The 243,793-nt window shown below is 40.1% G+C and overlaps 1 protein-coding gene and 1 pseudogene across 1 annotated transcript; both read left to right on the forward strand.

Annotated features, from left to right (window-relative positions):
- Positions 1-84,857: 84,857 nt before the first annotated feature.
- On the forward strand, positions 84,858-218,653 carry SPTLC3 (serine palmitoyltransferase long chain base subunit 3). The gene is made up of 13 exons (XM_061208450.1): positions 84,858-84,955; positions 85,085-85,258; positions 110,058-110,240; positions 119,947-120,101; positions 120,742-120,890; positions 141,927-142,051; positions 144,518-144,611; positions 166,339-166,444; positions 175,034-175,253; positions 183,633-183,759; positions 207,032-207,167; positions 212,124-212,253; positions 217,624-218,653. Exons 2-13 carry the CDS (start codon positions 85,151-85,153, stop codon positions 217,735-217,737), a joined length of 1,647 nt encoding a protein of 548 aa, XP_061064433.1. The 5' UTR covers positions 84,858-84,955; positions 85,085-85,150; the 3' UTR covers positions 217,738-218,653.
- A 486-nt stretch (positions 218,654-219,139) lies between these two features.
- On the forward strand, positions 219,140-228,395 carry LOC133104185 (ferritin heavy chain-like; annotated as a pseudogene).
- The last annotated feature ends 15,398 nt before the right edge of the window (positions 228,396-243,793 follow it).

Raw genomic sequence — 243,793 nt, forward strand, 5'->3', positions numbered from 1 at the left:
AATTTTACAGGGAATCAGACTTTGCTAATAGCCTCAAAAACCAACATCTTTGGTCAAAGCAAAACCCATGCTGATATGTACATTTGCATATCCATAATGACCCTTCAAGACAGATGTAGTAATCATCCTCTCTATTGTGGACACTAACTTGTGTTAAGCCTTTATCCCTTAGGTAAGTGAGTGAGTGGGCAAATCTGTAGTCATTGAAGTTTGAAAGAGAAATCTTAAAGCTGCAACTTCACTTTTGCATTAGGTTAAGAAGACGAAAGTGAAGGAGATCAGGGATGAGTCAAAGATAGACACTAGTTAGAGTTACTAGAAGACACTGATCAAATGAGACCCACAGAGTAATTAATTCAGACCCCTCTTGACTCTGAGCCCCCAGCGTGGAGACTGAGCCATGCTCATTCTTGAATCCCTAGGAATTGGTACAGGGTGGATGCATTTCTTGTGAGATCAGCAGTCCTAACTTGCTTCATTCAGAGCTCACATGAGAATGACCCCGACACTAGGCAGCTGAAGCTTCCTCTCATGGTGTCACAGTGTGGCAATCACTTTGTTCATATCTTTAATGAATTATATGAATGAAGAATGCTTCACTTTTGGTAGAAGAAAGACGTATCAATCTAGTTATCTGTAAATAATTCATCAACCTGGAGGACAATTCTTAGTCTACTGACCAACTATCATGTGTGAACTTAAAGGAAAGATTTAACATAATGGGCAAGGGGAGCGCTAGTGTCAGAGTCCTGGGGAGCTGGGCTCAAATTTCAGCTCTGTCACTCACTCTGTGTCCCACCATAGACCCCAGCAAGACACCTAAACGGCTCTGAGTCTGTTTCCTCACCTGTAGAATTTAAGGCTGAGAGATTATCTACCTCATTGGTTTATGAAGATTTTATGAAGAACAAAATTAAACATATGTAAAACTCTTGCACAGAGCCCAGAACATTGGGAGTTCAAAAAATTGTACCTATCATGACTATTAAGAATAAACATTTTTTTCCTGTAATCAGCAGTGGGAAGAAATTGCTAAGAGTGAGAGACAGGACCAAGACAGGCCAAGTAAAACAGGGCAGAAGGCTGAGATCCTTTAGAGGAAATTCCTCCTCATCCAAGATATCGCTCAGAATATGGTCCTACATGATTCCATGGCCATGGTGGATGTAAGCCATGTGTGTGGCTACACAGAACACTTTGAGTAGACTTTCTGTGTTTGGAGAATTTCCCACACTATAAGTCTGCCTCCCTCAGGTAGAAGCCAGAATTCATGTATTTACTTTTCCAGACTCCCTTATAACTCCCTTATAAGACACAGACACATGACCTCAACTCCACCAATCACATATTCCCAACTTGGATTTGGAAGAGAAAGTAGGTGCCATGTGGAATCCATTTGCTATTGAGGGTGACTGAGTGTAGCAGAGAGAACTCCTCTTTCAGATGGAACAGTGCCTGAGGTCATGGGAATAGCACCTGGCCCAGAACACCTGTGGTGAAACCTACAGAGCTGGTGCCTAAGGGTGGCAGCACCTGGGTCACCCCTAGAGTGTTCAGTGGTACCATTTAGGCATCATTCCTACTGCATAGGCTCCATACCTAATTCTCTTGCCCTCTATCATGCTATGAGCTATCTAATAAATTGGAAGAAGTTTATTTTATTACTTAACTAGGAGAGTGGATTCTGTTATTTGCAACCAAGAATACTGCCATATTGTCTGCCCTCAAGACCAACATGGCATCACAGACTGAAAATGTGCACTCAGTAAATACTTGTGAGGTAAAAGAACGCTCATGAAAATAAATCAACAGAAGAAAAAGAGTTCCATGTGTTCAGAAAATTGGGGTTTAAAATTTATGACACATTATAAAATGTTTTCCATTTTAGAAAATGGTTAATGCAAAATTTTAGGAAGGAAAAGAATAAATGCCAGTCATGACAGACTTGGTGCTTTGCATTTAACGTACATTATCTCATCAAATTGACTTCAGTACGTGGAACTTGATGAATCAAGTACCACCTAATCATTGATCTCAGTCATGACGCACACATTAGGTGCCACCCTCCTAAACTGGAAGGCATCAGCAACCATCTGTAGCCTCACTCTAATTCACAAGATAATTGTGTGTGGGGGGTAGGGGGTGGAAAGACTTTTGCATTTTCTATAAGCACAAGAGAACAAAATAATTAATTGACTGTTGTCCATTAATTACTGTTGTTTAAAAACAACCATTCATTCATTTATCCACTATTTTTATTCAACAAATATTTATTTATTCAGGGACAACCATGTACCTGATACTATGCTAAGTGCCAGAAATAATTGACAGTTAATAGTATATCATTTCCCATTGGTTTGATTAAATATAACTCTTCAAATGTTCTCTCTGAAACTGCTTAATGGACATCAACCTGGGTGTCAACTAAAACTTTCTAGCTCCTTAAGATCTCAATAACATTGACTCAAACAGGAGGAAGGGAGCCACCCCAACTGTAGCAGGAGCCAGGGCTGCCACCCCAACTCCCAGGGCAAGGGGGAGCCTGCTTGAGTCTGTCTCTTGTGTTTTTTTCCTCTTTTTTCTTTCTTTTTTTTGCCACATTGGCAGAAATGTGTCCTACCCTGTCCTGTATATTTGAGTTGTTTCACTAGCAGTTGAGGCTGGTTGGACAGCTTTGAGCCAAGTTGTACTTGGCTCCATTGTTAATTGAAAAGCTGCTTCAATAAAATATTCTTTTTTACAAAAAAAAAAAAAGTATGGAGTTTTGCATGCTGTGGAAAGTTCCATGCTTTGCATGCTCTGGAAAGTTCCAAATCCCCTCCTCCTAAAAATTTGTAGATGTCCGAGGTTATGTTTTTCTAGTTCCTTCTGGCCACTACTTCCAGCCTCCCATGAATTAGATACCATCCGTTATACACCTTGTGACTTTTTTTAAAAAGCCAAGTATAAATTCATTTTCTTTCCCTGATCCCCAACTCTACTACCAAAGAATCCCATTTACACCAGACCTTTATGTGTATAGCAGACTTGGAGGGACAGATGTTAATATCACAGCAATGCAAACAACTTCAAAATGAATATTTGCCATCTGAGCTCAGAAGCCCTTCTGTTCCCTTTCAGTGTGGCTCAGCCAACGCATCATCTCTAGTTCTATACCTGTTCTTTTTGTCTCTGCATCCCCTAATTCGTGTGTATTCCTTTGTATATATAACAAAATAGTTAAGAAATGCAGCTTTGGAGCCGGGCCTCTGGGGTGTGGACCCAGCCCTACACTTTACAATCCATGTGATCTTGGCCAAGTTACTTCACCTCTGTGGACCACAATGTACTCATCCATAAAATGAGGATCACCCAGTTCGCAGCGCTGTTGTAAGAGTCAATGAGTTAATATATATAGGTAGCCCCTAGCATGTAATGAATGTGTACAGGTGTTATTATACAGAACAGTGCAATTACCCTTTCTATTTGTCCCATCACCTGGACTAACCCATGTCTCATATTCTGGCCTGAGGACTGTTTGAAACAAATTTTTCTTCCCTATGAGGAATTCTATTTCCATTTGTTAAGATAATATTTGTTACTGGCCTGAGAGTAAAGGTTGACTTATCAATACAGCATGAGGGTTAATTAAGCACCTGGTTTTGAAGACAGATGGTCTGGATGGAAGCTGGTACCACTTCTTATAATCTTTTCTTTTAAGAGAAAATTTATTTATTTATTTATTTATAATTAATTTTTATTGGAGTATAATTGCTTTACAATGTTGTTAGTTTCTACTGTACAGCAAAGTGAATCAGCTGCACGTATACATATATCCTCTCTTTTTTGGATTTACTTCTCATTTAGGTCACCACAGAGCACTGAGTAGAGTTCCCTGAGCTATACAGTAGCGTCTCATTAGTTATCTATTTTTTACACAGTATCAATAGTGTATATATGTCAATCCCAATCTCCCAATTCATCCCACCCCCCACCCTGTTTCCCCCCTTGGTCGATACATTTGTTCTCTACATCTGTGTCTCTATTTCTGTTTTGCAAATAAGATCATCTATACCACTTTTCTAGATCCACGTATATGCGTTAATATAAGATGCTCAACATCACTAATTATTAGACAAATGCAAATCAAAACTACAATGAGGTATCACCTCACACCAGTCAGAATGGCCATCATTAAAAAATCTACAAACAATAAATGCCAGAGAGAGTGTGGAGAAAACGGAACCGTCCTACACTGTTGGTGGGAATGTAAGCTGATACAGCCACTATGGAGAACAGTATGGATGTTCCTTAAAAAACTAAAAATAAAACTGGCATATGACCCAGCAATCCCACTATTGGGCATATACCCAGAGAAAACCATAATTCAAAAAGACACATGCACCCCAATATTCATTGCAGCACTATTTACCATAGCCAGGACATGGAAGCAACTTAAATGTCCATTAAAGAGGAATGGATAGAGAAGATGTGGTACGTATATACAATAGACTATTACTCAGCCATAAAAAGGAATGAAACTGGATCATTTGTAGAGATGTTGATAGACCTAGAGATTGTCATACAGAGTGAAGTAAGTCAGAGAGAGAAAAACAAATATCGTATCTTACGATCTTTTTTCCTCCTCTTGTGCACCTTATCACTCCCAGTGCCTCAGTTCCTTCATCTATAAAATGGGCTAATAATACTACCTACTTCATAGAGATGTTGTGAGGATTAAATAAGTTAACATTTTGAGAAAGTAATAATTAGCTTGGACTAAGAAAGAAAAAAAATCCGCCTGGCCTTTCATCAGGCTTAAAAAACAGACAAGAGAAAACCAGCTGCAAAGTTCATAGCAAACAATATCCCTCCCAAAGACACACTACAGTAGTAAAGTGTCATAAAATACTCCTCATTGGGTGACAACTGCTTTCTCACTTACTGAGAAACTTTGTTCTCTAAAATCATAGACTATTAGAAACACTGCTGTTTGAATCAGACGGTATGAATTAAACATCCTATTTTCTGTGTTTGTTTGGTTTGGTTTTGGTGCTTTTTTTTAAAAAAAACACACATTTCTGAAGGTCAGAAGCCCAGATAGGCTCACCTGGTTCCTTTGCTAAGGGTCTTACAACATTGAAATCAAAGTGTTGGCAGGGCTGAGCCCCCTACCAAGGCTCTGGGGAAGAGTGTCTCCGAGCTCATCCAGGTTACTAGCTGAATTTGGCTCCTTGAGGTTGCAAGACTAAGGTTTCCTTGCTGGCAGTCAGCCAGTCTGTCTCTGCTCTGGAGGCTTCCCACGAAAGCATTCTATCTCTTACCTAGAGAATCTTCATCACTTTGATACAGGAAGACAGCCTGGACTTAGAGTTCATGTGTGGGCCTTCAAATAAAGGGGCTTCTGGCCATCACACCTGCCTTAACTTTACTGTTTCAAAGTGAAAGCACACTGGGTCTGTTTGGTGTGCAAACCTAATGCTGACGCCTCACACACAGCCTGCTTTGCTTTGAGCCCATCAAGATGCTGCTTCAGTTATGCCTAAACTCCACTCTTCTCCAAAATCCTATAATATCTGCACATTTTCCTTCCTTTCACACCACACTTCCTCCAGCGTGTGCTCCTTCTTGTTGCAATGAAATGATAATCTGACTTAATAGAACTAGAGGCTCATCCCGGGTGGTTTTCGACTGATTGGGCTAGAACAGCTTAAAGTGCTTAAAAGAGAGCCTGGCACATGACAATACTTGATTTAATCTTGTCTGTAATAACAAAAATAATAATCATGATGATTATTATATCATAAACTCTGTGGGTAAATGCAAATAAAAGGGCAATGATGCAGTGCCAAAGATAGAAGCTGTGAAGAAGCCGATTGGAAAACAAACAAACAAACCACCAGGCACCATGTTTGCAGAAATCCCTGTGACGGCAGGGATTTTCCAAAGGCAAATTTCCACTTCAGAAACCTCACTTGCTGTCATGTGACAGCACCCTTGGTGCTGGCAGAATCTGTTCAGTCATCTGAAATACTTCTTCAACATGCAGCCTGGCCCCAAGTTTACTTCTCCGGGACTACGAGTTAGGACAATTAAGCCACAACATGTTAAGACTGTAAAATTGTTTTGAAATCAGCTCTATGACTGATGCTAAGCGGAAAAGTAAGTTGATCTTGGAAATATTTCTCACTTTTTCCTACTAAAAATGTAAAATGCTTATATTTTTAATAATAATCCTGGTATAATGTGAAAGGTTTGAGGGGATCTTTTCGAAACACGCCAGGCACCAATTTGAGGTTCAAGGAGGACCTATTGAGGATAAAGAAAGTCAAGCATCAGAAAGAGGTCCTGAGAGCATCTCCATCTTTTTGGCTCACCTAGGCACCATCTCTCATTTGAGTAATTAATATTCATAAAAATAGATTCAAAAGACCTCCATCAAACACTCAATTTGAAAGAGTTGAGTCAGTATCTAGCAACGTTTGGCACGTAATAGACTCTCAACACATATCTGCTGAATAAACACATGGATTCTGATGTGTGCTTCAGACAGAATACAACCCTCTAGAAATGTAAACAGGGAGAAAATGCTGACATGGGCATGATAAAGGGCATCCAGACAGTAGAGTAAAAATAGTTCAGGTATAAATAGACAAAGCCTGCCCTAGGGCCACAGGAACAAAAAAGTTTGTAAAGTTCAGGATAGACAGAGCAATTCAGCTCACTGATTGGCAAAGTTCCTCTGCCTTCTTTAAGTCTATGAGTGTTCACTGTGTCCTCTGGAGACAAGAACTTCCAGTGTATGGTTTCCTTCCAACCTCAGCAGAGACTCAAGCTCTATCCAGAATTCTTCGTATGAACACACCTGATATTCAATTCACAACGTCTTACTAAGTTAAGAAACAACTATTATTCACAGAAAATAGGTAAACGCTTGGTTCATTAATTATATTATTTGTTCTTTTCTGTTGCTATTTGCTAATTTATTTGGGGGGGGTAATATTTAGGATACAGTAAAAGACATAAAGAACAATACAGGGAACACCCAGTGTAAGAAATAAAACAACCATCCAATCGAAATTTCATCTCTGATTACAGACCCCTCTCTCCCCATCAGAGGAATCAAAAATCCTGAATTTGGTGATTTTTATTTCCAAATCTTCCTTAAGCATTTTAAAGATTTGCAATTATCCCTGATAAAGTATATACAGTATTGCTTGCCTATTGTAGCCTGAATATGACTGGTACATACTTTATTTTTCTGAAGTTTTAAATAACCGATGATATTGTTGTGGCACAGGGCAGGCCACCCCTAAATGTGCTTCAATGGCATATTGATTATTATAAATTAAAGTTAGTTAAGAAATGGTCAATGCAAAAGGGACACTTTGACTCTCCTGTTTCCCTGAAAAAAGGGAATAAATCTCCCATGTGAAAGGTGCCCTTTCTGTACCTGGAGGTAGAAAGACATCCTTACCCCCAGAGATGGGGAATTCAGGGCTGAGAAGCCTATAGAAACAAACTTTGTTACTTCTTTACTAATTTACTACCCAAGCCCAAACTTTAAGTTCCTTACTAATTAAACACTCAAGTCTAAGTTTCTTTGTCCTGTCACTTCGTCTCAAATTTATTCTTTGTCTAAAATATATGAAAGCTGCCTGCTTTGGCCACTTCCTAGGTCCAATTCATATGAGATCTCTGTGAGCAGGAATTAAATTCTTTTTCTCCTGTTAATCTGTTTTGTGTCAATTTTATTGTTAGTCCACCTACAAGAACACAAGAGGAGTAGAAGGGGAAATTCCTCCTCTGACAATGTATTACTGAGATTCATCCCTGTTGATCCAAGTACTGTCTATATAGTATCCCATTATGTGAATACACCACAATTAAAGTATCCATTACTTTTTTGATGAATAGGTTGTTTCAAAAGTTTTTGCTATTGTAAACAATGATGTTCTGGGTTTCTTTGGGGATAGGTACAAGTTTTCTATGAGGCAGAGTTAACTAGAATAATAGAGATACTATTACCATTACTATAACTACTACTATTAATGATATTAAAAGCTAAATTTTATTAGTCTGTTCTTATAGTTACTAATTCATTAACTGCTAAGAATTCTGTGAAGGAGATACATTATTAACTCCATTCACCAATTAAGAAGACATTGGAGGGGAATCAATGAGTTATAGAATGCAAATTTTCTACCTTATAAAATATTACCAAATTGTAAAAAAACTTTACCAAATTATAAAAATTTGTATTGCTATTAGGCATATATAAAAGTTCCTGTTCCTCCACATTGTCATCAAAACTTGGTACTGTCAGATTTAAAATTTGTCTTCAAATATGTATATAAAGATTGGTAAGTAAAGACTATACTCATTGAAATATAGACTGTTTGAAATATAGATCAAGAAAGATTGAGAGATAGAGACAGAGAGAAATCAGAGTAAAGATGAATCTATTTAAGGAACCAGGAAAGGCAGTCAAATAAGTTAGAGGTTGAAAACTCAGTAAAAACACCCTAACTGAAGCATTAAGCCTAATTGATAGTCTTGCACACACCCTTCCAAGCAATAGAGTCGTCATGTGCTAATTCTTCTTTTACCCAGTGCTCCTTTGGCTGCCAAAGACTACAGGGGGAGATCTGAATTAGAGATCAGAGAATGGAAAATTCCTTTATCTCTAATTCTCAATTCTTCCCTACTTTTAACATTATGACTTTTTAATAAATGTTGTATCCCTAAGCGCCTCTGCTTTCTCCTTCTTGTTATAATAATTTATACAGCACAGAGCAAATCAATAACACCCTTTTTAACCTAAAGTTATCACTTTTCAGAATTGATTCATTTTCTTTTGTCTCCTCTAGGAGGAAGAAATGTTTATTATGTATGCTTGATCGACGGAAAAACACACCCAAACTATGAACATAAGAAGATTAAAAGTCTTTAGTGCAAATCAGACCATCCTTCTACCTCCCAAACCCCTCCCCCCCCAAAAAAACACAACTTTACTAGACCACAGGAGACACCAATTTTCACTAGTTCATTAGCATTAACCCTTTAAGTCCACAGGGACATGAAAGTGGTACCAACTGGAAAATTTCCATAGTGTGGAAAGTGGGCTTCTCACCACAGCTATTACAAATGTCTTCCTCATAAAAGGGCCCTCTGTGTTGTGCATATTGCAGAAATTTGAGCATTTTTGCAAGAGAGCTATGAAAACATGCTTGACTGGATAAAAGGATTTGCCTTGTTTTACTAAAAAACAAATGCAGGCCATAAAAAGTGAAGACAGGCTCTAACAACAAAATAAATTATAGTTTAGTTACACATCCTATGTTTTTATGGCAAACTCCTTTCTCCACAGAAAAACTTCAAGGCACGATCACCGCCATAAAACACTACACTCTAATTCTCAAAGGGAGAATTGCAGAACGCTGAAAATCCAAAATCCCTATTCAATTTAATTTAAGAATTTTTACTGGCTATGAACCATCTCCTCTGATCTTGCAGCTCCGGTAAACACATCAACAGTAACCGAAATACCTCCACTTTTTGTCTCTCAGTCCCATCCGTTTTGAAACAACCTGAGTTTTTAAAATACCTACCTGAATTATCCAATGGGAAATACTGAGAGAAATCAGTCCCTCTCCCTGGCATTTCAGTTTCAAAGAGAAGCCCAGGCTTGGTGTCACTGACAAAACCACTTAGGCTCCGTGATGGAAAGAATGCCTTATCCCTGCCCCACCTTTTTCCTGAAGCAAAGTACATATTTCACGGTAGATTGTTGGTTATTGAAAAGATTTTCAAACCATTTAACTGTTATAAGCTAGGTTTTTTTGTGTTTTTTTTTGTAATTTATTTTTCGCTGTGTTGGGTCTTGGTTTCTGTGCGAGGGCATTCTCTAGTTGCGGCAAACGGGGGCCACTCTTCATCGCGGTGCGCGGGCCTCTCACTATCATGACCTCTATTGTTGCGGCGCACGGGCTCCAGACGCGCAGGCTCAGTAGTTGTGGCTCACGGGCCTAGTTGCTCCACGGCATGTGGGATCTTCCCAGACCAGGGCTCGAACCCGTGTCCCCTGCATTGGCAGGCAGACTCTCAACCACTGCGCCACCAGGGAAGCCCTAGGCTTTATTCTTGCATGAAACCTCTTAAAGGTAGATGGTATCTGCCATGATTTACAAACAAACAAACAAAAAAAGAGTTCTTGTACATTTTAAAAGATATTTCTCTTCATCCGACTCTTGATCAAGTCCAGTTTTATCTATTCCTGTTAGGAAATTTATGTCGGAAGCCTCTTAAGTTACTCAAGACTTACAGCTATGACTCATGACTCTAAGTACACCCAACAGTTTCTAAATAATATTCTAACTACCAATACTTGAACTCTTTTTTCCAAATAATTTAGCAAAAGGTAAAAATATAGGAGGTATGTTGTTATAGGAGGTATGTTATAAATATAGGAGGTATGTAGAAATGTGTTAGCCCTGAGGCAGTGTCTGGAGGTGTTATCTAAAGCTTGGCTTCTTTATTTATTTATTTGGGTTTTTTTGGAGTGTAGTTGATTTACAATGTTGTGTTAGTTTCAGGTGTACAGCAAAGTTGTTCAGTTTTATATATATATATATACACACATATATATATATATATATATATATATATATATATATATATATGAATCTGTTCTTTTTCAGATTCTTTTCCAGTATAGGTTATTACAAGATATTGAGTATAGATCCCTGTGCTATACAGTAGGTCCTTCTTGGTTATCTATTTTATATATAGTAGTGTGAATCTGTTAATCCCAAACTCCTAATTTATCCCTCCCCCCAATGTTTCCTCTTTGGTAACCATAAGTTTGTTTGTGAGTCTCTTTCTGTTTTGTAAATATGTTCATTTGTATCTTTTTTTTTAGATTCCACATGTAAGTGATATCATATGATATTTGTCTTTCTCTGTGTGACTTACTTCACTTAGTATTTTAAGCTGTCTGCAGGGGGTGGGAGAGGTCCAGAAAAGACCACCTGCAGGGAAGGAATGGGAAGTGATAAAGGAGGGGAGAGGGACCAGGAGGGGAAGGAACAATGGAGAGAGCTGAACAAACACTTGCTGAATTTCATCTCTTATAAAATCACAGTTCTCCCTGACAAATGAAGATGGTAAGAAATCTGATCATTTTCCTTAAGGAACAGACAGTTTTTCTTTCTTTAACCTATTTTAGTTTTATGTATTTGGGGCTACACTAAACTCCAGGATATCAGTATGGATATATCAATATACAGAAAATCAGTAAGGAAAAAGCTGCCCCTTAAATGCTGAAAAAATATTTAATTTTGAAAAATAAACAGGCTGTGCATACACACACACACAAAATAAACCAAGACCCCACTTCCTCCTCAGCTGTCTTGTGTGGTCACTTGTGAAGACAGAGGCTAGATCTCAGGGACAATAGAAATGAGAGTCATTTATCAAGAGCACATTATCTAGAGCCAGTAATGGGAACTAACATTATTGGTCATTGTTTTAGTGCAGGTTTCCCCAGAAACAGACTCTGAGTCAAGAATTTATGGGCATTTATTTGGGTGATAAACACCAGTAAGGAATTTATTGTCAAGCCAGGTGTCACCGGGGTGACTCCAGGAAGTCTGGGACCAGTACCGAACATAGCACCTCTGAAGTAACCCACCTGAGCGGGTGAGGGAGCTGGGAAATGTACACACCAAGTCTTGTAAGTCATTGGTTGAGGCTGCTGGGGTGAAGAGTGTGGTGTTAGTTCCCAGCACCTCCCGGGAGCAAAACAGGCTTCAGTGGCCACAGAAAGCCCTTAGACAAAGAAATGCAGGTACCAGCAGGTGAAGGCCAGTGAACTGAGGTTGTCAGAACAAGAAGATACGATGGGCACCAACACCATCTGTTTACCATCAGGCAGGAGCTCAACAGTGCTGAGTCTGAGAAAAGGATTATCTGGCCCTCACATTCCACAGAGCAGCCCACTGGGACACTGAGATCCTCTCCTTCAAAGGCAGGCTATTGAGGGACTGCAGTCGGGGGACAATTCAGTTGTATGTGGCCAACTCGGCTTCCTTCTGACATTCTAGCAAGATGCCCAAACAGAATATGAGGAAGCTGCACTCAGGTTACAGAGCTGTGTCCTTTTGTTCCTCTAGATGGATCTATAATCAGGAAAAGGTGTTCTCTGTCTTGCAATTCCTCATCTCATAGATATCCTCACATCAACACCATGGGGGCAAACAGCCTGTTATTTGATCAAGAATTTGCCTGGTTTTTGCCCCTGGTTTCTGGGAAGGAGCCACTAAACCCTTGGAAGTTCCCAAGTAATAGGAATGTCTTTGTTGTTTATGGTGGGGAGCCTTGGGCCACACCTGAGTTTATGCTATTGAGGTAACTCACAGTAGAACCCTAGTTTCAGGATGGGGGTCTTCCGTGCTGGAAAGACCAACCATGTTATTTGAAGGTCACATGATATCAGCATAACCTCTTTGGAGGGAGGGGAGGTTGATTGAATTCAATCCTGTGGCCAATGATTCAATCAATCAGGCCAACATCATGAAATCCCTGTAAAAAATCTGGACACTCGAATCTCAAGCGAGCTTTCCTGGATGGTGATCATACATCAATGTGTCAGGAAGGTGACCAGTCCTGAGGGCATGCAAGTTTCACATTTGGGATCCTCCCAGACATCACTTTGTGCATCTGTTCATTTAGTTGTTCCTCATTTGTAACCTTTTTGATAAAAACTGTAATTAATCATAAGTATAGCCCCTTCCTGAGTCCTGAGGGAATTCTAGCAAATTATAGAACCTTAGGGGACACTGGGAACCCCTAAATTTGTATCCAGTTGGTTGGAAGTACAGATGGCCTAGGAACCCCTGAGCCTGTGTCTGGTGTCTGAAATGAGGGCAGTCTTATAGGGGATTTTGCCCTTAACCTGCAAAATCTGACCTAACTTCAGGGACTTAAGAGTCAGAATTACATAGCACAGCCCAAGAAGTTATGCAATCCACCTAAGGTCCTTTGAACTCCAATACAGACCCTGCTTGTTCTAATTACAGGGCTTTCCACTACACCCTCCTGAATTTTAGCCTATGTTGGGGAAGGTTCAGTTTAGGATTAGGGAAGATTCTAGTTAAAGCTGGCTTAAGACCTCTAAGAATATTATAAAGTATGTGATGCTTCCAAAGATATAGAAAAATAACTAAAAATATATATGAAATTTGTGTCAACAAGCAATCTATCTAAAAAGGCATCTAGATGCAACAATGCCTAAATCTGTCCTTAAACTGCTGTAGCCTGGAATTTAATCTAGAGAACTTTGGCTGATACTACTCTAAAATTAAATATCCAGGCAGTTTGATTTTTTTCCTTATGGTATCACAGCCACTGTATTTGGAGAGTTTTCCAAGTTCACTGATTTGTGTTCCTCTTTAGTAAAAGCACACTTTTGTTCACACTAATCTTAACTGTGCAGGAAAAAATAATGCATTTTAAAATTTCTCTGTAATGAACTTTATGTTTCTTACAACCTGCTTGTGTGTGTGTGTGTGTGTGTGTGCGTGTGTGTGTGTGTGTTATTTCATTTTGTGGGGTAGAGTGCAGATGATCTGTACAGATTTTTAAAGTCATTTTCTTCTGAAGTATAATGTACATACAGAAATATGTACAAATCGTAAGTGTACAGCTGGGTGAACTTTCTCAAAATTCTCTATAACCTGAACCCAGATCCAGAAACAGAACATGCCCAGCACCCTGCAGTGACTCTTACGTGATTCTGGATCATGTGGTCGCTTTGCAGCCCTCCAAGACAGATAGTGGCATCCTCTGGTGGGACCTTCTCCCATTCTGCCAACTATTTTTCTTTCCCCTCTTTGGGGAGGAGAGTAAGGGGGATGGGAACATTCAGGTCCCACCCATGCCATCCCCAACTCAAACTCTCCCTCTGTCTGTCTAAAAAGACTGCACCAGGAAAATGTCATAGATGGGACTGCGCCAGGCTGGGGTAAGGGCATCCTGAGAAGCAGCTGCTAGCCTAAGAAGGAAGGTCTGATACATGTGTCTACACCAACCTCCTCTTCTGCTCCTGCTGTCAGCACCATGGTCTAATGTCACACTGAAACGGAGCAGGACCCTGTGGTCCTTGCCCCCCATGTCCTCTGCCTGCCTTTTGTCTGTCGAAAAACCTTAGCCAAAGAGTAAGTATAATCAGAGAAGTGAGAAAATGCAGAAACAAAGGAAAACAGTCCAACAAGACTAAATAATAATAGTTTAGTCACTAAGCATAGTTAAGGACATTTAGTTCCTCTTCATGGGCTATAGATAATATTCTGAGCCATGTAGCTGCCTTGTACCTACTGAAACCCCCGCCAGGTGGAAGAAGTTGACTACATCATGGCCAGAGTGTAACCATGACATAAGCTGCCACAATTCCAAGAACTGGCTTCAAGGAAATGGGAACAAACTGACCCCGGAACTGAAGAGTAGTTGTACTTAAAACAATCAAGATGACGCTGATCAGACCACGGCATGACCAATTTCAAGACGACTGTCAGAGCTGACTGTCCTGTTTCTGCATGCAGCCCCCTCCCTCTGTGTATAAAAGCTCTTGCCCACTGGTTGTCAGTTGTGGGGAGTCAGCCTTTGGACAGGTGTCCACCCTCCCCTCCCCCAGTTGCCGGTATCCAAAATAAAGCAAACTTTCCTTTCCACCAAGCTTGGTCTTTATTGGCTCTTGAGCATGAACAGCTGGACCCCACTCTCAGTAACAACATTGGCAGTGGCCATATGCAGAAATAGGGGCTCCGTGTAGCGTGCCCTCCCAGGCTTGCCCAGCCCTAGTGTTCCTGGGACGCTGAACACCCAGCTGAATGAGGTTAATGAAAACTTGTCCCACAAGTAGATCCAGCTTCAGTTTAGGAAGCAATCTCCAGCACCTAACCTATTACTCCCCCTCCATCTCCCTTCAAATTTTCCTTTCTTCCTCATCATATCCTTCTCCTCTAGGGCATTAACTCTTCTAGCTGATCTTTTCTTTCCTTCACTGTGGATTGTCTACATCCTATCCCAGTGGTTACAACAAAAGAGGTATCTTCTCCACCATGGAAGAAAAGCAGAGTCCTTCAAAGTTAGAAAATACTTTCTGGCCTTCAAAATCCTGATTTTCAAGATTCTTGCCTTGTGGGAAGGGTGAGGGGGACCCGGTATTTCATGTCAAGAGCTGAAGATTTTTTTCTCTTTAAATACTGGCTATAATGACCTAATTCTATTCTGTTTTCCTTACTCCCTCCTCCCAGGACTCTATTCATTCCCCTGCTTTGAGCAAAAAAAAAAAAAAGCAAAACACAAAAAGCAAAACTCTTTTAGAGGAGGAAGAAGTCATACACACAGAAACATAGACTCAAAAAGCATGCTCATATATTTCAAAATACTAATCTCAAGAGACACAAAGTGCATTAATACAAAAAATACACAAAAAGCAATTTCGGCACATTTTCCAATATGCCTGCATGTAACAGAACCACACTTGGTAACTAATGAACTCTAATTCATCAACTTCAGAAGCATTGGGTCAAGTAATTCTGAAGACAAAAAAGAGACATTAGTAGCTTGCATTTACTTAGTGTTTCATAGTTTGCAAGATGCTTTTGAATACTTACCTTATTTTAACCTTACAGCACCTCTGTGGGCTACGTTTTGCTGTCTTCACTTGGAGGCCGAGAGCAGTTCATCTATTTGCCACCAACCAATATAGAGCTAGAATTTGAAAACAAAAACAAAACACATTTTAAGTGTGTCTTTCTTGTGGATTTAAAGGAAGAAATGAAATGCGTATTGGGGGCAAACGACTGCTTTTTGGAGGAGACATTTTAGGCAAGTCGTTCAGATGGTAACCAAACACTCCAGTGCCCTGGAGAAACACTCAACAAGTGAAGAAATGGAAATGAGATGGGCTTCTGGGAAAGAAGTGTCCTGTTTAGAAACAAGAAGCCACCATCCTCCCAGAACAGAGCTCCCCTTAGACGTTATTATGATGTGAATTGATATGTTGTTTCCTGGGCAAGGATCAGAGGTGGAGGCTGTAGGTTTGCACTCTGGAGGATCCTGAAAACTTGGACTCTTGAAATGGGAGGTAGGGAGGGTCCCAGAGCAGAATTAAATTGATGAATTCTAGGCAAGGGGTATGTGGTATTGTAAGTTTCCCTTTTCTGCACTGTGATTTCCTTATATTACCTTCAAGCATCAGTAAGATCTGTTGAACTTAAAAAGCACATGTGAATTGTTCTTTGAGGAATCATCCTTGTCCACATTCTTTGTCAAAATGGACCAGAGAGATGTCAACCCCAAATAATAACAATGATAATGATGCAGGAGGCTGCAAATAAGAAAAGAGTTTATTTGGGTGTCTTAAGAATTGCAATTTGGCAGACCCAGATTCAGGTAAAACCAAAAGAGTGTTCCAAGGAAGTGAGAGAGTCAAGGCTTATAAAGACAAAAAGCAACAAGGTTGTAAAAGTTGCCTGATGAGAATCATGATTGACTCTGATTCCAGTCAGAAAATATTTGTCCTTAAGGAATCATGAGTTACTTTAGGGAAAATGTCTGATAAGTAGATAGGCTGTCAGATGTTCTGGATGATGTCTTCAGGTAAAACCCATCCAGGCTGAGACTTGCATCCTTCACGGTCTCAGGGCTCTATTTTAGAGCAATACTGACTCCATCTTAATTTCCCTTTCACAGAGAATAACTACATACAAAGAGGAAAATGGGGCCACAGACCTGGAAGAGCAGAAAGGGGGGTGGGGTGAGCATTCGTATGGAATATGAGCCGCTGAGGGCACAAGTGGACCCGTGAAACATCCCCTTGCTCTCCAGTGTTCTCAGAAATGCCTGCTCACACCCAAAGGGGGCTCCAACTTGGGACCACTGGATCATCAAAGAAAGAGGGCCTCCCATAGCACAGGACACCTGGGTACAAATGCTACCCAAATGTGCAGCAAACCCAAACACTGAGACACCGAGGTTTGCAGCAAAGAGAGGGTTTATTTGCAAGGCATCCAGTGAGGAGATGGGAGAACCAATCTCAGATCCACCTCCCTGAAGGCAAGGGGCTCAGGTATTTATGGGATAAAGAATAAAGAAGCACGGTGGTCTGAGGCATGGGGAGCACAGGGAAAGGTGATTGGAAAAAGGCACAGTCATCGTTGTGCCTAAGGATGGGGAATGGTTGACAGGAGGACCAATCATGATTAGAGGGTTGGAACTTTAAGTCCCACCCCCTGATTTCCAGGGAGGGGAGAAGGGCTAGAGATTGAGTTTAATCACCAATGGCCAATGATTTAATCAACAGTGGCTTTGTAAGGAAATCTCCATAAAAATCCAAAAGACAGGGTTCAGAGGGCCTCCAGGTAAGTGAACATGTAATAATTTGAGGAGAGTGTCAGGCACAGAAGCTCTGTGACTTTCTCCCCATATTTTGCCCTAATGCATCTCTTTCTCTGGCTGTTGATTTATATCTTTTAATTTGTAATAAACTGGTAATCTAGTGAGTACATTGCTTTCCTGAGTTCTGTGAGCTGCTCTAGCAAATTAATTGAACCCAAGGAAGGGAGGGGGTTGTGGGACTCTGTTGATCAGAAGAACAGGTGACAACCTGAACTTACAACTGGCATCTGAAGTGAGGGGCAATCTTGTGGGACTGAGCCCTTCACCTTGGGAATCTGATGCTGCTTCCGGGTAGATAGTGTCAGAACTGAGTTGTAAGACACCCAGGTGGTGTCAGAGAATTGCTTAGTGTGGAGGAAAACCCACCACATTGGAATTGGGTGCAGAATCTTACTGGCCCTTAATAAATGTGCCATGAGTGTCATTCTATGCTGAAGACAAATATTGTATATATATGGGATAACTGGCCACTGGTTTTCAAATTTATTTAGGAAAAATGAAAACTACAAGTTAATGGGAAATAAAATGTTCTGGCCCCTTGTATTTTGGCATTATAAAGACATTGTTTTTCAAAATGATAGGGAAAAAAAAAAAACCTTCTGTTTGCTTTTAGGGTCAGCTTCCAGCTCCTCACAGGTGGCATTTGCATTGGTCTGGTGGTAAATCCGTCCAGGATGCTGAGTAAACAAGAGTTTGCCTCCAGCTGGATTTTCAATTATACCAGATATGTCGTCTGATGTCTGGAAGCCCTACGCTGCCAAAGACAAAACTGTCTTTGCAAGGTTATTTTTAAAGGAGATCTTTGTTCCATGCCTCCAAACGTCCTCACCTCATATATTTCTTGCAGTCTGATATGCTCCCTTTAAATCCCAAAAGCTTTCTGCGTTCAGAAGCTCCTTATCTATTATAATGCAAATGTCTCTGGGAAAAAAATAATTCTTTATCAACCCATATGTCAAGGAGGACCAGAGCATCAAAGGCTCAGAACAATTTCTTGCAGCCCAGGGATGTAGGAGAGGTGTACAGAAGTTAGGGAGGAAGGCCTGGGGAGAAGGGCAACTGAGGATGGGTTATCTCTAAATGGGGAGGCCTGAGAAGGACAGGCTCTGGGAACAGATAGGACAAGGTTCAGATCCCCACAAAACCAACGTCCATGGCTCTCAGTTTCTGCTTTGTCATTTGAAAAAGGGCGTGACAATGTGTATCTTACAGGGTGGTCTCAAACATTAAATGAGACAAGTGGGGACCTTGCTTATCACCTTACCCATTAGAAGGAAGTCGAGCCATAAGCTCCGCTCTGGGCTCTGGAGTCTGCGGGATCTGGGTTCAAGACCTCCTCTGCCACTTGCTGGCTGTGTGACCTCAGGCATCGCTTGACGTCCATCAAGGTAAAATGTGGACACATCCTACCCATAAAGAAGGTTATGCATGAGACATATATATATATTTTTAACTTCTAGTTAGAAAACAACACGAATCACTCAAGCTTATTGCATTGTGTTGACCATTTAAAGGAAAGAGTCATCAATTGATATTAGGTGAATGGTTTATTCACCTGAAGCAGAATTAGTCATAATAATTATTAGCCAGAAATAAGTTTGTCTGTAGTCATTATAGTTTAAATAGTATCTTTCTTATAGCTATATTGAAAAAGACTCTTGAAGAACTATGACATCTAATAAAAAAGGGAAATGGAGAAAAAGTGTGAGTGAAATTTTAAAGCTTCAAGCTTCTTGTTCTCAGAACTCACGCCTTCCCTCCGCCCCGCACAGATGCCACAACTACTCCATTAATTTCTTAGTGAAACGCCTTTTTCCAGCGCAGCCACAAGGTGTCAGCCTAAGCTTAGCCATTGTCTGCTTTTTTTCGGAGCCTGAACCGACTTCTTCCTTCCCTTCCTTTCTCTTCCTCTTCGTTTTCCTCCTTGACTCCGAGCAGATGAAGCATCTCTGGATCACGGGCACCAAGTAAACCACCATCGTTCCCTTGAACTCTGCGCACTTCAAAGGGCCTCCGCTCTCCGCAGTTTGCAGCCTCCGGAGGAGCCGCCCTTCCTTTGCGCCCCCGGCGCCCCGAGCCCTGAGGCCACTGGGCTGGGCGAGCGCATCCGCCCCGCTTCCTGCGCAGGAACGGGACCCGCTGTCCTGACCCGCGGGGAGGACGCCGCGCACCTGCCTCCCAACAGGTGCGCGGAGGCGACTCCCGGCCGGGCTCAGCATCTCCGCGATGCGCTCGCAGATGAAAAAGGCTTTCCCTCTTGTAGCCCATCTTCCCCAAAGTGTCAGCAGAACCTTCCCTGTGTGTGCAAGATGGCTGCGGGAGCTCCTAGAATCATGTTCTTGCCACACCACAGAGAAGGCAAAAACAAGCAAACAAAAAAGCAGCTTTTCTTTGCCCTGGGTATGAGGAGTGTCTACCTTCCTTGAACACAATGCTTGTGACAGAGAGCAATAATTTGGGCTGAATTCTAGGGCCTGGGGTGATGAATCTGAACTTAGGACACTGGCCTGTCTGCCAGGGGCTGGGTGAAAAAGCGGTCCCCTTGATACCAAAATCTGCAGATGCTCAAGTCCCTTGTATAATATGGTGTAGTACTTGCATATAACCTTCATACATCCTCCTATATACTTTAAATTCTCTCTAGATTATTTATAATACCTAATACAATGTAAATGCTTGTACATTTGACCCCTGAAAAACGCAGAGGTTAGGGGCACCAATCCCCCCCCCCCACAGTAGAAAATCTGAGTATAATTTTTACACTTGGCTCTCCATATCTGTGAATCCCTGTAGGTATTTATCAAAACTGTGCTGTTCAAGGGTATTTAAATACAATGTAAATGCTATGTAAATAGTTGTCAGCATGCAGCAAATTCAAGTTTTGCTTTTTAAAATTTCCTGGAATTTTTTTTCAAATATCTTTAACCCATGGTTGGTTGAATCCACAGATATGAAACCCATGACTACAGAGGGCTGACTGTAAACTAAAATAAGCAGTTCAATCAGTGGGAGGTCACAACTTGACCTTGTGACTTGAAGTTATCTTCTTTGGTGGTAATTTCAATTTTTGTTTAAGCCACAGTCCTTGGAAGTGTGTCTCTAACCAGGTTTCCAGGGACGTACTCCTAGAAGGGTTCTTCATTCTACATTGTCAATGCTCTCCAGCCAGTGAGCACCAAGAACAGACCTATGGTTGAACAAGTTGATTTATTGCTCATTAAAACAAGGGAAACACCATGGAGAAGTTTGAGGTCTCTCATTAAAAGCAAGATAAGTTTGCAAGTTTCTATACTATAGGATCTGGGCTTGAGTTGGGTGGCCTAGGGGGAAGTTCAAGGAATTGAATCTTTGCTCTGCAGTGGATGCTGTCAGGAAATAGAGTCGATTCTATGATTGCGTGGCTTGAAGAAATCTTATTTAAAATTTGGAAGGCTTTTCTTCCTCAGGCTCTACTGTTGAGTTGGTGCCAGGCAGGGAGGAGCCACAGAGACCTGCCAGCGGAAGCCAGCCTGGGCTCCTGCCCGTTGAGTCCCCCATCACATGGGGAAGAGGAGCCGCAGCCATGGACAGATTTTGGAAGTCTTCTGAGAAATTGTCAGCAGTGCCAAGTGTTGGAGAAATCTTTTCTGCCCTTTTGATAGAGTGAAGTGAGCAAACAGAACCCAGCAGCAGGCTATTGAAGACAGCAATCACAGGCTGTAAGAAGACACTCAGTGAAATCTGTTGTGATTCACTGCTAATCACCTTGAGCTATTGCCACTCAATGCCAGGAAGGCGTTGAATCTTGTACAGTGAGAGAATAAAATAAAAACCATGCAGCTCAAAACAGAAGCCTAAGAGGTAGCTAAGATGGTGGAGTAGGAAGACCTTGAGCTCACTTCCTCTACAAGTGCACCAAAAATATAGCTACTTACAGAACACCTATCAATGAGAACAATCTGAAGACTAGCAGGAAATATCTTCTACAACTAAAGATATAAAGAAGGAACCACAATGAGATGGGGAGGAGGGACAGAGATGCAGCCTAGTCACAGGCTATTTTACTTGCCTGGAGTACGTCGGTGCAGCAAGAAGTGTTTGCTGTAGTGCTACTAAAGAGAAAATTCACATATTATGATTCTTCATGTCAACTCTGGCCAATAAATTTAAACTGGTTTGCTGGGCTTCCAAAGAAGAAATGATGTCATCCACAACATCTGCTAGGGTCAGAAATAAGTCTTGAACTTAATGCAACTTTTCCAGTTACATTATCCCTACCATGGCAGTCGCCATTCCCAATGTATGTGTGTTACCCCATTGTATGTGTCTGTTATCCCTCTTGGAGTTCTCCCAAATAGTCTCTGTTTGCTTCTTTCTGGAGATTTCTGGATATTTTTTGTTCAGGAAAACATGGTCTCCTGGAGGGGTAGTAATTTTAAATATCTGAAAGTCTCTTAACAATTATCCTGAATATGCAGGATGAATATGAGACAGACGATACACGCTAAGCTATACTCGTATTCAGGATCATCCTGATGGCCACGGAAGCAGCAGATCCTAATGGGGCATGAACTGTATTGGGAGTATTGGGTATTAGTTTGCAATAGTATTGACCCAATATTTTATCCCTCAAGGAATTAAGCAGTTCCTGTAAAGCAGCCTGGAATGTATCTGACTATTGAACCAGAGTCTAACATTAGTCCCCACTGGGGTAGGCTTTTTTGAGAGGGTTGTAATAGCTTTTAGCGGAAGCATTGTGTTGACATGGGTCAAGGTTCAATTCTTATAAGACTGAATTTGGGATCAGTTATGTGAGAGAAACATGTACCAGAAAGATCTGTAGAAGGAAATTTACCTTAAGTGTTTACAAGAACAGTTGTTAAATTTTTGTCCAGAAGAGAAAAATATTCCACAGTTGGTTTGTTTTTTCTTAAGTAGCAGAAGATCATGGCATGGGGAAGAGTGGTCAAAAGTGACAGGATGAATTGGGAGATTGGGATTGACATATATACACTACTATATATAAAATAGATGACTAATAAGGACCTACTGTATACACAGGGAACTCTACTCAATACTCTGTAATGACCTATATGGGAAAAGAATCTAAAAAGAGTGGATATATGTATATGTATAACTGATACACTTTGCTGTACAGCAGAAACTAACACAACACTGTAAATCAACTCTACTCCAATACAATTTTTTTTTAAAATGATAGGATGAAGATGAGGAAGATCATATTAAGATGTTGTCAGAGGACAACCCCAGGCGTGATTTGATTTGAAGGAGAGGAGAGAAAGGGAAAGGGTGCTGAAGGACAAAAAATGTATCCTATTCTGACACCTTGGGTGAAAGCTATCCACTTCTGCACTCAGCAACATCTGGAGAATTCCTAAGGACCCTCTCCTGAGGGAGTGACATCCAGTAGACAGTAGGAAGTGACTTATGTCTTTTAAGTTGGGAAACAAGCCTAAAGGCCATCACCTTGAACTTTCACTCTGTCAGTAATTTACAGTACAGGACCCTCTTCTCCTCAAGGGTCAAGGGCCATTTTTCTCTGATGCTTTTTCAAAGGACCAGATATTCAGGTCTCAGATCACCCAGTGACTGCTTCAGTGGTTGTTTGAGAAATTGTTTGTACCTGCTGGTGATAAAGTCAGAAGTATTGTATGAGATCCCTGCAGTTATTACTCACATCAGCTTATAGTAGAGTAGAATCTAGAACTGGAAGTAATTCTCAAATTCGTAAGGCAGCTTGTTATTAAAGCAGAAGGAGTTAGTTTCTGGGCACTAGAAAGAATTGTTCTTACTGCCATCAAGGCTAATGGGAATACAGTCTTAGAAGTCTGAGGGTTTTTGAAAGCTTTAATCACCATAGTTTTAAAATTCCATTGATTTGTATTTTCCCTGAGGTTTACAGATGATATAATGGAGTTTCTGAATAAAAGGTAAAGCTTATAGAGTTCTTCATCCTAGTACCAGTGAAATATGGGTCCCCATTAGTGCAGAGACAAGTTAGGATTCTCCAAGTCAAGGATGCAAAACCAAGCAATATTTTCTCCCTCATTGCTACTGCCATAGTTTTCCAGAAGGAAAACCTCAACCATGTCTATGTCTTACCTTACAGTTTCCTCGGTAATACCCTTATGAACTTGTGGATAATATCATAAAGCATTTTTATAAAATTCTAATTTTATTATGGCTTGTTATAAGTTCAGGGAAGAGCAAAACATCCCAATGTCTCTAATTCACCATCCTGCAGAGGTCAGGGCAGCTCTGTTCCTAAAGCATTTCAAAACTACACTAAACTACACTAAACTACATAAACTACACTAAAATCATACCTACTATCGGTATGACTACTGACGTTATCTTTTGTCAGCTGACAAGTCTAGGTAAGGGCAGTTAATTCAGCCATCTGAAAATATTTTAATTTCTGGTCAAAGCTTACATTTCAAGGGCAAATTCAAGTTTCTGATAGCATATCCATCTCTGTAATGTTTAGTTTTTCTTTTTAAGTATGATTTTATAAGTAAAATCAGACTTACCTCACCTAGAAGGTCCATACTGATTGTAGATAGTTCCCAAACTAATGATAAGAAATTATTCGGTTCTCTTTCTTCAAGTAAAGAAAGGGACATGGTTAGATTTAGAGTGATTCCCTTTGAAGGAAAAAACAGGGGCATGGCTACCGGACAGGTGTTGGTCCACTGACTCTTTAATACCAAGTCCTTTGTGAAGCATCCATGGGACACGTGTTACCGGGCTGTGTTCACCTGGCCTCCAAAACAGAAGAGGCTCAAAGCGGATACAAGACATCAACGTGTTTCACTGTCTTCAATATCTGAGAGAGAAACAGAAACGTGTGCCTCTACCATTGGATCAAGATTATTAAATAACAAATTATAAAGGAGGAAAGTCGAGTTCTCAAGGAGTTCGGGTTTTGTGTCCATGGGAAGCACCCTCACACTATAATCGTTATGTACCTTCAGGGGTAAGCAGTAACCAACACCTGGTCCAGACCTCACGGGTGGCCTCTCAGGGTAGGTAACTAAGACTTCTCCTCTACTGCCCAAGTGCTTTGGTGCAGGCACAGGAGCCATCTTTAGCCAAGCCGGTGTACAGGATCCACCAAAGGCTGGGGGTATGCGCATGATGGTGTAGGATAGCGGAGTCATGGCTGACTGCTACTTGTGCTTCTCTGAGAACTGAGCTTCTTGTTAATCCTCTGTTGTGCTTGGTAATTGTACTGATTAGAATTCATAACTGTCTTGACTCAAATGTTGTCCCTTTAAAACTGCTGTACCTATACAACAAAGATGGAAAGCAATAAGAATTGGCTGATGGGAATTCACACTGTCAGTATGAGATTATGTCATTATTTCTGAAATCCTAAAGTTGCTCTTCTCATCAACTAAGCATTGACACATTCTAGTAAAAAGTGTGCATCTTTAAATTATTCCATGGATATGTTTTTGATATTGTAACCAATTTCAAATATAGCAATAAATTTAAATATATGTTTTGAGGACTAAATTTGGTTTTTTTTTTGTTTTTTCACTGTACTTTCAATATTTTCTGATACTTGGGTTATTCCCCCCACCTCCCCTGTAACGTTTTTTGAAGCCCCATGTGGGATTCTTATTAAAATATTATAATCTGGTAGTGTTAAAAATTACTTGGATTTCTCTTCAGATGTCATTTATATTCTCAGTCTGTTTTTGAGAAACTTCTTATCTTCTCTTTATAAAGACCAGATACATCAGGAATAAAACAGCAGTAACTATGTATGTCTTGAACTTTTCCACTAAGACATATCCGTGCATCTTCCAGTGGCTGCTTTTTTTCCTCCTACAAGCAATGTCCCTTGTCTATCCTGGGCTCTGCTGTCTTCAGAGAGGCTCCTCTTGTGTCATCAGTTTCTGACTTGTCAAGGTTTCATGGCATTAGTTTCTCCTAGTGGTTGAGGAGTGACCAGCAAGACATCTTCTTCCCTTGAAGGCTGTTTGCCATCTAGGGGGCCAGAGACTTCACCAAGGTGAACTTGCCAGGACACAAGCCATGTTTCTGAGACCTTTCCTTCTAGCAGCTTCTGCAGGCTCTGCAAGAATTTACAAACAGCAGTGTCTTTGTGGTACACTTGCATACGGGTCCTTGGTAACCTATTGCTTCCTCAACCCCATCTTCAAAATGACCTTTGACAGGACACAGTTCTTATCTGCATGGTGATCCAGGAAACTCAAATGACCATCCCATCATAGTCATTCAGACTTCGAAGCTTCTTATGTGTCCAGGTGGACAGGACACACAGGAGGGGATCAGCTAATAAGCCAAAGATGCTGGATGAAGAGGCTGGTGCCAGACAAAGTATCAGGGAATCCCAGTGCAGTGGGGAACCAAGAGAAGCTGAGGGAGAGAGTGTGAGTCAAGCTGTAGACCGTAGTCTTGATACCTGGGAGAGGATGCAGCCGTGAGGGGTCTTGGAAAGAGCACCACGTGACGGAGATCACAGTAAAAGGGGCTAAGAGGAGGAGCAGGAGCCAGCACACCATCCCTCCGTGTCCAGCCTCTCTCTGCTGGTCTCAGGCCATAGCAACCTGCCTTTTATCAGCCAATTGCCAGCCCGACTCCGGGTGGGTCACAGTGAGACCCTTGTGACCTCACACTCCCCCTCCTCCATGAGTGATTCCATCCCAGGAAGTTCCCTCCTGCTGCCCCTGCTGCAGAGAGCCCCACCCAGCAACAGTCGTCTCCGTCTCCTTCCAGCTCTTGCCTCCCTCTCGCCATCTCACCCCCATCTGTCCAGGGTAGAACTAGACATCCCAAGATTTCAGGAGCCAATATGGGGCTCATCTCCAGGACACGGGGTGAGCTGGGTCCGAGAAGTCAAGCAGAAGGGCTGCCCACAAGCACTGGGTGTGGGTCAAAGACTTGGGGCCACCCCGCAGCTCTGCCTTTGCCCTGCAGCATTTGACCCCACCCTTTTGAAGAGCCTTCCCTCACACTCTGCTGGGGTTTCCATGACAACAGTAAACAAGCCTCAACTGCCTTGGCCACCCCTGCTGTGTCCACCCCACTCCCAGTCTTGTTGCTCAAGAGTTGACAACCCAGATGTGCAGATGTGATGAGCAGGTGCAGGGAGAAGAAGCAGAGACTCAAGCTGAGCAGCCCTGCCTTGGGGAGAAAGCCTGAGGGGCTTGGACATGGGGAGGGAATGCTCTGAGTTCTGAGGCTGGGAACCTGGGGATCAGGGTAGCCGTGACGTGGAGAACAGGAGATGTGGGTCTAAGGAGCTTAGACGGGGGTCCAGGGACAGAGGCATGGCAGAGGGAGCCGTGATGTTCCTGTGTCCCCAGGGGCCAGATCTAGGACCAGCCCAGGAAAGACATGGGAGACGAGCAGAAGGGGTTCCATATATATAACAGGTTTTTGTTTGTGGGATTGTTTTATAATTGTTGTTAAGTCATGGAATTAGTCTGCAGACTAGATGACTCCTCTTAGCATCTAACTTGGGCTTTTGCCCTTCAATCTTATCTGCGATGGAAAGATGTGTTGAATTTCCTTGCAAGGCAATATTAAGATCACTGAAATGCCCAGAGTATGACACAAATAAGCAAGACTGTCCAGTTCCATCCTTAAAGTCAGAATCAAATTGGTTACTTACCTTTCAGAAACACTGAGTTCATTCCAGGGTTCAAACATCCTCTACGTACATGGACCTTCACAGACATTAGCAGTTGCTTATGATCACCTTCCACATTATCACTTGCAAAAGAAAATAATCTTGAATTATTAGCCTTTATGGAATTCATATGTTTTACTATTTTTCTAAGTACACTGTTGAGTTCAACTGGATTTTTCTTTTTACAAGAAGACTCTTTCAATGAAGAAAATAGTACTTGATTTACAATCTGTCACAAACTCCTTAATCTGGATAATTATTGCAAAATAAGGCCCTACTGCATTCAACACTTATGCAGCCCCTGCCTAAGTGACCTCACACCTTCCATAACACTTATTTAGGCATTATTTTCTTGCAAAAGATGGAGAACCTCTAGAGGTGATATTTAGTTCATTTTTGTAGCTTGTACACATCATAGTATGGCATATTGCACTGCACTTGGATTGCTTTCATCATTTATTAAATAGAGTTATACATGAGGCTATGTCATATTGTACTCATGATAAGTCATGATATTCTACATTCAAGAAGTCTTTTTACATGGCTGCCCTTCTTTGGGTTCAAATCCAGATGAAACTTTGTGTTGTTCTTGTATTATCTTGTGTCTTTTCCTGATGGAGACGCAAGAAAAGACACAAGATAGGGGGTTGAATTCATCAGGAGCTCTGCTCAAAACACAGGATAATCATTGATCCCTTCAAGTCTCTTTTCTTATTTTATTTATTTTTTCCAATTTGCCACCCCCTTTTCCCTAGCCTCCCCCAAAGGAAATCATTATATGTTTAATATGCCATTTATTTTGTATGAGTTCATTTAAAATGTATAGTGTTGTAACATGTGCATATGTTTTCATTTTAGTCAATGCTACTATGTTCTATCTCGTTTTGTTTCTTGCTCTTTTAGCCTTAACTTCCTCTAGACCAGCGGTCCCCAACCTTTTTGGCACCAGGGACCTGCTTCATGGAAGACAATTTTTCCACGGAAGGCGGTGGGGTGAGGTGGGGATGGTTCGGGCGGTAATGCCAGCGATGGGGAGCGGCAGATGAAACTTCACTCTCTTGCCTGCCGCTCATCTCCTGCTGTGCGGCCCAGTTCCTAACAGGCTGCAGACTGGTACCGGTCATGGCCCAGGGGTTGGAGACCCCGGCTCTAGACGACACCAAGAGCATGGGCCTGGCTGGCATATTCATGATCCTTTTTATTAAAAAAAAAAGAAGATCCAACTAGATTAGTGGTCAGTAACCACTGCTGGCAGGCCAGTTTGAGCCCTGTGCCTTTTTACGAAAATAAACTTTTATTGGAACACAGCCATGCCCATTCATTTATGTACTGTCTGCAAATGTTTTCATGTTACAATGGTCAAGTCTAGCAGTTGCTACAGAAATAGTATATCCTACAAAACTGATTATATTTACTATCTGACCCTTTACAGGAAGTTCACAGACCCCTGAACTGGAAGATCCATTACGATTCCCATATTTTCGTTTTCCAAAGTCTTCCTTTCTAACTGCCATTCTTACTGAGGAGGATTTAAGCTAACTGAGGAGGACAATGAATTCAACATTTACGCAACTGCAGGGATTTTCTGAAGGCAACTTTCCACTTCAGAAACCCCACTTGTGGTTACGTGACAGGTCTCAGCTCTGGCAGAGCCCGTCATACATTGGAAGTATTCCTTCAACTAGCTCCATGTTAACGTCTCTGGATTTTATGGATTAGAACATGGTGTCTAAGATTGCTTTTTAAATCAGTCCCTTAACTAATGCTGAATGGAAAGAGAAGCTGATCTCAGTAAGAACTGTTTCTCATTCTTTACTGTGGCCTTATATTAATTATGGGTGGTATTTTTTTGTCTGTATAGAGATTATTGTAAAGACTTCAGGCAATGGGAAAAAAATATATAAAAGTACAGAAGACATAAACACTTGGGTATTAAAGTAGAGCTGGTGAGAGCCAAAAGCTCTTAGCATCAAACAAAGGTCTTTCAGATCACTATTCCTCCTCTCAGTGCACGATTAGTCTTTTGTCTTTCTTTCCTGATTAGGGAGGATCTCTTATTGGGGTAGTTTAATAAAGACTCAATTGACAGGAGTTACAGTGCTGGGCATACAGTAGGCACTTAATAAATGTCTGTTTGATGAATGAGTGGGCTGTGATGGGCGCTTTCAATTGAATCCCAGCCTTCTAGAAACGTTAAATGTTAAAGAAAATATTGCCATGGACATTTGGTGATGGACATTCAGACCACAACATAAAAAGAGTCCAGACATAAATGGACAATGAATTATGATAAAGACCTACACATTGGCCATGGGGAGGGAAGGCTGGGAAGTGTTGGGGGACACAACTATAAATGAGAATGACTAGTTTCACTGCAGTCTTATTCGCACTCAGTTGGTGTAATTAGCTTCAGGTAAATTGTCTTGCTATAATTATAATTATAATTACTAATGAGTGCCCATTAGTAAATACCTGCTCCATGAATTTTCATGGTGCATTTGGATTTCACTGGTCTTCAATTCCTTTGCAAGGATTCAAATGTAGTCAAGACATCATTATATAAAACTTATATATTCAAGTCAAAGGGCCACCTTACTAAGTTAGCAAATACTATTTTTCCCAATAAATACATGAAAACCTGATTCATGAATATGGTATTTATTCTTTTCTCTTGCTATTTGTTGCTTTTTTATTTTGTTGACCAGTATTTAATACTTGTTGAGAGACATAAAGGATGATACGACAAACACACATTTACATACAAACCACATAAACAAATGAAACACTTTCAATCCACTTGAAGCCCCTCAAGGTCTCATCCCTGATCACAGAATTCTTTCTCCCAACAAAATGTAGCAACTCTAGACTTGGGGGATTATTATTCTTATGAGTCTCTTTATACTTTTCTACATATATATTCATCCCTAAAAATATGCAGGATTGTCTACACACTTATAACTGACATGCAACTGTTATCATAATTCAGGGGGTTTTTTTTGTAAATCATTTTACTTCAATCAGTATTATATTTTTGAATTTTATCCATATTGGTACATGTAGCTGTTGTGTAATATTCCACTACATGAATATAGCATGATATTTCTATCCATTCCATTTTTTATTATAAGGTTCTTTCCACTTTTCTTTTGCTATTACAAACAATATTTTTGTGAACACTCATGTACATGTCTCCTGTGTGCATGTGCAAGAGTTTCTCTAGGGGGATATCTAATTATAATAACATTGATACTACTAAAAACAAAGTCTGTGACCTATTAAGATCTAAAATGTAACTTCTAAGTATTTTATATACATTGACTCATTTTATCCTCATATCAACCCTATGAGATAGATAATTATTACCCTTATTTTATGGATCAGAAAGCATAAGTGGGCATGTGATATGCAAAATTTCAATTTCACCAGATATAGCAAACTATCCTTCAAAGCATTATAACAACACTACTTCCCACTAGAGGTACGTATAAGTTCCCATTGGTCTATATTCTTGAAGCACTTAATAATGTCAGGTTTTCAAAATTGGGTTTCAAAATTTTTTACAGAGATAAATGATATATATTCATGTGTTGTTTGTGACAGTAGCTCAGATGAGAGAGAGATCAAAGTAATTTTTGTCTTAGGAGTGTGGATAAGTAAAGAGATCACAGAGGTTTGGAGTTGAGAACACAGTAAAATGCCCCTAAGAGAGTCAAACATTGTTGATTGTCAGGCACATGCCCATCCAAAGGGTGGAGCCTATACCAGCGAAATCTTTGTTTTCTCAATGCTCATAACACTGTTGAACACTAAAGGGAAAGTCTGAACTAAAAATCAGAGCGTAGAAAGTCTTGTCTCTAACTTTCAATTCTTGCTCAGCCTGGACATTGCAACTTTATGATGAGTAATGAGTCCTAAACACCTCCACGTTCTCTTTTTAGTTGTGAATGATTTGAATAACATGAAGAAAATCAGTACCTTTTTTTAAACCAAAAATGTTTCCTTTTTTACAGAATTGATTCACTTTTCTTACATCTCTTACAAAAGAAAAGAATGTTTGTTATGTATGTTGGATTGATGGAGAGCTCTACTCAAATTATGAACACAAGAAGATTAAGGGGCTTTAAAACTGTGGTCAAAGTAGATAAAAATAAAACTTTCCAGTTCATGGAGGTTGTGGGAAATGCCGTCTTCAACAAACACACTTAGATTAACACTTCAAGCACCCAGGGACCTTCAAGTCCCACCGAATGGAAAATTCCCACAGTGTAGGAAGTGGGCTTCTCGCCACAGGGACTGCCGAGTCCCTCTTCAGCAAAGGGCCCCTCTGTGCTTAGCAAATTTTAGAAACCCTAGCATTTTTGTCAGGGACCTATGCAAACACACTCGACTGAGGAAAGTGTAAGACTTGTTTTGCAAAGGAACAAAATTCAGGCCATAAAAATTTAGGAGATGGTCACAGCAGCAAAACACACTCTATTTTAGTCACATATCCTATGTTTTTATGGTCAACTCCTTTCCCTACAGAAAAATTAGAGGTGCTACCACCTCTGTAAAACCTTAGCTCCTAATCCTCAGAGAGCATTTCAGAACCTGAGAATTCTGATTTCCTATTGAATTGTACAGAAGAAGATCTATGGAGCCATGAACCACCCCTTCTATTTCTGCTATTCCAGAGAAAACATTTACAGTAACAACAGAAGCTTCTTCCTTTTGTTTCTCAGTTCCACCCTTTCAGAAAAGGTCTCTGAGTTCTTCAAACATCAACCTGGATTATCTAGAAGAAACAAATGAGAGAAAAAATTCTCTTCCTGGCATTTCAGTTATAAAGAGAAGGCCAGGTTTAGTGTCACTGCTATTGACCAAATCCCTGGCCTCAGGGATAGAATGTCTTCTTTTCCTCTTGCCTGGAACAAAGAAAAAATATTTCATGGTAGACTCTTGGTGATGGAGGGTTCGGTTTCCAAGTGATGTAGTGATTATAAGCTAGTCCTTATTCTCACATAAAACTATTTGATAGCAGACATTCAAATTGAAGATTTAAAAAAAAGTGGTTCATTTTTTAAAAATACTGCTCTTCATCTCTGTCTTGATTAAGCCATAGTGTGTCTGCTCTCCATAAGATCTGTGTCTGAGCTCTCTTAAGGTATCTGAGATGTCAAACTGTAACACGTGACTCTTGGAGAGCCCGTCCCACTAAAGAATATTCTAATTAGCAAGACTTCAGCTCATGATGTACTTAGAAACCAATGTTTTTTGTTTTTTGTTTTTAATTTAACTTAGTACTTAAAAAAAAAAGACTTTGCAAGACTTGCTGTCATCCAAGAGTGAGTATGTTTGTTCTGTGACAGGTTTCTGGATGAGTCATCTGATATTTGTTTTATTTTTTTAATTAATTTTTATTGGAGTATAGTTGATTTACAATGTTGTGTTAGTTTCTACTGTATGGCAAAGTGAATCAGTTATACATACATATATATATATATATCTCCACTCTTTTTTATATTCTATTCCCATGTAGGTCATTACAGTGCATTGAGTAGAGTTCCCATGCTATATAGCAGGTTCTTATAAATTATCTATTTTATATATAGTAGTGTGTGTATGTCAATCCCAATCTCCCAATTTATCCCTCCCCCCCATTTCCCCTGGTAACCATAAATTTGTTTTCTACATCTGTTACTCTATTTCTATTTTATAAATAGGTTCATTTGCACCATTTTTTTTAGATTCCACATATAAGCGATATCATATGATATTTGTCTTTCTCCATCTGACTCACTTCACTCAGTATGACAATCTCTAGGTCCATTCATGTCAGTGCAAATGGCATCATTTCATTCTTTTCTATGACTGATTAATATTCCATTGTATATATGTACCACATCTTCTTTATCCATTCCTCCCTCGATGGACATTTAGGTTGCTTCCATGTCCTGGATATTGTAAATAGTGTGGCAATGAACATTGGGGTACACGTATATTTTTGAATTACGGTTTTCTCTGGATATATGCCCAGTAGTGGGAATGCTGGATCATATGGTAGCTCTATTTTTGGTGTTTTTAAGGAACCTCCATACTGTTCTCCATAGTGGCTGTATCAATTTACATTCCCACCAACAGTGTAGGTGGGTTCCCTTTTCTCCACACCCTCTCCAGCATTTGTTGTTTGTAGAGTTTTTGATGATGGCCATTCTGACCGGTGTGAGGTGATACCTCACTGTAGTTTTGATTTACATTTCTCTAATAATTAGTGATGTTGAGCATCTTTTCATGTGCCTCTTGGCCATCTCTCTGATACTTTTTTTATAATGGGGTGGGAAGTTGAGGTCCAAGGGAAAACAAAAGATTAGGGAAAGAATGTGGAGGAATAAAAGGAAGGGAAAGAAATGGGGAAAGGTTGAATAGGAGAGACAGAAGAATCGCACAGTAGAATGAATCCCACTGTTAAATGATCTCATCCTTCCCTGATAGATCAGCACATTCAGAAATCTATTTACCTTAACAAAACATGCATCTTTGTTACCTTTTACACATTCTAGTTATTTCTTTGGGGTTATGGTGAGCTCCAAAAACAATCAGCATTTTGGGGAGGAGAAGCAACCTAAATGGTATTAAACAATAATGATGAATTTTACAAAGTATGCTAGTGAATACATACATGTATCTACAAAAATAAAGCAATACCTCATTCTCAGCTCAGTCATACAACCTTTGATCCTTGGTCTGGAGTCTGGACAGTAGGGGAAAAAAATACAATGAGGCAATAATTCAAGAGATAAAAATTGGAGCCAATATTATTTGTCATTGTCTTGGTTTAGGATCTTCCAGAGGTGGACAATAAGACAGGAATTTGAAGCAATTAGTGCATCTGGGAGGTGAAGGAAACATGGGTAGGACAGTGGGGAAGTGGGACAGAGAAGGGAAGTAACCCCATAATGATATCAGGCCAGTTATCGCTGGAGTAACTGCCGTTCAGTCCCATTGCAGAGCTCTGGAAGGCAGTGTAGAACATATGCTTCAGTGTCTTCTCTCTCCAAGGGCAAGGGAGCTGGGACACTGACTGAGTGCTGCTTCCAGCACCTTCCATGGGCAGGCAGAGCCAGCCTCACTGACTAGAGAAAGCCCCCCTTGTACAGTGACACAAGAGCTGGGAGTTGGAATCTGTGGTGGGAGAGAGGGAATTGTATGGGCACCAACAGTGTCAGGGCTGAATGGAAAGAAAGGATTGTCTATCGTACTCCTACTTTGTAGCAGACCCAGCAGTTGACTTCCACATAACACAAGCTGTTTTACAGATACATCGCTTTGAGTGACAGATTATTAAGCATCATTAATCAGGGGCCAACTGAGTGTTAACGTTGCCAGCGCTGCTTCCTTTAGACCTTCTAACGAGGTACCAAAGCACCGGAAATACGAGATTATCGTGGAGGTTCTGTCTTTCTTGTCTCGAGACAGATCTGTAATCACCCAGAGGTGTCCCTGAGTGCAGTTTCCATGTCCTTTATTCTCATGAGGCTCTGAGAATAAGGATTATCTCACTGGTGAGGAAGCAGTCTGAGAGAGTATGTCCTTCACCTTATGACTGCTAAGAGCTACGGACTTGACCCACTCTCTTCTTTCTCTTTTCTCTTTTCCACTAGACCTTGCTGTACTATAAGACTAATGCCAGTTTGGGGAAGATTTTAGTTAAAGTTCATTTAAGATCACCAAGGGCATTGAAAAGTATGTGATAGTTCCAAAAATATATCAAAATAACAATGAAATATAAGAAATGAGTTTCAACTAGTAACACATAGGATAGAACAGGCATCATATGTGGGCTTCACAGATACTGCATTTTATACAAATCGAAGGTTTACAGCAACCCTGCATCGAGCAACTCTGTCAGCACCATTTTTCCAACAGAATTTCTCACTTCATGTCTCTGAGTCACATTTAGGTAATTCTCGCAATATTTCAAACTCTTTTCATTATAATTATTATATTTGTTTCAGTGATGTATGATGAGTGATCTTTGATGTTACTATCGCAAAAATTTAAAGACTTGCTCAAGGCTCAGATGACGGTTAGCATTTTTTAGCATAAAGTAGTTTTAATTAAGGTACGTACATTGTTTTTTAGGCGTTATGCTATTTCACACTTAGTAGATGACAGTATAGTGTAAACATAACTTTTGTATGCACTGAGAAACCAAAACACTGATGTGACTCACTTTCTTGCAGTGGTCTGGAATCGAACCTGCATTATCTCCGAGGTATGCTTGCATGCAGATATAATGATGACTAAATCTCTTTTTCAATTTCTGTCACCTGAAATTGATCCTATTTAACTTACTACTCTGGAGAGTATTAAATGTAGAACTAGCCTGGGTTTTTCCTTACAGCCACTATCTGGGGAGTCTTCCAGGTTCGTGGATTTTGACCCACTTTCATTAGCAAAAGCACATGAAATGAATTCACACATTACTTGCAGTGCATTCAAATGTATGGGGAAACGTGGCATCTTTATTTCTCTAAAATTGACATTGCTTCTCACAAGTGCCACCTGCTGGGTTGTATGTGCGCTTGTGATTGTGCATGGAAGTTCAGAGGCACTAGAATTTTCAAGCAAACATTTTTTTGTTGTTGAAGAATAACGTACACCAAAAAATATGCAAATATTTTAAGTGTACAGCTGCATAGATTTTCAAAGAGTAAACACACTTATGGAGTGAACACCCAGATCAAGAAATAGAACATTACCAGTACCCCAAAACCACCCGCCTCATGCCACCTCCCTGTTACTAAACCTGGGGGTGGGGGGGTAATTGATATAATTCAATCCGGTAACCCCAATCTGTTTCAATATTTTAAGCTGTGCATAAAATTGTCCATTATGTAAAATGCTCAGTCTGTCACCTTGCACCCCTTTCTCCCTTCTCTGTGCTCAGCAAGAGAGCATCTAAAGGAGGTTGTGGGACAGAAGTGTCCTCGTGATTTGAAGGCAGGAGGGTCTCAGATCTGCATTCCACACTGGTTCTGGGACAAGAGTCAATGCTCACCCTGCTGTCATCAGCTGCTGGCATCTGTCACTCACGTGCCCCTGAAAACTGGGCCCCCATTAGCACATCAGCTCTGGATGGCGCTGTGAATCCCTTCCGGTATATGGTCATGATCTTGGCCCAAACGGTTCCAACATCGTGCTTCTTTCTCCATCACAGTGACCTTCACGCAAGAGCCTTGACCTTGCGCCCAGTTTTCTCTATTTCTCCTCTGAAGGGGGTTGTGGGAGCTTCTCAGTCCCATCCATACTACATAGGAACTGAGGACAGCTTAGAGATACCCAGTTTCAAGCCCTTTCCTAGTGCCTAAGTACATTTCACTGCCTTCAACACGGTGAAGTTATCTTCTCCAGGGTCATAAATGGGAACTTGGTCTTGAAAGCGCTATCAAACACACATCTGACCCCCTGTCTCCCCACTGTGTCAGTCTTTTGCCCCTGCAGGAGCACCATTGCCCACTGCCAGGTTGGAAGTGGCCACATGCAGTGCTTTTCTTAGAGGCCTGCAGATTCTACCCAGCATGCCCAGGGAAGCAGGCCACAGCCGCAACATTCTTGGGCTACCCCAGACCTATCCATAGGCCTGAACTTTAAAAAAGCCAGCATTACTAAGAATGGGAACTTCAACACCTGATATGTTCCCTGCATCTCCTTTCCTTCCTCTCTTTAAAGCAAACTTTGAGTATTTAAAGCAACAATCTTCAGGCTTTTCTTTCTTCGATATTATATCCCACCCAGGGCAGTAACCTTCCCACTGGGCTTTTCTTTCCTCTACTGTCTACCCATTCACCCCCTCCTAGTGGTCACAGATGGAAGAGGTACAGAAGAAATTCTAAGATCCGAGCCTCCAGGTCCAAATCTTGATCTGTTCAGTGGGACTTAACAGGAGTTTTAGAAGATTCTTTCTCCATAGTAAAGACTGATTCTCTAGACTCCTATTTAAAAACAACAGCAACAATCATTTTATGTATCAGATTATCTTCTGTTCTCTTTCAATTTCTGCTATAACAATTCTCATCTCTCCCCATCCTCCCAAACTCTCACTTTACCCATCTGCCCAAGGTGACAGGGTACTTCAGGTGACTACGGAGAAGGCCACATATACAGAATCATAAAATAGAAAAGCACATTCATATATTTCAAAATGTTAATTCTAACATACTGAAATGAATTAATGTAAAATACATGAAGAGTAATTTTAGCATTTCCCCCAGTAGCCCTGCACTAACACAGAATCATACACTGCAACTAAAGAACTCTAATTTATCAGCTTCAGAAGTATTGAGTTAACGAGACTTGAAAATAAAACTTAATGCATATCTGTGTTTATATAACCCTTTATTGTTCACAAGATGCTTTCACATAAATTATCTCATTTTATCCTTACACAATGAAGGATGTATTACTGTCCTCATCTGGAGGCCTAGGGAAGTAAAACTCTGCCATCAGCATATAGTGATACAGTGAGATTTTTTAAAAAAAAACAAAAAAACTTCTATATTAAAATACATGTAGCTCTGAAGATAACAGTTTAAATTAGGGACCAGGATAGACTCACTTGGTTTTGAGAAGAACCATCTTTCTGAACCACTTTTGTCATGAAATGTGTAACAAACAGGGGCCCGTTATTCTTTGGGAAACTGAACATTGGTAATGTAATCAAAGGGCTTCACAATGAGATGGTAGGTGCCCTGTTTAAATATGTGATCAGCACGGCTGTGGGCGGGTACATGATTGCAGAGCTTAGTGTGATGTGGTTTCATGCTTTGCTTGGTCAGACAAGGACCAGAGGCAGTGCTCGGGCTCTTCCGTTCTGGAGGACACTAAAACTTTGTGCTTTTCTTGGGACAAAGCACAAGGACATAGCACCAGGCCAGGAGATATGGCCAGTAGAGCAATCAAAGGGAAACTGTGGCTAATGAATTCTAGGAAAATATATAGAATTTAAAATTTTCCCTTTGGGCATGGTAGTTCCTATGTTATCCTCAAGTGTCAGGAGAGTCTGTCTAATTCACAGCCCTTTTTTAACTTATGATTGGAAGGATCATCCTTGTCCACATTCTTTGACAGGACAAACTTGAGAGAATAACTACAGCATGGAAAGGGGATCAGAGACCCACAGGAGGAGACGGAGGGAACTGAGCCTGGAGCCTGAGGTGTGAGGGGCACAGGTGGGCTTGAAGAACTTTCTAGCACTCCTCTGGGGTTCTCAGAAATACCTTCCAGCACCCACGGAGGGCTCAGGTCAGGGACCACTGAACAATAAAGGAGGACCTCCCATATACCGGAAATTAATTGGATGCAGAATTAGTCATATTTGGAGGTAACTTTAAGCTGTGCCATTTGGATTAGCCAAAAATCAATTATAGTTAAATATTATACTAGCTTTCTCCTGGATATCCTTTAAATCCTATTAAAGAATAGCGTCACACAATCCGAAAAAATTAAATGGTCTTTATTATTTTCCATTCTCAGGGAGCCTCTGTTCCCACCCCTTCGCCAGTCTGCGGGAGTCGTTTCTTAGTGACGCGCCTGTTTCCTGGTCAACCACCAGGTGTCAGTCCAAGCTCAGCCCTCTCGGCATTTTCCTGGCCCACGGAATAGAGTTTCTGTATTTTCTTTCTGTCCAGGAGGAACTTAGAGATCCTCAAGATCCTCAGGGTAAGTTAAGGTACAGCGACCACAGAGGCCACTGGACGCTCTTCCTGGGTGAGACCCATGACCTTCGTGGCTCTGAGCAGATGAAGCATCTCTGGATCACGGGCACTAAGTAAACCACCACCGTTCCCTTGAACTCTGAGCACTTCAAAGGGCCTCCGCTCTCCGCAGTTTGCAGCCTCCGGAGGAGCCGCCCTTCCTTCCCGCCACCCCCAACCGCGGGTCCCGAGCCCTGAGGCCACTGGGCTGGGCGAGCGCATCCGTCCCTCTTCCTGCGCAGGAATGGGACCCGCTGTCCTGACCCGCGGGGAGAACGCCGCGCACCTGCCTCCCAACAGGTGCGCGGAGGCGAATCCCTGCCGGGCTCAGCATCTCCGCGATGCGCTCGCAGATGAAAAAGGCTTTCGCTCTTGTAGCCCATCCTCCCACAGGTGTCCGCAGGACTTTCCCTGTGGGTGCGAGATGCCTGCGGGAGCTCCTAGAATCAGGTTCTTGCCACACCACAGAGAAGGCAAAAAAAGGGGCGGGGGGCTGCTTTTTTTTTTTTTTTTTCCCCTTGTGGATTTTTGTGAGGGCGGAAATAACCTCTTCCAGACATGTCCCAGCTGACATAGGCTTTCAACTCGCTCCTGGGTCAGTCTATCCCTGGAAAGGTCACCAGTCAGAGGAGCTGGGACACCATGATGGGTATAGATGGGTTAGACCCATTTCCCAGGGCAGGACACTGCCCCAGACTCCCAAACGGGGCTCTGTAACCAAGACTGTTGTGGAGGCAGTTAGCAGAATCTGCTTCACCAGGTAAAAAACTGATCCAAAACAAACAAAAAGACCTACCGAAAATTCACAGGAGAATACACTCTCTTCTCAGTAAGTAATTTAAAACTGTGTATACTGCGTGGGTAACTTATAGTGAAACATTTTTTAAATTCTGTGTACCTCTATTGACTACTCGCAAGGTTGATTTGTGAGAATTTCATTATTTGGAATGCATTTTTTGTCCAGTTCATTAAATCTCAACTTGGGGGGGTAAAAACAAGAAAAGGTGTTTTCTATTTCCCACACTACTATTTCGCTTGGAACTCTGCTGGATCTCTTTGTCTAGTCCCTTAGGTACATCTTGGGCAGATCCCATGACTTTCTAGTCACTTTCAATTACCAAGATTATATTCATTTAAAATTTTTATCTAAATATCTAATTATGTGGTATGAATAATACCACAGTGGAATAATACTCAGCCATAAAAAGAATGAAATCATGCCATTTGCAGCAACATGGATGGAACTAGAGATTACTGAGTGAAGTAAGTCAGACAAAGAAAGACAAATATATTTTTTAGATTCCACATATAAGTATCACTTATATGTGGAATCTAAAAAATAATACAAACAAATTTATTTACAAAACAGAAACAGACTCAGACGTAGAAAACAAACTCTTGGTTACCAAAAGTGAAAGGATGGGAGGGATGAATTGGGAGTATGGGATTAATAGATACACACCACTATATATATAAAATAAACAACAAGGATTTACTATACAATGCAGGGAACTATATTCAATATCTTGTAATAACCTATAATGGAAAAGAATCTGAAATATATATATATATATATATATATATATATATATATATATATACTTTGCTGTACACCAGAAAGTAACATAACATTGTAAGTTAACTATACTTCAATTAAAATATATAAATGTATACATAACATATCTATATCTATATCTATATCTATATCTATATCTATATCTATATCTATCCTCTCTCCCTTTCTCCAAGCAAAGGCCCCAACTTCAGAATGAATGAGACCGTGGTCCTCTCCTTTCTTCTACTCCTGCACCTTGGAGTTGGTAATGGGAAGACACAGTTGACCTCTGGGATCGCCCTTGGTCCTCTTCTAACCTCAAGCTACTCTGGTGTTGGGTGAGGAAGAAGGGATCAGGGAAAATAGTAAAAGCCTTTTTCCCGGGTACGTTTGTCATTGTTTCTCTGTGGTGGCAGCTGCTTCTGAACTACCATGGACTGGCCACCAAACACTCCAAGAGAAAGAGACTTTCAAACGCTGGCCCTCTCACAGATTTCATGCATGACATTTTTCAAAGGCCTTATTGGAGTCTCCTTACTACACTATTTGCTGATGTGTACCTCACTTCAACTCCTTTCCACGTTCCCTTATCCTGCTTTCCTGGTGAAAAATCCTGCACACTCGTTCCTGGTAGGCAGACTTTGCTTCTTTTTTTTATTTTATTGGAGTATAGTTGATTTACAATGTTGTGTTAGTTTCAGGTGTATAGAAAAGTGAATCAGTTATACATATACATATATCCACCCTTTTTTAGATCTTTTCCCCATATAGGCCATTACAGAGTATTGAATAGAGTTCCCTGTGATATACAGTAGACCCTTATTAGTTAGCTATTTTATATATAGTATTGTGTATATGTCAATCCCAATCTCCCAATTTATCCCTCCCCTCCCCTTACTCCCTGGTAATCATAAGCTTGTTTTCTACATCTGTAACTCTATTTCTGTTTTGTAGATAAGTTCATTTGTATCCCTTTTTTTTTAGATTCCACAAATAAGCAATATCATATGAACAGCCATCTTCAGTGGAGAATTAATCAGATGACACAAAACTGGCTCTTCTCTGTGATGCCACCGTAGGCAACTCTGCGTTCCAACTGTGGGTGTGCAAACATCTCCACCATCGGTCCTTGCTCTCTCTCCTGCCCCTTGCCTCTTCTCTCCATCTTCAGTTAGGCTGGGACTGATGGGCAAGCCTGCTTGCCTGGGGAGATGTCCATCTGGGGAAGAGATCCAGCCTTTCCCCTCTGCAGGCATCCGCCCTCCTTATGAGCAATTTTCTTAGAAATCCCATCACTTGGCTTTGGAGATCGGAAAGCATCACTGTCATGAACAAGTGCTTCACCAGACTGACACCCACACTTCTTATGAATCCCCCACTTCTCCCAGTGCTTCTTTATTGGGCTAGGAAGGGGCACTGGCAGACTGTGATGGATAGTAGGGATGATGTGTCTCCTCGTGGGAAACCTGGAGCAGGGCCTGGTCCCAGCAGTTTTTAAGAAGGTGGGTGTGTAATACCAAAGTGTGATACCTCATTTAGTCCTTAGGTATGCTGTATTAAAGAAAAGATGATAACTCTAACATGTTTTGAGTATTTACTTCGTTTCATCTAATTGTCACAAGAAGACAACAAAGTAATATGATTCTCACGTGATAAGTGAGGAAAATTTAAGCTCTAAGTATTCAGTGACTTTCTCACAGTCTTACAGCTGGTAAATGGGATAGAAACACAGGTCTGTCTGATCCCAAAGCCCATACTTTTGTCACTTCTGCTGTTTTTTATACAAATAGTATCTGATAAGTGGGTCTGATAACATCTCTGAATAACTAGCTTTAAATAAGCTGACATCAAAATAAAATTAAATTAAAAGGGAATGTCCACCACTGGTCATAAACAGCATTCACCATTTTCATTACAACTCACTCAGCTTACTCATTCCTTCATTTAAGGTGAATGGATAAAGAAGATGTGGTATGTATATAAACATAATGGAATACTGTTCAGCCATAAAAAAAAGATTGAAATTTTGCTATTTGCAGCAACAAGGATGGACTTGGAGGGCATTATGCTAAGTGAAATAAGTAAGACAGAGAAAGACAAATATGTATGATATCACTTATATGTGGAATCTAAAAAAATACAATAAACTAGTGAATATAACAAAAAGAAGCCAACTCAAAGACATTACAGAACAAACTAATGGTTACCAGTGGGGAGAGAGAAGTAGGGATTGGCAATATAGGGGTGGGGGATTAAGAAGTACAAACTATTAGGTATGAAATAAGCTACAAGAATATATTGTACAGCACAAGGAATATAGTAAATATTTTATAATAACTATAAATGGAGTATAACCTTTAAAAACTAGAATCACTATATGGTACACCTGTAAATTATATAATATTATACATCAACTATATTTCAATTTAAATGTCAAAAAGTTTTTAAGAGTAATTGAGGGCTTACTGTGAGAAGAAATAGAATGTAATATGTTCTCACCTTCAAACTAGCTTGCAACTAGTAAAGGACCTAAAGACATAGAGAAAATGACTTAATAAAAGTTGAAAGATCCTAGAACAAAGGTAAACATCAAATTCTAATGGGATTCTGAAGTTCAATTTCATGTTTGGGGGAGTGGATGTCTTAGAAAGTTACAATCTGAGTTGAGTCCTAGGGAATGGACAGACTGTGGAGATTAGAGATGTCAGGGAAATCTTGAGCATGGAGAACAGACAGCATGAAAAAAGCAAAGAGGCAAGGAATCTTTCAGCATGTTTGGAGACAGCTGGTTTGGCTGGAATGTAAGCTGTGTAGAATTTATGTATTCGAGATTGGGAGATAAAATCAGAAACTTAAGTAAGGGTCAGATCACAGAGAGCCTTCACTTGTCAGGCTGAGGTGACTAGGATACCATTCAAAGAATTTGAGCTGAGTATTATTTCACTGCAGTTGAGCCTGAGGGGAGTGAGCCTTGGAGAAGCATGTAGGATCCATTAGAGTGGGAGAAACTGAAAAAGTAAAAATAAAAGGTAGAACAACCAGGAAACCATTACAATTATCATGGGATGCATTATAAGAGGAAGTACTGACAAGGATGTGCAGCACCTGGAATCTTGGTTGGAGTATAAAGTGGAACAATCATTTTTCAGAGTTGTTTGGCAAATTTCTTATAAAGTTTAATTCTACCTTATGGCCCAGCAAGTTCACTCTTAGGTACTTACCCAAGATAAATGAAAACATAAGTCCACTAAAAGACTTATATAAGAATATTTCCAGCAGCCTTACTCAAAATATTGTCCATCAACAAAAATTACTTACTTTTTGTCCATCAACAAAAATTACTTACTTTTTGTCCATCAACAAAAAATTAGGTGAACGAATTGCAGTGTATTCATATAATGGAATGCTATTTAACAATTAAAAGGAATGAACTACTGACATACACAATAACATGGTTGAATCGCAAAAGTTTAATGTTAAGGAAGCCAGATAAGAGTCTGGGCCATGTGATTCCATTTACGTGAAATCCAAATTCAGGGAAAGTTAATCTATGGAAATAGAAATAAAAAAATAATGGATGTTAAGGGAGGAAAAGAAAGGGAGGGATGGAGAATGGGATGGAAAGGTACATGAGGGAACTTCTCAGATGGTGTAAATGTTCTGCATCTTATTTTTGGTGGTGGTTACACATATTATACAATTGTCCAAAACTCATCATCTGAACATGTGACAACTCTGCACTTTATTTTATGTTAATTACATCTCAGTTAAAAACATTAGGGCATTGATAATGTAGCCTCCACTCAACCTCCCTGAGAAAAACACCTAACAAATCAAAACACTCAAATACTTTATCTAAGGAATGAATCAAAATAAAATGGCAGAATAATGGTTGAAAAAGACCTAAGAGTGAGCAATGAAACCAATAAAAACCTACAGTAAAGATAAAATAATATACTCAGATTTTTTAAATTAATGTAATTATTTTTGTAAGAGATAGTGAATGTTATAAAATTAATACTTTAGTAATAGCCTATATATCAAATGCTAAATTGTGGCCCAAAATTCTGAAGTCAGTGGGAAAAGATAAAGCAGTGGTTTGTTTAAAGAAATCTTTAATTAAAAGGACTAAAGTCCTGCTGTAGAAAAAGCCAGTATTATGCTCAAATGTCATATTTTCAAAAGTATTCAATGTAAACTCTTTTTAAAGAATATTGTTTCAATTAAGTTCATGGTTCATAAAAGTTGCTTTAGGGACAAAACTGATTTGTTCTCACACTGAGAAATAATATAGTGTTTACAGAAATGTGTCCTTCTATCTGTAGGGCAGATAGAGCTCATGTAAAAAAGATGTCGTTATAGCTTTATGTAATTAGCTTAGGAAGCAAAATTAAATTACGATTCATTATCTTTCGCCCAGATAAGCTCTAAGAAGTGTATACTTAAGGTTACCTGTTTTGGAAGTCAAAAGTTATATTTACTGTTCAAAAGCAAGATAGAAATCTGTAGAATCTGTTATTCTTGTGACTTGCTTAGGGAGTAAAAGTGAGTTAAGGGCAATACAAAATCCGTTTGAGAAGGAAAGTATAGCCTTGTACTGTGTATAACTCATGTACCTCTTTTTAGGAGGAAAGCTAAGCTGTTACCTGGAAGTGTATTTTCCAGTGGTAAGCAGATAATACTTCTGTATAGAAATACCAAAATTCTGTGCAGATACCATGTAGAAAGGTGAGACTGTGTGAGAGTGAAACAGAATGCAAACTCTTGAAATAAACCAGGATAATTTGGGTCTCCCTAGCTCCCCACTCTGAATACTTGTTAATGCTCTTGGCTTCCACTACTCTAAGAGACTAGCACATGGTTACTGGAAATAAATGGAATGACTCAATGGGCAAATGGTTGAATAAATCGTGGTAAATATCTACAAGGAAATATTACTGCTAATAGGTGGAGTTAATTAGATCTGTTTTGACATTGTGTACTATTTGTATGTTAAATGAGAAAAAGAAAATTTTAGAATAATGTGTATTGTGAGTATTCATATTGGTAAAAACAATTCAAAAGGGAAAAACTCCCCATATGGTATGAAAACATACCAGCAAGTACCATACTAGAAGAGTTAATATTGTTCAGGTTTAAGAGGGAAAACTTGACAGATCTGTTTAAAATGCACATGTCAACTGCTATAAGGAGATGGCTTAGGAAATATGTGGACTGTAATGGCAAATTCAGGAAAGATGGGTTAACATGGATGGATGGATGAGTGGATGGACTGGTGGATGGAGAAAGGAGAGAAGAAAAGAAAAGAAAGGGAGGAAGGAAAATTATTTTTCTTCAGAAATATGAAGGCCTTGTTCCATTATTGTTCTAGTATCTGATGTCTCCAATGATAATTCTATTGCCAAAATATATTTTGCTCTTTTTATCCTTATTCTGATATTTCATAATCAGGATCTAAATGTGAGTCTTTTCTGTTTAAAGAATTTGATTCCCCTTCAGCTCAGAAAAAATCCTCATGTTGCTTCTTAGACCATTTAGACCCCTCTATTCCCTCTGTTCTATATTTCTGGCACTACTACTTGCTGGCCATTCAACCTCTTTTACTATTTCTCTAAAATATTCCATATTCTCTTCTTGTTGCTCCACATTTTGAAATTTTTTTCATTTTTCCCCTTTTTTAAATTAAAAGGATTCTTTTATACACTTTTTTTCCTTTTTGCAACATCCTGTTCTTGTTTTATAGATACAACATCTTCTTAAATTTGTATGTTTCTCGAAGTCCTCCTCTGTGTCGTAAATGATCTCTGTATCCTCTGGGGTCAATTTGTGTGTATGTGTGTGATTGTATTATCCTAAAACAATGAAGAGAAAAGGGAGTGAGATTATAGATAAAGGGTAAGAGATATCCATAGATTCCTCGATGATAGAGAACATATTAAGGATTATTGATGACTGAGAAAGAGGTGAGGAGGGAAATACCTTCTTAGAATTCATGCTGAGGAATGGATGTGGAAGAAGAAGCCATTGACCTGGTGGAAATGGGTTACAATTCTAGCACTGTCACTTATCTCCTAGATGATCCTAGGTATTTTACTTAATTCACAACTTTCACTATTATTTAATAGATCTTTACCAAATAGACCAGCATGTCCCAACAGAATGCTCTGTGATAATGGAAATATTCCATATCTCCACTGGCCAATGTGGAAGCCACTTGCTACATGTGTTTTTTTGGGCACATGAAATGCCATTCACGTGATTAAAGGAGTGACTTTTTATTTTCATTTCCTTTTAATTGTTTCAAATTTAAATAGCCACTTGTGGCTAGTGGCTACAAGAAGAGAAACAGAACAGAAGAGACATAGACCTTTATTCATCCATACAAAAGTGCTTTTATGAGGTATAACTATTAGAATCATATATAAATCAGGAGATAGAATTCTTGGCTACATGATTCAGAATGCCATAGCCAAAGGAAAAAAATAGTATAAAAGAAGTTTAAAAGAGAGCCAGTCTTCTTCTTCCTGAAAGTACTAAGCTTCTGACCTCATTTTCTTTTTTTTTTTCTTTTCTTTCTTTCTTTCTTCCTTTCTTTCTTTCTTTCTTTCTTTCTTTCTTTCTTTCTTTCTTTCTTTCTTTCTTTCTTTCTTTCTTTCTTTCTTTCTTTCTTTCTCTCTCTTTTCTTTTTTTTTCTGGATGTGTGGTATCCACCTGTCTACATCACAACAAAGGAAGTAGCATAGTTTGTAGGATTGCACAAGTCAAAAAACATAAACAGTACAGTAAATGGCGTGAGGCACTCCCCAGAAGGTTTCATTAGAATAAATCTTATCTCAGCTGCAATGGCCTTGCCCACCAGCCCTAATGAGTGACTCTGACTCTCACTGGCTCTTGAATTCATGCCAAAGCCAGCACATAGTCACAGCTGAGCTCTCACGGAGCAGCCTCTTGTTTTTGTTATTTGTGGCACTGGACCTCTCCTTGAACGTCAGGGAAGCATCCATTCAGCAGTAGACCCATCCACAGAGTGACTTCTCCCAAAGTTATTGCCACTAGATACACAAAATTTATATTTCCTTTTAAGAATATGCATGGATATATAAACCATTCCTCTTTTAGATTTATATTCTGCATAGGATAGGCGTAATCTTGTGAAAAGAGCTCTGGACTTAGGGTCAGAGGAGATGGGCTTTAACCCCAGTTCTGCCATTAGCCAGTTGTGTTCTTCCTGTGCAGGTCACTCAACTGCTCTAGGCCCCAGTTCCCCCAACTGCAAAAGGGGGGAAATTCTATGACATCAACATTAGGATCCCTTACTGCAGTCTAACTGGAAAGGTTGCATCACCCAGAACTGACCCATGTAAATAGGTAGGAGATGGGACAGGTGGATGGTTCTGTTTCTATGCTGCTGGATGCTCATAATAGGTCATCCCAGTAGAAGGAAAACCAACCTGCTAACTGGTAACTTGGTGATGTTAGGGACTTTGAGGACACAGTTCTGTGTCCAGATGATGCCATTTCTCACTGTCTATCAGGAGACTCCTCAATCACATGTGGACAAAGGCAGCACAAGCCTGGCAGCCCCATGGGGATTCCACAGGCAAAGAGCTCCATCTCTGCTACATCGGGAGCTTCTCAGCCTGGCTGTGGTCGATGGTAGTTTTGAGCTCTCAGTGTCACTATAAGCATCTTGCTTCCACACCCATCATTATTAACCGTATTTACCTTTGGTCCTTTTCACTTTATCCTCAATAACCTGTTGTCTACTTTATGGAAGATTAAATGCTTGTAGTTCCTGAGAGTGTTTCTGGGTCAATTTGGGGGGTTTGTGCCCTCTCTGTAAGGACAGTATTTTACTTCCCATTAATATGCATTTCACTTCCATAAACAGAAATCCCTTGGAACTATAGGATACTTAACAAAGTAGAAACCATAGAATAAACATATTTAAAACAGCATGCCAGTTTCTTTTTCAAATAATAAGCATTACATTTAAAACAATGTGTCTAATAGTTAGTTGGAAAAAATATAATAATTATACCACGGAGTGTCCAAAAGTCTGGAAGCATAGGAGAAATAGTATATTTGCTGTACATTATACAGTTGGGGAAATTGAGTCTCTGAATGGCTGAGAGCTCAGAGTTGGGTAAGGAGTAGATCAGATCCAGAATCCAAGCCCATATTGGTCTATGTATCTTGTCCCACATTAGGTATAAGCATCTCAAATTAGAACCAGCTTCCTAACACATCTGTATATATTTTTTCTCATCGAAAGCTTATAAATACCAAGACAGCAACCAACTCACCTTGAAAGTGATTCAAGACTTTTAAAAAATTGGGTCATTTGTAGAGACGTGGATGGATCTAGAGACTGTCATACGGAGTGAAGTAAGTCAGAAAGAGAAAAATAAATATCATATATTACCGCATATATGTGGAACCTAGAAAAATGGTACAGATGAACCGGTTTGCAGGGCAGAAATAGAGACACAGATGTAGAGAACAAACGTATGGACACCAAGGGCAGAAAATGGCTGGGGTGTGGGGGGGTGGGGTGGGATGAATTGGGAGATTGGGATTGACATATATACACTAACATGTATAAAATGGATAACTAATGAGAACCCGCTGTATAAAAAAAAAAATGGACATATCAATATTTATGCCACATACTTGAATAAATCTCCATCAGTCCTCTCTACCACTTTTGGTTTTTAACCATATGGGAAAAAATAGTAAATATTGAGTTAAAATGAAGAAACTGCTTTATTTTCTCTAAAAAAAAAAAGGACTTTTAAAAAATTCATTATCTTTTCATTAATTTACTTAAAGAATGTTCTGAAAATATTTGTATACTTTTAAAAAGAAAACTTTTTATCCTGAAGCTCATTTTGTGTATAATGAATGTGTCTTCATTCTGTGACATTATCTATATGTGCATATCAATGTTCCCTGCTTAAAGTAGAAAGTTAATTGCAGGGTGTGTCATGTCTAACCTGTTTATACCACACATGGCCCAGTATCCTAGGCAGCTACAACAATAAAGACTTAAAGAATCTTCAAATTTTGGGGCTAAACAAGAGCCTATAAGAGGCCTACACCAGCCTCCTTGCTTCACAGGTGAATAAACTGAGGCTCATTCATTCGGTGAGCACAACTTTGTTGGATATCTGTTGTTTGCCTTCCCTAGGTTTCAGTTCAGTAGGTCAGAAAAAGATGAATCAGCCCAGAGAAGTCAAATGATTGCCCAAGAACACTCACAGCTGCATGCCACACCTAGGATAAAGACAGATGGGGCAATGGTGATCAGACACCATTTCAGGACTGAAATGAGCTGGCACATGTCTGACATTATTTAGGAAGGTGCTAGTGGTAAGAGGCCCAATGGTTACAAACTCAGTGAGTATGAAGGGAAGGAAGTGTGGGGAATGTTTTTAAATATTCAGATCTGAGAACTTCACAATACTCTGTAATGGCCTATATGGGAAAAGAAGCTAAAAAAAAAAAGTGGATATATGTATAACTGATTCACTTTGCTGTACACCCGAAACTTACACAACATTGTAAATCAACTATACCACAATAAAAATTAAAAAAAAAAAAAAAGATCTGAGAACTTCAAAGAAATATTTCCAAGCTTATCTAGCAATGCCACTTGGGTTGAGAGACACGACCTGATGGAACAGTTGAGCATTTAACAGAGGATTCTTCAGTAAAAGCCAGGCTTTGGGGTGGTATGATATTCAAAAGGTACAAGGTGAACCCCATTAGGCTCTCCAGCCTCTAGACATCAAAAAGTCATTTCTGCCCTGGGTGGGAGCAGATGCTCCAGACTCACATCTTTCTATCATCCACTCTACTCTGTAAGTGAAATCTAAGGGCATTCCTGCCTAAACAGATACCAAATTACAAATGAAATCAAGCCTCCTTGGGCAAGCCAGGAGGTTAAGGGGAAAAAAATAAAAGCAAATCCATTTCTATATCACCTCCCTGCCAAGGCAGCAAATCTACAATAAGAACATAGGGCTCTGAAGGTTATGATGCAAACCTCCCATGCTTGTTCTAGAAAGGACTAGAAGAGGCATTCCAGGCCACTGTGGACCCCAAGCCATCACTGATTCCTCCACCAGATCCTTGGCCTCTGGGCAGACCCAGTTTACCCTTCAAGAAGAATGAGATCATGAAAAGACTAACTCACCATTGTTTATGCGTCCAAAGCCTACTCACTATTAATTCAGGGGGATAGGGCTTCCACCTGGGAAACTTTTCCTTTAGATTATTTATGGCCTCAAGAAGGTTGCCTTTGGAACTGGAATGCTTCCAATGACTCAGAATCTAGTTCATGTAGAAGGGGCCCAATTTGAGTTTAAACTATATATATTCTAAGGACTTCAGTGTATCTGACATGTTCAGAGGGCTTTTAAGATGGGATCACAAAGATAAATTCTAATGGAAATCTGAGAAGGTCTAAACCACGTCTTTGGTTCAAGATTAATGGAGCAGTATCACAGTATCACACGGAGGCAGTATGGTGGTGGCAGTTCAGTGTAACCTCTGAGTATGCAGGAGGCCCAACGTAGATAGAGACTCTCAAAGAAGAATGAGTGAAAAGATAAAGTCAGTTCAGTGTTTTCTCCATGAGATTGAGAGAACAATTACCCAACAGTATCGGTGTCTGTAGGACCAAGAACTGGCGCCCTCAGTATAAATGTTGGCATCCTTGATGGCACAGATCAGCTGCCTCTATAAGGACATAACCAGGCACTAGACAGTGGCAATGCCCAGGACACATGGGGATTGATTAGGATAAGGAGTCAAGGCATTGGGGGAGGAAATGGGGATCTCTGTCCTCACACACCTCCTTCTTCAAAACAAGAAGATTTATTCGCAGAATGCATGTGAGAAACCTGCAAGGATATTCAAAAAAGATTCAGGAGGAATTTGAAAGAAATTGTTATTCTTGTAGGGACACTGGGAGGTGGAGCCAGGAAAAAGGTGTTTGATGACTATTGTCATGAACATTATTTAGTCCTGTGCTGCTGCAGCCTCTAAAATACAGGTTAAGTAAGAAAAATCTGTGCTCTTTCCTTCTTTAATAAGATGTATTTGAGGAATTCTCTAGCTTGATAAATTATAAAATATCATTTCCATCCTTCTAGTCTGCTTGTGGCTTCTCCTGCATCTTCTCTGTGTATTGCCATGTGAATTTCCTCAAAAAAAGAGCCAGTATAAATGAGAACAATACTTTCTTTGAATAGAGCAATGTCAATGGGTTCCAGAAAGAAGGTACAGCATTTCTGCTGCATTGAGCCATCACCAAAAAACCCACATAATTTATTCTGTCTGTTACTATCAAGACTGCCCTTTAAACATTCCACTTAAAAGTTGCCTTCACAACTGCCCTATTAGGATCAGCTTTTATGTGACTATAAGTGTATATATGTTTGAGTGAAGAAATGTCACATAGATATTCCCATTTATATTTTTTCCTTTGGTGAGTGTGTTTATTCGGGCAGTTTCCAACACAAACGACACTGCAAACAACAATACATCTGAACATGAAATGGGGCAGGGTGGGGCGGGGCGGGGCGGGGCGGGGCGGGGAGGGAGGGTTGGTGTAGAATGACAGTCCTTCTTGCTCCAATTCAAGACACTGATGGAGTTACTAAACTGGGAGATTCTGGGGCTTAGGTAGATAGAGAGAATTAACAACTGATTAGTGTTCAGAAGTGTCATACATTTCCCCATATGCTATTGAATAGGGGAGACTTTCTCATATTTCAGATAAAACTGTGTGCATACATCATTCACACGGTGTGATCTGGGCAATTAGCTCAACCTCTCTGGATGAAATCTTCCAATCCATAAAATAAAAATAAAATAGCTGCCTTTCTCTCCCTCATAGGATTGTTGTAAGATATTATCACATAAAGTAGAAAATCATGATACAGATATATTTCTATTTCATTACAATTAGCCTCATTAAAAAAAAAAAGAAATTATCATTTAAAAGTTAAATGGTCCCTGGAAATATCTACGTGAGTGACATCAGTAAGAAGGCAGAATAGTCCCAGTCCTTGATTCCTCATAGAAACAGATTTCACAATGCTATATGGACCAAAATACCTTTATGAAAGGTCTAGATTACAGTAAGAGGTTACAGTACTCAAGATGAGCACACGTCTTAGAATGGCCATCATCAAAAAAAGAATAACACTAAGTGTTGGCAAGGATATGGGAAAATTGAAATCTTTTTACACAATCTCATTTCTTGGAATTTATCCAAAAGAATTAAAATCAGGATCTTGAAGAGGTTTATGCATCCCCCTGTTTGTTGTGGCATTATTTACAAGAGCTGAGATGTGAAAACAACCCAAATGTCCATCAATGGATGAATGGATAAAGAAAATGAGGAATATACATACAGTGGAGTATTATTCATCCAGAAAAAGGATACCCTGCCATAAGCAACAACACAGATGAATCTTGAGAACAGGATGCTAGGTGAAATAAGCCAATCTCAGAAGAACAAATACTGCATGATTCCACTTATATGAGGAATCTAAGGCGGTAAAGAAACAGAAAATGGAATGGTGGTTGTCAGGGGTGGGGGGAGGTAGGAAATGGGGGAGATGCTGTTAAAAGGGTATAAAGTTTCAGTCATGCAAGATGAATAAGTTCTAGAGACCTGTTGTACAACATTGTGTTTATAGTTAACACTACTGTACTGTACACTTAAAAATGTGTTAAAAGAGTAGATCTCATGTTATCTGTTCTTACCACAATTAAAAAAAAAAAGAAAGAATTAAGTAAGGGCCCTTTTAGGGTGACTCCATCCCACAGCCTAAAATACTGTAATGCTGAATTCCAAAATAGTTGACAAAATTTGGGAAAAAAGTCTGTATGGAATATTTGGTGGGACAGGAGGGAGAGGTTTAGGTCAAATGTTCCCTGAGATTCAAGGCAATAACTCCTCTTTTGCTGTAATTAGGGTATTTCATAACTCAGTGTAATGTACAACTGAGTTTGTACCCTATCGTTTGGAAGAGAAAGAGGCAGAAATCACACGTCAGTTTTTCACCTGAATAGTAAACATTGGAAAAGAAATGTAGGTTAAGAAAAAATTAACCAAGTTTGTGCCCATAGGTAACAATGTCTCTGGTGCATCAACAATGCTCTGTCAGTGCCTTTGGCTAATGGCATGAGGCCCGTGGTCAGACAATCTTTTGGCAAGAGGAACATGTGACTCTTAGGACATTGCCTGTGACAGACCCTGGGAGCCAGACACCCAATTGTAATGCATCCAAGAAGTGTTTCCTCTGTTCTCTTTAGGACTCCAACACTGTACTTACTGACGAATGAAGAGCTTTTATCCCACCTGTTACCATGAAGCAGGTGGTTGCTGGGGGCAAAGCTGGTGGGAGGGAGTCCTGCCTCTCCAGTTAAACCACTTTGGAGGATGTGAACAGGGTTGAGAATTGGAGAATGCCAGCGGCCACATCTGGATGCTGGTTCAAGTTTCTGCCCCACCCCATTCTAAGGAAACAAAGGAGGGAGGGACAGCATTTTCCAGCTGAAAGTGAGACTCAGATATTGGGAAATGTCAGAAATCAAGAGAGGCTTCTCACTTTCACTTTATCCCAGGCTGTGTTCTTGAACAATATTTAGGAAAATATTTAGTGAAAATGTTAAGGATGTTATAAGTCCATTTTAAAAAAATCAAACAAAAAATAGTCTTTATAAGCACCAAAAATGAGCATTGTATAAAATGAATATTCATAATTAGCTTTACATTTGCTCTAGAAGTGTTTGGATTCTTCATGAAACTGCACAAGAGGAATCATTTGTAGATTCTTATATGCCATTTGGTATTAGATGAAATCGCCTCATTAGTAATAATTGTATACTTAACAGTTTGTTACATCAGAGAAATTCTTGATCAGTATTCAAGTATAAGTGCTTTGGAAAAATCATTGATTTAAAAATGTTTTCTATTAAATTTCTTTTCAGAAATTACCCAGTAACACCTACTCAGTAACCTAGTTACTCATTGATGATACATTAAGAAAAAGTTAATATTCATCCCATTTTCCCAGGTAAGCCAGAGAATAATTTTGTATATTTCTCTATGCCCCACAAGTGTGTATGATATTTTGTAATGTTTTTACAAAACCAATATTATTCATATTAGTCTCAATCTCTTTTTCTCACTTAGCAATCATTCATGAGTGTTCCTCCAAGTCAGTCTTAGAGATCTAAGTCCTTCCTTATCATAGCTGCAAAATTGTTCATTCTATGGGTGTATCACAATTTGCCCAATCATTGCACAGCTAATGGACATTCAGGTTGTATCCTGGGTTTTTTGTTTGTTTGTGGCTGTTTGTTTTTCTATTACAAACAATGCTGTGAACAACTTGATACATGTGATACATATGTCTTTGAGTCCTGGTACTTTTATTTACAAAGGATAGATTGCTACAAGCAAGATTTGGGATCAAATTGCACAAGCATTTTTATTTTACCAGTTAATGCTTGCTTATTTTCCAAAGGTAGCAGCAATTTTACACTCGGCATCACTGTATGAAAGTACCTATTTGCTTGAATCATTGCCAACATTGGAGGTCACTGTACTTTAGCATTTTTGTCATTCTCATAGCTGTCAGTGGACTTTTAGACTTAAAAAGATAGATTTGTAATTTCTTGTTCCTTTATACTTTAAAAGTCCTGATGTACTATTATAAAATGTTCCTTTTAAATAGAAAAGCTTACATGTTCTAATTTACCCCATCAGACTTTTATTACAATAACAATTTTACAACATAACAGATATAGAAAACAACCAACATCTCTCCATAAATATTTACCAGTTCTTGTCCATATGCATTTCAGTTTTACAAAGATATGGTTTAGCATAGTATAATTTTGCACTTTCAATTTTTGAGTATACATTAGAAGATAAATACTTTCCCTGTCTTCCCTGTTAACAGCTGCTTAATGTTTCATGGTTTGTATCTGTGAACTCATTAATGATTCACCCATTGTTGAATGTCTGAGCTACTTTTCTGGTTTAATAATTACAGATAACTGTGAAGTGAAAATATTCATAAATATGAAGTCATCCTTTTTTAAGCAGATTTTCCTTGGCTAAATTTCCAAGAAGGGAATAGAATAAATGTGTTAAGAGATCTTGAGACACTGTACCAAACTCTTTTCCAAAAGGGTAGTATATATTCATCCAGGCACAAGCAAAGGATTAGATTTCTTTCTTTTTTCTTTTTTTAAACATCTTTACTGGAGTATAATTGTTTTACAATGGTGTGTTAGTTTCTGCTTTATAACAAAGTGAACCAGTTATACATATACATATGTCTAAATTTCTGAATGACATGTCAATATCTCTAAATTAGGACCTGGCAATCTCTATTTTTCATCAAGGTTTGTTTTTTTTACATTTTAAAACCACTCTATGCCATTAGAAACAGTGGCTATCCTTGGGCGAGGAAATGACTGGAATAGGAAGAAAACAAGGTGCTGTGGCCCTGTTTATGTTCTATTCCTTGATTTGGAAACCAATTAGTCAGATGTGTTCAGTTTGTGAAGACTAGGCGAGTAGGACCCTTCAGATTGAAGCACTTTTCTCTATGTATGTCATACATCAATAACTGTCCAAGAAACATGCTGCAGGAATTTCATGAGAATGTCTGTCACATTGCAGAAAGACACATGAAGGCTCTAGAACATTTTGCCAGGCACCACTTTGGATTGGATTTGAATTATCTATATACGTCATATGTTTTGCTACGTACCATCAAGGATGTTCCAAAGCACCAAGTCCTGCAGGTGTTAGGAAATTGCCCCAAGTCCCAGATGACCAAACATTCTTTGTTTCCTAAACTTTGGCAGCAGTCTGATGGAGGCACCATTAAGAAAACCAGATCTGTCAATCTGGAGCTTACTGTTTCTCAAATTAAACTTTGGGGAACTTACCTGGTGACAATGCCCAGGAAGGTTAGATAACTGTTCTGAGACCTGCAGCTAACTAGTGGTAGAGCTAGAACTAAACCCAGGTCTCCAGTTTCCAAGAATGGGGTTTTTTCCCAAACTTCTCCCCAGCCTGAGGCCAGTGTCATACAAAAAGTTGTTGATTGAAGTCCTTCAGTGAACTCCAGCGGGGCCTGGTTTAACCTCTCCGGGTGTATTTTTAGTCCTTCCACAAGATATTCTCAACCTTACTTCTTTGTTAATTTGGAACCTATACTCTCCTGCTGGGAGAACCGTGGACTTTTATGCTTTGCACCTGTTGCCTCCTTCACCTAGAAGATCCTCCTGTGTTCAGTTCTTTGAATATCTTACCTTATTTAAAATACTCAAAACCAAGATGGCGGATTAGAAGGAAGTGTTCTCACTCCCTCTTGCAAGAACACCAGAATCACAACTAGCTGCTGGACAATCATCGACAGGAGGACAATGGAACTCACCAAAAAATATACCCCACATCCAAAGACAAATGAGAAGCCACAATGAGACAGTACGAGGGGTGCAATCACAGTAAAACCAAATCCCATAACTGCTGGGTGGGTGACTCACAGACTGGAGAACACTTATACTACAGAAGTCCACCCACTGGAGTGAAGGTTCTGAGCCCCACTTCAGGCTTCCCAAACTGGGGGTCTGGCAACGGCAGGATGAATTCCTAGAGAATCAGATTTTGAAGGCTACTGGGATTTGATTGCAGGACTTCGACAGAACAGGGGAAAACAGAGACCCCACTCTTGGAGGGCACACACAAAATAGTGTGTGCATCAGGACCCAGGGGAAGGAGCAGTGACCCCATAGAGACTGAACCAGACCTCCCTGCTAGTGTTGGAGGGTCTCCTGCAGAGGCGGGGGGTGGCTGTGGCTCACTGTGGGGACAAGGAACCTGGCAGCAGAAGTTCCGGGAAGTACTCCTTGGCGTGAGCCCTTCCAGAGTCTGCCAGTAGCCCCACCAAAGAGCCCAGATAGGCTCTAGTGTTGGGTTGCCTCGGGCCAAACAACTAACAGGGAGGGAACCCAGCCCCACCCATCAGCAGTCAAGCAGATTAAAGTTTTACTGAGCTCCGCCCACCAGAGCAACACTCAGCTCTACCCACCACCAGTCCCTCCGATCAGAAAACTTGCACAAGCCTCTTAGACAGCCACATCCACCAGAGGGCAAACAGCAGAAGCAAGAAGAACTACTATCCTGCAGCCTGTGGAACAAAAACCACATTCACAGAAACATAGACAAGAAGAAAAGGCAGAGGGCTAGAAAAGGACCTACAAAAACAAACCCAAAACAATAAAGAAAATGGTCATAGGAACATACATATTGATAATTACCTTAAACGTGAATGGATTAACTGCTCCAACCAAAAGACACAGGCCTGCTGAATGGATAAAAAAAACAAGACACATATATATGCTGTCTACAAGAGACACACTTCAGACCTAGGGACACATACAGACTGAAAGTGAGGGGATGGAAAAAGATATTCCATGCAAATGGAAATCAAAAGAAAGCTGGGGTAGCAATACTCATATCAGAAAAATTAGACTTTAAAATAAAGAATGTTACAAGAGACAAGGAAGGACACTACATAATGATCAAGGGATCAATCCAAGAAGAAGATATAACAATTATAAATATATATGCACCCAACATAGGAGCACATCAATACATAAGGCAACTGATAACAGCTATAAAAGAGGAAATAGACAGTAACACAATCCTAGTGGGGGACTTTAACGCCTCATTTACACCAATGGACAGATCATCCAAAATGAAAATAAATAAGGAAACAGAAGTTTTAAATGACACAATAGACCAGATAGATTTAATAGATATTTATAGGACATTCCATCCGAAAACAGCAGATTACACTTTCTTCTCAAGTGCGCACGGAACATTCTCCAGGATAGATCACATCTTGGGTCACAAATCAAGCCTCAGTAAATTTAAGAAAATTGAAATCATATCAAGTATCTTTTCTGACCACAACGCTATGAGATTAGAAATGAATTACAGGGGAAAAAATGTAAAAATCACAAACACGTGGAAGCTAAACAATACGTTACTAAATAACCAAGAGATCACTGAAGAAATCAAAAAGGAAATCAAAAAATACCTAGAGACAAATGACAATGAAGACACGATGATCCAAAACCTACGGGATGCAGCAAAAGCAGTTCTAAGAGGGAACTTTATAGCTATACAAGCCTACCTAAAGAAACAAGAAAAATCTCAAATAAACAATCTAAACTTACACCTAAAGGAACTAGAGAAAGAAGAACAAACAAAACCCAAAGTTAGCAGAAGGAAAGAAATCATAAAGATCAGAGCAGAAATAAATGAAATAGAAACAAAGAAAACAATAGCACAGTTCAATAAAACTAAAAGCTGGTTCTTTGAGAAGATAAACAAAATTGATAATCCATTAGCCAGACTCATCAAGAAAAAGAGGGAGAGGACTCAAATCAATAAAATCAGAAATGAAAAAGGAGAAGTTACAACAGACAACGCAGAAATACAAAGCATCCTAAGAGACTACTACAAGTAACTCTATGCCAATAAAATGGACAATCTGGAAGAAATGGACAAATTCTTAGAGAGATATAACCTTCCAAGACTGAACCAGGAAGAAATAGAGAATATGAACAGACCAATCGCAACTAATGAAATTGAAGCTGTGATTAAAAATCTTCCAACAAACAAAAGTCCAGGACCAGATGGCTTCACAGGTGAATTCTATAAAACATTTAGAGAAGAGCTAACACCCATCCTTCTCAAACTCTTCCAAAAAATTGTGGAGGAAGGAACACTCCCAAACTCATTCTATGAGGCCACCATCACCCTGATACCAAAATCAGACAAAGATACTACAATAAAAGAAAATTACAGACCAATATCACTGATGAATATAGATGCAAAAATCCTCAACAAAATACTAGCAAACAGAATACAACAACACATTAAAAGGATCATGCACCATGACCAAGTGGGATTTATCCCAAGGATGCAAGGATTCTTCAATATACGCAAGTCAGTCAATGTGATACACCATATTAATAAATTGAAGAAGAAAAACCATATGACCATCTCAATAGATGCAGAAAAAGCTTTTGACAAAATTCAACCACATTTATGATAAAAACTCTCCAGAAAGTGGGCATAGAGGGAACCTACCTCAACATAATAAAGGCCATATACGACAAACCCACAGCAAACATAATTCTCAGTGGTGAAAAACTGAAAGCATTTCCTCCAAGATCAGGAACAAGACAAGGGCATCCACTGTCACCACTATTATTCAACATAGTTTTGGAAGTCCTAGCCATGGCAATCAGAGAAGAAAAAGAAATAAAAGGAATACAAATTGGAAAAGAAGAAGTAAAACTGTCCCTGTTTTCAGATGACATGATACTATACATAGAGAATCCAAAATATACCACCAGAAAACTACTAGAGCTAAGCAATGAATTTGGTAAAGTTGAAGGATACAAAATTAATGCACAGAAATCTCTTGCATCCCTATACACTAATGATGAAAAATCTGAAAGAGAAATTAAGGAAACACTCCCACTTACCATTGCAACAAAAAGAATAAAATACCTAGGAATAAACTTACCTAGGGAGACAAAAGACCTGTATGCAGAAAACTATAAGACACTGATGAAACAAATTAAAGATGATACAAGAAGATGGAGAAATATACCATGTTCTTGGATTGGAAGAATCAATAGTGTGAAAATGACTATACTACCCAAAGCAATCTACAGATTCAATACAATCCCTATCAAATTACCAATGGCATTTTTTACAGAACTAGAACAAAAAATCTTAAAATTTGTATGGAGACACAAAAGACCCCAAATAGCCAAAGCAGTCTTGTGAGAAAAAAAACGGAGCTGGAAGAATCAGACACCCAGACTTCAGAATATACTACAAAGCTACAGTAATCAAGACAATATGGTACTGGCACAGAAACAGAAATATAGATCAATGGAACAAGATAGAAAGCCCAGCGATAAACCCACCCACCTATGGTCAACTAATCTATGACAAAAGAGGCAAGGATATATAACGGAGAAAAGACAGTCAGTCTCTTCAATAAGTGGTGCTGGGAAAACTGGACAGCTACATGTAAGAGAATGAAATTAGAACACTCCCTAACACCATACACAAAAATAAACTCAAGATGGATTTGAGACCTAAATGTAAGACCAGACACTATAAAACTCTTAGAGGAAAACATAGGAAGAACACTCTTTGACATAAATCACAGCAAGATCTTTTTTGATCCACCTCCTAGAGTAATGGAAATAAAAACAAAAATAAACAAATGGGACCTAATGCAACTTCAAAGCTTTTGCACAGCAAAGGAAACCATAAACAAGACAAAAAGACAACGCTCAGAATGGGAGAAAATATTTACAAATAAATCAATGGACAAAGGATTAATCTCCAAAATATATAAAGAGCTCATGCAGCTCAATATTAAAAAATCAAACAACCCAATCCTAAAATGGGGCAGAAGACCTAAATAGACATTTCTCCAAAGAAGACATACAGATGGTCACGAAGCACATGAAAAGCTGCTCAACATCACTAATTATTAGAGAAATGCAAATCAAAACTACAATGAGGTACCACCTCACACCAGTTTGAATGGGCGTCATCAGAAAATCTACAAACAACAAATGCTGGAGAGGGTGTGGAGAAAAGGGAACCCTCTTGCCCTGTTGGTGGGAATGTAAATTGATACAGCCGCTATGGAGAACAGTATGGAGGTTCCTTAACAAACTAAAAATAAAATTACCATATGACCCAGCAATCCCACTACTGGGCATACACCCAGAGAAAACCATAATTCAAAAAGACACATGCACCCCAATGTTCACTTCAGCACTATTTACAATAGCCAGGTCATGGAAGCAACCTAAATGCCCATCGACAGATGAATGGGTAAAGAAGATGTGGTACATATACACAATGGAATATTACTCAGCCATAAAAAGGAACGAAATTGGGTCATTTGTTGAGACGTGGATGGATCTAGAGACTGTCATACAGAGTGAAGTAAGTCAGAAAGAGAAAAACAAATATCGTATATTGACGCATATATATGGAACCTAGAAAAATGGTACAGATGAACTGGTTTGCAGGGCAGAAATTGAGACACAGATGTAGAGAACAAACATATGGACACCAAGGGGGGAAAGCGGCAGGGAGGTGGTGGTGGTCGTGTGCTGAATTGGGTGATTGGGATTGACATGTATACACTGATGTGTATAAAATTGATGACTAATAAGAACCTGCTGTATAAAAAAATAAATAAAATAAAATTCAAAAACAAAAAAAAACTCCACACAGCAATCTAATAAAGTAATTTTTACAAATAACAACTTGTCCCACTGCACACAGATACTAAATTTTCACCCAATTCTGTTTAATTCCAGATTCCATGTCTGAACCCCTCCCCCTTGCTGCCTCTGTTCCCACTCTGTTCCCATAGCAACTATGAGCCTTGTTAGTTACATGCACACTTGCATGGGCAAAGTCTCCTTTGCCCTTCCTTACAACCCTCTGAACTAAGCATTATTATTGTCCCCACTTATAGATGAATAAACTGAAGCTCAGAAAGGTGAATGTGCTTGCCCAAGGTCACACTATGATTATAATTCATACCACATAATTTAGTCTCTGGCTCTATAACATCTTTTAGTTAATTGTCTACACATTTACTTAGGACTTATTCAAAGTGCATTAAACTGGATGCTCTTGGAATTAGAAAGATTGTTTATAAATTGCTTCCTGTGTGTTAGATTGAGTCTCTTCCACTTACTTTGTAAGATCCTAAGTAGAACAGAGCTCATCCTGCTTGTCAGCCTCCCCCAGTGCTTAGCTCAGTCTGGGGTCCAGAATAAGTATGTACATAATACTAGGATCGCCTCGTCTTGCCCACCAAGACAACCAGATGCCAATAGGCAACCAAGCATTCTTTTCCTGAGATTGATTCCAGGGTCATTCATTTCCTGGTCATTCTTATTTTTCTTATTAGAAAAAAAAAATTCCATTGTATTTTTTAAACAATTTTTAAATTCAAACCAGCCCTAAGCAAAAGTGGGAATTCCAACCTCCCAAAAACATATAGAAAATCACTGACTGGTTTGCCGTTAGAAATTCTTCCCTGAAATGATAGTAAACATATCAAGTTTCAGGAAAAAAATACAATGAATTTTTAAGCATTATCAATTCAAAAATGCTTTGAAATCTTAAGAATAAAGTTCAATGGCACCAAAATCACAAGTGAAAAAGAAAAACAGGTAAATTTGACATCATCAAAATTTAAAACTTTTGTGCTTTAAGGAATACCATCAAGAAGGTAAAAAAGACAACCTACAGAATGGGAGAAAATATTTGCAAATCATATATATGACAGAACACTTGTAACTAAAATACATAAAGAATTCTTACAACTTAATAATAAAAAGACAAATAACCCAATTTAAAAGTAGGCAGAGGATTTGAATAGAATCCTTCCTCTAAAGAAGATATGCACATAATCAATAATCTCATGAAGAGATGCTCAATATCATTATCAATCAGGGAAATGACTAGTGAGATACCACTTCATACTTACTAGAATATCTGTAATAAAAAAAACCCAGATAATTACAACTGTTAGTGTGGATGTGGAGAAATTAGAACCCTCATCCATTGCTGGGTGCAAGGTAAAATGGTGCAGCCACATTGGGAAGCAGTCTGGCAGTTCCTCAAATGTTAAACATAGAGTTAACATATGGCCCAGAAATTCCACTCCTACGTGTATACTCAAGAGAAATAAAAACCTGTACACAAATGTTCATAGCAGCATTATTCATAATAAACAAAAGGTGGAAACAATTCAAATATCCATCAACTGGTGAGTGGATAAACAAAATGTGGTATATCTATACAGTGGAATATTATTAAACCTTAAAAAGGAATAAAGTAATGAAAGAAGCCGTTCCCAGAAGAACACACATTGTGTGATTCCATTGATATGAAATGTCCAGAAAAGATAAAACTATAGAGACAAAAAGTAGATGAATGGTTGTCTAGCTAGGGGGAAATGGTGGGGAGGTAGGGGGAGGGAGAAACTGAGGAGAAATGAAGAGTGACTGCTAATGGGTGTGGAGTTTCCTTTTAGAGTAATGAAGGTGTTCTAACATTGATTTGGTGCTGATTGCACAACTCTGAGTGGAGTGAAAACCATTGAATTGTATCTTTTAAATGAGTAAATTGTGTGATATTCAATGTCAAAACATTAGAAGAAAATATCTGATGACCTACCTCTGCATTCAAAAGAAGCTGAGGTATAATTGATGCCCATGTTACTTGTGGTATGTTTCTGTGAATTTTTTCACATTTCATTATGTATGCGTGATTTCTTCATACTCATCATCATACTGATATGGCAAGCACTAGATATTAACTAGCTGGAAATGGAGTGAGGGAAAGTTGTCAGGTTCCCAGACCTGGAAAAACAGATTGAGTATAGATTTGGTATGTTGCCAGCTTAAGTTTCCTGCACTAGCTCACTCACAGGAGAAAAAAAAAAGTAGCCATTTGGAAGAGAAGATGATGTGATTAAATGTGTCAACCAATATCTTCTGGATATTTAACCAATCGTGGTTACTGGGCAACTAACACCCTATTCAAAGGTCAAAACCCAGTTAATATACAACCCTACCTTCCCCATTTCTCTTCAGAGTAGAGTGAATTCATCACAATGTGTCTGTGTATGTGCTTACATGACAGAGGACAAATCTGGCAGGAAAGGAAACTTACTATGATAATAACGGTAACAATTTTAAGATTCTATAAAATGAATGTTATCCAGCAATAAGAATGAATAAATTACCATTACACGCAACTATCTGGAAAAATCTCACTATCATAATGTTGAGTAAAAGAAGGGAGACACAAAAGAGTACATTTTGCACGGTTGCATTAATATGAAGTCAAAAAGAAGGCAAGCTAATCTGTGCTGGTACAAGTCAGGATAGTGACTACCCTTTGGAAAGTTATGACTGGACGGGGCACAGGGCTGAAGAATTGTCCTTAGGTCTAGTCATTCCACATATTTTCTCTATCTGGAAGTTCAAGAAGAAGTGCGGCTCTGCAAAATGTCATGAACCAAGAGACCAGGGCAGGAAAAAAAGCAGTGAAGACAAGCCAGTCTGAAGAAAGCAAAAATTCTTATATATATTATAAGAAGTACATCATTACTGGTACCATTCAACTTTGAATCACACCTTCCTTGTGGTTTGGAGTAGTGAGAAAAAGGAAAATAATCAGGATTCACTGACCAATTTTGAATCTGAACACCAAGCTGATATAAAGCATTATCTTTTGCGCTTTTCTCTTTCCACCGAGGAGAAGAAGAATTCATTTGATCACCAATTACTAATTAATTGTGAAGTCATCTATTCCTTTTCTGAAAAATGTTGCTTAGGTCTTTTCATCTTAAGGGATGTATTCTATTGATATTTTACATGTACATTCCTTGCCTTCACAGCTGGACTCTTGATTGCTAGCCACTTAAATATTATATATTTCTTGATGCAACTGACATACATTACCCAGCGTCCTACAGGTCACTCTCTATAAAGTAGAGATGCAAAAGTTATTGGCTCATCAGTCTTGATTTCTTACCAAATGTCGCTTTGAATTTAAACCTCCAAAGTTAACAGTTTGCTTTTTCTTGAAAAGGCTTAAAATGAGGACCATAAGGTCTTCCATTACTCTTAACTTTACAGGAGGATTGCATAATCCTGAGCATTTTTGACTTTAAAATGGTTCAGTGTAAGAAGGGTAAAGAGGTTTGAAGCATGCTCGATAATTAGTGAAAACACAGTTGTCTTACAGAGGACTTTTTAACTACCTGAGACCTACAATTAAACAAATCATTCTCTGAGCCTCAGTTTTTAATGCATAAAATGGAAATTTTATTGCCTATTATTGCAAAGATTATTTTGAAGACTAAATGAAATGTGGAAGAACCCTGAGAAACTGTTTGGAATATTGCTGATGGAGCAAAGAGAGGATGAGAATGGCCATTTAGATACCAAAGAAAGAGCTTATATGACAAATAGCTACTGTATAATTTTCAAAAGTAAAAACTTAACTTTCAAACCAATATAAAATGAACACATCAAGGATTTTATTCAACTTATTCATTAATAATCAACAGTATTATGTTAACTGGATCAAAGAAGAATTTGAAGAACAAATATTGGTGTAGATAGATACATACAGAAATGAATTTTCTAATAAATATAAAACTGAATAGTGTCCTCTAAGGCAATGCAATATAATGTTTGGGGTTATCTTTTCAAATTGGCAGAAATTGATGTATCTCTACCCGTCAATGTTCATTTGCAGTGCTAGCCACAAGAATCATCATTACCATTGCTATCACTTTTCTACACGTTAACTTCCATCCCTACAGAATTGTAAAATAGGCAACAGAAAATCAATCAAAAGACTTACAGAATCAGATGATCTCCTCAGAGTTCTCTAGACTGTATCTTACACTCCATTGAAAGGACACTGCATAATTTTTCTCACTCATTTCCAAGTCATGACCATTTTTTTCTTACAAATTTATTTACAGTATACCTGTGTATGTATGTATGTAGCTGAATGGAAACAATGTGAAATGCCTAAGCTCACACACATCTATTTCAGATACTATAGTGGCAAATTATGTTCACCTGCTTTCTTTGTATGTATGTGTTTCTATGTGGTAAGGTAGGTAGGTGAATTATTGTTGTAGAGTATTATTCTAATATATATGGATTATTATTAGAATAATGTATTGACTAATGGTCATCATCACGCTCCTCCTCATCCCTCATCTTAGCTGTTAAGATGCTTTATTCTCATTGAACTAGGAGAGAGAACTTACAGAACAGAATGCAGAGGAATGAAAAAATAATAATAATAACCTGTTCTGGAATTCTGTGTTCCAAAAGTGAAGTCTTTGGGGGAACACAAAAGACTCATATGAATGACAGTAGCAGGTTTGAGGAGAGAGGGATGTTCTGAGGGACTAGAAGAAAGATGCTTCCAGGTTGAGAAGAGGGTGATAAGAAGGGAAGTAAGGAGAGAGGAAGCACAGGTGGGTGGCCGTGGGAGGCGCTTGCCCTGCCCCCCAGGCAGTGCCCCTTAAAGGAAGAAACTCCCTTGAGAGAGAACAGTTGAAGAGGATGGGGCCCTGGGCAAACTTGTAAGCATCACTGGTCCCCAACCTGGCAGAAAGGGAGCAGAATGACTCCTGTGCCTTCCCAGGTGGCACAGGGAAAGCAGAGAGAAATCTGCCAGAGCTGAAAGGGGCAGAGGGCAGAATGAGAAGATACTCAGGTGCATATGTCAAGGACCAAGGACATTGACATTCTCCAAGCCTGCTGTCTCCATAGCAACCTGATTTCATGAAAGCTCCTCATAACTAGATCAATGGACTGAGATTATCTCAACCACCTGATGGAATGGGGGAAGGTCCTCAAAATTAACATTAAGTTGTAAGAAAAAGTTATATTTTGGGCACAGCTGAGTCATGCGCTGTGAGTTATGTGTGCTATCTATACGATGGCTGTGCCTAGAGACATTTAGCCCCCCAACAGTCCCAATGCATGTCATCTCTGAGGATCCACGATCCTGAACCTATTACCAGCATGGGAAAGGCTCAGCCACAAGCCCCTTGGAAGCTTAGAAAATGTCTCCATCCCAAGGCACAGAATCACCTTGGGATATACCTCCAGGGTCAGGCCACCCGAGGATGGATTTATCCTTCAAGTGTCTGGAACCAGGTGGGCTTTTTAGACCAGATCATGCCCAGTAGGGGTGTTAAATGATCCAGTCACACTTAGGAGTCCAAATACACTGCCTAGCAAAGTGAGAGACAGGCGACGTAAATGTCTCCCACTGAGTCTTTGCATTCAAGAGATCTAGAAATAGGTTTTAAGCAACAGGATAAACATTTTTGAGAGCTTCTCATCTTTACCTGCTTTTGCTGCCACAGCAATGTGGCAATGACTATACTGCCATGATGGTGAGAAAGGTTACCCTGGGTCAGGCTATGGACCATCTGTGGTGAGATGGCTAATGGTCATCAAAATCTACATTCTCCTCTTCTTTCCAGACACACAGCTAGATGGCATTTCCCAGCCTCCCTTGCCATTACCTGTGGCCAGGTGACCGAGTTGCAGGCAGTGGAATTAGGAAAACATGATATGCGCCACTTCCAGGCCTGGCCCATAAAACGCTCCCAGGGACACTGTTCTATGCCTTTTCTTCTTTGGCCAAGGAAAGGGAGCTGACCACGGTCAGCCTTGGAGGTCACAGTCTGACATGGCCTGGGTCACTTCAGTGTGGACCTCACACTTGAACTGGGTAATGTGGTCCCTGTCAATGCCCGGCCCCTTCCTGGTTTCTTGGGTAGAAGTGATGAGAGGATGAGGATTATTTGGAGTCACAGTCACTATGTGGAGCCTTCTTGATGGATGACTTTATATCATCAGTCAAACTTAGCTTGTGGTCTTTGAACCTCTTTTTCTTAACTCCATGAATGTCATTATATCATCGCTAACAGTATCCATGGGTAAAGGAGGAAGAGAGACTCAAAACTTTTGTACCATATGCTTTCCAATGTTCTCTCACATAATCCTTGTAACAGCCCTCGAGGTTGTTATCATCTTTTATAGATGGAAACAAACAAGATTCAGAGAAATCAATTTGCCCAACTCCAGCAAAGCCAGTTACCTACGCCACCCAGCCCCCACAAGACACGTATTACTGAAATAAAAGTTGAGGCTGTTTCATTGGACAGAGAACATCCAAGCTACTGTCTATTCACAAGCCAACTACTTTTTCTACCTTCTTTACTTGCAGGCAAGTTAAAGATACATGGCACATTTGCTGTAGTGTGAATCATCAAGACTGTGTGTGCCAGGGGCAGGGAGGAGAACGTATTTTAACAATGACATAAATATCTGGTGGTATGTGACTCATACAGGAATGCAACAAGAGCCAAAAAAAGAAGGAAAGAGACTATTTTGAAGTCTGAATGCTCTTGAGTTCATTCTTATCACATACTTGTGGTTTGGCACCATCAACAAGAGCTTGGACCCAAATAGGCAAACTTTCATGATGCCAGGCTGCTATGTAATGTTTCTGAGGCTCTGCATTTCCTTTCCTTGGACTTGTCCCCTCAGGTCAGTAAGTAAATGACCTATGAAATGAGTAACCTGTACTGACTCAGTCAGTCCAGCAGTCCACAGACTCGATTGGATGCCTGTTTGTGCCTCATTATTACACCTGGCTCTAGAAGGAGTGGGTTAAGATCATGAAGTAAACACAGTTTTCCCTCTTCAACCACAAGAGATTTAATTCTCCCAAAACCCTCTTGACAGAAAAATGCACAAACAAAGTAGAATCTTAAAGTTCAAACAAGCTTAGAGTTTGATAAAATTCATTGAATTGTACCCTTAATATTTGTGCATTTCACTATCTGTAAATTCTACCTTAAAAAAAAGAAAACAACAACAAACAAACAAATCATAATGAGATACCGTATACACTCACCCGAATGGTTAACATATTTAAAAGACAGAAAATACCAAGTGTTGGTGAGGGTGTAGAACCACTGGAATGCTCATGGCACAAGCACCTGGAACACTTGTCAATATCTTCCAAAGATGAGCACATGCATACTTTGGGCACGTTAGGTACATACCTAACATTAATGTATGTATATGGTTACCAAAAGATATACTGGAAAATTCACAGTAGCAACAATTGTAATAGTTAAAAACTAGAAACAACACAAATGTCCACCATAGAATGGATAAATAAATGATGATATGTTCATAAAATGGAAACTCTATACCAGTGACAATGAACAACTTATTGGTACAACACAGAAAACTCTCAGGACAATATCTGAGTGAAAGAAGCCAGACACAAAAGAATATAGTCTGTATAATTCTGTTTGTATCAGATTAAGAGGCAGAACTAATCTGTGGTGATAGAAATCAAGATACCGGTATTTTGGGGGGGAGAAGGGAACGATGAGTGGGGCAGAGCATGAGAAGTGTTCTGTATGCTAGACGTGTCCTATTTCTTGATCTGATTGTAGTTACCAGGTAAGTTCACTTTTTGAAAATTTATTGAGCTGTCACTTAGTGTTCTTTTGCCTATGAATATTAAATAGCAATTAAAAAATGCTTTAAAAAGGTTTGGGATGGTCAATTTGAGAATGAACCTATGAAAGCCTTTAAAAATACGCATTTACAATATTTCTTTAAAAAATAAAAGCAATAAACGAAAGCTACCCTTGATTGTTTTATATATTTTAAGTTAGTAGTAATAGGTACTGTGGTAGACAGCATAATGGCCCACCCAAAGATGTCCATACCCTCATCCCTGGAACTTGTGACTATGTTATAGTACATAGCAAAAGGGACTTTGCACATGCGATTGACATTATTCTGACGTTATTTTGGATTATCCAGATCATCATAATCTAATCACATGATTTCTTGAAAGCAGAGAACCTTCCCAGCTGTAGTCAGTCAAAAATGTACAACCGAATAAAAGTTGGAAAGATGCAACATTGTTGACTTTGAAGATGGAGGAAGGGGACCATAATCCAAGGAATGCAGGTGGCCTCTAGAAGCTGGAAAAGCCAAGGAAACAGATTCTTCCATAGAGCCTCCAGAAAGGAATGCAACCCTGCTGATACCTTGATTTTAGCCCAGTGAGACCCATGTCAGACTCCTGACTTACAGAACTGTAAGATGATGAATCTATGTTGTTTCAGCTGAGTTTATGATAATTTGTTACCACAGCAATAGAAAACTAATAAAGATACTGAACATATAATTTCCATTTATCATCCCTTTCGAGCTAAAAGCAGGATTTCTGTCCATCAAATCTTTAAAGAACGGATAAGTTCAGTTTACTTTTTCTGCAGATAAAACACATGCTAAAAGAATTTGTGGAGCCTGTTCCTCATCCGGATGTTTAGCACTTTTATGATATTATAACTCAAAATGCATGATTTTCCTTCCCTTAACTAGGGTGTAAGAGACCCTCTTCTCACAAATATCCCGTAAACCTTTCCTATGGGAGGCACAAGAGCACAGCTTCCCTGTCTCTCTCCTAAATTTATTGATTTTTTTATTCAATGAACGTATTGAGTTTTTTTCATGTACTATCTCTTATTGATCATTCAAAAGAGCTAATTGGATCTCCAATCAATAGATCTGATGGACTAACTGGGACTTGTTTGTCTTTGTTTAGGTTTCCCCCAAATAGACTCTGAGAAAAGGGTTTGGGTGCAAGCAGTTTATTTGGAGGTGTTTTCAAGAAGAGTGATAAGTAAACCAAGGAAAGGAGGAAAGCTAACAAGAGATGCTTTCACATGATGGTTACTGCCAAGGGAACAGGGCGCATTCCCACTGGGGACTCTGGGGAGACTGTGGACACACCTCAGAATTGTCCCATAGAGAAGAAAAAGTATGGGGCATTTATACACCAACTCCTTTCCTTCGTTGTTTGAGGATTGCTCCTAGGGACGTGACTCTCCAGCACATCTGACCTCACTGCACAGAGAGCACACCCCATGGTCAGAGAACCTGCACAGCCACAGGGAGATGCAGGAGGCAGCTGGCAAGTCAGGGAACTGTCATTCGGGGACCGCGGGGGAAGCCAAAGTTGTGAATGAGGCACTGAGTGCATCCGCTATGGTGGGTATGACCTGGTTCAAGCAAAGGTAGGTGGTGGTAAAGATGTGTTATTCCTGACTTTCTCAATCACAATAGTGCACAAACCCCAGAGATGTTAAAACTAAACTTAACTTCACCTTGGTTACAAGTAACAATTTCCATCTGAGAGCAGACAAATTGATGTGGTCACTTTCTGGATTTTCTCCAAGAATTTCAATGACTTCTTGGTCAATTCAGGCTTCTGGTTTGGTCACATGTAGCATGTTTTCCCCTTGTCCCTCTCTTTCTCCATTCTGGGGATGTTCACACAAAAGCCCACTCTGGAGGGAGTAGAAAGTGAGCAATCTTATCTCTGCTCTGCCAGGTTTCCACAAACCTGGGATTTGAGAAAGACAAGTACCACATGATATCACTTACATGTGGAATCTAAAATGTGACACAAATGAACTTATCTATGAAACAGAAACAGACTCACAGACATAGAGGACAGACTTGTGGTTGCCAAGGAGGTGGGAGGGTGGAGGAGGGAAGGATTGGGAGTTTGGGATTAGCAGATGCAAACTGTTATATATAAGATGGATAAACCACAAGGTGCTACTATAGAGCACAGGGAACTATAGTCAACACCCTGTGATAAACCATAATGGGAAAGAACATGAAAAAGAATATATACATATGTATAACTGAATCACTTTGCTGTTCAGTAGAAATTAACACATTATAAATCAACTGTACTTCAATAAAAATTTTTTTTAAAAAAAAGAGGACTGTGAGGTTTCCTTCCACCACCTGCCTTCATCCTTTCCTCATGCTCTCCCAGCTCCACATCCCCTCTGCCATTCACAGAGGACTCCAGACTTACCCCCTCACTTGGAGAAAGTTGATCTGTCTCTCCTCACTCTCACAAGGTCTCTTTTCTCACATATTTTCTCATATATGCCTCACATTTTGCATTCGTGCCACTCCCTCTACCTGAAACATTCTTTCCCCATCTTGTCTCCTGACCCTCTTCTATTCATGTTCCAAGCTTTATTCAAATCCTGCCTCCAATGTGTGGTTTATCATGACTTGGCAAAATTAGGTGCTCCCTTACCTATGCTCCCTGGTTTTCTCACCCACCTCACATTGGACTAGAGCTCTTGATGTGTCTCTCTTGCCCACAGTTCTTTGAAAGTACCGACTGTGTCAGATTCATCTCTATTTCCTAAGAGCTAAGAACAGCGATTGGCCCATTTAGGCAATCAATAATGTGCGAGGAATCTGATTGAACTGCATCTAATAGACACATCTAAAGAGTTTCTTTATTACTAGAAATCTGCTTCTTTACGGGATAGATGGTTTCACATATATATTATCCATTTTATTTCAACCATTAAAGAGATAACAAAGTAAAACTTTATCAAGACACCATGTCAACACTGTCCAGTAATTTGGTTATGGCTTTTTACTTTTAAATTAAAAAGTAAATATAATTAAAATAAGTTTATCTCAGGGATTTAATTTTTAAAAATCCATATTTTGACATCAGTTTGATATCTATTCAGTCCAGTTCCTTATGCCCACATAAGCCTGATAATGAGAATTGAGGCTGTAAAATATCTAAAGGACTTATAGATGATTTGATTATCACAGTTCTGCTTTATTAAATACACTGATCTTATATTGTATGAGCTAATGAAGGAACTTGATGTCTGTGGTACAGCAATACATGAAACCAGAAGGACTGAAATCATCTTGGAAACAACCAAAGAGCTAGGCCTGAACACACAACGGAACAACTGTGTGAAAAGAAGCAGGATCCATGAAGATGCTGTAAAATGACTTTAGATTTTTTAAATGAGAAGAATGTGAAAACATTGCAAGAAACAGTGTGACAATAAAGAGATGAGTGGTGGAGGATTACAGAATATGTTCTTCCTAAATAAACAACCAGGAGCAGATTGCTGGGCAGTGTGAACTCTGAGCTCCCAGTTGACATGATGGCAAATATGGGGCCAACCAGTCACTGGGGCTCTGGGTCAGCCTTCCTGAATTCCAAGGCCCTTGGAGCCCTCACACCTGTGTCGATTCTCTTTCCCCTTAGGAACGATATCAGGAACCTCAACTTTGCCTAGAGGGTACACTTGTTCCTTAAAGTCGGGTGACTGCATTTTCAATCCTGGGAATATGGATGTGAATAGGGACATAATAAAGAAAATCAAACCCATAGTATTAATACTTGCTTATTAAGTTTAGGAATAATGTATGTGTGTGAATGAGCCAAAGAATCTATAATATTTAAGTTCGTATATGTAACAGAATATTAACTAGTTTATAAACTATTAACTAGTTTATAGACAGTATCCCAATATTTGAATTTGATTACCATATAAATTTATTTAAATATATTAAAATTATATGATTCATGTTTGTACTTGGCAAGGTTTTGCTTGCTCAGGATAAAAGTTTCCCCAATAGCCATTTGAAGTACTTAAAAGAAAACATTCAAGTGTTTTTATGTTTTAAATTTTAAAGCCATTTAATTAAGTTTTAAAGTTTGAAGGCAGTGCATTAACTAAGTTTATAAATGGCACTGTTCCTTTAAGAATTTAGCCTACTCAACATATGTCAATCGCATATTATTCAATTAACAATCACAAAAGTAATTGATCTTATTTCACACAGAAGTTATAAGGTTTATAGATTGAACTTTACTAGGGTCCCAATTTATAATTTAATATGCCAAATATTAATTTAAAACCTAGTTATGGAAATCCGGGATGAAGAATCTGTGAGGCTGGTTTTTGAGGAGAAGGGCATTAGCCCACCCTCACCCCTGACCCCTTCTGTGTTGGGAGGACCAGTCCAGGAGATAAAGATTGGTTCAAGATGGCAGAGTAGAAGGATGTGCACTCACTCCCTCTTGTGAGAGGACCGGGATCACAAATAACTGCTGAACAATCATCAACAGGAAGACACTGGAACTCACCAAAAAAGATACCCCATATCCGAAGACAAAGGAGAAGCTGCAATGAGATGATAGGAGGGGCGCAATCACAATAAAATCAAATCCCATAACACTGGGTGGGTAACTAACAAACTGCAGAACAATTATACCACAAAAGTCCACCCACTGGAGTGAAGGTTCTGAGCCCCATGTCAGGCTTCCCAACCTGGGGGTCCAGCAACAGGAGGAGGAATTCCCAGAGCATCAGACTTTGAAGGCTAGCGGGATTTGATTGCAGGACTTTGACAGGTCTGGGGGAAACAAAGACTCCACTCTTGGAGGGCACACACAAAGCAGTGTGCACATCAGGACCCAGTGGGAAGGAGCAGTGACCCCATAGGAGACTGAACCACACCTACCTGTTAGTGTTGGAGGGTCTCCTGCAGAGGCATGGGTGGCTGTGGCTCACCGCAGGGACAAGGACACTGGCAGGAGAAGTTCTGGGAAGTACTCCTTTGTGTGAACCCTCCTGGAGTCCACCATTACCCCACAAAAAGGCCTGTAGGTGCCAGTGCTGAGTCACCTCAGGCCAAACAACCAACAGAGAGGGAACACAGTCCCACCCATCAACAGACAAGTGGATTAAAGTTTTACTGAGTTCTGCCCAACAGAGCAGCACCCAGCTCTACCCATCACCAGTCCCTACCATCAGGAAGCTTGCACAGGCCTCTTAGATAGCCTCATCCACCAGAGGGCAGACAGCAGAAGCAAGAAGAACTGCAATCCTGCAGCCTGTGGAACGAAAACCACACTCACAGAAAGAGAGACAAAATGAAAAGGCAGAGGACCTATGTACCACATGAAGAAACAAGATAAAACCCCAGAAAATCAACTAAACGAAGTGGAGATAGGCAACCTTCCAGAAAAAGAATTCAGAATGATGATAGTGACGATGATCCAGGACCTCAAAAAAAGAATAGAGGCAAAGATCAAGAAGAGGCAAGAAATGTTTAATAAAGACCTAGAAGAATTAAAGAACAAACACCTAGAAGAATTAAAGAACAAACAAACTGAGATGAACAATACAATAACTGAAATGAAAAATACACTAGAAGGAATCAATAGCAGAATAACTGAGGCAGAAGAACGGATAAGTGACCTGGAAGACAGAATGGTGAAATTCACTGCCATGGAACAGAATAAAGAAAAAAGAATGAAAAGAAATGAAGACGGCCTAAGAGACCTCTGAGACAACATTAAACACACCAACATTCGCATTATAGGGGACCCAGAAGGAGAAGAGAGAGAGAAGGGACCTGAGAAAATATTTGGAGAAATTATAGTCAAAAATTTCCCTAACTTGAGAAAGGAAATAGCCACCCAAGTCCAGTAAGCACAGAGGTCCCAGGCAGGATAAACCCAAGGAGAAACACGCCAATACACATAGTAATCAAATTGACAAAAATTAAAGACAAAGAAAAATTATTAAAAGCAACAAGGGAAAAATGACAAATAACATACAAGGAAACTCCCATAAGGTTAACAGCTGATTTCTCAGCAGAAACTCTACAAGCCAGAAGGGAGTGGCATGATATATTTAAAGTGATGAAAGGGAAGAACCTACAACCAAGATTACTCTACCCAGCAAGGATCCAATTCAGATTCAATGGAGAAATAAAAAGCTTTACAGACAAGCAGAGTAAGAGAATTCAGCACCACCAAACCAGCTCTAAAACAAATGCTAAAGGAACTTCTCTAAGTGGGAAACACGAGAAGAAAAGGACCTACAAAAACATACCCAAAACAATTAAGAAAATGGTAATAGGAACATGCATATTGATAATTACCTTAAATGTGAATGGATTAAATGCTCCAACCAAAAGATACAGGCTCACTGAAAGTACACAAAAACAAGACCCATATATACGCTGTCTACAAGAGACCCACTTCAGACCTAGGGACACATACAGACTGAAAGTGAGGGGATGGAAAAAGATATTCCATGCAAATGGAAATCAAAACAAAAGAGTATTGCTGGAGGAGCAATACTCATATCAGATAAAATAGATTTTAAAATAAATAATGTTACAAGAGACAAGGAAGGACACTACATAATGATCAAGGGATCAATCCAAGAAGAAGATATAACAATTATAAATATATATACACCCAACATAGGAGCACCTCAATACATAAGGCAAATGCTAACAGCTATAAATTGACGGTAACAAAATAATAGTGGGGGACTTTAACACCTCACTTACATCAGTGGAAAGATCATCCAGACAGAAAATTAATAAGGAAACACAAGCTTTAAATGATACAATAGACCAGATAGATTTAATTGCTATTTATAGGACATTCCATCCAAAAACAGCAGATTACACTTTCTTCTCAAGTGCACACGGAACATTCTCCAGGATAGATCACATCTTGGGTCACAAATCAAACCTTGGTAAATTTAAGAAAATTGAAATCATATCAAGCCTCTTTTCCGACCACAACGCTATGAGATTACAAGTCAGTTACAGGGGAAAAAATGTAAAAATCACAAACACATGGAGGCTAAACAATACGTTACTAAATAACCAAGAGATCACTGAAGAAATCAAAGAGGAAATAAAAAAATACCTAGAGACAAATGACAATGAACACATGATGATCCAAAACCTATGGGATGCAGCAAAAGCAGTTCTAAGAGGGAAGTTTATAGCAATACAATCCTACTTCAAGAAACAAGAAAAATCTCAGATAAACAATCTAAACTTACACCTAAAGGAACTAGAAAAAGAAGAAGGAAGAAAACCCAAAGTTAGTACAAAGAAAGAAATCATAAAGATCAGAGCAGAAATAAATGAAATAGAAACAAAGAAAACAGTAGCAAAGATCAATAAAATTAAAAGCTGATTCTTTGAGAAGATAAACAAAATTGGTAAAACTTCAGCCAGACTCATGAAGAAAAGGAGGGAGACGACTGAAATCAATAAAATTAGAAATGAAAAAGGAGAAGTTACAACAGACACTGGAACCAGGAAGAAATAGAAAATAAGAACAGGCCAATCACAAGTAATGAAATTGAAGCTGTGATTAAAAATCTTCCAACAAACAAAAGTTCAGGACAAGATGGCTTCACAGGTGACTTCTATCAAACATTTAAAGAAGAGCTAACACCCATCCTTCTCAAACTCTTCCAAAAAATTGCAGAGGAAGGAACACACCCAAAGTCATTCTATGAGGCCACCATCACCCTGATACCAAATCCAAAGACACTACAAAAAAAGAAAATTACAGACCAATATCACTGATGAATATAGATGCAAAAATCCTCAACAAAATACCAGCAAACAGAATCCAACAACACACTGAAAGGATCATACACCATGATCAAGTGGGATTTATCCCAGGGATGCAAGGATTCTTCAATATACACAAATCAATCAATGTGATATTCCATATTAACAAATTGAAGAGTAAAAGCCATATGATCATTTCAATAGATGCAGAAAAAGCTTCTGACAGAATTTAAGACCCATTTATGATAAAAAAAAAAAAACTCTCCAGAAAGTGAGCATAGAAGGAACCTACTTCAACATAATAAAGGCCATATAAGACAAACCCATAGCAAAAATCAGTCTCAATGGTGAAAAACTGAAAGTATTTCCTCTAAGATCAGGAACAAAACAAGGATGTTGACTCTCACCACTCTAATTCAACATAGTATTGGAAGTTTTAGCCACAGCAATCAGAGAAGAAAAAGAAATAAAAGGAATACAAGTTGGAAAAGGAGAAGTAAAGCTGTCACTGTTTGCAGATGACATGATAATCCTAAAGATGCCACCAGAAAACTACTAGAGCTAATCAATGAATTTCGTAAAGTTGCAGGATACAAAATTAATGCACAGAAATCTCTTGCATTCCTATACACTAACAATGAAAGTTCAGAAAGAGAAATTATGGACGCAATCCCCAATACCTAGGAATAAACCTACCTAAGGAGGTAAAAGACCTGTACTCAGAAAACTATAAGACACTGATGAAATAAATAAAAGATGACACAAACTGATGGAGCGATATACCATGTTCTTGGATTGGAAGAATCAATAGTGTGAAAATGACTATACTACCCAAAGCAATCTACAGATTCAATACAATCCCTATCAAATTACCAATGGCATTTTTTACAGAACTAGAACAAAAAATCTTAAAATTCATATGGAGACACAAAAGACCCCGAATAGCCAAAGTAGTCTTGAGGGAAAAATACGGAGCTGGAGGAATCAGCCTCCCTGACTTCAGACTATACTACAAAGCTACAGTAATCAAGACAATATGGTACTGGCACAAAAACAGAAATATAGATCAATGGAACAGGATAGAAAGCCCAGAGATAAACCCATCCACCTATGGTCAACTAATCTATGACACAGGAGGCAAGGATATACCATGGAGAAAAGACAGTCTCTTCAATAAGTGGTGCTGGGGAAACTGGACAGCTACATGTAAAAGAATGAAATTAGAACACTCCCTAACACCATACACAAAAATAAACTCAAAATGGATTACAGACCTAAATGTAAAACCAGACACTGTAAAACTCTTAGAGGAAATCATAGGAAGAACACTCTTTGACATAAATCACAGCAAGATCTTTTTTGATCCACCTCCTAGAGTAATGGAAATAAAAACAAAAATAAACAAATGGGACCTAATGAAACTTAAAAGGTTTTGCACAGCAAAGGAAGCTATAAACAAGATGAAAAGGCAACCCTCAGAATGGGAGAAAATATTTTCAAATGAATCAATGGACAAAGGATTAATCTCCAAGATATATAAACAGCTTATGCAGCTAAATATTAATTAAACAAACAACCCAATCAAAAAATGGGCAGAAGACCTAAATTGACATTTCTCCAAAGAAGACATACAGGTGGCCAAGAAGCACATGAAAATCTGCTCAACATCACTAATTATTAGAGAGATGCAAATCAAAACTACAATGAGGTATCACCTCACACCAGTTAGAATGGGCATCATCAGAAAATCTACAAACAACAAATGCTGGAGAGGGTATGGAGAAAAGGGAACCCTCTTGCACTGTTGGTGGGAATGTAAATGTAAATTGATACAGTCACTATGGAGAACAGTATGGAGGTTCCTTAAAAAACTAAAAATAGAATTACCATATGACCCAGCAATCCCATTACTGAGCATATACCTAGAGAAAACCATAATTCAAAAAGACATATGCACCCCAATGTTCATTGCAGCACTACTTACAATAGCCAGGTCATGGAAGCAACCTAAATGCCCATTGACAGATGAATGGACAAAGAAGATGTGGTACATAATACAATGGAATATTACTCAGCCATTAAAAGGAGTGAAATTGGGTCATCTGTAAAGACGTGGGTGGACCTAGAGACTGTCATACAGAGTGAAGTAAGTCAGAAAGAGAAAAACAAATATCGTATATTAACGCATATATGTGGAATCTAGTAAAATGGTACAGATGATCGGGTTTGCAAGGCAGAAATAGAGACACAGATGTAGAAAAAACAAATGTATGGACACCAAAGGGGGAAAGAGGGGTGGGGTGGTGGGTGGGATGAACAGGTAGATTGGGATTGACATATATACACTAATATGTATAAAATAGATAACTAATAAGAACCTGCTGTATAAAATAAATAAATAAAATTCAAAAAAAAATAAAAACCTAGTAGGTAAGTCCTCATTGCCTTTATACAAAGAACCCCTTATGGAAAAAAAGAAAGTCATGTTGACAGAAATAAAAATGCTTGAGAGGTTAACAAAATTGGGTAGCTCTCCCTTGCCTCCAAAATACAGTGACTTCAAGAAGCTCATCCCCAAGTATCTAGAGTTATAATAGTGGCTTTCAAGTACTTCTTAGAAGTACCAAGTCTATGTTTTGAGAGTCTGAGCCCTGAAGATTTTCGGGTTTCTTTAATAGATGTTTGGTTTCATAAGCAAGGAGTTGAGATATCCACTGGTAGGAGAAGCTGCCTGTTCTTTGCTAAGGGACATTCTGAAGGTAATTGCTACTGTAAGGGCTTGGGTGACACTCGTCCCTGGAGAATTATTCCATGAAGAAAAGCAGAATTATCCCACTGTTGCAGACATTGGGGTAGTAATCAATAACTATTTTTTTTCCTAGCTTAAAATAGCATTGCCATCCTATTAGCGAATGTCTTGATAGAAAAAAAACAGACTAATATCTGACATATGTAATGTTGGTATCTAGCCTCCTTCTGTCGTGGTGTTTACAAACTATGGATGAGAAAAGCTTTGGAACTGAATTGTCTCTACACTAAGAATTTTTCCAGACTGAATTCTTTGAGAAATGTACTTCCTTGTAGAGGAATCCCAGAGTATCAAATTCCAGTAGATATTGCGATGTCATTACATCTTTTTAATAAATCACAGGATTTTAATGGATTAGGAATGCAAAATAAAATATTTTTTATTGTTTGGCCAATTCAATGAAATTTCCCAAATCATAACAGTTTCTGTTTTTCTTTTCTTCTTGGTGGTTGATGATTTTCAAGATAACAGCTGAAAGAGAGATATCATATCTGGGACTTGCTCTGGACCCAGAAATTCTAGATTCAAATCATACTTCTGTCACATAATCATGTGGCTTTGGAAGAGTCATCTAACTTGTTGGAACTTTAGTTTTTGCATCAGCATCACCCTCTATTATATGAGTAAAGATTGAATCACTGAGAATTAATGGATTACTAGACATTGTACAATTCTGACCATTTGTTTTGTTTGTTTCCTCCATTTTCTGCCAACTTTCCATCTCTAAGTTGTTCCCAGAGCTTTTTCAGAAACATTATCAAGCCTCTGAGCACCCCTTTCTTGTCTACCCCTAGAAGCTGGTATCTAGGCAAGAAAAAACATCCCTTCAGGAAATACCACAAGATCTTCATTAACTAATTAGATCTTTGCCTCTAATACACTAATGGGCAGGTTTATTTATTTATTTTTTACATCTTCATTGGAGTATACTTGCTTTACAATGTTGTGTTAGTTTCTGCTGTATAAGAAAGTGAATCAGCTATATGTATACATATACCCCCATATCCCCTCCCTCTTGAGCCTCCCTCCTACCCTCCCTATTCCACCCCTCTAGGTGGTCACAAAGCACCAAGCTGATATCCCTGTGTGATGCAGCTGCTTCCCACTAGCTATCTATTTTACATTTGGTAGTGTATATATGTCAATGCTACTCTCTCACTTCGTCCCAGCTTACCCTTCCCCCTCCCCGTGTCCTCAAGTTCATTCTCTACATCTGCGTCTTTATTCCTGTCCTGCCCCTAGGCTCTTCAGAACCTTTTTTTTTTAGATTCCATATATATGTGTTAGCATACGGTATTTGTTTTTCTCTTTCTGACTTACTTCACTCTGTATGACAGACTCTAGGTCCATCCACCTCACTACAAATAACTCAATTTCATTTCTTTTTATGGCTGAGTAATATTCCATTGTATATATGTGCCACATCTTCTTTATCCATTCATCTGTCGATGGAAACTTAGGTTGCTTCCATGTCCTGGCTATTGTAAATAGTGCTGCTTCAATTAAGACATCTCTTAAGTAGAAGATATGCAGGTGCTGCTCTTGGTCCTGTGAGGGTGGAGATTGCAACAGTCTTTTTCATTGTTGTGTAAAAGGGCTGAGCAAATAGCCCAATATATAGTAGTTATTCAAACATCTGTTGAGTTTACTGGTTGATCTGAAATACATTTAGTTATTCAGAGACACAGAATCATACTCGATATTTAGTTTGTGTTTTAGTGTTGATTGAGTTTTTAGCCTACTCGGGCTGCTGTAACAAAATACCATAAACTAAGTAGCTGTTAAACAACAGAAATTTATTTCTCACAGTTCTGGAAGCTGAGAAGTCCAAGATCAGGGCACTAGAAAATTTGGTGTCTGGTGAGGGTTTGCATCCTAAGCAGCCACCTTTCCGAGGTAACCCCACATGGCTGAAGGACCAAGGGAGCTTCTTGGTCCTCTTATAAGGGGCCTCCCAAAAGCCTCACCACCTAATAGCTTTACCTTTGGGAGTCAGGATTTCAACATGTGAATGTTGGGGGGATACAAACATTCAGACCAATAGCAATTGATATCTTAAAACTGAAAGCGACCACTCACTCAAACAGACCTCCACACTTATTTTGACTGGAGGTGATATGAAACAATAGACACACTGATTGTACACATCCACGGTACCTGATGCCAGATGGTTGGAGTGTTAGGATGATTCTGTGCACACAGAAATTCACATATTCCAATATGGCAAGTAGACAAGTTTCAAAAGTGAGAACATGTAGTAGATACTCCCTGAAGGTTAATGTATGGTTACCTAAATTTGGCAATTGAGATTAGGAAGGGAAAAAAAAGAAGATTTCAGCATTTTGACATGCTTTCATTTCTTTCTTAAAAAAAATTTATCGAAATACAGTTGATTTACAATGTTGTGTTAGTTTTAGGTGTACAGCAAAGTCATTCAGTTATACATGTATATATAAATATACATATTCTTTTTTACATTATCTTCCATTATAGGTAATTACAAGATATTGACTATAGTTCCCTGTGCTATAGAGTAGGTCCTTGTTGATTAACTATTTTGTATATAGTAGTGTGTATATTTTAATCCCAAACTCCTAATTTATCCCTCTCCCCTCCCCTTGACATGTTTTCTTTATTTGTGATTTTAATCCCCTTGTAAAAAAAAAAAAAGATAAAGTTAAAGAAAAATTAGAAGAATAAGATGAAAAGGAGGAAGAAGGATGAGAGGAAATTCAAAAGAGGACAGTGATGAGGGAAGAAGAGGGGGAAAAAAGGAGAAGGGGAGGAAACATATAATGTTCATAAGTTTTATCTCAAAATCCTTATTCAAAAAATAATTTTGTGCGGGTCAGTAGAGCTCAGTCAAAATAACACCATGTCTTCAGTGTGTCTTTCTAAACTGAGGCAGTCATGCCGGCAGTTATCAGTGCCCCCTCTTCCCTTTTCTTCTCTTTTTTGTGTTAAGTCTAGAAGGAAATAAGCCAACACAGGTTCAACTCCCAAATCCTACTGTAACAGCCACCGAAGAGACAAGTTCTGCTCTGATGACAAAGGTTGGGAGAAATGCAATACAAATTCTCATCTTGAGACATGAAAGGGAGGGCACACTTGGTATTAATTCCATCATTTGGCCCAAGACCTTATTTTATTCCTCTAGATCTCTGTGGGATGCGGGAAAAGGACACCTTCACAGGCTAATCATGCTTGGGAGAGGCATTATGATCACTTCCTCTGTTTGCCACATCTTCCTAGAGGGGAAACAAACCCTGCCCAAGAGAACCGAGAGCCAGGAAATGAGGCTCTGACAACAGGACTATGTCTGTCTTTTTGTTGTGTTTCTTGCTTGTTTGTGCCTACTGACCCAATAAATGGGTTTCTTTTCTAAGTGCCTGATGTTAAAGAAGCCTCCATTCAGGAGAATCATGAGAGCGAGCTTGGGAGGACTCAACAGGCTGTAAATGATTGACACTGTCCAACCAACCATGTCACCACAATGCCTTTAGATGGTGAGAGGAGAAAACAGACCTCTCTGGTGACTGGTGCATTGAGAGAATAAGAGTTGATGAGTAAACCAGAGGTGTCAGGATTGGGATGCTGCCTCACAACACCTGTGTCTGTAACAAACTACTTCATCAGACATTAGCCCATAAAAAATGTTTCATCTCATCTTATAGCTGGAGACACTGAGGCAAAAAGAGAGAAATATCACTTTCCCAAGGTCACATGATCAAGGTGATGCAGCTATAATGAGAAACCAAATATCCTGTCTCCCAGATTTCTGTCTTACCGGAATTCTGGATGAGTCAGTACCTCTCATTGATGTCACTTTTTTTTGTTGTTGTTGTTGTTTTTCATTTTCGCCAAGAACTTTATTTTTAATTAATTAATTTATTTATTTATTTGATTTTTGGCTGCATTGGGTCTTTGTTGCAGTACACGGGCTTCTTATTGCGGTGGCTTCTCTTGTTGTGGAGCACGGGCTCTAGGCACGCGGGCTTCAGTAGTTGTGGCACGCGGGCTCAGTAGTTGTGGTGCACGGGCTTAGTTGCTCCACGGCATGTGGGATCTTCCCAGACCGAGGCTCAAACCCGTGTCCCCTGCATTGGCAAGTGGATTCTTAACCACTGAGCCACCAGGGAAGTCCCAATGTCACTGGTTTTAACATAAGGTGGGTTCTGAATTGTTTTTTTGCCATTTTTGTATTATGGTAAAATATACATTACATAAAATTTACCATTTTAACCATTTTGAAGTGTATAGTTCAGTGGCATTCACATGGCAATCATCACCACCATCCGTCGCCCCAACTTTTTCCATCTTCTCCAACAGAAACTTGTACCCATTAAACAGTAGCTTCCTATCTCTCCTCCCTGTGGCCCCTGGCAACCAATTCTGAATGTTATTTTACTGCAAAAAGAAGTGTTGACTTTGACCTTGGTTTACAAACAAAAATGTAATTAGAAGCAGGAGGGAGGTGAGAAGGGGATAGACGTCAATTCGGCACTAACTGTCCTCCGTAGGAGACACCTGGGGAGTGTACAGTGGCGTGTGTGTGTGTGTGTGTGTGTGTGTGTGTGTCTTTAAAAGATTCTCCACCTCCCTGCTGGCCTCCTAGCAGTTTGCCACTGGCTTTGCAGCCTCCTGGTTGCCTCAGTCCAGGCAAGGAGCTGGCAATCTCCTTTGTAGTTTCAGCAGTTCTGTTACCATGGAGGCCACATTCTGATTTGAAGAGTGTAAAGGTAATCATTTGTTTTTAGTTTCAAAGATCTTCCCAAAAGATAGGCTGTCGCTCTTCTTCTGGAAAAGCCTGATTGGTAGGATTCCTTCAAGCACTCAGTCTGAAGTGCTTTATCCCATTCCCTCACCAGCTTCAAAACACAAGCTTGCCAAGAGCCTCTGGAGGAAAACCTGCCTCTTCCATCAATTTCACACAAATGGTTGATCCTGGAGGTGGTGCTGTTTGCAATGGAACACTTCACAATCAGAGTGACCACTGTCACAGAAAAAACTGCACAAGGAACGGGATGGTGAAAGAAGCCCAGGTAAGAGGCAATCTTTCCCCCTTACTCTGAATGACCTGAACGTTTCAATATTTGTTGTAAAGCTGTTTGAAGCTGTCCTAGCTGAAAGTTCTTGGCAGGAAGTGTTTTCTGTGTTTTGACTCTTCACTTCAGCTAATTTCAAATGCTTGGCTACTAAAAAGTTTGGATGTGGGTTAAGGAGAGAATTTCTTCTCTGTACAAGAGAGGACACACGTAGATCCAAGAGCCTTAAACCCTTAACATAAAAACATCCCTGCTAGACTTTTGTTTTCTCTCAAGCATTTTGGAGAAAACAGTTGTGAAAGCTAAAACTCTCCAGCTAAATTTCAGTCTATCAGGAAATCACAACAGACTACATTCACCATACTTCATAGGGGAAAAAAAAAGGAAGTGAAAGTAAACGCTGCTGAGATTATGTGGAGTAAGTGGCATTTTCCCCTGGTACATGAGGAATGCCTCTCTGATTAAAAGGGGACTTCTTTTTGGTGTTTGGTGGGGCCTTGTCATAGCTTACAGCTTGATTTGGGGCCAAAGTCTTTCTTTGAAACTTGACATCACAAGCATTCCTTTTTAAGACACTTCAGAAAGTGCGGCTTATTGTTACAGGCTGCACACAGGAACCAAACAGACTTTGAATTGTTTTCCCATGTGATACTTTTTTTAAAATTTTTGGCTCCTGCTCTGACAGAATGTTTGAGGGGAATGTACTGAGGAGGAGGAGGAGGAGGAGGAGGAACCCAAGAAATGTTGTCAGCTCATTCAAAGAGGGAGCCGGGTCTGCAAGCTGCTTACGAACAGGCAGGCCATCACCAGCTTCCCGTTGGATGCCCAGGCCCTCTGCTCTGAACAGCAGGGGTGAGTTCACCTGCTTGGGAGCAGATTAGCATAGCCAAACAGGCAGCTTCACCGTTGCAAAATGAGAAGTTGGGCAAGGAACCTGTGCAGGAGAACCGGGGTCGGGGGTGGGGAGGTAGGGCAGTGAGATTGTTCTAAGATCACAGGACAGGTGAGGCTGGCTGGGGGCCAGCCCGCCATTCAGTGAAGGAAATTTGTGTGTCCACTGGAATGAAAGAGGTGTGTGTGGGGGGTGGGCACTCTGGAGCCTGGGTTGTGTGTGAATAGGCTGTGGTCCCCCAAATAGGTTCCCCTCTTGACAAAAGGCATTACCCTAACCTTGGAATTGTCTACCAAAAACCTCAGGTCTGGCCTCTCCCAGATGAGTATAATGTGAAGAGAAAATACTCAACTCTCATTCTTTGCACGAGGGCAATCATACTAATACCCACCATCTATTCGTCACTGTATCGAATCAGACCACTACCACTCAAGACACTCTTTGCCCCTAAAATGGCTGTAACACTAGCCACTGGCCTTCTCACCCTCTGGACCATTCTGACCCTGAAGGCTCTCATTTGGGTAGAGATGCCGTCAAAGCCATTCTCTCTCTCTCTCTACTTTTTCTTGGTTTTGTAACCACCTTCTAGTGTCTGAGGTTAGAGACTTAGCTAAATGGTTACAACCATTCCTAAGGACAAGAGCCAGGATCCTAAAGGTTCATTACTAAGTGCTCCTACAAGACTGTGAATATCTTTGGACACTGAAGCTTCCCTAAGAGCAGCAGGGCATGTGAGGGAGGCTACTGCCTTTTCCAACAGCTCTTTCTGAAGGAAGGACCATCCAGAACCTATTTGCTCAGATATATTTAGGCGTTACTCAGTTGAAATCGGCTCCCACTGAGAGCCTCAATTATGACTTAAAAAGTATGTTCCAGAAAGAAGAAACCCTGCTGAGCTCTTAGTGCAGTAGGGCAGACAAGGGCCTGTTTTCCCCTCTGTGATCCGGATGAAGTTGTCTTTACTATCATGATCCTTAGTCACTGGTTTTAGTCCATTTTGCTTTGAGGACCTTAAACAAACTGAGTCTTTACCAAAGACCTTGAAGCTTGAACCCAGTCCTCGTAGAACGCTCACTCTTGGAACCCAGCCACCACATTGGAAGGAAGCCCAAGCAGCTCAAGAGAAGCCCAAGTAGAGAGAAACCAAGTATCCTTGCTGTGCGCTTAGGCAAGATGCAGCACCAGCTTGTAAACTGTGTGAGTCAGCTACCTTAGAAGTGGATCCTGCAGCCCTGGAGTCTATCTGTTCCAATTATACTTCATGGAGTATACATGACTTGTCCCCACAGGGCTCTGCCCCAATTACAGATTCTTTTTTTTTTTTATAAATTTATTTATTTGGCTGTGTTGGGTCTTCGTTGCTGTGCGCAGGCTTTCTCTAGTTGTGGCGAGTGGGGGCTACTCTTCATTGCGGTGTGCAGGGTTCTCATTGCTATGGCTTCTCTTGTTGCAAAGCATGGGCTCTAGGCACGCGGGCTTCAGTAGTTGTGGCTCGTGAGTTCTAGAGCTCAGGCTCAGTAGTTGTGGTGCATGGGCTTAGTTGCTCTGCAGCATGTGGGATCTTCCCGGATCAGGGCTCGAACCCGTGTCCCCTGCATTGACAGGCAGATTCTTAACCACTGCGCCACCAGGGAAGCCCCAAATTACAGATTCTTAAGCAAACAAATGATTGGGTTTTTTTTTAAGCTGGGTTTGTTTATCAGACTTTTTATTTTTAATACCTTTATTTATTTATTTATTTATTTTTGGCTGCGTTGGGTCTTCGTTGCGGTGCGTGGGCTTTCCCTAGCTGCGGCGAGTGGGAACTACACTTCGCTGTGGTGCGCGGGCCTCTCATTGCGGTGGCTTCTCTTTGTTGTGGAGCATAGGTTCTAGGCACACAGGCTTCAGTAGTTGTGGCACGCAGGCTCAGTTGTTGTGGTTCGTGGGCTCTAGAGCGCAGGTTCAGTAGTTGTGGTGCATGGGCTTTATTGCTCCACGGCATGTGGGATCTTCCCAAACCAGGGCTTGAACCCGTGTCTCCTGCATTGGCAGGTGGATTCTTAACCACTGTGCCACCAGGGAAGTCCCAAGCAAACAAATGATTGTTGTTTTAAGTATGGTGGTGGTTTGCTAAGCAACAATAAACATGTAAACAGATGTATATTCTATTTCTTTAAAATGCCTAGAAAAATCATTGTACAGTCTCATTACAACCATTTTCAGTGCTTTCATTTTGAAGAAAGAGTTTGTTTTGGCCATCAATCTTTGGCAAAGATGCCTTTCCCTAAGCTTTACACTTTTGTTGTGTTTTATTTTGTGTTTTGCATAAGGACTGTGTGCTTAAGATGAGTGTCTGGCTGGTAAAACCAAATACAATGAACTCAAATATCAACTATACGAAAGCACAATCATTTGAATGTTCTCAAATCTGAAGTGTAATTATTCAATCTGAGGAGGTCTGTAACTTGTTGCCTTATCTATGAAGAAAGAGCAGGCAAAGAAGCATGTATGTGTTCTGCTTCAGATGTTTTGTTAATTAAATGAATACGTGTCTTAAAGTATATTTAATATCTGCCAATTATAAATTAATTTTATCTATTGGTTAAAGTTTCCTAGAAAATGATTCTCTTTAGAAACACAAGTAGAGGTAGATTGACGTTAACCTAATTACTCTCAAGAAATCTACTACATTTATTTTGAAATACACTTGATTTAATCTTTCTACTAAGTATTGTCACCTTGTCTCAATTGGCCTGAACTAATGTAGTTTTACTGGAATTCTAAAGTATATCAACCTGTAAATTCATGTGAGAAGAAGTTGTTGCCACCATATTAGAAAGAAAGTCATTGGCCCAGTAATTCACAATTTAGATTAAACCTTTGGAAACAAAGAAACAAACACTATGAACATAGTTCAGAGAAGTATTCAGAATTGTTCTCCACAGTGTACTTCATCCATCAGAGTTCCCTCTAAATCCTGCTTCAACCAAAAGTTTTGCCACGTTGAAGATCATTTGATTACAGCAGAGGTTAAGATTACAAATGCCCAGCAGGCTGGTAAGGCCTGGTGTGGACAACAGGAAGTGTTAAGCATGGGTTTACCTGAACAAAGCTCATTGTCACCATGAGAGAAAGCAGGTCCTATGTTGACAGATCTCATGATTTTCAAAAGAAATTGGAAATCCAGATGGAGTGGGAGGGAGAGAGAATATCCTGATTTTTAAGTATTGGCATGTAATGCTTCAAATTTCCAATAGTGTAGAGTTCAATGAGACATTGCTACCAGCCACAAATCTGTAATCTCTGAACTATAGGCAAATAGGATGAGAAAAATAAGAGGTCATAAATAGAGTGATTCAGGGAATTTGGATCTTCTTAATTTAGACTTACTTTATATTTTTTAAAAGCAATAGATGTATCTTACATCTTAATTTTCCTGAGTTGTTATATTAATACTTGATCCTGGAGTATGCAAGTTTTAGGAACAATTATGACTCAACCAGTTGTACTAGATTTCTCTGACTGACCCTGATTTCAAATATTAGATGACAAAATGTCATAGAACTGATACCATTTCACTGCTCAAACTTCATCTCTCAGACTTTGTAGGAAGTGACACACAAACCTTTTGTTCGACAATGCACTCATATAGCTTGGTCACCATTATTATTCTCTAGATGTGGTATAACTGGGCCTTCAAAAGTTGCCCAGGAAAAGGCTATGTGTAAATTATGATTATCCTGTCAACTACAACTTATACCTGACGGTTCTTTCTCTGCCATGTGGAGCTTATCCTTTTGGAAGTGAAAAATCCTTTGAGAAGCTGATAGATACTTTCTGTATTACAGAATTTTCCATGTAGAGGATTCATGTGTTCCATGACTTTCTCAGATCCCCAGGTTAAGAACTTCAGCTCTCACATCCTGCTCAGAAAAACCAACAAATCAGCCTTTCCAGAGAAGACAGGGTAAAGGGATTCATAAATTGATCTACCAAGGAGAGAAAACCAAACATAAGCCAAAGTGACTCAGACCACAAGCCCACATGTGATATTAATTTATTTAAAAATTTATATTAGAATTTTGTACCCCACTTTATAATACTATTTTAATAATATTTATTTTACTATAAAACTACTTTTATATCCTCCTTGAAAACCTTGAGTATAAATGAACTCCCCAGGAAGATATTTCTTTCCTGGTGGCTTTTCATACCCCAGCACCCCTCAGGATTTCCCAGGGAACCACTTAAGGAAGAATGATAGCAGGAAGACAAGATTTGACATCAGCAGAATTGGGTATGAGTGCTAGCTTTGCTCCCTACTAGCTGTGCCACATTGGGGAAGTAGCGTCACGGCTCTGATCCATACCTCACAAGGCAATGGTGAAGATTAGATGAGAGAGTGTATGTAAGGCTCCCAGTAACTATCACATGTGTAGTAGATACTTGATAAATAGTGGCTATTATCTATTAAAGTCTGCCTGCAGCTGTTACCCCTCTACTGCTATTGTAGGAGTGTTCAGTACAATGCCTGGCACATAATAGGTGCTCAATAAATGATAGTCTTAAATCCTTGAATTCCCTCATCCAATGGTGGCTTCATTTTACTTGATCTGTCAGCAGCACTTGACACAAGTAATTATTCCTCCTCCTTCAAGCACTTTTCTCTCTTGGTTTACAGGTTATGACCCTCCTATATCACCAGCTGTTCCTTTGCAGTGTCTATTCCTGGTTTTCCTCAACTCCTTGATCTTTGAACAATAAAGTGACCCAAAGCTCAGTCCTTGTACCCGTTCTCTTTTCTAACTGCAGATTTCTCCTGATGATCTGACTTTGTCTCATTACTATATGTACATGTATATATGTGCAGCTGTGTGTATGTGTGTGTGTATGTATGTGTGTGTATATATATATATATATATATATATATATATATATATATATATATATGTCATTTCCAACTGCTTCCTTGATATTTCGCTTGGATGACCAAAGGCATCTCCAACTTAACATGTCCAAAACTGAGCCCCCGATACTCCCTCCACTGAGCCCCTGATACTCCCTCCCTCTGTCCCTAACGTGTTTCCTTTATAGTCTTTCCCATCTCAGTAAATGACAACTCTATCCTTCCAGTGGCTCAAACCAGAAACCTGGGTATCGCTCATGACTTTTTCCTTCTGTATTCAATGAGTCAGCAAATTCATGATCCTACCTTCACAGGATATCCAGAATCTGACCACTCCTCACCTCCCCACAGCAACCACTCTGGTCTCAGCTACCACTATCTCTCACCTTGATTGTTACGGGAGCCTCATGCCTTTTCCCTGTGTCCCAGTTATTCATTACGGAATGACAACCCATCCCAAAACAGAATGACATTAAACAACAACCATTTTGTTATGCTCATGGATTCCACTGGGTAAGAATTCAGAAAAGACTCAGTGGAGACAGCTCTTCCCTGTTCCATGATACTTGGGGCCTCGATTGGCTGGACCTAGAACAGCTGAGCCAGGAGGATTCGCCTGCAAGATGGCGTCCTCACTACCATGTCCAGGCTGGGTCGGCTGAAAAAAAGGACAAGCCAGGACTGTGGGCAGGATTGCCTCAGACAGCTTCTACAGCAGGGAGGGCTCTAGAGAGTTTTCTAGTAAATGAAGAAGTCTCATGGCCTTTTATACCCTAGCCTCAGAGCTCAGCTTCACATCTACCCTGTTGAAGCAGTCACAAACAAGCCCACCAGGTTCCAGGGGATAGGACCCTCCCAACTCTTAACGGGAAGATTATTAAAGAACTCATGGTCATATTTTTAAATTACCATAACCTGCTTCCACCCCTGCCATCCCGTCCACTACCACCAGCAAGACTATTCTCAACACAGCAGCCAGAATGATCCCGTTGAAATGATACCAAGATCTCAGTCTTCTGCCCAAATCCTTCCCATGGTTCCCATTTCACTCAGAGTAAAAGCTGAAATTCTTACATTGGCCACAAGGAGCCATGGCTTGGTCCTCACTGACTCATCTCCTGCCCCTTTTCCCAGTGCTCAGTGTATTCCAGCCACACTAGAGCCAGCAGCCCTGCATCCTCCCACCTCAGGACATTCCCACATCCTCTCCCATTTGCACTTCCCAGAAATCCAGGTGCCTGCACCTCCCTCCTTTCAAGTCAAATGTTACTCACAATCCAATTAAAATTGCAACATGCTTTCTTCCTGACTCCCTTTCCTGATCCTGCTTGGTTCTTTAGTACTTAACACCATCTACACACACACACACACTTGAATTTATTTCCTATCTATTGTCTGCCTCTGGCTCTAGAATGAGAACTCCACCCAGGCAGAGATTTCTATCTCACTGCCAAATCCCCAGAACCTAGACAGGAGCCTGTACACAATAGGTGCTCAATAATAGTTGTGCAATGATTAAAGACCACCTGTTTCTACTAATCTAGTGTTTGTAAGAACTTGGATTTCAGTTTGTTTTGTTTATTTTAATTGCCATTTGCTGTCCACAGGCCTGGTTCTTTAAAAGACTGAAAAGGCCCCACTCATATGATACACAAGCTTCTTGCAGATTTCAAGGTGTATAACCTCTTATTAATTAATACACTAATTAATTACTAATTTATTAGTAATTTTCCTAACTATTAATTAAAGGTTTCCCATCCTTTGTTGGAGAACATAACTACTATTCACTGCCTTCTTTTTAAAAATTACTAAATCACTAGATATTTGTGTGACCAAGTAGCTACGTGCTTTTATATCGATATCCAGATATTATGTATACTCTAAGTTTGGGGTCAGGGAACATGATTTAAGGAGGTGGAACTTTTTGAAGGAGATGAAAATAGAAATTAAATATTATTGATTTATCCTGATGATTCTACTACCTCTTAATAGGAGATGAAATATGCCTGGAATAGAAGGAAAATGACTAATACCTCAAGGTATATAGACCTGTCATCTGGTTTTAATAAAATTCTGCATTCTCAGGGTTGAATGTCCAAGAAAAATCAGAATAATCTGCTTTCCCATTCATAACCCTGTATATGAAATGATTTTTAAAATTTCAATTAACAAACTTTTCCATCACACTATATGCTAGGAACTTTCTAAATACAAACTTATTTGATTCCCACAACCTTATGACTTTAATACTATTACTATCCCTATTTTTTATATGAGGCAACTGGTCATAGAAAAGTTAAGTAAGTTTGTCTAAGATTAAACCTCTAGTTAGTGTAGACTGGCCCCAGGGTCTGTGTCTTTATCACTAGAAAAAAAAATGCCTTTTCCTCAAACATTTTATTGTGAATATTTGCAAACTTACAGAAAAATTAAAGAGTTCTACACTGAATACTCATATACCTACCACTTAGAAACTGCAATTAACATCTTACTATATTTGTTTCATCACACATTTGTCTGTCTATCTGTCCCTCTATCCAGCCATCAAACCATATGTTTGGTGCATTTCAAAGAAAGTTGGAGAATCAATAGACTTCACCCCTAAACTCTTCCACATGCAAATTATTAACCAGATTTCAATGTTTGTCCATCGTTCTTTCTTTTTTCTTCTTTTGAGACAGAATGTGCAGATATAGTTTTGACTGTGCAAAGATTTTATAAAACCATGAGCTGAATCAAGTGTAAATTCATCTAGTGAGATGAAAGACTCAGCAGGCTACCTCACTCGAGAAACTCCCCTGTTGTACACCTATAATTCTGACGGGTTCAAGAGCCATTTTCCCTTTTTCTCTGGAGTATAATCCAGCTGGCAGGAAGGGAACTCACTGTAGAAATTCTTAAAATTCCATACCATGCCCTGTCTTCTTACACATGGAGGAATGAGGCTCAAGAAAGCTAAGTGACTGTCTCAGAGGTCACACCAGTGTGAGGCACCCTCCCCCACTCTGGTCTCTTGATACCCAGACCAAGGCCCTTTCTGGAAAGGTGCATTTGTTTCTGAAACCTCCAACATGTGAAAGCAAACAGCCAGGGACTACAGTATTTGGTGGCTCAGAGTGGTATATGCTATTGCAAAATCTTTAGCTTCAATTTCAAAATTGATGATGCAAAATTGCATTTGTCTCATGGAAGATGTAAAGACCTCTCCTATTTCCCAAAATAAGAGCCACGTGGAGAGAGCCTCCTTCTTTGCCTATCTTAGAAAACCATGTCAGAGAAATCAGTATTAATTACAGTTAATGATTGCTGCCACACACAAGGTCCCACCACGTATTTACACTTTTTGAAGTATTGTTAATTCTCACCTATTGCTTTCAAATTTCACGTATAAGGACCCAAGGTTCAAAGAGGTCAGATAATCACCCACATGGGTGGCAAGTAATAGGAGGATTTTAGGACCCCTAATATCACATAAATTGTTGCCACCTCCTGCCACCCTACTGTCCTAGTAAACTGAACCATCATATAGAGGTTGGGAGCAGGGCCTCCCCTTCGCACTGCCTGGGCTTGAATTTCGGCTTCACATCGGCCGCTCTATGACCTTGGACAAGCGGCTTAATATCTCTGTGCCTCAGTTTCCTTATCTGGAAGATGAGGATAATAGTAGTGCCTGCCCAATAGAGTCGTTGTAAGAAGTAAATATAGTGGCGCATGCATGGTTAGAATGATTTCTTTAAAACACAACCAATGTTTTGCCCCTTTAACCTTCAGCATCAACTATAATGATCCTTATATCCAACGTCTCGTTGGACTCTCACAGCAATGCTGTGAAGTTTTGAGTGCTACTGACCCATTTTAGGGATGAAAAAAACAGAGCTAAGAAAAATAATGAGACCAAAGACACGTGGATGATGGGGACAGAGCTGGACAAGAATCCCAGACATTTTTAACTCTAAGTTCAGGAATGTCTCAAAGGACTGGACACGTAGGTATTTTTCAAACCCTTACTCAGTGCATACAACTATGTCAACTGTTCCTTTACAAGAAGAGGTAGGAAGTAAAAAAAAAAAAAAATCAGCACCTCTATTCTTCAGCAGATTAACTCACAGCAAGAGAAAAAGTGCTATTTTGGTTATTACACTTACTCAGAAGAGCAGATTTGGGAGTCAGTTTTAGTAATTTTTTAAAATCTGTAAGATTCTAAAAGTCTTGCAAAATGTTAGTTTCTACCTTAGATTTCCATAGCCAGGCAGCAAAGTGATTTTACATGGCACACCAGACACAACTTCCTATAAATCTTTCTTTAAAAATCATTGACCTTTGTCTTTACATCCTTATGGCATGTAGCATGTGTACTCCCCAGAATTACCTTCTTCTGAGCCCTTGTGCAGCCTCAACTTCATTTTCAAACACATGCCATCATGAAGACTTGCTTCCAGACCCAGCAGGGGAGCACGAGTCAATTAATTTCTTGGTTCCTTTGCTGAGGCTCCCCGAGGCAATGATATTGATGACGCGTTAAGGATTCTTAGGTCTTGCAACATGGCATGTTTCCCAGTCACCTACTCTGATAGTCTGAAAGAAACTAGGCTCCAGATCGTCTCGAACACTGGAATAATCATGGCAGAAATGATCTCAAATCTCAGAGAAGCATGTTATCTCATTTTCTAGATCTTAGTGACACATTTCTCACTTAATAGAATAGAGAACAGAACTGAGGCACACTTGCCCAATATCTCAAAATGGCCAATCCAGGGCAAGACACACACCTGTCCACTGCCAGTTTCTAGAGCCTCTACACAATACTGCTTTTCATAGTACAGAATCCAAAACAAACCCCGCAGGAGCCCTTGGCAATAACAGCTTTTGCCAAACCATGCAAATAACTTAGGGGTACTTGGGAAAATCTCACAACCGACGTAAGGTTTGACGGATTGGTTTGTAAGTTTATGCAAAAGGGGCTGGCATTTTGTCTATGGGGCTATGCTTCCCATCGGTCAATTCTTCGCAAAACCACTGAATCAGGTGTCTACAGACTAAGATACAGGCGTTCTCCACATAGTGACCTGGGAAAATGATACAATGGCTGAAATAAATAGGTCACGAATGTCAGTTTTCTTTTTTTAAGTGTATTATCAATCTTTATACCAATCAGATGACTCATGCCTTGCACCCAGCCATTACTTAGGGCTCATAAATTATGATGGCTAAAAAAAAATGCCTGGAATTTTTAAATAGTTGATTCAGGAGTACAGGTAAAAACTAGACAAGACTAGCACTGCTCTGGGAGAAGTTACTTTTTTTTCAACATTATATGCCACATAAGAAAAGTTAATCAGATAATTACAGCTGTGACCATGGATGTTATCAGATTTTTTGGAAGCAAAGAAACAAATTGTTGTGTTGTCATACTCTTGGGGAATTGGTTGTTTGGAGACATTATGCTTACTTTCCCAAGAAGCAAAAGGTTTTCATGGAAAATCAGATATGCTCTGCCTTCCATGAACACCAAAGATTCCAGCCAAAAAAACTGTATACATTCAACTAAGCATCATCTCTTTAAGGACACATTCTGTCTTCAAAGGCAAGCAAAAGATGAGCCAGGTTATAGATTGAAGATGAACCTAGGCTGCTCTTGATGTGCATAAATTGTGAGTGGTTTTATAGGGTGACAGGCAGAGGAGGGAAGGAGGCAAGGAGAATAGGTCTGTACAGCCATGAGCCAAATCCTGATAAACACACAGGGAAGGAAGAACAATGGAATCCTCGGCAACTTTCCCTCTTTCTGGGTAGGGGGGTTTTCTGCTTCTTCAGGTTGCTGAATGGCAGGCACTCTTTGGTCCATGTTCAGGGAATGAGAAGTTTTGGTTGGGGTCCAGAGATGGTAGTTCAGCATCATCAAGGTGCAAGAAGAAATTGTTTCAATTTGATTCAAAGAGAAAAGCCATTGTTTCTAATCCAAGTTCAGTCCCCTGTGCTCAGCCCACCACATTTTGTGTGCTTCCAGAGCCCCACCCTTTTTTTAATTCACCTATGAGTCATCGGCTGCCTGGCACGGGAAGGAAATGCTACAGTACACACCTCACTTCCATGGCAAAGCACGCCTCTGGTGTTGGTTCATTTTCATGCAGCTTAGGAGACACTTTCCTTTTGATTTTTGGTCATAGGTTCAAAAGTTCAGGATCAATGGAATGAGTATGTTTCATCAAATATTCTTCTGCAAGGGATACAAGAGAGACTTTACCTTATTTTATATTGGATTATAGTTGATTAACAATGGTATGATAGTTTCAGGTGTACAGCAAAGTGATTCAGTTATACATATACTTGTATCTATTCTTTTTCAAATTCTATTCCCACTTAGGTTATTACAGAATATTGAGCAGAGTTCCCTGTACTATACAGTAGGTCCTTGTTGGTTATCTATTTTAAATATAGCAGTGTGTATATGTCAATCCCAAACTCCCAATCTATCCCTCCACCCCCTATCCTTTTCCCCCAGTAACCATAAGTTCATTCTCTAAGTCTGTGAGTCTCTGTTTTGCAAATAAGTTCATTTGTATCATCTTTTTTAAGATTCTGCATATAAGCGATATCATATGATATTTATCTTTCTCAAAATTATCGACCATACAACCATGAATCACTGTGAATCACTGGTATGTCGGGGCTCCCCGAAGACCCATTCACATGCATGGTTTTGCAGGTGGCCTTTTGAAAACACGCATCAGATCAGGTTTTTAAGCCGGCATTTGCTTACAGCTCGTCAATGGCTTCCCTTGTCAGGATCAAGGCTGTGGTCCTAAGCTCGGTTTATGAACTCTGCACAACCTCCCCGCCGATTCATCCACTGAGTCATAAAAGATTTATTGGATACCTACTTCGTATCAGATGCCCTTCTAAGCCCTGGAGTACTAATGATGGACAAAGTGGATGGAGTTCCCCTTTTAGAACCGACCTACAGCCATGCCTGCCCCCTCACTACCCCTGCCAGCCCACCACCCTACCCCCTTCCCTCCCCACAGTTCTTCGGGTTCTTCCTCCTGCTGGGAACACTGTGCCTCATCAACTCCTACTGACTATTCAGATCTTATTTTAAGCATCATCTTCTTTAGGGAGGCCTTTCTCTTTTCCTGGACTAGGTCAGATCCCGTCCTATCCACTCCATAGGTCCCTGACTTATTCTTCATTTCCCTTTTTGTAAGTGTTTGCTCTAGTCTGTATTTCCATCTAGACCAGGGGATGGCAAACTTTCTCTGTAACGGGCCAGACAGTAAATATTTTCAGTTCTTTGGGACACGAAGTCCCTGCCACAGTTACTCAACTCTGCCTTTGCAGTGTGAAAGCAGCCATGGACAGCAATAAACAAACGGGTGTCACTGTGTTCCAATAAAACTTTATTTTGAAAGAAAATAGCAAAAGCAAGGGGTAGGCCAGATCTGGCTTGTGGGCCACAATTTGCAGACCTCAGAACAATGGAATCTGCTGTGATGATGGAAATACTGTGTGACTGTCCCACCCAGTAAGGTAGCCAGCAGCCATGTGTGGTTGTCCAACATTTGAAATGTGGCTCATGCAACTGAGAACCTAAATCTCTAAATGTATTTAACTTGAATGATTTAAGTTTGATGTAAGTAGCCACATGTGGCTAATGATTAATGTATTGGATGGTTCACATATAGACCATCAGTGTCATGAGGTCAGGGGTTCTGTCCTTCCTGGTCACCACTGGGTCACCTGGACAGAGCACAGCAGCTAGCACAGAGTAGGTACTCAATATGTGTTTGTTGGATGAATGAATGAACAAATATGCCTAGAGATGATCATACTAAGTGAAGTAATACAGAGAAAGACAAATATCATATGATATCACTTATATGTGGAATCTAAAAAAAGGATACAAATGAACTTATTTACAAAACAGAAATAGACTCACAGACATAAAAGACAAACATGGTCACCAAAGGGGAAAGGTGGGGGGGAGGGATAAATTAGGAGTTTGGAATTAACAAATACACACTACTATATATAAAATAGATAACCAACAAGGACCTACTGTATGGCAGAGGGAACTGTATTCAATATCTTGTAATAACCTAAAATGGAAAAGAATGTGAAAAAGAATATATATATATGTGTGTGTGTGTGTGTGTGTATAACTGAAGCACTTTGCTGAAACTAACACAACATTGTAAATCAACTCTACAGCAATTAAAAACGTAAGTAAATAAAGGAAGGAAAAAAATGAACAAATGTATAAATATGGAATGACATTAGACTTCTGGGATGTTGCCACTGGAGACTTCTTGCTCTCTAATCCTGAAGTGTTGTATTTCTGTACACACGTTTTATCCCTGCCTTTGTCCATGAGTTCCATGGGGATGGAAGCCATAAGAGAAACTATGAATGACCCAGTGCCTAGCACAGGTGCATGCACATGGTAGCCAGCCTTCCCACGAGTGTTGACAGCTGCCAGTACCCACCTGGGAAGGACAAAGAGTCAGCCCCATGGCTATTTCTGAAATATGTTCCAATCTGTCACATCTCAAAGGTCTAACTTAAAGCTTCTTTCTGATTCAACCCTGGTGCTGTGGACTTGAGAAATTCAACTTCATCCTGACTTTGCCTGCTTTATAACCTTGGGGAAATTGCTTAATGCCCTGTGACTGTCTTATTAAGTGAAGATAATTCTAATTCTGTTATAGCTATCCACAACCTACCTCTTAGGAATATCATGTAAGTAAATAAAATCATGGCCACAAAAGCTTTGAGCACCTCAGAGATAAGCACTGTTCTCACCTGGACCGAGAACGTCATAACTGAACAAGAAGATAGTAGGTAGTAGTTAATTTCAATGATATTAAAACAACAATGCATTGTTTTCTCTGGTTTATCAGGATAACTTCAGAAAAGCTCTGTGCCTCTCAAGTGATCCAGCTGGTTGTGAGTAAAATTAGAAGATTGCAGTCATTGCAGGGTGGTGAAGGACAGCCACTTTGTTCCAAAGTTCAATTATGTCCAACTGACTTTAGGGCCTCCACCCCAGCTGTCATCCCAGGTAGGATCCTGGGATCCTACAAATCTTTCTTCCCTGCATTTCTTTTTCACTGCTCTTTGAAACAGAAAGTCTGGCTTACCCTGCAGAGAAGGCCTGTTCAATGTCAGCAGGCACTACACACCACATCTCCAAGCAGGCAACACATAAGGTCCAGCCAGAAGTCTTTGCAAGGTCCCGTTCCTCTCTTTTCTACTCACTAACAAGTGCCCATGCTGGTTCTCCTGTCCTGGAAGACCCTCACCTCCTTCCTCAACATTTCCCAGTCTTGGCTCTCTTTTTCTCTCTCATTCACTCAATCCTACAGCAGATTTTCATGGGGCATACTGCTAGGGACTCCATTTAATCCCCTCCAAGCCATCCTGCCTTTTCTGTGAATCCCTGACTTCCCAATCTGGAAGTGTGGAAGCTGGGACTCTTCATGGGCTTCCCTGACTTGTTCACTAACTTCTCTGGTGGTGGATGGGAAAACCAAGATGATGGGAAAGCAACTTAGCCTCTCAACGACTGAACTTGTGCATCACTACAAAGAAAGTTTGGAGTAGTTAATACATAAAGAACTTGTCCCCTCAAAAAGTTCCATGATTATAATCTGTCTGTCTGTCTCTCTCGCTGATTTCTGTGGTCCCTGAAGCTTAAGTCTTATAATGTACTTCTTTCTGTCATGCACCACCTAACACTCAGAGATGCTCAATAAATCAAGAATTGAATCTTTGACAACTTCACCAGATTTATTGATTGACTGATTATCTCATTCCATCTTTTTTTAAATTAAAGTACAGTTGATTTACAATGTTATACTAGTTTCAGGTGTACAACATAATGATTTGATATTTTTATAAATTATACTCCATTTAAAGTTATTATAAAATATCAGTTATATTCCCTGTGCTGTACATTACATCCTTGTATCTTATTTATTTCATACATAGTAGTTTATACATCTTAATCACCTTCCCCTATCTTGCCCCTCCCCACTGCACTGGTAACCACTAGTTTGTTCTCTGTATCTATTAGTCTACTTCTGTTTTGTTATGTTCATTTATTTTTTTAGATTCCACATATAAATGAAAATATACAGTATTTGTCTTTCTCTGTCTGACTTACTTCACGAGGTGTAATATCCTCCAGGTGTACCCATGTTGTTGCAAATGGCAAAATTTCATTCTTTTTTTATAGCTGAGTAATATTCCATTTTATATATATAGACACTCATACATTGGGGTACATATATCTTTTCAAATCAATGTTTTCATTTTCTTTGGATAATTACCCAGGAGTGGGACTGCTGGATCATATTGTTGTTCTATTTTTAGTTTTTTGAAGAACCTCCATACTGTTTTCCATAGTGGCTGCACCAGTTTACATTCCCCAGATTTAAATTTGAATGTTGGCCAGTGCGGACAGGTCCTGATGCACCCTTTTGCTTGGGGAAGTAACTCAGTTCTCAGACTTCCTTCCAAACACTTCTAAACAAGATTTAAACATGAATTTTAACACAATTCTTATAGTATCTATTCATTAAGGTAATACTAGATGACATAAAAAATGAGCCACCACATCTCAGCGGCATAACCCAATAGAAGTTTATTTCTCACTCGTATTAAGTCTTCTGAGCAGTGGCAGGAAGCTGGAGGGAGAGGAGGTGAAGACTCTGCTCCACACGGTAATTCAGGGCACCAGGCTGACAAAGTTCTGCAGACGACACTGTGTGGCTTCCAAGGTCACCTTGGCCATCAGAATTCAGATGACAATAGGGGAAAGAGAGAAAGAGATAGATCATGAGAGAAGCTCTTGTGGCCAGGCACAGAAATGGCACATTTCACTTCTACCAACTTCACATTGGTCAGTTGTACAGCCACACGTGTCTGCAAGGGTCGTGGGGCATGTAGCCCGGCCATGAGAAAGAGGAGAGGGAAATGGTCTGATGCACAACCAGTCTCCACCACCATAGACAATAGTGTGAAAATATTTGAAATATTCAAAAGGCCTGAGTGAGAGATAATAAAAGCTATTATTTTTTGCAAGTGATCCTTTATTTTCTGTCCTTTTATTAAATAACTTGTCTTCCTAAAAATATTATTGTAATACAATGTGGTGAGTGTTATAATGGTATTATGTAGTGAGAACACCTAGCCTGGATCTTTTTAAGAAGTGAAGCCAGAACTGGGTCTTAAACAGTGGATATTAGGCAAGCCAAGGTGTCTATGTGTGTGGGGTGGAGGTGAGGGAGGGGGGGCAGCAGAGGACAGTTAGGAAAAGGAGTAGAACTTGAAGAAATTACAGGAAAGTGGCAGCATGAAAGAAGGTTCTGGAGGGGATAAAAATCAGGGTTTGGAATGAAAGCAACTCACCTATTTGTGACAAGATGATATGAGTTAGACTAGACTGAGGCATATGAACTTCATAAAGCATTTCTAAACATTTATATCTACAAAATACATGACAGAAGGCTGTGGTTAAAATACTTATTTCTTAAAATCCCAGACAACTTTAAGACATTAAGTACCCTCTCTACTAAGGTAGAGCTGTGTATTCTCATCATTCATGTATCATTCCACTTTCATGAGCTTTGGTACCCTTCCTACTAAGGTAGAACTGTGTATTCTCATCATTCATGTATCATTCCACTTTCATGAGTTTTGGTGCTGCATCATTTTGTATAACTTCAGCCAGATCTAATTGACATTCCAAAGTATTTTAGAAGAGAAATAAATGGTAACTTTGAAACCAATAAGACTCTCAAATGTTTTAGAGTAAAAGTAGAGGATTCCACTGAGGAAAGAGCTGCTTTGAATTTTACCTGCCATTAGGGATGAAAATTAAATATATATATATATATATATATATATATATATATATATATATATACACACACACACATACATGCATATATATACATACACATATGTATGTATATACATATGTATATACATGCACATACACACACATACGTACATACATACACACACACACAGTAAGGAATATACATATACATACATATACATACACACACACACACACACACACAGTAAGGAATGTATACTTACCAGTCAGAACAGGGCATTCATTAACCAATCAGAAAGGATGCTTGGGATAAACAACTGAAATGAGTATATCATGTGTACTAGATGAGCATCAGTCCCATCCCTCTCCACCAGCCTCTCATCTAGTCTACAATCTTGTTACTCCCTTGACTGGGGATGAGAACTGATCCGATAGGATCCTTGCGGCTGCCAGTAGTGGAAGACTCAAATATAAGTAGATTAAAAATAAGATTTTGTTATTCTCACATAATAAGAATCTAGAGTTGGGAAGAGTCTAGAGTTGGGAAGAGTCTAGAGTTGGGAAGAGTCTCATTAAGGACCTCAGGGCTTTCCATCTCTTCTTTCTATCAATACAATCTTTTGTGCGTAACTAAATATCTTCATCTTGTGGCCACAAATGGTTGCTGCAATTCCAGATGACCCAAGCATCATGGTCTCTCTCAAGTTCAGTATCTCAGCCCCCCATGCCTCTAATCCCCACCCCTTCTTCCCCCTCACACTTACTGCCTCCAGTGGATCCTCGCTCTCCCGCTTCTCCCCGTGTGTAGGTACTGGCCAAGGCTCTATACCTATTCTTTCTCTTCTTTCCCAAATATTTCTCTAAAAGCAGCATCATCCATTCTAACAGTTTCCTCTAACTTCTCTACTCAGAAGATTTCATGAAAATCTGAACATTTAATAAGTGTTTACCCTGGGGCAGGTACTTTGCATATATTATCCCATTTCATTTTCAAAACAAACTTTACTAGTCCATTTTCCACTGGAGGCATTTGAGACCGAGGGAAATTAGCTGACTTGCACAATGTCTTACAGTCAGCAAGTGACAAAGTGCCAGGATTTGAACCCAGACAGTCTCCCTCCTGCCTAAGCTCTCTCCATCATCATGCTCTGCCTCCCACCAACACTGGGCTCAAATGCCCCCTCCTTCAGGAAGCCACTCCTGATTGCCCAATGTGATACGGTCCCTCCATTTGTGTCACTCTTACGACGTTTACTTTTTGCTCTATGTTATGATTATGCTCGCTCCCCTCCCCCCACCACATACACAATTACGCTACCAATTCTGGGAGAAAGAGACTATATTTACTGATTTCCTATCCCCTCTAATATTAGCCTAGGACAGTGCAAAACAGACAGCCAGTAAAAGACCTGCTAATTTGAATGGAAGAGTAATCATCCTTCCAGGACATCCCAACATTGTTTATTTCTAGATGTGACAGGATTACAACACGTAAACAACCTCCAGGTTGTCACAGAGTCCCAGATGACTGGGCGCTCTGGGAAAGGTGGCTCAGGATCTATTTATTTTCAACACTATGAAAGAAAAAGTAGAACATCAAAAGTTGTATTTCCAGCAGGTAGAACAAACAAAGGAAGTGCATTACAGATTACCATGCTGTGTTGACCTTGGCTAGCAAATGTATTAAGCAAGATTTTAGGTTTTGTTTACTTTGATAGGACCGATTCTCATATTTCAAAAGAACTATCCAACCTCAGACTGAGAAACCTTTTCCAAGAGGTGTGACCTATTTCAATTTTAAATAAAGAATTTCGGTAAATGCGTCAATTTTCATCTGTTAAGAAAGACCTATACATTTCCAAATAATGTTGCTCTCCATGAAGGTATCTCTTTTTCTCTCTGCCAAACAAAACTACATTAAATTAAATTAAAAATAAATAAAGTTATATGTGAGAGAGTAAAGTAGGTAGCGGTTGCCGCCGACAGACATTGTTGGAAACTTCTCCTTTGTGATATAACTATCTCCCAGAACAAGTCACAGGGACAAAAAAAAAAAAGAAAGAAAGAAAGAAATAGTTACACAAGCCCAGTCTGTGCACCCAGCTGAGGGTTTTATTTGCATCTAGGTAGACAGTCTGTTATATACAGTGCAGCTTTGCCTGAGAACCAGTTCAAGCAGAAAGTTCCCATTGATTTGGCCATATATGGAGCTCAGAAATGGTTACAGGGCCAGGTAAGGAAAAGGGGAAAACCCACTGATCCTCACAGGATGGCGTTGAATGTCCTGGAAGTTTCTCTTTTTATATGTGCCTATGTGACTCAGCCATCCTCTAAGTCAGCCCAAGGGGTTCATTTGTGAGCACATTAAATCAAGGTTCTGAAGTCACCCACACTGGATGCCCTTCACTCACCCTTCTTCGTCCACGGTGCCCTTAAAATCAGGGGGTCCCAAATTTTGGTCCCAAGCTTCCTGCTCTTCTTTTTATTTTGTGCTTTATCACGTTTGCCTTTAACCGTGGCTCACGCTGGGCCTCAGAGTAGTTGAGTCCTAGATCGTATACTTCAGCCAGGCCTTTCTCTTTTCCTGCGTCTCTAACTGCCCCCAAATACCCCCACTTACGCAAGCAGACACCACCCCAACTCAGCAGGTCCCGTGCATACTGATTGTCTTCCCCCGCAAGCAGTCCTCCTTCTAATCTCCGCTTTCTTCTTACCCACATTCCTATCACACTCCTCGCAGATACTGTCATGGCCTCTTCCTTGACCTCATACCGAACCAGTCACAAAAGTTCGTCAAACCTTTTTCATGAGGCTCTCAGCCCCTTTTGCTAGAGTCTGGACAACTCAAGGAAGGAAGGAAGCCCCTTGGGTATCCCCATGATGTGGAAAGAACCAGGAGGTGGATCTTAACTGGGCCAGGAAGTCACCAGGCATGCTAGAGATGGATGCAGTTCAAAGGTCACAGACAGAACAGAACCCAGGAAGGGAGCCAAAGGTTCACACTAGACTAGGAAGGTTGGCCATCCATGAGACCTACGACTGGTGTGAGGGCGTAGAGGGAGGTCAAGGACTCAGGAGCAGGGACGGGGTCTGTCTCATTCATCTTGGAATTCCCAGAACCTAGCATGTTGCCAGTTCATGCAAGACATCCAATTAGTGCCCTATGTTCCCAAATACAAGGTACTTGTTATATTCTTTCTTTCACCTTCCATTCAAGACCTCATATTATGCAATGCTCTCTCGCTTTAATTATTTTAAACCTCCCGGTAACATTTGGGAAAGATATTAGACAAAAGCAACGTGCATTAATGTTAGCTTGGTTTGTCTGGAGAAGACACTGTTACCAAAACTCGGCCTCTGTGCTCTGGTGCTGAATAGAAATGCGGAGACAGACTTTTGGGTGAAGTAGAAAAGAATAGCTTTATTGCTTTGCCAGGCAAAGGGGGTCACGGCAGGCTAATGCCCGCCAAACTGTGTGTCCCACTCTGGAAGGGGTAGTGAGGAGTCTTACAGTGTTCAAAAAACAGGGCATGGTCAGCTTGTGGGCATTCTTCTGACTGGTCGGTGGTGAGGTAATGAGGAATCTGCATCATCGACCTCCTGGTTCCAACTGGTCTGGGGTCTACATGCTTGTGTGCAGCATACAGTTAACTTCTCCCACCTGCTGGGGGCTTCAGTATCTGCAAAACAGCTCAAAGGACGTGGCTCAGAATATTATCTATAGTCCTTGAGGAAGAACTAAAGGTCCTTGAGTTTGTTTAATGGCTAAAGTATTATTATTTTGTCTTGCTTGACTGTTTTCCTTTCTTTCTGCATTTTCTCACTTCTCTGATTAAATTTATTCTTTGACTAAAGATTTTCTACAGAAAAAATGGCAGGTGGATGACATGGGGTGGGTCTATTCTGGGAAGGCCTCATAGGGCCCTGCTCAGTTACAACACTGATATAATGGATAATAAGGAGTTAAGGAATTTTAATAAGATTTAATAATACTTTGTGGGCTTTTGACTGAGCAATTCAAGTGTAAAATCTCATTATAAAAGGGTTTTTTAAAAATTACTTTAAAAACAAGTAATATAAATAAAAAATATTCATCTATCAGATAGATTTTTTTTTTGATTGTCACATATTTTGTGGCTTGGGATAAAACTTCCAGGGACTGTCACACAGATTCCAAAACTACTGCATCTCAAACAGAATAGAGGAAATAAAGGCAATATAGTCTAGAAAACTGTGTTTGTGGAATCTAACGGTGCTTATAGTATGAGAGTAGCAAAAACATTATTTCTAATTAACATAATTTTTATATAAGACATCATTTAAAATATATATGTGTAAGCTAAATTAATAAATTAAGTATTAGTAGACATTTGACAGTTTCCTGTAAATCACTAAAAATGGTCAAAACACTTCTTATGGATCATCTCATTGGGAAATGGGAAATCCAAGGATTGTATTATATTTGTTGAATAAGAAAATGAATAAATGTATAAATATTTATTAAAGACAAAAACTTAATTAGTAATGTTAAGAATAATTTATTCACGAATGCATTGAGCAAACATTGAGCTACCGTGTGAAAATCAATTAAGCAGGAATAAGAATGGTTTGATATTAAAAGTCTACTTTCCACTGCCATGGTGACACCTAAAATAAATGAGAGAACTATTTACTTTGACTTTTTATTATGAAAATTTTCAAACATGCAGAAAAATGAAAAAATAATATAACAATATAACAATCGCCCACCAGTATAACCTCCATCTAGATTCAACATTTTCCCAAAATTGCTTTATGTATGTGTTTAATTTTTGATGAACCATTTGAAAGAAAATTAGAGCTGTTATAACACTTCACCCCCCTTAATCCTTCAGCATGCATTGACAAAGATTAAAACATCCTCCCAGGCTTCCCTGGTGGTGCAGTGGTTGAGAATCTGCCTGCCAATGCAGGGGACACGGGTTCGAGCCCTGGTCTGTGAAGATCCCACATGCCACGGAGCATCTAGGCCCGTGAGCCACAACTACTGAGCCTGCGCGTCTGGAGCCTGTGCTCCGCAACAAGAGAGGCCGCGATAGTGAGAGGCCCGCGCACCGCGATGAAGAGTGGCCCCCACTTGCCGCAACTAGAGAAAGCCCTCGCACAGAAACGAAGACCCAACAGAGCCAAAAATAAACTAATTAATTAATTAATTAAAAAAGAATCCTCCCACATAACTATACTGCTACTCTCACTCCTAACAAAATTAACTCTTCAATAATATATATTTCCAGTCCACATTTGGATTTCCACAGTTGTTCAAAATATGTATTTTTTACCAGTTTTTTTTACAAAAAACAAAAAAAGAGGATCTAATGAAACAACACACAGTGCACTTGGGTGTCTCTTAAGTTCCTTCCCCCACTCTTTACTTTTTTTTTTCCAGCTTGATTGAGGTATAGTTAATAACTAATAATTGTATGTACTTGAGGTGTACAACATGATTGGATATATGTATACGTTATGAAATTATTACCGCAATCAATTAACAATCAATTAACACATCTATCACCTCACCTAGCTACCTGTGTGTGTGTGTGTGTCTGCGTGTGATGAGAACACTTTAGATCTACTGTTTTAGCAAATTTCAAGTATACTATACAATATTACTACCTATAGGTACCATGCTGTACATTAGAAGTTCCCCGGAACTTCTTCATCTTATAACTAAAGGCTTGTACCCTTTGACCGACATCTCCCTGTTTTCCCCACCCACTGTCTGGTAAACACCAGTCTACTCTCTGTTTCTGTGAGTTCAGCTTTTTTAGATTTCACATATAAGTGAGATAAGGCAGTATTTGGCTTCTTGAGTCTGGCTTATTTCACTTAGCATAATGTACTCTAGGTTCATCTATGTTTCACAAATGACTGAATTTTCTTTTGTGTGTGTGGCTGAATAATATTCATGTGTGTGTGTACAAAACCCACATTTTCTTTATCCATTCATCCGTCAATACACACTTAGATCATTTCTGTATCTTAGCTGCTGTGAATAATGCTGCAGTGAACATGGAAGTGCAAATATCTCTTCAAGATACTGATTTCATTTCCTATGAATATATGCCCAGAAGTGGGATTGCTGGGTCATATGGTAATTGTTTTAATTTTTGGAGGAAACTTCATACTGTTTTCCATAATGATTGTACCAATTTACATTCCCACTAGCAGTCCACAAGGGGTCCCTTTTCTCCACATCCTCACCAACATTTGTTATCTCTCTTTTCTTGGTAACAGCCGGGCTAGCAGGTGTCAGGTGATATCTAATTGTGATTTTGATTTGCATTCCCTGATGATTAGTGATGTTGAGCACCTTTTCATATAACTGTTAGCCACTTGGATGTCTTCTTTGGGAAAATGTCTATTCAGGTCCTCTGCCCATTTTTAATTGGATTATTTGTTTGTTTGTTTGTTTTACTTGTATGAGTTCCTTATATATTTTGGGTATTAACCTATTATCAGATATGTGGTTTGCAAATATTTTCTCTCATTCTGTAGGTTGCCTTTTCATTTCATTGATCATTTCTTTTGCTGTGCAAAAGCTTTTTGGTTTGATGTAGTCCCACTTGTTTAAGTTTTGCTTTTAAAGACCAAGCCAGTTGTCATATAAAAAGTCCCACATTGTGGATTATCTGTTTCCTCATGAAGTCATTTACCTGATATTTCTTGTAAAATTGAAGTCAAATATTAGAGCTTGACTAAATTCAGATTAAATATGTCATCAGTGTATTAAATATTACATCATGACGAGAGCATAGAGTGGTGAGTTGTTCTAACATCTGTGATGTAATTTGATCACCTGGCTAAGGTGTAACCCCAAGTTTGTGTTTGGGGAGTAACTTATAGGGTTATACTTTGGCATCTTGCAAAAGCCCTATTGCTTATTAATTTTTCACTTAATGGATTTAGAATCTGTTGAGAATTTTTGCCTGAATTAATTATTTCATTAGGATTTGTGAAATAAAATGTACATTGCTGATTACCCTCTTCAATGATCGATTTCCAATTTTCTCCAAGCAGTTTTTCTAATCTTAAATATGTTCTTTGAAATGTAAAAGGTCAAAAGTCCAAAATTTTTAATATCATAGTTTATTGTAATGGAAGAGTGGTAATTTTCCACTTTCTTTTGTCTTTTCAGCAAAATGGAAATTCAAATTTTTATAAGCCAGTTGTTGAATCCTTTGAGGAAGCACCTCTACATGTTATGGTTTTCACTTACTTGGGATACGGAATTGGAACGCTGTTTGGCTATCTCAGAGATTTTTTGAGAAACTGGGGAATAGAAAAATGCAATGCAGCCATAGAGAGAGAAGAGCAAAAAGTACGTATGAACACCTCCCTGGGTCTTTGTCAATGCCAATTCTTCTGTAAAGTGTTCTCACAAGTGGTGATGTGTGTACAGATCCTAAAAAGAGTGATACACTCAGGAACTATCCAGGGTAAATTCTATTCGCCTGCACCCCATAAACCCCCAAACATTCCCTGTGTATTCACGGACTTGTTTTTTACAAATATTTATTGAGCAACTACTATTTGCCAGACTGTACTAAAGGTTTTCTTGTACATTATCATATTTAATTTTTATAATGATCCCATGATATAAATATTAAAATAGCATTTTAAAGGTGAAAAATCAAAATATAAGAGTGAGGGCACATGAGTGGAACTGTATTCTGGTCTTCTAGTTGTCAGTTGAGTATTATTTATGTTCTATCCTGGAAGAGGAAAGTGTGTTTGAGTGAAATGTGGGACTTTTATTTCATCTAGGTCAGAGTTTCTCAACTTTGGCACTATTGACATTTCAGACTGGATAATTCTTTGATATGGGAGGCTTCCCTGTGCATTGTAGAATTTTTAACAGCATCCCTGACCTTTACCCACTAGATGCAATTAGCACTCTCCCACATACTTGTGACAATCAAAAATGCCTCCAGACATTGCCAAATGCCTCACAGAGTGCAAAATCACCCTGTGTAGAACCACTGATCTAGATACTTTCAATAATTAACCTATAAAAATCTACATCATCCCCTTTTCACATAGAGCTAACAGGACAACCTGGAAAATATTAAGAGACCTGTGAACAGCCTGCATCCTTTTAACATGTTTTCCAAAATTGGTTCAAATGATTTATGATGCCATGAATCTCTTTTTCCTAAAACTTGCTTTGGAATATACGATTGTGGCCATAGATTATTCCACATGATGGAGCCTTGAACACATCTGAGCAAAGAACATAGGTAAGGCATGAACTTCAATGTAATGAGAGAACTTCAAGTCTTGTAACTTAGTGACTAGTACCCATGGTAAGCTAAACTCTTGTTACAGTAACATAACCATGAACAAATCACGTAGAACACTTATTTTGCAATTACCTTAAGTCAAGCATATCACCTTCAGAAGAAAATCAGGCCCAGCTTTATTATTGCACTCTCTCCTACCTTTAGCAAGTATTTGAGTATATGCTCTCTACCAAGTAATGGAGGCTAATAGAGAAGAAAATATAGGTCCTTCCATGAGAGAATTTGAAGTCTGGTGTGCAAAACAGACTCACCAGCGAAACAAATGATAAAAAGTGATGATGGGGCGGAAGGTGACATAGGAAACAGGGATCTGTGCCCTGTGATTCTCTCAAGAAGTCAGGAAGGCATGATATTGGGGCTTGCACGGTGAGCAGGAGTTTGTCTAGTGAGCAAGGGTGAGAAGGAAGACACTCTCTGAAGAGGGCACTGCTTGTGCCAAAGCATTCATTAACTCACTAATCAAGTCAGGTTCGTTTGGAGCATGTATCTTGTGCCAGGCACTGTATTACAGTCTTGGAATATAGGAATAACTAAGGCAGATAACGGTTCTTGCCTTCAGAGAACTAACCATAAAAAAAAAGCAGTTGCAATGGAATTTGATAAGAGGCACCGTAGCGGTAAGTAGATGACATCAAGGAAGCAAAGAAGAGAAACATTTAACCTGAACTTGGTGTTCAGGGAAGACTTCTGGGAGGAAGAGAAAGTTAAATTGACATCTAAGGGCTGAAGAGTAAGTAGTAAGGCAAAGGGTGAGGCAAGATGAGCTGGAAGGAGTCTTCAGGGAGAGGAAATATGGTGCAAAATGGCCCAGAGGTAAGACAAAGCATTGTACATTTAAGGAACCAATGAATTCTAATGACCAGAGTGTTGCGAGTGAGAGTGGGAGCATGTGGGGAGAAAGATTGCTTGAGAGGCAAGCAGGGACCATACTATAATGGGTTTTTATAAGCCACGGACATTTATTAGAACAATGGGAAGGCATTGAAGGATTTCAGGCAGAGGAATGCAGATTTGCAGATTAGAAAGATCATGTTCACTGCCCTATAAAAAATGGATTTACAGGATGACAATATAGGGGCCAAAAAAACCAGTTAAGAGGCTGAGGCAGAAGTCCAGTTTGAAAAAAAATCTAGATGAGCCCTTGGGCTGGGACCAGGGTAGTGATAATAGGGATGGTGATAATAGACAAGGCCAAGAGAGGTTTAAGAGATGGAGTTAAGACTACTCAGCTATAAGAAAGAAGGAAACCATGCCATTTGCAGCAGCATAGATGGACCTAGAGATTATCATACTAAGTGAAGTAAGTCAGACAGAGAAAAACAAATATCATATGATATCACTTATATGTGGCATCTAAACAAATGATACAAATGAACTTATTTACAAAATAGAAATAGACTCACAGACATAGAAACAAACTTATGGTTACCAAAAGGGAAAGAGCCAGTGAGGGATAAATTAGGAGGTTGGGATTAACAGATACACACTACTATATACAAAATAGATAAACAATAAGGACCTACTGTATAGCACAGGGAACTATATTCAATATCTTGTAATAACCTATAATCTGAAAAGAATATGTATGTATAACTGAATCACTTTGCTGTAAGTCTGAAACTAGTACAACTTTATAAATCAACTATACTTCAATAAAAAAAGAAAAGAGATGGAGTTAGGGATGATTGATTAGACTTGGGGAATTAGGGAGATGTACAAATCAAAGCCCACACTAGGTTTATGACTTGGACAACTGGGTATAAAGAAGGAGGTATCATTTATTGAGATGGAAAATAGAGAAGGAAGATCCAGTTGGAGGGGGAAAGTGGTCAATTCACTTTTTGACAAGTTGAGTTTAAAGAACTGGCAGCTATAGAGGTCTAGACCTCCAGAGAAAAGTTTTGGATGGATATTGTGACATCTTTGGTATATCTGGAGTGTTATTAAATTAATCAAAGCCATAGAAGTGGAGTGGATGTGATCTCCCAGGGAAAGTCCATGGAAGAAAAAAAAGAAAGGCTGAGAAGAGGACAGAGAACTTTAGAGAAAATAATAGATGTTAGAGATGGAATGCCAACTCAAGACTAGAAACATAGATGTTAGAGATGGAATTCCAATTCAAGACTAGAAACAATGTGACAATAAAAAGCCTTGTAATAGTTAGGGAAGAGATAATATGTACTTGAGTTGAGGAAGAGGCAGGTGGAATGAAGAAAAAGGAACTAATTATAAAGACATTTAGGAGGTAGAATCAACAAGTCTTGGTGGTTGAGTGTACAGAAAATAAGACAGAGGAGGAAACCAGGATAATCCCAAGTTTCTACTTTGGTCAGAAATGAGAATGGTAGTGGCATACCCATCACTTGATTACTGAATCAGTAATACTAAGTGAAATGAATAAAAAAAGCAAAATCTCCCTCCAAGAGAGCACTAAAAAATCACAGACCCAGAGCACCTGCTACCTCAGTAGACTTCATTAATAATCAGAAGACACTAACAAGGAAAAAGACAACCCAGACAGATACAACGTTTCAACGTTTTGCTTAAATTCTTCCTTTAACCCTTCAAAGGCAACTTTAGGGTTGAACTGCAATTTATTAAAGATCTCTAGATACGTTACTTTCTCAATGATGTCATGGCCCACCTTTGCTAAATCCAGAAAAGGATGTCAGCAAATATAATCAAAGGAATATCAAGCATCGTCAGAGATTTTAAAAACTTCAAGCACAGCCACATGTCTCAATCCTGATGGTTTGATAGTAGGTTCAGCAAGACCCACTCCACGTGGCCCCGGCTGGTATAAAACATATCAGTTGCAATTCCACGTTCACATTAGATCCAGTTAGTCCCAGCGCCCCTACAAGTAAATCCCAGACATTTCTGGCCCATCCCCAGAGATTTTTACTCACACATGAAACAAAGGGGGTTCAGCAAGTTGTAACTGTAGAAAACTTTAACATAAATCTCCAAATGTTTGCATGAATTAAAACTTGCTCTTTTGCATCCACACTTGGCATTCTGAAACAACAGCAGGATTCACCCAGAGGGACTTTCTTCCGAGTGTTTTGAAGGATGGGGTCCATGAAGGTCACTGGGTATGAGATATGGTTTTGTCCAAAGCAAACCAATGGCCCAAGCACTGGGCTTCCTGTTTGGATCTGGGTGGGTCCAAAATGAAAGAGTTTCCCTGGGGTTTCCCATTAGCCAGCAGCTTGTAAGATGGGAATACTTCAATACCTTCAGTCTCTTCTCAACTAACAGCCAACATGATCTTTTTAAACCTAAGTGGGTTCCCATGGTATCTCTGGCCAAAACCCTTTAATGCCTTCCCTTCTCACTCAGAGTAAGAGCCAGAACTAGCCAAGGTGTTGTAGAATGCAGCCCCCTCTATGAGCCTTATCACTCTGCTTCAAACACTAGGACCTCCTTGCTCTTTTTGAAACACAGCCCACCCACACCTACCTCTTGGATTTCTCACTTGCCTTTCCCTCTTCCCGGAGTGGTCCTCCCTCAGGTATCAGCACGACTCACTCCCTCACTTCCTTGATTTAGTACACCAAGAAATCAACAGCTTTAAATGCATCAGGAATCACTAGCAGTGGTATCCCCAATCTCCCCAACCAGGCTTGGTTCCAGATACCTTCTGGCTGCTTCTAAAAAGCAAATGCACCCTCACAAGGAATGAATATTTTCCATGGCTGCATCTAGCATTAGAGTGTGTGTCATAGGTGGGGAAAAATCTCCAAAATCAAAGTTTGAGAAATACATTTTAAAATAAAACCATCAGTAAAATCAGATTACAGCCTCCTACAGTGAGTCCTCAGGTCAACATTTCTTTGGATATATATAAATATACAAATATCCAAACACACACACACAATTTCTGATGTGTCATTAAAATGTTAGTCAAATCATTTTTTTAGTTTTTTTACAATATAGACCTCTCTGCTTCCCTTAGCAAGAAGGAATCTGCAAAAGTAGATTTGTAGCAAGAATAGTAGAAAGGTTGATTGATCTCAATAAGGTAGAGCTTTGCTAATGTCTATCAACTAGTGCTAAGCCAATGTGTGAAATGAATGGTTTATGACAAGCTCCTTCTCATGTCTTTTTTTCCCTTTCCTTTTTATTGTGGAAATAGCCAGCAAGCCATCTCTTTGTTCATCCTTCCTTTCTTTTTCATGCACTTAGTTACACATATGCTCACTTGCACTTACCCTGTCCTTTCCTTAACATAAATGGGTTCATATCATACATACTGTTGTGTGACTGCCTTTTTTTCCACCTAACTATACGCTGGAGATCTTTACCATTTCCTCTTATGATTATTATTTGGGTACAATTTTTTGATGATGGTGCTATTTGAATACTATCTTTTTTCCCTAACCCATATTCTAATTAGTTATTGATGGCATATAGGAAAGCTCTTTATATTTTCATATTTTAAGTTCAAATGCTGTCATCTTAGTTGTCACAGCTTCTCAGATAGTTGTATTGGAATTTCTTGTAATTTCCCACGTGTGCCATGAAAAACTGTATATTGTCTTTTGGTCTATTACAATAAACTTGTTATGTTACTCGAATCCCCTAGATTTATTTTTTGTCTACTCAAACTTATAATTTCAGAGAAATGTATATTAATGCCTTTCACTGTGATTGTGGATTTCTTAGTCTTTTTTTTTTTTCTTATGTGTTTCAATGTAACTGTCAGATACACAAAAGACCATGGCTCTTATAGTTCTTGGTGGATTTTTTTCCTTTTATCATGCTTTCACCTTGTACTCTATTTTGCCTGATATTAATATTTATGTATCTGCTTTTTCTTCAAGAGTCATCTATTTTCAGTCTTCATCAATTTCAGAAATGTATGTCTCTTATGAGAAGCATATAGATTTATTTTTAAAACAAATGTGAAAGCTTCTGTATTTTAATAATATAACCTATGAGCAATTACTTACTTGAACCATATGAAATTGCTATTTTTATAGGTCAAAAAGAATCAAACATTGGCAATTCCATATGGTTGAACTTAATATTTTAATTACTCATTTGCTTAAACTTATTCCTGCCATCTTTATATTTTACACTCACATTTTCTGTTGCTTATTTTTAATGTTTAAAATTTTAATATTTCTCCTTTCATATTTTCGGTACATTTGATTGAGTTTTCTTTGTTCTACATTTTTTTTTCTCCTTGTCCCTGTAAAGAAGTTATATATAATATATCCCTCACTGGTTTTTTAATGGTTCTCTTAGAATATTTAACACATATATTTAGAATTTAGTTACCATTATTTAGTAACTAGAGTCTTCCCCTGACCAGGAGAAGAATTTAATAAAGTTTCACTTTCTTTCTCCCATATAACCATTCTCCATGTTGTCATTTATTCGTGAATTTTTAGTTTCTGTTTCTTTATACTACAAATATAAAACTACTTGGGTTAAACCATATTCCATCAGTTTCTTCACTCACTATTTTTTCTGGCATCTGTCTTCCTCCATAGTTATTTCATTGTTTTATTGAGGTACATGCTCAATTATTATAGAAAAGGGAGTTAAACTCAAGACTCCTTACATATATTGGAAAGTTTTTACTTGGATTTTCACATTTGTTTGCTGGCTTGGCTGATTATAGGATTTTAAGTTCAAAATAATTTTCCTTCATACTCTTCTCCACCATTGTCACCTAAGAAAAGTCTGAAGCAGTCTAATTCATATTCCCTTGTCTATAAACTGCCTTTCCCCCTTCTCTGAAGCCTTTTGAGATTCTTCCCTTTGACTTCTGAAATTTAACCAGGATGTAGCTTGGCATGGGTTTTTCCTTATTTGCTCTATTCAGGACCTGATAGACTATTTATGTCTTAGGATTCAAAACTTCCTTCCTCTATGGAACTTGCCCCTCCTCCTCCTTTTTTTTTTTAACTTCCTTTTCCTCCTCTTTCACCTCATCTCCTCCTTCTCCTCCTTCCTTCAATCTTGCAAATCCTTCTAGGGAGATATTGGACCTTTTGAATCTGCCCTTCATATCTCTTGACTTTTCCTTCATGTTTTCTTTTCTCTGTCCTGGAATGATTAGTCAACTGACTATGCTAGTTTATTAATTTACTTCTCAGCTGTGTTCATTGTACTTCTGAACGTTTAATTTTTTAAAAGGATCCATTGTTTTGTTGTGTCTTTCTAAACACATTACTTACATATTTTTAAATCCTTTTTCTGCTTGCTCTATGAAGTCTTTTCACTAAATGTCAGTTCTGCTTATTGAATTTGGTGCCTCTTATTGTGCTAGTTTTCCTGTAATGGTGATGACGTTTTGTTTTACGCTCATTTTTGAATTTAGGAATCCTTATTTGCTTACACATTCACCTGTCTTGAGTGTTTGTAGAAAGAAAATGGAATGTGTTGCCTGGACCAGGGGCTTGTGTTCTTGCCGTGTGGTCTCCCCACCTCTCTACAGTGGGGCCTTGTTCTTCCAGTCAGTTCTTGCTGCCCATCACAGTGCTTTGTGCTGTGGACAATGCAACTGCTTCTTACTTATTAACCCAATAAAAGAAGAACAAAGAGATATTGCTTCATTAATCACCCAGGGTATCAACTTCTTGTAGTTATCGACTCTTGGCTTTAAGGTTCACTACAGTTAGTGTATGTCCATACCATTCTTCTCTGCAAATGTTTTAGAGCTATGGTTTCCTGTGGTCTTATTTCTGCATTGAGCAGATCTTATTTATGTTCTATCTTTTGTGATCCTTCAATATTTCTGATTCATTGATGATTTATAAATTTATAAATTTATTTTGTTTTTTAAGTATCTACTTTTTGTCATTTCACAGGGCTTTTAGATGATTGGTAGAATACGTACAAGCACTGAATCTGCCATCTTTATTCAACCTTCCTCTAATTCTTAATAAGAAAAATTAAATTTAGCCATCCTTACTTTGTGTTTCTCATACTTCAAAGAACTGTCTCTAATACAGTTACCCTTCCCAACAAAAAGGAAAACACAAACATATTTTATTATTATTCTGAGCTCAACCCTGGTAAGAGAAACAGCTGTTTCTCAGGAGGAAATAATGATAAAAAATGAAATATTAGGTGAGAACAGAAGCGTCAATGTAGGCACAAATGAAAAACTATGTTTGATAATGATTCTTTCTCTCTCTACAAATCCATGATTCTATTTGCTACTGAATGGGCAAGTAGTTAAATAAAAAAAAGAAGGGACATGCTCTCAAATTTGGTAGTATTTTTTACAATGTGCTATGGATATGTTCTCTTCAATCCCTTTTAAATACCTATCCTTGCAGCATGATTTATTCAAAAGATCATTGGTTATAGAACTGGGTACAAATCCCAATCTGTCCACTCAGATTTTCTGACTTTCTGTTGAATTGTCTATAAAAGTAGGATTGATATATCTATAACACTTGGAAAATGATAAGGTACCCTACAAGCTTAACAGTGGAAAAAGAAAGAGTGTCATATTGTAGGAGAAACAAAGGCACTTTTGTGGCTGCATTATTAGGTTTTGTTCAACCCTCCTATATCCTGCTCCCAAAAATGATTGTGTCCTTGTGGCCTGGGGTTCACTCTCACATTTAGCCTTTTGTGTCAAGAAGAAAAATATAGTGAGTAGGCCATGTGACGAGTTAAATCTACAGCTAGATAAGGATACACCCCATTGCAGTGCTTCTGTTTTTGCAATATCTAGTCCAGTTTCATTTTTTGGTATAGTTACAAAACTGTGGGAGGCTTACATGAGACTAGAGGACAGTGACCTTTGGAAGGCATTGACTGCTCCTGAAGAAACCTCACTGGTGCTCAAAGGAATGGGTTGAGGTGAAAATACACCCACACAGAGGCAGGAAGCTCACCGGTGCAGAGGAATAGCAGAACTGTACCCTCAAAGCAGGACTTCTTCTCTGGACCAGATCTTTTTTTTTTTAATTTCATACTGGAGTATGGTTGATTAACAATGTAGTGTTAGTTTCGGGTATACAGCAAAGTGATTCAGTTTTATACATATATATGTATCTGTTGTTTTTCAAATTATTTTCCCACTTAGTTTATTATAGAGTATTGAGCAGAGTTCCCTGTGCAATACAGTGGGTCCTTGTTGGTTATCTATTTTAAATATAGCAGAGAGTACATGTCAATCCCAAACTCCCAATCTATCCCTCCCCCCAACCCTTCCCCCCTGGTAACCGTAAGTTGTTCTCTAAGTCTGTGAGTCTGTTTCTGTTTTGTAAATACGTTCATTTGTGTCTTTTTTTTTTTTTTTTTTTTAGATTCAGCATATAAGCAATATCATGTGGTATTTGTCTTTCTCTGTCTGCCTTACTTCACTTAGTATGATCATCTCCAGGTCCATCCCTGTTGTGGCAAATGGCATTATTCTTGAATTCTAGGAAGGTTCCCAAGCTCAATTCTCCCTCTCAGGAACACTGGGATTCGTTGTCTCCAGCACTCATTTGGGGACTTGTATTTTGCTGTCATTTTTGTTACTTTTATTTGCCACAGGTTTTACTTCCCCCACTAAAAGGTAAGTTCTTTGGAGGTGGAGGACTCACAGAGTTATTTGTGGACCCCATCCAACCCCTTACCCAAGAACCTTGCTCAAAATATTTGCAGATGGAATATTTTCATGGTTCCTCCACGTCTTTTAGTGTTCAATTGCAAATGAACTACAAAAAGCGAGAGACCAAAGGTAAACTTCTGCCTCTGTTATAACAGGATTTTGTGCCGCTGTATCAAAGCTTTGAGAATTTTTATACACGGAACCTTTACATGAGAATCAGAGACAACTGGAACCGGCCAATCTGCAGTGCCCCGGGGCCTCTGTTCGATGTGATGGAGAGGGTGTCAGATGACTACAACTGGACGTTTAGGTGAGGTGGCCACCTGGAGGGGCTTGGTTGAAAGAAAATGCTTTCAAGGAAATTCTAGCATGGGCACCAGGTTACAGATCTGAAAAAAACACAAAGCAATGGAACAGCTGCTCTTCCATCATTCAGCCCTTTGCAAGCCCTCATGATGCCAATGGGAGAAGTCACAGTAATTAAGTTGCCAAGGGCAGCTTACTTGTATTGCGATTAAAGAGGAATCAGTGGTAGAAGGTGCAGGATACACAGAGCCAGCCGGGAAGAGTCCTTTACAGCTTTATTGACAAATTGTACCCTCCTACTTCCTGCTGAGGGAACCAGTGATGACCATGGCTCTTTCTGATTTAGAAAGTCCCTGCTGAAATTTAAACCAGAGCACATGTGTCACGAAAGCAAGCACCCAAGACAAATCAGGGCTGAGTAATACTCCATGGCCTGGAAACCTTTTCCCAATGCTCTGCCCAGCCTCATTATGAGGTGACTCTCCTCTAAGGACAAATCATTTTGTGGTGACAACAAGGCAAATCAAAAAGAAAAGACGTGACTTGGGCCAAACCCAAGGTCTCTTTGTGAGAGTCTTTTCTGGGGCGCTAGGATGATATTAAATGAGAAAGCCCTTTGTGTTCACCTGCCCTTCTCTCTGCAGGTTTACTGGAAGAATCATCAAAGATGTCATCAATATGGGTTCCTATAACTTCCTTGGCCTAGCAGCCAAGTACGATGAATCTATGAAAACAGTAAAGGATGCTTTAGAGACGTATGGCCTGGGCGTGGGCAGCACCAGACATGAAATGGGTACGTACATTCACTATTTTGAAATTTTTTTCCAGTTGGGTCTCAGATTCCTTGTGGTTACTTCTCAAATCTAGATCATATCTAGACTGTGTGCCTCAAAATGCTGTTATAAAACACAAAAAGGAAGAGGTATATAACGGTCTTTTTGGAAATTTCAAACATTATGAGCTTACTAGGCAGTTTTTAAAGATTTTAATTCTCCAGAGTAAAAAAAAAATTGTTCTTTCTTGATCACGTTATCTAAAAAAGCAGCTATAATGCCTCTTCCATCTGGTCCTTTTCTGGGTCTTTTTTTCCCCACTTTTCTTTTTAACAGCTTTATTGAGTTATAATTGCTATTCAAAGAAAACCATTGTACTTATTTAGTATATATAATTTAATGAGTTTGGACATATGCATATACCTGTGAAACCATCACCACAATCACGGTGATAAACATATCCATTACCTCAGGAAGTGTCATATCGCCCTCCTTTTTGTGGTAAGAATACTTAAATGAGATCGATCTTTTTTTCTACTTTTTCCCCTAAATAAAATTTTATTTTATTTTTACTTATTGAAGTAAAGTTGACTTATTATATTAGTTTCAGGGGAAACCCTAGTAATTCTGTATTTAGAGATCTACCCTTTTAACAAATGTTCAAGGGCACAGTACAGAATTGTTCCAGGAACTGTGTGATAGAGCAGGTCTCTAGAACTTATTCATCCTGTATCACAGAAGCTCAGTACCCATTGAACAACTTCTCCTTTGGATTTGGCTCTTTCTCCCACTTTTCTTAATGATGCCTATCACTGATCTTGCTTTTGTACTTGTATATTGCCCATCTCTGCTCCTGCAACATAAGCTCCATGAAGGGAGGAATGGGTCTTATTGACTGTTGTGTTGAATGAATGAATGAATGAATGATGAATGAATGAATGAATGGGAAAGATGAAACGGACTGCCTATTTATTTCTTTTTTTTTTTTAGAAATTTCATGTAATGTCTGAAACATTTATATTACCGTATTTCCATACAAATAACCCAATGAAAGTTTAGTATTAGTTGTTTTGTTTGTTTGTTTTTTTATACTGCAGGTTCTTATTAGTCATCAATTTTATACACATCAGTATATACATGTCAATCCCAATCGCCCAACTCAGCACACCACCATCCCCACCCCACCGCAGTTTTCCCCCCTTGGTGTCCATATGTCTGTTCTCTACATCTGTGTCTCAACTTCTGCCCTGCAAACCGGCTCATCTGTACCATTTTTCTAGGTTCCACATACATGCGTTAATATACGATATTTGTTTTTCTCTTTCTGACTTACTTCACTCTGTATGACAGTCTCTAGATCCATCCACGTCTCTACAGATGACCCAATTTCACTCCTTTTTATGGCTGAGTAATATTCCATTGTATATATGTACCACATCTTCTTTGTCCATTCGTCTGTTGATGGGCATTTAGGTTGCTTCCATGACCTGGCTATTGTAAATAATGCTGCAAAGAACATTCGGTGCATGTGTCTTTTTGAATTACGGTTTTCTCTGGGTATATGCCCAGTAGTGGGATTGCTGGGTCATATGGTAATTCTATTTTTAGTTTTTTAAGGAACCTCCATACTGTTCTCCATAGTGGCTGTATCAATTTACATTCCCACCAACAGTGCAAGAGGGTTCCCTTTACTCCACATTCTCTCCAGCATTTATTGTTTGTAGATTTTCTGATGATGCCCATTCTAACTGGTGTGAGGTGATACCTCATTGTAGTTTTGATTTGCATCTCTCTAATAATTAGTGATGTTGAGCAGCATGTGCTTCTTGGCCATCTGTATGTCTTCCTTGGCCATCTGTATGTCTTCTTTGGAGAAATGTCAATTTAGGTCTTCTGCCCATTTTTTGATTGGGTTGTTTGTTTAATTAATATTTAGCTGCATGAGCTGTTTATATATCTTGGAGATTAATCCTTTGTCCATTGATTCATTTGAAAATATTTTCTCCCATTCTGAGGGTTGCCTTTTCATCTTGTTTATAGCTTCCTTTGCTGTGCAAAACCTTTTAAGTTTCATTAGGTCCCATTTGTTTATTTTTGTTTTTATTTCCATTACTCTAGGAGATGGGTCAAAAAAGATCTTGCTGTGATTTATGTCAAAGAGTGTTCTTCCTATGTTTTCCTCTAAGAGTTTTACAGTGTCTGGTTTTACATTTAGGTCTGTAATCCATTTTGAGTTTATTTTTGTGTATGGTGTTAGGGAGTGTTCTAATTTCATTCTTTTACATGTAGCTGTCCAGTTTTCCCAGCACCACTTATTGAAGAGACTATCTTTTCTCCATTGTATATCTTTGCCTCCTTTGTCATAGATTAGTTGACCATAGGTGCGTGGGATTATCTCTGGGCTTTCTATCTTGTTCCATTGATCTATGTTTCTGTTTTTGTGCCAGTACCATATTGTCTTGATTACTGTAGCTTTGTAATATAGTCTGAAGTCAGGGAGTCTGATTCCTCCAGCTCCGTTTTTTTCCCTCAAGACTGCTTTGGCTATTCGGGGTCTTTTGTGTCTCCATACAAATTTTAAGATGATTTGTTCTAGCTCCGTAAAAAATGCCATTGGTAATTTGATATTTATTTCTTTTTTAGCTGAAACATTTTTCTCTTAGAGGAGTAAGATCTTTGAGAAGGAAACTTCTGCTCCCCTCACTTCCGGGAGGATGAGCAGAGCAAGCTTGTTCCTGTGGCCTGCTTCGCTCTTCCTGGTCCACTGTCTTCTCCTATATTATCTCATGTGTTCCTCACAAAGCCCCGTGCTGTGTGGGGCAGCACAGGTGGTGTTATTCCCATCTTCCAGAGGAGGAAACTGAGGACCACAGTGACTCAGTGATGTGCCCATTGTGGCCGATGACCCATCCTAACTCCCGGGGTTGCTCAGCTTTCCTACTAAGCAGTTTCCCAACCAGGATAATACATGCAGGGCTCATTAGGTCAGTTTCAGGCCTAAGAATCAGAGGTAAATCTGCTAAAAATGGATTTACCATTCATGAAAAATGAGCCGCATGCCTCTCTCAGATAACACTTTGGCAGAAGGCCTTTAAAAACATGTAATTATTCAGACCTGTGCAATAAATAGCCATTCAGATTGAACAAAATCACTTTCTTATCCACATAGCCAGTAAATACTTAATTAAAACTCCAGAGTGTATAAGTAGTTGCCCAGATTTCTTAGGAAAGACATGGTATCTTTATTTTGACGCACAAGGGCTGGAGAAATAAGCAGGGAGTGGAAGAAAGGTTCTACTCCTTTAGAAGAGCTGGGTCACCCACAGGACCCCACTTGGAGGTGGGACCGAGACTGGAAGGATACACCTGTCAAAAGAGACATGGAGGCAGCAACCTTTGGGGATGTTGTCTCTGGTGCTGGTGACACCAAATACAAGGGTTGTTCATCAGGAAACACAGTCCTGAAGATGAGGACCCCCAACTCACTGAGACAGAACAGTCCCCAGTCACAGCACCAGAAACTAAAGAGAGGCAGCCTGACACAGGCGATGGTTTGCTTCCAGTAAAGACAGATATGGAATAAGGGTCCCTGATTCTGCAGACTCAACAAACCCAAAGAAGCCAGGCAGAGATGAAGATCCCTGTTTGGACTGCCTACAGCCTATGTGCTTTCTCCACCTACTCATCCTTCTGAATCACTGGGCTTTTAATATTTACTTGCTTCATTGAGCTCTCCAGCTCAAGCTCTAGGAAGATTTTAACAGCTTCCAAGGAAACAGACAGCACGATAAATCCACCCACAGTAATTTTAGGCAAATAGAAGAACTGAAAACAAGAATATAAGCAGTCCAAAAATAAATTAATAAACAGGGCACATCTGAAAGTCTTCTGCAAGATAAATAGTAACCTGAACATAGCAGTCAAGAATTGGTAATATAGTTGTTTTCTTTTTAACATCTTTATTGGAGTATAATTGCTTTACAATGGTGTGTTAGTTTCTGCTGTATAGTTTTGAATGCCATTTACTTCAAGATATACAAGTAACTTTTGGAAAATGTATACTACATAGTCTTAAGAAAATATTTAACAGGGCCAGTGGACTAACAGTGAAACTTTGGTATTATAGAGGCTTAAGAATTTTTAGTAACCAAAATAGCTTCTTGAGGAACCCAAAGTAAAAGGTTAGGGATGTTTAATCACTTAAAATACTTCCTAGAGCTTTTAAAAGCAGTTTCCAATGTTCCAGGGGGAAAAGAACACAGAAATCATATTCCAAAATCGGAAAATTCAATGAAAAAGAAATCAAGAGGAAACACATAAAATATAGTAAAAGGGACTTCCCTGGCGGTCCAGTGGTTAAGACTCCGCACTTCCGATGCAGGGGGCGAGGGTTCAATCCCTGGTCAGAGAACTAAGATCCCACATGCCGCACAGCATGGCCAAAAACAAAAAGTAACAAGTAAAAAGTAAATAAATAAAAATAAAATATAGTAAAAGGATAAAAGATCACATATTTTATTTTTACCAAAAATATATAACTAGAACATATTTGCCTACGAGAAGCAAAGGACTGAGATTTGGCCAAAAACTAAACTCAATTATGTGCTGTAATCAAAAATAAATACAACTAAATTAAAGTTATTCCAAAGGATGAAAAACGGAAAGATAGGTCCCAGCCAGGCACCTGATTCCACCTCCCCGTTGCAACCAACAACAAAATACCCTCAGTGCCCAAGAGGGAGGTCAAGTCAGTGGAAGGAGCAGCAAAAAGTGCCCAAGAGTAAGGTTGTTTGCCAAATCTACACCGGCAAATGTTAAAACTAGGCCCAAAATAGAGCTGGAAATGACACATTTCCAGACAGATATGTACAGAATTTTAAGTGATATTTTAAGATGTAAAATGATGTGCTGATTATTTTTCTGTACAACTAAAAGATAGCAGAATATGGAATTAGGGGAGGCTTTGACCCTCTTGTGGGTGGATTTAACATTTCACATGCTGATATGGGTGGGATGATTGTGCTTTTCATACATCCTAAATATGAGACAGAGTGAAATGGCAAATCGGAGTCATCATCAAGCATTTTAAATATCTGACACATTTTAAATTCCTATCTTCTATACTTGTGTTGCTTTTGGTTAGAATGCTCCCTGATCCGGGCTGTCTCCTTGAAACTGCATGCCTTATGTGACATCTTTGGTAATTACAACCTAGTTTTGTTTTGTTTTTTTTAATAATGTTGTTAATGTGTTGTGAAAGATTAGAAATTTTTGAGTTTAGGTGTGTGTGACATTACATTGTGAATTAGGGACCTCTGGAGTGAACAACCTATCAAGTGTTGAGACTGGTACTCTTTAAGCTGGCTTGCCTTCAAATTTTTGCTGCAAAATCTGTAGATTAACTGTCTTAGCTGAAAAACGCTAGAATAACTACTATAATTTGTTTAGAAACAGATTCTAAAACTACACGGATGTTTAGATTTTAGCACTAGGATTGAGAATTGTGTAAAATTTGTTCATAATGTCTGAGTAGTAACATCAAACAATCAGTAGTATCTTCAGGAATTCCCTGGCGGTCCAGTGGTTAGGACTCAGTGCTTTCACTGCCAGGACCTGAGTTTGATCCCTGGTCAGGGAACTAAGATCCCACAAGCTGTTCAGCATGGCCTAAATAAATAAGTAAATAAAATGAAAAAAACAATCAGTAAAACTTCATTATGCAAGATATTTCTATATATTATCTTTGAATTTAATTACTGGAAAGAACTATTTAACTTTGCTGTATGTGGAAGGTATTTGTTTGAATATATTGATTTAACAATGGAAGACGTTCCTGCAGCCACCCCTAATGCAAAGTCAATGCAGAATTGCTTGTTCTTCCTTCATATGAATTAAGCTTCAAGTAAAGAATAAACTGAAACTTTAAAGATAAATAAACAAACAACCTAAAGGTGTGGTGCAAATGCAAACAGAAAAGAAAGCAGAAGTTAAGCTTAATGTATGAATTATTAAACATGAGGAGAGATTCACCTTATAAAAATTATGTGGAGAGCCCATAATGAAGATTGACGCAACTCCTATAGCCTCTGTGCATTAAGTAACACAGCAGAGACATATATGGCTCTTTATTTTTCTATACAAACTGGAAATTAGTAGGACAATGAATTATGGGAGGCTTCAAAAATCATATGGGTCAACTTAACATACTTGATTAAAAGCAAAAGTGAGAAAAATAAAAAATGAAATAGTGATAGGAAACCCTAGAGTTCCTCCCAGTCCTTGAAAAATGAAGAAGACAAAAAAATAAGCAAATAAAGACACAGAAGACATTAACAATGTAATTGTTGAGTTTAGTTTAATATTTATATATTGAATGCTGAACCTTAAAACATATTACCAGTAGACGATATCTTTTTAAATATTTATTGAATTTTCATATAAATTTACTATATATTATGCACAAAGAAAACCTCATTGAATTCCAAAAAGTGAAATCTACATAGGTCACGTCCTTGGACCACTGTGAAATAAAGCTAAAAATTAATACCAAAATTAGAAATGAACCCTTTTTAAAAATCACTTGAAACTTTTAAAGCTCTCTCATAAGTAACTCTTGAATCAACAGGGAAATGAAGTTACAGTTACATCATGTTTAGAAACTAACAATTATGAGAACACCATAGGACCCAACTAGTTGTGTACTCAGAGGAAAATGTGTATTCTTACTTTACTAAAGAAGTAAGATCAAAGCTAGTAAACTAACAACCAATGGAGTAAGGAATAAAAGGAAAGCAAAAGTATTGCACTATTAAAGATATAAACAGGAACTTATAAATTAGAGAAGAGTAATTTCTATTGGGCTGAGGCACCTATATTTTAATAAGTCACTAGAGGTGATTCTGATGACCAGCCAGAGTTGACAACCACTAAGCTAGCATAACCCTGATCCCAAAATTTGACAAACGAGCATTTAATAAAAAGAAAATTATAAGGCAATATTACTTGGGAAAAAAATTATACAAGAAATTGACACTGCAAATTCAACAGTATAGTCAAATAACATGATACCATGATCGAGTAGTTCTATGCAGGGACTATAAGGATAGTGAGTTCAATAAGAAAATTTGTAACCTTGAAAGATCCAAGAAGGAAAACATATGAGTATCTTGATAGGTGTCACTAAAACATTTATAAAATTCAGTATCCATTCCTTATAAAACTTTTAATAGAATAAAAATAGAAGATTCTTGAATGGAATAAAAAATATCTACTTCAAACAATGAGACTTGTACTACACTTTGTGATGAAACTTCTAGTTACTAGAAGCTTTCACTTTGAGTCAGGGAAAAGATGAAGATGTGTTTTTACCACCATTTTAATAACCTTTGGAAGTACTAGGCAATATAATTATTCATTTATTTTTTACTCCTTACATCAATAAATATTTATTGAATAACTACCATGTGACAAAATAAGAAATATATGTACAATAAAAGAAGAGGTGAACTAACCATTATTTGTAGATGATCTGGTTGTTCCTTTCTCTATTTTTTAAGCCATGATCTGTGAGGAGTAAAGTGATCCTCAGAAGGGGCTGTTCTTGAGGCCACTGTAGAGATGAGGGGCTGCTGAGCAGGAGGGACAGAGTTTTAGTCCACTTTCTTCCATTTTACATATTAAACTATCAAGAATTTATTAGAAATAATAAACATTTAATAAAGAATTCAATAAAGAGCTACATTCAAAAAACACCAATTTTTAAAATTCAGAAAGTCTATAATCAACAATCAATAAGAAGATATACTGGAGAAAATAATATTATTAGTAAATATGAGGAAAAATGGCACAGACTTAAGGAATAAGCTTATTTTGAAAATGTTTAGAACCTATTTGAAGAAAACTGTAAGATTTTTATAAAAGACCTAAAATAATACTTGAAAGAAACAGAGAGAGACATCAATACCCTAGAAGGGAATGTCTCAGTATTACAATTCGATCAAATCTTCCTTAAAATGAATACGTAAATTGAACACAATCCAGTGACATTAATAGACAAGATGGGTGGTGGGGGGTCTCAACCGAAAGTCTAGAGACAAACACAGTTTGGTCCACTCATCTGTATCTAAAAAGAACAACATTTCAAATCAGCTAGAAAAGGATCAATTGTATCACAATTAGTTTTGTGATAACTGGCTGATCATATAAGGAAATAAGCCAGATTCCTGTCTCACGCATTGTATCTAGGTAAGTTACACTTAGGTAAATTGCAAATGCGTTTGCAATTGCAATGCAAAAACAAAAGCAATCACCACCAGAAATAACTATATAAATAAAATTGAAACTGAGTGAATGACTAAATGGATGAATGAATGAACAAATGAACAGAATAAAACTACTCAGACAATTCAAATACAAGATGCACTTGTGTGTGTTCCTTGGTAAGGGCCTTGCTAGAAATGTCAGACTGCAGCTCCCTTGATGTGAGCAATGCTTGTGTCTTAGTCCATTTGAGCTGATATAACAAAATACCACAGACTGAGTGGCTTATAAACAACAGAAGTGTATTCCTCACCTTTCTGGAGGCTGAAAGTCCAAGATCAGGGAGCTAGCATGGTCAAGCGAGGCCTCTTCTGTGTTACAGACTTCTCCTTGTATGTGTCCTCACATGGCAGAAGAGGTGGGCTAGCTTTTTGGGCCTCTTTTGTAAGGGCACTAATCCTATTTATGAGGGCTCCATCCTCAAGACCTAATCACCTCCCAAAAACCCCACCTCCAAATACCATCATTTAGGACATTAGGTTTTCAATATATGATTTTGGGGGGACACAAACATTCAGACCACAGCAGCCTCTTCTCTAGCTTGTCACTTCTGATCATCCCTCCATTCTACAACCCATAATGACCTCCAGTCTTTCCAGCAAAACTCACCTCACCTGGCAAGATGCCCTCTTACATGGCAGGGATGCATTTTAAATGATGCCCAGGCTCACACCATGCAACACAGGCCACTCAGGTCCATGGAAAACAGGCACTCTCCCTGTTAGGAGAGACAGCTTGCTCCCAACCCAACCAGTAGCCACAGCTGTTTGCCCTTCAGATTTCACAAGCCTGATTCAGACAGTAGTCTACTGTGTACTCACACTCCGGGGAACCAGAGAAAGCTCTCCCAGAAACATGGAGGGAAAAGATCCAACAAAATGAAAAATTTAAACTGCTGTACAAAACAAAACAAACAAACAAACAAAAACCAACAACAATGTCAACAAAGTTAAAAGTCAAAGAGCAAAATTAGAAAAAATTATTCACATATATTTAACAAAATGTTAATATTCTTAACATGTAAAGACGCTTACAAATCAAAAGGAAAACAACATTCCAGTTTAAGAAGTGGGCCAAGATTTTGACAAAGTTCAAAACAGGCAAAACTACAGAGTAGGATAGTGTGATGTCCTTCAACCTTTTTTTTTTCATTATCACTTCCTCTCATGATACTTTAATACCACAGATACACTATATATTTGTTTATGTAGTACATGGATATCTCTGCTTTACACATAAATAGAGTAAGATATTCCCCCTCCAAAAACCAATTTTCACCTCTTTGAGAGCAATATCACCCCTGTTTAGAATGCATACTTTACCTTTGGGGGAGGTGGATGGTGACAAAGAGGGCAAAAAGGGACTTCCTGGAAGCTGTTCATATTGTTTTTTTTAACCTTGATACAGTTATGTGAGTTCACTTTATGAAACTTCACAGAGCTCCATACGTACAATTTGTTTCCCATTTTCTATGTATATTCTAGTTTAAATGAAAATTTTACTTTTAAAAGTAGATCCAGTACATAAATGGACAATTAAGAAAAATAAATAAATATAAATGGGCAATGAGCTTGTGGAAAATACTCTGCCCCTTAAATAATCAAAAAATTATTAAGACACAGAGTTACCATTTTTCACCTAATTGGCAAAAGACAGAAAATAATATCCCAAAGTTTCAAAGGAGTGAAGAAAAGGGCACCCTTTTATACTACTGACAGAGTAAATTGCAGGGCAATTTGAAAATGTATCAACTGCAAACCATTTAACTCAGCAACTCTATTTTGAGAAATTTTGCTTTGAAAATTTTGAGTAAGTATTCAATGATGTATGATCGAGAATAATCATTGCATTGTATTTGATAATAGAAAAATTGGGGAAATGAGGTGTTTCCAGCAAGGAAAGTGATTGAATATACTTGGTAGATCTGTTTAACATAATATTATTTAGCCATACAAAGTTATAATGTAGTTGCTCAGCACCACGATTTAGAGCAAAGGCTCTGGGATGAGGCTGCTGGGATTCAAATCCTAGTCCTTACTTTTAACTAGCTAGGGCCTGAGATAAACTATTATATACACCTTCCTAGTCTTCAATTTTCTCTTCTGTAAAATGGAAAATATATTGTTAATGAACTTATATACGAAACAGAAACAGACTCACAGACATAACAGACTTGTGGTTGCCAAGGCGGAGGGGAGGGGAGGGAGGGAAGGAGTGGGAGTTTGGGATTAACAGAGGCAAACTATTATATATAGAATGGATAAACAATAGGGTCTTACTGTATAGCACAGGGAACTATATTCAATAGCCTGTGATAAACCATAATGGAAAAGAATATGAAAAAGAATGTATATATACGTATAACTGAATAATTTTGCTGTACAGCAGAAATTAACACAACATTGTAAATCAACTATACTTCAATAAAAAAAGAAAATACATTGTTAAGAGACTAAAACAAGAACAGTATGTATATTATGTGTCCACTTTTTAAAACATATTTTACATGAATATCTGTATTGATAAAGATGGTTATATTTTATTGTGTAGTATTTTCTATTTTTTCCACAATGACCTCACATTTTTTGGTTTAATTATTTGCTTAAAAGTCACCAGGAGCCTAAGATGAAGGCACAGTCTTATGAAAACAGTTATAGTACTTCTAAGACATTATCACTGAATCAGACTGACCAGATTTTTTCAGTGTACTGGAGGATTTCTCCTGCAGGTTTTGTGGATTTTTTACCTTCAACCAGTGGTTTTCTAACTTTAGCTCACATTAGAATCACCTGCAGGGCTTGGAAAAACATAGACTGTTGGTCCCACCTACAGAGTTCCTGATGCAGTCAGTATGGAATAGGACCCGAGATTTTGCATTTCTAACAAGTTCCAAGGTGATATTGATGCTCCTGCTCTGGGGACCACACTTTGGGAACCACTGGAAACTATCTAGCACGGCTGACTTTCTTGACCAAATTGTCAAAATGTTTCCAAAATGCAACGGTCTTTCATCTTGTGTGGAATGAATACCACATATACCTGGGGGATGGAGCTCATAAATAAAAACTGGAAAGTAGGTAAGATACACCCAGAAATCAGTGAAGCAATTTGATATTTATCTCTGAGTCTATTCTGACACACATCGCTGGTCCAGATTTCCAAATTTAGGAAAGGATAAACTCAGGCAAACTAGAGAGAAGCTTTTGTTTCTGTTTGTTGATGGAAAGAACCAATAAACAATCTATAGCAGGAATAGAAAAGAGTTTTATTCCAGCCAAACTAAGGACTATAGCCAGCCTGGGAGACACAAATTCAAGAAGCACTAGAAATGTATCCCGCCAGACTATGAAATGTGGGAGGCTTATAAAGGCAAAAACTGCAAGGTTCCAGTTAGTTACATGAGTTTTTTATCAAGAATTATAACTAGAACTGGCAAGAGGTAAGGGTGTTTTTAAGTAAGGATTGATTGAGGTCTGAAATGGTTGCATAGTTACAAGGGCAGACCGTGAGACCATAAGTTTGCAGCTGGCAGCTCTTAGCTGATATTGTTTTGAGGACGGCTGGTGGTGTCCTTGAGTTTGACAAAGTTCAGAAAATTCAAGTCTCAGTGATGCAGGAACATGTCTGAAACCACATCCACAATGGCTGCCTGACTCCATTTTAGATGCCTGAACTACAGTTACTCCATTTTGGTTTTTTTTTTAATGCATTCTTTTCTAAATGGTTAAATCAGATGTACAATGCATGTTTGACAGGCCATAGACAGATTGTTCTAGTTAACATAAAGTTTGTTAAGTCATGTATAAGCCAGAATGATTTCCCTACAGCTCAGTATGTAGAAATTTCTTCCTTCACTTTCTCCCCTCTTCTCTGCTTTTGGCCAACAAGGAAGTGTAGCTTCTTGTTCTTTCTTTCCCTAAGCACTGGATGGCTAAAAGTGGATGTGTAGTAACAGTACATTATCTAAATCTATATGCTCTATAAGTGCTGCCAGAGTTTCACCTAGCAACTGTTAGTCAGAAGTTCACTTCTAAGAAAACAAACTCATGGAATGCCGGAAGACTAATTCTGTGCCAATGAAAGATCATTTCTACTTGGAGACTTTTTTCCTTTGAGAAGGAAAGCCTTGTGCTTGATTCATCACATCAGGAAAACCTGAGTAGTACGTCTACCTAAAAACTGCCTAGTTGAGAACCTTCTTTCAAATTATAGTTGCAATTTCAAGAAGTAGGCTTGAAATATTTTCATCTTAAAAACATCAGAAAGAACACATTGACTTAGGAATCAATGAAACTGGATATAATAGGATATTATTTTCCATTCTCAGGTTTCGGATGTGATTTTCACGTTAGTTATGTACAAATTTCCTGAAATTTCTATTTCTCAGTTTGCGAACATTGCTCTTAGCCGTTAGACAGTGTGTCTCCCTCTTTCTCTACCTGACAAGTTCTCTGCTATTGTTTCATTCAGAGTACTTAGGCTCTTCTTGGGTTTCTTTCTCAAACCTTTGTACCTAGATTCCAGGAATGTGCAATCTTGCTGACCTAAATATTGAAGAAGGGGCCAGCCTGAATTTGCAAAATGTGTAACTTAAAACATATTTCAAATAAATATCAGCTTTAAATTCCTATGGAAATAGCAGTTTCTAAGAAATTGCTACCAAGTAGAGATCTTGCTTTCTTTTTTAAAAAAAGCAATTTTAATTAACAGGATTTGATGCAAATCAATGCTATAAATATGCTTTAAAGTAGTGGATTCAGTTAAATAGGCTATAAAGGTCTCCATCTCAATTAGTATTACCTTCTTAATTTACACAGCAAAACCTTTATTCATAGACAGTGCCAGCTCCTTTCAGACTAAATTGTTGTAAATTCTGATCAATGAGATTTCATTGCATTTCTCTCAAGCCTTTTTATTTTCCTTTAAGAATATTTGTAAAGGAAGGTGGACCCTCAGGGGAATAGTTTGGGAGGAGGAAAATGAAAGTGTATCTTGGTTTCTGAAAGCCTTTTGGCAATTTCCTGATACCTGTTATAATTCTGACAAGGTAATTGCCCTTCTCTTGAGAGTGATAGAAATTACAGCACAGCCAAATTTCAACTAGCAGAGATATTTCTGCAAGTGAAGAATTTGGCCCTGTAGGTTCAACAAAGCCAAGCAAACATAACAATTTAACAAGCTATGCCAGTGATTTTACATAAGTATAATACTTGCCAGCAGGGTAACACCTGGAATGATCGAAAAAAGTTGAAACTCACAGAATTTCAGAATACGTAGATCATCTACCACTTCCCTTCACCTAGAAAAATACCATAAGATACATGAAGACTAGAGATTTTTAATGACTTGCCAATCAATGTTCATGCAGTCAGTAGGCTGAGAAGACTAGATACCAGTTCTCCTGAGTCCCACTGACGAGCTCTTTGCACTGCCCCATACTGTTCAAAGTTAAATCAGAGACCAGCTACATCAGGGGTTACCAAACTAATCCAGCTGCCCCTGTTTTGGTACTGCCTGCAAGTTACAAGTCATTTTTACAGTTTTAATTGACTGAAAAAAAAAATAATATATTGTGACATGAAATATATTGAATTCCAATTTCAGTACCCATAAAGTTTCATTGACACACAGCCACACCCAGTATTTTGTGTATTGTCTGTGGCTGCTTTCACTTTATAATGGCAGAGTTGACTAGTTGCAACAGAGACCACACAATCCACAAAGTCAAAATATTCTCTCTCTGCCTCTCTATAAAAAGTTTGCTGATATAGGTAAGTACTGGCCATCACAGCAACTTGGGAAGAAGAATCCCCTAGATTGAATAACAATTGTCCACATTTCCAAATCCAGTGTACATCAGTGTACATCAAATTATAGTCTCCTTTACTTTATTTATTTATTTTGTATTTTTTAATTTTTTTAAATAAATTTATTTTTGGCTGCGTTGTGTCTTCGTTGTTGCACCTGGGCTTTCTCTAGTTGCGGCGAGAAGGGGCTCCTCTTTGTTGCAGTGCACAGGCTTCACATTGTGGTGGCTTCTCTTGTTGTGGAGCACGGGCTCTAGGCACACGGGATTCAGTAGTTGCAGCACACAGGCTCAGTAGTTGCGGCTCGTGGGCTCTAGAGTGCAGGCTCAGTAGTTGTGGTGCACGGGCTTAGTTGCTCCGCGGCATGTGAGATCTTCCCGGACCAGGGCTTGAACCTGTGTTCCCTGCATTGGCAGGTGGATTCTTAACCACTGCACCACCAGGGAAGCCCTCCTTTACTTCATTTAGACTAAAAATCCTGTGACATCCAAATATACTAAGAATATAGATTAACTTTCATAGATATCAGTACCTGTGTATATCCTTTAACCACTGGTAATGTCAAACAATAATTAGTATCAAGGCTGCCAAGAACAAAGACTTTTATTTTGTGTCTTAAGAGTTGTAATTCAGAAGACGCAGATTCGGGTAAAACCGAAAGAGTGGGGGACTTCCCTCGTGGCGCAGTGGTTAAGAATGTGCCTGCCAATGCAGGAGAAACGGGTTCGATCCCTGCTCAGGGAAGATCCTACATGCCGTGGAGCAACAAAGCCCGTGCGCCACAACTACTGAGTCTGCGCAGTAGAGCCCACAAGCCACAACTACTGAGGCGGCGCGGCCCAATAACTGAAGCCCACGCACCCTAGAATCCCTGCTCCGCAACAAGAGAAGCCACCGCAATGAGAAGCCTGTGCACCACAACGAAGAGTAGCCCCCGCTCACTGCAACTAGAGAAGCATGCAGCAATGAAGACCCAACGCAGCCAAAAAAAAACCAACCCAAAAGAGTGTTCTGAGGAAGGGAAAGAGTCACCTCTCTAGAGTCACACATGCTAAATCTGAACCTTGGCTCTAGACTTACTAACTGCATGACCTTGGGCAAGTGAACTAAACTCTCAGGCTTTGGTGTCCTTATCTATAAAAGGAGATAACAGCAGTACCAACTTCAAAAATTTTTATGACAATTAATTGAGATAAAGCTTGAAATGTTTCAGCAGGGTAGGTTGTCACGTTGTTAAGTAGGTGGCCTGCACTTATCAGCTCTATCTCCTTTGGGTAAGTGGCATCACTTCTGCATCTATTTGCTCACTGATAAGGACCAGGATGCCTATTTTATAGAGTGTGTGGAGGTGTAATGATTAAATAACCATATACATAAGTGGACCCTCATTATAAGTTGCTTCATTCCCCTTCCTTCTTCTATCTTTGTTTTCAGAGGTGGGTTTTTAAAGTGAGAGAATCAAACGTGAATTAGATCTGTACAGTAGATAATAGTATTATATCAATGATAATAGTACTGGCGTTACATAAGAGACTGCCCTGTTGTTAGGAAATACAGAGTGAAATATTTAAGGGTAGAGGGGACATCATGATCGCAATTTATTAAGTAGTTCAGCAAAAAATTTCATATAATTGTATATATTGTATATAATTATATACACACGTGTGTGTATATATATATACACACACATGTGTATGTGTGTATATATATATATATATACACACATAGAGAGAGAGAGAGAATGATATTTAAAGAAACGTACTAAAATGATAACGTATGGGGAATCCGGATGAAAAGCATTTGGGGATTCTTGGTACTATTCTTGCAACTTTTCGGTAGGTCAAAAATTACATCAAAACAAAATGTTAAAGAAAAAAAAGAACGGTGAAACATGACTCTATTGAGTATGTGGTCAGAGGTGAGGTAGAGGTCATCATTTGGCCCACTTAAAAATTCTCTTATCAAGATGATTTGTGACAGGAAAGCTCATCATAATTACATATCCACGCTTCAAGGTTTTTGTTTGCATCGGATTCTAATTATCTATTAATGTTTTAACCTGCCAAGAGATGGCAAGTGGTTTGCTAAGAATAAAGGCCTGGGAAGTTGGGCAGATAAAAATTGTTTCTGCTGTTTTACTGAACTTCATCAGGATGGGTGGTCTCTTGACCCAGCAGTGGTGGCCTCTGCTCAGTGTGACAGTGTGTTCTAGACCCATTTCAGACAACCCATCTGGCTCCAAGATTTTTCTCTGAATGTTTCACAGGAAAACAAAGGTACTCAAGAGGCTTAGTAGCTCTGTAACCCCTACCAGACTGGACACAAGTGGAATAAGCAGAAGAGCAGGGTGTTCTAAGTGCTTTTGGGTGAAGAGCTGAAAGGTGGACTCCTTTAGGCAGAAGGGTTGATGCTGATTTTAATGCAGGAATCACCAGTTCAAGCAAAGTGGCTCAGAAGTGGGCTGAGAGCCACAGCACAGTAGGAACAGCCAGATGAGATGGCTGGCAGGTTGCCACAATAAATGACCACCTACTCCTAGGTCACATCTAAGGAACAATGAACAAACAGGATATTCTCGACGAAAAGAGACTACTGTCACAGTTTGGAAATTAGTCTTCACATGTGCTGCACAGGAAGAATAGGTGGTTGTGAAACAGGCTTGTTAATAACACCTACACTCTTTACTATTAATCAGTGTCAATATGAAGGCCGATATCATTAGAAAATCAGCTGAAATGTAGAGTTCATAAACATAATATTGCTACTTTTTCCTGAGTCTGATTTTTATTAATTTGACTGATGGTGGCATACCCTGTGCCTGGCATGTGAAAATACTGCTGAGAGATCTGGCAAGAGGGTACACCCAGCCTGTATTTATTCTTTTATTCACAAAGCAGATTTTCAGTATCCACTGGATAAATAAACCTTCAGGATAAGAACAAGTGTCAATATATGCACAACACTGCAATTTGGAGATCCATTCTCACCAGCCTATACGTGACTTTCAGAGACTAAAGAAAAAAACAAAAGTCACAGAGAAATAAAGATTATTGTGGATATATTTGTACCTTCAGTTAAGACTATAGCTCTGCTTTCTTGAGATTTAAAAAAAAGGCCCATAGTTATATGTCAGCAACAAAATGTTGAATATGATTTCTAGAATTCCTCAAGTACTCAGACCACCAAGGGCAAATTTGACAGGACTCAGGCATCTCCATTCAATCAGGGTATGGCTTGAATGTTGGTGGAAACAAGCTAGTTAAGTTTCTAGTGACAGTTTTGTTTCCCCAAGGTCCTCCTACATTTTCATTTCTTTTTTCTCCAGTTTTAATATTTTTTATTGAAGTATAGTTGATTTACAACGTTGTGTTAATTTCTGCTGTACAGCAAAGTGATTCAATTATACATATTTTTTCAGTTTTAATATTTTTTATTGAAGTATAGTTGATTTACAATGTTGTGTTAATTCCTACATTTTTATTTCTTGAATTCGAGGAACAGGAGGCAGAAAGCAGCGGTCCATTAATATGAAAGAGACATATTATCTATTTTTCCTTAAAAACCCCACCCCATCCCAGACCAGCCCAGTCTAACGTTTCAAGGTGTGGCTTCTTAGAGTAGAAAATGTCCAGCCATCCTGGGAATCTCTCAAATCTGTTGATGAAATCTGAACTATGAACACTAAACAGAGAAACTCCATGATCATGGGGTTTGGGAGTGGGAACTATTCTTTTCTACAAATTGAAGGTAAGCCCCTAGATGCAAAACCACTCACAACTCGTAACCCAGCTGTGAGACATCCATTTGTAGAAACTGATATATTTGAAAATTACTTTACTAACCACCTGACCACTGGAAATCCAGAAGAAGGCTGGTTTCTGGAGACCTAATCTGGTCACCCGCTTTCCACCCCGCTTCTCCCTCTCTTTAAGTCAAGATAATGAAAGAGACCTCGTAGAGGGGGATTTCTCAGGCTGTTCTTAGACACACCCATGTCTCATTAGTTGGTTGGCTGTTTAATCATTTACAAGACATCCTGTATTATCCTAAGGACTTTTAGTGATGTAACTGTTATAGATAAGGCCTTGGAATGGCAGATTTGGGGAAGATGTAGGCGGAGGAAGACATCACGCAGATTCATCGTGAACGTCTACTCATGCACTTCTGGGTGACTGGGCCAGGACACAGTTGTCCCCTGACATCTGAGCAGGAAAGCCTCATGGGGAAAGTTACCAAGTTAACAAAGTTTGGGCACCCTCCATGCTTGCTGGAGACCTTCTTCAGGTATCGGCGTTTCCAAGCTGGTGCTCACTGCCTGGTCGCCTTGTTGCCCTGGCATCGCATGACTTCTTGACCTTTTTCCCTGTGCCATCCCCTCCTCTAGCCTCAGTCTTGGCCTCCTTCTCCATCAAAAGACAGAATGCAACTCAGCAAGCACCTACCACATGTCAGTACTGCAATAGGAGTTGCAAACACCTACTACATGTCAGTACTGCGATAGGAGTGCCAGTAACTACACACCCAGTATCTGCATTCCAAGGGCTCTTTCTGTAATAAAGAAGATGGCCCCATGAACATCCCCAGTGAAACTTACTAAGTGCTGTAATCATTATGTGATGAGGCTCACGCGATCTCAGAGGAGAAAATGACCAAGTTTGCCTGGGGAAGCTGAGACTGCATCCGAGAAAAGAGGCCATGTTAGGTGGATCTCAAAGAGTGACTAGGAGCTGCCAGAAGACCATTCTAGGTGCAGAAAAGACCACTCCCAAGGTCAAAGATGCCTAAAACAGCACCTCTCCCAATCTCTCCAGAAACTGCTGGGAGGGGCAGCCAGAGGCCACCCAGCTGTTTAGTGGAAGAGCTGGGGCCAGAACCAGCTCTCCTCATGGCCAGGCCGGTGGACTTTTCACTACCTGTTCTTGGAGCTGTTCCCTTTGGAATGCAGTCTCTGCTGGGTAAAAGCAAATCTGACAAAAGATTATGTGCCCACGTTTTATCTTTAAATTTCAGTTTCTCTTTTCACACTATAGTGTATCTTGGATAATAAAGTTTTAAATTACAATTTAAATTTCTAACTATTCCCCACCCCCAAATCTTGAGTACAATTGACTCTGCTAGAATGTTTGTTTTACTATGTTTTCTGACAGTTTGGAGCATAAATGTATTCTGATTTGAGAAAAAGGCCACCAGCCAGCAGCATGAGAAGAGGGGAAGGGCAAAGATGGGCCATCTCATGTTCTCTTTTATGTTAAATGCAAAATAAAACTTCAACTCACCATGCAATGCCTTCTAAAGTTCAACTCCTCACCATTTTAGCTCAATAAGCAAGCTAATTTACCAATTTAAATAAAATTCTGATATCACACTCTTTAGTAATATATGTTAATCTTTAGATTAATAGAAGCTTGTTTATAATAGTCCTGAATATGCTAACAACATTCCTGTAACTTAAATCTGAGTTGAATCTGCATACGGATGGATGCAAATTCCTGTCCACTTGTACATTTTTTCTATTCTGTTAAGTGTATCATCTTGACCAATAAAAATATAATGCAAGGCACGTGTAATTTAAAATTTTCTAGTAGCCACATTTTAAAAAGTTTTAAAAAATCAGGTAAACAATTTCATAATACATTTTATTTGATCCAGTATATCCCAAGGATTGTCATTTAAACATGTAATCAATAAGTAAAATATTAATGAACTATACTATATTATTTTTATTGTTTTTGTACTCTCTTCAAAAAATGGTGGATATTTTACCCTTACAGTACATGTCAATTCAGACACCAAATTTTCACTGGTTAAAGTGAAATAAGTGGGAAATAATCCTACCAAAACAGTAAAGTTGTGTTTAGTGGAAAAAAATAACTAAAATTAAATAAAATTTAAAACTCAGTTCCTCTATTGCACTAACCATATGTAGTTGGTGGCTACCATATTGGACAGTATAGATCTAGAAGTTAGAGTGATGGCAAACAAGACTATAGGAAGCATTAGTATTTACTCTCAGTAAGGTATGAGGCATTATTTATAAGAAGGGGTCAGAGGGTAAGCATTTAAAGGTAGTAGAGTCGTAAAAATATGAACTTTGGAGTTAGACTTGAGTATCTCTGTTGCTTTTTAATCTGTGACCTCTTCCCACTTCAGTTTTCTTATCTGTAAAGTAATAATACCTGCATTATTGGGCCCTTAAAATTAAATGAGATAACCTAAATAGTGGGCTTTGAAATCTAGCACATTCCAAAGGTTCAACAAATTATAGCTCGATGCATGTATGGAAGTCATGAGCTCTGTTTGCATTTGAGTGTCGGGAACCCTCTGAGGGAGTTAGAATTTAATTAATTATTCGTGGGATGTAAGGTGGAAAGAAAGAGGAACTGTGACATTTTTTATAAATGTTATTGCATTATAAAGTATATATATAGAAAAGTGCACCAATTGTAAGTATAAAATGGATTTTCACAAAACAAACATACCCACGTAACCAGCACCCAGATCTAGAAACAAAACAGAGCATCTCAAAGTTCTCTCCGTGCTCTCAACAAAAGAAACCACTTTCCTGACTTCTAACACTACAGGTTAGTTTTGTCTGTTTGTAAATTTCATATAAATGGATTCATACAGTATGAGTGTATAAATGTCTGACTTTTTTCTCTCGACCACATATTTGTGAGATTTTCCATGTTGTTGTGTGGGACGTTAGTTTGTTTTTTCTCACTACTGTGTTGAATTCTACTGTATATGTATTGATCCATTCTACAGTGTGTGGTTATTTGGGTTGTTTCTAGATTCGGCCTATGGCAAATAGACCTGCTGTGTGCACTCTTCTATGTGTCTTTTGGTAATGGGTAAGCATTGGAATTTGAGTTTTCAATCTTGCACTTGTTGAGAACAGGAGATTCACCCATCCTATCATTTCATGAGCAGGAACCTTGGATAAACATAAAGAGTTGGAGGACCTTGTGGCTAAGTTCCTGAATGTAGAAGCTGCTATGGTCTTTGGGATGGGATTTGCAACGAACTCAATGAATATCCCTGCACTCGTTGGAAAGGTGAGAATTTGTTAACATAATTGTCTTCTGCTGTGTTATTCCTAAGACATAACTCTGAGCAGGTCCTTTGTTAGACGTATGACTGAGAAGTTTCTTTTCTTGGGCTTGGATGTTCAGCTTTTTGAATACATGTACTGTTACCGACCAGGATGCTTGGCCTCCTTAATCGATAGAAATTGATAAGAGGCCAGACAAGAGATTCAGGCAAGGCTTTATTGGGGCCCCTGCTGCAGCAGCGGGGGAGCTCGCCCCCAAGGAGGGGGGCGAGCTAGTTCCTCATATGGGGTGAGGGTAGGGGCAGGTCCTGGGGTAAGGCCAGAGGCGTGGCTTAGGTGGTTTGCCCACAGCTTTGGTGGTGTTGTGTGCAAGAGGCATATGCAGTACCCTGCTTTTGCTTCCGGCTCTTCAGAAGTGGCAGTTGGGTTTTTTGATCTTTTTGTATCTTGTTGTCCATAATTTGCCCCAACTGCACAAGTACACAGTTATTTTTAGTCCCATATAGTTTCTTTCTATTTTGTTGCACAAGGAGGTGAAGAGGTTTGTCCAGGTGCAAGCACTGCAGCAAAGGGTCCCAGGTCCCAGGTCCCAGCCTGTCTAAGTACCAGCTGAGTCCAGCATATCTCTTCATCATGATATCTGGTTATAGAATTGCAGCCCTAGATGGGAGTCAAACTTCCTCTTCAGTGACAGTTTTGCAAAATCAATTAAATTTTTCGGCCCCCGAGTCACCATGTTCAGCATAACAAATGCTTATTAAGCATTTATTTTAACAAAATGTTTTTTTTGTGTTATTTGTCCCTTTATTCATTCAATAAGTCGCTTATTGAGAATCTACTGTGTTCTCATATGAGGCAAGTTACAGAGCATACAGAGATGAACAAGACCTTTGCCCTGTAAATTCATGTAGTTTCTAATGGGGGTAATAACACACCAAATAACATAGGATAAATACCACAGAAAAGGGGTGCCCATCAATGGGGAAGGACAAAAGAGTTGTCCCCTAACTCTTCTCGAGAAAGGCTGAGATGCTTGTGCAAAGTAGGTGACATGAGAACAGAATCTGTTACTTATCTGTTTAGATAAGTAAGTTGTTTTCTTAAGACAGGAAAGAGTGAGCAACATGTGTGAAGCACTGAGGTTTGGAAGAATTAGAACGTAGGAGAATGGATGAAGAAGAGACCAGAGGCAAAGGCAGTTACCAAATTGTAAAGAGCCTTATAGTGTAAATCATGCTAGAGTGTTGGGAATTCTCCTGGAGAAAAATGAAGAGTTGGTTTGTTCATTTTAAGTAAGCAAGTGCCATAGTCAGATTTATGTTTTTAAAAATCTGACTCATGACAACTAATATAATGTAGTATATGATCTTTGATTGGATTCTGCATTGAAAAAAATAGAAGGAAAGGAAACATCTGTAAAAGGCATCAAAACATTTTTAGGACAGTTGGAAAATTTTGAATTTGAACTGTATATTAGATGATAGCATTGTATTAATGTTTAATTTCAAAGGTGTGATCATTGCGATCGTGTAGGAGAATGTCCTTTTTCCTAGTAGACACGTGCTAAAGAATTTCAGGGTGAGGTATCATGAGGTTTACAAGTAACTCTCAAATGTCCACCAAAAAAAATTATAAATACACACACAATGTCTGGGGTATGGAGATGTGAGAATTTTGCTGGCTTTGACCTCAAAAACTTAAAAATGTATCATGTGTGAGATTTCTAAAATATAAGGGAGAACTCTAAGATTCCGGGTGGCCATTGAAAAAGGTCTTTATTTTTAATTTTTTTGCATGTCTCTGCATTTTGAGTCTGCTTGAGCAATTTCATAATTTAGAAATCTTGAAATTAATAAAGAAAAATAATTTTACAAACAGTAATTTATATAAGCAGTAAATTACAGTGACCTTCTCTCCTTGCCTCAGACTGAATTGCCATCCATACTTTTCCAGATGCAAAGTTTTAACTGTAAAGCAGTGATGCCTCTGTCTACATGGATGTTAATATAGTAGGGAATGAGAATCAGAAAACAAGAGCTTGAAATGTTTTGCAGAAACTATACCTGCCTTCCAGTAGGAGTGCCCCGAAACCATTCCAAATAATCCAGCATGGGATTGAAAAGCCTCAGCAAATCCACAACCCACCCAAAATCATATTAGTTTTCCTGCCAACCATCAATCCTTTAGACTCTACCCGGTGCTTAACCAAGACCTTGGATGACCTCCTCTGCTGAAAATTATATGCAAATGTTTCAAAAATGTGTTAACCCTTAACAGATCCCCAACTCCATCAGCAAATTGCTCTAGAGAATTTTATCCACGTAGACACCAGTTTAAACTCTTGGCTTTTTAAAATTAAAGAGGGTTTTGGAGAATCTATGTTATAGACCTTAAAGTGAGTTCCTGTTCCCACATGTTTTCCCTTCATTTTATTTATTCGCCTATGTTTCATGTGCTTATTTTCTACCAGGGATGCCTCATCTTAAGCGATGAGTTAAACCATGCATCTCTTGTGCTTGGGGCCCGACTCTCAGGTGCAACCATAAGGATCTTCAAACACAACAGTGAGTATCAGTGTTTTTATCCAATAGGTACCTCTTGCTTCTAGACAAAAGCAAAGATTATTGATGGGGCTTAGTCTTTGCTCTTCGACCTGGGAGCTTAGCTAATGAAACACAGTCATGTTTATACTCACTACTGGCTTGTTAACCTCTGCTGACCTGGAACAAATGGTTGAACTGCATTAAAAACCCAGATTGCTAAGTGTAACCCAAACACATTAGTGTCGCTGTCATTAGTGGTCTTGCAGCGCGGCCTCTGAAGCCATGACTGAGCTCTTAGACTGCACGTAATTATCAGAAGTGTGATAATGCCTCCTCTTTTGTAACTCTGCCTTGAGAAAGTTTAAAGACTTAAGTTTTTTTTTAAATTTATTTTTTCACTGAAGCACAGTTGATTTACAGCATTGTGATAATTTCTGCTGTACAGCAAAGTGACTCACTTATATATGCATTCTTTTTATATTCTTTTCCATTATGGTTTATCTCGGGATGTTGAATGTAGTTCTCTGTGCTGTACAGTAGGACCTTGTTGTTTATCCATTCTATACATAATAGTTTGCATCTACTAACCCCAAACTCCCAGTCCACCCCTCCCCCACTCCCCCTCCCCCTTGGAGGGCCACAAGTCTGTTCTCTATGTCTGTGAGTCTGTCTCTCTTTTGTAGATAAGTTCATCTGTGTCATATTTTAGATTCCACATATAAATGATATTATACGGTATTTGTCTTTCTCTGTTTGACTTACTTCACTTAGTATGAAAATCTCTAGTTGTATCCATATTGCTGCAAATGATATTATTTCATTCTTTTTTATGGCTGAGTTGTATTCCATTGTGTATATGAATCATAGCTCTTTTTTTTAACATCTTTATTGGAGTATAATTGCTTTACAATGGTGTGTTAGTTTCTGCTTTATAACAAAGTGAATCGGTTATACATATACATATGTTCCCATATCTCTTCCCTCTTGCATCTCCCTCCCACCCACCCTCCCTATCCCACCCCTCTAGGTGATCACAAAGCACCGGGCTGATCTCCCTGTGCTATGCAGCTGCTTCCAGTAGCCATCTATTTTACGTTTGGTAGTGTATATATGTCCATGCCACTCTCTCACCTTGTCCCAGCTTACCCTTCCCCCTCCCAGTGTCCTCAAGTCCATTCTCTAGTAGGTTTGCGTCTTTATTCCCATCTTGCCCCTAGGTTCTTCACGACTTTTTTTTTTTTTTTTTTAGATTCCATATATATGTGTTAGCATACGGTATTAGTTTTTCTCTTTCTGACTTACTTCACTCTGTAGGACAGACTCTAGGTCCATCCACCACACTACAAATAACTCAATTTCATTTCTTTTTATGGCTGAGTAATATTCCATTGTATATATGTGCCACATCTTCTTTATCCATTCATCCGATGATGGACACCTAGGTTGCTTCCATGTCCTAGCTATAGTAAACAGAGCTGCAATGAATATTTTGGTACATGACTCTTTCTGAATTATGGTTTTCTCAGGGTATATGCCCAGTAGTGGCATTGCTGGGTCGTATGGTAGTTCTATTTTTAGTTTTTTAAGGAACCTCCATACTGTTCTCCATAGTGGCTGTATCAATTTACATTCCCACCAACAGTGTATGAGGGTTCCCTTTTCTCCACACCTTCTCCAGCATTTATTGTTTGTAGATTTTTTGGTGATGGCCATTCTGACCAGTGTGAGATGATATCGCATTGTAGTTTTGATTTGCATTTCTCTAATGATTAATGATGTTGAACATTCTTTCATGTGTTTGTTGGCAATCTGTATATCTTCTTAGGAGAAATGTATATTTAGGTTTTCTCCCCATTTTTGGATTGGGTTGTTTGTTTTTTTGATATTGAGCTGCATGAGCTGCTTGTAAAATTTGGAGATTAATCCTTTATCAGTTGTTTCATTTGCAAATATTTTCTCCCATTCTGAGGGTTGTCTTTTCATCTTGTTTATGTCTTCCTTTGCTGTGCAAAAGCTTTTAAGTTTCATTAGGTCCCATTTGTTTACTTTTGTTTTTATTTCCATTTCTCTATGAGGTGGGTCAAAAAGGATCTTGCTGTGATTTATGTCATAGAGTGTTCTGCCTATGTTTTCCTCTAAGGGTTTGATAGTGTCTGGTCTTACATTTAGGTCTCTAAACCATTTTAAGTTTATTTTTGTGTATGGTGTTAGGGAGTGTTCTAATTTCATTCTTATACATGTAGCTGTCCAGTTTTCCCAGCACCACTTATTGAAGAGGCTGTCTTTTCTCCACTGTATATTCTTGCCTCTTTTATCAAAGATAAGGTGACCATATGTGGGTGGGTTTATCTCTGGGCTTTCTATCCTGTTCCATTGATCTATATTTCTGTTTTTGTGCCAGTACCATACTGTCTTGATTACTGTAGTTTTGTAGTATAGTCTGAAGTCAGGGAGGCTGATTCTTCCAGCTCCGTTTTTCTTGCTCAAGATTGCTTTGGCTATTTGGGGTCTTTTGTGTTTCCATACAAATTGTGAAATTTTTTGTTCTAGTTCTGTGAAAAATGCCAGTGGTAGTTTGATAGGGATTGCATTGAATCTGTAGATTGCTTTGGGTAGTATAGTCATTTTCACAATGTTGACTCTTCCAATCCAAGAACATGGTATATCTCTCCATCTATTTGTATCATCTTTAATTTCTTTCATCAGTGTCTTATAATTTTCTGCATACAGGTCTTTCATCTCCTTAGGTAGGTTTATTCCTACATATTTTATTCTTTTTGTTGCAATGGTAAATGGGAGTGTTTTCTTCATTTCACTTCCAGATTTTTCATCATTAGTGTATAGGAATGCAAGAGATTTCTGTGCATTAATTTTGTATCCTGCTACTTTACTAAATTCATTGATTAGTTCTAGTAGTTTTCTGGTAGCATCTTTAGGATTCTCTATGTATAGTATCATGTCATCTGCAAACAGTGACAGCTTTACTTCTTCTTCTCTGGTTTGGATTCCTTTTATTTCTTTTTCTTCTCTGATTGCTGTGGCTAAAACTTCCAAAACTATGTTGAATAATAGTGGTGAGAGTGGGCAACCTTGTCTTGTTCCTGATCTTAGTGGAAATGGTTTCAGTTTTTCACCATTGAGGATGATGTTGGCTGTGGGTTTGTCATATATGGCCTTTATTATGTTGAGGTAAGTTCCCTCTATGCCTACTTTCTGGAGAGTTTTTATCATAAATGGGTGTTGAATTTTGTCAAAAACTTTCTCTGCATCTATTGAGATGGTCATATGGTTTTTCTCCTTCAATTTGTTAATATGGTGTATCACATTGATTGATTTGCGTATATCAAAGAATCCTTGCATTCCTGGGATAAACCCCACTTGGTCATGGTGTATGATCCTTTTAATGTGCTGTTGGATTCTGTTTGCTAGTATTTTGTTGAGGATTTTTGCATCTATGTTCATCAGTGATATTGGTCTGTAGTTTTCTTTGTTTGTGACATCTTTGGTTTTGGTATCAGGGTGATGGTGGCCTCGTAAAATGAGTTTAGGAGTGTTCCTCCCTCTGCTATATTTTGGAAGAGTTTGAGAAGGATAGGTGTTAGCTCTTCTCTAAATGTTTGATAGAATTCGCCTGTGAAGCCATCTGGTCCTGTGCTTTTGTTTGTTGGAAGATTTTAAATCACAGTTTCAATTTCAGTGCTTGTGAGTGGTCTGTTCATATTTTCTCTTTCTTCTTGGTTCAGTCTCAGAAGGTTGTGCATTTCTAAAATTTGTCCATTCCTTCCAGGTTGTCCATTTTATTGGCATATCGTTGCTTCTAGTAATCTCTCATGATCCTTTGTATTTCTGCAGTGTCAGTTGCTACTTCACCTTTTTCATTTCTAATTCTATTGATTTGAGTCTTCTCCCTTTTTTCTTGATGAGTCTGGTAATGGTTTATCAATTTTGTTTATCTTCTCAAAGAACCAGCTTTTAGTTTTATTGATCTTTGCTATTGTTTCCATCATTTCTTTTTCATTTATTTCTGATCTGATCTTTATGATTTCTTTCCTTCTGCTAACTTTGGGGTTTTTTGTTCTTTTTGTTCTTTCTCTAATTGCTTTAAGGTTAGGTTGTTTATTTGAGATGTTTCTTGTTTCTTAAGGTAGGATTTTATTGCTATAAACTTACCTCTTAGAACTGCTTTTGCTGTATCCCATAGGTTTTGAGTAATCGTGTTTTCATTGTCATTTGTTTCTAGGTATTTTTTGATTTCCTCTTTGATTTCTTCAGTGATCTCTTGGTTATTAAGTAGTGTATTGTTTAGCCTCCATGTGTTTGTATTTTTTACAGATTTTTTCCTGTAATTGATATCTAGTCTCATAGCATTGTGGTCAGAAAAGGTACTTGATACGATTTCAATTTTCTTAAATTTACCAAGGCTTGACTTGTGACCCAAGATATGATCTATCCTGGAGAATGTTCCATGAGCACTTGAGAACAAAGTGTATTCTGTTGTTTTGGGATGGAATGTCCTATAAATATCAATTAAGTCCACCTTGTTTAATGTATCATTTAAAGCTTGTGTTTCCTTATTTATTTTCATTTTGGATGATCTGTCCATTGGTGAAAGTGGGGTGTTAAAGTCCCCTACTATGATTGTGCTAATGTCAATTTCCCCTTTTGTGGCTGTTAGCATTTGCCTTATGTATTGAGGTGCTCCTATGTTGGGTGCATAAATATTTACAATTGTTATATCTTCTTCTTGGATTGATCCCTTGATTATTATGTAGTGTCCTTCTTTGTCTCTTGTAATAGTCTTTTTTTTAAAGTCTATTTCGTCTGAAATGAGAATTGCTACTCCAGCTTTCTTTTGATTTCCATTTACATGGAATATCTTTTTCCATCCCCTCACTTTCAGTCTGTATGTGTCCCTAGGTCTGAAGTGGGTCTCTTGTAGACAGCATATATATGGGTCTTGTTTTTGTATCCATTCAGCCAGTCAATGCCTTTTGGTTGGAGCATTTACTCCATTTACATTTAAGGTAATTATCAATATGTATGTTCCTATTACCATTTTCTTAATTGTTTTAGGTTTGTTATTGTAGGTCTTTCCCTTCTTTTGTGTTTCCTGCCTAGAGAAGTTCCTTTAGCATTTGTTGTAAAGCTGGTTTGGTGATGCTGACTTCTCTTAGCTTTTGCTTGTCTGTAAAGGTTTTAATTTCTCCGTCAAATCTGAATGAGATCTTTGCTGGATAGAGTAATCTTGGTTGTAGGTTTTTCCCTTTCATCACTTTAAATATGTCCTGCCACTCCCTTCTGGCTTGCAGAGTTTCTGCTGAAAGATCAGCTGTTAACCTTATGGGGATTCCCTTGTATGTTATTTGTTGTTTTTCCCTTGCTGCTTTTAATATTTTTTCTTTGTATTTAATTTTTGATAGTTTGATTAATATGTGTCTTGGTGTGTTTCTCCTTGAGTTTATCCTATATGGGACTCTCTGTGCTTACTGGACTTGAATAATTATTTCCTTACCCATATTAGGGAAGTTTTCAACTATAATCTCTTCAAATATTTTCTCAGTCCCTTTCTTTTTCTCTTCTTCTTCTGGGACCCCTATAATTTGAATGTTGGTGCATTTAATGTTGTCCCAGAGGTCTCTGAGACTGTCCTCAATTCTTTTCATTCTTTTTTCTTTATTCTGCTCTGCAGTAGTTATTTCCACTATTTTATCTTCCAGGTTACTTATCCGTTCTTCTGCCTCAGTTTTTCTGCTATTGATTCCTTCTAGAGAATTTTTAATTTCATTTATTGTGTTTTTTATGATTGTTTGTTTGCTCTTTAGTTCTTCTAGGTCCTTGTTAAATGTTTCTTGTATTTTCTCCATTCTATTTCCAAGATTTTGGATCATCTTTACTATCATTACTCTGAATTCTTTTTCAGGTAGACTGACTGTTTCCTCTTCGTTTGTTAGGTCTGGTGCGTTTTTACCTTGCTCCTTCATCTGCTGTGTGTTTCTCTATCTTCTTATTTTGCTTATCTTACTGTGTTTGGGGTCTCCTTTTCACAGGCTGCAGGTTTGTAGTTCCCGTTGTTTTTGGTGTCTGCCCTCAGTGGCTGAGGTTGGTTCAGTGTGTTGTGTAGGCTTCCTGGTTGAGGGGACTAGTGCCTGTGTTCTGGTGGATGAGGCTGGATCTTGTCTTTCTGGTATGCAGGTCCATGTCTGGTGGTGTGTTTTGGTGTGTCTGTGACCTTATTATGATTTTAGGCAGCCTCTCTGCTAATGGGTGGGGTTGTGTTCCTGTCTTGCTTGTTGTTTGGCATAGGGTGTCCAGCACTGTAGCTTGCTGGTCGTTGAGTGGAGCTAGGTCTTGGCATTGAGATGGAGATCTCTGGGTGATTTTCGCCGTTTGATATCACATGGAGCTGGGAGGTCTCTGGTGGACCAATGTCCTGAACTTGGCTCTCCCACCTCAGAGACACAGCCCTGAAGCCTGGCTGGAGCACCAAGAGCCTGTCATGCACACGGCTGCTGATGTTGGAGAGTCCCCCAAAGAGGTGGAGCTCCCTGGGGACCAGGCACCAGCAGCAGCTGTGTTTGGAATCTCTTTCTACACAGAAGCCGCTGGTAGCCGCACCATATCTTCTTTTTCCATTCATCTGTCAATGGACATTTAGGTTGTTTCCATGTGAAGACTTAAGTTTTATGTTATAGTCAGGTAAAAAGTGATCTTGTTCCTTAGCCGAAATGCCTCCTTTCACTATCCCACCCCCCACACACACACACACACAAACCATCTAGTCAGTGTCATTGCAGTGCCCTTTCAGGCTCCTGGGTGTGAGGTTTTGTGATGAGGTCAAGGCAGCATGGGAAGTATTAGGAAATACTTAGAAGGAGGTGGTGGTGGACACCTGAGTTCTCTCGTCCAGCTCTGCCCCTGATTTTTTGCATCACCTTGTGTAGATCCTTTCCTCTTTCTTGTACTCAGTTTTCCCACTGCAAAATGAAGGTATTCAACTATATGATGTGTAAGGATCCTCCTAGTTCAAAGTTCCTGATCCTAATTCTTCATTACTCTCATCAGAACTCTCCTTTCTTTCTGTGTGCATCCATGTGTCCACACACACACACTTGTTTTCTCTCTCTTCTTTCTCACTGCTATTCTCTCCTACTTTCCCTCCCCCTCTATTTTTCCCTGTTCCTCTTCCTTGGCACTCTCCCTTCGTTCTCCAAGGAAGTAACAAAGATTGAAGTGAGAAGAAGAAAACAAAGAAGTGAGGAAGAATTGTTCCAGCTCTGTTGTGCCCACTTCACAGAAACCTCAAACCGTAAAACAGTTATCCCCCAGGAGAGGAAAGCCAATGCATGGGAGCATTCCAAAGTGACCCCCCTTTTCCAACTTGTAGAGTTATTCTGATGAAAAATTTCCTCTCACTGAGTGGGGTGAGTTCTGGCTATTCCTTTACTGAACCCCCTTCAGCGGCTGTGTGAGAAGAACACTCTGGAGTGAAGTTCAGGCCAGGAACTCTGCAAGAACCAGACTGAGGCCCCTCAGACCTACAGCTCAACTCTGACCATTAGCTCAATGCTAATTCAAAATATGTTGACTCCATTTCTTAATGTTACATCAACCACTCAGTCTTTGCTTTCATCTCTGATAAGCCAAGTTTAGTTCCTCCAGTTCTGTTTCTTTTTCTTCATTTATCATCAATTGTCACATCCAGATTCAAATTATCTTCACAGTGTTGGTAATTCATATTTGGAGTAGGCATCTTTCAGGGGTTCAAAAAATGAATTTATTAAGAGATGAAGGAAAATGCTTTTGACATTAGCACAATGTGCTATGCCTTTTTGATTCTTTGACAAGGCAGGTAATTGGTGATCAAAAATTCTGTCTTCCTGAGGAAGGATAAAGGAAATAGTGGATAATTATTCAACTGTAGTTGCATCCATGGATATGATTAAACGTGATGATCTCACTCTTGGAGAGAAACATCTATCAATGGCAGCCTCTCATTTCTTCACTCAATTCTACTGAGGGCAATGGAATGTCACGGTCCTAGTTGCACAATAGAAACATCTAGGAATATCTATGAAAGGTCAATGACTCGGTCCACCTACAGACCAAGTGAATCAAAATATTCAGGTTGGGACCAAGGCAGTTGCATTTCTTCAGAGCTCCCCACGTGATTCTGATGCATAGTGAGGGATATAAGCCCTAATATAAGGTTATTTTCTAAACTCATTTAGTCTAAGCTGACCCTGGATCTTGCCAGTATGCCCGGAGATATATCACCAGACACACATTGTCACATTAACTATCCTCAGGCTTCCTGTCACCATGATGAGCACTCTTTTACACTCCTGGTCTAAAGTTGGTAAAGGGAGTCACAAAATGCAGAAAAAGTGTTCTAAGCCAAAACTCACTAAGCATTTATCAAACAACTTTTCTGATTCAGGCACTATGTTAGGGCTTTGGAGAACTATAAAAATGATAAGGTAATATCTTAGCTAACTGAGAGCTTACAATCTAGTAGGAGGAGCAGATATATACAAAAGTAATTATCATGGGTTGAAGTGAAAAAGGGCCACAGTGGTATCAGGCAGTGGTTAAGAGTAAAGGCTTTGACAAATGTATCTTTTCACACCCACTGGAATAGTTACAATCCAAAAGATGACATCAAATGTTGTCAGAGGTGTGGAGCAACTAGAACACTCACCCATCCCATAACTGTAGTGTAAGTGGCACAACTCGTTTAGAAAACCCTTTGGCAAATCTTGTAAAGCTAAACACATCCCTATGCTATGACCCAGAAATCCCATGGCTCAGAATTCCCAGGAAAATGAAAGCATATGTCCAGTAAAAGGTTTGTACAAGACTGTTCATAGGAGCTTTATTCATAATACTCAAAACTGGAAACAACCCAAATATCTATCAATAGGAGAATAGAAAAAAAAATGCCTTATTCATATAATAGAAGACAATTCTACAATAAAAAAGGAATAAACTACTGATACAAAGTGGATGACTCTCAAGAAACATCATTTTTAATTAAATAAACCATATACAAAAGAGTACACACAGTATGAATTTGTTTATAGAAAACTCAAAAACAGATAAAACAATTCTGTGGTGATATAAATCACAACAATACTTGCCTCTCCTTGTAGGGGAGGAAAATTAGTAAGAAGAGGCATGAAAAACTTTCTGGGGTGATAGAAATGTTGTTATTTTGAGTGGGGTGATGCTCACGTTCTTATTAAAATTCATTGCATTGTGCACTTAAGATCTATACATTTCCTTATAAATAAATTTTCCTAAAATGTTAATTATCATACAGCATATATAAATTTAAAACCATCAATTTGGTATTTTTTCTAAAAAGTATAGGCCTTGACCTAAACATTAGTGTCCTTGTCCTATAGCCTATTATCATGTGGTCCTAGGAAAATTACTTAACCTTCTTAGATCTCTATTTACTAATTCCAAAAATAATCTCTATTATGATGCCTGATTCATGGTATGCTGGAGAAGGAATATGAAGTGCTTAGCACAATACCTGGTAATAGAAACTACTGAATTGTTTGTACCTGCTGTGTTATTATGATTATTATTATCCTCATCATTGTCATCACCAGCGCCACTAAGGGATAGTAGAGAACATTATGGTGACCCAGAAGAATGCAGAGGTCATCTCATTAAGGGGACTGCATGAAATGCATAGCATTTGCCAGACTTTGAAGGATTAAGAGAATTCTAATCAGGGGTGAGGGAAAGGAAGTTTCAAACAGAAGACTAATCTGCAGTGTGCAAAGACAACAAGACCCCCAAGTGTGTCCTGAGTGTGGGGCTGAACTACTGGAGAAGAGCCTTAAAATTAAGGCCTTGGCCAGTTAATGTAGAGCCACAAAGACATGTATATAAGCCAAGATGTATGTACTTCAAGAAGCAAGGAAAAGTGCCTGTTCTGCTGTGTGCCATGCTGTCCCTTGGAGGGATTAGCTTTGCTCACAGCATTTAGTAGCCCTCCCAGGTGTCCAGGGGAGCTGAAAACAGAGATACAAGCAGCTTTGGGTTAAAACTTTGAACAGCATCAGGTGGAAAAAATTTGTATTTATGGATTGTAAAGATCAGCTCTCCTCAAAGCAGTTCTCTTATCCCTTTAATGATTCAGGAACCAATTCCAATGTGTGTGGGGTTCTCTACACCAACAAGAAATTCTGCAACACAAGCTGGGCATCCAACAATTCAGCTTATTTCTGACACTATCTACCTGGTGACGGCATCAGACTCCACAGGTCTGTCCCCATTTCAGATGCCAATCTCACGTCCAGGTTGTCACCTGTGCTTCTGAGTGACCAGCTAAAAATCAGAAGTTCCCATCACCCTCTCCTTTAGGTTCAACTAATTTGCTAGAGCAGCTCACAAAACTCAGGAAACCAGTTTACTTACTAGATTATCAGCTAACTATAAAAGGTTATAACTCAGTAACAGCCAGAGGGAAGAGATGAACAGGGCAAGGTGGGTGGGAAAGCATGCAGGAGCTTCCACAACCTCTCCCTGAATCTCCAGGTTTGTTTCATCAACTCAGAAGCTCTCTGAACCCCATCCTTCTGGGGGCTTACGGAGGTCTCATTGGCACAATTGATTAAATCATTTGCCATTGGCCATTGGTGATTGAACTCAATCTCCAGCCCCTAACCCTCCCCAGAGGTTGGGAGGAAAGACTGAAAATTCCAACCATCTAATCACTGGTCAGTTCCCCTGGCAACCAGCCCCCATCCGTAGGTGCTTTCCAAAAGTCACCTCATTAACATAACAAAAGACACCAATATAGCTTTCAGCACTCAGGAAATTCTAAGTGTTTTAGGAGCTATGTGCCAGGAACAGTGTAGTGGATGAAGACCAAATACATCATTTCTTATTACAAATCACAATATCTCACCTTCTCCATCTGCATTTATCATTTGGAATTCAGCCCAAATTGTACCATTCACCAGTCTTCCCTTGGAAATTCTATAGAGATGATGATGATGATAGATAGATGATAGATAGGTAGATAGATAGATAGATAGATAGATAGATAATAGATAGATGATAGAATGATGAAGTAAATGGGATTCAGTGTTAATAGATGAATCTGGGTAAAATGTACCTGGGTGTTCTTTGTAGTATTCTTATTCTTGCAAATATTTTTGTTAAGTTTGAAATTATTTTCAGACAAAATTGTAATTCCTTAATCCTTTGCCGAAATTATAATTCAAGGATTTCATTTTATCTTCCAATTTTACACAGCTTTTAAAACATTCAGTAACTTAATCCTCATGCTCTCTGTTTATACCCCCAGATAACAGATAACACTTCTTATCTATATCTTTATAATACATGTCCGCTGTGGTTATTTTATACCAGCAAATAGCACTTATTGAGAATTTACTCTGTGCCAGATGCTGAGCTAATAACCTTCTCTTATGTATTTATTTAACCCTGTGGATGGTCCTCATTTACAGGTGAGGAGATTCAGGCCTAAATAGGTTGTTGAATACCTGTCCAAGATCATAGAGCCCCTCAGTGGTGAAGCCTGGCACTGTCTGTACAAATCCTGCTTTTCCCAATTAAGGATCGCATGCGGTGAGGGTCAGAGTCCATCATTTAATCCATGACATTCTGTTACGTATGAACTGCTATGGCTCTTTAGTTCTCTGTGGGAGGTAGAATAATGGTCCCCCAACATGCCTGTGTTTTAATCCCCAGAGCCTGTGACCATATTATATTTTGTGATAAAGGGGAATGAAGGATCCAGATGGAATTCAGGTTGCTACTCAGATAATCTTAAAGTAAAGAGATTGCACGGGGTCCAGGGTAATCACAGGGTCCTTAAATGTGGAAAAGGGAAACAGAAGAGTGAGTGTCAGAGTGATGCCATGTGAGAAAAACTTCAAGCCATTGCTGGCTTTGGAGATCAAAGAAACCACAGCCAATGAATGCCAGAAGCCTCTAGAAGCTGCAAAAAGCAAGGAAATGGGTCTCCCCCGACCCAGCTTCCAGAAAGGAAAGCACCTCGACTTGGTTTTAGCCCAGTAAGACCCATTTCAGAGTTTTGGCCTCCAGAACTGTAAGATAATTTGTGTTTCATAAAGCCCTACGTTTGTGTTAATTTTTTCCAGCAGCTGTAAGAAACTAATACACTTTCATTCTCAGGTACACAGATCCCTTGTTCTCACTCACTAATGTGCTCAACAGGACTTTTACCCATGAACAACTCTCCCTGCTGTTGTATTTACACCACAGAAACAGCCACCTTTGAGAGCAAGGCTACCTCCAGGGTCCTTGAAACGACTTCTCACTTGAGAGGTCCTGGAGGTGAGATGGCATATAGAGGGGAAAATAATTAAATGGAGCCCTAATAGGTAAGGCATCAGTTGCTGCTGGCGCTCTTTCTTGCTTTACTATTCCCAGGATAATACTAAACACCTCAGTAAACAATGATGCTTTAATCCTTAATACGTATCCATACAGATTGAAATGATAACGTGGAGATTTTTTGAAGGATCTGCAGAAGATGAAAGTTGCCTTCCTATGTGTGCAGGAGGCATGCAACCAGCCCAGATAGGAGCTAATAACTTATGAGACAGAGTTTAAGAATGGCCCCCTAAACTGGAATGTTCTTAAACATCAGGATTATGGGATTTCATGCAACTACACTTGCTCTGCTTTCCTGGACTTTGCTCCACCTGTGTCCTCTGCTTATATCTTAAGGATGCTCTCCTGACTTTGGGGGGAGAAGAGGTCCTATTTTTATGTAGATCAATACTAGAGGATACCCACTTGTTATTTAGAGCCATAGTAAATAAATCAGAATTCTGGGCCCTTGAATTTTTGCATTCTGTATGCGAAAAATATACCTGAAGTGTAGTCAAACCATTGCAGACCATCATAATAAACTTTGAATCCTATGTGACCTGGATTGACCAATAACTTCAAGCTAGTCATCATTTCTTTATTTCCCACAAAATCAGAATGAGGAACTGAACAAAATCAGAACACCCAAAAGCTATACTCTCTAAGGAAAAGTAGACAACTCAGAAGTGCAGTTTTAGCAGAATTTATCACCAGGGCTTGTTCTTCCTGGATTGCAAATGTTACAATTACAGTCAGCCCTCCATTTCTGCATGCTCCACATCCACCAGATTCAACCAACTACAGATGCAAAATATTTGGGAGAAAAATTCCAGAAAGTTACAAAAAGCAAAAGTTTATCACATGCTGGCAACTATTTATACAGCATTTACATTGTATTAGGTATTATAAATAACCTAGAGATGATTTAAAGTATATGGGAGGATATGCATAGTTTATATGCAAACACTATGCCATTTTATATAAAGGACTTGAGCATCTGCAGATTCGTGTGTCCACAGGGGCTCCTGAAACCAATCCCCCATGGATACAAAGGGATGACTGTACTGAGATCCTAACTCTCATTTATTCAGCATTCACTGCTGCCAAGCGCTACATTAAGCCCTTTATATAATCAACCATTTAAATTTAACAAAAATCCAGATTCCTATTTCTCTTCATTATTCCCACTTATTAAGAGAAAACAATGCTCAAAGTGATTGAATGACCTGCCCAAGGACACACGCATGACATATGGTGGTAAGAGTCAAAATTCAAACCCAAGTCTGTTGCTCTTGTCTTGGTTCATTTCCCCTAGGAGCAGACCTGAGACATGGATGTGAAGGCAAGTCATTTATTTAGGAAGTGATCCCAGGATGAGTCAGAGAAGCAGGGGATGAAGACAGAGCAGGGGAGGTGGCCAATAAAGGGCGTGTTGTCAAGCATGTTAGCACAGTAAACACCTGGAGCTCAAGCCTACTAGGAAACTCTGGGTGCCAGTATAGACATGCCTCAGTGTTATCCCACCTGAGGGGTGGGAACTGGGGTATTTATGCACCAGTTCCCACTTGTGGTTGGTTGAGGGTTGTCCTGACTCAGGCTGAGTATGCTCCCACAGCCAGAAAAATATGTCTTGGACAAAGAATAGCCTGTGTCTGCAATAAGGAGCTGGGCTGAGAGGATACAGGTACATGGACAGCTCTAGATGGCACTCTTACCCACTCGCTAAGTCCAGCTACTGCCAGACCACATGTAGGACGCATACAGCTGTGGGTTCTTGTGTGAAAATCAATCTAGTGTGATGCCTTATCCTGTTAGTAACATGGATCTTAACTCAGAAGCTGAAGTTTGGCCTCTGAATCCCTCTGGCTAAGTGCTGAGAATATCTCCTTGCACTTTCTACTTTGGGCAGCTTCAGGGAAATAGCCAACCCTTAGTTTGCCTTTGTGACTCATTGGTACCACAAAACAGACTCTCCAGCCATTTTACAGCACAAGCCGAGGCATCAGCTCCAACGAGGGACCCACGGGCTTGGTCTCCTTCATGATTCTGGTGCATTGAGGAAATGGGTCCAAGCACATGGAGTACCCGGAGGCCTTTGGTAAACATGTCCTCTTGGCTGAGTATATTAGCACCCTGAGAATTCCAGGACCTCAAGCCCTGGGTGAATTTTAACTCTCTGGAAAGGTCAACCACTTCTTTCAGAGATTTGGGGAAATCAGAACTGAGTTATTATTTTTCCTGTATCTGCTCACTTTACTGGTAAATGCATATGATGTAGATTCTAGAACAAAGTTTCCCAGTCTTTAAGGTGCAAGGAGTCACCATGGGGTTCTTGTTGAAATGCAGACTTGGATTCGGTACTTCTGGGCGGGGGCCTGAGCACCTGCATGTCTGACAAACTCCCAGGCGACACTGATGCTGCTGGTGCAGGACTGTACTTGGAGCAGCAAGGCTGTAGGTAATCTCTGTACTCAAGTGAGTCACAAAGGGCTTCTTGAGCTGGTCTTGAAGAAGAGAAGCAGTCTTTTCAGCTAGGGGAGTTGCCATGAGGTCAGAGGAATGAGCAGGCCAAGAATTTGGAGTGGTTTAGGGAAAAAAAAAGTGGAGAGGAAGAACCAGGATTCTATCTAGAGGCATTTAAAGGCCAAGAGGAAGAAGAACAAAGGATGCAGTGTTTATGGGAAAACTCTGAGCCCTACCTCTTCTGCGGAGTGAGGGCTCATGAGTGTCATTTGAGTGGAAGGTCAAACCTATAAACATCACTTAGATTACTTTACAAGCCACGACCTTTTCAATCTCAAGACTCCTGAACTAGGTTGTTTAACAAATAAAGCAATTGCCCCTATATCTTTTAACAGTAAGAGTATTCAACCCTTGCTGTAATGAAACTTTCACATGCACTCACTCCTTTTAGCCCCAACTTCACAACAAGTCACCTACCGATTATCCCCTTTTTACAGATGAAGAAAGAGGCACAAAGTGGTGAGGTGACTTGTTTAGAGACCGCTGGAAAGAGGCAGAGCTGGGATTTAAATTGAGGAGGTCTGACTTCAGAGTTCCCATTTCTAAACACAAGGAACTTTGACCTCCTTTCCACTCCCTGCCTCCCCCAGATGGTAGAGTGATGTATGAAATACTCCATAGCCTCCATCTCCCATGCAACTGTCCCGGGTCAGGGCAGTTGGGTTAGGCGGACGCAGCCAGCATTCATGGGCGCCCTTGACTGCACCCTGACCTGAGACGCAGGATCCAGGTGCTGACCCCTGGGCTCCCACAGTGCTCCCTGAATCAAGGCTCACCTTACTGCGCTGACCCCACTCCCCAGGGATCCTATTCAGCATTCTGTCTAGTCCCACAGACTCTTCTCTAAGGATCAGAGCCCTCCATGCTTCATCAGGCCCAGAGCCTGAGTGCATGGGACACTCTGTCCCCATGCATTAGGCTCTACCCATTCTTCACCTCATGTGCCCAAGGCCAGAAGTTTCTGGGATGACCCTCTCCCCTGGGTAAATAGGCCCTGCCCCTAGCACCTACCTCACCCTCTGCCCAGCCCAGCTCCTCTGCTCCCAGCTGCCTTTTGTCTACTTCCAGGAAGCTCACCTTGCTTCTTTGACCTACAAAAGACCATGTGACACCTGCAAACATATTTGCAGACCCATTCAGAAGACCTGAACCAAAGTATGTATCCAAACTGCCTTGCAAAACTGAAGGCACACATTTTTCTTTTTTTTTTTAACTTTTTTAAATATTTATTTATTTATTTGGTTGTGCCAGGTCTTAGTTGCAGCAGACGGGTTCCTTAGTTGTGGCATGCATGTGGGATCTAGTTCCCTGAGCAGGGATCGAACTCATGGCCCCTGCATTGGGAGTGCAGAGTCTTATCCACTGTGCCACCAGGGAAGTCCCGCACCCATTTTTCAATGCATCAGAAATGCCCCCATTGATCTCATGGAGGAGACTCTATAAATGTCACTTTGAGAGAAATATTTGCTTTGCTGGCCAGAACTGGACATTATGATTATGTTTTCCCCCAAAGGCTACACAAGGGGGCAGTTCCCCCCAAACCATCTTAAAAATAAGAATAGTTTATCATCATTCACAGTTGTTTAAGTACCTACTGATTAATAGTTCACATTTGGGCTCAATATTGAAGGATGAAACTGATTATCCCTGAAGGAACACGAGGAACAGGGAAAAGATAGGGGGAGGCAAGGAATTAGAGTAACAAGTAGTATTTCTTCATCATCCAACCATCTTCTCACTTAAGAAATAGCTGTTGAGTGTCTATCCTGTGTAGGCATGAAAAGATTTTGGCAAGAAGCCCACGGAGCAGGGAACAAGAGGACATATCTAAATGCAGGTGGAGGCAGGTTTCTTGGAGCTTTGAGTGATGAGGGAGAACCAGCAAGCACTCTGGGCAGCACAAGGAAAGTGGAGGCTGCCCTTCAGCCCCGACCACGGGCCCTAGATGGAGAGCAGGGCAGGGCACGGAGGGGTGGCCAAGTTCTCATGTCTCAACAAAAGCTCAGTTGCACAAGAGATGAGGAAAGAGGCAGCCGAGGCAGGAGAAAGAGTGTTTTTGCTGTACAGGAAAGTAAGAAAGAAGCCAGAGACCTAGTTCTTATCTTTAGGAAGACACTTTTTGAACTACACCAACCTCCTTTCTGAGAAGGTTACGGCTTCTTTGTTGACTTAGGCTCTCTTCTCACAGGACTGTATGTGTAGTTTCCGCAGATCCCGGAGGCTTGCTGATATTATGAGGGTTTTGAATTTAAGGACAGGTGCAGGAACAGGCTCGCAGAGCGTCATTGTCACCTAAACCTGATTGGAGCTTTGGGCACATAGCTGGGCTCTCCCTGGGATTTAGTAATTCCCTAACCCGTGACAAACCAGGGCTGCTTTGCACCAGAACGTGGACCCCAGGCCACGTCTCATCACCCACCATGTCGGCTCCCTCCTCTCAGTCCGTCACAAACCAAAGGACCCCGCCTTGATGAGCCAGACTTGGTGGTGAATAATGTCTAAGGCGTTGTTGGTACTCAAATTTGTGGTGATTACAAGTCCACAGTGTGTCATTATAACTTTGTAACATGATTGTACAGTAGCATTGTGTGGGTGCACCTTGATGGCATCAACTGTATTCTTTTAATTTCTGTATCTCAGGATTTTCTCTATACTCTGACAAGAAGCTGGTTTGTTTGGGCTTAGGGTCTTTTGGGTTTTTTTTGTTATTTTTTGTTTTTTGTTTTTGGTTGTTATTGGTTTTAGAAACCTTCTGGCATTAGTTTGTATATCTGAAAAAAAAACCCAAAACCTAATCGTTCAGAGGTGTCATGAGGATTAACGTAATGCGGGTATAAGTGCTTTAATAAGCATCATTATTTGAAAATCTCTTGCAGATGTTAGCATGTGATTTGCTGAAACAGTAGAACCTCATAAGGCCTGCAAGAACATAAACCACAATCCCCTGAATCCTATAGGTCTGTGACCCACACACTGTAGAATTATAGAGCAAGGACCTAAAAATCAGAAACTACCAGATGTTAATATGGGTCCAGAATCCCACAGTGAGTGAAGTCATACCTCTCTCTGTCTAGCTTCTGTGATTCTAAGAGGTAAGTGAGTTTGTCCCCCAAGGCGGAACAATGGCTGATTGATCTTCCCTTTGCTCAAGGATCCCAGTGTGTGGACACCGAGGGTTTTCTGAAGTTCCGCTAAAAGCTTCTCCTCATCGAACTCTCCATTCATGACAAACACTATGAGTTCCTGCCATCTGCAAAATGCAAAAAACATATCAAGGTCTTTTGTAGGCTTGTTTTCTGTCCTGCCTGATATTAAAAGAATGGAGAGAAATTTCTCTTCTTTAGTGGGGTTCATTTAAACTCCCAAACTCAGGCTCTAACATGTATGTGACCCTCTTAATTGCATAAACAGTACAATAATCTCTGCGTGTATAGATTTTCGAAAATCTTAGAATATTCACTTTAAAGTGACTGCTAATTTAGTTCACTTGGGTTTGCTTTTGAGTTTATTTTTGTGTATGGTGTTAGGGAGTGTTCTAATTTCATTCTTTTACATGTAGCTGTCCAGTTTTCCCAGCACCACTTATTGAAGAGACTGTCTTTTCTCCATTGTATATCCTTGCCTCTTTTGTCATAGATTAGTTGACCATAGGTACGTGGGTTTATCTCTGGGCTTCCTGTTCCATTGATCTATATTTCTGTTTTTGTGCCAGTACCATATTGTCTTGATAACTGTAGCTTTGTAGTATAGTCTGAAGTCAGGGAGGCTGATTCCTCCAGCTCCGTTTTTTGCCCTCAAGATTGCTTTGGCTATTCGAGGTCTTTTGTGTCTCCATACAAATTTTAAGATGTTTTGTTCTAGTTCTGTAAAAAATGCCATTGGTAATTTGATAGGGATTGCATTGAATCTGTAGATTGCTTTGGGTAGTATAGTCATTTTCACACTATTGATTCTTCCAATCCAAGAACATGGTATATCTCTCCATCTGTTTGTGTCATCTTTGATTTCTTTCATCAGTGTCTTATAGTTTTCTGAATACAGATCTTTTGTCTCCTTAGGTAGGTTTATTCCTAGGTATTTTATTCTTTTTGTTGCAATGGTAAATGGTAGTGTTTCCTTAATTTCTCTTTCAGATTTTTCATCATTAATGTATAGGAATGCAAGAGATTTCTGTGCATTAATTTTGTATCCTGCAACTTTACCACATTCAATTGCTTAGCTCTGGTAGTTTTCTGGTGACATCTTTAGGATTCTCTATGTATAGTATCATGTCATCTGCAAACAGTGACAGTTTTACTTCTTCTTTTCCAATTTGTATTCCTTTTTTTTCTTTTTCTTCTCTGATTGTCGTGGCTAGGACTTCCAAAACTATGTTGAATAATAGTGGTGAGTGTGGACATCCTTGTCTTGTTCCTGATCTTAGAGGAAATGCTTTCAGTTTTTCACCATTGAGAACGATGTTGGCTGCTGTGGCTTTGTCGTGTGCGGCCTTTGTTATGTGGAGGTCGGCTCCCTCTGTGCCCACTCTCTGGAGTCTGGGTTTGCTTTTATTACTATGGCACAGGAGTCACACTCACCATGTGTCATTTCTGTATAAAAACTTGTAAATTCCAAGTCCCAGAAGGAAAAACTCTGTAAGCAGGTATACTTATATTCATCAGCTCTGTATTCCCTTCAGAGACTAACAGGCCTGCGGTGGATTATAGAAAAGGGAGCTGCTTCCCCCAATCACATGGGTTACTTCAACATTTTAGGAACCCAGCCGAAAGCAAAATGTCTAAAGATGAACGTTTGTTATCCCTGAAATTCTCAAAATAAGAAAGCTGCTTTCTGTTTCCTTGGCTGCCATCTCGTGGTCAGTGATGTAGTGACACTAAAACAACACTACATCTTACGTGAAGACTCAGAAGATATATCTGCCTGTCTTTAACCTAGAGGGATGGGATAGGGAGTGTGGGAGGAAGACGCAAGAGGGAGGAGATATGGGGATATATGTATATGTATAGCTGATTCACTTTGTTATACAGCAGAAACTAACACACCTTTGTAAAGCAATTATGCTCCAATAAAGATGTTAAAAAAAAAAAAGTTAAAAACGCAGTTAATTAAAGATATATTACTGCAGGCATGAGGCAATTATCCTTTCTCATAATTCCTATTTAGATCCCAAAGTGTCATTCCCTTTCTTGTTTCCTGGTCTACAATCTTTTCCATGAAAAAAACAAGTGATTCAACTATCACATATCGCTTTAGCTCTAGCACTGTGCATTAGGACTAGGGCTAAAAGGATGAATAAGATAAGGTCTCTGCCTTCCCTGGAGGAGAGAAATGAACTCAAATAATGAGCAGTGTGATGAGTGCTTAAATCCAGAATAGATGAGTCATCAAGGACACAAAGAAGAAAGAAAATCTGTCCTATTGGCCAAAAGAGTTTGAGTGGAGGCTTGCGTGGTGGGTGGAGGTTCTCCAGACAGACAAGAGCGGGGAAGCATATAAGAGAAATGGGAGGCTGTGTGCTGGGGAATATTGAGAAACCATATGAGGAAGACAGCCAGGGACTAGATCAGGAACGGCCTTTGCAGACTGCATTCTTTAGCTAGTCCCGTAACAAACAACCTCGAAACCTCAGTAGCATCCAACAAATATCACTTATTTCTTACTCATGACTGCAAGTGGGCTGGGCTAACTGTGCCCTACTTGTCTCTCAGCCTCTCCTGGGACCCTCCCAGGACCTGTGGACTAGCCTGGGAGTATTCTTTTCATGTTACTGGTAGAAGCACAAGAGGAAAAGCAGAAATGTGTAAGGCCTCTTAAGGCGGAGGCACGGAACTAACCTGCTCTCTCTTCCCTGGATTCTATTAGCCAAAGCATGTCACTTGGCTGAACCCAAGCCAGAGGCAAGGAAACATCTTCCATTCCTTCAGTGGGAGGGCTCTGAGGTCACATGTCAAAGGACTCCAATTGGGAGAGTGTAGGAATTGGGGCCAATAATGCCATCTGCCACAAGTTCTATCTTGGAAATGCTGAGTTTGAGGTACCCGTGGTTTTGTCTAAAATGTGGTTGGAAACAGTTATGTAGCTCAAAATATAGGTCTGGCTTTGAGTGATGGACCCAGGAGTGCCAAGACCCCAAACATGAACCCTTGTGGACCCCATCCCACACGAACTGGTCCAGAATCTCTAGGAGTGAGACAGGGAATCTACATTTTTACTGGTTCCCCAAATGATGATTCACAGTCTCTGAAGTCTGAGACCCACTGGTGGATAAATGACAAAAAATGGCACTGCCTTAAAGTTTTGAAAGAAACCAGGACTGCTTTGTACCAGAACATGGCCTCCACACCACATCCATTTACCCACCTCCCAAAACTTAGGCAGTGAGACCCCTGCCAGCCCAAAATGCTGCTGTTCTGTGCAAAGCCAGCTAAACTCTACCATGCTGGTGGCTAAACCATTGATTGGTGAGTGTTAGTTAATGATATCCCTCAGGGCTAATTTTCACCTGGCAACAAAGCTTAAGTTTAAGAAATGCCTTTAATGTAAAGCTGCAATCTCTGCTAAGGCAGGTGAGGACAGCCTTTGAAGACCCTGTGAAACTATATGCCCCCACTAGAGGTTTATTCTGCTGGCTTTACAAATCTGCCTACTCAGCTTGTCAGAGTTAACTTTTACTAAAAACTAGACTTGTCTCTCCCCCAAGGTGTTCTCTGACTTTGACTTTGCTCTCTGAAAGTTCGGGTCCAAGCCTGAGCCTAAAATATCTGCTGCCTTCTCCAAAAAGAAAATGAAGGAGGAAAAGAAAAGCCCTCTCATGACTCAATTTTTTTGTGTGTATTATTTAAAGACATGCAAAGCCTAGAGAAGCTCCTGAGAGATGCTGTAATCTACGGTCAGCCTCGAACCCGCAGAGCTTGGAAAAAGATTCTCATCCTAGTGGAGGGCATCTACAGGTATGTAAATAACCAGAGACCTATTCACACACTGAGGCCCACAGTGAGCTGACAGATGGGGCAAGGCTGACCTCTCTTAGTTAAATGGAAAAATGAGTTAGATATAGGTGTTATGAAGGGACCTGAGTCAGAGCTATCAATGTGAACCATCAGGTCTTGGGTCACCTGTCTTTTCAATGACCATACGTATGGCGGAGCACCTTGGAGGCTGGCATACTTAAGAAGGTGTCTTCAGAAACGTCCTGACAGAGCATTGCTAACTTGTATTGATTCCACTACCTTTGGCTGCCCCACAGTTTCAAAGGCTTTTAGGGGATGGGTTAGTCAACCTCAGAACACTCTTTGCCTTTACGACAAAGGCAGGAAAGTAGATACTGCTGATGGGCACCCAGCTGCCCCTAACTCAATAGTGCACCCAAACTCCAGGCTTGCTGAACTTGGCCAATTGTTGGCATCAGACTACAAAAAAGCCTGCACATTTTCTTCAAGGTAAGACTAACTTGGAGTACAATTCTTGATGCAGAGCTGGGAAGAGGGGGAGATGGTCTTAGCATCTGAAGGCATGCTCGGTCTCCCCACAGCTTTTAGGCTGAGCAGACAAAACGTCCACTAAGCCAGTCAGAGCTGCACTTTTATATTGCTGGTTGTGATTGGATTTGCTTCATTCTATGTCTGAATTGATGATCGTTACTAAGGAAGAAACTGCTCCCAAGTTTGTCTTCTGGTGGATGCCCTAGTCCATGAGTCAAGGAAACATTACTTCAGAGTTACTCACTCCTAAATCAATTCTCAATCTTCATGTTAGAAGAAGCAAGGGCAATGTTTCCTCTGGATTAATTATGGGACAGTGAACAAGATTAAAAGGAAGGGAATGAGGGCTTAACTTCCCAACAAGGGGAAGTGTGGCTGCAAAGGAGGCTTGAGATCAGGAGCGGCCTTTTTTTCCCTGAAGCTAATGGAATCCATCCCTGGGGGCACCACACAAGCACATTTGGCGATTTTCAGTTGTCACAACTGCAGTAAAGTCCTGTTGGCATCTGGTGGGCAGAGGCCAGAGATGCTGCTAAGCCTCCTACAACGCACAGGATAGTCCCCTACAGCGGAGAATTATCCGGCTCAAAATGTCAACAGTGCCGAGTTTGGGAAACCCTGCTGTAGAATAATGTAACCACTCACTGGCCCTGAACTTGCTACTTTTAGGAAATAATCTCATCTTGACTCTGGGCTGTCATAGCCTCAAGCACGGGTCTTTCTCCCTGTGTGATTTGTGCCAGATGCCAGCCTGGGAGGGGAGACCTTATCTAAACACCTGTCAATCAAGCCTAGAATGGTGGGAGCACAGATCAGCGGAGGGAGAGCAGACGGGCATCTCCTTTAACCAGAGTAAACAGAGCCCAACTGCAAATAAACAGAACTCGGCTTCACTAAAGAGAAGTTGTGTTCTAAGTACTTTGATCATGGCTGAAATTAAGTGGACCACCAGCGTTTCACTGTCAAATATTCCCATCAGTTACACAAAGAAACCCCTCTGCTAATGGCTATGTTGGGCCTGGGTCCTACCATGATATCAGGAGGATAGGGGAGGCAGGTGTGGACTTCGGCTCCAAAACAGGGTGGCAACAAACCACAGCTTAGGGTTCACTAGCAATGGTGACTGCCCAGTGACCTACTGCTGTGAAACAAGCCACCTCAAAGCACAATGGCTTACACAGCAATGAGTTATTATTTCCCACGCTACTGTGGGTTGTCTGGACCAACTGGGCAGCTCTGCTCCACGTGACATGGGTTGGGGTCATTCATGCGGCTGTTTTCAATGGGGTGTTTGGCTGGGGCTGGAACATCCAAAATGACCTCACTCACACATGTGGGCTGTTGGTACTGGCTGTTGACTGAGGTGCCTTATTCTCTCCTCTTCTCTGGGGTGCTTTCTCTATATGTAGGCTTTTCTCATTCAGCAGTCTAGCTAGAGCTTCCTTACAACATGGTGGCTGGCTTCCAAGAGAATGAAAGCAGAAGTTACCAGCCTTTTAAGGGCTGGGCCCAGAACTGGTACAACATCACCATATTCTATTGGTCAAGGGATGACACGAGTCTAGCCCAGATTCAAGGGGAGGAGAAACAGACCCCACCTCTTGATGGGAGGATTGGCTTGTGTATACAGGGAGGGGAAGACTTACAGGCAACCATCTTTGGAGGCAATCTACCACAGCAGCTGCATCAACCAGACATGTATACAGGGAGAAGTCTCCACTGTCCATGGACTTGCCTTCTCAGAGATGTTCCTTTGTTCTCACCTGCACAGGGATCTTATCTTTAAATGAGACTGTGACCTAAAGGCACTCATTCATAGATAGGAAACAGGACCCTTCTTAAACAGGCCTCAGTACCTCCTGGGACCTCAGTTTCCTCGTCTGTAAAATAAGACTAGCCTAGAATAGAGTTCTGGAACATATGGATGTTCTCATTTGCTGCTCTCACCAGAAAATGAAATTATTTCCCACAAGATTTTCCAAAGGGCCAGGGTTATGAATGTAGTTCACAAATGTACTTTTACTCTCCAGAGATGTATTATGTATGTATACCTTGTTAGAATCCACACAAAACCTCCTTAGAGTTTCACTCCCAGATCTTTCTTATCTCTGGCTGTGGTTTGCCCCCATGGGCAAAGTCTCCCTACCACAGACAGCTCACATAAATCAATTTCTTCAATGCTCCAAAAAAGAGCAGTCAGCCAAATCAGACAGTTTCAGGTAGGTATCAAGGTAGAAAAGGCTAGATACCAAATCCAAGAAGTCAGTAAACTCCATAAAAGCAGTTATGATAATAATAATAATAGTAGCAATAATAATATCATCATCCATAGATCATGTATGTATTAATATTTATATATAGACTATAGGGGAGTCAGGATTTGGACGGAGGCCTGGGACATGGGTGTAGATCCTGTGTTGCTGCCTATAACTATGTGCCCTTCATAGGGTTCTTTTGTAAGAATTAAATGAGATCACATAAGCTAGTGCTTGGAAAAACCCAGCGCATAGTAAAGCCACAGCCAAGGGTAGCTGTCTTCATCATCAAATTTATTTTCAGTTAAGGAAGTTGCAACTCAGAAAACAATAAGCCATCTGCATGGCAAAGCTGTTTGACTCCTGAAGGATGGGTGTCAGGGGACAGGGTTCACATTTATCATGTTTTATTGCTAAACATTTCACATGTGCTATCTTGAGTAAGTGCCTCCAGTACTCTTAAGTTTATTGTGAGGATGAAGACACTCAGGTTCCAAGACCTAGATAACTTGCCCCAGGGCAGATAGCTGAGATAAATCAGAGCTGGGATTCAAACCAGGTGGCCCTGCTGGGACAGAGACCCAATGTAAACAGAAGAATCAGCCCATGTGTCCACATCCAATGAAATAAATGTGGAAAATGCAAGGTCATCCATTTGACTTTCACCATCAACCTGTCTAGGGCTCGGTTTCTTCATCGGTAAAATCGGGAGATTGAAACTTGAAGTGTAGAGTTCCATGATTCCATGATTTGGGGTTTAGAAGTACAATAGTATTATTTTAGTGTTCTCACCTGCATTTTCTTTTAAGTATTGTTTTAAAGTCACAGTCTTCTAGTTTTGTGTCTCTGAGAATCCTAGTGGTTGATTCATGGTGGTCGAAAAATCTCAAAATTATTCAAAAATACACTAGAGATGGGGAGAGAGGTCCCAAATAACTGGGGATATAAACTAGCATAGCTGGAGCCCAAACTTTCAAAATAAAATTAATCAAGAAATACTATCCAACCTTTTCCAAAAATACACATATAAACAAATGTTGAAATCTCAGAATGCCATTTTCTCTAAGAATGTAAGCCATTCTCCTGCCCAAAATAATGTGAGTTTAAGGACTGAGATCTTCAGTGGTAAACTCTCACCTATATCTCTGTGGTTTAAACAAAGACAAAGAAAAAGAAAACAGTAGTTACTTTATTTTTAATTAAGCTTAGTTCCTTTTTTCCCCTTTCTTTCCACCTTCCTTTCTCCCCTTGGATTGTACTCAGGGCCCACCAAGGAGATTTTTCCACCATGTAAGTTGGCAAACCAGTGGTTTAAATCCCAATTCTGTCAGTGGGTAATATGGTTTATAGGTGGAGGAGAAGGTGGTGAGAGGGAGATTTCAAAAAGTAGTCTTGTCACTTAGCTAATACATTATGTAATAGAAAAGATATAAAGAAATTATTCACTGGCTTGCTGGTTTAAGAATCATTCAAGTCCCTGCACAGAACTTCAAATTAACTGGTGGAATTATCTTTACCTACAGTTGTATTTTAGTTGTTTTTTTTTTTCTATTCAAGTCAAAGGAAAACACAACCTTCCACTCAGGAAGAAAGAATAAAACACTGTTCTTGGGTTTGTTTGTTTTTTTTTTTAAATCGTTTCTGGCACAGTGTTCTTTGACAGCAATTTGCAGCAATAACATAGATAGCCTTTTCATGTAAACACCAAACTCAATATCCCACTACAGGGAAAGGTTCAATTCAAATTTGGTCACATTGAGAGAATGAAAACTTAGTGTGGGTAAATATAGCTCTTTATAAAAACTGAATTCCCTCTAGGACTCATGTGTGCCCTACATTAACTCCTGAAATCAGCAGTATTGTGAAGTCATTAATCTTCAAGGAAGAAATATAAACCAGGTGAGCAGGCCCCTAACATCAGCTAGATCGGCCCAAGCAAAGATGGCTAATTAGCTGCCCGGAGTGTCTGCAAACTGTTCAACATTAACTCCGGTTCCTGCCAAACTCAGTTCCAGAACAAAGAATGGCTATTTGTGACATGTCAGGTTTTTAGCATGTTTGTGTTACCAATTTAGAACATCTTAAAAGATGAGAAGATTCTAGAATTTTGAGGGCATACAGCCATTTATTATGTGTGACACCCATATGCTTTCTTCCTGGAAAATTCAACACAGAGCATTGTCAAGGGCTCCCAATTTCTCAAATTAGGCCTCGTTGCTACCATTTCCTCCTAAGCTCCACCTGAGAACAAGAACAACCCAATGGGTGCTTGTTATACGTCAGACACTTTACAAGTATTATTTCTAGTCATTCTTATAAAGGCCTTATGAGCAGTGTGCCATCATCATGCTTATTTTACATCCGAGGAAACTGAGTCAGAGAACAGCAAATAAGTTGCCCAAGTCCTCAGTTAGTAAGTGCTGTGGCTACCATCTCAGCTTAGGCAGTCAGCTGGCTGGACCTCCTCCCCTTCAATGGAAACAACTTTAACAAGCAATTACTCTAAGAAAATACTGGAACTAACTCGCAAACTTCTATAAGAGAAGATGACTCTATTTGGTCTTCATGTCATTAAAATCTGAAAACAGCCTTTCAGAATGACCTTGTAAAAAGCACAAATGTAATAAGCAGGACTTCATTAAAATTAAGAACTTTTGCTCTGCAAGAAAATGCCAAGAGCATTAGAAAGACACGCCAAAGACTGGGAGAAAGTATTTGCAAAAGATACATTTGATAAAGCATCATTATCTAAAAGATGCAAAAAACTCTTAGAACTCAACAATAAGAAAACAAACAACCGGGTTAAAAAATGGGCCAAAGACCTTAACAGATACCTCACCAAAGATTTACAGATGGAAATAAGCATGTGAAAAGATGCTCATATGCCATCAGGGAAAATACAAATTAAAACAATGAGATACCACTACACACCTGTTAGAAGTTCACAGTCTGGGACGCTGACAACAGTAAACGCTGGCGAGAATGTGCAGTAACCCGGAGCTCTCATTCACTGCTGGTGGGAATGCAAAATGGTCCAGCCACTTTGGATGACGGATTGGTGGTTTCTTACAAGCATGCTCTTACCATACAATCCAGCAATCATGCTCCGTGGTATTTACCCAAAGGAGTTGAAAACTTGTGTCCACTCAAAACCCTGCACACAGATGTTTGTAGCATCTTTCTTTATAATTGCCCAAACTTGGAAGCCACCAAAATGTCCTTCAGTTGACAAATGGCTAAATAAACTGTGGTCCATCCAGACAATGGAATTTTATTCAGCACTAAAAAGAAATGAGCTGTGGAGCCATGAAAAGATGTGGAGGAAACTTAAATGCATATTATTAAGTGAAAGAAGCCAATCTGAAAACGTTACATAGTGTATGATTCCAACTACATAATGTTCTGGGAAAGGCATTACTCTAGAATCAGCGAAAAGATCCCTGGTTGCCATGGGTTGGGTGTGGAGATGGATAAGTAGGTAAGCACAGTGGATTTTTAGGGCAGTGAAAGTAGTTTGTGTGATATTATAATGATGGATACGTGTCATTATGCATTCATCCAAACCCACAGAATGTATGATGCCAAAACTCAGCCTCTGTGCACCAATACCAAATCAAATCTTGGAGACAGAGTTTTGGGTGAAGTAGAAAAGAATAACTTTATTGCTTTGCCAGACAAAGGGGGACACAGCGGGCTAATGCCCTCAAAACTGTGTGTCCCAACCTGGGGGGATTTGGTGAGGAGTTTTATAACAAAGGTTCAAGGATGGAGTTGCTGATAAGGATCAGGGTGTGTGCAGGGCCTGCATTCCTTTAATCTGGCCTCGGGTGGTCTTTTGATGAGCTTCTGTGGTTCTGGAGGTTATCAAACTGACCTCTCTGGAATGAAGAGTGCTTCACCAAGTAGTTAACATCTTCCATTTGTTGGGGGTTTTAGTTCTGCCAAGACTTGGAAGCAACCAAAATGTCCTTCAGTTGGCAAATGGATAAATATGAGAAGAGCTCGAAGATATTGTTATGTGTATCCCTTGAGGCGGAACTAGGACCCTGACCCAAGGCTGCACTATTGTTTCTTGACTGCTCTTCCCTTGTCTCTGCATCCCTTCTCTTCCCTGATTAGCAACTGTTTGAACCTGCCCTTTGGAACTCAGGGAAGGTCATGAAAGCTGAAACCTATTTCCTACAAATAAGAAACAGGGGACAGAAGGCTTTTGTGCCCAGGATCCCCACAGGGTCCTGCTTGGTTTCACATACAATGCCAAGAGTGAACCCTAATATAAACTATGGGCTTTAGATGATGATGTACCAATGTAGGTTAATCAGTTGAAACAAATGTACCACTTTGGTGGGTGATGTTGATAATGGGGGAGGGTATGCATATGTCAGGCAGGGGTATGTGGGAGATCTCTGTACCCTCTACTCACTTTTGCCGTGAACCTAAAACTACTCTGAAAAATAAAGTCCTTTAAAAAAAAAAAAAAGCATCCAACACCTGTTGGTCTGGGTAACTACATAACAGCTGGACTGTTTTGACTGAATCAACCTAACACCTAAATTATTTTTTAATACATTAAATAAATACATAAACTAATTAAGAAGAAGGGAGAAGTTCAACTCTGTTTGTGTCAATTGACTAGTTCTTGAACTAAATTAATGGGTTGCTTGAACTGTTTGACAAGCTCCTTCATGGGGGTGAGTCTGTGTGTTTTCATAGAACTCGCCAGTCAGTGCAGTCAAAACTGTGTGAGCTGTGGACACAGCTTACGAAGTGTTCTGAGAACTGATTAAAGACAAGAGTTCTTCTAAATCCATTGGGTTCCAAGAGGTGCCATGTAAATATGAATGTTCATTTTACTTGCTTATTTACTTCCTGTCTTTCCCTTTGCTGGAGGACTAGAAGTGTTTTTGCAATTTAAAATACCATGTAAATTTACCAAATTACAATAATACCATGAAAAATTAAGCACTTAGGGCTAAAACAAAAGTTGATCTATAGCAGTGGTTCTCAGAGTGCTGTCTCCAACTAGCAGTAGGGGACTCTCCCAGGAGCTTGGTAGAAATGCAAATTCGAAGCCCATCCCAGACCTACTAAATCAGAAACTCTGGGGGTGGGACCCAGCAATCTGTGTTGTAACAAACCATTCAAGGGATTCTGATGCTCACTCAAGATTGAGAACCATGGCCCTAAAGGAAAAGAAGGGACACCACCAGAAGCCTCGAATAAGCCTTTGAGTTCAGTGAGGACTGAACAGGAGACCCTAAGGACTTTCTCCCATGCTTTAATAAGTTTATGATGTCTTAAAGTTCTTTTGTGTGTTTTTAATTCCTTCTTTTAATCTTTGGCAATTCAAGCACTGAGTTTAGGTCAGACAGAACTGGGCAAATAGACAGTAGCAGGCTGATAAAGACACATCAACATAGAGCAATTTAATTAAAACTAGCAAAATACCTAGAATCCAACATGGTCAGTCTAGTTATGCTAGTCGGCTTTACTAATATTGATAAATTGATCAACAATGCAGTGAGCTGTTTACTTGGGAATTAGCTATAACAACTCAAAGCACTTAAATCCACTGAATGTAAATTATTTTTTTCCCCAAGTGAAATAATGCCAGAGCAGCCTTGCAAGATTGAGAGGGTGGTCTCCACCAAATAAAATATGCCTTAAGAAGAAAGGAATGGCATGTCCCTGTCATCCCCGTCTGGTGTCAGGGCAGGCTGTCTGAGAAGTACTGAAAGGGAGAGTGACACAGAGCTTCCCGGAGGGTACACACCGGTGACGAGCATTTCTTCTTATGCCCTAGCATGGAAGGTTCCATCGTGCGTCTGCCCCAGATCGTGGCTCTAAAGAAGAAATACAAGGCTTACCTCTACGTAGACGAAGCTCACAGTATTGGGTCCTTGGGCCCAACCGGCCGGGGTGTGATGGAGTTCTTTGCAACGGACCCCAGAGATATTGATGTATTTATGGGCACATTCACCAAAAGCTTTGGCGCCTCGGGAGGTTACATAGCTGGAAGGAAGGTAAGAGACAGATCCCTTGTGTCTGTTTAAAACCTGAATGCCCTCGGAAGGTAGTCTGCGAGGTCTTCTGATTTCCCTGAGAGCTTCAATTCAGTTCAGCACACTTGACTGATGAGGGCAGCCTTGCCACCGTGTGTTCACAGGCACGGGAGGCCCAGAAGGTCAAGCAGCTCATACTCTGATAGCGCAGAGTTGCATGTGATGAGTAATCACATGATCATAAAAAGACAACACCAGCTGTGCACACAGGCAAAGACAGTACAAAGGAAAGGGCAGTACCTAAGAAGTCTTAGAATGAATGCCAGTCTTGTAGACAAAGGATGGGGCGGCGGGGTTTATATTTCAGAAAGAGGGAATGATGTCTAACAAGCCACAGAAGTGGTGCTGCAGAACTGTAAGTCGTTTGGGTTTTGTGGCGTGAAAAATGCAAGGTGGGTGGTAGAAACAGCGAGCAGACGTCAGATGTTAAGGACACTGACCCTGTGCTACAAGTTGTGGGTTTTCAGAGTTTTAATCAAAATAGTAGCAAGATTGGAAATGTCTTTTTTAGAGATTTTCTCTGCAAAATAATTCTCTTCCACAATTTTGGATAAGCCATGGGTCAAATCTTGTCATCCTCTGATACCTTATCTAGGTGACTTAAGATTCTGATCTGAAGGAATCAGACTGTTAAATGTTATCCCTGTCATTCTACTGCCAATGTCACCAAGGGGGTTGCTAAAATAAAACAAATGCTTGAAAGGGTTTTAAAAGAAGAGGGAAGGGGCGGAGAGAAGGAAAATGAAATATTAAAACCTGGGTTTCAGGGCTCAAAGAGCCAGTTAATCTGCTGCTTTATATGACGTTTTAATCCAAATCCTGATAGCTGTCTCCCCCAGGCCTACACCTGTCCCAGATACACTGTGACAGTGTAGATGGCTCCACCCAGGAGGGCAAAGAAGGCCCCAAAGCAGTGCATGCAGGTGGCTCGATGGCTTCTCTAAAATTCCTGATTCCTCACTCATTGTCCCCAGCAGGAACAGGAGTTCAGACTCCTGGTAAACCAGTTAGACAAACCAGGGAGTAGGGCCAAAAACAGTCTGGTTGTGGAAAGCCCATGATTTAAAACAACAGATTTTATTACGGCCACTGACCCTGCCATGAGATGCACAAATGCTTAAAATGTCCAGAGCTTTACCCTTCAAGAAGCATCACTTTCTTCCGAGCTCAAAGCATTGTTGTTCAGTGTCCTTCCACTGGCCTGTGGGAATTCGCTGGGTGATGCTAAAAACATAGGGAATGCCCAGGATCTTACAAAACTCAGCTAAATCTGGTGAGAGGTTAAACTTTCCCTTCCTCGACTGTCAAAGCAATGGGATCAGAGGGTCTCAAAGTAAGCGCGCCCCTGACCCAGGCTACTTGGCTTTGTGATTACTTTAGCAGAAGTTCTGAGCTACAAAATGTTTAACCAAGCGTAACTCTGTTTCCTGAACCAAAGGCACCTGAATAAACTGAAGCGAGTGGATCCTTGAAATGTTGTCAAATTTGGTAGCTGTCATCATGTCCCCCTTAGAGTTCCTTCAAGTGATACCCGCTTTAAACAAAGGCTCCCGACGGCCCGTTCAGTATGGTTCTCTCACATACTCTCCATCCTGAAGTCAGGTGGACTATTTTAAAAGTGTATTTGCTCTTGTCTATGTAACTTCTATTGATTTGGGGTAGATACAGAGCAATTGTGAAAATTATTTAGTATTTACATTAATCAAGAGGAAGATAAAAGTACGTAGATCATTTTTTGCTCTTTAAAAAAACTCATTTTGTTCATACTTAGACCCAGAGGGCTTCATCATTTTTCCCTTTCCCCTCTCCCCCTCCCCGCCCTCCCCTTCACCTTCCCCTCTCGCTCCCCCTCCCGTTCCCCCTACTCCCTCCACAAATACTCTGCAGTCTCTGAATTTACCACTAGGTGGCAGCAAGAATTAGAGAGTGTTTGGCTGACCCATGCAGAGACCTACTGTCCTGAAACAGCAAGATGCAAAACCTAGAAAACACAGGGTACTTTTCAAGATGTGAAGGGTGAGCAGGAGGTAGGAGGTCACTTGAGAAAGTGTCTGCCTGTGCCGTTCCCTGATGATTTAAAAATCAGTCAGATAAACACCTGTCTGGAATCGTTTTGGTGAGACTGTGATAAACCCAGATAAACTGTGGTTTCCTTCTAGCCTAGTGAGCCCATGAGTTAATGGAACTTATGCATCTGCTCCTCTGTGCATTTAATTTGTTAAATTAAGTTAATTTTATATTATGTATAGTTTCCATTTAAATCATAGTTTTTATCCCCCTGGACTTTGAAGAATTTTCACTTTCAGTTTGTTTTAAACTATGCTTTTTAATTGATAGGACATAGGATTGGGCAAATGCTACAGATTTGTTTGGAAAAAAAAATCTTTCTAGTATCTGTTTAAATAATTTGAGTTCAGTTTTCAGAGTTTCATCATACATATATTTTCTGGATATTTTAAAATATATATCTCAATTTGGGGGAGTACTGCAAAATATCCAGCATTCCAGATACTAAATACTACAAAAGCAACAAAATTAACCATAAAAAACATTAAAGTGCACACACTAGGACTTTATATTTTTCTGAAATCTTAATAATTTCAAGTTCACTCTGCTCATGGGCTTCCTAGTAAATCTTGAGATTTGAAAATAATTACTTGAGTCCAAAAATCTAGAAAACTATAAAACTGTCTAGCTCTTAACTCTCTTTTTAAATGTCAAGGTCAGTGTTAGTGGCACAGGGACTATATTCCTAATAATAATTTCTAGGAGGCTCTAGAAATCTTTATGGAGCAGGTCAAGGCAGATGTGTCACGTGAGAAAAAATATTTGGAAACACACAAAAGAAAAATTGGTTTGGTGCTAAGATACGACTACAGAGAGTAGAGATTTTTGTCCTCACTTCAGCCTTCCTGTAACAAAATGTTCTACAAATTCATCTCCGCTCTTGGAGTTTACTGCCTTGGCCTGACCTACTCTCCCAACCTCAGGGAAACTGCTAAAACAGTCTCTCAAGAGCCAGCAAGGTTTTACTGTTTTGCCCACTGTGAGTTCGGAGCTGCTGTAGCTGATCCATGAACAACCCACAGTGAATCTTTCTCTCCTTTCAAGACCTTCAGGTGAAATGTCAGGTACTTACTTCTCTCCACCTATCACAGCTCCATGCCATGAATGGCTTCTTGGAAGAAAGCCTGAGCTGATGGGGCTAGTTTCCTTATTTTTATTTTTTAATTTGCATTAATTCAGTTGCTGAGGAGATGGGGTCAACACTGCAGACCCCAGCTTCTAGGATCCAGGTTTTTCTCAGGCAAGGATCCTGAGTCCTGTTGCATGCCTGGGGTTGAGCACTGGCTTTCACAGCCTCCACTGGCTGACCAGAGATTTGCAAATGAATGAAGCAAAGGTGACCCTCCTGACTGATAGGTTGCAGGGCTGAGATTCTGGAGGAGGGGACTGGGCAGCCAAGTTTGGTGTGAGTGTTAGCCCAGAAGCCTGGGCGCCAGACAAAGGCAGAAGCCAGCTCTGCCCTGCGTGCTCAGCGCTGGCTGTATTTAACAGCCCTTTGAAGTAAATGGGGGTCATGGAATGAACGCCAAGATGTTTACCCTAAGAGCCTCCTGTCTAACTTTCTCAGAAAAGCCACCCTTGTCCTTGAACTCCAGGCTCAGGGTTTTGCATTTACTAATGGCCTTGGAAACCTCGGTCTGAAGAGACCTCTAACCCAGCCTGAAGGAAAACACAACACGGACTCTCCTTAAGACCAAAGCTAACTCTTAATTCATGGCTCATGGCATCCAGTGGGCGAGTGATAGGAGGAAATCGGGAAACCAGGAACCAAGGCTTCCTTGATGTTCTGCTGAGGGGACTCCAAGAGTCCCACTTTCTGAACCACACAGGTAAATTACCTCCCATCCACACACTCAGATTCTGAGAGAAAGTGGACTCAGTCTGAAAGAAATAAGATTATGGGCAAGACAGTCTTGCTGTTAAAAGGAAGTGATACTGTGCCGATGAGGCATCTATTCAAACTAAGGAGGCATGTGACCTTGGCTTTGTGAAATTTCTCAATTTGATAGGAAAATTGGGGTTTGGGGACATAAAGACCCCTTTAGGGATCAAAGGCAGCTTTGTTTTGTTTCTTTGATCTTTGTCAGCAATGCCCCAAGGCTACGAGAATATTGCTATACCTGTTCCTAAGAATGCAGCTTGATACCTCCCTCTATACTTCAGGGACCTTCACCATCCTTCCTTAGCCCCTAAACCCTTCTGCTTCCCATTAGACCATCAGTATTTACCAGAACCCCACTAAGTACCCACCACTATGGATTATAAGAGAGTGTATAATAAAGTATATAACTCAGTTCCCTACTCTCAAGGAGGTTCCAGTTTCTTTGGAGAAATAAATGTAATAGACAGGAAACATTTTGAGACTGATACAATTCAATCTGTGGTTTAGAACTATGAACACTTGAGTATATTAGGAATTCTCCTCTTCCCCTCCTCCTCCAGAGGTGTAATCTCTGTGGATTAGGGAAAGCACCACAGGGATAAGTAGCAGTGAAGGTGGTCTTCTCTGTGCTCCCTGGGCCATTCCCCACCCCATGCCAAGCTAGCTCCTCTGGTCTGAAGAAGTAACACAGTGCAGAGCTAAGGGGGGGTGGGGGGGGCGGTAATCTCGGGACAGACTGTTTGGGTCCAAATCCTTGTTATCCAGCCACTTTTTGCACTTTTTGGTTGGAAAATTTTCTGATCTGTTCCATGACTCAGTGATCCCACCTGTGAAATGGAGATAAAAATAATACCTATCTCATAACGTTGTTGTGAAGCTGAGTTAATACATGTAAATATACATGTAAAATACACGTAAAATTCTTAAAATTGAGCTTCAAGCAGCCAGTGAATATCAGCTCTGTGTCTATCAATGAACTGTCAGATCTACCATCTTTGCAGTCATACAATCTGCCATCAGGTCTGGGTTCTCCTTTCTTTAGAATGCCTCTCTTTTCCTTTCTTTTCACTCCTACTGTTAACCACCCAATAAGGATGGAGGAAGTGCTGGGCTGAAAATCTTTGGTTTGATGCCCGGGTCTACCAGCATGCAATTATGTAACCTTACAGTGTTACAAGGGAGCTGAAATAAAAACACTGTAAGAAGTTTTTATATTTTGGTCCCCTCCTCCCAATCCATGCTCCCAGTGTTAAGAATCTCTGAGATGCCAATCCATTAACAATAATTGCCAACAGCACCAGGTATTCACAATGTACCAGATGCTTTTTAAGCACTGTGTATGTATTAACTCATTGAATCCTCACAAGGACCCTGAGTTAAGTATCACCATTATCTCATTTTTCAGAGAAGAAGACTAAGGCACAGAGAGCCTTAGTAACTTGCCCATGGTCACATGTCAGTAAGTGGCAGAGCCAGGATTTGAACCCAAGTGATCTAGTCTCCACAGCCTGTCTTGTAAGTCTGCGGTCAGAACTCCCCTCGAGGGAACAACCCCTCATCACCTTTTCTTGGAGGCACTAGCTTCTCCCTCTGCCCCCATTTGACGCCTCCATCCTGTGCTGATTAAGATGCCATCTTTATTACTAATTTTAGCACGTGTCCGTGACTCTCCCCTCCTCTATCCAAATCTACCCATCCTTCTAGGTCAGATCATCTCCTCAAAACAGCTCTTTCCTGACCACATGAGCCCCATCATCCCATTTCCTGCATCCCACCCGCTCCCTCTTCACTGGCTTCCCCAGCATCCTGCTGGAAGGCACCAGCTCTCAGCAGAGAAAGAAAACACCTGCTGCTGCTCACGGAGGATTGTGAAGAGCAGCTTGGCTGCAGCTACTCTGGAAAATGACCGCCTCTCTCTCCCTGACCCTCCCGCCACATCCTCCATCCTCAAAGTGAACCTCCTGGATACCATGTGGCCAGTGCCTTCAGTCAGGCCAACGTCACACACATCCTCTTCAGATACAGTGAAAACACTGTTTTTATGAGATTCACTAAACAAAATAATGGACAGAAACTTAATTTTGATTTTAATGTAAGTGGAGAATGGCTGCCAGGGACTAGGCTTTCTATCCTCCTCCTCTTCTTGGGCTCCTGCATTCAGAACATAGCCCAGAGCACATCCTTGTGCAAACTTGCTGCATGGAAAGATGGAAGGAGGGAAGAGGCGGGGGATAGGGAGAGAAGGAGGGGAAGGGAAGGAAGGAAGGAAGGAAGGGAGGAAGGGAGGAAAGAAGGAAGGAAGGGAGGAAGGAAGAAGGGAGGGAGGGAGGAAAGAAGAAAGGAAGGAAGGGAGGGAGGGAAGAAAGGAGAGAGAAAGGAAGGAAAGAAATACTTAGAAATGGAAAGAAAAAAGATTTGAATGGAGAATTTAAAATTAAAATAACTAAAGAGAGGGAACTAAAGATGCAGACCTACTAGAGAATGGACTTGAGGACACGGGGAGGGGGAAGGGTAAGCTGGGACAAAGTGAGAGAGTGGCATGTACATATATACACTACCAAATGTAAAACCGATAGCTAGTGGGAAGCAGCCGCATAGAACAGGGAGATCAGCTCGGTGCTTTGTGACCACCTAGAGGGGTGGGATAGGGAGGGTGGGAGGGAAGGAGACGCAAGAGGGAAGAGATATGGGGATATATGTATACGTATAACTGATTCACTTTGCTATAAAGCAGAAACTAACACACCATTGTAAAGCAATTATACTCCAATAAAGATGTTAAAAAAAAAAAAAAAAAAGAGAGAGGGAACCAGAGTAGAAGCGTTGGGGAAGGAAAAGAAGAAACAAACCAACAAAAAGGAATGAAGAGTGTGAAATGAAGGAGAAAGGAAGTCGGGGAAGCAGGAGCTTGGAAGAGGGGATTTAGGATGAAGGACATATTGAAGGAAGCAGTAAGGACAGGATGGAGTTACCTGTTTCCCCATGTGGGCCAGGTAGAGACATCATGTCACCAACCACCTGTAAGGCAGGACATTCCCTTTACTATGAACGTTTAGGAAAGTTCATAGTAACTTTAGGTACTCTCTACTTACTTACCTATTAACTTTAGTTACTAGTTCATAGGAAGATAAACTATAACTATGTACATTTAAAATGCTTGGGTAACGACCCATGGTTGGGAGCAAACACGACACCGATAACCCGAGGGAGAAAAGTGACGGGCGGGCACAGTCCCAGGCGCAGAGGTGTGAGTGGATGTGGCCGGTGAAGGGGAGTTAGGATGAGATGTGCCTGCTCAAAGCAGAGCTCTCCCCAGTTCATCTTCCAGGGAATGGTCAGAGTAGATCCTAAGTGGGATCCTAAGCTGTCTCGTTATCCTGGAAGAGAAGGTGGCTGATGCTTCACAGACCCCACTGCTAACGCAGAGCCACTATGGGCCCACTAGCTTTTCTGCAGGACAACCCCAAGGGTCCTGGGCTATGAGTCAGGACAGATGGGCCAATGGATGGTCTGCCTGGCCAGGGCTGAGTGCCTCCATGTACCAGCTCTGAGTCCCCCACCATCGCTGCAGAATGAGGTGATTGGAGCTTCTTCAGGCTCTCAGCATGCTTACCTGGGACCTCAGGTTTGGCCTCAAGGGTCAGACATGCAGGTGGAGAATCATTCCTACCACTGTACGGACCAGCATCCTGCAGTGGGTCAGCGCTCCAAACAGGGTTGCACAAAAATCCTAATAGTTGTCTCCTGCTCAAGGCACAACTAGAGTTTATCTGGTCCTCACCTCCACACTGGTTTAATTTCTCTCCTCTCCCTCCTGCTGCTCCCTTCCCCTGAAAGTTTTCTTTTTATCTTTGTCTGTCTTCTTTCTTCAAGACTTAATTCTACTTCCTCACTGGAGCCTCCCTTATCTACTCCCGCTGGTAATATCCCCTCTCCTTCCTCGGCCATCTGGTAGCCCCGTTGTATAAACTAGTCTGCATGTCTTGTTATTTTTCCTGCCATTACTCCTCCATGGACACAAGCTAATGTAATATGCTCAAGGGCAAAAAACACATCCCGGATTTTTCTTTGGACTCTCCTGAATACTAAACCAGTGCTCGTATGGGCTAGGTACCCAAACAAATGTCTAGGAAACCACTTTTCCTTTACACATCTGGTTTTGCCTTACAGAACTCAACTCCAGATTTTCAGCATCCCATTTTTGTATACCTTCTAGGTTGTTTAGGGAGAGACTAAGAAGAAGGGATAGAAAAAATAAAGAGTTTGGTGATGCCCGTTGAAAATCAGACCACATTCGAGAATCAAATGTCTTGTGCTATGATGGGTGGAGATGGGGCCACCAACACTGAGATTTATTTGCCTTCTTTTTGGATTTCCCTCCTGTATTAAAGGACCTTGTGGATTATTTACGGGCTCACTCACATAGCGCTGCTTATGCCACCTCCATGAGCCCCCCGATAGCAGAGCAAATCATCAGAGCAATGAAATTCATCATGGGACTAGATGGGACCACGCAAGGTAAGAGGGTCTGCAGCAAGCAAATCTCCCGTGAATTCCTTTCCTAGACCTCTCCCTGTCTCCCTTCTGCCCCATCAACCTCCCCCCTTTTCAAATATACATTTCTGTCTTTTTTTTTTCTTCTTCTTCTTTTGGCCGCATTGCGTGCCATGTGGGATCTTAGTTCCCGGACCAGGGATTGAACCCACGCCCCCTGCAGTGGAAGTGCAGAGTCTTAACCACTGGATCACCAGGGAAGTCCCTATACACATTTGTCTTAACCAATTTGTAAATCAAGCCATATGCACATCAATAGTACATAATACATAATAGTACAGAGTATATAAATGTACTAGAACTGCCGTCAGCACACAAAAAAGCGGAGGATGCTGTTTTAAAGCAATGAAAACTTTCTAATTCACCTCTTAATGTGATCAGCAAATGTGGATAATTTTGTTTATGAAGCCAAACTTGGTGTGTGTTTGCCTGTGCTTTCTTGGAACTGTCACTTGTGTTTCCCTGGGAACAAACTAGTCAATTTAATATTCATTTTTTTCATCCACCCACCCATCTATCTCATCATTCATTCATTCATTCATTCATTCATTACCAGCCAGGAGCTGGGGAGAAGAAATTCACCACTGCCCATTTAAGAATATATGGACAAAACACTCACAACGATAACTTACCAGCCATTTCTTTGATGTTGGATCACCACAGCCAAGGTGTGCTACTTTGTTCAACTCAAATGAGCTTAACCTTTTTTTTGAAAAATGGTTTCATCAAAGGCTCTTGGAACTCTCCATCTTTCATATACAGTTTATAGAGCTTCTACTATTTATCACAATGGGGGACAGTGATGACTAGGGCAGTTCTTGCTGTCAGGCTATCTAGTGAGTGTGTTTGTAGAAGCAGCAAATTACCCTGGCCTCAGACCTGCTCACTGGACTATACAATCCGTGTGCCCTGACCCACCTCTCAGCTGATGTGAAACCCTATACTGTCTAGTGCAATGTTCCAAGCCTACTATTTCAGTAGAAATATGAAGAGATCCATCATTTTTCAATTTTATTAAAACAGCAGAATACTTTATTCACATACACATTTTACCCAGGAGCCTACTATATATAAAACGGATTAAAACAAGGCTGGTCCGGATGACGTAGTGTCTCTACCTACCTCCAAACCAATGGTCCCTGAAGCCCTTCCACTGAGCCCCCATGCTCCTCAGGTCACTGGGTTGAAAAGGATAGACTTTTCTTTTTCACTAAAGCAAGAATATGGCTTGGAGGGTGACTTTGTTCCTCTATGTAAAATGCAATGATTGACTGACGTCTCAGGTCATTTCCAGCCATGTCTTTTGGGTTTTATGATTCTGTGTCTTATTGAATAGTCCGTGTGAAAAAGAAATTCGTCGCAAAGCACCGAGCTGATCTCCCCATGCTATGCTGCTGCTTCCCACTAGCTAACTATTTTACATTTGGTAGTGTATATATGTCCATGCTACTCTCACTTCGCCTCAACTTCCCCCTCCCCTTCCCCGTGTCCTTAAATCCATTCTCTATGTCTACATCTTTATTCCTGCCCTGCCACTAGGTTCATCAGTACCATTTTTTTTTTTTTTTTTTTTAGATTCTATATATATGCGTTAGCATGTGGTACTTGTTTTTCTCTTTTGCTTGGCGAGGACCTAGAGGGGTGGGATAGGGAGGGTGGGAGGGAGGCTCAAGAGGCAGGGGACATGGGGATATATGTATGCATATGGCTGATTCACTTTTGTACAACAGAAGCTAACACAGTATTGTGAAGCAATTATACTCCAATAAAGATCTATTAAAAAAAAAAAAAAAAGGGAAATGCGAATCCAGTCCATCCATGGTGCAATGCTTAAGGCATAAACGGAAAGCAGCTGCCTGGACTTGACTCCTGGGATACTACTTAACTTGCTGTGTGGTCTTAGGCAAGTGATTTCACTGATCTGCTCAACCCTGAGCAAGTTACTTGTCTGTGCTTCAGTTCTTCCAGCTGTAAAATAAGGAAAGGGATATTGATGAACTAAGGGTTTTGTGAGAATTAGGTAAAATAAGACATATAAAATGCTTCATTATGACTGAAAACAATTCCATCAATAGTAAGCATTGTGTAATTGCTTGCTACATTACTTGGTATTATTCCTGAGGTGTTCAAGAAGTATTTGGACTATGTCTTGGAGAAGCTGTAGGAAGGATTCTTGTGATGCAAGTGAGGTAAGACTAGATTTCCTTCAAGGTCCTGGATTAGTCAGGATAAGCTAAATTATGCCAGTGTAACAAATAAACCTTGAGAATCTCAGTGACTTAACTGAATCAAGGTTTATTTCTTGCTCGCAGATCTAATACCAGATCTAATACAAATCAGACATCTCCCTGCCCACTTCCTCTCCGTAGGAAGTGACTTAGGCTTCTGCGAGCTTGAGGCTTGGCCATCTCAGCACCTGGCCTCCACAGTCGCCATGGTAGAGAGAAAGAACATCAGCCTGGAAGTGACATATCACCTTGCTTACCATCCATTGGCCAAAACTAGTCACATGGCCCACCTGAATTTGGGGAAATGGTGGTGGTAAATTAAGAGATATGGATATAGATATGAATAAGCAGATAGCTTTCAACCTTCTAAAGCTGAAACTCGAAATAGACCTGTCTCCATTCCCACATGAGCTGTCCAGTTGTGTGAAAAAACTGGTCCGGAACCACTGGAACTCTCGCAAAGTCATCTTAATGATCTTCTTGACTATGTGCATTTCTTAATGGAAAACAATTATTTGAGACTAAAGCTAAAATGCCAGTTAAATGAATTGTCCTATGATGACCAGAATTATCCATTGGTCATATTTTCAAGATGAATAACTAGAAAAAAGTTACCCTGAAAATTAGCCTATGTCTTAATAAAGATCACTAATTTCTTAAGCCCTGTAGTGTATATATTATCAGCATCCGTTGATTAACATGTCCCCAACTTGACAATCTTTTCCTTCCCGCCTCTGGATGGCTTTACCACTTCATCACAGACAGAACTCACTCTGTTTATCTGACCAAAAAGATCTGCAGAAAAGTTACATTTAAAGACATGATCATAAGAACTTTGATAGCTATCTATTATCAGTTTTTCTTCCTCTGAGGGGAGAGATATTTCCCTTGGCTCTCTCTCTTGCCTTATAATTAAAGAATTGCCTGGTCATTATTTTTAACCTCCCAGTTAAAGGGTCTCACTTCACTCTTCTTGCCATCTTAAGAGAAGAAAGAAAGAAATGAGAAAAGGATACGTGTCCAGTCTGTGTTCTCAGAGTCAAGTTAAGGGGAATCAGGGAGAAAGATCGGACAGTTTCTTTTCAAAGGAACAAACAAAAGAAAGTGATAAAAAAGAAAACTGACAGAATCATCAGCCAAGTTTCAGATAGTTCAGCCTGACATGGCTTTTGAAGAATTCAAAAGCACACAGTGAATCATCACGCTGGCCTCATTGACAACAATGCCTGCTTTAAATAAGATAAACAAGTCTGGTTGGGAACATTGCAGTAACTCACCCCTTTCTGCAGAGATAGGCCAACTCTCAGGGTAAAGTTGCCCAAAGCTGAAAGGGCTGCACTTTGTCGAGCTGCCTTACGGGATCTGAGAAAGCACCCTGCTCCGAGCCTTGATCTTCGGCTGCTCCCCTGCCGCTGTGATTGGAGCCTTTCAAGGCTTTGTTTTGGGTTGAGTTTGGAGAGCGGTTGGCCAGATCTGTTGCTTGATGAATGTCTTCACTTCAATCTGCAAGGCAAAGCCATACGCTTCAAAGAAAGGCAGACTACAGGAATAAGGTCAGCATTCTTTGAAGCCAAGGTTCAAAGATGAAATAGCAGTCCCAGTGAAATGACAATGTTTATGCACAAACAGCCACCTTGACTCTGCAGCCAGGCTGCTCGTGGAGTTAATGCACCACAATCTGAGGGGCTGCAAGCTACCCAGGCCTTCCACAGGCACCGAGGCCCTTCTCGTCTCCTGGCCTGTCACTTCGTGCAGCACAATGAACGCAAAGTGGAGATTTGGCTTCTCCATCCTAATGGATGTTGGGTGGTCCCCCAGCCAAACCAATGCTGTAAGCCCTTCAAGGGCAAGAGCTGTGTCATGAATTAATTTGGTGTCCCTCTGAGTGCCAAGCCCAGTGCTCAGCTTAATAAATATGCCATGACTCAATTTCCATCTTGCAGACCCACTCGATTTCAGGTCAGCGTTTATGCTAAACAAGGAGCCGTGAAAGGCTCCAACATGGAGGGAATGTTTATCTCATAGGACTGGGAGCTGGGAGTCAGTCCCACACCAGTTGTGGCAGCTGAAGGGATGACTCAGTGATGGGGATACCTCAGTGATGAACACCACTTTTGAAGAGGTCCAGAAAGATGGCAGCTCTGTCATTTTCTTCATCAAGACATGGCCCAGGCAGGAGGGTGAGGCCCAAGCGACACCAGCCACTCCCCTAAAGAAAGCATCGTCAACAATTGTCTTATTATTTATTTAAATCTTTGATGCATATTTTTCAATTAATCAGTCAACATTCTTTTTGAACCCCCAGTTTGGGCTCTCTGTTCCCTAACTCTGGGTAACCTTTCACTTCTCAGAGAAAATAGAAGTTGTATCGCGTGGAGTGTTTAGGGTGCGTGCTTTGCAGCCAGACTGCATGGGGCTCGGTCCTCGACCCACCACTTGCTCCATGAATGGCAAGTTGCTTACCCTCTGTTAGCTTCAGTTCCTTCATTGTAAACTGGGGTTGTAGGGAGGATTAAGTGATGTAATGTAGATAATGAACTTAGCATGATGCTTGATGCATAGTAAGCACCCAATAAAGGTGAAAATTACTATTATTTTTAACTCATCTGCTTTCTCCCTTTCCTTCTCTAATTTTTCCAATAGTTTTTATGCACCCTGGAATCTTCCTGTCTCTCAGGCCTTACACCTACTCCATCAGCAAATCCTGCAGCACTTCCTTTGACATATCTCAGGAATCAGGTCCCTTCTCACCCTCTCCACCACCACCTCCGTCACCTCTCACCTGGATCACTGGAATGATCTCCACTCCCCACTCTTGCCATTTTATGACTTGTTCTCCACACAGAAACCAAAATTATCTCTTAAAAAAATGTAACCCAGACCATATCACCCCTTCACTCAGAACTTTTCATTGTTTTCCATCTTTCTCATTGTAAAGTCCAGACTTTGGCCTTCCGGGCTTCTCCTGATGTGGTCTTCCATATTTCCCACCACTCTTTCCCTTGCTTGGTCCACTCCAAGTAGCTGGCATACTTGTTTTTCCTAGAACGCAGGGAACAGCTCCCACAAAGGGTCTTTGCACTTGCTGGCCTTTCTAGAACATCATGTCCAGCCAACACATGCATAGCCCGCTCCCTCACTTTCCTCGCATCTTTGCTCAAAATCAGCCTTATGAGAGGAGCAGCTGTATCCTTAATTGCACATCCCTTCTTGTCCCTCTAATTCTCCTCACCTTGCTTCAGTCTTAGTAGCATTTATGAGCACCTGACAAATTATACACGTATCTGCTTATTTTCTGGTTTCCCACTAGGATGTAAACTCCAGGAGAACAAGCATTTTGTCCGTCTTGTTCCTGACACCGAGAACAGTGCCTGGCAATGACAAGTTCTCAACAAATGTTTGTTGAATCCTTCTCTCTTTCCCTCTTAGCTCAGCAAATAAACGACCCTTATCTCTTCCACATCTCTGTGCTTGATTCCCTCCCTTCCCACCTTCTAAAGGCACAGGCCCCTTTTCTCAACCAGGAACCTGTTCATCTCCTTCATCGTAAAAAGCCTCCCCTCACCCCTTCTGTTTCAATAGCTGTCAAGTCGCACACCTTCCATTGCTGCAAGTCTTCTCAGAAGAATGGCCGTCTGCCGGCTCCCGCTACTCCTCCCCCTCTGCCATCAGCCCTCATCCTCTGCCCATTTCCTTGGACTCTGTTCCCTCAGAGGTCGCCGCTGCCCACCGACCCTGTTTTAGTCCTTCTCCAGCTGAACTTGACTGACCTTTCCACCTCATCCTCTCTCCTTGAGAACAGTCTTCCCTTAGTTGTGGAAGATGCTGTTCTCTTCTGGTTCTCTTTTATTTATCTGTCTGTTCTTCCTCCCCTTCTCTGCTAGTTCTTCTTCCCCATTTGCATTTGCCAGAATTCCATCCTCTGCTCTCTTTACATTCCCCTCTGCACACATATGCCCTCCTTTTTCTTTTCTGTGATGTAGAGACGTGCTTCTCAAACTTGAGCCTGTACCAGTGTCTCCTGAAAAGGTGATGAAAACTTCTCCACTTCAGAACAGACAATAGATCACTCCATTGGCTAAGGCAGTCCTTGTCTGACCAAAATGGCTCTAGGGAAAAGAATCTCTGTGATTTCAACAACTTTTCCTGCTGTTACTTCAGTGCTAGGCTGATGGGATAATCACCAATGCTGTGAATCACAAAACCGTTTTTTGCTATCATATGCATGAAAATATTTGATTTGTTTATCATTGAGTGGTCAGTAGTGTTTCCCTAGAGAGGAAAAGAGTAGTGGAAATTTACTTACAAGTGAAAGTAAATACAGAGTTCCAATTCCTAACATATAATATCCAACTTCAGTAGAATACACCTTCATCATTGCTAATAAAATCTCCTATGCTTAAACAATAAAGTTAAGAAAAATAGAATTTTCTATTTTTCTTCAAAGTCACACTTGTCCCTCTTTGCCTGTAAACAGAAGGAGTTTCTGGGTGGCAGGGTGGGGGACGTGTCTGGATATTGTATAGGTAGAGAGAAACTAAAGGTAAAATCAAGATGGAATAATGAATTGTGTTCTTCCTGGAAATAAGGGAATTAGCTATACAGGATCCTCAAAAAATATAGGAATTTGACAGGATGGAATGCAATAGGCTGTTTTTCCTTTTTAATTTAATGTATTTTCTGAATATAGTATTCTGGGATTATTGCTACAAAAAGATGAGACAAATAGTATTACCATCATCCTTCCTCATCTTACGTATTATCCAGATAATTTCCTCAATTCTCCACTTTCAATATTTCAGTATGGAGACATAGGCTTTGGTGAACTATAGCAGGAAGGCCAATAAGAGAAGGATGGGGAAATTGACTCGAAAATTAGAGCTAAGTACCCCAGCCATTGTGCCAGTACAGGAATTTTGCCTCAAGCTGAGCTTCCTTTACCCTTTAGAAAATCAGAATTGTGATGAGCCCAAGATCTGAGGAGGAAGTATTAAATAGACATGCTCCCCAACAGAGGGCCGCCTCACACTAACTTTGTGAGGTTTTTTTTTTTTTATTTCTTGCATGACTTGAGAGGTATTCAAAACATTCCATCTGTGAAGAAGCTGTTACTTCGGCCCTAGAATTCTGCTTGCACATCTCATGCTGCCTTTGGCAAGACTGAGGAGTGAAGACCCTCAGCTAATGGGATCACTCTTCTTTTTCTTCTGAGTATCGGCCTCTGGGCTAGCGAGGCTCTCCATTCCTGAACTGGGGAGGTGATGTCTTTTAAATGTGCATTTGGTTATATTACGGTGTCACTACTTTATGGTGACATTGCCCATTCTAAAATTAAAACTGAGTATTCTGTCCCTTCACTGCAAAATCCCTGGTTCCTGTCCCTGAGAATATCTGAGGGATTAAAGATCACTGTGGTTTCTGTGCAAAAAGGAACAGCAGTGGAAAAGGGGGGATGCATTCTGTTAGTGGATGAAGTTCAGATCATATTCAAAAACACAGATAAGTCAAAATCAAAGAAAACAGTTGGAGTCCTCTCTGATTTCCAGCAGCTTCCACCTTCCCTCATTTTTCACCCCTTGACCACCACCCAGACCTTTCTTGTTCCCGAGCCCAGACACAGTTGCCTTTGTATTTTCTGCTACTCCAGCTCACCTCTCAGAAGAGGCTCAGACCCAAACTTGGAGACCAGGTGAAATCTGGACTCAGGACAGCTTGGAATGGGGGTTCATGCTGGAGTGACCCTTCTAGCACCTGCCACCAACCCAGAGAGACCATCCCTAGCCACCCTTTCTAAAATATCACCCCCTCCCTTGTGGACGACTCTATCTACTCCCTTATTCTGCACCATTTTCCTTCATAGCACTTACCACCACCTGGAATTATGTACTTGTTTCCTTGGTTATTTTCTGTCTCCCCAGGAGAATACAAGTGACATGAGGGCAGGGACACTCTCCCCAACTTCAAGCAGTATATGTTGGCTGAATGAATGATCCCATTCAGTGTAAGGTTTGGCCATATCGCAGCAACTATTCATAAGGCATTGGTACCACCAATTGGTATTCCCTCTATCTAGAAGATTCTCATCTCTCCCCACAAACCCACTACACCCATTCTTTATCTCCTGAATCTCTGTTCAGCCTTCTAAGTCCTCTCACAGTGGCCACAGTCAAGAAATAATCCTTCCTTCCTCTGTCTCATGAAATCTTTGGCTCTTATGTTAGTCACACACACCCTAATTCAGTCCTCCAAATTGGTAGTGATTAATTAATTAATTGTGCCTTAAACATCAAATATGTGAATGAATGAAAACTGAATGACCGAATTCGGGACTAAGCAGATTTCCTGGACAAGGCTTGAAAACTAACCACTCTCTATAAACAACTACAATATCATTTCTTTAGAGGTTACTTATGGAATTATTTTGGTTCAAATACTGGAGTTATAATCACTTCCTTGGTAGATATATGCATAAGCCAAAATGTAGAGTTCCTTTCCTATTCTTTTGAGAAATGAATGGTTTTCCATTATTACATATGCTAAGGCTTTGTCTAGATACCATCTAATATAGAGATGAGTAAGCCAGATAACTCAAGCCATTGCTACCAAATAGCAGAAGCAAAAATGGAGTTTTTCCTTTAATTATCCAAGCAGTTAGCTGAATCTCTCACTTAAGGTTTCCTAGGGAGACACCATCCAAATCTCATAAATGCATTTGACTCACACAGTAATCAGCAAAGACTGGGCACCAGCTGATCCTCTCTGTCTGAGTTGAAGTACATTTCGAAAACAGAGGCAAGCAGGTGTTTTAAGCATCCAAAATGGCATTTTCCACTGAGTATGTTGGAGGGACCTCCTCCCCTCCTCTTCTCCATCTTAATGATGATTTGCACTTAGGGTCTTTTTCAATCAAGAGACTTAATGTTTTCATGACATTATTTGGTGACTAGTAATGAGAGGTTGAAGAAAATAAAAGTAACACTGAAAAATTAGAGTTTCCCTTTACCAGGGCACCATTTAGCCAATGAAAAGTAAAAGGGCGTTAGGATTTTGAATCCTTGAAAATTTTTCATGGTATCTTTCTTACAAGGTCAGTATTAGTTAAGGTTAATTAGTTGTTGTAACAAACTCCAACATATAACACAGTAGACATTTTTTTGTTGCTCATATAGAGCGCAAAATGGGTATAAACCCAGCCTCCTTCCATCTTGTGGCTCCTCCAACTTATGGCTTCCAAGGTTGCCATCAAAGGGGTGAGGAGCAAAGAGGTTCGTGTGTGTGAAGCTTTCAGGGGCCATAACTGGAATGACGTTTTGTTTCTGCCTACATCCTATTGCTGTGACTCAGTCACAGGACCTTGCCTAACCACAAAGCATCCTGGGAAATGAAGTTAACCGCCTGCCTAGGAGGGGGAAATGGGATTGGTGAATAGCCAGCCAGTCTTTGCCACAGGACTTAACCTCAGCCCAGGAAATTCTTTCCCCAGCCTTTCTGATGGACGTATACTATGGGAAGACATTGTATATTTTAGACAGTTGCCCAATCTTTCTCTATTGACTTAATAAATAAACTCTTGACCTGGAGTGGAATAAAAGTAGCTCAAGGAAAAAGAAAAACAAAGTCCAAAAGACTGAAGACAAATCTCTTCCTTTTATAGGGACTCTCGGGGCTTCTAGTCTGGCTTTAACTATAACCACTTCTGCTTCTTTCTCGTAGAACATAGTCCCAGGCCATGGCAGGTACTGAGATCATTATCATTATGATGGTGCTCAATTCCCCAATGCTGTGTACTTTTTGGAAGCAGAAAATGGACCCTGGGCATAATGCTTCCCCCGAAGAAGCTAAAAAGACATGAAATTGGAACAGCTCTGGAAGTCAGGCCAGAACAGGAGAGAATGTATATTTTGGAAGTAGTAACACACTCTCAGAAAATCAGGCCATTTTTCTGAAAGGGAAGATGTGGTGAGACAGAAAATTATAAATTGCATCATTTTCAGAAAATTATACATTGCAATTTAAAACATACAATTTAAACACATGGACATTTAGGTTAGTTATCTGAATCAGATGGGTTTATTTTGAGTCACCCCAACTCTCTTATTCAGCCACACTTTGGTTCTTTTGAGACCATGGACTAAAAGGAGGCTAAGAGGCTTTGAAAAGTATCAAATTTCTGATGTTCATCACATCAGCACCCAGCATGTGACTAATCAAGGTAAACTAGTCACAAGGGAAAACTGAATTCTAAGCCCAGGTAGAAAAATAAAACTAGCAACTTCTTATCAAGATCGAATTTATATGAAAATATGATTCTACTCAACATTGCTTTAAGCATTCCATCTACTTTAGGAAGCACTAAAAGCTGTGTGCTTCTGTTATGTACATGTGGGCAAATGCACTCCACATAATTCATTCTGTACCATATCCGGGATTTTATAAAAATGTTTTCCAAAGGCTTAAATTTCTGTTTTGTATTCAGTTCTTAGGAGAAGGAATTGAATAAAATGGCAAGGTCTTTCAAATAACTTCATTAATTTATGAACCTCTATCATTTTTCTTTTCTTTACCCTCTGGAGAGGAAACTGAAGATAAAAGAAAAAAGAGTGAGACTTAAAATATAATGCATTCACACTGGAAAATAGAACCATGCCTCGTTTTTAAATTATTTTGTCTGGATTATTTCATTCATCCTGATCATTTGTGAAATTTTATCATGAGATTGGCAGGTGAGGGACTGACCCTGCTTCTAACCCGACATGGACTTGGAGAAAGTGGCCCCCGCACCTTCCAGCTGTGACCTTGGACCTTTGCTCTGGTCCCTGGAACAGGGCACACATATTTTTACACTTGAGTTTGATAGGTTTAAAAAATGGGAGTGACTAACTGGGAAGATTTAGTGCTTTGAAGGGGGAAAGAAAGGAGTACACTGGGTGACAGCAATTCACTCTCCAGAGTGGAATTTTCTCACTTTCTTACTGTTTATATTTGACATGCGATCCATTCACAAACATCTCTTGTAAGATGTTGCGTCTCTGCAGGGCAAGCTCTTTGGGGGCTGCAAACTACACTTATCCATCCAAACTATCAGGCTTATCTTGTGGCTGTTCTTACTGACTTACTCTTCACCCAGAATCTCTGTGAGGAAGAGACAGTGAGGACCAGAAAGGACTGTGGTTAGGGAGATGAAACTGTGATAATTAGACGCGGAGTTTTTAAAGGTCATCTCAGCATCTACCTTGGCGTAGAGTTCAGCGAATACAAAATTGACTTCCTCCAAGTTCTTTTCTCCCCCTAAACCCAGCCACACATTGTTGGTTCTGTCCCTCTGAAGTCCCTCCATGAATGCAGAGGAGCCCATAGAGAATCCCACCCATAATGGGCCGTCTGAGGCCCCTGGCATCCAAGGCTCATGGCATTGTTGAGGGAGGACCCAGCCGCTGCTTCCTAAATATATTTGCCACTTGGTTACCAGCTGGAGATGCAAAGAGAGGCAGAGAAAGAGACAGAAGGCACGGAGGGCTGCGTTTTCTAAATGGTTTCAAGCCACTGGCCTTTCAGCAACAGCTAACGCAGAACAGATGGCGGTGCTATGCTCGGCTGGCTTTCAACTGAGGGGCTGCCTCCGTCCATGATTAATCACCTGTGCTGGGGGGTAAGAAAGTTCTACCTGGTCTTTGTGTGTAGCGGGGGGAACCTAAGGTTGGGGTCAGCAAGCAAAGTGACAGGTGTTGCCTCTCTGCCCTATTGATGCTCACGTGCTTGTAGGACCACGCTGCGGGGGAGGGGGTGGGCATCCAATAAACACAGAATTAGCCAACCTGTGGAGCCCCCGCTAGGAGGGGAAGTTTGTCTGGTTGTGCAGAAATGGCTTGAAAAATGTTCCACAACGTTCTGTCCCTTCATTTACTTTGCCTTAAGAGTTAGCCAAGCGTAGAATTTTATGGCAGTTCAGTAAATTCTGCACTTGCTTTGAGGCCTTAAAAGATTTCCCCAGCAAGAGTGTAAAGAGAATCTGTTTGTCTTTTAGATGGCACTGGGGCAAAAGGATAACATGGCCACTTCCTTCCTCCCGTCCTACAAACAAGATATCCTTTTACACCATGAGTCCTACAGAAGTTACCTCTTCACTCTTGTTTCCTCTGTGTGGATGGAGTCTGAGATGGGGGAGTTGTGATGTAGCACACATGGAATTCTCTGCTGGTTCCGTCCAACTGGAGAAGAACATGATTCCAGCTGCAGGATCTTGAGGGTGAAGGGGAGTTACTCTTCCACAATGATCTTTGTTTTCTCCATCACGGGTTCATTTTCAGCTCAGCAGCAAAAACCCCAAAAGCAGGGGAGTGCCATACCCCAGCCCAACTCTTATCTGGAGAAGTTTGGAGAGAAAATCAGGTCAGCCACAGCCAGGGAGGATTAGGCAGGTGGATTTGTGGCCAGAGAAGGCCAGCGTGTGCTCTAGGCTAGACAGAATGTATTAGTTCTCTATTTCTACGTCACAGATGACGACAAACTTCGGGCTTCTAATGACATCCGTTTATTATCTCACAGTCTCCTGGGGTCGGGAGTGTGGGAAGTTTCTTCTCTGCTCAGGCCCTGGCAAGGCAGAAATCAAGGTGTCAGCAGCTTTTTTCTGGAGTTCACACTCCTCTCCCAGGCTCACGTGTGGTGGTGGCAGAACTCAGTTTCTGGGGGTTGCAGGACTGAAGTCCCTGTTTGCTTGTCAGCTGTCAGCTGGAGCCCCTCTCAGCTCCTGGAGACTTGAATTTCTTACCATGTGACCCCCTCCATCTTCAAAGCCAGCAGTGGAGAACCTCTTTCTTCAGAAAGAGCCCAGTCCTTTCTAAGAGCTCACGTGATTACGACTTAAGTACTGGTTAATGTCGCTAAAATGTATTTTGTTTTTATAAAATAGGACTTTATGTAGTTAATTTCCAGTAGTCATATGCTTCAACTTGAATACTGAGAATGAACATTATTCTGGTGACTATTTAATTCTGGGGGATAAGAAAATATTAAAAGGCATGTCCTAGGCACCAAAACAAAAAAACAAAAGAAGCTGAGGAGGGTACAGGAACAACCAGATTGGCTGTAGACACCACAGGTCACTTCCATTGATCACAGAGGCCCAGCCTTAGAGGGCAAATCCAAGCAAGTCAGTTCAGTCTTTGGTGAAGACTGGAAATGAATAGTTTTCAATATTTTTGAACCACAGAATTTTTTTTTCCAATGAAATGTACGTGGAAGTCCATTTTATACAAATTTTTAAAATTTTACAACACTCTTATAGGACTTATTGTGTGCCAGACACTGTCCAAAGTGCTTAAAATCAAATCCTCATAACAGTATGAAATGGGCATCCTTCTTATTATTATTGTCATTGTCATTATTCACATTTTACAGGTGAAGAACTTGAGCTGCAGAAAGATGAAATGCCTTGCCCAAGATGGCAGAGAGGATTTTGAACCCAGGAAAACTAGGCTCACGGTCCTTGAGCACTTGACAGAGATGCTGTTGTCATGGAGACAGCTTGGAGGGTGGAGTGGTCCGATCTCCCAGCCGCTGAGCCCCTCCCTCAGTTTTTCCCTGCACCCCCTCCCTGAGGCTTCCTCAGTGCACCCCCCGCCCAGCAGACACTTTGAAAACCAGAGGTTTGAATCATGTACACGCTGCCTCGATGGGGCTTCCTACAGGCTACTTTCATTTGCACTGTTTCTCAGAGCGCTTTCAGGGGACCCCCATTAACCCAATTCCTCAGCCAAGACCTCTCCTTTGCCTTCTTGCCACAATCTTTGCTGAAACACATCTCACCCACTTCTGCTGCCACTCTGGCCTCCTTACGTGTCTGGCCACCTCTGGTTTTCCCCTTATCCTACTCCATGTACTATACACTATAACTTCCTCTTCCTAAACCCCCTCAGAATATGGCATATCCTGTTCGTGATGCTGCCCTGGCTCCCTGGTGCCCACCACCTCTTAGGTTGGCATCTGCAGCCCTCTGGGTCTGATTCCACTGATCTTTCTCATGACTGTAAACCAAACGTTCTAGGCAAGGGAGCTAACCATCCCTCCTGGCACACAAGGTGTTCACTTACCACCTCTAGGTCTTTGCTCCAAACTCCCAGAGCATTTCTTCCACGGGGCGTTCAATTTTCTACCGTCTGTGATTATTACATACTTTTTCTAGGCTATAAGCTCCTTGAAAGTAATAGACATATTCATCTTTTAATTCTCCCCTGAACACAACAGCCACTCGCACGGAAAAGTACGAAATAGCATTCTCCCCAAAGTCCTGGGAAATAGATTGTTATCATCCCCATTTAACAGATTGGTAAATTAAGGCTCAGATGCGAGTGACTTCCTCACCGCCATAGAAAAAAGAAAAGGGCAGATGGGAGCTGACACACGGACCTGTTGATGGAGGGGAAAAATGCAAAAATACTTGGAGACAAATTGCTCTCTGGCGGGTTCAGTTAGAATCAGCCTTATTATCTTCATAGAATCAACAACCACAGTAGTTTATGACTACGAGTGGTGGTTCAGAGCTGGGGTGCACACCGCAGTTACCCAGGGGGAGGTTTTGTAAAAGGTCCACACCAGTCCTTCTGGAGCAGAATCTCTGCAGAAGAGGCTTACCTGTGAGTATTCCAGAAAAAAAAAATTCCCTGAAGACTCTGGTGTGTTCCCCTGTTTAAGAATCACCAATTCGCAAGGCTCCCAAAGGCCCCAGCCTTCCAAATTACCTCATTCGATGTGTAAAACTCCATCATTAGAGACTTGCTAAGATGCTGCTCTCCACTTAAATGCAAGTTAACGTTAAATCTTATCACTCATTCTGTAAGGATTCAAGAAACACTGCTATGTGACAGGCCGGCTGACTCTGTCTATATCTGTCTTATGGCTCTTCTCATGTGTATATTATCTGATATCTGCTCTCTCTACTGTTAGGTTATTTCTTGCCGAATAGCCCCAGAATTTTTTCATCTTCTCCTCCATCTTAGCAGCTGGCTCCTGTACATAGTGAGTGCTTTTCATTTGTGAAATGTATGAATCCATGAATCATGGGACTCACACCTCATCAGGAATGAGTTTACGAGCTTCTTTCAAGGAGCAGATTTTGATAGACTCTTAGGCACCGCCAATTTCCGGGTCAGCTGTGCAATGCATGAACAGTCTCCCAGCCTTGGTTTCCTCATCTGTGAAGGGGGCCCAAAAGCACAGCTCCTGGCTCATAGTAGGTGCACAAGACATGTCCACTGTCACCTCTCCTTGTGGATTAAGCCCCTGATGGTGTATCTGAGCAGTGGGTGGGGAGGTGGAAACAGGGGCATGAAATCCTGTCGTGTAGACAGCCGTCCACCCCGACGTCCGGCCTGCCCACTCCGCTCCTGTGTGCATTCCACAGGGGCAGGACTGAGCGGCCTGGACCGTCCTTGGCACACGTGTATGTGACTATAATGCATGCCGTAACCTTGGAATCCAGACATCAAAAGGGAGAGCTTCAGTGCCTGATAAAAATATGTGTTCCTCTCAGCAAACCACTCCAAACGCTGTCTTCTCCATCCCACTGGGAAGCTTGTCACTGCTAATGTGATTCTTATGATGCTTGCTGCTCTGTAGCCTCTTGATCTTTCCTGAGATCTCTCTGCCCCGAGTGTGTAGGAAACAAAATGTCCTGTCTGGTGTCCAGAGCTTAAAATAACAGACGCTGGGTTCCTGCTGCCACATTGAAACTTTACTCCAAGGTCTCTCCCCGGCACCCCTGCTCCCGCCCCCTCCCCATGCCCCAAGCAGAAGCCTAGTGTGAGTGTCAGACAAAGGAGGGGAAGGAGGCAAGGGGGCAGGGGTGGGGGGAGGGAGGCCTTCTCAGACTACTGTGGGCACTCTTGAGGATCAAACTGGTTGTTCAGAAAGATCGACTTCTTAAGTTGTGACACATGTTTTAGGGAAAGATCCTTCCTATCTCTAAAGAAGAGAACCGCATTTCCCAAGCGTCACTGCCTAGGAGCATGTGTGAGGTTGCCCAGTCTGTATTCCGCACTGGTGAAAGGAGGGCAGTGTGTATTTCTGTATGTGCCTTTTTCAGCCTGGGGAATAATAAAATAAGTCCCCCTGCCCCGTGCCATCTGGGTCTATGCACGTTTCCTCTGTTAGAGAGCAAGCTCGCAAAGTCTGCAGAAAATAGAGAGTGTCGTTGGTATTGTCTTGCAAACTCATCAAATCCGCCTCTTTCACTCAGTCTTACAGGGGGAAATGCCTTTGTCCTCTTTTGCCAGCAGATGATGGTTCGATGGTTTGACAGAGAAGATATTTTCCTTCTTTAGCTTTTGACAGGTCATTCTGGGAGTGTCTACTGTCCACAATTCCTTCTGGTCCTCTGGAGATTGAGTTGACCTGAGCATATTTTTGGAAATGCCACAGATGATTGTTTTTATTTGGGGACGGCATGGCTTTGTAGTGGTGACACTTTGGGTTTTATTTGTTTTCCTTCCCCTGCCCCAGCTGTTTTTGTTTTAATAACATTGGAGAGAAGGTTAAACCTAGTCCATCTCTCAAGTTGGCAGAGCTAGAAATCCAAGTGGGTAGAATGGCAACCGACAGGTCATCTGCCAAGCTGGGTCCATCCCTGATTTTATCCAGCCTCATGAGAGGGGCGAGGTTGACAGTGAGGTTGGTCTCAAGTCGAGTGAGCACTTTGGAGCTGATAACTGTCAGGGGAGCAAGTGATCCCACAAACATACCATTGGAGACCTCGAGCACTCAGTAAATGCTGGGATGTCATCTTGCCAAACAAGAGGCTAGGACATATGCCCATCTTTTACTTTCCATGTCCAACCAAGGAGCATGACTCAGCCAAGACACAGTCAGGCACCTAACACAGCCATGCATGGCCTTGGGGGTGAACTGGTAATGGCCATTGTTTCTGAGACATCTGAGCCTCCTTGGCTGCACCTGGTGAAATCCAAAACTCATGCTTGCTCTCATTACCAGAGATGCTGATTTCATTGGTCTGGGGTACAGTCTGGGCATGGGATTTTGCCAAGCTCTCCAAATGATTTTGAGGTGCCACTGAGGCTGCCCAGAACTATTGCTAATGGAAAAATGTAACTAACCTTTCAAGTATCTTTTTCCCAGACACAGAACTAAGCATGTTCCTGTATTAACCCTTTATTTCTCCCAATCTTCCTGTGAGATAAGCTTATGTATCTCTAGGTGAAACTGAGGTTTCAAAGCCTTATGTTGTCCAGGTGGAGTTTGGTTCCTAGTCCATTTAACTCCAAAGCTTATTCCTCTTCCAGAGAACCCAGAATACAGCAAAATAAGACACTCGTATAAACTCTCCAGCACTCTACATAAGAGATCCCATCCTTCACTTATTTATCTGTGTGGAGCCTTCCCTGACTTCTATGTATTATAATAGGTGGAAGAAGAATCAGAAACTATTTAATTAGGGACTTTGTGTATTGCAAAGGGAAGGTCACTGCCATGCCCAGTCCCCATGCCATCCTGGCGTGGCCATCCCTGTACGAAAGGACAAGTGCTAAAAATTCCTTCTACTTTTATAAAGTGCTCTTCAAACAAGGATCTCAAAGCACAACATAATTAATAAAATCACCCACATCCTGTAGGTGAGTAGCGTTTTATATGTACAAATTTCTCTCTGCCCCCAGGCCCTCCAAGAGAAGGAGAATGTTTCCAATTTTCCAGAGTGAGCAATAGAGTAATTGAAAGGAGCTGTGTCTTGGCCAACTCAAAAGACCTCAAGGCATTTATAGTGTCCCTATGTGAGTAAACATGGTGACCACGAAGTGTGTCGTAATGGCTTGTCAGCCATGCTGTGCTAAATGGTTCAAAGAGGGAGACGACAGGGCAAGAATAAAACACTCAGTTCTCAAGAGTCAGCTGCCCCTGCGATCGATATTCTGATCTGTTTGGTCAACTCTCCAAAGGATCTAGAAGCAGTAAAGTGATGACATTAGCTAGTGATCCAGTTACTTGGGTTAATCAAGGCAGAGAGGACAGACGGGGCCAATTAGGTAGCTGGGCAGCCCAATGATGGATGAGTCATTATGGGCAAGTGCAAAGATAATGCCATTGGGAAAAGCAATTTAAGTCATTCATGCACTTCCAGGCCAGGAAATCCTTCTAGTCTGTGAGGGGGATCATTTAGGAATCATCAGACTCAGCCTGATGAACTCATCTATTCATTGTGCAACTAACAGTCAACAGAAGAGCTGAACACACAAGGGGACAAGCCATATGGAATACATTTTGGTAGCTGGGATGTATATCTGTGCATTCATTTGAATCACCTTCTTTACTTTTGTTTGTTTGTTTTTAATTTTATTGGAGTATAGTTGATTTACAATGTTGTGCTAGTTTCAGGTGTACAGCAAAGTGATTCAGTTATACATATATTCATTCTTTTTAGATTTTGTTCTCATATAGGTTATCACAGAATATTGAGTAGAGTTTCCTGTGCTATACAGTAGGTCCTTGTTGGTTATTTTTCTTATATATAGTGGTGTGTGCATGTTCATCCCAAGCTCCTGACTTATTCTTCCCCCCCACGTTTCCTCTTTGGTAACCATAAGTCTGTTTTCAATATCTGTAAGTCTGTTTCTGTTTTGTAAATAAGTTCATTTGTATCTGAATCACCTTCTTTAAAACAAGTCATACTCTAGCCCCTCTTCTGTTTTCCTTTTTTTAAATTAATAATTAAATTTAAATTAAAATTTTTTAATTAATAAATTTTTTAATTAATAAATTAAATTTTGTTAATTAATAATTGCTTTGCAATGCTGTGTTAGTTTCTGCCACACAGCAAAGTGAATCAGCCTTGTGCATACACACAACCCCTCTTTTCTTTTCCTTCTCCGGTCCACAATCTCTCCCTACTCCTTATGTTCTCATCTTCCTAAACACACACAGTTTCAATGTATGAATGATTTTTTTTTTTTTAAGTAATGACAAATATTTTCCTTCCTCATTGCTAGTTCTGTCCTTCAAATAGGTTGCTCTCTGTACACATACAAGTTTCCAAGGGACACTTCAGCATGTTACAAAACTGTTTTTTGTTTTTTTTTTAAGCACAAAAGAGGCTGTGTCTATGCAACAAAATTTATGCAAATGGGAGGTTGGGGGGTGGGATGAACTGGGAGATTGGGATTGACATATATTCACTAATATGTATAAAATAGATAATTAACAAGAACCTGCTGTATAGCACAGTGAACTCTATTTCACTTCGCTGTACAGTAGAAAGTAACACAACATTGTAAAACAACTCTACCCCAATTTAAAAAAAAAATTTACTCAAATGGTTCTACACTTCTCCAAATCCTTTACTTGTATTCATGTTGCAAATCTGGAATTTTAGGGGAGAGGACTTATCTTTTTTTTAAGGAGGTGGGTAGGAAGCTAAAAGCCCATATGAATTAAAGTAAACCATACTTGCAACTACCTGTTTCTTTAAAACCAAAGTCCTAACCAGGAACCCCCCAAAAAAGGTTATCCATGACCGCCATGTTGATAACTCTAATGAACACTAGTTCTTCTCCTGACTTACCTTCTCCCTCTCTGATTTCTCCTGTTTGTCTCCCTTTTAAGCTCATCCTCTCTTACCAACCATTCAGTGTTGGATTCTCTAAACACTGTATTCCTGTTTTTTTTAGACAATCGACTCATTGTTCCATTCTCATCTTGCCCTACACTCAACCACATCTTGCTGGTTCCCAGCCACTCTGTTTTCTACAAACTACAGGAGCATTGCATCTGTTTCCTGTGCCAGGAATTCTCTCCTCTGGTTCTTTATCTTGTTAACATTTGTCCATCCTTCAGATCTCAGCTCACTCATCATATATTGACTTCCTCACACTTGGTCCAATCTCTCTACTATGGACTCTCATAACACCACATAGCACTCTTTACCACACTCATCAGAGTTGCAACTTTATATTCATTTGTGTGATTTATTTGATTAATATCTGTCTCCCCCATTAGCCTATAATCTCTTCCCTGTTTCTGTTTCTTCGCTTCTTGTTGCTATTGACCAACCTTGCACTGCCCACTTCTCTTCTTCACGGGCTACCATAGCTTCTACTGACCAATGGCTTCCTCTATCTCATAGATTCTGATAATATGCTTTTCTCTCAGTGCGCCTCAATTTCTAGTCTTCCTCCAATTGTTAGCTGTCTCTAAATTTTTTTACATTCACACTCTACCAGCAAAACAATCTTATTGGTTTGATTCATATGTATGATCTCTTCGGCAAACTTCTCATGATAGACCAACTCATGGCTTCCCTAGGGTCAAGCATGTCCTGCATCCATGCGCTGTAGCCAACATAGTGGACAGGTCAGCTTTCCTGAGAAAGTACGATAAATCAGATACTTGCTGCATCACAGTCTGCTTGCTGAGAACTGGCAGAGCTGGGGAGGGATCTTCCTGGAGAACCGGGATTGGGGGAAGGGTAAAGAGTAGTAACAGAAAACAAGCAGGGACAATTGAGGCATTCAACAACCTCCTCCTTGGTTGGTGTTCCACTCAACCAAACCGCCATTCCTTGGCATACATTGTTAACAAATTTAAGATGTCACAGGAGTCAAGTCCATTTATATCTGATGAGCAAAGTAAAACTCTCAACGGAAGATCTGAAGCATTTGGGGAGTGATAGAACCCAGTGAAAAATGTCAGATGATTAGATTTTAAAAGTACCTTGGAAGGGTAAAGGCCTGTCTACTTCTGGTTCATACTTACTCCTTGGGGGCAGCCCTTCAGGCCCCAAAGTGAAGGGGTTCACCAGTCCTCCCTTGTGGCAGGCCCTGGACTCTAGTCTTTGATGCTGTACCCCATGCCCTTACAACATGAGGCTGCCAAAATCTTGTTCAGCCCTCAATCTCTCAACTGCCTCTACTAGAAAAAATTGGTATAACAATGATCATAACAGCTGTTAGAAATGAGTTTTACTGAGCTTGAGGAGAAGAGATGGCCACCATCCTTTATCTGGGTGGACATGATCAATTGCTTCTCTTGGGCAGAGCAACATAATGTAGGGTTAACAGCACGGATTCCAGAACCAACTGCCTGGGTTCAAGTTCTAGCCCTGCTACCTACCAACTATGTGAACTTGGGCAAGTTACTTGTCTCCTCCTCATGTATAACATGAGATTATAGCATCTACCTCAATATAGTTGTTGTGAGGACTAAATAAATCATTAAATGCCAAGTGCTTAGAACAAAGTTGACATTACATATCTGTGAGCTACAATAATTATTGCTGTTGATATTACTATCGTCCTTAAGAAGTCACCTCATCCACTTATTGGCCACCTGTATTACTCAGGACATATCAGTTTGTAGGTAGTAGAAATTCAGCTCAAAGTAGCTTCAGTAAGAAAAAGAAATGTAATGGTTCACACAACAGGGACAGTCCAAAGGATGGACTCACTTAGGCACTGCTAGACCCAAGAGTTCCAATGATGCCATCAAGACTCTTGCTGTCTTGTGCCTTGGCTTTCTTCTGAATCAACATCATTCTCAAGCAGGTTTCCTCCATGGTGACAAGGATGTAGCTTGAAGATGACCTTGTTTTTACACTTCTTCCTCAGTAGATCTGAAAGACTGGTAGGCCCCGGTTGTGTTCCATCAGTGACCCAATTATCAGGGGGGTGGAGTATTCCAATAGGCCAGGCCTGGGTCACACAATACCCCTGTAGCCAAGAGGAAAGGTGGAGCCAACTCTACCTGAACATCATGGTCCCCTGGAGGAAGGATGCTGAGCAGGAGGTACCCACTGCTCAACCCTTTGTCAAGGCACTGTCTGGGGCCATGTCTCCAAGAAGAAACTAGAAGACTGTGATGACATGTTTACTGAAATTTTTATCCATTTTCGATCTAAAGAGTTACAAACACACCCAGGAGTGATGTTCAAAATATTGAAAAACTGGTAGAGTAAGAGTTGATCAGTTTGAATGGATGCCTGACCAATCAGAATGGAGGTCAGCTGTATCAGCAAATTCCTGCTGAATGGCAATGCTGCATCAAATGCAAACATTGGACTGATTTCTCAGGGAATTAAATATTCAATCCTATTCAATCTTCCTTATTGAGCAAACACTCTCTAGCTTTGGTTAGTTTACTCACTTACTTGATTAGAGGCAGAACTGAGTAGACAGATATCTCCAGAACTCTTTCTACTCTTCAGTTCCCTTTGGTCATCTCATAATGTGTGTGACCTTCCCACTGGGATACACACTTAAGACAGAAGATAAGCTTTTGAGCGGAAGTACCAATAACCTTGAAATGGGCACATGTACCTTGCTTGACCTTCTGTTGGGGGCCAACCCTGTCATTTTTTCTGTCTGGAGAAAGCAGAGGGTCCCCTCTTCCCTTTCCTCTATTACTCTATCACCACTGAGTGCCTCACAAAATAGTCCCAGTCTCCAATGGATCTAGCTGTCCAAGGATATGCTACCCCTTCAAATTCAGATTGGATGAAGTGTTCTTTGATTAGAGACCTAGATGAAGGGTTACTTAATGGGCCAGCTCAGCTTGGCTAAAAAGCTGCAACCAACAAGTGGTATGGGGTGGAGTGTGTGTGTGTGTGTGTATGTGTGACTTCTTGTCACACTCTCTTCCCCTGAACTAATGTGTCTATAGTACTTAGCAGAATCCACACACAATAGTTGTCTAGTAAATAATAGTTCTTCTCCTTCTTTCTTGCTAGACACCCTTCCTGCTCCCCTACTGCCCTGCAGCCTAGCCTGGCTTTGGTTGCCAGCAGTACCCAGCAGCACCATTCCCCCGGATCCTGCCTTCTAGGCTCAGGGCAGATCCCAGGCATCAGTGCCCACACCTGCTCACCAGGAGATATTTCCCTACCCTACTTTGACCCCCTTCCAACTCTTAATGCAGGACTGCAGAAAGACTTAGGAACACTTGCCAAGACAGTCTGACCTTTGCTTCCCTCTTCCAGGTGGGAATTGATGGATTTCATGCCTGTTTCCTTTCAGGGTTGCAGAGAGTACAGCAACTTGCAGAAAACACAAGATACTTCAGACAGAGACTGAGTGAAATGGGATTCATTATCTATGGCAATGAGGAATCTCCCGTTGTTCCCCTGCTCCTTTACATGCCTGCTAAAGTAGCGTGAGTATCCAGCGGACTCCCAGAATAACACCTAAGCTCCAAGGTGATATGACAGAGATGGTGCTTTTGACACCAGGGGGCTCTTTCAGCATAGGTATTGCTTTGCATTTTGAGCGGGACGCCGAGTTCAGAATTCACTTGTCCAGCTTCTCAGAAGCTACCTGCCTGCCCATCAGCAAGGTCTTTTCACAGATCTTGTGGGAAGGGAGCCATGAACTGCGGCCCATCATTTCCAAGCTCTGTGAATTGGGTGGAGTCACTTACCTCAGGCCTCAGCTGTAAATTAAGGATGATCCTGCACTTCTTCCTCCCTCAAGATCTTTCTCAGGGAGAACCTCAAAAGACCATCTCTCCCAACATTCAAAAGCAACATTACCAGGCTCTGTGCTTTCTCCCATTGCACTCTCACGGCCATCCTCAAAAGAAGGCACCCTCATGTGTGGGGAAACTGAGGCTGAGAGCAGTTAAATAGCTTCCCAAAGCCATACCGGTCAAGCAGTAGTAAAACCAAGAGGCAAACCCAAACCTAGGCTTACTCCAAAGCTCTTGCTCTTAACAAAAAATGTTAACACCACTCCTGTAAGCTTATTTGGGGTGGTTTTCCACCGATTGCAACTCTGAGGTTGAGCATTAGTAAAAACTGCATAAAGAGGAAAAATGACTTTTTCTCAGTATGGCACAGATGAATTTATACGTGAGCCATCTCCAATCTGCTAGAGAATAATTAACTCTGTTGTTAAAAGGAAGTTAATTAAACTCCTTTCTAATATAAAATGTTTGTGTATCTGATGAAGCACATGGTAGAAAGTAATTCTCAACAAATGTTTATCAGATTCTAGACATCCTGACACTCCTTTAACACAACCCCTTTGTTGGAACTTTCCATTTGATTCTCTTAACAGTCAAAGTAGATTGGCAGAGTATTAGACGTAGTATAGAAAAGAAGTTCTGGGGCTATTAGTTGAAAACTCATGATGGATAGAACTGAGTTATATGTTCCTAAAAGATGGATTTTTTGGAGTACACTTTTGTGTCATTTCACCAGAGCAAAATAATAAGCAGTTAAAACGCACACATGAGTTGCCTCATGCACCACAGCCGTCCACCACTCAGCCCTTTGTTCATGGATCTGGATCAGGAAATCAATGCCTGGAGTAGCCAAGAAGACAGTGTGTTTCAGAAATGTCATAGGATACTGCTCTGTGCTAATGGCAGGAAGGAGTGACAATGGTGATTCCAAGTGGCAGATAACCCAAAACCCTTTACCATCTGATCTTGGATGACAGGAAAGAAAACCCACGTTTACTCAGAGTGGTTGGGAAAACGGTATGTTCTGACTCCACACGTAGCCCATGTCTATCTACTATTTTATGATTAGCTCAAATGAAGACACCAAAAGTAAACCTGTTTCATTTTAGAGAGTGTCAACACCAGAGGGTGGCGGTAGGGAGTGTGCTGGATACTTCTGACTTTGATGATGGAAGCTGGAATTAGAACCTCAACAGGCTGGGAACATGAGTCCATCCAATGAGATGAGTCCATGAAGAATAAAAACAAATGCATTTCAACGCAAGAATTCAAGTGCACGATGACAGAACGAAAGAGGGAGTTCCCCTCCTCCTTTATATGCCAGGAGTCCTGACTAGACAAAGCTAATGTGAAAAAGGAGAATTAAACTGAGAGGGAGTTTCCTGGAAAAGTTATGTTCTAAGGTATAATGAGATGTTTGGAATGAAAAAGAAATTTGACTCTGCCTCTTCCTAGCTGGGGGATCTAGGACAAGTTAACCAACCTTCTGAAGCCCCACTTTTCTCATATTGAAAATGGGATAGAATAGGACTTATTTCCTAAGATCATTTGAAGATTAAACAAGATGAAGTCTATCAGCATTTGGCATGTCGTGTCTTACATAGGAGCTACTCAGTGTTGGCTGTTATTATTAATAGTATTAATAATGTATATAAAGCACTTTATGTAGTAATTGAGTAAGCACTCAATCAGTGGTAGACATCATTATTACTACTACTTCTACTACAACTACAATGATGATAATTGTTAGTTTCAACAGAGTATAATATTGAGTCATTGTGGTTGCATGGCTAAGGAGGAGTTAACATTGCTGGATGTTACTTATGTGCTAAGGAAGGCTCTTACACCCAATGATCACCCATTGAAGGTGGGATGCTTAGCCCTGGTTTACAAATGAAGACACCTAGACACCCCAAGGTCAACCTACTTTCTCAGGGTCACTCACATTGTAGGTACTAGAGGCCAGAATTCAAACCAGTTGCATTTGCCTCCTAAACCAGTGCACTTTTCAATGCACAGCACAGCCCATAGGGGAAAAATACACATCTCTTTAAAGCAATGCAGAGTAGAATTTAACCCTCTTTAATGTCATCATTGGTGAATCAAAAGGCATCCATTATGACAATGGGAAAAAAATCTAATTATTTGGGTTGTTAAGAAAACTTAGAACAGGTTAGTTACAAAAGGTAATATTATCTAATGTTGGCAGGAGTTACTGCTGCCCAATCTTGTTTCCTGCGCTGATATTTCTTCAATGGAAAGTTGAAGGCAGAGAACCTTTTGAAACGGAGTTAATTTGCTAAGCCAGTGTATGAGCACTTGTTTCATTTGCTCATTTAAAAACTTTTGATTTTTCTCAAAGAACTGTGATTTCTCCACATTTCCACCTACCACAGGATGGAGACATTATCTCTAGCCAGGTATCCTTTTGGATACAGTCCTGTTGCAATTCTACCACTGGAATCTTCTATGGAGTTTAGTATAATGTGATTTCACCCATAAAACATTCACTTAAATAATCAAGAATATACTGTATTTACTATTTGGTACAGGGTTGACATTTTCCATCCTCAGGCCTCATCATACACTTGGAGGATGGTGGTGCAGAAAATACAGTGATGCTGCGTGCAATGCAAAGCTAATGTTGTATTATTATTATTCTTATTCACATAGTTTAGTTTCTTTCAGCCTATGCCAGCTCTAATTTGCTTTGGGGAATACAAACCCAGAGGCAATCATATACATTAGCTGAAGGAGACTAGGTTTAGTAGTGTAAGTTTTAAACTTAGAACTGCTCCGGGGAGGCCTCAGGTTAGCCTAATGAATCAACAGTCATATATTTTGCTCTACATTCTTTGGCAAAACTTACTTCCTCTGGTACAAAGAGAAGAGTGCAGACAGTGAAAATGGTCTTTGGGGAGTCCCAAAAACCGGCCCGATCATGGGTCAGGTGGTTTGTACTCTAGCAATAAAAGCACTTGACTTGTTTCTCAGACAATTACGAGCTCTCATCCTGTGCAGTTCCGTGGGCAGCCTTCCATAGGGTGATCAAGAAAAAGAAAGAATGGCTGTTTTCAAGCTTCCTCAGTTAGAAAGCTCCATCTCCTTGGAACCTTCCCAATCCAAATCAAAGGCTGAATCTTGCCATGGCCAAGCCAGGGGGCCAGAGAGGCTGCGTGTTTGGTAGTTCTTGCAATCTCCATCGCTTTCTTTGATAACCTGCGTTCTGCACGAGGAAACCAAAAGGCAGACAGCTAAACGAGAGGAGAATGAAAGACCCGTGCGTCGCAGATTCTTCCTGAGTTATGACTCAAGGTTTCTGTGGTGCTGTCAGCTTCCAGCCTAAAATAAGACACCGGCAACCTCTTAATGCTAAGAACAGATATGAGACGTTTACCCCACTTGAGGGCAAAGCATCTTAGTGATTAAGGATTCCTGCGGGGAGCGACGGAGCACAAAAGGGAAAAGGCTCACTTGGGTGCACATGCCTGTGTCTGACATTGGATCTCAGAGCAAGAAGTTTACAGACTTTGAGAGCTGGGTATTCTAGAATCGTTACTGAGATTAGCTCTGAAATAAAAAGAGGCTAGAAGCAGTTAAGGGGAAGGAATCATAGCTTAAAAAGCTTTTACTCAGTATCAAAGAGCTTTGTAATTCTATGACCTACAGCCTCCAGGCTGCTTCTACCGACCAGCCTCTGTGTGCGTGCATTCCTCTCCCTCCCTCCTTCACCATCCCCCCTTAATCCAGCCAATGGGTTTATTATCCCTGAACATACACATAACAAATGAGGAGACCCTTGCTATTGCCTATCTTTGGCTTGATGGAAAATAAAATCTTTGTCTCTGGAGAGATAACATGGCTTGGGGTTGGCTCCTGCAGACCCTCTGATTCTGATCCTGAAATTATAGTCACAAAGTAGAGGCTTCTTAAAATTTCCACACTGTATTATCAGTATTAAGTTTTTAAAGCATATAGGTTTGCATCTAACATATTCTTTCTTCAGGTAATCGCATTGAGTAACGGTTTTTATTCCTTAGGAACCCTGCAGACAAAAGATTTTACATATGTGCAGACTTGTTAAACCAGGGTCACGTGCACCAGCATTTTCTGCTCAATGTCAAAGACTCTGCACACGTGACTGTCTAATGAGTGCGCCATACCCCACAATATACACACTCAGTTATGGGTACCATCAAGTGACTGGCTGCCACATTTCCTTATCGGTTGTATCTGAGAGAAGTTTCATTACTTCAGTCATCTTCTACTTACTTTAAAAAAGTAGGGACTTCCCTGTTGGTCCAGTGGGTAAGACTCTGTGCTCCCAATGCAGGGAGCCGGGGTTCAGCCCTGGTCGGGGAATTATTGGGTTGGCCAAAAAATTCGTTCGGGTTTCTCCATTACATCTTATGGAAAAACCCTAAAGAACTTTTTGGCCAACCCAATAGATCCTGCATGCCACGACTAAGAAGCCTGCATGCTGCAACTAAAGATCCCGCATGCCACAACTAAGACCCAGTGCAGCCAAAATAAATATAAATTAAAAAAAAAAAAAGTCAATTAGCCACATTCCTTTTTTTTTCTTTTTTTTTTTGCAGTGTAATTTTGTCATCTCTCAGTTAATCTCCTTTTTAACATTTCCCTTAGGGCTTTTGCAAGGCATCTATTAAAGAGAAAAATCGGCGTGGTGGTCGTTGGATTTCCAGCTACTCCCCTTGCAGAAGCCCGGGCTCGGTTCTGTGTTTCAGCAGCACATACCCGGGAGATGTTAGACGCAGTAAGTACTCCACAGCCCAGCAGAAGCAACAGGATGGGGTCCTCGGATTCCGAGCACGTTCTTTTACTGAGCTCGCTTGGGTTTCTCTTGGATGGTTTAAGAAAACAACACTAATAACACTCACTGCTAAAAAAAAAAAAAAAAAAACAAGGGTATCCTACCAATGTCCAACAATGTGATCAACTCAGCAGATAGAAAAGAAAATCAGCTCAGTGAAGACTTGAGTCAAGTCGGTGTTTTGGTTTCATAGCAAAGACCCACTGAGTAGCCAGACATCCTGCTCTTTGCTTGTTCTTAAATGCGGACGCTGATCTCACATGCCATTTCAGCAGTAACTGCCTGAGTCCTGGCACTGCTCATAGCCACCACGTCCATCATAAGAAAATATGACCCAAATAAGCCACATGTTGGGAAACCAACAACAAAGACAGATCTATCATATAAGCTCATCCTACGTGAGGTGTAAAGGATTTCAAAACCACATTTCATTGTCCTTGGATTTCGATCTCTATGTGAATGAGTAATATCAGAGAACCAAGCCAGGTCAGTCAGTTTAGGGTTGATGAAACCATCTCATAAAATCAATGCAGTTTAGCAAACACTATCAGGTGTCTGCTCTATGCAAAACCCTGGGGCAAAAAGTCTAAGAGAACATACTATAAATAAGCACGTCATAATAATATCAGACAGAATAAATTCATCTCGAAAAAGAAATATAGACAACTGCATGAGGGTGGAGTGGGTTATTATATATGGAACTATTTGAACAAAACAAGAGACGACAAGGTCAAGGGCAACGGAAACAAAAGAAATGGGTCTAGGAATAGACATTATGCATGCATGAAGCTGCCAAGACTTGGCAAATATTGGATGCAGGGCACATATGGGGCGAGGGAATCAAGAATAATCTGAGGTCTCTAGCCCTCTAGCAAATAAAGAACGGCAAAACTAAGCACATATATGAGATAAGGTATATGGCAAGGAACAACATAACATCAACAGGACTGGGGGAATAAAATGAGCTCACTTCTAGACATGTTGGGATTACAAGTCTATGGGCCATCTGTGGAAAAGCAAACTATTATATATAGGATGGATAAACATCAAGGTCCTACTGTATAGCACAGGGAACTATATTCAATATCCTGTGACAAACCATAATGGAAAAGAATATGAAAAAGAATATGTGTGTGTGTGTGTGTGTGTGTAACTGAGTCATTTATACTTCGATAAAATTTAAAGAAAATAAAATCCAATTCTGGAGCTTAGGAGAGTATGCAAGGCTGGAGCTGCTGTAATCTGAGGAACTAAGGGATCATTAAAGTCAATGGTAGAAGATATAATTGTCCAAATATAAGTGAATGGGCCAAGCACAGACTCCCCCTACATTCCTGGTTGGATATAGGAATCACAGACGAGGAAATGGGCTTAGATGGAGCTAGATCAATTGGAAAAGTCATGAGCTAGTGTAGTGCTCAACACAGTAAAAAGGAAAAAGCTTCAAGGAGGGGGAGGATCAAATGTCCCTGTGATTATTTTAGATTCCACATGTAAGCGATACCATATGATATTTGTCTTTCTTGTCTGACTTACTTCACTCAGTATGACAATCTCTAGGTCCATCCATGTCACTGCAGATGGCATTATTTTGTTCTTTTTTATGGCTAAGTAATATTCTATTGATGAACCTATTTACAAAACAGAAATAGAGTCACAGATGTAGAAAACAAACTTATGGTTACCAAGGGGAAAAGTGGGAGGAAGGATAAATTGGGAGATTGGGATTGACATATACACACTACTATATATAAAATATATAACTAATAAGAACCTACTGTATAGGACAGGGAACTTTACTCAATACTCTGTAACGACCTATATGAGAATAGAATCTAAAAAAGAGTGGATATATGTACATGTATAACTGATTCACTTTGCTGTACAACTGAAACAAATATAACATTGTAAATCAACTATACTCCGATAAAAATTAATTTTTAAAAATGTCTCTACAAAACAGCAGAACATCCAAGTGGGGTGAGAGATGAGAAGAAACCATTGGTTTAGCAGTTAGTTAGTAGGATCTTGCTGTTGCTCAGAACAGAGAGTTTTAGGGGAGTGCAGGGAATAGAAATAAGAATACAAAGAATTAAAAAATGAAAGGGATACTTTGAGCTCGAATTACACACACACACAGACACACACACACACACGGGTCCATATCTTTCTGCGTCACCATTATATTCTAGGACTTAAACCAATGTACAGAACATAGTAGGTACACAATAACAATTTATTAGATAACACGTTAATAACTGAGCTAACTCTAGATTTTGAGATGATGGGAGAACTTTGCTGTTTTTGTTCTATATATTGTCCAGATTCTCTAAAATGAGTATATTTTAGAGAATATTAATTTAAACAAATTGTTTCTTCTAAATGTAATGAGTGGGTGGTAAGAAATGGTAGGCAAGTCTTTTGAGAAGTGTGTAAAGGCAAGAAAAATAGGTTTAGAAAAAGCCCTTGAAAGTGGGGGAAGACTTGAGCATGTTTACACATCAAGGGAAAAGGGAGTGAAGAGAGAGGCACTGCAGACATGGGGAGAAGAGGACGTGCCCAGAAGCAAGCTCCAGAGACGGCAGGAGGGGATGGACAGCTTGGGTCGATCTGCATCTTTCTTCTGATCCAAATGGCATGGAGGCACTCATGAATACCCAGTTCAATAGATATCAGACCTTGTGATTGTTTTCATGAGTTAATTCCTGCGGAATACTTGGTTTGGAAGGAGCACGGAAACCTCATCTAGACAAATGCTTCTAAACTTTTGAGATCATCAAATCAATACAAAATTTTGAGCAAGTTTCTTACTATAAGAGAAGTGAAAAATGACCCCTTGAACAGTCAGGGCATTAAGGTAGCAACTGAACATAAATGACGGTCGCAGAAAATATACAATATTAGAGAAGTCTATTCAGTGACCATGTTTGGAACAAGACAAAAAGGAGGTCACTTTACAAACACAAAATGACTTAAAAGGTCCTTCTTCTAACATGAGTGGCAGCTGCTCCTTTACCAAGGACAGCTCTAGCCTTGCTATAATCCTCCCGCCTTCTAGATAAGAAGTCTACATATAAACAACACTGAGCTGCTCCAGCTTCTCGACAGCATCCAAGCCAGAACTAGTCCCTGCTTCCTTAGAATCATCTCGTGCACAAGTCCAGATGTGATACGTAGCCCTTCCCAACTCCCTGTTACGAAGATGGTTCTTCTGGAGTGGGTATTCCCTGCTGCAGCAAGCTGAATAAACCCGACTTTGTTTGAGTACTGGTGTGTTTCAGGTAGTTGATTAGTGGGCCTCAACATAAATCCATTTAGAAATAATACATGCATTACCAATATATTATGTACATTTTATAACAGACACAAAAAAAGAAGTTAAAAAGGTTGAGATACCACCTCACACCTGTCAGAATGGCTATCATCAAAAAGAACACAAATTACAAATGTTGGCAAGGATGTGGAGAAAAGGGAACCCTCGTACACTGTGGGTGGGAATGTATATTGATGCAGCCACTGTGGAAAACAGTATGGAGGTTTCTTAAAAAACTAAAAATAGAACTGCCCTATGATCCAGCAATTCCATTCCTGGGTATATATATGAAAAAAACAAAAACACTGATTCAAAAAGATACATGCACCCCAATGTTCATAGCAGTGTTACTTACAATAGCCAAGATATGGAAGCAACTTAAGTGTCCATCAATAGATGAATGGATAAAGAAGATGTGGTATGTATTTGCAATGGAATATAACTCAACCATAAAAAAGAATGAAATTTTGCCATTTGCAGCAACTTGGATGGACTTGGAGGGCATTATGCTAAGTAAAAATAAGTCAGACAGAGAAAGACAAGTACTGTATGACATTGCTTATGTGTGGAATATAAAAAATACAACAAACCAGTGAATATAATAAAAAAGAAACAGACACAGACATAGAGAGCAAACTACTTGTTACCAGTGGGGAGAGTGGGAGGGGTAACATAAGGGCTGGGGAGCAAGAGGCACAAACTATTGGGTATAAGATAGGCTCAAGGATGTATTGTACACAACACAGGGAATATAGCTGATACTTTGTAATAAGTGTAAATGGAAAGTAACCTTTAAAATTGTATAAAAAAATAAAAAAACATTTTTTTAAAAACAGGTTGAGATTAAAATGAATCAAAATTCTATGTTTTCCTCCCACATCCTTCATGAATTGTGGTACTTCTCCCCAGGTGTGTGGGTCCTTCACTTTCAAAGCCACAGAGCTACTCCATCCCCCACCTTCAGGAAAAGCAACAGAAACTATCCCAGATTGATGCCACTTAAAATGTAAAGCCTGATACTTTTTCCTAGGGCTTATATTTGGTATAAAAATTAAGAAAATAAATTGAAGTAAAAAGAAAAATTTAATCACCCATAATCCTACCACCCAGAAATAAACTATTCTTAACATCTTGGTAGGGATCTTAACTAATGTCAGTTTGGAAGATTTCCCAACAGAGAAAATCCCTAAGCCCCATGAGTCATTCATTCTGATGGTAACGATTCTCACTTTACCTTTTCCAAAACATTGGACTCTAATATCGTTTCCCTTTTCTTTTGACTGGTTGAGAAAAACAGGCCCAAAAGGTTAAAAAGGCATGCCCAATTCAGTAGGATTAGTGACAGACTGGAAGGAAAAACTTACGTTTTGTATATTCTGGATCTCAGTTGTTTCATTTGTAAAACTGGGGATACATTTACCAGCCTGGATTGAGAGAATTGAAACAGATGAGTTCTTGGTCTCTTGTGGTTTTAAATTCTATTATTCTATGGAGCATAGAGATGAGTATTTAAAAGTTGGGGATGGGAGGAGGGGGGCAGCGGAAGAATGGGAGAGAGATGAGGATCCTAATTAGCTCCTATAATGTTCCATTTTCTTCCTGGCCAGGTTGGTTTGCTGTGTCATGAAGAATTAATGCAAATTTAATTGGCAAAGTTTTCTTTTTCTTCCACAAGTTTATATATGTCATTAAACTTTAAAATAAATCCTTCAAGGGTAAGCATGGATCAGATGATTTTATTCCTCTCCTCACACCCCCAAAATAAACTAAAGATTCGTAATGTGGAGTTAGACTATTAAAGAATATGAAAATAAAATGCATTAGCCTCTAACATTCCTCTAGGGCTGGCTTTTGAACCACAGCTTAATGATTTGGATCTTTCTCCTTTTCTTTAAAATCGAATAAGCTGGGAAAAGAAGAGTGTGGTTCTCTGTGAGCCCCCCAGAGAGCAAGGCCACTTGGGGGTTTAAAAAGAACTGATGGAAGGAATCTCTTTGCAGGTTTTGGAAGCCCTGGATGAGATGGGTGACCTCCTGCATGTGAAATATTCCCGGAACAGGAAGTCAGCACGCCCCGAACTCTACGACGAGACGAGCTTTGAACTTGAGGATTGAGTTTCCTGGACCTGAATGGAGCCTAAAGACTTTGCCAGAAAGACCTCCCTCCTTGCCTCCAAAGAAATATAAATAGATTTCTTCTCCTTTCTAAGGACAGTTTTGGTTTCCAAACCAATTTCATTGAGCCAAGGGAGACACGATTGTTGTGCTTTTAACGTCTCTGCAGAGACAAAACTATGGTTCCAGAGTTTAATTTTCTCTTCCCCCAAGTATCCTGCTGCAAATACACACATGCACTTCTTAGAATATTTTTAATAGCAAAGAGCCTGTACTTTCATTGCTACTGTGCAGCCTCTTTGGTCCAGACCCTTTCAGGAGTTCCAATCAAATAAGAGGGTTTTGACTTTTTAGTTCAGTAGATCTCATTATGTGTTTGCTAATTTCAACTGCAGATGGGGGCAAGGGTGTTGGGCAGTAGCTGGACTCCTTGTTACCCATGAAACACCAGCTAGAACTCATCCGTATCACAGGGAGTTCCAGGCAGGAGGGTAAAGAAATGTTGCCTCTACCATTTGCCACATTTGGACTTTTTCCAAGGACAAGTGTCAAAAGCCATAGTTAATGTTTCAAGGGAGAGTGCAGGCCTGGCCAGCGGCGACCAAACATCTTTAAAGGAAATTTTCCTTTTCCGCTTGCTGGTCTCCTGCAGTTTTACAGCTGAGTTTTGAGGTTTGGAAAATTCAAGACTTTTGTTTCATCAGGAAGAGGGCAGAAAGCAAGCAAGCCAATGGTAGGCCTAGACTAAAACTGTAAAGTTATAACAACTTGAATGTTGTTGGTGCCATGCAGACTGAATGTTTAGCATTGCTTTTACTACTTTAACGACTGAGTGGTCATTTTCCTATTAAATTTGGAGTACATGGGGAAATTCAAGTTCCTTTAGAGTTGCCTCTCAAGACTACACTTGAAGAACATATTGGTTCAAAAATGACATTTTAAAGTAAATGCTATTCCACTTTTCAATTCTGATCCCCTTCCCCATTCAGGCCTATTAAATACTACTGTTCTCTGGCATAAGCACTCCAATTTGGTGCTAAGTGGGCTTGCACACTATTGGGCAACTAACTGGAATTTACTTGAGTTGTCTCTGTCTCTCTTTATCTCTCTGTCTGTCTCTGTATGTCTGCCTGTCTGTCTCTCTCTCTCCAAATGTGAACACAAACTTCTCTGCAAAAGTAGCCCTTTGCTAATTGGATCTAGTTGGTATGGAAGAAACCAGGGGAAAACCTTATCTTTATCAAGCTTCCAGATGGTGCCCAGATTGGGAAACACTAAAAAGCAGTGGTGACCTTTTAGCAAAGCTTCTGTAATAGTTCGAATGAGTTACAGAACATTCCACTCCATCAAATGACACTATAAACAAATCACTTCAAGAGAGGTTTGACTTTGCATGACACAGATGGACCAAGGCTTTCATGCTGTGAGCTGGGATAGAAACTCCACCCACAGCTCCCGTGTTGGATGGAGAAGCGTGGAGATTGGTTCAAGATGGTGGAGTAGAAGGACGTGCACTCACTCCCTCTTGTGAGAGCACTGGAATCACAACTAACTGCTGAACAATCATCAACAGGAAAACACTGGAACTCACCAAAAAAGATACCTCACATCCAAAGAAAAAGGAGAAGCTGCAATAAGATGGTACGAGGGGAGCAATCACAATAAAATCCCATAACTGCTGGGTGGGTGACTCACAAACTGGAGAACATGTATACCACAGAAGTCAACCCACTGGAGTGAAGGTTCTGAGCCCCATGTCAGGCTTCCCAACCTGGGAGTCCGGCAACAGGAGGAGGAATTCCCAGAGAATCAGACTTTGAAGGCTAGTGGGATTTGATTGCAGGACTTTGACAGGACTGGGGGAAACAGAGACTCCACTCCTGCAGGACACACACAAAGTAGTGTGTGCATTGGGACCCAGAGGAAGGAGCAGTGACCCCATAGGAGACTGAACCAGACCTACCTGCTAGTGTTGGAGGTCTCCTGCAGAAGTGGGGGGGGGGGGGTGGCTGTGGCTCACTGCGGGGACAAGGACATTGGCAGCAGAAGTTCTAGGAAGTACTCCTTGGCATGAGCCCTCCCAGAGTCCACCATTAGCCCCACCAAAGAACCTGTAACCTCCAGTGTTGGGTTGCCTCAGGCCAAACAACCAACAGGGACTGGAACTCAGTCCCACCCATCAGCAGGGAAGTGGATTAAAGTTTTACTGAGCTCTAAACCCAGAGCAACACCCAGCTCTACCCACCACCAGTCCCTCCCATCAGGAAGCTTGCACAAGCCTCTTAGATAGCCTCATCTACCAGAGGGCAGACAGCAGAAGCAATAAAAACTACAATTCTGCAGGCTGTGGAACGAAAACCACATTCACAGAAAGATAGACAAAATGAAAAGGCAGAGGACTATGTACCACATGAAGGAACAAGATAAACCCCCAGAAAAACAACTAAATGAAGTGGAGATAGGCAACCTTCCAGAAAAAGAATTGAGAATAATGATAGTGAAGATGATCCAGAACCTCGGAAACAGAATGAAGGCAAAGATCAAGAAAAAGCAAGAAATGTTTAACAAAGACTTAGAAGTATGAAAGAAAAAACACCTAGAAGAATTAAAGAACAAACAAACAGAAATGAATAATACAATAATTAAAATGAAAAATACACTAGAAGGAATCAATAGCAGAATAACTGAGGCAGAAGAACAGATAAGTGACCTGGAAGACAGAATGGTGGAATTGACTGCCACAGAACAGAATAAAGAAAAAAGAATGAAAAGAAATGAAGACCGCCTAAGAGACCTCTGGGACAACATTAAATGCACCAACATTTGCATTATAGGGGTTCCAGAAGGAGAAGAAAGAGAGAAAGAAACCGAGAAAATATTTGAAGAGATTATAGTTGAAAACTTCGCTAACATGGGAAAGGAAATAACCACCAAAGTCCAGGAAATGCAGAGTCCCAGGCAGGATAAACCCAAGGAGAAACACGCCAAGACACATAGTAATCAATTTGACAAAAAATAAAGACAAAGAAAAAGTATTAAAAGCAACAAGGGAAAAACGACAAGTAACATACAAGGGAACTCCCATAAGGTTAACAGCAGAAACTCTACAAGCCAGAAGGGAGTGGCACAATATATTTAAAGAGATAAACGGGAAGAAGCTACAACCAAGATTACTCCACCCAGCAAGGATCTCATTCAGATTTGATGGAGAAATCAAAAGGTTTACAGACAAGCAAAAGCTAAGAGAATTCAGCACCACCAAACCAGCTCTACAACAAACACTAAAGGAACTTCTCTAAGTGGAAAACACAAGAGAAGAAAAGGACCTACAAAAACATACCCAAAACAGTAAAGAACATGGTAACAGGAAGATACATATAGATAATTACCTTAAATGTGAAAGGATTAAATGCTCCAACCAAAAGACATAGACTTACTGAATGGATACAAAAACAAGACCCATATATATGCTGTCTGCAAGAGACCCACTTCAGACCTAGGGACACATACAGACTGAAAGTGAGGGGATGGAAAAAGATATTCCATGCAAATGGAAATCAACAGAAAGCTGGAGGAGCAATACTCATATCAGATAAAATAAATTTAAAATAAAGAATGTTCCAAGAGACAAGGAAGGACACTACATAATGATCAAGGGATCAATCCAAGAAGATGATAAAACAATTATAAATATATATGCACTCAACATAGGAGCACCTCAATACATAAGGCAACTGCTAACAGCTATAAAAGAGGAAATCAACAGTAACATAATAATAGTGGGGGACTTGAACACCTTACTTACACCAATGGACAGATCATCCAGACAGAAAATTAACAAGGAAACTCAAGCTTCAAATGACACAATAGGCAAGATAGACTTAATTGATACTTATAGGACATTCCATCTGAAAACAGCAGATTACACTTTCTTCTCAAGTGCACAGGGAACATTCTCCAGGATAGATCACATCATGGGTCACAAATCAAGCCTCAGTAAATTTAAGAAAACTGAAATCATATCAAGCATGTTTTCCAACCACAATACTGTGAGATTAGAAATCAATTACAGGGGAAAAAAAATGTAAAAAGCACAAACACATGGAGGCTAAACAATATGTTCCTAAATAACCAAGAGAAATCAAAGAGGAAATTAAAAAATCCTAGAGACAAATGACAATGAAGACACGATGATCCAAAACCTATGGGATGCAGCAAAAGCAGTTCTAAGAGCAAAGTTTATAGCAATACAATCCTACCTCAAGAAATAAGAAAAATCTCAAATAAACAATCTAACCTTACACCTAGAGGAACTAGAGAAAGAAGAACAAACAAAACCCAAAGTTAGTAGAAGGAAAGAAATCATAAAGATCAGAGCAGAAATAAATGAAATAGAAACAAAGAAAACAATTGCAAAGATCAATAAAACTAAAAGCTTGTTCCTTGAGAAGATAAACAAAATTGATAAACCATTAGCCAGACTCATCAAGAAAAAGAGGGAGAGTACTCAAATCAATAAAATTAGAAATGAAAAAGGAGAAGTTACAATGGACACCACAGAAATACAAAGCATCATAAGAGACTACTACAAGCAATTCTGTGCCAATAAAATGGACAACCTGGAAGAAATGGACAAATTCTTAGAAAAGTTTAACCTTCCAAGACTGAACCAGGAAGAAATAGAAAATATGAACAGACCAATCACAAGTAATGAATTGAAACTGTGATTTAAAATCTTCCAACAAACAACAGCCCAGGACCAGATGGCTTCACAGGTGAATTCTATCAAACATATAGAGATGAGCTAACACCCATCCTTCTCAAACTCTTCCATAAAATTACACAGGAAGAAACACTCCCAAACTTGGAAGTCCTACGAGGCCACCATCACCCTGATACCAAAACCAGACAAAGATACTACAGAAAAATAAAATTACAGACCAATATCACTGATGAATATAGATGCAAAAATCCTCAAAAAATATTAGCAAACAGAAGCCAACAACACATTAAAAGGATCATGCATCCTGATCAAGTGGGATTTATCCCAGGGATGCAAGGATTTTTCAATATATGCAAATCAATCAATGTGATACACCATATTAACAAATTGAAGAAGAAAAACCATATGATCATCTCAATAGATGCAGAGAAAGCTTTTGTCAAAATTCAACACCCATTTATGATAAAAACTCTCCAGAAAGTGGGTATAGAGGGAAGCTACCTCAACATAATAAAGGCCATATATGACAAACCCACAGCAAACATCATTCTCAATGGTGAAAAACGGGAACCATTTCCTCTAAGAACAGGAACAAGACAAGGATGTACACTCTTGCCACTATTATTCAACCTAGTGTTGGAAGTCATAGCCACAGCAATCAGAGAAGAAAAAGAATAAAAGGAATACAAATTGGAAAAGAAGAAGTAAAACTGTCACTGTTTGCAGATAACATGATACTATACATAGAGAATCCTAAAGATGCCACCAGAAAACTACTAGATGTAAGCAAGGAATTTGGTAAAGTTGCAGGATACAAAATTAATGCTCAGAAATCTCTTGCATTCTTACACACTAATGATGAAAAATGTGAAAGAGAAATTAAGGAAACACTCCCATTTACCCCTGCAACAAAAAGAACAAAATACCTAGAAATAAACCTACCTAAGGAGACAAAAGACCTGTATGCAGAAAGCTATAAGACACTGATGAAAGAAATTAAAGATGACATAAACAGATGGAGAGATATACCATGTACTTGGACTGGAAGAAACAATATTGTGAAAATGACTATACTACCCAAAGCAATCTACAGATTCAATGCAATCCCTATCAAATTACCAATGGCATTTTTTACAGAACTAGAACAAAAAATCTTTAAATTTGTATGGAGACACAAAAGACCCCGAATAGCCAAGGCGGTCTTGAGCGAAAAATACGGAGCTGGAGGAATCAGACTCCCTGACTTCAGACTATACTATAAAGCTACAGTAATCAAGACAATATGGAACTGGCACAAAAACAGAAATATAGATCACTGGAACAAGATAGAAAGCACAGAGATAAACCCATGCACATATGGTCAACTAATCTATGACAAAGGAGGCAGGGATATACAATGGAGAAAAGACAGTCTCTTCAATAAGTGGTGCTGGGAAAACTGGGCAGCTACGTGTAAAAGAATGAAATTAGAACACTCCCTAATACCATTTACAAGAAATAAACTCAAAATGGATTAAAGACCTAAATATAAGACCAGACACTATAAAACTCTTAGAGGAAAACATAGGAAGAACAGTCTTTGACATAAATCACAGCAAGATCTTTTTTGACCCACCTCCTAGAGTAATGGAAATAAAAACAAAAATAAACCAATGAGACCTAGTGAAAATTAAAAGCTTTTGCACAGCAAAGGAAACTATAAACAAGACGAAAAGACAACGCTCAGAATGGGAGAAAATATTTGCAAATGAATCAACGGACAAGGGATTAATCTCCAAAATATATAAGCAGCTCATGCAGCTCAATATTAAAAAAACAACCCAGTCAAAAAGTGGGCAGAAGACCTAAATAGACATTTCACTAAAGAAGATATACAGATGGCCAAGAGGCACATGAAAAGCTGCTCAACATCACTAATTATTAGAGAAAGGCAAATCAAAACTACAATGAGGTATCACCTCACACGGGTTAGAATAGGCATCATCGAAAAACCTACAAACCACAAATGCTGGAGAGGGTGTGGAGAAAAGGGAACCCTCTTGCACTATTGGTGGGAATGTAAATTGATACAGCCACTATGGAGAACAGTATGGAGGTTCCTTAAAAGACTAAAAATAGAATTACCATATGACCCAGCAATCCCACTGCTGGGCATATGCCCAGAGAAAACCATAATTCAAAAAGACACATGCACCCCAATGTTCATTGCAGCACTATTTACAATAGCCAGGTCATGGAAGCAACCTAAATGCCCATCGACAGATGAATGGATAAAGAAGATGTGGTACATACATACAATGGAATATTAGCCATAAAAAGGAAAGAAATTGGGTCATTTGTAGATACATGGATGGAATTAGAGACTGTCATACAGAGTGAAGTAAATTAGAAAGAGAAAAACAAATATCGTATATTAATGCATATATGTGGAATCTAGGAAAATGGTACAGATGAACCGGTTTGCAAGGCAGAAATAGAGACACAGATGTAGAGAACAAACGTATGGACACCAAGGGGGGAAAGAGGGGGTCAGGGAGATGGTGGTGGTGGTGGGATGAATTGAGAGATTAGGATTGACATATATACACTAATATGTATAAAATAGATAACTAATAAGAACCTGCTGTATAAAAAATAAATTAAATTAAATTTTAAAAAAAGAAAAATATAGAAGCAAATTTTACACTCCTATACTATTCATTTCAAGCTGAAATAATAAGACCAAGGAGTTCAATAAAAGTATTTCTAAAACAACACAGATATAACTGAGCTAAAGTTTAAAATACTAACTATAAAATAATCATCACAATAGATAGCACATATTGCATGTTTACCATGTATAATATACTATGCTAGAATCTTTAGATAAATTAACTTCTTTAATCTTCAAAATAATTCTGTAATTTTGTTTTATTTTTATCCCCACAGTAGAGATGAGGGCACTGAGATCGCCTCTGAGATTGAGAATAGCCTGTGTCCTCCTAATCACTATGTCTTCATCACTTGTCAACTTGGGGGAGAAGAAATACAAACATCACCAAGAGTCATCAGGGGCACTTGCAGGAAATTCACGTGCCTCCAACATTTATATATATCCTGTCTAGGCGGGGTTCCTCTTGGTTCTAAATCACTACAGTAAAAAGCTACTAATTGGAAAATGTTCTGTCCCTCAGGTGTGTCAGTTAAGGAAAAAAGTTTAAATCATTTTTTCAAAGAAGAGATACAGATGGCCAACAGACACATGCAAAGATGCTCAAAATCACTAATCATTAGGGAAATTCCAATCAAAACCACAATGAGATATCACCTCACACCTGTCAGAATGGCTATTGTCAAAAAGACAAGAAATAACAAATACTGGCAAGGATATGGAGGAAAGGTAACCCCCATGCACTGCTGGTGGGAAAGTAAATTGGTGCAGCCACGATGGAAAACAGTATGGAGATACCTCAAAAAATTAAAAATAGAACTAACATATGCTCCAGCAATTCCAATCCTGGGCATTTATCCAAAGAAAACAAAAATACTCATTCAAAAAGACATCTGCACCCCTATGTTCATTGCAGCATTATTTACAATAGCCAAGATATGGAAGCAACCCAAGTGTGCATCAATAGATAAATGGATAAAGAAGATGTGGTATATATATACAACTGAATATTACTCAGTCATAAAAATAATGAAATCTTGCCATTTATGACAACATGGATGAACCTAGAGGTTTTATGCTAAGTGAAATAAGTCAGACAGAGAAAGACAAATACCATATGATTGCACTTATATATGGAATCTAAAAAACAAAACAAATGAACAAATAACAAAACAGGAACAGAGTCATAGATACAGAGAACAAACAGGTAGTTGCCAGAGGGGAGGGAGATAGGGGGAGGAGAGAAATAGGTGAGGGAGGGTAAGAGGTACAAACTTCCAGTTGCAAAATAAATGTCACTGGTATGAAATGCAGAATGTGGAGAATATAGTCAATTATTATATAATATCTTTGGTGACAGATGGTAACTAGACTTTTGGTGGTCATTTTGAAATGTATAGAAATATTGGATCACTATGCTGTATACGAGGAACAAGCAAACAAACAACCTCACAGAAAAAGAGATCACATTTGTGGTTACCAGAGGTGGGGGTGGAGGAGGGGAAATTGGATGAAGGCAGTTAAAAGGTACCAACTTCCAGTTATAAGATAAATAAGTATTAGGGATGTCAAGTACAACACGATAAATAAATGAACACTGCTGAATGTTACATATAAAAGTTGTTAAGAGAGGTAAGGTTTCTCACAACAAGGAAAAACATTTTTTTTCTATTCCTTTAAATCTGTATCTATATGAGATAATGGATGTTCACTAAACTTATTGTGATAATCATTTCATGATGTATGTAAGTCAAATTACTATGCTGTACACCTTAAACTTATGCAGTGTTGTATGTCAATTATATCTCAATAAAGCTGGAAAATACATATATAAAAAAAAAAGATGATCAGCTTTTGGAAAGTTTTTTATGGGGAGATTATAACCCCCCAGTAGGTACATCAGTTTAAAAGTGGATCACATGGTAAAGCTCCTCCTGGACATTTGCAAGGAGTCCTATAAGCAGAAGAGGAGAGGAAGGGAGTCCTGAAAATGCAGTTGCCCAATCCAATGACTGATTTTGATAACTAAATTCCAACAGAGACTAAATTCCCACTCTTCTCAGTGAACTGCAGCTTTCCTTGTGCAAAGAAAACGTATGTTGTATAAATGTGCCAAGAAAAGCAAGACACGTAGATCTTTTCTCTTGAAAATGTACATTTAAATGAAATTGATCTCAGTTAATTGTCCAAAATGCATCTTCATCAAGATCCCGGAGTCCTGGGAAATTGATTACATTCTCCAATACAAGATCAAGGACATACCTCTGTCAGAAAGTCTGTGTTGAATATACACTTAGGAGAACAACTTTAATCCAAGTGGAATGTTTCCTGAGCATATTAGAGGGGCTCAGGTCCCAAAGGGCTGGTAATATAAGAATGTATGTCGACAGTCCTCGCGGAGAGTTGCCGCGGTTTCCTGCTTCAACAGTGCTTGGACGGAACCCGGCGCTCGTCCCCCGCTCCGGCCGGCTGCTCAGAGCCAGCCCTCGCCACCACCTCACAGCGCCCTCCGACCGCCCCAAGGTCCCCGCCGCCGTTACAGCGCTGCACAGCCACCGCCTCACCTCAGCCGGCCGCCATGACGACCGCGTCCCCCTCGCAGGTGCGCCAGAACTACCACCAGGACTCGGAGGCCGCCATCAATCGCCAGATCAACCTGGAGCTCTACGCCTCCTACGTCTACCTGTCCATGTCGTACTATTTTGACCGCGATGATGTGGCATTGAAGAACTTTGCCAAATACTTTCTTCACCAATCTCATGAGGAGAGGGAACATGCTGAGAAACTGATGAAGCTGCAGAACCAGCGGGGTGGCCGAATCTTCCTGCAGGATATCAAGAAACCAGACCGTGATGACTGGGAGAATGGGCTGAATGCAATGGAATGTGCGCTACACTTGGAAAAAAGTGTGAATCAGTCACTACTGGAACTGCACAAATTGGCCACTGAGGAAAATGACCCCCATTTGTGTGACTTCATTGAGACTCCTTACCTGAATGAGCAGGTGAAATCCATTAAAGAATTGGGTGACCACGTAACCAACTTGCGCACGATGGGGGCCCCTGAATCTGGCATGGCACATTATCTCTTTGACAAGCACACCCTGGGAAATAGTGATAATGAAAGCTAAGCCTTAGGCTGGCTTCCCGTAGCCACAGGAGTGACTTCCCTGGTCACCAAGGCAGTGCATGCATGTTTGGGTTACCTTTACCTTTTCTGTAAGTTGTACCAAAACATCTACAAGTCCTTTCCTTAGTATCATTCCTTCAAATAAAGTAATTTGGTACCCAAAAAAAAAAAAAAAAAAAAAAAAAAGAATGTATGTCATACAGAGTAAGGTTGGTCAAGAGGGTGCTTGTGAGAATTTTTTATAAGAAAAAATCTACTGCTAGTTTAGTAAAACCATGATTTCAATTCAATAGGGATTACTGGGTCTCAAAAACGATACCAGAGCCAAAAATGTCCCATTGGTTGGTTCTGTTTGGAAAGGTGATTTTCTAACAGAACATAATGTTATGCACCCCCAACCCTCCCAGTTATGGTGTGCACACGTGTGCACGCACACACACACACACACACACTTTCCCCTTCCTTTACAGATCAAGCAAGAGTATAAAGATACAGAGATGAGAATTTGGTTGGCTGATAGATAGATGGAAGATGCTGTCTCTGAAAATGACCTTCAGGGAAGCAGAAGATAAAAGATCCAGACTGATATTTGTAAGGAGGATACATTTGCCTAATAGCAAAATCGTGTAGACATCTTCCTAATCTTATGGAATGCAATATCCTGGGTGTTTGGCTATCTTCCCTCTCAGCATGTTTTAGTTTGGCAGAGGCCATGGGCTTCAGAACATACTAGTAAGCTTGTTAAAATGCAGATCCCTGGGCCCCAGACCAGACCTCCACTGAATCAGAACAGCTACAGTGCCCAGGAATCTTTCATTTCAGCCAGCCTTCCCAGGGGATTCTCATCCAGGTCATAGTTTGAGAACCACTATTGGAACTTTTGTTTTGGTAGATTGGTCAGTGCTAATAACATACCAGGAACTTTGTTCTGATTCTCTGTTGATGGTTAAGAGTGTTTATTTTACTAAAATAAAATGAATTATTTCAAACTTTTCACCTCAATGGGACGTTTGTTCCCATTTCCGGGTACCTTCTCTTTCTACAAAAAGGGACCCAATATTGAAGAATAATCTGCCATTCATTTGAGCAAAATTATCTCTTCTCTAGTTCTCCCTCTGTGTCATTTCCTACAAGATGTTCCTTTTCCTTTTCATGCCCTTGTTCTGTTGAATGCAGTACCTTGTTTCTTTTTTTTCTTCCTACCCCTTAAAAAAATCTTCAACCTCTGATTATTTATTTATTCCAACAATAGCTCTTGAGTTGGGTGAAAGTCTTAACAGTTCTTCAAACATGCAATGCTCCTCTGTATTTTTCATCAGAGATAACAAATATTATAAATGGGTTGCTCTGACTTCAAAGTTCCAATGAGAAAACCTTAGCTCTCTTAAATATACCCTCTGATTTATGGCAATAATAACAATTGTAATTTGAACTTATCTGATGCTTTCTTGGCAATTTTTCCTGGTGTCAGTAAGAACAACATATTTGAAGTCTGTTTTCTCAGAATGCCATACGCAGCTGTGTAATGTTTAGGAAATTAAAAGGAGACTGTATTTTAAATGTTTCTAGGCAGTTATTGTGGGACATTGTCTTATGGTGTTGTGGTATGTTGTGTGTGTGTGTGTGTGTGTGTGTTTCACTGAAAGATGTGCGGTGACCAACTTCATTTCATTCTGCCTGCGATGTGTTAATTTCTTTAATAAGCAAATCACCAAAATTGGCAATATAAAAAATAATTGATGGTTTTTGTGTTGATTTGGTTTGGGTTGCCCTAAAAAAAGACTGAGGTGGAGATTTGCTTTTAAGAATTTCATTGAGAAAAATTGGCGCAGGGTGGAGAGCCCTGGCTTGCACTGTGTCACAAGAACCAATTGTGCTCATCACTTCCCAATTCTGTTTTCAGTGACATCACATTGGTGGCTTGAAATTGGCCATATTGAGAGTATTTACACCACAGAAACTGGCAAATACTGCAAATCAGTGATCTGGAGAGCTGGCGGCTAGACATTTACCAGCACGCCACTGAGACCACATACAATGGTGCAATATCTAGGTTGGAGTGAGGGAACAGGATTGGAAACAGGAGAAGTTGCACTGTGATGTCATCAGAGCGAAGGCTTCAGTAAGCCCCAGGGGAGCTATGCAACTGAGATGGGCCTTTAGAGTTATCTCAAAAGGAGGTATGAGAGCCAGGTCTTTTCTCCCTATCGACTAGTCACGGGATGCAAGCTACCAGGGTAGAGGTGTCGGGGAGAGTGTTACGTTGAGCAAGACAATTCTGTTCAGTTGAAGGCAATTCAGTTCTTGGGGAGGGACTCAGCTTTGAGCTGAGAGCAGTCCATCCTCTTAAAAAATTTATTTCTAATCTACACACTTAAAAAAATTTATAATGGAAAAATCTAAACATACGATAAAATAGAAGAGTATAATGAACCCACATGTGCCTATCACCTAGCTTCAAACATTATCAATTCATGGCCAATCATTTTCATCTATTTCCCTTCCCCCCACTTCACTCCCCTCCCACCAGATTGCTTTGAGGTGAGCCCTGGAAGTCTTATGATTTCATCAGTATATATTTCACTGAGTCTCTCTAAAAGGTAGAGATGTCTTAATTTGTTTCAAACTCATTATAAGGTAAGTCTTCAGGATCACGAAGGCACCAAAATGAGTCAAATTTTCTTTCTCAGTCTCATACCATGCACTCTTATTTCCTGGAGTAAGAGTAGGAATTATTTCTAAAGTAGGTATATGAACAAACACATGAAAGAATGCTCAACATCATTAATCATTAGAGAAATGCAAATCAAAACTACAATGAGATATCATCTCACACCAGTCAGAATGACCATCATCAAAAAATCTAGAAACAATAAATGCTGGAGAGGGTGTGGAGAAAAGGGAACACTCTTGCACTATTGGTGGCAATGTAAATTGATACAGCCACTATGGAGAATAGTATGGAGGTTCCTTAAAAAGCTAAAAATAGAACTACCATACGACCCAGCAATCCCACTACCGGGCATATACCCTGTGAAAACCATAATTCAAAAAGAGTCATGTACCAAAATGTTCATTGCAGCTCTATTTACAATAGCCAGGACATGGAAGCAACCTAAGTGTCCATCATTGGATGAATGGATAAAGAAGATGTGGCACATATATACAGTGGAATATTACTCAGCCATAAAGAGAAACGAAATGGAGTTATTTGTAGTGAGGTGGATGGAGTTAGAGTCTGTCATACAGAGTGAAGTAAGTCAGAAAGAGAAAAACAAATACAGTATGCTAACACATATATATGGAATCTAAGGAAAAAAAAAAAAAGGTCATGAAGAACCTAGTGGCAAGATGGAAATAAAGACACAGACCTACTAGAGAATGGACTTGAGGATATGGGGAGGGGGAAGTGTAAGCTGTGACAAAGTGAGAGAGTGGCATGGACATATATACACTACCAAACGTAAAATAGCTAGAGGGAAGCAACCGCATAGCACAGGGAGATCAGCTCTGTGCTTTGTGACCACCTAGAGGGGTGGGATAGGGAGGGTGGGAGGGAGGGAGACGCAAGAGGGAAGAGATATGGGAACATATGTATATGTATAACTGATTCACTTTGTTATAAAGCAGAAACTAACACACCATTGTAAAGCAATTATACTCCAATAAAGATGTTAAAAAAAAAAAGTAGGTATATGGTGTCTTGAACGATAATAAATCAATCCTTTGGGGACATTTATCATGTGCCAGACACTGTACCAAGAACTCTGACATACATTATCTTCGGGGGACTCCCGTGGAGACGAATAATGGGTTCATCTTGGACAGCAGCAGTGTTGAACACGTCAGGGGATTAGTAGTGCCTAAAGAGGACTTCCAAGACTCTGATGGGGCATTGTTTTTTTCTGAGAATGCCCTCTTCCTTATTGAATCAAGTTTCTTAAAAAGTTATTTCAGCTAAACTTTATATATCAGCAGGAGTGATTCAAGCAGGAATAAGAACTAGTGAGACCAGCTTACCCATTTGAAAAAGGGTGATGCCTGTGAGGGTTTAAGGTAGAACCTGTCACATTCATTCTTGTTGTACCCCTTTGTCCAGATGAGAGACTTAAATTTGATGGTTGCAAGTCAACTGCTCAGAAAAGTTATCACTGATACAAATCAATGAAATATCGAACATGAGGAGTCAGAGTAGAAGAAAGAGATGGTTTTTTTTCCCCCTCTGGCATGAAACAGTGCTCTCTTTTATTCAGCCCAGATGCTAATTTCTATATCAAAAACATTGATTGAAGGGGCTAGTGATTTTGGCTCACACCCAAGTTTATTCAGGATCTTTCTTAATTAGGTTTGGGTGCACTGCCCGTGGCCAGGGTTAGGTCTGGCTCCAATCACCACATGCTCTCCACTTCATCACCGGCCAAGGAAAAAGGCAAGGAAATTGCTGCTTCTTTGTTTCTCCAGCCCATGAGTCTGTTTTTTTTCCAGATTTGAAGCTTGCATGGACCAAATGTGCAAGGAAGACCAAAAGAAGTGTAATGGCTTCAGTGAGGTGAGATCAATCTAGCCTACTTAACTAGTGATCCCCAGCATGAATAAGGCTCTGTGTGTGAAAAATGAATGGGTAGCCATGTGAGATCGTGGAAAAAGATCTTGGCATCTGGTGTTTCACCAGGTTGATGCAGCCAATCAGACTATGAGTTTTTTTAAAGGGAAAAATAATTTCTTTTGCCAACAATACATGATTTCCTCATAATTCATCTAGTTTGTACATAATTGTACTTGTCATGCAACTATTTTAATAATGTTCATATCAATTTCATATACTTTATACTAGTCTTTTAAAAGTATCTCTGCATACATAAAACATCAATAAATCTCGGTCACAAATTATAGACACCTATGACAAAAGGGGTTTTTCTCTATACATGAAGTAGTGTGTTGATATTAAAAAATATAATCCAGGTCCCCTAAAACATTTTCAACTAAATATCTAAGAGTTTTTAACTCAAAAAAATCTTAGACAAAACTTCAAAGTATATATTTGTAAGATTTTATATTAATGAGACAACTCATTAAGTTGGATCAACTAAGTAGGATGAACCAAATGTTAAAGATTTCCTACATAGATACTTCTATAAGTCCTATGGATAGTTAATGTTACAGGCACATTATACAGAAAAGTTAAAATATTTTATTAAAGTGGGTCTATTTCTAATAAAATGAACACTAACTCTTTTGAAAATTGCATTTTTTACTATGCATTTATTACTTATAATAGCCAAGTAGAGAAGAAACATGTCAGCTATTCAAACTGTTAACATGTACCTCGACTGTGAATATAGATGGAAGATAGGGATTACCAGATATATGAAGAAACCCAACAACACCAAAATGAGTAGCAAAGATGAAAAAAGAGAAAAACTTTCACCGACAGCAACAATCATAGAAAAGGGAACTTTTAAAATATTCTAATTATTATTCTTGTGGGTCAAGCTGATTGTATGAAGATATCACACCCACAAAACAAAACTGGGTTGATATGAAAAGGAACCAGAGTTCATGAAAATTAAAAATGCTATTTAAATGTTTGGTGAAAATAAATCAATAGAAAGCAAATAATAAAAAAATTTTAAATCTCTCTCAGAATATAAGGCAAAGGACAAAAGAGATAGAAAACATGAGAGAAAATTTTAAAGATATAGCAGAGCCATACAGGAGGACCAATATCCATCTAACAAAAAGTTGAGAAAGAAGGAATAAGGAAAACTGAAGGCAGGAAAAATAATCTAAGAAATAACATAAAAGAAGTAGTTCCCTGAGGCTGAAACAAAACAGAAGGTAGGAAAGGCCCAGTAAGTACTGAGTTGATGAATAAAAATAGATTTTCACCTAAAAGCATCTTCATGAAACTTTGCTACACCAAGGATAAAGAAAACTAAAAACTTTCCAACTAGAAAAACAAAACAATCTCACCTACAAAAGTAAAAGTACCAGATTTTACTTCTGAATATTACAAACATGTCCTCCAAAAAGTTCGTTCCAATTTTCACACCCATCAAGCAGTGTATAAAAATATTCATTTCCCCCATCTGTGCCAATGCCGAATATTACCATTTTTATAATCTTTGTCAACCTGATGGAGAAGAAAATGGGTTCTTATTAATGTACGAGTGATACAATTTTTTCATGTGTGTACGGCTGTTTGTATTGGTCTTTTGTGCATTTTTTTGTTTGTATCCTCTGCTGCTTTTTCTATCATGAATGTCTCATTAGCATTTCCGGACGCTAGGAGACCATGAAGCAATGCCTTCGAATTCAGAGGGAAAATAGTTTTGAGTCTAAAATCCTATATCCAGAAAAATATGTCTAATCAAGGGAGGGACAAATTGGGACTTTTTTTTAACATAAAAGGTTCACAAGGTTTACCTCCTCAGTACCCTTTCTTTAAAAAATTCCTTACCCAATACTCCAATAAACACATCCAAGGAAAAGAAAGACATGTTATCCAGAAAAGAGCAGAATTAACCCAGGAGTATAATTTTTAAAATCCCAAAATGGTAATTTATTAGTTAAAGTAGATTAAACATTTGTAAGAAAAGGCGATGGGCTGCTTTTTGCTCATAGGGAAGTCAAAAGTCATGTCTCTGGGTGGCAAGCACCCTCCTCCACATGGTATTTCAAGGACCCAGGCTATTCTCAGCCACCCACCTATGGCTCCACCAAGCCCTAGGATCTTGTCATATCATGTGTGGTTGAGGCTCCAGATTTCAACCTGTGAGAAAGGAAAGGTGAGCGTGGAGGAGGCCCACCTCTCAGCCCTGTCTGATGCTAGACTTAACTCTGACCCTTTGGACACCTTCCAAGGAGGATGACAGGCCCTGTTTCCACAATCCCAAAAGGAGCATCCAGAGATTTCTAAGAAGCAGAATTGCTGCAGATAGCACCCTGATTTCTCAGTTCCTAGAGATCCAGCCCTCCTCCCCCAACCCTGCTCCAACACTAACCCCCTTTACTTCTGCCTGATAGATAAGCCCTTGTAAGCTCTATCCATACTCTGGTCCTAGAGTCCAGAGCCATGTCCCCACAGCCCCTGGTGAGAAGGTCAGCCAGTCCCTTATCCCATGTCTCATTCCCGTCATTTCGTCTCATGTGGACACATTCACCTCACTCCTCAGAAAAAAATATGTGCAACACTTTCAGCTAAGGCATCTTTGAAGCTGCTGGGCTGGGCCGCGCTGGAGGAGGGGGCGTCGCAGCGGTGGGTGTCCATCTACATGAAGCTCTCAGGCAGTGGGAACTTTGTCCTGGCCACCAGAACTTTGAGCGTGCTAAGTCTGGCCCATATGCTCCTCAGGATATGAAAAGAGAGGTGGTAGGTTTCTCACCTCTGTGATCTTCACTCTGCCTCTCAAATTGTCACACCTCACTTAGGGACCCTCCTGGGTTTCATTAGTGATGGGGAAAGCCAGCCAACTGGGGATTAGTATAGGTTTGTTTGGGGATGCTTCTTTTAAAATTCCATTTTCACAGGGGGATAGCCTGGGGTCAGCTCTTCAGTGAAATGCTAGAAACGAGAAAATATGGTGCACTTTATGGCTTGTTTATCCAACTGCATCTTCCCTGGTGCACGTTCCTGGGGTCTCTTCCCTCCTGGGTTATGACCTTTCAGGGTTTTGCAGCTTGTTAAAAGCTATTCTTCAGTGACAGTTGAAGGACGATGAGAGGTAGCCACTAAAAATAACAGCATGCACAGCAATTCATTCCTGCCCCCATCTCTATGCGGTATCCTCTTCCATGTTCACCATTCAGCCTTAAATATGAATATATGTGAGTGATGTGAAAATGGAATTTATATGTGGTAGGTCCTCACCTTGCAGAAGTAAGGGTGGGGTGACAAACTTTCAGAAAACACTTGTTCATCAGAATTCCAAGAGCATTCATGTTCAGTTCTTTTAAATTTATACTTCCAAAGTTCATGATGAGACAGATGTTCTATGAAAAGGGGAAGGTACTAGAAACAAAAATCTAACAGTGAGCTTCACGTTTTGAAACTTGCTTTTTTTGCCTCTGGGAAAAAAATTAAAGTTTTAATAAAAATATGCTTAAAAGGAGAGACAGGCAAGTTGAACACAGATTCAGTAAACCAAAGAGCTAAGAAATTATTTAAAAGCTATCCCGTATTCATTCTTGTGTTCTTGAATTATAAGATATCCCAGTGAGGACAAACTTTAGTCCTGGCAACATTATGGTCTAAGTAACCAGGCACACTGACAGCTTTCTATTACAAGCATCTACATCTTTCTATCTAAGGGTTTTCTGTGGACCCAGGAGTTCCCACCCACAGGAAGCGAGAGTTGATACCCCAAGAGCAACCCTCCTCAGTGAGTGACGGGAGTTGGCAGATGAGAACCTTGAGCTCTTCGCCATCTCGGGGTGTAATTTGAAGACATGTTCTACACAGTCTCTCAGAGTGTCCTCAACAGGCTAGAACTCCAGCTGCCCACAGTGGTAACCTGCTGATCAACGAACCCTTTGTTCGCTGTCTTCTTTTCCACATCTCCCTTCCCCACTCTCTCACCATATTTCTGAAATCATCTCCCAAATAAACTCCGAGCACCCAAATCCTTGTCCCTCTGTCTGCTGTCGGATGAACCCAAGCAAGACACCTCTTCCCTTTGACCCACCAACACCTAATCTTGAGGTCTATGGTCTTATTGGAGTCACAAGAACCTGCCCAGTTGAGTATGACATTGTTACAACCTTCCCCAAGAAACCAAACATTGGCCTTTCCAGAGGACCATCTTTCCAGAAATGCCACCAACTACATCTGCCCAGGCTAGGTCAGCTGGATCTCAGCTCACCCCCAGACAGATGAATGAGAAATAAATGCTTAAGCCACTAGTTGTCACACCATCAGATGGAAAGACCTATACATTTTAAATAACTGAATGGTAAGGACTAATTTTTTTTTAATTGAGGAAGATTTTTTTTCCTCAAATAGCAATAATATCACAAAGAACCAATATATAAAAGACATGAGATAATAATTTCACATAAATAAAGTACCGAATTAGGACAGCAATAAAAAGAAATATAAAATAAATTCATAGGAAGGCACCATTTCCAGCTTTCTACCTATTAAATATGAGGATGATAGAAATTGAGTTTTGAAGATACTAGTCCACTGCTCTTTTTTTATATATATAAATTTATTTATTTATTTTATTTATGGCTGTGCTGGGTCTTCGTTTCTGCGCTAGGGCTTTCTCCAGTTGCGGCGAGCGGGAGCCACTCTTCATCGCGGTGCGCGGGCCTCTCACTGTCGCGGCCTCTCTTGTTGAGGAGCACAGGCTCCAGACGCGCAGGCTCAGTAGTTGTGGCTCACGGGTCCAGTTGCTCCGCGGCATGTGGGATCTTCCCAGACCAGGGCTCGAACCCGCGTCCCCTGCATTGGCAGGCAGATTCTCAACCACTGCGCCACCAGGGAAGCCCTAGTCCACTGCTCTTAAAACAGAGTCCAAGCACTCCACAGTGATCACAAGTCCTCCCCTCTGACCACCTCTGTCCCCTTCCAGCTCCACTGCCATATTTCTTAAATGTTCTTAGCTTCTTCCTGTCTCAGGCAGCCACCCCCACCCCACCCCCCACCGCAATACATTGTTCCTTCTGCCTGGAAATTTTCCTTCCTCTTCCTCCTCATTCCTACTCCCCAGCTCTTCACTGCTCCTTTCTTCTAATAGACACAAGTGTACTATGATTGACAGAAAGAATTGACCACATTATTTAAATTATTTTCTCTCTCCTTGTTAATTTTTGTTTTGAGCATGTCTAGTTGATTTCATGTAATATTAAGTGTATGCATGGTTCAATCCACTTTGTTTCTTTATGACATTGGAATCCTCTCTAAAATTTAAGTATGGAATGCCATTTTATTGATCATCTCCTCTGGGTGATCCATTACTTTCTTGTAGATTATTGTCTCATAAAATCATGGCAATAACGTTGCAAGGTAGCCATAAATGTACTCATTTTTATAGATGAAGAAAGTGAGATTCAAAGAAGAGATAGGAGGACTTCTGGTTTGGCTCAGATATGTAAAGAACTTGGAAGTTGTCACTCCCATCCTTGCAACAGGAGATAGCTAAACAGTTCAAAAATTACTTGTTTTTTTTTGGACCCATCAGAGAACTGAGGTGGCAGGGCAAAGAGCCAGTCTGAAATCTGAAGAGACAAGGGCATCCAGAAAGTCACGGTCAAATCTGCTTACCTGAATCACAAGCTGCTGGAGCCATAAAGCAGTAGGAACATTCAAATGGTAATTTTGATGAATTGCTGGAGGCTGAGTGTGGACTAACAAGGGAATGAGAAACTTCTGAGGTCCCCAGTATTGCAGGGGACAACTTTCAAGGGTTTTTACCCCCATGAATTCCATCAAGTCCTCACAATGAAGTTCTGAGAAGGATCCCCTCCTGGCTCTGGCCAGGGAGAGAAAGAGGAATCCTTGTGAAAATATGTCCAGAACATTTTCCGCCACAAAGATGAACCTGAACCCTCCATGGGAAAAAATATTGCAAGAGCCTTGTCCCATCTGGGGAAGGGGCATGTCTGCCAATCCAGTCCCCTCAAGCCTTCCTGTTCTATCTAATGTGGGGGAGAGGCAAGGTCAACAGAGGTTCAGGGCTCTGAAGAAATAGATTGGGAATGCTACAGCCAGGGAAGGAAGTAGAGGGCAGAGGAAAAAGTAGCTGTACCACTAGTAACTCACTTGTGAAGGTCACAGCCCAAAGACACAGGATGAATAAAACATTGAGATGTAACTGCAAGATTATAAAACATTCCCCCTTCTCAACACATTATCAGCACACCAATAAGACTCCCGTATAACAACAGTGGGTTACAGCTGAAAGTGCAGACCCAGAATTTCTCTGAGAAGGAACACTTAGGGAAACCCAAAGTCAAGACAAAAACAAGGACACCAGAGGAAATTAAAACCTTTTGAACCTATAGCTACAGCAAGCCTTAAACAAATTCAAACTCCTAACCAGAAAAACGTAAATCCTTACACTAAAGGCTTATTTACCTCAGGTCCTATAATCCAATAAAACATACAAAAAAACCCAAAAACAAACAAACAAAAAAAACACCCCACAGTCTGAAGAAACAAAGCAATCATCAGAACCAGACCCAGATATAACATAGATATTTGAATTATAAGACAGGGAATTTAAAATAACTATGATTAATATATTAAAGGCTCTAATAGAAAAAGTAGAAAATAGGCAAGAACAGATGGGTAATATAAGCAGAGAGATGAAAACTCTAAGAAAGCATCAAAAGGAAATGTTAGGGAAAAAATTGTAACACAAATAAAGAACAACTTTGATGGACTTATCAGTAGATTTGACATGACTGAGGAAAGAGTGAGTAAGCTTGAAGATAGAAACTTCCCAGAGCAGAACATCCAAAAACTGCAGGGCAATTTTGAAAGGGTAACATACAAGTAATTAGAGTACCAGAAGAAGAAAGAAATGATGAAGCACAAGAAATATTTGAAGTAAGAGTGGCTGAGAACTTTCAAAAACTAATGACAAACAGTAAAACACCACAGATCCAGGAAGCTCAGAGATAAAGAATAAATACAAACAAACAAAACAAATTAAAACCTTACATATGTCATATTCAAACTGCAGAAAAAGACAAAGAAAAAGTCTTGAAGAAGCTAGAGGAAAAAAAAAAACACCTTTCCTAAAGAAGAACTAGCATAAGGATTCTCATCAGAAACTATGCAAACAAAAGGAGAGTGATATGAAATATTTGAAGTGTTGAAAGAAAACATACCACCAACTTAGAATTCTATCCAGTGAAATTATCCTTCAAAAATGAAAGAGAAATAAAGACTTTCTCTGACAAACAAAAATTGAGGGAATTCATTACCAGTGGACCTGCTCTGCAAGAAATGTTAAAAGTTCTTCAGGCAGAAGGAAAATAATATAGGTAGGAAACTTGGATCTGTGTAAAAACAGAAGAGTGCTGGAGAAGGAATAAGTAGAGGTAAAATAAAATATTTTATTCTTATTATTCTTCAACCAGTTTGAGTGATAACTTTTGTGTTTTTAATTTATTTTATTTTTTTTATTTTTGGCTGTGTTGGGTCTTTGTTGCTGCACGCGATATTTCTCTAGTTGCAGTTGAGTGAGGGCTACTCTTCATTGTGGTGCACAGGCTTCTCATTGCAGTGGCTTCTCTTGTTGTAGAGCTCGGGCTCTAGGCGCGCGGGCTTCAGTAGTTGTGGCACGTGGGCTCAGTAGTTGTGGCTTGCGGGCTGTAGACCACAGGCTCAGTAGTTGTGGCACACGGGGCTTAGTTGCTCCATGGCATGTGGGATCTTCCCAGACCAGGGCTCGAACCCATGTACCCTGCATCGGCAGGTGGATTCTTAACCACTGCGCCACCAGGGAAGCCCTGAATGATAACTCTTTAAAAGTAATAATAGTGGGGGCTTCCCTGGTGGCGCAGTGGTTGAGAATCTGTCTGCTAATGCAGGGGACACGGGTTCGAGCCCTGGTCTGGGAAGATCCCACATGCCGCGGAGCAACTGGGCCCGTGAGCCACAGCTACTGAGCCTGCGTGTCTGGAACCTGTGCTCCGCAACAAGAAAGGCCACGATAGTGAGAGGCCCACGCACCGCGATGAAGAGTAGCCCCCGCTTGCCACAACTAGAGAAAGCCCTCGCACAGAAACGAAGACCCAACACAGCCAAAAATAAATTAATTAATTAATTTTTTAAAAAATTTAATAGTAACAATGTATTGCAGTGAGTATAGCGTATGGATAAATGAAATTAATAACAGCAATGTCACAAGGAATAGGAGAAGTGAATTGGGGACATTCTGCTAAAAGGTACTTGGACTTCATGTGAAGTGTTATAGAGTTATTTGAAGGTGGATTTAGATTAGCTCTTTTTTAAAAGGTGTATTTTACACTACAGGGAAACCACAAAAAATGTTTTAAGTATAACTGATATGCTAAGAAAGAAGATAAAATAGGATTAATCATGTAAAATGCTCAGTTAAAACAGAGAAGGAAGAAAAAGAGAAGGGGAAAGAGGCAAAAAACAATACAATGAAAAGAAAACAAACATGGTAGATGTTAATCCAATTATACCAATAATCACTTTAAATATGAATGCTCTAATACATCAATTCAAAGACAGAGATTGTCACAGTATTTGAAAGATCAAAGAGGTGGTAAGTGGAAGAGCTCAGATATGCTCCCAAGACTGAATCCACAATAGAGGTTCTTTCTGCTTTACCAGAGCAGGTGTTTCTTTTATAAAAAGAAAAAAAAAAAAATTTCGGCACTGACACATTTGATATACAAATATCTCCTGAGTTAAGTTAAGTCTACCAAAACATTAAAGAAAAAAGAGTAGAAATCTGAAATAAACCTAGATATTCAAAAAGTTGTTAAAGTGACTGCATGTACTAGTTAGGAATACATTAGGCTGAAAGTAAAAAAATACTCAATAAATACTGGCTTAAACAAATAGGGTTTAGATTTCTCACCTAAAAGAAAGTCCAGACACAGGCAGTTTCTAGCATGCTCAACAGTGCCATCTGGGAGCCAGATTATTCCTGGCCTTTCAACCCACTTCCCTTGGCTTTTGTCCTCGTGTCTGTTGCCTAATTAACACAAAAAGGCAACCATAGTTCTGGATTTCACATCATCATTCAAGGCAGGGAACAGAGGAAAGAGGCATGCTGGTAGTCTATGTCCCATTTTAAAAGGAAAGAAAATGCTTTCCCTGAAATTCTCTCAGAAGAACCTGCTTACATCTTATTGGCTGGAACTGTATCACATAACCACCTGTAGCTGCAAGAGGCTAAGAAAATGAGAATTTAGTTTTTCCAAGGTATATAAGTGAGGTAGGTGAAGGAAAAGAAGGTAAACAAAATCCCTTATAGTGGCTACCATTGCATATCCAAATAAAAAGAGAAACTCTGATTTTCTAGCTATCATTAGGTTTACTTTTTCTTCTTTTGTTTTCTTGAACTTATGATTTCTCGAAAAAAAATGGTTGCATTGAATATTCGCCATATGAGTCACAACTTCACTTAAAACTAAAACATCTTTCTTTTTCATCTGTTTAACTCTTTTGCCCTTCATTCCCTAACATAGAGCTGGTCTCCAAGCTATAACCTGGACTGTATTAATGCTTCCATGGGTTATGACATACACTTCAAGAGAAAAGATATAATTTAGGTGAACATGTTGTGCAAATGATAAGTAAAATGTCTCTAGGTTCTGCATACATGAGGTTTAACTTATTTCATCCTAAGATGACATGGGGCGTTTGGTGTGGAGCACCGAACCAGGTGCTCTCAGAATATTCTCAACTGTAAGTGTTTGAAAATCCAACTCAGATGGCTTTCTTAAAAAATAGATGGAGTTTCTCAGCTTCAGCAGTTTTATCCACTGAATCAAGAATGTCACCAAGGACCCTGTTTTTGTTTTTCACTTTTGGGTTTTTTTTTTTAATCTGTCTTTTCTACCATCAATTCCATTGGCTTTACCCTCGGACTGAGTTGCCTCATGCTCACATAATGGCTGCCAAGAACTACAGAGCAACGTATTTTCTGATACATATGTAAAATATAAAAAAGATAAAGAGATAAAGATATCTTTCTCTTATCCTGGCCATTTAGTTTGCTACAGTCCTTCACTTTGCTCTGACTGAACTGAACCAGTCACTGTATCGAGTAAGAACTCAAAGATCTGGTTGGCTTCAGCCAATCAAGGCCCATCCCCACAGCTGGGGATGGGGTCAATCCCACACAAAGTGCAAAGTGCATAGTTAGACAGTGGGAGAGAGAGAAGAGAGGAGACGGGGGGAACCAAATTGTGGTTGCTGAGGAGGAAGAACCACAAGTTCCACTAGAGCCAGATCCCTGCACTGCTTCCTTACCATCTGTGAACATGGGTCTTCACGAACCTTAGATCCCTCCTCTATAATATGTGACTAGTAAAACCTGCTCACCGGCTCAACACACCCTTCAGGGTCCTTGTAAGGACTGAATAAGATAACATAAATGAACATCTTTGTAAGCAGTAAAGTATTCAATGCTACAACATACACAAATTATTAAGTGCTAAAGGTAAGCTTCTGGATGAATTTCCATTATACACGTTGAGCAGCTACTGTAACTGACCTGCTTCTTTTGGCCTTTCCCATTGCTGTTCACACCATCCACCATCCGACTGGCCACACCTTTGCCTGAGGTTTTTCTCTGGGCACCAGAGCCCTCTCTGTCCATATGGTTGTCAGGTCACAAGCTCTTGGGAACTAACATCCTTGTCTCCAGCCCAGAAGCAGCCCAGCCTGCGACTGACGAAGTTGGGGAATAAATTCCTTGCTCCTGGAGAGGGAAAATTCTGGGGCGTGGTCTGCACAAATCCCAGAGTGGTGTCTCCAGTTGTCTGCTCTTGTAACTGGCTTGCTAATGCACCTTGTATTGGGTTTCTTCCCTCCCTGTCTCATTCCTCCCACGAACCCC

The sequence above is a fragment of the Eubalaena glacialis genome, chromosome 13 (assembly GCF_028564815.1).
Source record: "Eubalaena glacialis isolate mEubGla1 chromosome 13, mEubGla1.1.hap2.+ XY, whole genome shotgun sequence".
NCBI lineage: Eukaryota > Metazoa > Chordata > Mammalia > Artiodactyla > Balaenidae > Eubalaena > Eubalaena glacialis.

Coding starts and splice junctions, on each gene's coding strand:
- SPTLC3 (XM_061208450.1), top strand. CDS start 85,151: ATGGTTGATCCTGGAGGTGGTGCTGTTTGCAATGGAACACTTCACAAT. Junction 120,102..120,741: donor GACTACAACTGGACGTTTAG/GTGAGGTGGCCA, acceptor TTCTCTCTGCAG/GTTTACTGGAAGAATCATCA. Junction 166,445..175,033: donor CTAGTGGAGGGCATCTACAG/GTATGTAAATAA, acceptor CTTATGCCCTAG/CATGGAAGGTTCCATCGTGC.